This window comes from Lampetra planeri, chromosome 18 (genome assembly GCF_965212315.1).
Source record: "Lampetra planeri chromosome 18, kcLamPlan1.2.h2, whole genome shotgun sequence".
NCBI lineage: Eukaryota > Metazoa > Chordata > Hyperoartia > Petromyzontiformes > Petromyzontidae > Lampetra > Lampetra planeri.
In genome coordinates, this window is record NC_136124.1 from 10,449,730 (window position 1) to 10,738,087 (window position 288,358).

At 50.1% G+C, this 288,358-nt stretch overlaps 3 protein-coding genes and 1 long non-coding RNA gene across 7 annotated transcripts in view; 1 reads left to right on the forward strand and 3 right to left on the reverse strand.

The window, feature by feature from the left end:
• Window positions 1–32,655: 32,655 nt before the first annotated feature.
• On the reverse strand, window positions 32,656–187,852 carry LOC144723636 (spectrin beta chain, non-erythrocytic 1-like). Of its 2 annotated transcripts, XM_078602519.1 has the most exons (43): window positions 187,692–187,852; window positions 131,419–131,643; window positions 106,545–106,696; window positions 97,245–97,418; window positions 96,131–96,222; window positions 93,136–93,216; window positions 90,012–90,127; window positions 88,851–88,963; window positions 86,785–86,972; window positions 84,755–84,872; window positions 83,807–83,965; window positions 82,238–82,540; window positions 80,978–81,131; window positions 79,229–79,653; window positions 78,063–78,229; window positions 77,205–77,483; window positions 75,361–75,498; window positions 73,189–73,309; window positions 71,765–71,863; window positions 69,744–69,842; window positions 68,892–69,110; window positions 68,460–68,678; window positions 68,118–68,320; window positions 66,721–66,811; window positions 65,920–66,066; window positions 64,921–65,184; window positions 63,334–63,558; window positions 61,712–61,801; window positions 60,243–60,521; window positions 58,468–58,598; window positions 56,982–57,186; window positions 55,666–55,860; window positions 54,069–54,248; window positions 52,719–52,963; window positions 51,126–51,264; window positions 50,642–50,726; window positions 48,296–48,492; window positions 47,716–47,813; window positions 46,183–46,246; window positions 45,019–45,260; window positions 42,237–42,410; window positions 40,263–40,305; window positions 32,656–38,162 (listed from the first exon to the last, which is right to left on the reverse strand). In XM_078602519.1, the coding sequence occupies exons 2-43, from the start codon at window positions 131,582–131,584 to the stop codon at window positions 37,929–37,931; spliced, it is 7,113 nt and encodes a 2,370-aa protein (XP_078458645.1). In that variant the 5' UTR covers window positions 131,585–131,643; window positions 187,692–187,852; the 3' UTR covers window positions 32,656–37,928. The 2 variants fall into 2 exon arrangements, with proteins under 2 accessions (XP_078458645.1, XP_078458646.1); XM_078602520.1 differs by lacking the exons at window positions 131,419–131,643; window positions 187,692–187,852 and adding an exon at window positions 121,518–122,132.
• Window positions 184,516–221,266, forward strand: LOC144723638 (uncharacterized). 3 transcript variants are annotated; one of them, XR_013586245.1, is made up of 7 exons: window positions 184,516–188,918; window positions 209,312–210,082; window positions 210,261–213,885; window positions 214,225–214,995; window positions 215,174–218,797; window positions 219,137–219,907; window positions 220,086–221,266. XR_013586245.1 is itself a non-coding variant. In XM_078602521.1 (7 exons), the coding sequence occupies exon 1, from the start codon at window positions 205,658–205,660 to the stop codon at window positions 206,513–206,515; it is 858 nt and encodes a 285-aa protein (XP_078458647.1). In that variant the 5' UTR covers window positions 205,355–205,657; the 3' UTR covers window positions 206,516–208,973; window positions 209,312–210,082; window positions 210,261–213,885; window positions 214,225–214,995; window positions 215,174–218,797; window positions 219,137–219,907; window positions 220,086–221,266. The 3 variants fall into 3 exon arrangements, 2 of the variants coding, with proteins under 2 accessions (XP_078458647.1, XP_078458648.1); XM_078602521.1 differs by lacking the exon at window positions 184,516–188,918 and adding an exon at window positions 205,355–208,973; XM_078602522.1 differs by lacking the exon at window positions 184,516–188,918 and adding an exon at window positions 205,374–208,973.
• Window positions 221,267–225,270: 4,004 nt separating this feature from the next.
• On the reverse strand, window positions 225,271–230,425 carry LOC144723639 (uncharacterized). The gene is made up of 4 exons (XR_013586247.1): window positions 229,975–230,425; window positions 229,531–229,734; window positions 229,176–229,291; window positions 225,271–228,311 (listed from the first exon to the last, which is right to left on the reverse strand). It is a non-coding gene; the product is annotated as an uncharacterized LOC144723639 (long non-coding RNA).
• Window positions 230,426–262,682: 32,257 nt separating this feature from the next.
• The window catches only part of LOC144723640 (mitogen-activated protein kinase kinase kinase 9-like), a 70,361-nt gene continuing 44,685 nt past the window's right edge, over window positions 262,683–288,358 (reverse strand). The window contains exons 5-15 of the mRNA XM_078602523.1: window positions 283,504–283,684; window positions 281,781–281,929; window positions 280,039–280,214; window positions 278,196–278,562; window positions 277,483–277,596; window positions 275,807–275,981; window positions 273,938–274,006; window positions 272,387–272,505; window positions 270,749–270,993; window positions 269,396–270,203; window positions 262,683–268,635 (exon numbers count right to left, since the gene is read on the reverse strand). Of these exons, the coding sequence (XP_078458649.1) occupies window positions 267,842–268,635; window positions 269,396–270,203; window positions 270,749–270,993; window positions 272,387–272,505; window positions 273,938–274,006; window positions 275,807–275,981; window positions 277,483–277,596; window positions 278,196–278,562; window positions 280,039–280,214; window positions 281,781–281,929; window positions 283,504–283,684 (3,197 nt within the window). The 3' untranslated portion in view covers window positions 262,683–267,841. The remainder of the gene's footprint in view (window positions 268,636–269,395; window positions 270,204–270,748; window positions 270,994–272,386; window positions 272,506–273,937; window positions 274,007–275,806; window positions 275,982–277,482; window positions 277,597–278,195; window positions 278,563–280,038; window positions 280,215–281,780; window positions 281,930–283,503; window positions 283,685–288,358) is intronic.

The following is a 288,358-nucleotide window of genomic DNA, read 5'->3' on the forward strand; positions in this document are numbered from 1 at the left end:
CCCAAGCGGCCAATTACTGCACACGCCAACACAATGGAGCGATTGTGCGCAAGCGGCCAGCCACTGCACCCGCCAACACAATGGGCAGAGAGGAGGAGGGGGAGGTCTAATACACATGACAGACAAAAGAACGAAAATGATGATGGGTACAAACTTAGGGGGAGCTCATCAGACTATGGTAGCCAATGAATGGAACGTATCGGGAGGGAGGGGGGGGGCGGGGGGGGGAGGCCAAAAGGGTGGGCGACGGACGTGGAAGCGCTTGTGCGCAAGCGGCCAATTACTGCACACGCCAACACAATGGAGAGAGAGGGGGAGTGGGGGGTCTGATACACATGATAGACAAAAGAACAAAAATGCCCATGTTTATACCAATGCTGGCTGAACAATGAAGAGAGTACTGTTAAAATAACTGGGGATGTTAACACTCGGTAAAGTACAGTAAAATAGTGCCTGTCAGATAAGATGGTCCAAAAAATTTGTGATTAAGTCTGTGATTTTTTGGACCATCTTATCTGACAGGCACTATTTTACTGTACTTTACCGAGTGTTAACATCCCCAGTTATTTTAACAGTACTCTCTTCATTGTTCAGCTAGCATTGGTATAAACATGGGCATTTTTGTTCTTTTGTCTATCATGTGTATCAGACCCCCCACTCCCCCTCTCTCTCCATTGTGTTGGCGTGTGCAGTAATTGGCCGCTTGCGCACAAGCGCTTCCACGTCCGTCGCCCACCCTTTTGGCCTCCCCCCCCCCCGCCCCCCCCCCTCCCTCCCGATACGTTCCATTCATTGGCTACCATAGTCTGATGAGCTCCCCCTAAGTTTGTACCCATCATCATTTTCGTTCTTTTGTCTGTCATGTGTATTAGACCTCCCCCTCCTCCTCTCTGCCCATTGTGTTGGCGGGTGCAGTGGCTGGCCGCTTGCGCACAATCGCTCCATTGTGTTGGCGTGTGCAGTAATTGGCCGCTTGGGCACAAGCGCTTCCACGTCCATCGCCCACCCTTTTGGCCTCGCCCCCCCTCCCTCCCGATACGTTCCTTTCATTGGCTACCATAGTCTGATGAGCTCCCCCCTCCCTCTCCCTCCCCCCTCAACTCGCTTTTAAGGGATTACATCTTGAATCATTGCCTCACTTGATACAGCTAATCTGGCTGTGACGGTCCCACCTGATGACGGAGACTTGTGTTGCCTCCGAAACGTCGTGATTTTTGTTTTTATTTTATTTTACTTTCTACGTGACTTTACCGAAAAAACCTAAGAAGATGATTCCTTGCAGTCACGAAAGCTTCAAATCTAGAATTAATGACTCCTTGTAAAAAAGGTGTCAGTTTTGTTGCCAGATAGAAGGGTAAAAAAACAATTATCATATTTTTTTTTACTGGCAAATGAGGTTCCAATGGTGTCAATTCTGCTGCGTGGATGCGTTCCGTCGGCCGTGCTGTCCTTCGACTCTCCGACTTCCCCGTTGTCAATCACACCTCCTCCTCCTCCTGGCTTTGACATTTCTCCTCCGCGCAGACACCGCTAGAACCGATCATCAGCCACGGGCCGTTGCGCTCATCTCCTTCATAAATGAAAAATTGGAAGAAGACAAGCCGCAGTACGGGTTGCGCGATTGTGACCGTACAACCCAAACTACGGACCACACAGTTAGACACACAGAGATGCATAGCGATGCATAGACACAGAGAGGCACATAGAGACCCATAGAGATGCATAGCGATGCATATACACAGAGGCACATAGAGACACATAGAGATGCATAGCGATGCATAGACACAGAGAGGCACATAGAGACACATAGAGATGCATAGCGATGCATAGATAAAGAGAGGCACATAAAGACACATATAGATGCATAGCGATGCATAGACACAGAGAGGCACATAGAGACACATAGAGATGCATAGCGATGCATAGACAAAGAGAGGCACATAGAGACACATAGAGATGCATAGCGATGCATAGACACAGAGAGGCACATAGAGACACATAGAGATGCATAGCGATGCATAGACACAGAGAGGCACATAGAGACACATAGAGATGCATAGCGATGCATAGACACAGAGAGGCACATAGAGACACATAGAGATGCATAGCGATGCATAGACACAGAGAAGCACATAGAGACACATAGAGATGCATAGCGATGCATAGACACAGAAAGGCACATAGAGACACATAGAGATGCATAGCGATGCATAGACACAGAGAGGCACATAGAGACACATAGAGACACATAGAGATACATAGAGACCCATAGCGATAAATAGAGACAATAGAGATACGTTTCGACTCATACAAATACAAAAATACACAGAGATGCGCAGATACCTATAGGGACACACAGAAACCCATGTCGGCTCGAAAATATACATTACAGACAAGCCACAGTAGTGCGATTGTGTCCATGCAACCCAACCTATGAATCATATAGTACACCACTGTGATCTTATTTAATTTATTTTATTATCAGCACAAAAAAGACAAGTGAAGGACAAACAGTGCAAATTAAAAATCAACAAGGCAAAAAGGTGTGTAGGCGTGGTTGTAAAGCCTGAAAAGGCTTAGATTAAAGCCACGTAAAAACAAAAGAGAAGAACATTGAACAATCTGCGCTCCTTCAACGGCGGAGGAACGGCAAAGCCACGAAAAGTCGTCTCCCTCTCTCGCCGGAAGCCCTCTCGCCGTGGCCGGCAGCAGACCGCGGCGTCGACGTCAAGTTCCTGAACATCACTGCGGCCCAGTGCCGGATTATACTCCTCGTAGCAAGAGTAGATACTGCATGTGTAGTAGCTACGGGTCCCGCACTTTCAAGGGCCCCACGCTAAAAGCTTTCAAGCTATCAATTCCGGTTCAGTGATTCTGCACTTGCTCTATTGCCATAGTACTATACCGCCTTCGACTTTTACGAACGAGCAGGTGTTTAAGGTTAGCGATTTGTCGTATTATTTTGCTGAATAGCAAATGGAAAAATGCAATTACTTTACTATGCAAGTTAAACATTTTCGTGTTTTAATATTTACGTGCTTTTTATTTATTTAGGGCCCCTTTATAACAAGCTGAACCCGGCACTGGTTGCTCCCGCCATCAGACGCAACGGAACAGAAACCGCGCGTTCTGCTACGCGTGCTGGGAGATTTTTTCAGGAGCTGAATTCGGTTCCTTAGGAAGCTCCCAGATTAATGATATTAATGATTGCTGGCATTTGATGATATTTGATGGCCAATTTCTGTGCGACGTTTAGAACAATCAGTCGATCAACGTTCATAAAATGCATGCCTGGCTTATGTGACTTTCCGAGTGCAACCTTTGACTGTAATCGTACGAAAATGACAAAAGCTGAGTCACGATGAGTTTGTTGAAGGGTGACAGGACAAATGGGTGGCCTCAGACATGGAGTTCACCAACTCCACGAGGTATTAATTCTAGATTTGAAGCTTTCGTGACTGCAAGGATTCATATTCTTAGGTTTTTCGGTAAAGTCACGTAGGTAAAACATTAAAATTAATGAAAGTAAAATAAAATAAAAATCACGACGTTTCGGAGGCAACACAAGTCTCCGTCATCAGGTAGGACCGTCACAGCCAGATTTGCTGCATCAAGTGAGGCAATGATTCAAGATGTAATCCCTTAAAAGCAAGTTGAGGGGGGAGGAGAGGGGGGGGGAGCTCATCAGAATGTGGTAGCCAATGAATGGAACGTATCGGGAGGGAGGGGGGCGGGGCTCAAAGACGGCACGACGTGCCACGTAGAACGCATCGGGAGGGGGAGGAGGGGCGGGGCCAAAAGAATGCACGACGTGGTACACGAGAGTCGGCGGCGTGGACGTGGTTGTGCGCAAGCAACCACTGCTGCACACGCCAACGCATTGGACAGAGAGGGGGAGGGGAGGCCAAACGAGAGTGTGGTGCAAGTGTACGTGGACATGTGTGTGTGTACAAGCACCTGTTGATACACATGATAGAAAAGAACGAAAATGCCCATGTTTATACCAGTGCTGGCTGAACAATGAAGAGAGTACTGTTAAACACTGGGGATGTTAACACTCGGTAAAGTAAAGTAAAATAGTGCCTGTCAGATAAGATGGTCCAAAAATGTGTAATTAATTCTTTTTTGCGTGGTTGATAACATCTTTCCAATGATTACTAAGTTTGTACCCATCATCATGGTTGAAATTATGTCTGTGTTTGTATATTTGTATGGCTTCGTGTACAAACCTTTGATGGTAGCCAGGAGGTTTGCAGAGAACCTTGGTCTCGGAAAAGACAATTTCATGAGAGCCCACCGAGTTGTAGCAATGATCGGCAACGGCCGAAGAATCAGTTCTGCCGTGTTTCAGATCTGACTTGTGCTCGCAGACACGATCAGAAACATGACGTTTCGTTTCTCCAATGTAGCAATCACCACAAATGCAACTCAATTTGTAGACTCCAGGATACTGTAAGTCAGGAACGACATCCTTCACAGATGGAATCAGATCACGGATTTTATGCACAGTACTGAATCGGACTTGGATCTTATGTTTGTTTAGAATTTTGGAGATCTTTTTGGTCACGCCTGCTATGTATGGTAACGTGATAGTTTTGGTCGGAGTTTCATGTGGCTGTTTCTGTGTGGTGGGAGAAACAGCTTGGCGGATAGTGCGGTCAGAGTATCCGTTCATCCTGAGGGCCCGATGTACCTGTCTTAATGCACTGGTCAGGTGGTGTTGGTCAGAAATGCCATGGGCTCTGAGGTATAGCGTTTTAATGAGAGAATTCTTTTGAGATGGGTGGTGGTGGGAATCCGGTTTCAAGTAGGAATCTGTGTGGGTGGCTTTCCTGTAGACAGAATGTCCCAAGGATCCGTCAGGCCTCCTCTTAAACAGAATATCCAAGAATGGTAGTTTACCGTCTTTCTCCACTTCCATGGTGAATCTGATGGATGGGTGTCTAGAATTGATGTGGTCCAAGAAGTGGTTCAATGCTGGGAGGCCATGTGGCCAGATGACGAAAGTGTCATCCAAATACCTCTTCCACAGGGAAGGACGCAGGGTGGATGTCTGGATGGCGTCTGATTCAAACTTTTCCATGAACATGTTGGCTATAACTGATGACAAGGGGGAGCCCATAGGGGTACCCTCATTCTGTTTGTAGAAGGTGCCATTCCAGGTAAAATAGGTGTTGGTGATGCAATGCCTAACCAGCGCAGGTACATCAGAATTCAATCCATGTTGGACTAAGTCCTCAATTATTGTTAGGGTGTCCGGTACTGGGACTTTGGTAAACAAAGATACTACATCAAAGCTGACGAGGATGTCATCAGGAGATAGTACCATGTCCTTAACCATAGAGACTAATTGGGTTGAGTTGAGTACTGCCGAAGAGGTCTTGCCTGTGAAGGGGAGCAGAGTATCTGATAGAAAACGGGCTAGTTTGTACGTAGGAGAGTTTATCGTCGACACGATGGGTCGTAGCGGGGTGCCTTCTTTATGGATTTTGGGAAGACCATAGAGTCTGGGAGGTCTTGCCGCCGATGGTTTTAGAGAGGGACGTTTGCTTGGTTCGATTAGGGAAGTCGAACTCGTCATGATACTGTTGGTTTTTGTCGTTAGGCTTTTAGTGGGATCGTTTTTAATTTTGGAGTAACTCCCATCATTAAGAAGGTCCAGGATTTTGTTGTTGTATGAATCTTTATCCATGATGACCATGGCATTGCCCTTGTCTGCCGAGAGGATGACTATATCATCTCTCTTTTTTAAGTCCGCGAGTTCAGAGCGTTCGTTTTTGCTGATGTTACTAGTGGGTTTCTTAGCATTCTTAAGAATAGTAGCTATTTCAGCTCTTGCTACATCCGCATGGATGTGTCCTATGCCTCTGAGGGCTACATCAATCTGAGAAATCATATCCTCTACTGGTATATATTTAGGGGTGACGGCGAAATTTAGTCCTTTGGCCAGTACCGTTTTTAGATTGTCAAAAATTGGGATGTTACTCTGATTAATCACGGTCTTGTTAACATCCAGCTTTGCAATGTGTGGCTCTGGTTTCTTTTTAGATAGGAGGTTGAATTTAGAAATCAGGTTAGCTTTGCATTTGGCTGACATTGAGTCAGCAGAAGCAGAAGTCATGTTATCAACGTGGTTCCAATCAGAAGGTGACATTTTTTGTGTTAACATTAAATGTGTTTGTAAGAGAGTCTTGTCTAAATTATCGAGTTCAGATCGGAGTAACCTTATTCTCTCCGAGATTAGTGATAGGCTAGCTTTAAATAAGATCTGTTTAGAGTTCGGTGAGGACACAGCAGCGGATGTGAGTGTGAAAGCGATGGTCCCACCTGATGACGGAGACTTGTGTTGCCTCCGAAACGTCTTGATTTTTATTTTATTTTACTTTCATTAATTTTAATGTTTTACCTACGTGACTTTACCGAAAAAACCTAAGAATATGAATCCTTGCAGTCATGAAAGCTTCAAATCTAGAATTAATGCCCTCTACGGGGAGGAATTCCACCTATCTGTTAGAGTTTTTAACAGACAACGAGACAAGAAGCCACAGCTTCTCGAGACGCTGGCCTTCCTCAAGAGATGCCGCGATAACAAGGTAATACCCATCGCTTTCACACTCACATCGAACCAAGCAAACGTCCCTCTCTAAAACCATCGGCGGCAAGACCTCCCAGACTCTATGGTCTTCCCAAAATCCATAAAGAAGGCACCCCGCTACGACCCATCGTGTCGACGATAAACTCTCCTACGTACAAACTAGCCCGTTTTCTATCAGATACTCTGCTCCCCTTCACAGGCAAGACCTCTTCGGCAGTACTCAACTCAACCCAATTAGTCTCTATGGTTAAGGACATGGTACTATCTCCTGATGACATCCTCGTCAGCTTTGATGTAGTATCTTTGTTTACCAAAGTCCCAGTACCGGACACCCTAACAATAATTGAGGACTTAGTCCAACATGGATTGAATTCTGATGTACCTGCGCTGGTTAGGCATTGCCTCACCAACACCTATTTTACCTGGAATGGCACCTTCTACAAACATAATGAGGGTACCCCTATGGGCTCCCCCTTGTCACCAGTTATAGCCAACATGTTCATGGAAAAGTTTGAATCAGACGCCATCCAGACATCCACCCTGCGTCCTTCCCTGTGGAAGAGGTATGTGGATGACACTTTCGTCATCTGGCCACATGGCCTCCCAGCATTGAAGCACTTCTTGGACCACATCAATTCTAGACACCCATCCATCAGATTCACCATGGAAGTGGAGAAACGTCGTGATTTTAATTTTATTTTACTTTCATTAATTTTAATGTTTTACCTACGTGACTTTACCGAAAAAACTTAAGAATATGAATCCACGAGGTATATTGATAATTTCTACGGCATTCAGCTGCTTCATGAAGGTGTGTACCGATGCATCGGTTAATCACTGGGGCATGTAGCGTCGATTAATCACTAGGGCGTACAACAATGCATCAATTCATAAATAATTTACGTGATGACGCATCTATCAATCGATAATTTGTGTAGCGATGCATCGATTGATCCCTGAGGTGTTTAGTGACGCCTTTATTAATCGCTAAGGAGTGTAGGGATGCATCGATTACTCACTGAGGCGTATATCAATGCATCGATTAATCAATCCAGATCTATTCACACGGCCATCACGCACACTCACCATACACGCATCAAAAATTGTTGAGGGTGCCACGGTGGTGAGATGTTAACTACCTCGCCTGGTATGCAAGAGGTCGTGGCTTCCATCTAAACTCTGACGCCTGTTTATTTGGAGTTTAGAATCAACTTTCATGTAGAGTATTTTGCTGCTCTACATTTCGACGTGATAAGCCACTTCGCTGAGCTATTACTTGTGGCCAGGTCGCTTCTGAAGAAGAGCTGTATGTAGCTGCGGGCCTAACCTGGTCAAATAAAACATAGTGACATCAGTTGTATTCCTCAAGCTTGCTAAAAGGTTCGTGGAAAATAAATATTTTGAGGAATGATTGAGCGCAGAGACAAATAAAAGAGCTACACAGTTGATACCGAGAAAGGGCGAGACGAAGCAGCAGCAGCAGAAGGCAAACAGCGGAAGAGACGCACGCGAGATGAACAATTCGGAGGCCACTTCTTGACAACAACAACAACAACATCAATAATAACCAAGCAGAGGAAGGGGGAGCCCTTTGCCCGGCAGTGGGAAGTTACAGGTTGAACACAACAACAACAACATCGTGTACACAAATAGTTTACTGCCCCCCCCTCTCCCCCCGCACCCACTGGAGAAACCACAATGCACCACAACTACATAACTACACATTCTTGAATCTAATAGCGCTACAGTCGCACTCGTTAACAACTTGCCATTTATTTAATACTAATAAACAACAAAGACCTTCAGCATAAAAAAAAAATACAAAACACAAGCCAAAGGACTTACACGGTCGCCTCATGTGAACCCTATAGCGACAAGTAATTTATGTTTTATATTAAATGCAAATGCGGTGCTGCTGCTGCTGCTTCTAAGTAGATGAGAGAGGAAAAAAAGTACGAGGGAGGGAAAGAAACTGTTGGGAGAGTCACATTTGCCGGCGAATTCCCACAGCCAAGTGGACAATGTGGGCCTTATCTGCGGCATGCCCGACTACGCAAAGCCACAGTGGTTGAGCTAGAACACAGCTTTCCGCTCAATCGCCACAGAGTTGCGAACAGCCGACACACACACACAACATTACGCCGTTAGGTCGGATAGGTTGAGCGCAGGTTCGGGCCCTCTCGCTCGTTTGTTTTGCGCTCACTTGCCCGTTCATTGTTTCCCAAGATTGTGGATGCAATTGACGATGGCATCAATTGCATCCACAATCTTGTGGGAGGCAACGTCGTTCGCGTTTTGATATCGGGAGGGGGGAGGGAGCGTGGGGAGACCTTTTTTGTTGTTCTGAGCCGGTCGGTCGGAGTTTGCAGACGTCCCCACACGGCGTGGCTTTGGCGACAGTGCGGAAGCTTGGCTCGCAGGCTTTGAGCCAAAAATCGCAATCGTTTGAGACACCCACGAACAAATGTGGATGCAAATGTCACCGTGTATCTTTGTTTGCGTGTTTTTTTTTTCGAAAGTCCTCTTGATTTTCTCGCTTCTTTGGCCAGGTGACCGTGAATTCCGATTGTTTCTGGCTGAGGGCACCTTCACGTGCACGGCGAGCACGTGATCGGTAAGTCGGCACTCGGGTGTGTTGAGTCAAACGGACGGCATTGGCGCGGATATAAAGCCGAGTATAATCATAGTACAGTAGATCCCCTCTTATCTCGCGTCGATGTGGAGGGTCGGACTTCTCGGATCCTATCAGTGATCTGACCAATAACCACCAGGAAGCGTTCCCTTGGAGGGCACCCCCCCCACCACCCCACCCCCCAAAAAACTTGCAAAGTGTTGGCTGCGCCCTTGCTGCTGGTAGGTCAAACCTCGCAGATGTTTCACATCGATGCTTTAAAATAAAAGATACAATGTTAAAGAAATATATTCACATATTTAGATAACACATAGGCATTCGCGAGCAATAGTATATCCCCCCCACTCCTCTGATCTTCGCACTTGATTGGGTCACAAGTGACGACATCACATGGAGCCCTCCTACTTAAGACCGACACAGGAGGAGGCTTTCTCCGCAGCTCTGCTGGCTGTCACCTGGCGAGGCTCGTTGTAACTACTGGCGAAACGTCGTACTCGAATTGTCAATGTTGTGGGTTTACTCTCCAACACACCGGTGGGCTGTACTAGTAACGAACTGGCATGTTCTGTTTACGTGACAAACCTTACTAATTTAGCTGTGTCGGGTGGTGGCTGGTTTAACGACGCATTTATATTTACGCGATCTAACCCAAAAACCTCTATTGTGGATATACATATATGTACACGATCGTAACGCTAATTTAAAAGATACTACTTCTGCTGTGTATGCGCCAACAATTGCTGGACAAATGGTGAAGAGGGACGTTTAACGTCAACCCTAAGCATTCTGCGCACAACCGCATCGTGTTGGATTGGACTGCAGTGGGATGCCCCTGATCCGCTGAGCATCTGAAAGCCATAAGCATGGGCAGTCACGCCACAACCAGCGCATTCTCCACGTTGCAAGGGATAAGATTATTATAATTACACAGTATATGGATGAAAAAAGCATGTAAATGTAATCACATGGTTAGCGCGCGGCGCTACGAACACGGCAACCCGAGTTCGATTCCCGCTCGCAGCCAACAATATTGACGATTATCTGAACCGGTCCTGGGCCTCCCCTATGTCTACTCAGCCTACAATGAGTACTGAGTACCACTGGGGAGACAAAGGCGGCCGGGGGTGGTGCTGACCACCCACCCCTTCGTGTGCCATGCCGGCCTTCATAAGTGCTCGCTAACAGCGCTTGCCCCAACAGTCCACCAACGTTGGTCCAACCTCAGCCACCTTTGGCCCAACATTTGCATGTGTACCGGGTAGTCAACGGAGAAATTTGAAGATGTTGAGAACGACACTGAACTTGATACAGAACTGTATTGGGAGGTTGTGTAGGGGCTTGAAGACGGGGGTAATGTGGTCTTCTATGCCGGTGGAAAGCGTGACTGGCATCTTCCATGATGTCGTGCATTCTGGTGAGTGATTTTGCGGGTGCTGTAAAGCAGAGACTTACTGTAGTCCAGCCAAGATCTGGTGAAGAGCATAGGTCAGGGTCTCACAAGCACGAACATTCCACAAATTATGCAACCTCAGTCAAATATTTTACTGGTAGGAACCTCCTGGTTACACCAGCCCACAGGGGATCATTGTGTCCGTCCATCCGTCGTACATCCAAAAATGGGTGGGGAGGGGCTGTGTAAGGAGGGGAGGGTGGGGAGGGGCTGGGTGGGGGGTGGGAGGGGTGGGGCTGGGTGGGGAGGGGCTGGTCACCCCGTGGTGCCCTCATAAAACTCAACGTTTAACCTACTCACGTCGGCTTGTGCCCGCCCTCACAGTCGGCCATATTTGCGGAATACACCACGCCGCCGTTGACCCTGGCCATTGACCGAGCAACCCAACGTTCCTACCAGCTCCCTCCGCAGGAATGTGTTTTTTTTATTGAATCAAGCAAAGAGGCGCTTCATGACAACGCGAATGATCGCGCACATCTTTGAAGTGTCCACAATGTACGCCCGAAATCGTGCAACTGCCCAGCAGACAAGGTCGAGCGAGCGCGGAGGTGGTGGATACAGGAGATGTCGCAACGGGAGAGACAAGAGGTCACCGCGAACAAGACAAACGCCTGCTCTAATGCCCAGGCGTGATTGAGGACAGGACACGTGCGTTATTCTTCAAGGAAAACGTCAGATGATTTTGGTCATGTTTTCATTGACGTTTTAAATTGACTGCAGCATACGCGTTGCAACGAAAACCCGAAACACATTTTTTTATTAAATTGTTTTTTTCATGAAAAAAATGTTTTGCTATCTGTCCATGTTTCAAGCAATGGTTAGGTACAATAATCTGTGTTATATATGCAGCAGTGGGATGGGAGGGCATACAATACACATGGTGGGGGGTGACGACACAATCGATGTTAAACGAATTGTATACCGATGTTGACCGCGAAACAGAAAGAGCGACTCAGGACATTATTGAGTGGAGTGGGCAGCGCCTTGAACAGAGGGTGGTGGGGTGTGGGGGTGGTTCAGTCGCCCCCCCCCCCCCCCCAATATTAACAAGATATGACTGTGGGCCCCCCTCCAATAACCCGACTCACTTTTACTGGGATGTGTTTAACCCCGTATACAACAATGAGATGTGAGGATATAACTCTGTGTATATTTATGCTTGTTGCACCGTGCATTGGCTTTAGAGGAAGACAAGCCTCACAGTGGCAGTATTAATAAAAAAAATACACGATTTAAGGGTACACATCTCACAATTAAGTTACCGTGCGTCTTACTTTCACGCGCATGTCAGCAAACAAATCCCGGTGGTCAGTAACAAACACCCAGCAGCAGGACTGCTATATTTTACGCCGTGTGTGCATTTTTCGGAAGTGTTATTTTTGTTCATTTGTAACAATGTTGTTGGGTTTTTTTTGCATCAATGCTTAATTGTTGGAATATGTTTTGTTGAATAACGTTTCTTGAACATTGTTGTTGTTTACTCGTGTATCTGTGGATTCGCCCCCCCCCCCCTTGTGGCCGACTGGGTCCCCTATGCGTCGCGTAACGCTGCCATACCCCCCCCCCCCCAGTTACGCCTCTGCCCCCCTCCAAACACTACAGGGCTGCCTGTGTGTAAACTACAAAACTAAACTATTTTTACTTTTAACAGGTAAGGCCCCACTGATATAAATATATAGCTAACGACTACGACTGTAGCGCGATTCGATTCAACAATGTGTCCTTGTGTAGTTGTGGTGCATTGTGGTTTCTCCAGTGACTGCGGGGGGAGAGAGGGGGGGGGCAGTAAACTAATTGTGTACGCGTTGTTGTTGTTGTGTTCAGCCTGTAACTTCCCACTGCTGGGCAAAGGGCTTCCCCATTATATCCCATCCCTTCCTCTGCTTGGTTATTATTGATGTTGTTGTTGTTGTCAAGAAGTGGCCTCCGAATTGTTCATTTCGCGTGCGTCTCTTCCGCTGTTTGCCTTCTGCTGCTGCTGCTTCGTCTAACCCTTTCTCGGTATCAACTCTGTCGCACTTTTATTTGTCTCTGCGCTCATTCATTCCTCAAGCTATTTATTTTCCACGTACCTTTTAGCAAGCTTGAGGAATACAAACGATGTGACTATGTTTTATTTTACCAGGCTAGGCCCACAGCTATTTATAGCTCTTTTTCAGAAGCGACCTGGCCACAAATGATAGCTCAACGAAGTGGCTTATCACGTGGACATTTCTAGCGGCCAAAAAACTCTAAACACACGCGTTGATTGTAAATGTGGAGGGAAAAAACCAGAGAACTCGGAAAAAACCCCACGCGTCGACTGGGAGAGAGAGACACGCAAACACCAAATTTACGGGCGTCAGGATCGGGATCGAACCCACGAACCTCCTGTTTACCGGGCGAGGTAGTTAACATCTCAAAATGTAACTGCTGTACGCAGATCGTACTTTACAGAGCGCTTCAAAAAATGTTAACTCTCATATGGGACTATCGTTTTTAATGGAAAAAATAACGGATAATACACTTTAACGTGCTAACAAATGTCATGTTATTAGCTTCAAAAAGTCAAAGAGTCTCCACTTATTGGCCATCATTGTCAATACGTGCCTGGAATTCTCCAGGTGTTCTCCATAGCCCGGAGGGAACATTTCATTGGTATTGTGGCAAATTCTCAGAAGTGTAAAAAAAAATTGAAACACCCTGAAAAAAACGCATACACGCAAGACGCGCTTCCAGAAAGTTTAATAGACAAGCCGATAAAAAATTTTATTTAAACAAAAAAAAACCCATCAAGCAGGCACCGGGCCCGTTGAGTTTATAAGCCCCAACAACCGGATCCTGGGTCGAGAGAGATCAGGAACGGCGTCGCCGTTTAGCACGCACGGCTCCGTACGGCGCGAAAGAAGTCCCGACATACGTCCACGAATGCCATCGCGTGAGCACTCGAGCGCCCGCGAGCAACGAGCGGCCAACACGGCCACGTGGCACACCGCCGGTAGCCACGTGGCTCAACCCACGTGATCGTGTCTCCTCCTTGCGTAACGGCAGCAACATGCTGAGGAGCTACATGTGCCGACCTCGGGGGTGGGGGTCCCTCGCTTCAAGCGCACCGCTCGTGTAGACAATGCAAACAGCGTTAACTCACGTTCGAGAAGATGTGACGAGGTGAGGTCGTTTTTTTTTTGGGGGGGGGGGGCAAGGGACAGTTGATGGGAACGTCGCCCGTTAGCTCGTTTTCCTTTCGGGGCAGTGTGACAGGACGGACGCGTTGCGTTACATTGTTATCACAGGCACAGTTTTCGTAGCCACGGACCTAGGTGCAAGATTCCCCTCCCACCTCCACCCCCCACCTCTACCCCCACTTCTAACCCCCACCTCTACCCCCACTTCTAACCCCACCTCTACCCCCACCTATACCCCCCACCTCTGCCCTCCACCTCGACCCCCCCACCTCTACCCTCCACCTCGACACCCCCCACCTCTACCTCCACCTCTACCCCCCACTTTTACCCCCCACCTCTACCCCCCCCACCCACTTCTACCCCCCTCCTCTACCCCCCCACTTCTACCCCCCCCCCCCCACCTCTACCCCCCACCTCTACCCACCCCCCTTCCCACGACTTCCGCCAATGTCCCCTCTCACCGGGCTCCTCCAGCCCAAGGTCCCCGGCGCAGTCGCACCGCCTGCACACTCGATCGCTGTGCCACAGCGCGGGGAAGACGACCCCCGAACACGACTGGCGGGGAGCGTTACACCGCGCCGCGAAGATCAACGGCAACGTTGTCGTTGTTTGCTGGAAGAGGCGAACAAACTAATGCGTCAAAGTTTTAAAAAAAAGGCCCCCTTCTCCCTCCAGGCCCCCCCCCCTTTGTCTTCCCAATTCGGTGTTGTCTCAACCCCCCAGCTTTCTGTCGCCCCCAACTCCGAGCGGGCCTGTCCCAGCCACTCCTTATCAATCCGTCTTGCTTTACTGCATTAAAACTACACCACCTTACAAGAACCCAATTCTTTATTTAAAAGTATTATCATGCTATATACAATTGTATGATTGCTGTTGGTAAAGGCGCTCTATAAGTATTATTAAGGAAAATTAGTCACCACTCGAAAGGGCCTCCTTTTCACAGCTCCGAACCAGTGAAAATCCCACGAGTAATTGTTTTTTTTATAATTCTATATCTATTTTTTCTTATATACACATATATACACAGTGCCTTTCATTGAAAAATCACACGTGAACATTTCAACACTCCGTAAATACAAACACACACAGTGCTTTCCCTAGACAACAGAATGAGGGTGAACAGACTGCACCCTGCACCGAGTCACTGGGCTCGTGGCTTCACGGGCATGGACGCGAGTTTTCAGTCGTGACTTAGAGAAACATCGACAGGGCCAAGAGTGATGGAAACAGCCGTGGGTTAGGTGGGGAGGGGGGAGCCACACGCTCTCTCTGGAGCGAGGTCTCTTCCTCGCGATGCAGAGAACACCGCAATCCGTGGGAAGCAGATCGCCAGATGAACCATCGGGATGCCTCAAGTCAGGTGGGTATCAAGTTTCAAGTTTCATTTATTTGGTATAGCCCTGTGAGCCATTCAGCTCTTGAATCGGGTGCAACCGCAACAAACAAAAAAACAAAAACATGAACAAGAAAAACATCTTAAAGTGACTATGTGCAAACAGATAATCCAAGAAAAGACAGCAAAATATTTCAGAAAAAGCACCGTATACCAACGGGTATGGCAGGGAGCTAGGGGGGGGTGACGTCTAACCATAGTACAACCAATACTCACATACTCTTAGTTCTTTCGGTAAAGTCACGTAAGTAAAAAATGAAATTAAAATTAATAAAAAATAAAATAAAAATCACGACGTTTCGGAGGCAACACAAGTCTCCGTCGTCAGGTGGGACCGTCACAGCCAGATTTGCTGCACCCACCTGATGACGTGATTTTTATTTTTTATTAATTTTTATTTCATTTTTTACCTACGTGACTTTACCGAAAGAACTAAGAGTATGAATCCTTGCAGTCACGAAAGCTTCAAATCTAGAATCAATACTCACATCCCTACCAGGTGGTCCTCATTCGGTGTGTGATGAAGGGATGAATGGCCCGGTCGATTTCCCCTCCTCCCCCTTCCCAACAACGATATTGTTTTGAACTGGTATCCTGACGAGGCGTGACGAGTGCTCTGACCGCTGTGCTCAGCCCGGCTGGATGATGAAGCCACCGCTCAGGGTGCAGTTTGCCGTTCTCTATCTCGTGGTTGTGTTTCGCAGGCGCGGTGGCGAGGTGGTTGGCTTGGGGGGAAATGATGAGACGCGGAGAATAAAAAATGTAACGAGGTTGAAAAGCTCACGTAGGTAAAAAAATAAATGATACAAATAAATAATAAAAGTAATAGAAATAAAATAATAAATCACGACGTTTCGGAGGCAACACAAGCTTCCGTCTTCAGGTGGAACCGTCACAGCACGATTGCTGTGACGGTTCACGGGCATGGACGCGAGTTTTCAGTCGTGACTTAGAGAAACATCGACAAGGTTTCATAGCACAATTGCTGTGACAGTTCCACCTGAAGACGGAAGCTTGTGTTGCCTCCGAAACGTCGTGATTTATTATTTTATTTCTATTATTTTTTCTATTATTTTTATTATTTATTTTTATCATTTATTTTTTACCTACGTGACTTTACCGAAAAAACCTAAGAGTATGAATTCTTGCAATCAGGAAAGCTTCAAATCTAGAGTTGAAAAGCTCCTCGAACGGGGACGTAAATGGACCAATGTGGATACGAGACGGAATTAAGAGAAAGACCGGATGAGATACAGAAAGGACTCGTGTCGTCTCCTGCACGGGGGGTGTAGACACGGATAAATTAAGAGAGACCAGAGCAAGTGCAGTGATCTACGTAGATGAGACGCACATTACAGAATGCACACGACAATTAGACAAGCATTCAATACTCCGCATGCACAGTCAATAGAAAAAATTAATTTGCCTCCACAAAGAATTCAATTGTACTCTTAGGTTTTTTCGGCAAAGTCACGTAGGTAAAAAGTAAATAATAAAAATAATAATATAAGAAATAATAGAAATAAAATAATAAATCGCGACGTTTCGGAGGCAACACAAGCTTCCGTCTTCAGGTGGAACCGTCACAGCGCGATTGCTGTATCGAGTAAAGAGAATTCAATTGTAATCCACAGATCATCACTCAAAGCACCGTCGTCAATCCGCTGCCCGAGAGATCTCTCTTCGCTGTGACGATCAAGGGGGGTTGTTGGACCATACTTCACCACACTGGTCTAGTGAGCGCTGTTTGGCGAAGTGGTGGTGATCGGAAACTTATTCTTAGGTTTTTTTTCGGTAAAGTCACGTAGGTAAAACATTTAAATTAATAAAAGTAAAATAAAAATAAAATCAAAATCACGACGTTTCGGAGGCAACACAAGCTTCCGTCTTCAGGTGGAACTGTCACAGCACGATAGCTGTATCAAGTGATCGGAAAAGTGTTCAGATATATCACTTGCCACTTGTCAGCCTTGGCTGGGAATCAAACTCAGGTCTCCGCTCGGGTTTCATCGTGCAGCTCGCTAGCCACTGCACCACTACTCCAGCCAGTAAAGTATGATGCAAAATTACTCTCCTTTTTTCTCCTGACACAGATGGTTTATTTAAACGTTTAAAAAAAATGACGTTCTACAGAGTGCTTTGAGGCCACATTAGCGAACTTGCAACGTGACTTCTGGTTACTTATTGGGCGAATTCAAACGAATAAATAAGCATCTAAGAGTATGACCCTCCACACCTAATTGAATGAATATTTTAGTCCATCAATCTATGGTCCTCTGCACCAATGTTGTTGTAGTTTCAGGAATTCCGAGTCTGCTCATCAGCAGTCTCGTCGGCACCCTGCTGATGAAATGACGATTCAAAATAAAATAGAAACTCACATTCATTAATAACGCTGCGGCCTTAAAAGGAAATGTTTATAACAGGCAACGTTTTGAGCAATTGCCCTACTTTCATAGTACGTAATATAGAAAACAATATGAAAAGAATTCCCAAAACAGGACTCCACCCGATGAGATGATGAGTTTCAAAAAAGTTGCAACCGAAGTTTGTCTCCTTAAACAAATGCTGCTGGAGTCAACAAGGCTGATTGAATAACATTTTATTTTTCACAGACGGCTTTCCGTTTATTCCATAATCACTGATCAATTATTAATTCATTACTCAGAATCCTCACCCAGAATGTGGCCGATCTCATCAGATCTCGGAAGTTACCCAGAGTTGAGCCCGGATGACGCTTGGATCGGTGACCACCATGCACAACAGGTGGGCAACAACAGACAAAGATCACCCGTGTAGCCTTAACAGACTGTTGGGGCAAGTGCCGTTAGCGAGCGCCAATAAAGGGGGTGGGTGGCCATCACCATGCCCGGCCGCCTTTGTCTCCCCAGTGGCGATGTTTACTACACACGGCACCCGGTACTCATTTGAGGTTGAGTCGACCTAGGGGAAGCCCAGGAACGGTTCAGATAATCGCCAATGTTGTTGCCTGTGAGCAGGAATCGAACTCGGGTCCGCCGGGTTCGTAGTGCCGCGCGCTAACCGCTACACCACCGCTCACCCCCCTCGTGTGCCGTTCTGGCCTTCATAGGTGCTCGCTAACAGCACTTGCCCCTACAGTATTTTAAGGCTACACGGGGGATCTTTGATATTTGTGTACATAAACACATGCACGTGCATGAAAATGTATGAACCAAACAATCAGCTCCCAATAAACATAATCAAATTAACACATACGATCTGTTCTCCTGGAATGAACGCGACGAATGTATGAGGAGACGCATTCTCTCTAACCCGTGAACAGCAAGGCGTTGGGATACTGCTGGATACTGCTGGATGCTTCTGGATGCTTCTGGATGCGACCCACGCGCCTCCGTCTTTGTTTCAACCTGCGTAGGCCTCTCGCGTGTTATCGCGGATTGTGCTTTACCCTATATTACATTATTATTTATTATAACGCGATATTTCCACAACGCGCTGTTATTCTACTACGGCGTTAGGGGCCGTCCATAAATGACGTCACGCACCTGTGGGGTGGGGCGGGTCAGACATTTGTGACGATGTGTGACGATGAGGGGAGGGGGGTTTGAGAAATGTGACGTCACATCAAAATGCGCAACTTTAAATAAAAATAGACAAAACGTTCTACTTAATTAAATAGACGTTTTAATAAATGTTTTCTCCTACAACATCAGAGTGCAGTGCCACATTAAATACGCACTACAATGACAATAGTTTAAAGCGATTTGAAGCATGTTTTATTTTTTTGGGGGGGGGGGGGGCAGAGCTTTGTGACGTCATATTTGAGGGGGGGGTCTGACTTTTTGTGACGCCGTGTGACGAAGGGGGGGGGGGGTCAAAAATCGTCCAAAATCGCGTGACGTCATTTATGGACGGCCCCTTATAGGAGAACAGACGATGATGCCAATCAATCGATCTCACCTCTACCTTTCCCGCATCTCTCTCCTATCATAGCACAAGCACGCATGTAGCCTAGATGTATCTTATGTCACGTACCTGATCTTATTTCGTATCACTACGCCCCTATCTTGTATCTACATCTGGATATTGGCTAAATCTCTCTCTCTGGTGTATGCCTCTTCTGTCATATCGGTCGGAGTTTATAGATTGTTGTAAGGAGGGCAGCGGAGAGAGCGGGGATGGTGAAACGAATTTCTGCTTCGGGTCTGTGAGGGCGGCTGAGTCCGTGCCCTCTGAATTCTTCCCTCGGGTGATTTTTAGATGTGTAAGATGATATCATACGTGAGAGTTATGACATACTAGACACTATACACTACACACTACACTATACACTACTCTATACACTACCCTATACACTACACTATACACTACACTACTACACTACACTATACACTACTATACTATACACTACTATACTATACACTACACTATACACTACTATACACTACACTATACACTACACTATACACTACTATACACTACACTATACACTACACTATACACTACACTACTACACTACTATACTATACACTACACTATACACTACACTATACACTACTCTATACACTACTACACACTACACTATACACTACACTATACACTACACTATACACTACTATACACTACACTATACACTACACTATACACTACTATACACTACACTATACACTACACTATACACTACTATACACTACACTATACACTACTATACACTACACTATACACTACACTATACACTACATAACACTACACTATACACTACACTATACACTACACTATACACTACACTATACACTACTATACACTACACTATACACTACACTATACACTACTACACACTACACTATACACTACACTATACACTACACTATACACTACTACACACTACACTATACACTACACGATACACTACTATACACTACACTATACACTACACACTAAACTATACACTACTATACACTACACTATACACCACTATACACTACACTATACACTACACTATACACTACACTATACACTACTATACACTACACTATACACTACTATACACTACACTATACACTACACTATACACTACTATACACTACACTATACACTACTATACACTACACTATACACTACACTATACACTACTATACACTACACTACACTATACACTACTATACACTACACTATACACTACACTATACACTACTACACACTACACTATACACTACACTATACACTACTATACACTACACTATACACTACACTATACACTACACTATACACTACTATACACTACACTTTACACTACTATACACTACACTATACACTACACTATACACTACACTATACACTACTATACACTACACTATACACTACACTATACACTACTATACACTACACTATACACTACACTATACACTACTATACACTACACTATACACTACACTATACACTACTATACACTACACTACACACTACACTATACACTACTACACACTACACTATACACTACACTATACACTACTATACACTACACTATACACTACACTATACACCACTATACACTACACTATACACTACACTATACACTACACTATACACTACTATACACTACACTATACACTACACTATACACTACTATACACTACACTATACACTACACTATACACTACTACACACTACACTATACACTACACTATGCACTACTATACACTACACTATACACTACACTATACACCACTATACACTACACTATACACTACACTATACACTACTATACACTACACTATACACTACACTATACACTACTATACACTACACTATACACTAAACTATACACTACTACACACTACACTATACACTACACTATACACTACTATACACTACACTATACACTACACTATACACCACTATACACTACACTATACACTACACTATACACTACACTATACACTACTATACACTACACTATACACTACACTATACACTACTATACACTACACTATACACTACACTATACACTACTACACACTACACTATACACTACACTATACACTACTATACACTACACTATACACTACACTATACACCACTATACACTACACTATACACTACACTATACACTACACTATACACTACACTATACACTACACCAGTCATTCTCAACCCGGGGTACGCGGACCCCTGGGGGTAAGTGGCAATGTCCCAATGGGGTCACGTGAGGTGATTGACGTGTAAAAGTGTATCACGCATGACAGCCATTGGTGAATAATCATGTTGTATGAATCTGCCGATTAAAAATAACAACGTTAAAATTGTAATCTCAATGCGATAACCCATAAGGATGTAAAATACCTTTCAAAACGCAGTGATCGTAGACCACGTGGTTGCCAAGAGCAAACAGCGAGACGCGCAGAGCGGCGTCCCGTTGAATTACAATATTTTTGTATAATTCGCTTGCAGTTACTAGCCAAGTTAGTATATACCTCACAAAAAATTGACAATTGTGTTAAAATACTGATGTTCATTTAACGTTTACAGAACCTTGTTGGGGTTCAGGCGAAACAAAATTCAACTTGGAGGGGAGGGGGGCAATGTAGCCACACAAGCGGGGTTTAACTTCTAAGTGTTGAGGGGCAGGAGTTCACGTTGTCCCTCACATTACTAATCGCGGGTGCATATAATGAATGAATGTGTAATATTAATTGTAAACAACTAAAAATAAATTCATGAAGGTGTCCAGTTTGAGAGGGGGCTGCCCCCCCCCCCCCGTGCCCCCCCCCCCCCCCCCCCCCGCAACTCCGCTCGTAAATAGCCACAAAGATTGGGGATCGAGAATCATCACGGGCGAGTTTAGAGGGCTCAGAAAGAAGCCACCCCCATCCACTCCACTCCACTCCCAGCCACCCCCATCCACCCCCATCCACCCCCATCCACTCCACTCCCAGCCACCCCCAGCCACCCCCATCCACCCCCATCCACTCCACTCCCAGCCACCCCCAGCCACCCCCATCCACCCCCATCCACTCCACTCCCAGCCACCCCCAGCCACCCCCATCCACCCCCATCCACTCCACTCCCAGCCACCCCCAGCCACCCCCATCCACTCCACTCCACTCCCAGCCACCCCCATCCACCCCCATCCACCCCCATCCACTCCACTCCCAGCCACCCCCAGCCACCCCCATCCACCCCCATCCACTCCACTCCCAGCCACCCCCAGCCACCCCCATCCACTCTACTCCCAGCCACCCCCAGCCACCCCCATCCACCCCCATCCACTCCACTCCCAGCCACCCCCAGCCACCCCCATCCACCCCCATCCACTCCACTCCCAGCCACCCCCAGCCACCCCCATCCACCCCCATCCACTCCACTCCCAGCCACCCCCAGCCACCCCCATCCACCCCCATCCACTCCACTCCCAGCCACCCCCATCCACCCCACTCCAACGGGCCAATACCCGGGGGGGGAGGGGGTGGGCACTGCCTTCGAGGAAGTAGCGCGGGCAACGCGAAGAGACATTTTGAGCAGCGAGAATGACCCAAGTGATGGGGGGTGGTGGTGGCGACGGCACGGAGAGCCACGCTTCTCCTCGTGCCTCTCCGGCGAGGAAACGCGACCAGGTGTCGTGGCTGTTGTTCCTGTAAATGATCGCCAGAGCACACCACGGAGGGGTTACTGCATTCGTACGGTTACTCATTGGCTGGTCGGGAGACCTGTGGTCGCGTAACGCACTCGGTTATCGTGATCTTTTGAAATTCCACCGTTTCTTAATTTAAAAAAAAACAACCAACACGAATACCGCAAAGCCCACAGAAGCGGTGTCAGAAAATAAACCTGTGACTACATGGCCCTGGTTTTTGTTTGTTTGATTGTGTTTGTTTGATAATGAAATAAGGGACTCCACCGGACGCCTGATCGCACCGAAATAGCAAGCGGTGGAAACTAATCATCCACGTCAGAGTCAGGCCAACACTGGCGCGTTGCATTTGAGAGTCGCCGTTTCCAAAAATATATAAAAACCCAAATTAGGCAACTTGTTTTTCATCGAAAAGTTGGATGATCAAAATTGGTTGAATTTAGTTTGGCGTTGTTCCTTAAGATTCATCCAAGCACAGTGAGATTGCAAAGGTCAATTCCTGGCCTAAGGTCAACATTCTAAGATAACGACTATCATCATCATCATCATGTTACTCGGCATGATCATTCTCCTGTGGCCAATAAACTAAGCACCGTTTTGTGAGATCGCACTGCTTAGTTGCTGGGAATTCAACGGGTGTTCCTGGCATAGCACTGTGGAATTTCCACCACAATCACCTCGGTACTGATGTCTTGCCTCTTCTGACATTGTTCGGAAGATTAACAACACAATCGTTCCAATTGGGCAGGTTTTTTTTGTTATCTACGAATGGATAACAGAACACACTCAGGTTAACGACATTCGCATGCTTACGAAAACGGAGCTTGCCACCTCCGAGCAGTTTTCAGTTTCAGTTTTCAGTTTTATTTGGTATCGCCCTATGAAGCTCGGCACGACACACAATGGGGTGGGTGACCAGCATCACTTCCGACCCCGTTTGCCTCCCCTGTGGAGATGATTTTGTACACCGTTCAATGTACCCATATGTGGCTGAGTCGATCTAGGGGAGGCCCAGGACCCATTCAAATATTTGCCACTGCTGTTGGCTACGAACCGAGTGCGCTAACCGCTACGCCACCGTCCCCCACAACAAAAACAAAGACCCCCCCCCCCAGTATAGCCTTAACATACTGCTGGGGCAGGTGCACAGACAAGCCCACAGACTGCACCGAACACGTGCATAAACAACCCGTACTCAACCGCACACACCGCAAGGTACAGGGGGTCACCTTTTATTTTCTTAATAGTCGTCCCATGGCCCTCACGAATCCAGTCGCAGTCGCGTTTTAATATACGAAGCCGTATTGATGCGGGGGGGGGGGGGGGTCCCTGTGGAGCTCAGCAGCGGATAAACAAGCCACATCGTTAGTACAATGGGGCAAGCCGCATTAACATATGAATTTGGGTATTTCCTACATGAATAGCAATCCCTTTAAGGAGTTGGGAAATTGCAAATTAACACGCACCACGGGCTGCGATATAACAAATGCATTGCTCACGAACACTAAAGGCAAAGGATTATCTCCCCCGTATAGCCTTTAAGAGGCCGTTGAGGCAAGTGCTGTCAGCCAGCACCTACGAAGGCACATGGGGGAGGTGAGGGCGGCTAGGACCTTCACCGTGCCGATGTTTACACACAGCACCAGTTACAGTACTCATTCAAGGCTCAGTAGACCTAGGGGAGGCCCAGGACACACACGTATGTACACGTGCGGTTCTGTGTGCGTCTTCCTTGGCATGGGCACCTCGCTAAGAGCACTTGCCCCAACATTCCGCGCAAGGATACACGGCGGATCCTTTGCCTTTAGAGTGGGGAGCGGTGATTCATTGGTGGTTAACTTACGAATACGGCAGCCTGAGTTCAATTCCACGGCTAAAAACAGCGGCAAGCGAGGCATGGAGCGACCTAGGTCGTTGCTCGCCTAGGTTGACTCAGCCTTAATTGAGCATCGAGGACTGTGTGGAAACAAAGACAGCCGGGCATGGTACCGACCATACCACCCGCTCTTATGCGACGTTACAGCCTTAACACTCACTGACAGCACTTGTCCCAACAGTTTTAAAATATAAAAGGGGGGGGGGCTCTTAAGTGTTATCGTGGCCTTTGCATTTATCAACCGTGGTACCACAATCTGCTTTTCACGTTAATGTTTTTATTTTTATATTTCGTCGGTTTATCATTCCTTCCGTATCCTTGCCGGCACGTATGTTATACCGGCACTTACTCCCTATACGAATCAGCACCTCCGATTGCCACGGTTGGTTATGTACGGCGCGAAAGAAGTTCAACACACGCACGTATATACGGCACTTTAACCACCGATGATATACTGGAACGGTATGGATTTATTGCTGTTAATTTCCCAGTGACGCTTTGCTGCCCTACATTCAATCAACAACATCAGCACCAATAATGACCTGACATTTCAACAACAATTACGTAAACCACTATATTACAAAACTAGACATCATTAATGGGCAAAGGACATTTATCTGGAGTGGGTGCTTTTAGTTTGGCTGCAGCAACACTTTCATCAAAACATATTTCTGATCACACGCGATTGATCACTAACGATCAGACAAATTAAGACGACACTGAATTAATTATTCCATGAGCTTCATATCAATCACACTGCTTTACCACAGGCGAAACACCCGCCACGCAATTCCGTGCAGACACCATAAGACACAAGTTAAACAATGTAGAACACGCGTGCACAATAATGGCAATAAAGACTAAACTAAATACCCAAGCGGACAAAACTATAAAGTGGAATTTGTTGGTAACATTTCTATTGTTTTGTTAATAGTTTTGATATATTTCACCGTAGTTTTTTTGTTAAAAGTGAATTTGGGGAAATGGATTACGATAATAATAGGGGGGAGCTGTCCTTAAATGTGAATAAAAAATAAAATGTGTATAATAATGCGTGTCTCTTGGAGAAAAAAAATCACGTTTGGGCCACCCTGTAAAATGGAGTAATTCTCGTAAATGTAAGAACATTGTCAAAGTATTAGCAACGTTGGCCATACACAAGTCATAAGATGAAACCACATTTCTTTAATAAATGGGCCAAATTAATTGCTTTGGAATTTCGATTCCATGTTGTTTATTTTCACCAAATATCTAACACGTTAGCATTCATTGAGATAACAAAAAAACAGGCTCATTGTCTGCCAACAAAAAAATATATGCACAAATGTTTGCTGTTAACCAAAACAGCCGGCTTTACATAAATTCCCGCGCCTTCAAGTAAATGATGGCGGTGCTGCATTCATAAACGAAGGTTGCAGGAGGTCGGTAATAAGCCGAAGGGTTTACAATTAACATCAAGGCGCATGGCTTTCTGGGTGCTTAGAAGTCTCCAGTGGGAATTATTGTAGGATCCTCCAGCCACAGCCATTCGATTACTTGTATATAATAATAATAAATCTCTCATTTGCCTCTCCATTAGCAACCCTTGTAAAATCAACACAGCTGAATTTAACCACAGCATCTGTTCCTCCTGGGTAGACTCACTGACGCCTTACAACATTTATTCTGTTGTTGTTGTTATTCAGTAACCCACGGAAATATAACCACATAATTGAAGGTATCGCGTTCATTTTGTGTTCGAGGGTTTATTTTTTCCAAATGTATTCCAGCTTGAGAACCATTTATGAGAGAGCACTGCAGAAAAAGAGAGTTTGCACAAGACATGTGAACATTGTTCAACTCACTATTTGTATCCTTTGCGCAGTAAGGGGCCACACTTCCCCATACACTTTGCTGCGAGATTGTCATACGAGGGTGACACTGACATTATTTCATTCTCAGACCTGGAATTTAGCAACGTTTATTAACGTGATGGGTGTTTTTTGTGCAACTTTTTACACCCGAGAACCTGGTATAATCACAGGCAGCTAGAACCTGGATCTGATCCCAGAATCTTAGCCAACAGTTGCTGTCCTATGGATAGACTGGCTCCTGCCAAAGGAATGTGGAATTCCCCCACTGGTTTAGTCCCACCAATGAAGATTGACACTCTCCTAATGCTCATATTTTACTCTGCAATCCACATCTCCCTTGCCACTGACTTTTGTGTCAACAAAGCTCACAATTAGTTCAACGTAAGACAACGTACCTCCACGTGCGTCTATACACTTTCATGTTTAGACCAATTTGAAGTTATTGTTATTGGCACGACATTATTATCATTTTGGCTGTGATACAAAATACGTTGATGCAGCAGAGTATCCGTGTCATGACCAAGAATTCACATCCTGGTGCAGGGTCTAAACTAAGCCCCCATCACCACAATCGACCAGGATCGATAAAACAGGTACTGAGTGCACCAGCGTATTTCATCTGGAATCTGACAGATAGCTGACAACTGGCTGCTTCCTCGTTTGATTGGCTCGGAAGCAGCGGCAAATATTCGCGCACGAATACAAGATACTCAAAAAGCGTATTTTCACTTCAATACATTTCCACGTGGAAAGTCGCCTGAGCTGTTTGTGCTGACCAGGTCGCTTCTGAGCCATATAGCTCAGTGGGCCTTACCTGTTAAAATAAAAAAGCTTAGCTTTTAGTTTCAAATGACCCAATAAATATTTATCATGTTGTACTCGGTGATGTTTATCGAATGATCTAATGCTCTCCGCCACAATTGTGGGCCGGCGACACAAAACAAAATTGCGTGGGGAACAAAAAGCTCCGTCACGTGCTCACTCGCTGAAAGGAGAAAAAAACCCTAAATCTTATTTGACCCTACCAAAGACAAAGATCCCCCGTATAGCCTTATTATAGTGCTGTTAGCGAGCACCTATGAAGGCCGGCACGGGACACGAGGGGGTGGGTGGCCAACGCCACGCCCGGCCGCCTTTGTCTCCCCAGTGGTGATGTTTACACACCGCACCAGGTACTCATTTGAGGCTGAGTCGACCTAGGGGAGGCCCAAGACCGGTTCAGATAACCGTCACTGGTGTTGGCAGTGAGCGGGAAGTGGGCGGGTTCGTAAACGCCACACTATCGCTCCCCACTACACACACGCAACAGTTGTTGGCTGTCTTGGTGAAACAACATTCAACTTGCGTTGTACTTATTGTCAATCCACTGCTGGATGAGGATACTCCCTCACATCACGGGGGCTGTTTGACCACGCTTCACCACACTGGTCAGTGCAAGCTGTTGAATTGCAAGGGCAGCATGGATTGTGTTGGGACGCATAGTACAGTACAGTACAATGGATTGGACTACATTTCCTCTGTCTGCTAGCGCAGCGCAGTGCGGGATTAAGCTAGTGCGGGGCTTGTAGCATATGTTATAAAGGGGCCCTAAATAAATAAAAAAAGCATAAATATGAAAACACAAAATTTTAACTTGAATGATAAAGTCAATATTTGTCATTTGCTATACAGCCAGAAAATACGACAAATCGCTAACCTTAAACACCCAGTCGTTCATAAAAGTTGAAGGCAGTATAGTACTATTGTAATAGAGCAAGTGCAAAATCACTGAACCGAAATTGATAGCTTGAAAGCATTTAACGCGGGGCCCTTGAAAGTGCGGGGCTCGTAGCTACTGCATATGTAGCTACTTTTGCTACGAGGATAATCCGGCATTGCTTCGGTGGTAATGCACACATCGCTGTGTTCTCAGCGTGTGGCACCACAGCGTCCATGGAGCTCCGAGGGCTCTTTCGACACTGCCGAGGTCCCCGTGCTATCTTGACGGAGCACGCAGCGTTCCGTCAGAAGTAACCAAGCGAATCTTAAGACGGTCGACCATCACTGAGCCCTTGGCGAGACGACTGATGCGATTTCAGAAGCGCGGGGATTGGGTGGGTCTCGCTGGATCGTGGTTCAATTTGAAGAGGGATGATATTGGATGGGCCACGCTGGGTCGTGGTTCAAGTTGGGGAGGGATGATATTGTTTTCTATGGTGCATTACGCCTCCAGTGGCCATTGGGCCTAGGGTGGTGGTTCTTAACCTTGACTGCAGCCTTTGCACCCCTTTGGTTCTCAAACGTAAAAAAGAGTAAAATGTTAATAAATGCATAGGGTTTGATTAAACAAAGTGGTTGTACTTACGTTCTCGTGCTTAATTTGTACCTTCTAAACAAATCTGGCCATGTCCCGCACCTCCTAGAAAGGGCATCTTGCACCTCATGCTAAGAACCACAAGCATAAGCTGTACATATTTATTCTCCGTCCCATGATTGGATCACCTCTCTCTACCAAATAGAGATGGTCACTGTTTGTGTACAGAGCCCTCGAGATGGGTGCCGTGGTGGCGAGTTGTTAACTCACTTGCCAGGTATGCAGGAGGTCGTGGGTTCAAACCCAATCCCGACCCTGACGCTCTGTATATTTGGAGTTTGTGTTCTACCCGTGGTCGTGTGGATTTTTCTCCAGGTCCTTCGGTTTTTCTCTCCACATTAAGAATCAAGGTGCGTTTAGAGTATTTCGCTGCTATACATTTACACCACGATAAGCCAATTCGTTGAGTTTAACACGTAGGCTTTTCGTTGAGCTATCATTTGTGGCCAGGTCACTTCTGAGAAGAGCTATATCGCACAGTGGGCCTTACCTGGTCAACTAAAACAGTTTCGCTCGCGTTTATTCAATTTTGTAGCGTTACGTGAACTAATTGCATACAACGTATATGAAACGGGCGTGATAGAGTCACACACGTACAGTTCGATGTGTGTGTGTGTATCGAATCTATGGCTTCGTTTGCGCCACTAATGTCGAGTAAATTGCCAGGTCCCCACAACTGCTCAGATCCTGTCAAAACCACTTTAGCGAGATGTAACGGGAGGATACCCACACGTGATTCCACGTGAGTGATACGTGTGAACCGGTCCTGGACCCCCCTTCACCAACCTACACTCGACTGGCGTGGTGAAATATGGTCAAACACCACTGCTCCTCCCCCCCCCAACACAGCATTGGATGGATGAGGCCCTTCGTCCATTCAGTGGCCAACGTTGTAAATGTAAATGTAGACGGTGTCCGGTATGAAGCCTCTTCCGTACAGCAGCATCGCGCGCACACTGCTGTGTGGAAACATCGTAGGAAGGGAAAACTGTGTGGGAAACCGTCGTTCTGAATAGTGCCGGCATGCATTGGGTGGGTGTTGTGGCGTGAAACCGTCGTGTTACCGGCCAAATTCGCCTGCCGCAGAAGGCTGCAAACGATGATTGTCTCGGTTCATCTCAGTCCTTTGGTAATATACTTGCGGAAATATAAACACCCACCATTTATAACTACTAAAACTATTTTTTATTTTACGAGGTAAGGCCCACTGAGCTGTATAGCTCTTTTTTTCAGAAGCGACCTGGCCACAATCGATAGCTCAAGTGGCTTATCATGTGGACATTTAAAGCAGTAAACTGTTTTAAACGCATGTTTCTAAATGTGGAGAGAAACACCGGAGGACCCGGAGAAAAATCCACGTGCCCACCGAGAGAGAGACATACCAAACTCCAAATATACAACAGGCGTCAAGGTCGGGATTGAACCCACGACCTCCTGTACACCAGGCGAGGCAGTTAACATCTCGCCACCGCGGCACCTTTACTTTTCCTGCCGGTAGATATAGAGGCAAGCAATGTTCGAGGCTTAAGAGAACTATGTTTCGGGTTCATTATTTGCGCCACCTGTGCCAGGAATCAAACCACCAATCGCACCACCACCTACCGCGGAGAGCGCGTCAAAGTCAGTACGTGCCAGCCAATTTGCATGGGCGTTTCAAGCGCCTTCATTTAAATATCAGACAAAGCTCATGTTTGCTCTTTCATGGGTTTTTATGTTTTGGAAACCTGCGTGGAAATGTTTTTCTTCCACCACCACCCACCCCACCCCGCATCCCATCCGTCGGCGGTGGAATAAAAAAAATCTACGAAAGTAAAAATGTTTGCCACCAGGGAAAAAAGGGAGCTGTGGTCGGTGGGCGTTTTTCACCTGCATCACAAAACACAACGAAATAATGAAGCGGATGATGTCTATAAATAAATACACATATACCCGCGTGTGTGTGTGCGGTTGTGTCTGTGTGTGTGCGGTTGTGTGTGCGGTTGTGTGTGGTGGGGGGGGGCGGTAGTGTAGCGTGGTTAGCGTGCTGCGCTACGAACCTGACCACGCGGGTTCGATTCCCGCTCATCGGCCAACACCAGTGACGATTATTTGAACCGGTCCTGGGCCTCGCCTAGGTCGACTCAGCCTCAAATATGTACCTGGTTGCGATGTGTAAACATCGCCACTGGGGAGACAAAGGCGGCCGGGCGTGGTGTTGGCCACCCCACCCCCCTCGTGTGTCGTGCCGGCCTTCATAAGTGCTCGCTAACAGCACTTGCACCAACAGTCTGTTAAGGCTATACGGGGTATCTTTGTTGGGGGATGTGAAACGTTTAAGTTTCGCATGCGTTGTTAATTTTGTGTTTAAATATTCAACAGCGCCTTCCACTGGACGACCTACAGACTGCAGCGGCAGGGCTTCACGGATGGGCTATTGGGGGATTTAAAACTGGCAACTTGCATAGCTGCTGATGTTTCATTACCGTCAGCCGCCCAATTTGTATCATTCTTGTTGTGTGTGGCTGGCAGGACAATTAAACTAACGTCCTTCAATTGATGTAATGTTGGTCATGCGGATTCTTTTTACCATACTTCACTACGCTGGTCAGCGTGGGCTGGTGAAGCGGTATGGCCCCTCAAATATCACTCGTGACTCGAGTTAGCACCTCCGATTAGCACGGCTGGCTATGTACGATGCGAAAGCTGCTTTACGTACATAGCAGTTGGCCGGGAGTCGAACCCAGGCCAGCGAGTTCACAGCGGCAGCGTGCCAATCACTGCCAAACTGCCCCTCGAATCCTTTAACGTCTAAGTCCAGATCAGCTCGCCAGGAAATGGCCTCAGTTGCTTTAATGTCTCTTAGTCAGCTGCAAGACAAGTTTGCTTGGTCCATGATTCCGAGTGGTGTGTGGCGTTGCTATTGCCGTTTGAGCCAAAATGTCGCAGCGTCGCGCGCTTGCGGATGCGCGTCTGCGGCCGTCTTGGAACGCTGTTCCTTCCGATATCAGGAAGCCACTGGAGCGATGCACTTTAAAATCGTCTCGATTGAAAACTCGCTTCTTTCAAGCTGCTTTTTGTGTTCATTTGTTTTGCCCTTTCCCCGCACCTCCGATGAGCACGAAAGAAGTTCAACATATGGACATGATGGCATCAGCTCGCGTTGAACGTTGAGAACGATGCCATTTGCGCACTCGGCAGCTGCAGTGAAAGCGTGCGATGGCTCCTTTTGATTGAGTCGGCTCTGTGTCCTCAACCACAGCCCCATATCGGAACGCTCACCAATGAACGCAGGCGGACTCACCCCGGGTCCACCTTTGCCTGGCCCAGAAAGCCAACGCGAACGTCAAAACGACGACAGCGCCACGTGGAGCCGCCGAGGCACAAGGCAGCAGTAAAGGAGCAATGACGCCTTCAAAAAAACAACGTGGGTCACAATAATCCATAGGAGAATCCACGTACACAAAAAAAACACGTGGCTTAACGTTTAATTACTTTGTGTGATATACCTGGCCTGTGCGGCAAATGAAATCACTACCATCGACAAAAAATGCAGAGATTCCCACTTGTAGCCGGAATAGATCTTTGGGGACAAAGTGCTGTTAGCGAGCACCTGACGAAGGCCAGCACGGCACACGAGGGGGCGGGTGGCCCAGCACCGTGCCCGACCGCCTTTGTCTCCCCCAGCGGCGATGTTTTTTTTTATACACACACCGCGACACGCGAGACACAAATTCAGGGATGGCCGTGATTAAAAGTACATAATGGTAATGCTTTATTAGGCTCAAAGGGTAGTAATTATACACGTACAGGGGGGGGGGGGGCTTCCAGTTTTCGTCAGCGCTCATTCCGTCAGCTCATCCCGACGGGAGAAAGGGAGTGGGGGGGGGGGGTCGCCGCTGCCCAGACCACTAACGCGCGTTTGAAATTTCGAATTCATCTCCCGATTCCTGTGACCAGATTGAGAATGTCGACCTCAACCACTCATCGCCCCCCCCCCCTCCCCCCCGGTTTTACAAATGCGGAGAATGTTTGAAATGCCTCCGCGTGCTTCGCATTACAAAAAAGGGGGGGGGGGGCGCCTGGGTCGGAAATGACGAATCTCGCTGGTATTCTTGGTTCTTTCGGTAAAGTCACGTAGATTGAAAATAAAAAAATAAAATAAAACATAAATTTAAAAAGCAAAAAACCCACGACGTGTCGATCGCAACACAAGCGATGCCGTGGGTTTTTTTCTGCTTTAATTTTTAATTTTCTTTTTTCTTCTATCTACATGACTTTACCGAAAGACCCAGGAATATGAATCACCTGAGGACGGCCGCTTGCGTTGTGGCCGAAACGTCGTGAGAATTATTTTATGATGTTTTATTTTCATAATTGTATTACTTCCCTTCTACGTGACTTTACCGAAAGAACCAAGAAGATGAATCCCTGCAGTCACGAAAGCTTTCAATCGAAATCTAATATGAATCCCTGCAAGTCACGAAAGTTCTCAGTTAACATTTTTACTCTCGCTGGTGTTCATCACTCGCCGCATTCGAATGCTCGGTACGGCTCGGATGGCGATTCCACCAGGGCACGCGTTCCCCCCTTTTAACAAGCGCGCAGCTCCCCGCGTCCTCAACGCGACACGCGCGTGTCTGGGATGAGCTGGCAGACCGATGTGGCCCCGAGCGCGCACGACTCAGGAGACACCCGGGGGTTGGGGGGCAGGGGCAGTGGGAGAGAGAACGAGGGAATGAAACAATAGCGAGAGTGAGACGTCTTTTTCAAGGAGAAAAAAGTTAATTGTTGTCGGCCTAAACGTCCTACCTGGGAAAACTTGTAATAGCTAGAAGCCCAATACCATGCATAATGGAACAGCTTGCTTAAATATACTACCACCTTTTTGCTTAGTAGGTTATGAGTGTGTGTGTGTGTCGTTAGCATTACCTAAGCACCGCTATCATTCCTATGTTTGTTTCATTTCACATCCTCATCTCTTCGCCCACTGTCCAACACACTTCACGCGCGTGTCACATCATCCGTGGTGTGCGTTGAGTATGCAGTCGCTCCTCTGCGAGTTATTCGTCAGACCTTAGACAACGATCCCCCCCACCCCCACTCAGTATAGCTTTTAACAGACTGTTGGGGCAAGTGCGGTTAGCGAGCACCTATTAAGGCCGGCACGGCACACGAGCGGGATGGCTGCCAACACCACGCCACGCCGCCTTTGTCTCCCCAGTGGCGATGTTTACACATCGCAACCAGACGTTGACTGCACACCGCTACAACAGGTACTCATTTGAGACCGAGTCGACCTGGGAGAGACGAGGGACCGGTTCAAATGTTTCGTCCCCGATGTTGGCCGCGAGCGGGAATCAAACTCGGGGTCGCACGGGTTCGTAGCGCAGCGCGCTAACCGCTGCGCCACCGCTCCCCGCTGCTAGCGGCTTTGTAGAGAGACGCGTGCAAGTGTCAGGGAGGTTTTCATGGCAGCGGCAAGCGAGCATCATCTTCTGCAGCGAACCGCTTCGTGAGCTTTGGAAATAATTCGGCAGCCCCGTGAGTTTTTTTTTCTCTCTCCCACTTGCACACACACACACACTCCTCTCTCTCTTTTCAAAGCGATCCGTCCCACCGTGGGTAAGGAGAGAGCCGGACGGAGCCGCCTGGTTGGTGAGACATGACGCCGGCGAGCGCTGCGCTCTTGGTCGCCGGGCCGGGCATCGCTCCCCAACATTCTCACCGACATAATTACAAAAAAGAAACGGTTGTGGTTTGTTGTTGTTGTTATATCTATGTATATTTTTTGTTGAGTCGATAAGCGAGCAAGCAAGCAGGCATACAAGCCAATAACTTCTTACCATTCGGCCATCCATAAAGCAAGCAACCTAGCCCCCCCCCCCCTCTACTAAAGCTCTGCAGAGTGTCTACCCCCCATCCACACCCCACTATCCCAACAAAAAAAATATTGAGTACTGTGTTTAATAAATTCCTTCACATTTAATATATTTATCTAAGTTAATACATATACCTTTATAACATCACCGCTCTGTGAAACTAAAGTGGTCAGTTTACTGGAAGAATAAAATAACACGGCCGCACTTTCACTCTCGAGGGCTTGCGTCTGAGTGTGATGTCCTGGTGGGATGTTGATGAGGTTCTGGTGGGATATCGGTGATCTTGTGGTTGCATAACAGCGTGGTTATGCTGACATATCGGTGGTGTTCTATGGGGATATCAGTATCGTTCTGGTGTGATATCAGTGTGGCTGTGGTGGGATATTCCACACCTCCGATTAACGCGGCTGGCTACGTACGGTGCGAAATAAGTTCAAACATGCGTACATACACATCGGCGATGTGTCCGGTGGGATATCAGTCGGCGGCCTGCGAGCGTTAACGTCCCCGCGTCCGCGTGCGACGCACGGACACAGACATTCCGGGACGCTGCCCCGTGAAGACAAATCAGAGGAACATGCAGCAATAAAACTTGACGTCCGTTTAAAAAATAAAAAAAACCCCAACGCTAACGTGAACAGTAAACGGCAACGATACGGCATGAGTGAAAACGACGACAACAAATGCGAGGTCGGCGACAAGGGCGACCGTTTCTCGACGAACGCTGCAGCCGGTGGCTCGCTGCGAGTGTCGAACCGAAAGGCGGCGGCGGCGGCCACACTCAAGCGGAGAGAGAAGACTTGAAGCTCTACACGAACGGGGATGATAAAACGCGCGGCCGCCGCTGGCCCATCGCCAAGTGTTGTAGTGTGCGAGCCCTCGGCAAGTATGTGTACAATCCCAGGACGTTCCTTCTCCTCGTGTCGAGCGGGGCGCCAAGATAATCGCGTGGTTCCCACTCGTGTTGTTGTCATCAATCTCAAATATTTTATTTTTATTTTATGAGGATAGACCCACCTGAGCTATGTAACTCTTTTTCAGAAGTGACCTGGCGATCACGAATGATAGCTCGACGAAGTGGCTTATCACCATGTGGATATTCATAGCAGCCAATTGTTCTAAACGCTTGTTGATCTAAACGTGGAGGGGAAACAAAGGGACCGGAGAAAAGTCCACGCGACCACGGAGAGAACAATGCCAACTCCAAATATACAACAGGCGTTCGGGTCCGAGATCGAACTCACAACCTCCTGCATACCAGTCGAGGTAGTTAACATCTCGCCACCGTGGCGTCATTAGGGCGATGTTAGATTCCCTGCCGCCCCCAGCCGCCCCTTCGTGAGACTCGAGATATTTCACGGCTACGCAGAATAAAATATTTATATTTCCATGCGTCGCAATTCCACCAACCTGCCAGTTCAAAGGTATAAATCAAGAGGCACAGGGCTCAGGCACACGCACAAACTAATCATACTCAAGAGGAGAGTTCAGTCTTGAGAATAAAAGTCAAACAAATTAAAGGGGAAATACACGGGGCCCTTCAAAAGATTAAATGGTGCAAAAGAAAATACGAACTCCCGGCTATTAAGTTCGAAAAGCAATGCTCTAACGCAATTGAGAGCTGTTCAGTTTGGCTTATCGCCTACTCTAATATAGGCCATATGCTTTTAAAAACATTTGTATAAAAAAAAACACCTTCGAAAGCTTTCCGGTCTAACTTGCGCATCTTCATGACACACAGCTATTCTCTTAATCCACATTCAATCGACCCAACACAGATCACAAATTCCACTTTCCTGTACACATCCTACACCTTCTCTCGTCTCAAATCTCCCCGCGAGCTTCCCCGCCCCCTGCCATCGTCTTCCAGTCATTTTGTATCTACATCGTCGCACACTTCTGGCACAAAAACAAGAAAAAAACCCAAACACAAAAGGAAAAAGTCCTGTACACATCGACGGCAGCGCAGAAACTGTGTGGACAGCGACACTGCCATCTGTTCAGAGCACCACACTGAAACACGCTGCATCCTCTTTCTGTGCCAACTGCCACAATCTGTGACCCAATTTGGACAAAGCTCAGAGTTAACAAAATTGCATCAAACGCGCACACACACGCGCACACGCGCGCACGCACACACGCGCGCTTTTTTGTTGTTGTCGTTGTCGTTTCACTCGGCCGCCGACTCAACCTCGTGCAGGAGCTTGTAACGGACCTGGGGAAGGCCGGGAGTGAGTAAGAGATCGGGGTTGGTCAAGGTTTCCCCAAACCGAGCGACCGCTTCGGAGAGAAGGAGGGCCCCCTCTACCCTCAACGGACAGCGTAGGAGAGAATCTCCCCCCAAGTGCAGCTGACTTCACCGGGGAGCGCCTACAGGAGGGGGCAGACTGAGCCACAGGACGATCGCCGCCAAGCTCAAATCCCGACCTCGCCAGCGCGCACGGGAGTTGGCGGCGAACCGCGGGAGTTGGCGCGATCAAAGCAGGTCGGGGGGCATCCGCGGTGCCTTCGAACCGCCATCCACGTTTGGCCGCAAGGGGCACGTAGATAGGCACGAGGGTTAAACACGCGCGCGCACGCACGTACGTGGGTACGCGCGCAGGTGTACGGGGGGGAGGGGCAGGCGTGAAAGCCAAGCGCCAGGGCTCAACGGAGGAATCATCGACGGAAGACGGAGGAGGACGAGGGGTAGCACGTGGGGGCGTGGACGTCGCCATCGGCGCTCGAGGCGGTGGACGAAACACGGGGAGCAGCGCGAAGCACAAAAGAAACAACGCCGCAGGGGCAGATGCGCGACCGTCACTGTAAGGCATCTCACGGGCGCGCCACCCTCGAGGCCCTCCCCCACACACGAGTCACCGTTAGCCGCGTCCCACCAGAGTGTTTCGATGAATAAAAACTTAGAAAAAAAACGATAATAATTTGGCTTTTTTTTTTGCGGCCGGCTGGGAAGTTTTTTTTTCTCTTGCCGGCTTGCGGTGATTTACAGCGCGCCCGGCGTGCAGTGCAGCGTGAAACGTCCCGAGTGCGCGCGTTACACAGAGAGCACCGTCATTATGGGGGCAGGGGTGAGGGGGGATGGGTGGGGGTCAGGGGTTGGTGGGCCGGTGGGTGGGTGTGGGTTTGTACAATCCGTTTTTTTTCATTTCTTCTTGCCGAACAGGCTGAAGCGCTTTTCCTTGTCCTTCTCGCGCTTGCCGGGACTGGCGTCGCCGGCGCCACTCACGGCCGTCGCAGGCAGCGTCTGCGCCCGTGCCACGTCGCCTGCACCGTCGCCGCCGCCAGCGCCGCCGCCACCGCTGGCGCCGCCGCTCGCCTCCGCCGGCACCCCGACGATGGCGGTGCTCACACTGTTGATCCAGCCGTTCATCTCGTCCTGCAATCGCACAAGAGGCAGAGACACCCCGCACCCCCACGCCAACCGTGTGGCCTTTAACAGACTGTCAAGTGCGGTTAGCGACCACCTGCCCCTAATGGTGGACATCTGTGAAAAAGAGCTTCATAGCTCATCGGATTTCCTCCAGTATCAATATATATTCTGATTCTGTACGGCCAACACCGCACCGAGACCGTGGTGTGGCCTGCACCGCGCCCGACCACCTGCGTTTGTCTACCCAGTGGCGATGTTTACACGTCGCAACACGTACTCATTTAGGGCTGAGTTGGCCTAGGGGAGGCCCAGAATAGGTTGAGATATTCGTCACTGGCGTTGGTGGCCATGAGTGGGAACCGAAACTGGGTCGCCGGGTTCGTAGCGCAGCACGCTAACCACTACCGCTCCCCACAAATGTGGACATACCCACAAGCCCACATTCACGCACACGGATATGTGCACACAAACACACGGACACAGAGACATTCAAATTTGTACACAGACACGACCAGATTTGTACACATACATACATACATGCAAAGACGAACAAACGTGCACACACACGAACACACACGAACACTAACACCGTACTGATGTCACCGTGGTGTCAATGCCAGGCTTGCTGCAAAGCGGCACTGCGTGGCATTCCAAAAGCCAAATTATAGGAGGTCACATGACATACGTAAGCATTATGCGTGGTAAAGTCTTGCCATTAAAAGGTAATAGGACAAGTCCAGGTAACATGTGTAGTGACAGTGAATGAGTCACTGGAGTGCGTGCCGCTGGGAGATTTGTGGACAATGAAATTAGGGGTAGCAGCCCGTTCTACCAGTTGCACCTGTGGGCAAGGCACGGATCCTTCTGGGGGATCCAGAGGGCTGCGGGGCCGTGGGCGGAGCCTGGCCACGTTCGGGAGGATAAAAGGCGAGCTCCGACTCACAGTCGGGGCTGCTGCGATCTGGAATGGAACTCGTCGTGCTGTCCTCGTCGTCGTGATCTTCGCCCTCTTCAAGCTGTGGGTCTGGCAGCATGCTGGCTGTCTCGACCTTGTATGTGGTTCTCCCCTAAGGCTGTGAAGGCCGGTATAAAAGAGAGAGAGTACCTCTCCTAGTGTCTGTGAATTAGCACACTAAATTTGGTGTCGGAAATTTTTTTTTTTTTAATATTTTACGGTTCTTAGGATTTTTTTTTTTTTCGAATCCTTGAGGGGGATGTAGGCTATGTCGAAGTTCGCAAAGAGGAAGGCTCTCATCGGCACATCCTCGGACGAAGAGGGCAACGGTGACGAGGGTTCTCGGGGAGCCCCGTCAGTCAAGATCCCGGCGGGGCAGCGGGTGAAGGACGACGAACCCGCGCCGCCGCCGGCTGGAGAAGAGCTGCGGGCGCTCAGCGCGCGCACCGTGGAGCTGTTCTCCACTGTGACGGCACTGGGGGGCAGCTGGGTAAGGAAGAGCCGGTGGAGGGGGCTGCGAATCGGGGGCAGCGAACGGGCGATTCCGCCGTCACTGCCGACCAAGGGCGGGTATCGAGTCCGGCCAAAAGTGACCTGCCGCTGACGGCTCGTCCGGGGGCACCTTCCCTCGCGCAGCGGCTGCCGTTTCTCAAATAATTTCCAGCTGCGGGAGGTGATTGGGCAGCCTTCCGGCGGCAGTTCGTCGCCACTTGCGAGCTCGCGGGGTGGTCCGATGCGGAGGCGCTACGTATTCTTCCCACTGTGCTGGACGACGCAGCCTTGGCGGCATTTTTTTTCATTCCCGAGACGGACAGAACGACGCTGCGTCAAGCGTACGCCCAGTTGGCGGCAACTTTTGACATTTGTCAGCAATTCAACGGGCGTGTATGCATGTGGAAAGGAAACCGGAGCGCCCGGAAAAAAAAACTATTGCGTGTGAGGGGGCATCGTGCCATTTGTAAGTTTGAACCCAACCATCGGTATGATCCACACTTTACCTGTAAGGTCAACAACGAGTGTGCAAAATCTTGGGACCAGTAAAATTTGTTTAAATATGACTCGAAAGGCCAACCAGTGAAAACTAGAATATGGACATGTAAAAAAAAAAATCTAAAGCTCACATCAACAACATGTAAGCAATATGAACTTACATCATCCTTGGCTTGGAACAGGAATTCATTTCCATCCTCGAGCCTGCGAGTGACAATAACACGTGCATTCGTTACTTCGCCAGCCGTGTGCGTGTTTCACCATCCTTCCTTCCTCGGTCTCTCTTGTCGCCCATTGAACCACGTGATTAGAGATACTCGTGTGGTGCTCGTGTGCACAATGCGAGCCCTGGACATTGTCAGGAAATTCCACGTTTCTATGGCAGGCAACCCAGTTAAGTCTTGAACACGTTGTGGACGGTAGGTGGCAAGGAGGAATATGAATTGAAATTGAACTCAATAATTGCTTTACAAAAAGGCTATCGTGTACCACTGTCCAGTATCATTTGCTCAGACTGATTCACGCTGTTAGCCAAAGTGTAACATTAGCATGCAACTAAAGCAGCTTTTGGCTAGCCATCAAACAAAAACGTCACTGCATGGCGGCTTTCAGATGCGCTTCTGCGGCATATTAAGAAGCCACTGGAGCTATGCACTTTAAAAAATATATTGAAAACTATTTTGTATTTGGTTTGTTGTATTCTTAGGTTTTTTCGGTAAAGTCACGTAGGTAAACAATTTAAATTAATAAAAGTAAAATAAAAATAAAAATCACGACGTTTCGGAAGCAACACAAGCTTCCGTCTTCAGGTGGAACAGTCACAGCACGATAGCTGAAGACGGAAGCTTGTGTTGCTTCCGAAACGTCGTGATTTTTATTTAATTTTTATTTTACTTTAATTAATTTTAATTTTTTACCTACGTGACTTTACCGAAAAAACCTAAGAATATGAATCCTTGCAGTCACGAAATCTTCAAATCTAGAATTGGTTTGTTGTCCTTCCCCGCACCTCCAATTAGCACGGTTGGCTACGTACAGTGTTAAAGAAGTTCAACATCTTATCTTAATGTAATTTATATAGCACCTTACAGAGAATGTTATCCATACATATAACATAACCCTAAATAATCAATGCTTGAGGTGGCCAGGTAGCTCGAAGGAGCTCGGAGCGAGCACTGCCGAGATCCTGGGTTTGAAGGCAGGTTTTTGTAGCCGCCCGTGATTAACCCGAGTTGTAAACGGAGTCGATGGCTTCAGCCCGGTCACCAACAATTTGCACGCGCAAAACAAAAAATAATAATAATAACAATCAATCCTCTTTGCGGCAGCGTTATGGAACGCACAGCCAATGCAGCGTCGCAGACAACGTTCGCTTGATCCAACCGTGAGACTGACAACAGGGCTGTGGGCAGGTGACGTCGTTACCGCCACTCAGTGGTGAACGGCGATCGTTGTTGTCGTTGTTGTCGTTGTCGTGATGTGGCCCGGCGGTAACGCGTTCGCCGCTTTTGTTTTGCGGAGGGTTTTCAGTATCAAATCGGGCGGGCTGCCCTGGTTATTATTCCTGCGGGTGTATTCGCCATAAAAATACGTCGCTGCCGCTTGACGGTGGACGATAGCAGACGTTCAAGATCGCCAGACGTCATTCGAACAGAGTAAGCCAAGTGCGTGCCGGCGTCGTGGCTAGCCAGGAAGCCGTCCCGTGGCCAGCAGACCTCGACATTGGCATTTAGCTCCTGAGCTTATTGCTGCCATCATACGCAAGAACAGAATGGCCGAAGTTGTAACTTGCTGACCCGCCCCTTACTGGGCACCTGGGAAAAATAGCTTAATAGCTCATCGGATTCCCCCTGTCTACATTTTAAAACATTCTCATTCTGAAGGTTTGTCAAATTTGAAGGAATTACACCCGAATTGGGATTACACACGGCGGCAGCGGCAGCAGCGGCGGCGGCGACATCGCCCCCGACAGTGAAACTGCCGCAGACCGTGCCTGCGAGACGTGGCAACGCCGTCCTACGTGACGGCGGGAGCCCCAGCGCGCCGTGGGAACGACGGCGCGAACGCCCGAGCGCGCTCGATCGTCGTGCATGTGTCCAGGTTACCGAGGGCCCGGGAGCCGTGGCAGCACTCACCGCAGCTTGAAGACATGCTTGCGCTTCTTGTAGTCGGATGCCACCTCGCACGAGGAGCCCGACAGAGGTAGGGGGATCTCGCTGTGAAACGTGACCCCCGTGCCCGCGCTCTTGGGGTCCTTGTAGAAAGCGATCTGACCAGTGCTCAGCACGCAGTACACGTTGTTCCATGACCTGCGGGACAGGGTCAGGGGCGCCACGGTGGCTATGAGATGTTATCTCCCTCGCCTGCTATGCAGGAGGTCGTGGGTTCGATCCTGACCCTGACCATGCCTGTTGTGTATTTGGAGTTTGCACACTCGACCCGTGGCGATCGCGTGGATTATTTGGAGTTTGCCCTCCACGTTTATAAAAACATCCGCTGAGATTATTGGGCTGCCACTATGAATTCCCACGTGCGATGATGATGATGATGATATAAGCCACTTCGATGATGAGCTATCAAGTGTGGCCGGGTAGCCTCTGAAAAAGAGCTAATAGCTCAGTGAGCTTTACCTGGTAAATAAAATAGTAAAAATCGAAAGTGAGGGTTAGGATGACCTTCGTGTCTCATCCAGAGACTGGATTCAAATTGATTAAGTCCGTTTCAACTCGATGCCGGTATTAGTTGTCTGTAAGGTAACATGAAAACCCGTGAGAGACGGGCCACCACTGGAAGGCTACCCTCTCTCGCATCAGAAACGTCAGCAGACCGATATGCACATCGCCATCATGAACAGAAGATTAAAGACACAGGCCACAGGAGTGTGATTGTGGCCATGCAACCAAAACTATGGGCCACTGTAGTAAACCACTGGAGTCTGCGCTCATCCAATGGAGGAGGAACACAATCCATGAACTCTCTCGTCAGGCATCATTTGAGTAGAGAAATCGAAGCGTGTGCAGGCATCATGACTAGCCACAAAGCCCTTTTGTGGCTAGCAGACCTCGACATTGACATTTAAACAAAGCTAAACTATTTTAATTTTACCAGGTAAGGCCCACTGAGCTATATAGCTCTTTTTCATAAGCAACCTGCCCACAAATGATAGCTCAACTCTTATCATGTGAAAATGTATAGCCGCCAAATACTCTAAACGCATGCTTCTAAATGTGGAGGACCCGGAGAAAAATCCATGACCATCAATGCGCAAGGATAGAACAGAAGCCAGAGACGCGGAGATGGGAGTTGGTGGATCATGCAGAAGTGGAACAATTATAATTACTAGCTGCCTTGGAGTGTCTCACTCATGCCACTGACTGGTGGAAGGACTTTGACTGGAGGAAGCTCTCGAGATATTTTTGGACTTTGAAGAGGTGGGAGCATCCGCCGCAGGTGAACTGGCTTTCCACGAACCGTGGTGTAACCGTTCATACTCTGCGTGACCAGAGGCGGAGGGGGATTTAAGAAACCGGCACCGTCGTTTCAACTTCCACGCTGGGAGATAGAACGGGCGACCCCGAGGATTGCGAGTCCAGTGGGCTGAACATTACATCACGGCAACATCCCCTTTATAATAATAATAGCAGCAGTGGAATTTATTTCACTTTACGCATCGCCTGCCCAAGGATAGTTCCTATAAACGTTGAAAATAAAAAGGTCCCTTGTTTTGTCTACATAGACTGTTGGGGCCAGTGCTTTTAAGGGGCGTCATGGTGGGTAGCGAGATGTTAACTTCCTCGACTGGTATGCAGGAGGTCGTGGTTTCGATTCCGACCCTGACACCTGTATATTTGTAGTTTGGGTGTCTCTCTCTCTCTCTGTGGACGCGTGGATTTTTCTCCGGGTCCTCCAATTTTTCCCTCCACATTTAGAAACATGCAATTAGAGAAGTTGGCTGCTGTAAAATGCCACATGGTAAGCCACTTCGTTGAGATATAATTTGTGAAAAATAGCTATATAGCTCAAGTGGACCTTACATGGTACAATATAAAAAATAGTGTAGTTTAGTTTTAAGGCGAGCATGGCACATGAGGGGGTGATGTGGCCAGCACCATGCCTGGCCACCTTTGGTCTACACACCACAGAAGGTACTTCTTTAAGGCTGAGTCAACCTAGTGGAGGCCCAGGACCGGTCCACTGATGTCAGCCATATCTGGGAATCAACACTCTGGTCGCTGGGTTTGTAGCGCAGTGCGCTAACCACTACGCCGCCACTCCCCAAAAAAACGCTCTCACACACGGGTGCGTGCCAATGAGCATGCATGCACGCCAACAAGCACACGCACACACACAAGACAAAAAGCCCCGTATAGCCTCAAGAGTGCTGTTAGCAAGTGCCTAAGAAGGCAATCATGGCCAGCACCACACCCGGCCGCCTCTGTGTAAATTTTTACACAGAGCAGCAGGTACTCATTTGAGGCTGAGTCGACATCAGGAAAGGCCCAGCACCGGTTTAGATAACCCAGGCCGCCGTAATTGCAGCACAGGGCGCTAACCGCGACACCACCACTTCCCATAACAAAGACAAAGATCGCCCGTATAGCCTGTAACAAACTCTCAGGGCAAGTGTTGTTAGCGAGCACCTATGAAGGCCAGAATGGCACACGAGGGGGTGGGTGGCCAGCACCATGCCCGGCCGCCTTTGTCTCCCCAGTGGCGATGTTTACACACCGCACCAGGTACTCATTTGAGTCGACATAGGGGAGGCCCAGGCCCGGTTGAGATAATCTTCGCTCATTTTGGCCGTGAGCGGGAATCGAACTCTGGTCGCCAAGTTCGTAGCGCAGCGCGCTAACCGCTACACTACCGCTCCCCACACACACACGCACACACACAGACACACACACGCAACGCCCGCACCTGCTGTTGGCCTTCTTGTTGCTCGCCTCCCACTCGTGCTTGCGGTGCAGGAAGCCCTCCGTGGGCAGCATGAGCACCTCGCTGGGCTTGGCCGGGAGGCTCGCCGAGGTGTGCGGCGCCAGCGGCGGCGACGCGAGGCCCCTCCTCTCCCCCTCGGGCGATGGCGGCGGGGGGCTCTCCCTCGCCCGCCGCGCTCGGCCTTCGGAGCCGTTCGCCAGCCCGTCCGCACCTTCCGCGGCCGCCTGGGCCCGACACGGGGAAGCGCGGGTGGCAGGGAGGGGTGTTACTGAGGCGGCGTGGCTTGCGACGTCATTCTCGCGGCCGGAAAGGATTTTCCACTGAACGTACGTGTGCATGCGTGTACATTGAACTCGTGCCGTGCCGTACGTGGCCACGCGTGGCAATCGGCGTTTAGCACCGCCGGTGTTTGTTACAGAGTTTCAGGCAAACTCTCATCATAGGCTCGCGGTAGGCGAGATGTTAACTCCATCGCCTGGTATGCAGACGGTCCTGGGTTCCATGCAGACCCTGACGCCTGTTGTATATTTGGAATCCCCATGGTCGCGTGGGGTTTTCTCCGGGTCCTCCGATTTTTTTTCCTCCACATTTAGAAACGTTCGTTTGGAGTATTTGGCTGCTATAAATTTCTGCGTGATAAGCCACTTTGTTGAACTATCGATCGTGGCCATCCCACGTCTGAAAAATATTTATATAGCTCAGTGGGCCTTAGCTGGTAAGATAAAAAAAACATTGTTTAGCTTAGTTCCGATGTCCCCATGACAGACGGACAGATGGACAGCTATTGCAAGAACGCTGTCAGACTTCGTTGGGAAGCGTTGTTTATGTGTTCGTGAAATAAGTAGTTAATCTGTTAAGCAATATTAAAAGACTGTGGTGACGCTGACGCGCAAGCACGAATCTAACCGCTCGCTGCGTTTACGATCAGCGCCGCCTCTTGAACAAGTTAACGATATGATCACACGAAATGTCCGTAAGGGTGTTCGACGCGCACGGCAGGGTTATTGTTACAGGTAGGAAAACAGTTCAACACTACCCACCAGGGATTACGTCGTGCACTAATGCGCTGTCCAACCAAGTTCCCACCTGCCCACTCCCATGGAACGTGTTTTTTGGGGCAATGACCAACCGCCTCGAAGCTCTCACCTTTGCCGACTCGACTTCGACCGCCGCGACTCCGTTTTGCACGGCATGCGCATCTCCAGCTTCTCTGTTGTTTGATGGAAAAAAACGAATGAAAAATGTAATTAATCATAATCCAGGTTTAGGACATTCAGAATATTCACTTGTATTTATACCGGAGGAAACCGATTAACTTTGAAGCTCTTATTCACAGTTGCCCAGTCTTTCAGAGATGTCCAATCCACGGCCAAAGAACGGACACCGTCGTACCGCACGCGACGATGTCGCTTCGACGCGCGTTACGTCCACGTTGTGCCCTGGTGTTTTTCCGCGCATTGATTAATCAACTGCTGTCAATACGACACGATGTGTTACGCGCGAGCGCTTTCCGTCGATAAAGCAGAGCGCGGTGGGCCTGGCTGCCCGGCGGGCCAGCCTTCAACCGCGCCGATTTTGGCGACTGACGCAGGGTTTCCGGCTCTTCTGGTCCGCCGATTAATGGGCGAGCCAACCGCGTTACCCGCAGACACAGACGGACAGTCACAGGCAAGACAGTCACAGGCAAGACAGTCACAGGCAAGACAGTCACAGGCAAGACAGTCACAGGCAAGACAGTCACAGGCAAGACAGTCACAGGCAAGACAATCACAGGCAAGACAGTCACAGGCATTCGGTCTAAGCTGGAATAACCGCGATGAGCTAATGAAGCTCTGTTTTACAGAGCTTAAGGCGATACGGGGGACCTTTCGTGTGTTGTGGTTGTGTGTGTGTTGTGGTTGGGCGTGTGTTGTGGTTTTATTGTGGTCGAGTGTGTGTTGTGGTGTGTTGTGGTTGTATTGTGGTCGAGTGTGTGTTATGGTGTGTTGTGGTTGGACGTGTGTTGTGGTTGGACATGTGTTGTGGTGTGTTGTGGTGTGTTGTGGTTGTGCATGTGTTGTGGTGGTGTGTGTGTTGTGGTTGTGCGTGTGTTGTGGTTGTGGTGTGTTATGGTTGTGCGTGTGTTGTGCGTGTGTTGTGGTTGTGTTGTGTTCGTGGTTTTCCCTGTGTCGTGTGTACAGCGTACATCTGTAATCTGGCGCTCTGGAGGGTGGGGTTCATGGTTCGTGCAGAGGTCATCACCCACCTACGAGATGGCCTGTATGTGGTGGTACAGGAAGTAGGTTCTTTGCCAACATATGCAGATTTTTGGGCGTTTTACCCTCATGTGCGTGTGTGTTTTTTTCCGCCACATCAGCTCCCTACCATAATTCAAAAGAACCCAATAATAAATGGGTCAAATATCGCAGCGGTGGGGGGGGTGGTGGGATGGTGCATTGGTTCGCGCACCCGAGTTGGATTCCCATGGTTGGACAAATTCGTTTCGAGTGATATCTGAATAGGGTCTGGGTTACGCCCATCACCGGTAGAGGCTGACCAGCGTGAAGTATGGCTAAACATGACCCCATGGCCGATACAGAGTGGGGGAGGCCTTCATCCAGCAGTTGATTAATAATGATGTAATATTCATAATTTAAGCTTGTAAAACGCGCACAGTATGATGTTTTTCTTTCTGCTTACCTAGTCTGGAATTCCTCGCTGGGTTGAGGAGGTGAGAGTCTCTTCCTCTCCAGGTCATCCTCCTCCTCCTGCCGACGACGCAACTCCAGCAGCTCCAGCTGAAGAGGGGACAGCAGAGAGACAGAGGTAAGAAACCATCGAGTCCCCGAGTCGGCACTCTGCAGGAATGTAATCACTGTGGATGGCATCCTCCGTTTCTACGTGATCCACCAACCCCGCTGGCATGTTTCCAGATTGCAAGCCTTCAGCATCAATCCGAAAAAAAATTGACGTGCATCGATTTTTCCATTAAAGTTGATTCTCATGCTCACACCAGACGCACCGAACCGTGAGAGTATATTGGTGTTGCGTGTGAGCAACTAGCACGCGCAATTGTACGCTATTCCACTTAATTGCGCGGGATTGCGCGCAATTGTGTGGGATTTGCACGAGACTTATTAGGATTAGCATGGGATTTCACAAGATTGCGCGGGATTGTGTGGGATTGCTCACGATTGCACGGGATTGCACGGGATTGCGCGGGATTGCGCACGAGATCGTGAGCATTCGCGCGAGCTTGAGCGTGCGATCGCGCACCCACCGTCGTGAGTTTCTGCAGCGCCCCGAAGCGCTCGTCCCAAGTGAGCGCCGACTTGTCGAAGGCCTCGTGCCGCTTGATGAGCTTCTCCACGTCGTCCACGCTGAGGCCAAGCTCGCGGCTCGACAGGTACGGCTCCTGGCTCAGCAGCCACGTCTCGGCCACGGACGCGTCGCGGGCAAACTGGTGCACCTCCAGGACTGGCGTGGCCCGCGACGGGACGCGCGTTCAACAGCGACAGCGACGGCAACAACGGGAATAACGTGACATTAATAAAGAAATCACAACGACAAGGCCGATTTGCAGCACGCGCAGAATGCATGCGGCGAGTCGCCAACGTGAGCCAGAGGCATGTTTAAAAACGAGCGGCTTTTACGAACCAAAAATATACCCGGGAATACACACCCCAGTTTACATCGGGAATGTGTTCCCGAAAAGGTGCGAGGACGAACATATCGAAACGAGGTCAAATCGAAGCGATTCACGGGGTAGTCAGGTGGTGGAGGCGAAGGCTGATAGGCGACGGATAACGAGAAAGGACGGACGACGTTGCCGTCAGCGACGTGAGCGTGGGGTCGAGTAGCGGCGCTAATGATCAAGTGACGACGTACTTGCGAAACGACGTAAAAGGGGGAGACGTGAATCGGGGCATCACCGCATTTGTTTGTTCTAGATTTGAAGTTTTCGTGACTGCAAGGATTCATACTCGTTGGTTTTTTCGGTAAAGTCACGTAGGTAAAAAATTAAAATGAATGAAAACAACTAAATTAAATCAAGACGTTTGTGTTGCGCCCGAAACGTCGTGATTTAATTTAGTTGTTTTCATTTATTTTTAATTTTTACCTACGTGACTTTACCGAAAAAACCAAAGAGTATGCATTTGTTTGTATTATCGTGAAGTCGCTTCATAAGGTCAAGACAAATCCTTCACAATCACCATCAGCAGCTGTGATCTACCCACCACTGGGTGGAGACCCACCGCCCCAAGCCGTTACCATCTCTCACGGGAGGGCAATGCAAACGTTCCATTTGGCTTCCGCACGCACGTGACCTGAATCCATCTCCGCGGCGGCCACTTCCTGCAAGCTGCCACTTCCTCGTTGGTTTTGACCACCGGTGTCGATTGTGACTCGCATCGTGCCCAGTAACGAAGTCAACTCCCTTTCCCTCATGCTATTGGTCACGTCACGTTCAGCCCTGTGTTCCCCTGCACGCCTCTCACTGTATATCCAAGAGTTCTTAGCGCCAAGGTGGCGAGATGTTAACTACCTCGCCTGGTACGCAGGAGACCGTGGGTTGGATCTCGACCCCGGCGCCTGGATATTTGGAGTTAGTATGTTCTCTCTCCCCGTGGTCGCGTGGAATTTTCTCGGGGTCTCTCAGTTTTTTCCCTACACATTTAGAATCAATGTGCGTTCAGAGTATTTGGCTGCTATAAATTTCCACAAGACGATAAGCCACTTCGTTGAGCTTTCATTTGTGCCCAGGTCCTTTCTAAAAAAGAGCTACATAGCTGAGTGGGCCTTACCTGGTAAAAAGAAAAATAGCAAAAAAGAAAAAAATGTGTAAAAAATAAAAAAAATTATACTGGCAGACGTGAAAAGCAGTGGCACCAACTTTTGGTCACTGACACAAGCCACGAATAACTCAACAAGGACATAAATAATCAGACGCGACATGTCTCCTTCACACATTCGTCTCTCCACGTCAAATATATAACCATTTCTTACATGATCCATCAGCCGCACGGCCACATCATAGAGAGAGGGGGCCCTTTAGCCCAACGGTCCCCAACTTTTTTGGCACTAGGGACGGGTTTCGTGGAAGACGATTTTTTCACGGACTGGGGGAGGGGGGGGTTCATCATTGGGTATTTCCCCCTTTTCAAAGAAGCTCTCCAGCGACGTTCGTTTTTTACTCATTTTGGCTACTAGGGGTTAGCAGCTTGTGGGCTTACCAACACTGTGACTGAGACGAGTGCGCAGTGCGGGAAAGAGGCGCGGACGGAAGTGGTCAATAATAAAACAATGAGGGCGGGCCACGCGCGGACTCACCGCTATCACCTCCTCCTGCTGTGCGGCCCGGTTCCTAACAGGCCACGGACCGGTACCGGTCCGCGGTCCTGGGGTTGGGGACCCCTGCTTTAGCCTGTTAGATCGGCAGTTTACGAGCATTGATGCAAGCAAGCCAGACTCGAAACCGGTCCAGAGTCGGCTCGTCTTGATCGATGCCGTTAAATTAATGCACTCCCGGAAGGCCGTGCAGCTGATGGGTTATGTAAGAAATGTCAAGTGAGGATCGTAACCGGAGCGCCGAGGTGACATCGCGACCAACGCGGCGAGCACTTACTGAGCTTCAGCCACTCCCATCGCTCCTCCCACTTGTCAATCATCTCCTTCCTCTTCTCCGTCAGCTCGATCAGTTTCTCATTGATCTGGAGTCACCCAAGGAGGGGTCGGGGGTGGCACGCATTCATGTAGAAAAGTTAACTTAAGAGACAACCACGCCCGGACACCGTTGTCTTCGCATCGCACCAGGTACTCATTTGACACTGGTGTTGGCTGTGAGTGAGAATCGAACTGCGGTCGCTGGGTCCATAGAGCAGCGGCACTAACAGCTACAGAAATAAAAAAAAACATAAGCACAAAGACACTCATCATCGCTGGCTTAACGAGCACCGGCCCTGGGTGCGGACGAAGCATCTAGCGCCGGAACAGACGCCTCCAGTAGGGACGCAGCAGCAGCCCCAGCGATGGGACGGGGGGGGGGGCGGCGGCAGCTCACAGGAGGGTGGCGGAGGGTGGGAGGTGGGGGTGGGGGGTGGGGGTCTCACCTCTGCGGAAGCGAAATGCTGGCGCTGCAGCAGCGCCTGGCCCAGCTCGACGCAGGCGGCGAAGCTGTCGTTGCGGGTGTCGACCTCGGCCTTGATGCCCTGGTGGCTGTTCATGAGCAGCTCCACGGACGACACATCCCTGGGAAGGAAGATGGCCATCGCCACCAACGCCACCGGTCACTCATCGCCGTCTCCGTAAGTCAGCGTCGTAATTTTCATCGTCGCCATCGGCGTCATCGTCGTCGCCGTTATCGTTCTCGCATTTGTCATCGGAGGTCAATGGGTTGAACCGGCACCGCCAAGATGCTGGGTTCAAGTCCGGGTATCAGCCGCCTGTGATTAAACCGTATTCTCTAGTTTCGTGAGATGATGGTCTTAGGTCAGACATCAATGACTTAACAGGAAAAAATAATTGATTTTGTGCATAATTTGGGTAGATTTCAGCTCTGCGAATTTAAATTATCGAATGGAATGTTTATCTCTATGGCAGGGCTGGTAAGAAAGTGCTGCCCCCCAAGCATGGATAAAAGGCCACTTCTAGAGAATTCACGAGTAGTTTAGTATCATCTGCTTCTGCAGGCCATTCTCTAATGCGGGGTGATGCGCCTCCTCTTTGAAAGTTCCAAGTGGATTCTTAGTCGCAATTGCACAATCAGGATAAGGATAAAAAAGCAGGATACATTTGAGGAAAGAGACAATAAAATATTGCACAAAACGTAAGACTTGCGATACAGGCCTGTCCAATTGCGAGCCTCCAGCAAAGTTAAAAAAGTTGGAATGTAAACTATTAACGATATTAATTTCACATGGCAGATTTTACAGACCGTGAAGGGACACCACTTAATTCTGGGTAAGAGTGGCACCTTGATGCGACTCAAATTGGCGTGACTCAAATTAAATTTGACCTCAGCTATTGCGCACAACCGTGAAAACCCACGACTCACGATGGAACAATAGCAAACACGCAAACCCGACTGACACTCTCCACAACAAAGTTCCGCACGCTCACACACGCACGTACGCACGCACGCACAGACACACGCGTACGCACGCACGCACAGACACACACGCTCCCTTGCTCACACACGCGCGTACGCACGCACGCACAGACACACACGCTCACACACACGCGTACACACGCATGCACAGACAAACACGCTCACTTGCTCACACACGTGCGTACGCACGCACGCACAGACACACACGCTCACTTGCTCACACACGTGCGTACGCACGCACGCACAGACACACATGCTCACTTGCTCACACACGCGCGTACGCACGCACGCACAGACACACATGCTCACACACACGCGTACACACGCACGCACAACAACCACTGCCATTCACCACTAAGTGGTGGTGAAGTCACTACGGCGCTTATGCCAGGCTATGTGCCCTCACACACGTACAACAAAGACAAAGATCCCCCCCCCGTGTAGCCTTAACAGACTTTTAGGGCAGGTGCTGTTAGCGAGCCCCGATGAAGGCCGTCACGGGAAACGAAGGGGGTGGCTGGCCAGCACCACCACACACGTACACGCAAACACTCACTCGCTCACACACGCGCACGTGCCCACCCGCCGCACTGACCGGGGGCTCTCCTGCGCGTCGATCTGTCGCCGCACGCCCTCCATCCAGAGCAGGAGGTCGCGCACCATGCGGAAGAAGCGCAGCTTGTCCGCCGTGTCCACGAGGCGCACGCGCCGCTCGCCGCACGCGTCCAGCAGCGCCCGCCACGCCTCCGCCACCTCGCGCTCGCGCCGCGCGATGTCCTCCGCCTTCTCGCCCGCGTACGCCGTCTGCAGCCGCGCCGCGTCCTCCTCGATCTGCTTCACCTGCTCCGGCGCCGAGACCGGCAAGCGAGCGACGGGGGTGGCGGGGGAAGGGGCCGAGGGAGAATGGAGGGGAGGGTGGTGGGTGGGTGGGGGGGTTAGGAGGATGGAGGTCGTAAGCGGGGTTGGCAGACGGACGGGCCGTGGAGGGCCACAGGCGTGAAGATGGAAGAATGTCTCCGATTAGCACGGGTGGCTGTGTACGGCGAGAAAGAAGTTCAAAGTACACTCGTACAATGTCAGAGACGCGGAGCCGGCAGCACTGCTCTCCTGCGTTGGAAACCGGCTTTCAGCCACCCGCGATTAAATCTGGGTCTCAAACGTAACGAGTGGATGGTCTCAAGTTGAAGTCGGCCTGCTAGACCCATAGAGTCCAGCCCACGGCATCACACACACACACGCACAAAGACGAAGATCCTCCCGTATAGCCTTAACGGACTGTCGGGGCAAGTGCTGTTAGTGAGCAGCACCTATGGGAGCTCGCTACCAAACCCTTCGGAGGGGTGGGGGGTGGCCAACACCACACCCGCACCAGTGGCGATGTAAACACACCGCACCAGGTACTCATTTGAGGCTGAGTCGACCTAAGGGAGGCCCAGGACCGGTTTCAGATAATCGTCGCTGGTGTTGGTGGCCGTGAGTGGGAATCGGACTCAAGTAGCCGAGGTCATAGCGCAGCGCGCTAATCGCTACACCACAGCACACCACGCGTACCTATACACACATACGCACGCGCACACACATTCACACACACAAAGATCCCCTGTATAGCCTGAACAGACTGTTGGGGCAAGTGATGTTAGCGAGCATCTATAAAGGCCGGCACAGCACACGAAGGGGTGGGTGGCCAACACCACCCCCGGCTGCCTTTGTCTCCCCAGTGGCGATGTTTACACACCGCACCAGGTACTCATTTGAGGCTGAGTCGACCTCGGGGAGGCCCAGGACCGGTTCAGATAATCGTCACTGAGGTTGGCCGTGAGCGGGAATCGATCTCGGGCTGCCGGGTTCATAGCGCAGCGCGCTAACCGCTACACCACCGCTCCCCTCACACACACACGCGCACGCACACATGCGCACACACACACACACACGCGCACGCACGCACCTGCGAGCCGAGCGTCTGGATGTCGTGCTCGAAGGCGGCGTGCACGCGCTGGAGGCTCTCCACCGAGTGCTGGTCGCGGCCCAGGTCGTCCGACAGCTGCTGGTGCTTCTCGGTGACGCGGCCGAGCACCTCGCGCGCCTGCTGCAGGAAGCGGTGCAGCTCGAACGACGCCGCCAGCACCTGCGGCGGAGGACGATGGTTATATATTTGACATGGAGAGACGGAGGTGTGAAGGAGACGTGTCGCGTCTGATTATTCATGTCCTTGTTGAGTTATTCACGGCTTGGGCCAGTAACCCAAAGTTGGTGCCACTGCTTTTCACATCTGCCAGTACAATTTATTATATTTTAAAAAAGAAATTATTTTTTACAATTTTTTTCTTTTTTACATTTTTTTATTTTACCAGGTAAGGCCCACTGAGCTGCATAGCCCTCTTTCAGCAGCGCCCTGGCCACAAATGATTGCGCAACAAAATGGCGCTATCATCGTGTAGAAATTTATCACAGCAAAATACTCGTATTTTTAAATGTGGGGGGAAAACCGCCGTGTACCGGCCCATTTCTACGGCTGCAAAAGGCGTTAAACGATGATCGTCTCGGTTCATCTCAGTCCTTTAGCAATCTATTTGCAGAAATATAAACACACACCATTCATAACTCCTGAAACTATTTTTATTTTACCAGCTAAGGCCCACTGAGCTATGTAGCTCTTTCTCAGAAGCGACCTGGCCACAAGTGATAGCCCAACGAAGTGGCTTGTCGCGTGGAAATTTATAACAGCTAAATACTCTAAGCGCATGTTTCTAAATGTGGAGGGAAAAACCGGAGGACCCGGAAAAAATTCCACGCAAACACGGGGAGAGAGAGACACGCAAACTCCATATATACAACAGGCGTCAGGGTCGGAATGGAACCCACGACCTCCTGTACACCAGGCGAGGTAGTCGACATCTCGCCACCGCGGTGCAAATGTAAGCGCACGGTATCACGGGGAGTGGAGGGAGGGAGCAAGGAGGTGTGTGGGCGTTTGTTGTTATACCGTTGCTTAGGACAGGCACCAACAGCCCAGATTACCAAGCGCCCAGTCACAAACGGTTCTACGTAAGGCACGACAGCCATAAGTTTGTAGGTTTGTTGAACTGAGTGAGGTTACATAAGCACTTGGGAAAAGAGGAGATGGGAGCGAATTCCAAAGTGGAGCAGTGAGAAGAAGGAAGCGGCCAGAGAAGGGTCATGACTTGCAGAGTGATGAGTGGGTGAGTGAGTGAGTGAGTGAACGGATGGGTGAGTGGGTGAGAGGGTGAGTAGTTGGGTGAGTGAGTGGGTGAGGAAATTAGTAAACTGTTGAGTTTGTGAGTGAGTTAGGGGGCGTGTTGTTGTGACCTGCAGTGTGATGGATGGGATGAAACTGTCAGAGTCTCGTAGCCCGAGTACTCAACATGTTTGGAGGAAATCAACGAGCGAACTTCAAAGGATTAGCAGCCATGGTAGGTAGCAATACAAGAGTGATTGGGAGGCGACTGACCACCGACAATGGGTGAATGAATCCATCACGGCTCAATAAATCGTCCTCACTGCCCTACCGCAGCGCATCGTACCTGCGTGCGAGTGTCGATGAGCTCCAGGAGGTCGGCCCACGCCTCGTTGAGGCCGTCCTTCCAATCGGCGATGGAGGCGGCGTCGGGGTGGCCGCCGTTGATCATCTCGTCCACCATCTCGTTGGCGGCCTGCACGCGCTCCTGGCCGATGAGCACCGTGTCGCGTGCGAACACGCGGAAGCGGTCCTGCAGCATCTGTCCCGGGGGGAACGCGCGCGCACACACACGCAACGCAACATTGATTTTAGCAGGTAAGGCCCACCGAGCTGTACAGCCCTTGTTCAGAAGCGACTTGGCTATCACAAATGATAGCCCGACGGAGTGGCTTATCACGTGGAGATTTACAGCGGCCAAATGCTCTGAAGGCGTGATGTCGATTCTAGATGTAGAGGGAGACACCCCGGAGGACCTGGAGAAAAATCCACGTGACCACAGGGAGAGGGGCATGCAAACTCCAAATCAAAAGATAGATGAAGAGTTGGCCGGACGGTGGAGGTTACGCCGCTGCACATGACCTGTAACCCAGCACTGAGGAAGCAGCGAGGGTTGGTGGAGATCATTGTGCAAATGTTGTGAAACTCCCTTCTACCCGTGGGCGTCCAGGAGGCATCGTGTAACCTGGGCTCGCCAGGAGAAGGCGTTAAAGCGACTGGTCTAATCTGTACGGGAATTAAACGTTGCGCTTATCACGCGCATGTATTTTTATCCGTGTGCTCCGGGTGAGTGTGCGTCGACCCGTGGCACCTGGGTCTGCCCCGTGACCTCCTGCCAGCGGGCGTTCGACACTTCACGTGGCCTCAAGGTGCACATAGCCTGGCACAAGCGTCGTGGTGACATCACCGCCACTTAGTGGCGAATTGCGGTTGTTGTTGTTGTTTGGGGAGCGGTGGCGCAGCAGTTAGCGCAGCTGCGGCGCAAACCCAGCGAACCGAATTCGATTCCCGGTCTCGGCTAACAGCAGTGGCGATTATCCAGATTAGTCCTGGACGTACCCTAGGTCGCCTCAGCTTCAAATGAATACCAGGTGCAGTGTGTAGACTTCGCCACTTGGGGGACAAAGGGTGTGGTGCTGGCCACCCATTCCCTCGTGTAACCGTGCATGCCTTCATCGGTGCTTGCTAACAGCACTTTCCCCAACAGTCTGTTCAGGCTATACGGGGGGAATCTTTGCCTTTGAGTGCTGACCGTCCACCCCCTCGTGTGCCGTCCCGGCCGCCATGGGTGCTCTCGAACAGCACTTGCCGCAAAAGTCTGCTAAAGCTATACGGGTGATCTTTGCCTTCGCGCGCGATGGCGGAGCGGCGGGCGAGCCTCACCGTCACGTGGTCGTAGTCCTGGCCGAGCTCGTGCGAGCCGGCCACCACCTCGCGCTCGGCGATCCACTGCTCCAGGTCATCCACCTCGCGGTTGAGCACAAACAGCTTCTGCCACTCCTCCAGGCGGCCGCGCCGCTCTTCCGCCAGGTCCTTGAGGCCCGCGTACAGCCGGTCCACTTGCGACTGCCGCAGCCCGATTCGCTCGCTGGCCGCGCCGACGCCGGAGGGAGGGGGGGGCGACGGGAGGGTCGCGTCGTCAAAGGGCGCGTCGATTATTCGAGCGGAGAAACATCAATTGTCTCACCGGATCCCACGTGCAATTGCGTGTGTGTGTGCATGAATAAATGGCGGTGGTGTGCCGGCCCCGAGTGTGATTCCCGCTCATGGCCAACACCATTGAAGAATATCTTAACCGGTCCTGGGCCTCCCCTAGGTCGACTCAGCCTCAAATGAGTACCTGCTGCTGTGTGTGGAGGCAAAGGCGACCAGGCGTGGTGCTGGCCACCCACCCCCTCGTGTGCCGTGCTGGCCTTCATAGGTGCTACTCGCTAACAACACTTTCCCCAACAGCCCGTTAAGGCTGCACGGGAAATATTTAAATAAATAATTATCCATTGGCACCGAGCGGCGATGCCACTGCACCCCTGCGTTCAATGCTGAGGTGGCCGGGTATGTATGTTGAACTTCTTTCGCACCGTACATCGTCATGCATGTGTAGAGACACTAAGAGTAGGAGGCACTCTGTTTATTAACACGGCCTTAACAGTTCACACTTGGTAACTACGGTTCCCAGTTAGGACAGCTGGCAAACTGCCTGACTGGTGACACCGAGAAGGTGAAGACTCCAGCAGCAGCACGATGGGATCCCCCCACTCCACACTAGAGCCCTGAGGTCCCCTCCCAGAGCCCCTCTTATACTGCCAGCGTGGCCTGCTGGCTCCGCCCCCTGCCACGCCCCCTTCTGGAACCTACTAGCAGGTTCTCGATGTGCCCCTTCTGTGACCCTTCCCCTAGATCCCTCTCTGGTCTATCACGTGACCTTCTGTCAGCCAGAGCTGCTGTAGCTGCAGATCCCCTTCCCTGCCAGCAACCAACGCTATGCTGCTGTCACCAAATCTATATCGCTACACGTGCTAATCGGAGGTGCAGGGGAAGGACAACAAACTAAACACGTAAATCAGTTTTTTCAATCTAGATTTAAAACTGCGTTGCTCCAGTGGCTTCCTAATATCGTTCCAGACGGCCGCAGAAGTGCATCTGAAAGCGGGCGATGCAGCGATGGCGAGCCAAAAGCCGCTACTGCTGCAAAGATTACCGGAGTTTATGTGACTGTTTATGCTCCTTGACGGGAAGTGTTTATCGATTGCGTTACCCACAATGCAATGCTCCGTGAGATTGTGAAACGAGTTGTCGACACCGTCTTGGTGGGTGGCGTGCCAGGCTTGTGCCCCCCACCCCCTCCCTCCCCCCACCCGCCAACTCCTACCTCTCGGGGTGCCCGTCGGAGATGAGTCTCCGCGAGATCTCCGACAGCTGGTGCACGTTCTCTGCGTAGTCCTCTACGGCCTGCTCCAGGTTCTGGTGCTTCTTGAGCATGGCCACGGCGCTCTGCTCGTCCTGCTCTCTCACACGAGGCACCGCGCGGACGACGGCCCCGGCACGTGAGCCATCTCCTAGCCAGAGGCATCGGGAAGACACCCTCCCTCAGGTGCTCAACCGCACGTTACGGTGGCAAGATGTTAAAACTAAACCATTTTTATTCCACCAGGTAAGGGCAACTGAGCAACAGTTCAACCGCCACGCAATAGATAGTGGTGGTGGCATCTATGTCTGTAGAACATGAAGAACTAGTGGCATCTACAGGAGATTATACACCTTAGTGTCCATGCCATCTAACATGTTTGGAATCGACAGGAATAAATTTGGACTTACGATCAAATGGACTTACAAACAGACCTCTGGAACCTAACTCGTTCGTAAATAGAGGAGACCCTGTAGCTCTTTTTCAGAAGTGACCTGGCCACAAATGATCGCTCAACAAAGTGGCTTATCAAGTTGAAATTCATAGCAGTTAAATACCCTAAACACACAAAAGATATAAACACATGCGCATGAATATCCATCGTGTCAATCTGCTGGATGAGGGACTCCCCTTGCCACGCAGGCTGAGGATTTTAAACCACACTTACATACTTTACAGAACCAAATTAGCTGAAAAATACAATGTTACCATTTAGCGTGGGATTTTTGTGATTGCAAGGCATGTAAAGAAGGCATTGGCCCCCTCCGCATAATTGATGAAATGCCACGATTCGTGTTTGCGATTCAATTTAAAAGTATATATTTTTAACGTGACATTGTGGTGAATGTAGTAGTGTCTGGTAGTGGTGGGGTCACGTGACGCATCTGTAAAATGGCAGGTTCTACCACACACGATCTGATACGTCTACTGTGAGCAAAATAATGCATTTACATTGTTCAATCGTTGCATTGTCGCATGTATAGTCAACCATACCTGGGCTGATATCCTCAACTCCTTAGTATCATTAATTGGCCGATAACACCTCTATATACAGAGGACCACAGAGCTTGGGGAATTGTTGACGCCAGATCCTCAGCGCGTGGCTGCCTTCCCGCTTGTCCGCGGTTCCTCCTCGCTCCTCTGAGTCGGTCTCTCTCTACGAATGTTGCGAGCGGCGGTGCATTACAAGCTCAGATTATCACGATCATAATTGCTATGGCGGAGAGTAGGAGTTGTGGATATGACAATTTCTGTCTTTCCACAACTACCGGGGTGTATCTATTTAGTAGCTCGTCACCACTTAACCCATAGCACCTGGGTCTCTCCTGTGATGTGCAGTCAATGAGCTTTCGGCACTCCTCACATGTTACATGGACCTGTCCTGTTGCCTTTTGATGGGGAGACTTAACTACCCATAATGCTTAGGTATGGCATGTGACCTCCTATAATTGGCCTTTTGTAACTCCACAAAGTGTCGCTTTGCAGCAAACCCGGCACAGACACTGCAGTGACATCACTGCGGTGTGTGTGAAGCTATTATTATAATTAACTCGCTCCACCCCGATACAGCTGCTTTAACCTCACCACGCAGGCGGACATCAGGATTGCAACAGAGGCTCTTGACGGCACCACTGACACGGCCATTGTGATCCAGCCCCTATAAGCTGCCCCAACTCAATGAAACATTTGACCTTGGGGGTTAAAAAAAAAAAAACTGCCAAATCTCTCCCCGTCCTCACCTTGGCCTTCTCGTCGCCCATCATGTACAGCTCCTGCTCGCTCATCCACGCCTCCGCCTCGGCCGCGTCGAAGTAGTACTGCTGCGCCTGCAGGGCCTCCTGCAGGCGGCCCTGCCGCCGCTCGGCCTCCGTCGCCAGCCTGGCCCAGAGGTCGCGCAGCGTGCCGATGCGCTCGCGCACCTCGGCCGCGTCGGGGCCGCCGTCTGCCGCCAGCCGCTCCCCGCGCTCGCACACGTCGTGCACCCACGGCTCGTGGCCCTGCATCTCCTTCTGCAGGGTCTGGCGCGTACCGACGGCAACGATGGGGGGGGTATACACGTGGTCAGGTACGCCGCTGCGATGTCTCCACCCCCCCCCCCCGCCGACCCATCGAGGAGATACCTGTCAGAGGATCTGACGCGGCAGTGAGCTGGCGTCCCCTTGTCCTGGAGGCACTGGACGGAACTTAGCTGCGTTAGTTTAGTTTGTTGTCCTTCCCCGCACCTCCGATTAGCGAGGTTGGCTACGTACGGTGCGAAAGAGGTTCAACATACATACATGCAGAACTATGTATGTTGAACTTCTTCAAGATATATACATACAATACGGTGCGAAAGAAGTTCAACATACATACAGATTTATGTATGTACAGGGAATTTATTTCGTAACGTACGTAGCCAACCGCGCTAATCGGAGGTGCAGTGCCCCAAGAGAGGGGGCAGCTACCTCCTTCGTGGGTGGGGGATGAAGGAGTCACGCGATTGTGAGCGCGCGAGTCATCGCAGAGAGCGCACAATAGCGACAGGAACCAGATCTAGGCCACCACGCTGCTACGAACGTGAACGCCAAAACACAAGGCGGGGGGGGGATATCGTGGGTTCCATTTACGCATGTGAACTGTGACCTCAACAATTAATCTTAACCTGGTACAGTCCAGTGGGCTAGGTGAACAGTCAATATGTCGCCTTTATCGTCCCCCCCCCCCCCCACCAGAGTTTTATCTCCATCGCGTTATCGGCATCGCGTCTTCACGAGCCGGAGAGTCCATCGCGAACGGTGCATCCCCTTCGTGTGAGAGAACGGCCCACGGAAGTGGATATCACAGAGCTACCTCTGAAATCCCTTCAAGTGATGCTCTGATCCAGCCAATAGAGGGCAGGACTTTCCCACCTGCTCTGCACGTGAAAAGTACCGTCCGTCGCATGTCAAAGCAATATTTACTTTTCCCGAGCTGGAATTGAGCCAAATGGAAGTGCATAATAAAAAAAATTGCCATAGAGTCATTGGTGACCAGGCTGAGACCATCAACTCACTGCACTTGAGAACTTAGTTTAATCACGGGCCTGGATTCAAACCCAGGACTTCACCACTGCCAAGCTTAGCGCTCTGAACCTCTGACACACCTGTGCCACTTCAAGCAGGCCCTGATTCCAAACCTCCCCATCGTGTAGGGAGGATGCTTGGTGTGCGCTATCGATGTCACGCGTTACCTGGTTTTTCTTCATGAGCAGCTGCACGGTCTGGAGGTTGTGCCCGTGGTCGGTCGACGAAGCCAGGGGCATGTGATCATCTATCCAGAGCTGCGACGGGGCGAGGGCGAAAGACGAAGGGGGAAACGTTGCGATAAAAAACCTTCGCCAGAACAACGCCCGCGCTAGGCCCAAAACGAAGCGCCCGGGGCTCGCTAGTCAGGCGAGGAGCTTGGAGAGAGAGAGAGAATTATAGTGGAGAGACAGGAAGAGTGAGGAAGACGTGGCTCAGAGAACACAGGCAAAATCACAGACATCGAATTGCTTGTGAAGGAAAGTAAACGGACTAGAAGTCTGAAAAATAAGAATAGGTTTTACCCTTTCTAGCAATACAACAGCTGTTAAGATGTTCACGCACTAAATCGATGCACTTTCCAAGGCATCAAGTCTGCATTCACCACACGCACTTGTGGTGAACATGCAAACAAACATGCTCTGATAATATACGTGTTGCCTTCGAAACGGATTGTCCTACACCAGAGACAGCCTTCTTTATGGCCTAGTCTCACCACCAGAGTCAGGCCAGAGAACGCCAAAAGGCGAACAGCACGAGGGCAATGCACTATCAGAGCATTTATAGCTCGGGTGAGCAGCTACATCATGGGACCTTTTTGTCAGTATCACAGTATGAAAGATAATAATAGATGTGTACCCTTTCTAGCAATACAACAGGAGTTGTTCAAATGTCCCAACACCAAGTAGAAACCCTTTGCAAGACATCCAACTCTGCATGAGCCACGCGGACTGGAAGTCGCTAGAAGGGACGACTGCTGGCAGTGGAGACCACCGGCGGGGTGAGAGCCGCAGGGGGGGAACGCGCGCAAGCGGACGTCCACCCTTGCGGGTGGGGAACTGAAATCGGCTCGCGTGCAGCGGCGGCGAGGAGGGCCGTCGCGCCGCGCGGCTGCGAGAGACGGCGACAGCCGGACGACGGTCGGGGGGGGGGGGGGGTGCGATGATTACGGCTCTTCAGCGCCGTACGGTCGTCATTGGCGACGCGGGAGCGTTGGGCACCGTTGCTTCACCTCTGCATAGTCTAGCATCCGTGCATCTGTTTTGCTGGAACAGATGTGTCCACCACCTCGCCTGGCAATCTAACAATGTAATTTTGAGGGGAGACCTTCATCAAGCAGTGGATAGATCATTGCTGACGATGATGATGATGATATCGATGATCGAAAAGCACATACAGTCTGTTCTCCTATAAAGCAGTAGCTGAGTTCCTGAAGAGCATTGCGTTTTGGAAAAATGGCGTAATAATAAATAATATATTATATAGGGTAAAGCACAGTCCGCGATAACGCGTGAGATGGGTACGAGGCTGAACAAAGACGGAGGGCGTGTGGGTAGCGTCTAGAAGCATCCAGCAGCATCCCGCCTTGTGTGATTCTACGCCGAGGCAACCGTACAACTGCTTAATCATACTTGCGCGACGAAGTTCCGTTCACTCGATCGCGTTACATCCAATCCGCGTCCACGTTATATATATATATTTAAAAAATGCGTCCCCTAACACATTCGTCGCTTCACATATCAAATTCGCGTTCTGAAAGCATTTCATTTCGAACCGTGAACCCACTCACAATCTCGTCCTCCAGGTCGCGGTTGAACTGGTGGACCTCCTTGGATGCGAGCAGCTTGCCCTTCCTCTGCTGCAGGGGGTTCATGACCTGGTGGAGCCTCACCACCACCACGCGCTCCAGGCCGTCCGCTTCGTCGGAGCCCTGGCCCTCCTGGCGCAGCGCCGACGCCTGCGTCTGCAGCTCCTCCACCTCGCGCTTGCGCACCTCCATCTGGTTCTCGATCATCTGCCGCGAGGCCCGGAACGACGCGCACCCCACCGCACGCGGTCAGATCGAGCGTCGCGGTTTCTCCCCCCCGCCCCAAAGCCGACCCGGCTCGGGTCTTCTTCCTCCGTTCCCCGTCATCGAGCCGAGGTCACACCCCTCGTAAATGAGACTCGTCCCGGTGGGTCACTCGAGTTCTCACCCTAGGTCGAATAAAGTGTGCCCGGTTGTTTGGCCATACTTCACCATTCTGGTCAGTGCGGGTTGGGAAAGAAAGAAAGGAAAAAGAAGTGTGGAGTGGTCTAGCGTCGGGTTCAAATATCACTGGCCGCTGATGTTCGTGCCCGTGGCCAGGAATGGACCCCGGGTTGCCGGTCTCTACCGCACTGGCCTCCTGGTTTGCTGGCTGTGCAATATTCCTTAAGGACCCTGCTGTACTCGCTCCGTGACAATATTGACGTTTCTGTTTTGTTGTTGCTACTCCTGCTGCGCTGACGCAGCACCGTGGATCTCCCGTGCAATCCGTGTAAACAAATAAAGTAAACTTAAGCAAAAAAATTAAGAGTGCACCTTGACTTAACTTGATCGGGAGGATCGCAGGCTGCTGAAGCAACTTGCAGAGGAAGCCCTCTAGCAGGCGCTACCTCACAAAGCCGGACCCGTACGTTTTGAGGACGGCGATCGATTTCTCTCCGCTTCACGGTGGTTCAGTCACGTGGCGAAATCGGACACCGCGAGAATTACTCGCAGGAGGAGTGAAAGCTTCACCGCTATGCCCGCGCGCGCCGGGCGGGACGGCGTGGACGCAGCCTCCCACAGCCGCGTGAGGTCACCAAGTTAGCCAGGTTAAGCGACGTTGAAGTAAGCGTTTGAAAATAGCACGTTTTTATTTCATCGACTTGGGGTCCCATTATCGGCACCCCAAGAATTAAGAGACCCCCGAGGTAAAACGGACACTGGTTCTCAAGAGCAACAAATGTTGCCCCGGAAATGTCTATAGGCCGATGGAATAAAAAGTTACTTTAATTTATTTCTGCGGTGAAACGGACTGGATGCCGAGCGTAAACATGTATCGGCCGAGGAACTAACTTCGAAAAAAAGCATTGCAAATCCATTGCAGAATGGACTGAGACCATCATTAACTCACCCACTACACTTGTTGCCCTTCCCCAGCACCTCCGATTAGCAGAGTTGGCTACGTACGGTGCGAGAGAAGTTCAACATACATACGTACTTGGGAACCAGCTTCACAATCCCATCGGCCGCCTGGATTCCGAACCAAAACCTCGGCCGACGGGGTGGGGAGAGGGTGGGGGGGGCGGCCTTACCGAGTCCCTAGCCCCCACCTCGCCCCCACGCATTCACCGCGACGCCCGCATCCACCTGGTGCTTCTTGAGCAGGATGTTGACGCCCGTGAGGTCCTTCCCGTACTCGTCCGACTGCGTGTGCGACTCGAGCTCGCCGATCCACTTGTCGAGGTCGGCGCAGCTCTGCGTGAACAGCTCCGCCTTGTTGGCGTCGAAGAGGCGCTGCGCCTTGGCCTGCGTGGTCGACTCGAGCTCACGCCACAGCCGCTGCAGCTCGGCGAGCTCCCGGCGCACGACGGGCTCCGTCTCGGGCTTCTCCGTCACCAGCGCTTCGCCGTCCTGCCGCGCGGGGGAGACAGGGACGGAGGGAGAGAGCGCATCCTCCGGGATTAACGAGAGCGAGCCAACACCACGACGCGCAGCCGCCTTTCGTCTCCCCAGCAAGCGATGTTCACGCACCGCACCAGGTACGCATTTGAGGCTGAGACGACCTAGGGGAGGCCTGGGACCGGTTCAAATATTCGCCGCCACTCAATGACGGAGCCAGGATTTTCAGGTGGGGGGGGGGAAATCCCTCCAGTAATGAAAAATGACAGAGGAGTTGTTAGTAAGTAAGGACTTGTCCCTTGCTTTTTATTCGACGCGTGTGTGCGGCGATGGCGCAGCCATCGATCGAGGGTCGAATTAGAACCGCGTGGTGTGATCGTCATCGCGCTCGCTGAAGGTGAATGCCTTCAGGGAAGTTGTGTACTGCATACGCAACTGCGCACAATTCTGTGAGTCACTTATAACTGCTTTGCCGTTACTTATTGCTAATTATGGACTCAGACTATTGTCCTATCATCTCATAGAGTCCCTAGCACGTAATAACATGCTACACAGTGGCAGTGGGGGTCGCAAAATGCAGCTTTATTACTAATAAACCCCAATAATTCGATCGACATTAGGGATTTCGATGGGATCATTGGGAGGGCACGTGCCACCCCCCCCCCCCCAGCACAAACACTACTGCTCGCACACAGGTGAACGCACGCTCGCGAGCACACACGGACGAGCGCCACGCAGCGCACGAACCTTCTTGATCTTCTCCAGCCACTCCTTGTTGGAGGCCAGCTCAGCCATGAAGGCCTGGTGCTTGAGCCACTTGGAGTGGAGGTTCCTGGCCTCGTCGTACGACGTGTCCTGCGCCGTCAGCATCTTCTCGTTCACCCAGCACGTCAGCTGTGGCGACGACCAAGCACACGCACACCGGAGCAGCGGGGTGAGTGGGCGAGTGGGTCGGAGGCGGGGGGGAAGAGGAGGCGAGTGGAAGAGTAGGTGAGTGGGTGATGTGAGTGAGTGAGTAGGGGATGTGAGTGAGTGGGTGAGTGGGCGATGTGAGTGAGTGAGTAGGGGATGTGAGTGAGTGGGTGAGTGAGTAAGTGAGTGGGTGAGTAAGGGCGTGAGTGGATGAGTGGGTGAGTGAGTGGGTGAGTGGACAATGTGAGCGAGTGGGTGAGTGAGTAGGTGAGTGGGTGAGTGAGTGGGTGAGTGGACAATGTGAGCGAGTGGGTGAGTGAGTAGGTGAGTGGGTGAGTACGTGGGTGAGTGGATGAGTGGGTGAGTGAGTGGGTGAGTGGACAATGTGAGTGAATAGGTGAATGGGTGAGTACGTCAGTGCGTGATTGAGTGAGTGAGTGCGTGGGTGGATGAGTGAGTGAGTGGGTGGGTGAGTAGGTGAGTGGGTGGGAGAGTGGGTGATGTGAGTGAATGGGTGACTCCTTGAGTGAGTAGGTTTGTGAGTGAGTTGGTTGGGTGGGATAGTGGAAGAGTAAATGAGCGAGTGAGCGAGCGAGCGAGTTAGCAAACAAGTGGCTTCTCCTGCCCAAATCTCACCTCGCGGCACTCCTGAAGGAACTTCTGGAGGTCCCTGTTGTCCTTGAGCCTCACCAGGACGTCGCCAGCCACCTCGCGGTTCCTCCTCGCCCTGAGAACCAACGCCGGGCATTCATCAGACATCAATCGTCAATGGTGATCTCATCATCATCATCACTACCGTCGTCGTTGTCGTCAAGAGTCATTCGGGACCTCGGATCAGGTGATGGTGGCGTCAGGTTTCGAGCCGGTGTCTCGGAGAATCTGTCCCCCGGGGCAGGCGATGCGGTGAGCAAGTCGGCGGCATTGTCCATTCAATGAATGCCGATGTAAACGTCGTCTACAGTAATTGAGGGCGTCGCGATTATTTTCACGGCGAATGTAATCATCGTTAATAATTACATAGTTTCTAATTACATTTCTTGGAGTAAGAGACGCCACGTGTGCTGTCCCTACAATCACAATGATCGCTCGTTCTTTGATATTTAAAATAAAATTACAAAAATTCCGGGCAAATATTTACGAAATATCGCAATAGTTGCAATATCTAAAGTGATATGGTAGCTACTACCAACAACATGCCACCGGTGCTTCGCAGCAACATGTTGAATGGGACTGCAGTTGAAGGACAGTTTTGGGCAACATGTTTGGTACAGAAGTAGAGCAAAGCACAGAAACCCATGCAATAGAAATGTGAAACGCAATTGTGAACTTATGGAAAACTCATATCGCGATAATTGTCGTGTCGTGAATATTAATGTCATACAGTGATAAATATGCGCCAACGGTCAATCACATATTCGCCACTGATGTTGGCCGCGAGCACAAATCAAACCCAAATCGCGAAGCTTGTCGCACAGTGCGCTAATCACTGCACTCCTGCTCCCCACCAGGATGCATAAGGCAACGAAGACAAGCTGTAACCTCCGATAGCCTGAGCAGGCTGCTGGGCCAAGTGCTGTTAGCGAGCGCCTATGAAGGCCTGTACACAAGGCGGTGGGTGGCCAGCACCACGCTATTTACAAACTGCACACCAACACCATTATCAATACTCGCCATTCGCCACGAAGTGACGGTGACGTCACCACGGCGCCTGTGCCAGGCCAGGTGCACTTTGAGGTCATGTGAAGTGCCGAAGGCTCGCTGACAGGAGGTCACGGGACAGACCCAGGTGCCATGGGTTGGCTGACTGAGACGACTGGCAGATGCACCAGCTGTGCCCCCCTACCGTGCCAGCTTGCGGTATTTTAGCCGCCTGACGCTTCGCTCGTTGTTGCGAGCATCGCTCCTCTGCCCTCTGTTGTTGTTGAAGGCCGACTGACTCCAACTGTCCAATCGCGTCCTTCACGAGCCTCCTCCATGCACACACACCCACACCCGCGCAGGCAGGCAGCCGTGCGTGCGTGCGGGCTCCGTACCATTCCTGGATGGTGTCCACCTTGTCGGAGACCTTGTCCGCGTTGACGTTGCCGTCACCGACGAGGCGAGCGCCCAGCTCGGTGACGCCGTGGATGCGCTCGTCGTTGGCGTCCATGCTGTTCATGAAGTTGTCGTGCTTCTTGATGGCCGCCTCGGCGCCCTCCAGCGTCTGTGGCATCTCCGCGTGGCTCAGCGCGTACTCCTGCGCGCGGAGCGCCGCGTCGCGTCGCGAGAGAGAGAGAAGGGAACGAGTACACGGGTCATCGCATGCAAACACCGATCTTGGACGCTCTCCATCTCAAGGCACATCTCCCGCGACGAAATCGGCGGCGGCCGCTCACCTGGTTGGTGAGGAACACCTCGGTCTGCTTGGCGTCGCGCAGGAACGTCTGGAAGCCGTGCGCCTGCGTGAGCTGCCGGTGGCGGCTCTCCCACAGCGCCTGGACGTCGTCCCAGCCGGCGTCGAGGGACTGCAGCTGCTCCTGCAGCTGCCCGTGCTGCGGGTCGCTTGGGTCTTGCGTGAGCAGCGCGCCCATGTCCCTCACCCGCTGGAACTCCTCCTGCACTCACGCAGCCGTGACAGGGAGGGAGGGAGGGGAGGGGAGGAGGAGGGGGGAGAGAGGTCGTCAGGGACACGAGGTCGCTAAGCACGAGGTTATCGAGCGATGACCGGCGGTGCTGCCTGTCCCGTTGGAGATTCTGAGCAGAAATGTAATTTGGGTGCTGTCACCTGGCTGCTGGGGGGGGGAGCAGTGGGGGCGCGTGCACCGCACCTGGTTGTTGTCGATCTCGTTGCGCAGGCCCTCGAGCTGCGCCAGCTGCATCTCGGCCTCGGGCAGGCTGGAGGGCGGCTCGTCGCTGGCGATGGCCATCTGCGTGCGTGACAGCCACGCCTGGAAGTCGTCGAGCGCCTGCAGGAACTGCTGCAGCTTGCTCGTCTCGCCCAGCGAGGCCTCGCGCGAGTGCAGCGTGCGCTGCAGCTCGTCCCACACCTGCAAGCGCGCGGTGGAAGGGGGGTGGTCAACGTTTGTTTTTTGCGTGCGAACGTCGCCCTCGGTGGGGTGGGCACCGGTGCGCGTCGCTGTGGAATTGGAGCGGTACCGGGAGCGGGGGCACACGGGGCAAACAGGAATGAGAAAAGAGACACCGTCGAGACCTCAGCGGCTGACACCGACTGAGCGGAGTGAATTGCAACCGCGCAAAACAAACGGCATAGGGAAGGTAAGTAGTCATTCAAATAAATAAAAGGCAAATAAACTTATTTTTTCCCTTTAAATTTTTTTCACGTGATGGGAAGGCAAGCCTGAATAGACGCATCTTGCACACACCACGGGGGGATCAAGCGACACCACGGAACTGAACTGAGCAGGGTCGGGGTAGAGGTCGGGGTTAAGGGTCAAAGTTAAGGTTGGGCAACGACCGCCGGTGTCGTAGCCAGCGGGGTAGCCGCGCTGTCGCATGAATTTGACTCGATGCAATTTGTGCAAACTACAGAATGCAGGAAAATACGACTGCGGTACGTGCTTTGTGGTGAGGGGGGGCCAGTGCGTGTTGCGAGTGGCCAGGGGTAGGTGAGTGGGACAGGCGTCAGGTGAGAGGCCCAGCGGCCTGGCCACGCCTCCCACCTCCAGGTTGTCGTTGAGGCGCTGGCGGATGGCGTCCGCCTGCTCCGGGTGCTCCACAATGAGTCGCTCCGACTCCGTCTGCAGCTCGCCCATCTTCGCCTGTCGAGCGTCAACGTGGCGGCGTGAATCACACCGACGATGGTGGTGGAGTCATTGATAACGATGATGGTGGTACTGATGGTGATGGAACGGCTGCTGTTGACGATGATGACTGATGATTACAGTTGCAATAATAACCGCAGTGAAATAAAAAAGTAAATACATATTGCCTGAGAAGCAACTCAAGCCACAGGATGCATTTTTAATTGTAGACCTTACGAGCATTAACCCCTTTGTTTGCCAGTTCAGTTTAATTTCTTGAATTCGTTCATAGTAAAGGAGCAGAGGTTCCCAACCTTTCCGTAGGAATCTACGTCAAACTTCTTTCGCATCGTGGATAGCCAGCCGTGCGAATCGGAGTTGATGCCGATGTTACTGCAGATGACGTGCATGATGGTGTGATGCTGTCAGTGTTGCTGCTGATGACGATGTCAGTGTTGATTCTACATTGTGATACGTTTGCTGTTACTGTCGCTACTGCTGTTAGCTGTGCTATCACTGATGACGATGATTATAATGATGCGACTGCTACTCTTGACACTACGACAGCTACTACTACTGCTTTGATAATGATAGTGGTGACATCCTGGACATCTGTGAAAAAAAGCTTCATAGCTCATCAGATTCCGACAATCTATGATGATGATGATTGCTTTACTGATAAAACGATGGTGATCCAACTGTTGCACTTAAAATGACTACCACTGACAAAGACACGAATAACCACGCAGGTTTTCACAGCTGATGATATTACGATTCAAAACTTGCTTTGGTTTGGCCACTTAATGATCTGCCCAAATTTGTGTCAGCAGACCCTCCACCACCTGACATATAGCCAAACCAAATTAAAATTATCAAGTGATGCAAAGGAGTTTGAACAAGCTTCTCACGACCACATTCAACAATTAAGGTACGAATTTGCCATTGTATCTCACTGCTGAATATGACTTTCAGAATGCATTCCCCAACTCACCCGGCGAGTGAACTTAAGCAATAATAATCGGAGCGCTGTGAAACTCTTGTGTCGGGCAATACGGGGGGGGGGGGGGGTTTGATGACACAAATTTAGCCAGAGACCGTTACAAAGATCATTACTAAGAGGCCAAACCCAACATTCCTCTTTGAAAGCCCCTAAACTGAACTATTTTTTATTTTACCAGGAAGCGACCTGGCCACCACAAATGATAGTTCAATGAAGTGGCTCATCGCGTGGTGAATTCATAGCAGCCAAATACTCTGAACGCGTGACGTTGATTCAAAATGTGGAGGGAACAACCGGAGGACCCGGAGAAAAAGCCACGCGACCACGGGGAGAGAGACACGCAAACTCCGAATAGACAACGGTGGGGATCGAACCCCCGATCTCCTGCATACCAGGCGAGGTAGATCACATCTCTCCCCCCCAACTCCCCCTGCCCCCCCCAACACCCCCCGCCTTCCCCCAACTCCCCCCGCCTTCCCCCCCAAACACCCCTGCCCCCCCCCCCAACTCCCTCTGCCTCCCCCCCAACTCCTCCTGCCCCTCCCCCCAACTCCCCCTGCCCCCCCCAACTCCTCCTGCCCCCCCCAACTCCCCCGGCCCCCCCCCAACTCCCCCCGCCTTCCCCCAACTCCCTCCTACTTCCCCCCCCAACTACCCCTGCCCCCCCCCACTACTCCCCCTGCCCCCCCCAACTCCTCCTGCCCCCCCCAACCACCCCTGCCCCCCCCCAACTCCCTCTGCCCCCACCCAACTCCTCCTGCACCCCCCTACTCCTCCTGCCCCCCCCAACCACCCCTGCCCCCCCCCAACTCCCCCTGCCCCCCCCCCAACTCCCCCTGCCCCCCCCTACTCCTCCTGCCCCCCCCAACTCCCCCTGACACCCCCCCCAACTCCCCCCGCCTTTCCCCCAACTCCCCCTGCCCCCCCCCCCCCGTCGCACCTGGATGGCGGCGAGGTCGCGCTCCATCCCCGTGAGCTTGCGCTGCAGGGCCATGACCCCCGCGAGGTCGCTGCCCGGCTCGGCGGTCAGCTCGATCACCTGGGGGCCCAAACGAAGCACGCAGTCGGATTCTAAGCCACTGCCGAGTCGGTCGTCGGCCAATCATCATCATCATCGTCCTCGTCAGGAACGCGCGGGGAATGAAGGCACCGCCCACACCATCCACCGCGCTCCAAATGCGTCGCAGAAAGGAGGCTTCCCCCGAGGTTAGGCCCCCTGGGTTCACGACGATCCGACGGCCGATCGGACGGTGCCGCGATGGAGACATGCTCGAGATCGGCTCGAGATCGGCTCCCAACGGAGCGAGCTCGGCGTGCGGGGCTGCGCGCTCGAGTCGATCGCGCGCAAGAATCAGCGCTCGTTTTGACGCGTGCGTTGCACGTGTACGGCGCCTGGCGTTAATCCACCGTTGGGCGAGGGCATCCCCATGGGGGAATACTTGACCGTACTTCACCGCGCTCATCAGTTGCGGGTCGGCGAAAGCGTAGGTGTGGGAGCGTTGAAGTGCAGTGCAACAATGCATTTTTTTACGAACTGCTCTCTGCTGCCTACAACGTAGGCCCCCCCACAGCAGCCTCTGTCGCCTTTGAAGCACGGCGTTAGCCCATGGGGACGCTATCCAGGGCTCAAGCCTACTTAGTGGCCGAGATCTGATGAGACGGCGAGCCTTCTGGGCTGACCTTTGCCACAGGTGTGAACTTTACTCCGAGGAACATTTGTGTCACATTTTGAAAAAGATTCAGGCTCAATCGAGTCAAAGTCATCTCTTCCCTGCTCAAAATGTGCATGGGATGGCACTTTATGTCCATCGGTCGCTCTGAGAAACTGACAGCAACTCCGTATTCCTATGGCGGGAGCCAGTCACTCCGATGGCATAACCACTCGACATCCCATGAAAGTGGTACTAATTGTATCGTCCCTGGAGGGATGAAGAGCTATGAGCAGGATTTGAATTTGTAATATTTTCAAATGAAATCAAAATATAAGAGTAACTTATCAGCCCGTGCCAGGTGGTAAGTGACTGACTGTCTATTATTACCCGTCGCCTGTTGGGCTGTACCTGGTGTGAAGTAACCGCATCCGCACAAACCATGGCACGTGCCGTTACTCGATGATGGGCAAATGGGCAACTAAAAACGAATCCGGCATTGTGCAACGTGAAACAACGGAGGCATCACCCACAGCGACGCCACCGCCCCTGACGCAATTCATCTCGCTCAGTCGTTGCTCTACGCCAACATCGGCCACACGACGAAGTAGAGGGAAACCGTCGGGTTGTGCGGTTATCCCATTTGAGCCGTGGGCGGACATTCACTCGCTCGCTCGTTCACTCGATCGCTCATTCGTGGGATCGGAGGACAAACCTTGGTCTTCTCACGGATCCAGGCCATCGTCTCGGTCACTTCGAAGAAGTAATTCTGGATGCTGAGCACCGAGTAGAGACCGCCCTTCTTCCTCTCCACCAGCTCGCGGAAGAGCGCCCACCTGCGGTGCGACACGCCGTGCCGCAACGCGTCCAATGGAAGAAAAATAAACCGCAGCCCGGAGGGAAAGAGAGTTTTTTTGGGAAAAAGTTTTCATCGTTGAAGAGCTAATTGAGACGGCAGATGTTTTTGAGATTCGTAGGGGCTGGACGAAGACACTGATCGGTGGATTTTATTTACCACCGAGAAATCGAGTTTCATGCAAATTAATTTTTTTTTTTACATATCGGTCACCCCATTAGGCATTTCTCATCTCCATTGGTGGCTCTGAGCCGTGGTGCAAATTCCCCATTGCTATGACAGGGATCAGTTTTTCCATAGGACAACCACTATTGGCTTCACACAATTGGTACTCATTTTATTAACTCCGGAGGAACGAGGGTTTGGATCGATGCAAAAATAGGGATTTACAAAAAAGAGCATGAGCCAACGTTAGAAAGAGCGAGGCGGCCACTTACTGCGTGGGTGGGGCTAGTGGCTGAGTGGGCGGGGCTAGTGGCTGAGTGGATGGGGCTAGTGGCTGAGTGGGAGGGGCTAGTGGCTGAGTGGGTGGGGCTAGTGGCTGAGTGGGTGGGCTATGTGGAGTGAGTCGGGCTAGTGGCTGAGTGGGGGTGGGCTATGTGGAGTGAGTGGGGCTAGTGGCTGAGTGGGGGTGGGCTATGTGGAGTGAGTGGGGCTAGTGGCTGAGTGGGAGTGAGCTATGTGGAGTGAGTGGGGCTAGTGGCTGAGTGGGAGTGGGCTATGTGGAGTGAGTGGGGCTAGTGGCTGAGTGGGGGTGGGCTATGTAAAGTGAGTGGGGCTAGTGGCTGAGTGGGAGTGGGCTATGTGGAGTGAGTGGGGCTAGTGGCTGAGTGGGCTATGTGGAGTGAGTGGGGCTAGTGGCTGAGTGGGAGTGGGCTATGTGGAGTGAGTGGGGCTAGTGGCTGAGTGGGCTATGTGGAGTGAGTGGGGCTAGTGGCTGAGTGGGCTATGTGGAGTGAGTGGGGCTAGTGGCTGAGTGGGGGTGGGCTATGTGGAGTGAGTGGGGCTAGTGGCTGAGTGGGCTATGTGGAGTGAGTCGGGCTAGTGGCTGAGTGGGCTATGTGGAGTGAGTGGGGCTAGTGGCTGAGTGGGAGTGGGCTATGTGGAGTGAGTGGGGCTAGTGGCTGAGTGGGCTATGTGGAGTGAGTGGGGCTAGTGGCTGAGTGGGCTATATGGAGTGAGTGGGGCTAGTGGCTGAGTGGGGGTGGGCTATGTGGAGTGAGTGGGGCTAGTGGCTGAGTGGGCTATGTGGAGTGAGTGGGGCTAGTGGCTGAGTGGGCTATGTGGAGTGAGTGGGGCTAGTGGCTGAGTGGGCTATGTGGAGTGAGTGGGGCTAGTGGCTGAGTGGGGGTGGGCTATGTGGAGCGAGTGGGGCTAGTGGCTGAGTGGGAGTGGGCTATGTGGAGTGAGTGGGGCTAGTGGCTGAGTGGGGGTGGGCTATGTGGAGTGAGTTGGGCTAGTGGCTGAGTGGGAGTGGGCTATGTGGAGTGAGTGGGGCTAGTGGCTGAGTGGGAGTGGGCTATGTGGAGTGAGTGGGGCTAGTGGCTGAGTGGGCTATGTGGAGTGAGTGGGGCTAGTGGCTGAGTGGGAGTGGGCTATGTGGAGTGAGTGGGGCTAGTGGCTGAGTGGGCTATGTGGAGTGAGTGGGGCTAGTGGCTGAGTGGGCTATGTGGAGTGAGTGGGGCTAGTGGCTGAGTGGGGGTGGGCTATGTGGAGTGAGTGGGGCTAGTGGCTGAGTGGGAGTGGGCTATGTGGAGTGAGTGGGGCTAGTGGCTGAGTGGGGGTGGGCTATGTGGAGTGAGTGGGGCTAGTGGCTGAGTGGGCTATGTGGAGTGAGTGGGGCTAGTGGTTGAGTGGGGGGGGGGGGCTATTTGAAGTGGGTGGGGCTAGTGGCTGAGTGGGCGGGGGGATATTTAAAAGTGGGCGGGGCCGACAGAGGAAGGCTCCAGCAGCTCCCTACGCGCCCGAGTTGAGCCTCCCGGGAAAATTCGGTGACCCGGCTCATCCGGGGGGCAGCCGCTCGTTGCTCACCGCTTGTTGAGGTTGTCCTGGCGTTGGCGGACGTCGCCCTCGCTCGGGTGACCCGTGTTGGCGAGCTGCTGAGCGATGTCGTTTACCGTGGCCACGCGCGACGCTTGCCCGTTCATCTCCGGCTCCAAGCTATCGAACCTGCGCGTCGGCGGACAGGGGACGCCAAACGGAGGGATGACGGGCTGAGTCGACGGCCAACCGGCATCCAGACTCCGCGACCTTTCACCCCGACGGTGCTCGAACCACAGCGCCGTTGTTATTACCAGCACAACGGACGTATGACGATAATTTGTTGAAGTCGAGCATGCGGCGTGACGTGCACCCACCTTTCTCCGCCACGTTGCTCAATTGTTATGAGAGTCAACACGTTCGTCAATAACGCCTTAAGAGGAAAAATACATGACAGGCAATGTCCCGGGCGAATGATTGTAAGCACATGTTAAGGCCAGCGAAATAGAGTGAATTGGAGTTGGAGAATGCAACTTGTTCATACCATGGAGGCTGAAAAGAATTACACTTTAAATATATTTCCAACAACAGGGATGACAATGATGCCCAGTGACAGCCGTGTCAGCCAGGGCAGCACCAATGAGTCCCGGGGCATCCTCGCGGGGACAAATCCCTGAACCCCTTCACGGCCACGTGCTTTCCGACTGTACGTCACGCAGCAGTCAGCCACCTATGAACTCGGCCAGTGTAAATTTGTAGTATTTTGACCCGTGGTCCCTATTTGCAGTACAGGGACTCCTCTACTTATGAACGGGTTAGGTGCCAGAGGTCTGTTCGTAAGTCGATTTGTTCGTAAGTCCAACTTTACTCCTGTCTTTTCCAAACATCTTCTACAGCATGTACTTTAAAAGTTGTATAATCTCCTGTAGATGCCACTGGTTCTTACGTTCTGCAGATGTAGATGCCACCGCCGCCATCCACTGTGCGGCGGTTGAACTTACGACTCTCGATTCGAACAGGCAACTGGACATACGGAGAGGTTTGTTCGTATCCCTGAAAGTTTCATAAGTCAAATGTTCGTTGGTAGACGAGTCCTTGTAATCATAATGTTCCAGATTTTGCCACTAGATGGCAGCAACAGACATACCGCGTGCTTGGCCTGCAAACCACACCCACATTCATAGCTCGCTCACGCGTAACATCGGGACCGGTCACCACCGGAGGGCATCGCAAGGTTCGCCACAACAGACGGGGACCCCGACTGTGAAAGGGTTAAGCAAACCCCGGTGCACCCAAGATCCCAGGGGTGAAACGAGGAAAGTGGCTCCTCTAAAATAAACTGAATTTACTTACCAGGTGGTTAAAGCCCACTAAGCTATGTAGCGACCTGGCTATCACGAATGATAGCTCAGCTAAGTGGCTTATCGCGTGGGAATTCATAGCAGCCAAATACTCTAAACGCATGATTCTAAATGCACATGGAACAACCGGAGAAAAATCCACGCGACCACGGGGAGAGAGAGAGAGAAAACATGCAAACTCCAAATACAGTAAAACCTTGGATTGCGAGCATAATTCGTTCCGGAAACGTGTTTTTAATCCAAAGCACTCGTATATCAAAGCACTCGTATATCAGTTGTGATCACGTGACGCTCGGCACACAAAGCGTATACACGTACTACTCGTATTTCAAGACCTCGCTCGTTTATCAAATTAATATTTATTTTTAAAAATTTGCTCGTCTTGCAAAACACTCGCAGACCAAGTTACTCGCAATCCAAGCTTTTACTGTATAAAAAAGGCGTCAGGGATCGAACCTCCGGCATACCAGGCGAGAGAGAGAACATCTCACTCCCGCCAGCATCCCCTCCCCCGCGACGAGCCCTCGACCGCACCTGTGCTGCACCACCTCCAGGTCCTCCAGGCGCTCGGGGATGACTATGGCGTCAAGCCACTTCTCCTTCTCGTCGATCCACAGCTCGCAGGCGTCCGCCTCGCTGTACATGGTGTAGAGCGCCAGCGCGTCCTGCAGCCGCTGCTTGCGCACGAGCGCCAGCTCCACGAGGTCGCGGTACTCGCCCTCGATCGTCTCCAGGCGGTCGCGGATCTCCGGGGAGTTGGCCGCCTCGGCCGGCAGCGACTGCGTCATCTCGTAGAGGCCGTCCAGCGCCGACCTGGAGGGTCGGGGGGGGGGGCGACAAACCGCGCGTCGTCAACCGTGGGGAGCGGTGGTGGTGGTGGTGCGTGTGCTTTGTTCGCGTTTTACAGAGAATTCTTTCCCGACCGCGCTGTCGGCGTCACGGTCACGAGCCGCGGTGCGCATGCGGGTCTCTCAGGAGAGCGGCAGAGCTACGTCCGAGACCTCCTCAAGCGACCGCCGTGCGGTGTGCGCACCTGTGGAGCGTGCGTGCGAGGGTGCGTGCGAGGGTGCGTGCGTGCGTGCGAGGGGGCGTGCATGCGAGGGTGCGTGCGTGCGAGGGTGCGTGCGTTTGCGCCTTCGGGAGCGGTGGCGATTCGATTCCCGCTCACGGCCAACAATCACTGACAAATATCTGAACCCTGTCGCGGACCTCCCCTAGGTCGACTCGACCTTAAAAATTTTGCAACTTGGTGCCGGGTACGTAAGGGTCGACGCCGGGGAGACAAAGGCGGCCGGCCGTCGTGCTCGCCACAACACCCCCTCGTGCGCTGGTCGTGTGGCTGTGCGTGCTGTGTGTACTGTGTGTGCTGCGCGTACTGTGCGCAGCCCCTACCGGTGCTGCGCGATCTCCTCGGTGACGTCGCGGTGCTTCTTGACGAGCGCCTGCGTCGAGTACTCGTCCGTGCCCACCTCGTCGCTCGACACGAGGCGGAACACCTCGGCGATCCACGCCTCCATGTCGTCGGCGTCCGCCTGGAACTGGTAGAGCGCCAGCGCCTCCTGCGGCGCGTGAGCCACGTGCACACACAGACACGTATTAATACACACACACACACATACACACACATACACATACACACACAGACAGACACACAGACACACAGACACACAGACACACAGACACAGACACACACAGACACACACACACAGACACACACACACACGTATTAATACACACACACGTATTAATACAGACACACACACACAGACACACACACACACAGACACACACACACACACAGACACACACACACAGACACAGACAGACACAGACAGACACAGACAGACACACACACACACAGACACACACACAGACACACACACAGACACACACACAGACACACACACACACAGACAAAAAGACAAAGGTCCCCCGTATAGCCTTAACAGACTGTAGGGGCAAGTGCTGTTAGCGAGCACCTATGAAGGCCGGAACGGTACACGAGGGGGTGGGTGGCCAGCACCACGCCCGACCGCCTTTGTCTCCCCAGTGGCGATGTTTACACACCGGGTACTCATTTAAGGCTGAGTCGACCTAGGGTAGGCCCAGGACCGGTTCAGATAATCGTCACTGGTGTTGGCCGTGAGCGGGAATCGAACCCGGGTCGCCAGGTTCATAGCGCAGCGTGCTAACCACTACACCACCGCTCCCCACACGCACAGACACACACACACAGACACACACACATACACACACACATACACACACACATTCACACACATACACACGTATTCACACACACACACGTATTCATACACACACACGTATTAATACACACACATATTAACACACACATACACGTATTAATACACACACACATATTAACACACGCACGTATTAACACACACACACGTATCAACACACACACACACGTATTAGTACACACACACGTATTAACACACACACGTAACACACACTGCCACTCCCCCTCCGATCCACCACCAACACTCGTATGAAGACACAGCCCCCACGGCCCCCACCACCCCCCCCCCCCGCACCTGCAGCCGCTCGCGCCGCAGCCTGGCGAGGTCCTCGAGGCGCGCCCACTGCGCCTGCACCTCGGCGGAGCGCGCACGGATGCGGTCGGCGCCCGGGTGTCCCTGGCGCGCCAGCTCCTCCCCGCCGGCCACGGTGAGCGACAAGCGTGCGCGTCGCCCGCTCATCTCGTCCTCGAGGGCGCGCTGCGCCGCCGCCAGCCGCAGCGTGGACGTGAGGTCGCGCCCCACCTCGGCGGAGGCGAGCGCCGGCTCCTGCTCACGCATCCACGCCTCGTCCTCCTCCAGCTCCCACAGGTGCTGCCAGAGGCGGCGCGAGTCCTCGAGGCGGGCGCGCCGCTCCGCCGCCAGCGCCGCCAGCTCCCCGTAGCAGAACTCGAGGTGGCCCACGCGCTCCAGGATGATCTGCGGGTCGCACGGCTTGTACGCTGCGCGGGAGGGAGTGGAGGGATTGGAGGGAGTGGCGGGGGGGTGGAGGGAGGGAGTGGAGGGATTGGAGGGAGTGGGAGGGGGGGTGTGGAGGGAGGGAGCGAGGCGACGGAGGGAGGGAGTTGAGGAATTGGAGGGAGGGAGGCGAGGAAGAGAGGGAGGGAGTGGAGAGATTGGTGGGAGTGAGGGGGGGTGTGGAGGGAGGGAGTTGAGGGATTGGAGGGAGGGAGGGAGGTAGGCGAGGAAAAGATGGAGGGAAGATATGTTTACACAGAGCTCCTGAATTTATCTCTGCAAACTTCATTTTTCAAAGGTTTTACTTAACTTGATTCTTGTGTCGTGGTCAAACTGGTAATAGAAATTTAATCCACTTCCTGTTGTCCAATGAATCCCAAATTTTGCACACGTACTCAGATCCGGTGACAATGCATGCCTGTATCAAAATCTGCATCAATTAATAATTAAATTGGCTTTTATAAAGCAATTAACCTTTTGTATGGACCCTTATATATATATATATTTTTGTGTAGGTCAAAACTGCCTCGGTCCCTAAACTGTGGAATCGGCTCGCACAAAAAGCAGGCGCCGCGTGTCTTAGGCGACATTGACGAACTTCTCGACCGTGAGTTAAACGAAGTTGTTAATAAAACTGTTGTTTTTAAAAAACGTTTTTATTTGCTCTTTCTTTGCCTTCATTGAGTGAACATTTCATCCCTCAAAAGTGAGTTTTTCACTTGATACATCTTTACAACAAAACTCAACACACACACACATCATCTATCACACAGCGATGCGGACGCCTACAAGCTGTGGATCGACGAGAAGGAGAAGTGGCTCGATGCCATAGTCATCCCTTTATCATAGCACATGCCTGAAGAACCAATGCCCGAAACGTCGAGTGTATGGATTGCTTCTAGATTTGAAGCTTTCGTGACTGCAAGGATTCATATTCTTAGGTTTTTTTCGGTAAAGTCACGTAGGTAAAAAAAAAATAATTAATAAAAGTAAAATAAAATAAAAATCACGTTTCGGAGGCAACACAAGCCTCCGTCTTCAGGTGGAACAGTCACAGCACGATAGCTGAAGACGGATGCTTGTGTTGCCTCCGAAACGTCGTGATTTTTATTTTATTTTACTTTTATTAATTAAAACAAATTTTACCTACGTGACTTTCCCGAAAAAACCTAAGAATATGTATGGATTGCTTTTTTTTACAATCGACCAACCGTCACCGAAGGACATTCGGACCCAGCCGTGGTCTGCCCACCTCCCGATCCCCTGCCCCCCCCCCCCCCCGCCCCGCGATGGTACCCTCGTCGTTACCCTCGTCGTTGTCGGCGAACTTGTGCGCGGTGGCGTTGACGGAGCGCACGCGCTCCGCCTGCACGCCGATGTCCGACTCGACGAGCGCGTGCTTCTGCAGCAGGTCCTCCACGCCCAGCAGGTGCTTGCCGTGGTCCTGGGACAGCAGCCGCACCTGGCGGTGGCACAGAGACCCGGTGGGGGGGTGGGGGAGGGAGTGAGACGCAGAGGGAGAGAGGGAGGGAGAGAAGGGAGGCAGGGGAGGGGAGGGAGGGAGGGTGGGTGGGAGGGTGGGTGGGTGGGTGGGAGGGAGGGAGGGTGGGAGGGAGGGGAGGGGGGGAGGGAGGGGAGGGGGGAGGGAGGCAGGGGATGGAGGGAGGGAGGGGAGGGGAGGGATGGAGGTGAAACGGACTCCAGGCGATCGCCCACGTGTTGGCGTCCTCCCCGCTGGAACACGCGTGCAGGGAAGGTCGGGTGTCCTGAGGGGCGTATCGCTCGTGGGTGACTCCAAGGGTATCGTCAACGTCTCTCATGCACTTCTAAATCTGGATTAAAAACTCATTTATTCAGAATTGCTTTTTGTATTTAGTTTGGTGTCGTTCACCCCGCACATCCGATGAGCACGGTAGGCTACGTACGGTGCGGAAGAAGTTCAACGTACAATCCGCCCACAGGTAATAAATAAATAAATAGGTGCAGCCACCGCTGGCAGAAGGGCCTCCATGAGAGGGAGCTCTGAAGAGAGCTCCTTCCGTAGGGTATTTGGCCTACTCTTCCATCCTTATTATCATTGGGACTGTTTGGTAAATGCTGTGAGCCAAAGCTTTAACCTGCTTTGAAACTAAAAACTACGATAAACTATTTTTAGTTTACCAGGTAAGGCTCTGTAACTCTTTTCCAGAAGCGTCCTGGCCACACATGACAGCTCAACGAAGTGGCTTATGACGTGGACATTGATAGCAGCCAAATACTCAAAACGCGTGATGTTGATTTGTGGAGAGAAAAACCGGAGGACCCAGAGAAAAATCCACACCATCACGGGGAGAGAGAGAGACACGCAAACTCCAAATGTACAACAGGGGTCAGAGTCGGGATGGAACCGTGACAACCTCCTGCACACCAGGCGAGGTAGTTAACATCTCGCCGACGGAGCGTCCCTTTTATTTCCGATTGCCAGAATCGCCAGAGGCCCTGGATAGCGAGGCTGGATATTATTAGAAAATCGCGGCTATACATGAAACAATGGCGACGGGTAACATGGAGCTCCGCCTTCAACAGCACCTTCATCTCGTCCATCCAGTCCATGATGTGCAGCATCTCCTGGAAGACTCGCTGTAGCGCCAAGTTGACTTCGAGCCGGCGGCGCCGGGCGCGTAGCAGCTCCAGCAAGTAGTCCCAGAGGCGAAGGACGTTGTCCCGGCGGGCCGTGATGCGCCGCACGTCGTGGTAGTCCTCCGCCTCCAGCTCGCGCGCCACGTCCACCACGGTGAGCACACGCTCCTCGTAGGCCGCGATGTCCGTCTCGATCGCCTCGTGCTTCTTCGTGGCCGCCTCCACCGCCGGCAGGTCGAAACCGAAGTTGTCCTGCGGGGGGGGAACCGGTCGGGAAGGGCGGAGAGGATGCGTCGGCTTTCGTCGCCACTTTCACCGCGTACACATGTTTGTTGAAATTATTTCGCACCGTACGTATTCGACCGTGATAATCGGAGGGGTGGTGGTGGGGGGGAATGGCAACTAAACACGAAAAATTAGTTTTATAAAAATTCATTTAGAATCTATATCGTCGTCGTCATCATCGTTGTCATCAGCCGTTGTTGATCTGAAGATCGCTACGATCCACTTCACTCCTGCACATGAACCGACGACGACGACGATGATGATGATGGCTAAAACCTACGAGTGCCACCCGTTGCCATCCAATCTGACATCCTGCACAAACAGCTCCATTCCCCTAGCAGCAGTGTCACAGCCCCATGGGCCGGAGACGCCCAGATGCCAGGCTAAGGGGAGATGGGAGAGGAAGTTTGAACAAGGGGCATACCTGCCAGCTCTATCGATATGTACACGGTAGACTGCCTCCTAACAAAAACTCAATAACCTTTTACAGAATAGCGATATTCAAAGCACAAACTGAATCACATTTCTTTCCTTCTATAATTAGATGAAGCGGTACAATTAGCTTTGAACGATCGGCATCGGTTGAAAGGATTAAAATATCGGCGGCCCACCACTTAAATCGGGAGGGGTCGCACAAGCGAGAGGGTGGGCAACCTCAGTGGGCTATATCTGGTAAGATAAAAAGTAATTTAGTTTCATTTATATTTTTTTCTTAAGTGATGTGTTTACCTTGCATATGCTTTGCACTCCTATCGTGTTTTTGCATCGTTTGTTGTCCTAATGTTCTAAACCCGCCCCGACTGCGCATCTGTGAAGAAGAGCTTTACAGCTCATAGGATTTTCTCCGGTACAAAACAAATGTTCAGATTCTACACCCCCATTTCAATCTGTTAGGCCGGGCCCTGACGACTCACCCCCGTGCCCACCGCGCCACACCGCCAGAGGTCGCAACCGGGTACCCGATACCCGATACCCGATACCCGATACCCCGTACCCTACCCCGATACCCCCGGCTACCCGTACCCGGCCGGGTATGGGTACGGGTAGGCCGTGAGTCACTGGTGAGTCAACGTTTGTCACTCATTTCGGGTAGGGTACGGGTACGGGTAGGGAACGGGTACCCATTTGCGACTCTGGTGCGGCCGGGTACGGGTACGGGTAAGGAATCAAAACCCGTTTGTGACCTCTGCACACCGCCCACCCACCCAAACGACGGCCCCGCGCGGCGCTCACCTGCGCGACGAGCCGCTGGTTCTCGCTGAGCCAGGCCTCGCGCATCGCCGCCTTGCGGTCAAAGCGCCGCGCCAGCTGCTCCAGCTTCTCCTGGCGGATGAGCTCGTCCCGCAGCGCCAGCTCCCGCTCGTGCTCCGCCTTCTCCAGCCGCTCCCACGCCTGGGCAGAGGAGGCCACGCGCACCACCACCAGTGTTCATTTTGATGCCTTGTTATGAGTGTCTACTTCGTGTTTGAACGCCTGAACACCTCCTGTATTTATTGCCAGAAAGGCCTTTCTTCTCTCTCTCTCTTTCATGTTTATTTATACTGGTAGGAACCTCCTGGTTACACCAGCCCACAGGGGATTATTGTGTCCGTCGTGCAGGGAGGGGCTGGGTAGGGAGGGAGGGGCTGGGTGGGGAGGAGAGGGTGGGGAGGGACTGGGTGGGGAGGGTGGGGCTCGGTGGGGAGGGGAGGGTGGGGAGGGGCTGGGTGGGGAGGGTGGGGAGGGGCTGGGTGGGGAGGGTTGGGAGGGGCTGGGTGGGGAGGGTGGGGCTGGGTGGAGGGTGGGAGGGGTGGGGCTGGGTGGGGAGGGGCTGGTCACCCCGTGGTGCCCTTAAAAAACTCAACGTTTAACCTACTCACGCCGGCTTGTGCCCGCCCTCGCAGTCGGGCATATTTGCAGAATACACCACGCCGTCGTTGACCCTGGCCATTGACCAAGCAACCCAACGTTCCTACCAGCTCCCTCCGCAGGAATCTGTTTATCTCACGAGACAAGCTTCACGGACCCGAATTCTCCCGCTCGGTCTCTGCAATGCGTGTGTCCATGCACGTACGTTGAACTTCTTTCGCAACCGCACGTAGCCAACTGCGCGTAGCCAACCGCACGTAGCCAAACACGCTAATCGGAGGTGCCACAGCTCAGCAGGGGAGCAGAGACGCCGCTTTGCCGTTGTGACCTCACCTTGTTGATGTCGGAGATGAGCTTGCCGTCACGCGGCGTGTACACGATCTGGTTGTTGGCCCTCATCTTGCTCTGGATCGTGAACAGCTGCACCTCCAGGTTCCCCTTCTCCATGAACCTGCGCCGCGCACCGCCACGCTCCCCGCGTGAGCGCCCCACGCCAAGTGCGGGGTGGAACTCCGGAGTCCGCGTCGCGACGTCGCTCGCGCACGCCTCAACTCCTCGGTGCCAAGCACAACGGCTGTGGGGCCCTGCACATTTGGTCTATTCATACTCTTTGTTTATTTCAGTAGGTAGGAAATAATAGGTCATTATTATTTTCTACCTACGTGACTTTACCGAAAGAGCCAAAGAGTATGGATTTCTGCAGTCATGAAAGTTTCAAATCAAGATTTGGTCTATTGTCCACAGCCCCTCCCCTCGATTACCCATAACCCCTCCCCTCGGTCCCCCCACAGCCCCTCCCCTCGATTACCCGTAGCCCCTCCCCTCGGTCCCCCCACAGCCCCTCCCCTCGATTACCCGTAGCCCCTCCCCTCGGTCCCCCCCACAGCCCCTCCACCTCGAATACCCGTAGCCCCTCCCCTCGGTCCCCCCACAGCCCCTCCCCTCGATTACCCGTAGCCCCTCCCCTCGGTCCCCCCACGGCCCCTCCCCTCGATTACCCGTAGCCCCTCCCCTCGGTCCCCCCACAGCCCCTCCCCTCGATTACCCGTAGCCCCTCCCCTCGGTCCCCCCACGGCCCCTCCCCTCGATTACCCATAACCACTCCCCTCAGTCCCCCTACAGCCCCTCCCCTCGATTACCCGTAGCCCCTCCCCTCACTCCCCCACAACCCCTCTACTCAGTCCCCCCCCCCACGACCCCTTTTGTGAAGCCATCGAACAAAGGCGGTCACCGCATCGCGTGGCGCTTTCGGGTGCGCTTCTGCGGCCGTCTGGAACGCTCTTCCTTCCCATATTAGGAAGCCACTGGCAGCTATGCACTTTGAAATCGTCATCTAGATTGATGACTCAATTCTTTAGAACTGCTCTTCTGTGTTTAGTTTGTTGTCCTTCCCCCGCACCTCTGATTAAGTACGATGCATAACATAGTCCCCCGCCTTTTCCGGTGTAGCAGGCACCGCAAGAACGCAGCAGCGCCTCGCTTAACGAGCGAGAAACATTCCGCGAAAACTGCTCGGTAAGCAACAAAAAACTATCGTCGTTATCCCATTGACTCACTCCCACGTTTATCAGCCGAGATACGTTTCAGCACCCAACATTTTCCACCCTTGAACAACTTTTTTTTACATTAGAAAATGCTAATTATAATTTTTAAAATGAATTAAACATCAAATGTAACACTTGCCACCCATGAAGAACCACAGTGCTTGCAGGTGCCTGGCATTTGCTGTTTGAAGGGTAGGTGATGTTAGTGGGTGGAGGGAGCAGCAGGCGCCATGCAGGACCGCTGGTTCAACTATCGTCACTGATGGCTGGGAATTGAACCAGGGTTGGTGGGCTCATAGCCACGATGCGGTGATACGAAATGCAGCGCGATTTCCTGGCCTCTAGGGTCTGCAATCAATTAGCGCCGTTTTGGGAACAAATGGGTCTAAATTCACAAAGATCGTTATAGCGAATTCTCGTAGGAAGATCGCTCGTTAAACGAGACACGCCTGTAAAGCGTGTGTTGCGCGTGCGTATGTGTGTGTGTGTGTTTGGGGAGCGAAAGTGCAGTGGTCAGCGTGCTGCGCTACGAACCCGGATACCCGAGTTCGATTCCCGCTCACAGCCAACACCAGTGACGAATATCTGAACCGGTCCTGGGCCTGCCCTAGTTCGACTCAGCCTCGAATGAGTACCTGGTGCGGTGTGTAAACATCACCACTGGGGAGGCAAAGGCGACCCGGGCGTGGTGCTGGCAACCCACCCCCTCGTGTGCCATGCTGGCCTTCATAGATGCTCGCTAACAGCACTTTCCCCAAACAGTCTGTTAAGGCTACACGGGGGGGACCTTTGTCTTCGTGGACGAGTAGCCGAGCTTACTTGGGCGGCTTCTCCACCGTGCGGTAGGTGTTGAAGGCCTGCAGCTGCTGCTGCACTCCCGTCAGGGAGTTGACGAACTTGCGATTGTTGAGCACCATGATGGTCTGCTCGATCCACTGCAGCAGCTCGGAGGCCAGCGACTCGTACTTAGTGATCATCTTGTCCGTCTCGATGGCGTTGTCCAAAACCTTTGCGGGTCAGACGCCGGTCAATGTGTAGGGCATTTTCAAATTATGTGGCATGGGGAGGGGGGGAATTAAAAACTAATTTTTATTATACAAGGTAAGGCCCACTGAGCTATATAGCTCTCTTTCAGAAGCGACCTGTGCAAATCACAAATGAAAGCTCAACAAAGTTGCTCATCACGTGGAAATGTATGGCTGCAAAATACTCTAAACGCGTGTTTCTAAATGTGGAGGGAAAAAACTGGAGGACCCGGAAAAAAATCCACGTGACCAAGGGGGAGAGAGAACACGCAAACTTCAAATATACAACAGGCGTCAGGGTCGGGATCTGACTCACATGCTCCTGCATACTAGGCGCGGGAGTTAACATCTCGCCACCATGGCGCCCTAATAATAACAGCAACGGTTTCAACTTGCAATGCACAGCCACAGTATCCGCTCGCTCTCGTAGACAGGAGGAAACGCAGACGAGCAGAAAGGCAGCAGCAGCAATCACGCGGTAGGCTGCCACTACATTTTCTTACAATAAACAAGTAGGTCCCACCGGTGTTAGCCACGTCCTGGAATCAAACTCAAATCAACGGGGGGGGGGGGGGGGGGCGGCACATATGGCATTGCGCAAACCACTGTGCCACTGCTCCCCACGTTGGCTTCACTCGTATGGCAAGAGATATCGGCATATACGATATTCACAGGGTTTCAGATGCAGTAGTAGGAGTATTACTCAGGTTTTGTGGATAGGTAATAGAGGTTTTTTGGGTCAGATCGCGTAAATATAAATGTGTCTTTAAACCATCACCACCCGACACAGCCAATCGGCACACCCGTGTGTTGGAGAATCAACCAAAAACATTTACCATTCGAGTACGACATTACACATTAATATTTACGCGATCTAACACACACAAAAACACCCTCTTACGCATAATACTGGTCGATAAAAGCCTACGTGTTAAACTCGAATTAATGAGTGTTTACACGTGGAGGGGGAAACCGGACACTTCGTGAAAACCGACACGTGCCATGGAGTCAACACTCTATCCCACACAGATGGAACAGACGGAGCCCGCATCTTGCTCTACCACCTACTCCTGGTAAGCCACGGTATGGCGCCTTCTCGCTGCCCACGCTGCCGTTTCAGTGCGCGCACAGAGAGCACATTCAATAATTGATCACAATATCCAACTTTCACAATGTGTACCAGATACCATTCAAATACATGGCGCCACACAAATCGTGCGGAGATTCATTTGCCGATCTCTCCCCGTTGGGAGATGGGTCATGGGGCAAGAGTGTGTCCAATCGGGTGGCATCACGTTGGCTGCAGCGTGAAAACATCGGGTAATACCACACATAGTGTTGGCATTGGATAAAGGAAAATTAGCAATTGTCAGGCCCGCAACATGCGTGTGTGTTTGGTGAAACTCTTTCGCACCGTACGAAGCCAACCGTGCGAATCGGAGGTGCGAGAATCGGTACTCCTGGCATGAGAGTACAATACACACTGAATACTGTTAGGTCTGGTCTTCATAGGTGGTCACCAATACGCTCCGCATTGGCGGTATCTCAACTGGAGTGTGTCGGTGACCACAATGTACACTCCGACTGATTCACCTCCAATATCGCTCAGTTTCACAGGCTGTATATTTGGAGTTTGCATGTTCTTCTTCTGGTCGTGTAGATTTTTCTCCGGGTCCTCCGGTTTTCTCTCCACATTTAGAAACGTGCGTTTGGAATATTTGGATGCTGTAAATTTCAACGCGATAGGCCACTTCGTTGGGCTATCATTTGTGGCCAGGTCGCTTCTGAAAAAGGGGCTAACCTGGTAAAATAAAAAATAGCTTATAGTTTAGTTTTCTCTTTAGAATTCCCTTTGCTCACCTTGCCAATGCGTTTTCCCTCGACGGCCAGGGCCTTCATCTTGGAGAAGTAGTGGTAGAAGGTGACGACATAGGTGATGATGGACTTCTCGTCCGGTTGGTCCACGTTGATATCTGTGGGACATTGTTGTCATCGTCATCGTCAGCAGCAGCATTATCATATTCTTAGATTTTTTCGGTAAAGTCACGTAGGTTAAAATTAAAATTAATCACTTGATACAGCTATCGTGCTGTGACCGTTCCACCTGAAGACGGAAGCTTGTGTTGCCTCCAAAACGTCGTGATTTTTATTTTTTATTTTACTTTTATTAATTTAAATTTTTACCTACGTGACTTTACCGAAAAAACCTAAGAATATGAATCATTGCAGTCACGAAAGCTTCAAATCTAGCAGCATTATCCTCAGCAGCAGCTGCACAGCAGCAGCAGCATCATCACAATCAGCTTCATACAAGTGGTGACGATGATGACAGTCGTGAAAATGTGTTAAGATCATTTCTTACGGTGGTACAAGTGGTGGCACCTTTAGCTGAAAGGTTTCGATGATGACAATGATAATGCTGCTGCCCCTCCTACTACTGCAACTGCGGATGATGATGATGATAATGATGATTATAATGTATTTACCGACAATGCTGTTGCGGCTACTGCTCCTACTACTAATGATAAAGATGTTATTCCTGCCGATACTAATGTTACTACGCCTGATGACGATGATGACAGTTGCATTAATGGCACTGCTGCTCCTACCACTGCTTCTATTCTTGCTGCTGATGCTAACACCTTTACTGCTCTTACAACTACTGACGATGATATTGAATATTTTATCGCAGCAAACATGCAAACTTTGGACTAATGCGAGCTCACGTTGGACCAACCTTGGCTCAACGTTGGTTGACGTTGACCCAACGTTGGTGATCGGTGAACCAACTTTGGTGCAAAGTTCGCCTAACATTGACCCAACACTGGAGCAACGTTGGTTGACGTCGGACCGGTGTCGACCCAGTGTTTGCACGTTCATGTTGCTCCAACGTTGGGGTCAATGTTCGACCGACGTTGACCCAACGTCAACACGTCTACTGAGAAGTATGACGCTGGCGAGAGAAAGAGTTGCCCGAGAGTGCTCCAGGGATCGTCATCGCCCCCCCCCCCCCCCCGATACCTTCGGGATCGAGCAGCTTGGTGAGCCCCAGCTTCTGCTCGGCAAGGTTGAAGGCATTCTGCAGGTTGTGGTGAGCGTTGGACTTCTTGAGCCGCTCGTAGTCAATCAGGTCGGGCCTGCGGGGGGGGGGGGCAATCGCCAGCGCTGTAGAATCTCTCGCGGACGATTACCAACTCTCCATACCGCTCACGCGGGCGCATTCTCTACACGCAACACATCCACTGCATTTCGATTTAAAGCTTTCGTGACTGCAGGGATTCATCTTCTTGGTTCTTTCGGTAAAGTCACGTAGAAGGGAAATAATAAAATAATGAAAATAAAACATAATAAAATACAATTCCCACGACGTTTCGGCCACAACGCAAGCAGCTGTCCTCAGGTGCAGAACAGGGCTGTCCCTTCTACATGACTTTACCGAAAGAACCAAGAAGATCCACTGCATTGTTCACGAGCCACCGTCCGTACTGCCCGTGGAGTCAATCCCATGTCCATTAGTCACTTCACTGCATTGTCAAGACGGCTCTTGGCGTGAATCTCCCAAGAAAGAGTGCCCCACTGCCAAGCAGGCAAACGATGACTCGAAACCATTCGATTTGTAGTCATCTCTTGTCCACAAGTAATCCACTCCATTGCGCACGATCAACTATGCACCCCACTTGCGTTGTGCTACATCTATGATCGACAAGTAATTCCTCTGCGTTGCAGGCAAACATCTCTCCATGCCACTGACATCATCGCAAATCTCTCTCGATATAAGAACCCCACTACCACTCTCATATTGATTAACTGTGACTAACCCAACCGGTAATATGTACTGGATGTTTTTTAAATTAAGGTAATCCACTGTAATGTATATGACTACATTAACTCCCCCTCTGACCTTCGCACCTGATAGGCGCATGGTGATGACATCGCCTTACTTTATTTAAGACCGGAAGCAGGAAGACATCTTCAGAATTCTGGCAAATCGCCTGATGAAGCTGCTTGTAATCACCAGCGAAACATCGTACTCAAATTGTAAATATTGTGGGTTTACTCTCGAACACACCGGTGTTGCTGAAGTAGTAACTAATTGACACGCTTTGTTCACGTGACAAACCTTACCAATTGGCTGTGTCGGGTGGTGGTGGGTTAACGACAAATGTATAATTCTAGATTTGAAGCTTTCGTGACTGCAAGGAATCATATTCTTAGGTTTTTTCGGTAAAGTCACGTAGGTAAAACATCAAAATTTATGAAAATAAAATAAAATAAAAACAAAAATCACGACGTTTCGGAGGCAACACAAGTCTCCGTCATCAGGTGGGACCGTCACAGCCGAATTAGCTGCATCAAGTGTGCAGCTAATTCGGCTGTGACCGTCCCACCTGATGACGGAGACTTGTGTTGCCTCCGAAACGTCGTGATTTTTGTTTTATTTTATTTTATTTTCATTAATTTTGATGTTTTACCTACGTGACTTTACCGAAAAAACCTAAGAATATGACAAATGTATATTTACGCGAACTCTCCGATCTCATATCCATAAGAATGACAGTCTGTTGAACAACCAAATCTCACGTTACAGTGTAAACCTTTATACACAAGAACCCCACTCGATGGTAGACACATTATTTGGCCACGCTGTTACACATTGGCAGCGGTGCACAAGTGAATAACACTGCCTTAGAATGAACTATGCATAATCGGCGAGTGTTGAGCCTTTCACTCCGGGACGATCAGCTCTCCGTGCCAATTGCGCTCGAGTTAACATCCCGTCGACCTCGTGTCGATGGCCTGTAACCCATTTAGCCAAGACTATGGGTGAGCCGGATGGCGCGTACTCACGTTACCAAGCTATAGACGCGTTCTAACCTTTCAGCCGCTTCCTCAATAATCACCCGTATGAAGTAAATGTCATTATTCCTGGCTCCAGTCGCCCACACACACACACACGTGCAATCAACCACCCACCCACGCGTGCAGGGTAATTCATTTTAAATCTTTTGCACTCAACTTTTCGTGAGACACCAGACCCCTAACCCGAATGCCCCCCCCTCCCCACCCCCCCTGTCCTCCTCAGCCAAAATGACTCATTGCAATTACAATCCGGATTTATACGGCTTTTATAAACAACCGTATTTCGCGATCCTGCATGATTGTCAATGTTCCCCAGAAGAAGATGCGATTTAGTTTAACACGCAGGAGGCTTTCGCGACCAATGTTATCCATATTAGAGTTTTTTTTGGGTTAGATCGCATAAATATATATGTGTCGTTAAACCCGCCACCACCCGACACTGCCAAATAGTAAGGTTTGTCACGCAAACAGAACGTGCCAATTCGTCACTAGTGCAGCACACCGGTGTGTTGGAGAGTAAACCCACAACATTTTACAATCTGAGTGCGACGTTTCGCCAGTAATTACAACCAGCATCATCAGGCAACAGCCAGAATTGTGGAGAAATCCCCCTCCTGTTTCGGTCTTAAATAAGAGGGCGGTAAATGTGATGTCATCACTTGTAAGCCAATCAGGTGCGGAGGCCAGAGGTGGGGGATTGGGGGATACAATCATAGTGGTCGCAAAGGTGGTCACCAGAAAATATGTTTTAATTAAATTCTCAAGTGGCCCCATGACACGAAGTGCAATCTCCAACTCGAATTGTCCACTCCGTCTCTCGTGCCTCTCTATTTATGTGCGGTGATTAAGGGGCCATTGCCCGAAACGTCGCCTGTTGTATGCTCTTCGTTGTAAAGGCACACAGGATTGTCGACGAATGTGTAATTTTTTTACTGACCATAATAGCAGTCGTGTTATTACACAGGATAGCAGATACATTCCGAGTTGTATTATCATAATTATTGAGACACGGGTGATGCTGCGATGAAGCTAATAGATCAGTGGGCTTTACCTGGAAAGATAACAAAATAGCGGAGTTTTATTTTTCAATTTTTTCAAGTGATTTGTTCACCTTTCCTATACTTTGCACTCCTATCGTGTGTTTGTATTGTTTGTTGTTGTTGTCACGATCCGACCCCGTGACTCGACATCTGCGCAAAAAGAGCTTTACAGCTCATCGGATCCCTCCAGTAAAAATATCCTGACGATTCTGATGTGGAGCGTGCGGGGGACGACGACGCCGCACCGGTGCTTGTGGATGAGCGCGTTGAAGGCCAGGCCGTCCCTCCAGCTCGTGCTGAAGTTGTGGATGTTCACGTTGGTGTACCTGCGGGGCAAGACAACGGCGTTCGCATCAACGGCACGACCCTCAACAGCGGCACCGCTCCGTCGCCCACCCGCACGCTTTCACCGTTTGCAAAAACAAAACGCGCCGAGCCGCTGATCCATCCACCATCCTCCACCCCCTCCCCCATCCACGTCTCAGTAATTCCAGGAAAGCCCTGCTGAGGTTCATGAGCGTCCTGCCCAGGAAGTTTGGCCAGGCCCTTGTGTATTCTTCTCGCGTGGGGGAAGACACGCAGAGTACCAGAGGAAAAACCACGTTCACAAGGGGGGGAATCTGTCAATCTGCTCTGCACTGTGCATATCAACATTTTCGCTTCCTCCCATGTATGTATGTTGAACTTCTTTTGCACCGTACGTCGCCAACTATGCTAATTGGATGTGCAGGGAAAGGACAACGAACTAAACACAAAAAGCAGTTCTAAAGAAACTAGTTTTCAATCTTATTATCGGGAGGAGGAACGTTCCAGACGGCCGCAGAAAGACATCTGAAAGCGAGCAATGCGGTGACCGTCTTTGTTCAATGGTTAGCCATGCCTCTGATATCATTGTCTGATATCAATCAGCGTGACACCAATTCATCGCTGTCCTTTCTTTGAAAGCGAAACAGCTCAGCTGAGATTCCTCAACAATGCTGATCCATCCACCGTCCTTGATCCCAAGTATTGTAAGTGCCATGAAATAATAATAATAAAATAATAAAGTACATTACAGTAAAGCCTTACCGAGTACCAATCTAAGTCCTTACGTACTGCTCAAAAGGACTTTGGGAATGTGTAGAAATCAAAAGTACTCACTATATCTGTCATTAAACGCTAATTTAAATGTTAGTTTTTTTTATACGTAATTAGAATTTGTTAGCAGTTTTAACCATTTCATGTTTTCATGCACAATTGTTTTTGTGTTAGAACACACCGAATGACCTGTCCACCACCTGACGTAGTCAAGAAAACAAAATTGTCACGCGATGTGGAAGTATTTAGCAATGCGCCAATTAATAGTGCATCAGCTCACTGTAAAGTTGAAATACAATTCTCACAACCAATATTCAGCAGCAATAAGCTACAACATTTCACTTGAATCTAATTGATTTAGTTCTGCAAGGTGGTGAAGAGCTTTACAAGCGTAAATCTGGCCATACAATGACGTGGCCCTAACCCAGAGATCAACTGTGAGTCATAACATTGGCTGCAAAAACCCACGTGTTCAAATGTTATTTACATAACAATAACATATAAAAGAAAATCTTAAGGTGAGGTCCCGGCCGCACCAATGCTCGGTACAGGCCAGCCACCATTGCATTGAACCCCAGTGACCCTTGTGAAAACGACGGGAGTACGGCATGTACTTTAGGAAGAGCTCCTGCATAATTTAAATGAGAAGCGTCAAGTACACTGGGCGCATGGCTCACGAGGGTGTGGCACGCAGAATATTCCACAGCTCCGAGGGAGCGGCTGCATAGCAGTGGGGCGGGAGGGGGCAGCAATGTTTACGGGCGTAAATCGAAACGTATAACACCCCCCCCCCACACACATCTGCTCTAAACACCTCAAACACAAATATGATGATGATGATGATTTTAATAAAAATCAGCAGCAGCAAAAAAGGCGTTTCGTCTTGTCTACTGAGGCCACACTGCCAGAGAAGAGCTGAGAGCTCACGAGGGAGAGGGGGCGGAGAGATTACATCTACCCCCCTCACAAAGAATAAATTCCCTCCAAAAAATAAAAATTCGGGACAGAGCATGTGTGTGTGGGGTTTTTTTTCATTCCACAGGATGCAGCTGCTGAGAAGAATTGGCTGGCAATGACTCAGTCTGGCAGAGATGCCTTCTGGCAATTATTGTGCCGGCTTAATCGCCCTCCGAACAAACCGTGCCCGCCAAGTTCTCTGGAATGCGATTGCGAACAAAGCTTTTCCTGGGTCGCTTGAGGATTCAGGCACTGTACGTGGGGGCAGCGAGGCTTACTTCGGTCGGGGCTGTGTGAGCATTGAATTCCTCCCAAATTATTTTGCGCGAAGATGAAAGGGCTTTGTACGCATTCATGTTTTTGATGGATGTTCACTGATATTTTAACCACCGCAAAGTCAAATGTATTTTGGTGGAATTTAAACACTCTCAATCTATGAGGCCTCAACGACTCGGGTCTGGGGACGGCCTTTTGCGGAATGGATCTGTGTAGGAAGCTTGGATAATTGCTGCTCGAGTCATCCGTGTGTGAAAGGACGGTGGAGTGCCTACAGAAAATCCATAGATGTGAGCGCAGAAACACTCAGAATTCCAGTCTAGCAAACTTGGTACTCAGCAACACCCAAAAACACTAACCTTGATCCTAACCTTGACCCTAACATCAACCATAAGCATAACACGAACCCCAATCCTGACTTTGAGTGTGTATTTGCAAGTGTGTGTGCTTGTGTATATGCGCAACTGTGTGTTTGTGTTTACCTGTTGTGCTGAATTCAGTGGGGAGCGGTACTGCAGTGGTCAGCACGTTACGCTACGAACCCGGCGACCCGAGTTCAATTCCCGCTCACGACCAAAAACAGTGGCAAATATATGAATCGGTGCTGGGTATCCCCTAGGGCGACTCAACCTTACAAGAGTACCTGGTGCAATGTGTAAAACATCAGCACTGGGGAGACTAAGGCAGCCAGGCATGGTGTTGGCCACCCACCCCATCGTGTGCGGCTTGCTAACAGCACTTGCCCCAACATTCTGTTAAAGCTACATGGAGGATCTTTGCCTTTTTTTGCTGAATAATTGGCACATTTGCCACAACAGCCGGCAAAATATCAGATATCTTGCGAGAGCCTGACGCTGTTCATCATGCGGAGATTGGGCCCTCAGCTGCAGATGCCACCAGACCATGGAAGTTGGTCACGTGCCTGCTTACCCGGCCGTTTTCATCTGACACCACAGCAGCAGAGCGTCCTTGGCCGACTTGGTCTCTCTGTTGTCCTCGGTCTCGACGTGAATGTCCTGGATCTGTTCCCACAAAGCCAGGCAAACCATCATCCCACATAGCAGTCGATACGTAAGTCACAAACAAACTCCTCGTGAAAGACCCGAAAACGTAGAGGACACCTGGCTTCGATCTTCCACGAAGCTTCCGGTGCACAACCCGCACAACAAACCATGGCAGCAGATGACGGTTACTTGAAGAGCACGTGGACAATTAACAACTCTCCGATGTGCCACTGTGGATACCCAGAACAGACCCTGGGACGTGTTGCGACTCCATGTCCGATTCACAAATACAAAGGAGGCGTCATCACTATCGTACGCTCTGCTACTCCTGATGCCAATATCTGGCAAAAACACCTCAATGTTAAATTATAGTTGTTGCTCGCCATCAACATCAGCCATATGAAGAAGAATAAGTTAATATATCGAAGGCTTTGCACAGCTTCTTGAGTTAAAATGTTCTTAAATGAAACAAATTGTTAAACGTCGCTCTCCAGCATACCGACGTGCTGAAGCAACAATATATTTACACGTTTGTTGACGTGACGACTGTGTTCGTTTATTTGGCTGTGTTCGATGGAGGAGGATGTACGACACACATTGGTATCTCCGCTCACGGAGTGATCTGACCCAAAATTATAAATGACGGGTCTCGCGTTGAAGTGACTTACATTGCGCTATAAAGGCTAATAAAGGCAAACTATGAAAAGTCTATCGATTTCTTTGCTTTCTCTCTCTCGATCGTCGAACAAGCAAATTGAGACAGCAAAATGAAATAAATTGTTCAGTGTTTTGGGAGTAACGTCAGAAGGCGACATGCGCGGTCCGTCTCCGATGATATCGTCCGTCCGTCCACGTTCTCTCAGGCCATCGCCACCATCCGTGGCCTGGTCCCCCCGCATCAACGTCACCGGATGAAGCGACGGCCGGGAACAGTCACAACTTGCTCGTTCGCAACCACGGGTGCGAAAATAGCGCGGCCACGTGACGTGTGAAGGACGCGTGTGTGCAGGGAGGAGGAGGAGGAGGCATGTTGGGAAGACCTGGAAGCGGAGGATGATGGTCCAGATGAGGCCCAGGATAAGGCGGTGATTGCCGTCCACGATGTCGTGTGAGCCCATGTTCTCCAGGTGGACCTTCTGCTCCTTGAGGAACTGCAGGGACTTGTCCACGTTCTCCAGGCAGTGGATCCGCATCTTGCCCTTGGTCGGCTTCGGCTAAAGTTCCGTGACCAAGACGAAAGATCCCCCCCCATCCCGTTTAGCCTTAACAAAAAACTTTTTGGGGCAAGTGCTGTGAGCGAGCACCTGCCTGTGAAGGCCGTCGTCACGTCACACGAGGGGGGTTGGTGGCCAGGACCACGCCCGACCACCTTTGTCTCTCGAGTTGCGATTTTTACACTTTTTTTATATTTTACCAGCTAAGGCCCACTGAGCTATTAGCTGCTTTTTTTGCAGAAGCGACCTGCCCAGAAATGGTAGCTCAACGAAGTGGCTAATTACGTGGAAATTTATAGCAGCAGCCAAATACTGTCAACGCGTGTTTCTAAACGTGGAGGGAAAAACCGGAAGACCCGGAGAAAAATCTATGCGACCATGGGGGAGAGAGACAAGCAAACTCCAAATATACATGCGCCGGGGTCGGGATGGAACCCACGACCTCCTGTATACCAGGCGAGGTATACAGGTCACTGCACCGGGTACTCATTTGAGGCCGAGTCGACCTAGGAGAGGCCTAGGATCGGTTCAGATAATCGTCACTGGTGTTGGCGTTGGATTCATAGCGCAATACGTTCACCGCAGCAATACTGCTCCCCATGATACAGCCACGATCACCAACACCGTCATCATCATGATCATCATCGCTAAATCATTATCAACATCATCTTCATCAACACATTATCATGAAACACCAAGCAACATTATCTTCACTGTTATCAATATCAGGGTGACGATTGTTTTCTATTTTATCACGAATACTGCTATTTTAGAGATTGTCGTTGGAATTTTCAACATCACCATTCTAATAATGAGGATCCATCATCAACATCAATGCCTTCATGAACACCGTTATGAACCTACATATGTATATTAATGTTGTTGAAGTGGTTTGAACGCTGTTACCACACACGAGCTGTATTTATATGATTTTTGAGTTACCGTATAAGAATAAATTGTACTCGGCGATAATCAAAAAAAAGCAATGGTAATGTCAATTATTTATCCAGGAAAATATCACAGAGTCTTAAGACGTTATCACGAGAGTGCTGGCAACAAATACAGCTCAAGCCTTTCCACCCCTTTGTTGGATCATCAGTGAGCCGAGCCCAGACTACAGAGTGCCATGTGAAAGGGAAGAGTGGTGTGTGTATGGGTAATGAACCCACGAAAGTTAACTCGTGGTATTATGATTACTGTTATCGCCGTGCCGATGGTGGTCATCATAAACTAAACTATAAACCAAACAATTTTTACTTTACCAGGTAAGGCCCACTGAGCTATATCACGTTTTTTAGAACCAGACTGGCCATAAATGATCACTCAACGAAGTGGCTTATCATGTCGAAATGTATAGCAGCGAAATACTCTAAACGCATGTTTCTAAATCTGGAGGGAAAAGCCGGAGGACCCGGAGAAAAATCCACACGACCACGGGGAGAACATGCAGACTCCAAATACACAGGCGTCCGTCAGAGTCAGGATCGAACCCATGACCTCCTGTACATCAGGCGAGATAGTTAACATCTCGTCACCGTCGCCATAGTTAAGTAGCGCAATTGCTGGGTTTCCAATTCCCTTTCATCAGTTGAGTAAAATGTATTTTATTCGGACAAAGCTCTTTGGAAAATGTCCTTCCCAAAAAGATCTGTCACGATTACAAACAGATTATTTTTTCTATGTATGTACGTAGAACTTGTTTTGCACCGTACGTAGCCAATTGCACGAATCGTAGGTGCGGGAAATCGGAGGTTCCGGTATACGAAAGAAATTACTAAATACCATTCAGACGAATTGACTGGACATTTTATTTTTTTATAAGCTACGCGTGACAGATTCTACCCAATTACAAAATAAAAAATTACGTGCGGGGGCTTAAGAGCGGCGAAGGCACCGTTGGTTGGCGGCGCTACGAACGGGGGGGGGGGGCCCCGGCCGGCTACGCCGAGTCCGGTTTCACGGCTCACGGCAAACAAATCGCTCGACCCTTCACCAACGCACACTGACCAGCGTGGAGAAGTATGGTCAAACAACGGCCAAAAAAAACGCCGACGCGGCGTGGACAGGTGTTCATCGGCAAGCGGTGGACGATGATTATTATTGTTGTTGTTGTTGTTCCAATCGCGATGCTGTTGCGAAAACGGCGAACGTCGCAGCCACACGCACGGCGGCAAGCCAGCGGCAGCCGGTTAGAAGAGGAAACATTCCACGATGGAAAACGGCAAGTTAGCCAACTTACATGAACAACAAAACACACAAACAACACATGTATACTCAAATAAGCAAGAGTTATTCCTTGATTGGGCTTATTTTTAGTCCGCACGAGTCCACCGTCGAGATTTATTAACGCTGAAAGGCATTTATTTTAACAAAGGCGGGGGGGGGGGGGGGTGTAGTGATGTTAGGTTGACTGGCCTTGACACCAGCACAATGAAGCACCACTTATAACAACATCCCAATGGGATTTGTAACTTCCAGACAAATAGTTATATTGCCACAACGAATGTTTAGTTCTTCAACGGCACGCAATATTGTCGATGTAGTGATGGGTAACGGCTACGATCCATCTCTTTTCTTCCAGGCAATTTCTCTCTTTTTTTTAAGCAGTTAATTTGCCCTTTCCAAGAACAGGCTCTGTGCGAAGATGGCTTATCATTGCAGACCACAACCCTGCACAAGAGTGGTACGTTCCGAATTCCCCCCCACCTATGCCGCTACAAGTTGGTGCCGAACCGTTTGGAATGTTCCAATTCATAGATAAGTTGAGAGCGGGGGAGGGGAGATTGGTCACACAATTTGAACTATATGACATCAACTCCACGTGGTCCTCTACCCCTCCTCTCTGTGCATGTCCAACTGATGGACAGTTTGGAAATCATCTTATCTTTGGAAAATGTGGCAACCTCGATCTCTATCTCGAACGATGGAGAAATCGGTTACTCAGTAAAACCAACCAAAAGGGGCGCAGCAGTCGGGCCTTGAGAAAGCACTTCGTCAGACACGCTGACACTCGTACCAACCAGTGGGCTTCATTAAAACACAAGGGAACCCCCCCCCCCACTCCCTGCACTACACTGACAGTTACGCCACAGTAATCCACGATTCACTGCCACCGACCGATATGGAAGAGAAAAACAGTGGCAGTAACGGTTTTTATCCCGGCAGAAAATGACAATCCGAAGAAAAATTCACCACCCCGAGAGTTGTTCGTGGAATGTATTACCCCGTCGATGTTTGTGTTACTGGGAGCTAATGTGTCGTTGGTCACTCGTTAATGTTTGAACGCGAGAGTTGCGCCGCGATTAAATACTTTAAAAGGTATCTGGCATGAAAGCAATGCCGTAAAAATATGAAACTCATTTAGAAGAATCCATCATGGACCGTGTAGTATGAATCTTAAAAAAAAAACATGCATACACACGCGCACAAAAAAAAGATAATCTAAACATGATTTCACAGAGTCTGCATCGATTTTAAAAAAGCACATTTTGAATGTCATTCTTGAAATGTCAGCTTTTCAATTTATCTTAGAAGTCCATTTTTTTTTAAATGTTCAATTCATTAAACCAGACACAGGACTCAATGTCCCGCGAGGGTGCGATTCAAAAACCACACACATTGTTCTGGTCTCAAGGTGACCTATGAGACATAGTGATAAGAAAACCCCAAAACATTTAACCAAAATGTGTATCCATTTAACAGAGTGCCACGAGCAGCATACTGATTAAGTGAAGCCACACAGCTGGTGGCGAATCAAAAACTAAACTAAACTATATTCTTGGTTCTTTCGGTAAAGTCACGTAGAAGGGAAACAATAAAATAATAAAAATATAAAACAATAAAATTCTCACGACGTTTCGACTGCAAGACAAGTAATCGTCATCAGGTGTGAAATCCACAGCAAGACAATTTGAAAACTAAACTAGTTTTTATTTTACCAGGTAAGGCACAATGAGCTGTGTGGCTCTTTTTCAGAAGCGACCTGGCGATTACAAATGATAGCTCAACAAAGTGGCTTATCACGTAGAAATGTATAGCAGCCAAATACTCTAAATGCATGTTTCTCAATGTGGAAGGAAAAACCGGAGGACCCGGAGATAAAATCCACGCCTCCACAGGTAGAAAGATCGGGATCGAACCCACAACCTCCTCCCATACCAGGCGAGGGAGTTAACATCTCGCCACCGTGGCGAGGAAAGAAAGACGCTCCCTCGGCGTGCACCACATTTCACGAGCAGTGGCTAAACACGTCCGACACAAATATATCTGGGGAAAGAAAGAAATGGCCGGGAAGTTTATGCGATGCAAGGGAGAGGGCAGCGAGAAGGCCACATGCCAGGTAGAGAGGTCAGAGGAGGCACGGGAGAGGGATTTTAAACTCGCCTGCTACGAAAGGCCGCACGTTTATTTAAGGCACGATGGGAGGAGAACGCCGATTTGATGTCTGCAGCGTCAAATAAAAGCAAGCAAAATATATGTCTTTGGGTTATTGGTCGTGAAAGCCTTCGTGTTAAACCAAAAAAAAGAAGTTAATGGTTCGGCTTCCCGGGCTTTACTGAAGGGTCCTAAGGACGAGAGTGGAGGAGTAGGCCAAAATACCCCCGAGAGGTTCTCCAGAGCTCTCTCGAGTGGAGGCCCTTCTGCCAGCAGTGGCATGAGACGGATATTGCAGGGATGCACCTTTACCGACTGAAGCGTTTCATTTCTGTCAAAAACATCAACTGCATTTATTTTTTTCACTCAAGTTATTTACGTTATATCCTTTTGGTATTTTAAATGTATACAATTTGAATGCGTATTGAACATACTATTTCCCCGGGGATTGTGAGTATATACGTATGCATTCTTAAACTTCAATATTTGTTTCTGTACGTATAGCGAAATAAACCTCCCGTGAGGCCACGTGCATTCCTGGGTCCGGTCCTGTTAGCGAGCACCTATTGAGGCAGGGGCGGTGTGCTCAGCACCAAGCAATGCGTAGACCCCCTGAAGTGCACACCATGCAGTCGTAAATTCATTTCAGTCTGAGTTGATCTAAAAAGAGGCCCATGCTGGGTTTTCATCGTAGCCACTACTGATGTTTATCTCCAGATATATAAAAGGCAAAGTTGTGATTATGTGTGTCTGTTCAAAATGTTTAGCGTACTTCCCGACATGCAACAAACTGGAAATTTGCCATGTGGGTACTTTCCAGACTGCACACCATGCAAAAAAAAATGAAAATACACTTTTGGGGGGGGGGGGGAGCTCAATAATGTATATATTTTTTGCACGGCAAGTGAGCTGTGACGTCAAATCTGTCATGTGACCCGCGCATGTGGGAGCGTAACGCATTGTAGTGTGGCGGTTAGCGCGCCGCGCTGCGAACCTGGCGACCCGAGTTCGATTCCCGCTCACGGCCACCAGCGGTGACGATTATTTCAACCGCTCCTGGGCCTCCCCTAGGTCGACTCAGCCTCAAACGAGTAACTGGTGTGGTGTGTGAACATCGCCGCTGGGGAGACAAAGGCGGCCGGGCGTGGTGGATCCAAGTCCCGGGCGAAGCCGGGGTAGTACAGCTAGTACTGTATATGGCTTTGCATTCAAGTCTGAAAACTCTGTTGTTCGGAAAAATGGAAGGAACCGGAAAGAGAGGAAGACCTAACAGAGGATGTCTTGACGGATACGAGCGATTGGCGCAGGAAAGATATGGCACTGCTTTAACACATTGGCACAAGACAGAGGAAAGTGAAAATAAAATGACGAGCTGTGCAGTGGACACCGACCGGCTCTCTGCCCATATATCGTGATGATGATCCAAGTCGGCCTCCATGGAGGAGGCTCGTGAAGGATGCTACTGGGCAGTTGGAGGCGGCTAAAATGCATCAAGTTGGCACAGTGGGGGGAACAGCTGGTGGGTCTGCCAGCCGTCTCAGTCGGTCAGCCCATATCAGCGAGCCTTCGACACTTCACGTGGCCTCAAAGTGCACCTGGTCTGGCACTGGTGCCGTGGTGACGTCGCGCCACTTAGTGGCGAATGGCGGTTGTTGTTATTGCTGCAGTGGGGTGAGTGGGTGAGTGAGTGGGTGAGTGAGTGGGTTAGTGAGTGGGTGAGTGGATGAGTGAGTGGGTTAGTGAGTGGGTGAGTGAGTGGGTGAGTGAGTGGGTGAGTGAGTGAGTGGGTGAGTGAGTGGGTTAGTGAGTGGGTGAGTGAGTGGGTTAGTGAGTGGGTGAGTGAGTGGGTGAGTGAGTGGGTGAGTGAGTGGGTGAGTGAGTGGGTGAGTGAGTGGGTGAGTGAGTGGGTGAGTGAGTGGGTTAGTGAGTGGGTGAGTGAGTGGGTGAGTGAGTGGGTGAGTGAGTGGGTGAGTGAGTGGGTGAGTGAGTGGGTGAGTGAGTGGGTTAGTGAGTGGGTGAGTGGATGAGTGAGTGGGTTAGTGAGTGTGTTGTTGTGACCCGCAGTGTGGTGGTGGTTAAAGACGGTTGTGGTGGATGAGACGAGACTATCAGTGTGGTTGTCCAGGTCTTCACTGCGGGTGGAGGAATCCACGTTCAGAGTCCATGGGAAGAGTAACCATGGTAGTGTGATCATAACCACACCCGTTGTGAGATTTTGTTGTTAACACACCATAGCAGGTGCTAACTTTACACTGAGTCAACCTAGACGAGGATCAGAACAAGTTCTGATACCACTTGTCACTGCTAGTCAAGGCTAGGAATGCAACTCAGACCACAGAGTTCATGAGGCTGTGTGCTAACTCGGGTCGTTGTTGCGAGTGCCGTTAGCGAGCACCTATTCAGGCTGGCACGCCACACGAGGGGTTGGGTGGCCAGCACCACGCCCGGTCGCCTTTGTCTCCTCAGTCTCCTCAGTTCTGATATTATACACACTAGACCAGGTATACTCATTTACGGCTGAGTCGACCTAGGAGAGACCCAGGAGTTGTTGAGATAATCGTCGTCAATGTTGGCCGCGAGGCAGGAATCAAACCCGGATTTCTGGGTTCAGAGCGTGGCGCGCTAACCGCGACGCTACCGCACCCCACACACAGAGACAAAAAAGACAAAGATCCCCCGTATAGCCTTAACAGACTGTAGGGGCAAGTTCTGTTAGCGAGCACCTATAAAGGCCGGCACGGCACGGCACACGAGGGGGTGGGTGGCCAACACCACGCCCGGCCGCCTTTGTCTCCCCAGCGGCGATGTTTACACATCGCACCAGGTACTCATTTGAGGCTGAGTCGACCTAGGGGAGGCCCAGGACCAGTTCAGATAATCGTCACTGGTGTTTGCCGTGAGCAGGAATCGAACCCGGGTCGCCAGGTTCGTAGTGCAGCGTAGCGCTAACCGCTACACGACACAGACACGCACGTGCACACGGCAGCATGGCCCATCTCCTATCTGGAGAAGTCATGCCACGGAATGCCAGCCCACTTCAAAAATACACATCTCCAAATTTATCCCATTTAAAGCACCCGCATGGTTGCAGCCACCACCCACGACAAATATAGATCCACCATCCGTAATCAAGATTTTCAGCAATGCTAACTATTCGCAGCATTAATACATTATTATTATTATTATTATTTTTTCCACACCCTGAGAAAAAAAATCTCCAAGGTCAATGAAATGTTAAAGAAAGAGCCACACGGCTCGGTTCCTTGGGCACGATGTACAAACTTGTTTCATTGTTTGATAACAACTCAACTAGGAAATTAAAAGCCACGCATTCATTGCACGTGGATTGCGAAGCTCCTTCCAGCACGAGCTTGTCTCCGGAACGGTTTAGTGAGCGAAGAAACTACTCTCTTCAACTACTTACTCTTTTTCATTTTACCAGGTAAGGGTCCCACTGAGCTACGGAGCTCTTCTTCAGAAGCGACCTGGGCATCACAAATGATAGCTCGACGAAGTGGCTCATTGATAGCGGCCAAATGCTCAAAACGCACATTTACAAATGGAGAGGGGAAAACTGGAGGACCCGGAGAAAAATCTACGCGACCACGGTGAGAGAGAGAGACACGCAAACTCAAAATATACAACATGCGTCAGGCTTGGTGATGGAACCCACGACCTCCTGCGTACAGGGCGAGGTAGTTAACATCTGGCCACCACGGCTCCCCTGGTGGCTCCTGCTGAGAGGACTTTGCCGTGGCTGGCAGGGCCAGGATGGCAAAGTGGGGGGTTCCCTTCAGTGATTGTTATTTTGTCTGGGCAACCCTCTTGAAAAACTCGATCAGTTTTCAACAGGGAAAGTCCCATATAGCAACGCAACCTTCATTAGCCGAGTTTTTGTTCACACTTGGCTCATCTTTACGAACAGAAGAGCAGATGGATAGATATAGAGACAGAAAGCGCGAATGGATCAACGCTTTCAATTTTAGTTGGAATGCGTTGATAAAATATAAAGGACAATCATTCGGTGTCCCCCCTTCTCCCTCATGGCTCCAGCCCTGCCCCGTCCCCCTTTGTCTTCCCAATGCAATGTCCCCTGATTACTTTTCAGCCCCCCAGCTTTCTGTCAGCCCCCCCCCCCCAAACTACGACCAGGCCGCTCCCAACCCCTCCTTATCAATCCCTCTTGTTTTACTGCATCAAAACTACAATGACACAATTCTTCATTTGAAATCATCATCATGCTATGTACAATTCTATAGTTGCTGTAAAGCGCCTAGGTAAAGACGCTATGTAAATCTCATTAAGACAAGATTCTGCTATTGCTCTTTTTAGTTTGCACACTGCCACCCTGCAGTGTCCTGTAACTGCCACCACTGTCAATGTTTGGGGGGCTGTGGTCACCCGTGCATCAGAATCAGATTCCTTATTTCGACTGGAGGAATCCGTTGAGCCATGCATCTCTGTTTTTGTCACGGATTTCCAGTAAAACAAAGATAACAGAGCTGTTTAGCTCGATGGGTCTCACCAGCGGAAATAAAGTCCAAATTTCAGTCTCTCGGTGGACTCGGTGCATCTCTGCGTAACTCCGCGGGATCTCTGTGCAACTCGACGGATCTCCACGTGACTCTACGGAACTGCAACGGCGTTGGACTGTGGCCGTCCTCGTAACAGAGCCGCTTTAGCCCAGTGGTGGCCACACTGGCGCCGAGTCAGGACGAACGAACGACCGAACGAACGAACGAGCCATCTCACCAGCCTCTCCCCGGACAGAACCTCGAGGAGCTTGATGAGCATGCGTCCATCGCGCAGGTCCAGGTACAGGTCGCTGATGCGGCACGAGACGCGAGCCAGGTGCGAGTTCACCCACTTGGTGAAGGTCTTCTTCTGCACGACCTCGCGCTCGTCTGGGGCAAAGGCGCAGAGAGGGCGGGGGAGGGGGGGGCATTCGCACATCACCGTCACCATCACCGTCACCATCACCGTCGCCATCATCGTCGCCATAATTTTCGCCATCACCGTCGTCATCACCGTCGCTTTCAGCATCGCCATCATCGTCGCCGACACCATCGTCATCACCGTCCTCATCGCCATCACCATCACCTTTATCAATACTATCAGCATCGCCATCACCGTTATCGATATTGTCAGCAACATCGTCATCGTCACCTCGGTTGTTAAGCTCCCAGCGAGTTGCCCTCTTTGCGATTCAATGAATTGTTACGAAATGTAGCTCGTGAATTGATAATAAAAAAAAAATCGGTTCCCATTCTACGTACGTATGTTGAACTTCTTTCGCACCACACGTAGTGAACCGTGATCACTGGTCAACACACTTTTTCTGGTATAAGGTATTCCAACTGTTTTAAGGTAATTTTTGGGGTGCTGATTCCAAATCTGGCATCAGTTTTTGTCTATCACATCAGGTTTTTGAGATATCAAATATTGCATTTTTAATAAAAACTGCGGAAGAAAAATATTAAATAAATGTGGATATCTACTTAAAATTATATTATAAACACACTATCCTAAAAATACAGCACCATATTTTAACACTAAAGCAGTCAGTGACTCGCAACAACTTGCAATCATAAGTGACAGTTAATTTCGGGTAAAATCAATGAAAATGGGGTATGCCAATAGCATAAAAATTAGATGTGATAGAGCAAATCTGAGATCAGATTTGGAATCAGCACCCTGAAATTAGTCTAAAACAGCTGCAAAAGTCCAGGCCAGAAAAAAATGGTTTTTTTTGTTGACCAGTGTAATCGGAAAACCGTGAAATGGGGCGCCCGCTATTGGCTGTGGGCTGTAAGCGAGTCGATTACGTTCACGACGTATACGTCGTGAACGTAATCGACGTGATGGGCCATTACGCAGCACGACGCGTGTATTGCCAAGTGAATCATCGTCGCATGCTTGACGGCTCATGTTTGGCGATGATCCTGCGTCAGCAGTGGTGCACGAGCACGAATAACAAAATAACCCAACGCGTTAGGAAGGAGGGCCGTTGACCATTGCTCTAAATGTCACCGTTTGTATTTATTTTGTTTCTTTTAAGGCCACCGTGTTATTGCTGGACATGTTAACAATTTTGTCCGCGGTTAATATCACCACGAGTGATTATTATCAATATAACTGGTGACGATTAGCACGCTTGGCTACGTATGGTGCGAAAGAAGCTCAACATGCATACAAGATCTTATTCATAATCATATCATAATAATCATACCAACATCATTATCGTCATATCCATCGCTGTGACCAACATCGTTTTATAATGATCGTCGGAATTATGATTATTCTCATCATCGCTGTGATCAATGTTTTAATTTTAGGGTGTGGGGTGGTTGCCCCCATTGTCTCCCTCCCACTCGACTCCCCCACGCCCCCCCACCTCGCCCCCCTGCGATCCCACCTCCACCAAAAAAGAGTCCAGAAAAGTGAGACCTCAACATCGGTGACGGGAAAACAAAGAGTGAAGCTCACGGGGCGAACCAAACCTCGGCCGTGACGGTAGCAGGGTAACGAGGAGGCGACTGACCGCCGGTGAGCGAGTGACCGCAGTGACTTGGTGGTCCCTGGGGTCACCACTCAACCTGACTGCGGCTTTGCGTTACATTCTATGCAGTGCAGCGAGGTTAGCAAGGAGGGCGCCTCCACCCCAGATCAGAGGTCGCAAACGGGTTTTGATTCCTTACCCGTACCCGTACCCGGCCGCACCAGGGTCGCAAATGGGTACCCGTACCCGTACCCGGCCGGGTACGGGTACCGGCCGGGTACGGGTACCCGTTCCCTACCCGTACCCTACCCGAAATGAGTGACAAACGGTTACTCACCAGTGACTCACGGCCTACCCGTACCCGTACCCGGCTGCACCAGGGTCGCAAACGGGTACCCGTACCCGTACCTGGCCGGGTACGGGTAGCCGGGTATCGGGTAGGGTACGGGTATCGGGTATCCGGTTGCGACCTCTGCCCCAGATGTGAACGACAAGGATGGATGTCGCGTGATGCTGGCAACGCCACAGTATTCCAGCGTTTGGCTCTGTAGTTGGTATGGTCGTGGTAATGGCCACGCAGAGTCAGAGAAGGCTTCGGCGTGGAAAAGAAAGCCAAGCCTCTTCGATGCCTCCTGCACCAGCTTAGTAATCATAACCATTCCGTGGAAGCTCAGATGAGAAGGCTGTGCCAAGCAGATTTGTGGGTTTTACGATGGCCGAGAATAACAAATTACAATTGGCGGCAGCGGCAGCAGGAGGAGGAAAAATAAAATCCACGACAAGGTGAAAAACATTGTTGTCACGCGGGCACGGATTCCGCAGATTTCTATCGGCCTGTGATGCAAGTCCAGAGCGAGCTCGCACGACCGGATTAATGGTGCAACACAATGGGCAACATTGAGCTCCTTGTCAGCCCTGCGCATGGGGAATGGAAACAGAGAACGGAGCGGATGGGAAGAGGGTTCATGGAGGGCAACGCGAGGTGCCGACTGAGCGGTGGACCCGAGCAGCGCGTCTCCCAGTAAACACGGAACGTCGGGGCCAACTTCAACGGTTACAACCGCATTCCAACGTTGACCCAACGTTGACCCAACGTCGCGCGTTCAATGGGTCGGGCGGAGCGGTGGTGGGGGGGAGGGTGGTGGGCGGGGTCAGGGGAAAGAGGGGATCGCAGCCGCGCCCAGGAGCTCCACTGCAATGCAGCGCTGCGCTTCTCTGCGGTGAAGGTGCTGCAGGGTGGCAGGGGGTGGCGGAGGAGGAGGAGGACGAGGAGGAGGGAGTATCGGGCGTGCACGACGCGTTGGAGCGGCGAGATGGGGGGGGGCGGTGGGGGCTGTCCAGGCGCACGGGGGGTGCGGTTGGCTGGCGAAGGGCGGTCTTACTTCACTGCGCAACTGATGCGCGGCTGGCTGGCGCAGCGCGGCCGCTCTCTGCGCGTTGCTGTTTTTCATTCTCTGCCATTTGCGTCACACGCGCGGTGCGCGGTACGAACGCGAGCAGGCGCATTCCAATGAGCATTGCTGCTTCGCAGCATTGTGCGCGTGCACGTTGAGCTTCTTTCGCACCGTACGTAGCCAAGCGGAGGTGCAGGGGGGAAAAAGGACAACAAACTGAACACAAAAATTCAGTCGTCAAGAAATTAGGTCTCAATCTAGATTTAAAAGTGCATAGCTCCAGCGGCTTCCTTGCGGTGAGTACGCGACGTGACGATGAGTCGATTCCCAATGGCCAAGACATACAGACGTTGAGAATTCATTCCTCGAGTCATGGTTGTTGCATGCAGGGGGTTGGCACTACGAACCCGGCGAGAGCCGAGTTCGACTCGTGGCCGTGGATAACGCCAGCGGCGATACCTGAGGTCGCCCCCTTCGCCAACGGCGCACCGACCAGCGCGGAGAAGTATGGTCCAAACAAACGCGTCACCATGGTGAGTGCAGGCTTGGGAGGGGGGAGGGGGCAAGGTTGGTGAAGATATCACTCGCCACTGAGGTTAGCCGCGTCCAGCGAGCCAACTCGGGTCGCCGGGGATCATAGTTCAGCGCACCACTCCGCACCCACCCCCACTACACCCCCCCCCCCCAATAAAATGAGCACCACTTTATTCGGCTGCACGCCTTTGTGAGAGGTCAATGTGGGTTGGGTTAAGTTAATCCTGACGCCCCGCCCCCACCCCGTCCCCCGTCATATGAATGTGGAATTTCCACCTCCGGCCAGGGGGCGAACGATCGATGAATCAATCCCAACGACGAACCCCGAGTGCCACCCAGTGCTCGAAAGATTCATCGTGATCACCGGCCATCATCTTATCCACTGCTGGATGAAGGAAGGACTCCCCCACCCCCCCCCTCCTGCCCACCCCCCTCAAGCTGTCGCCATCTCTCTCAAGAGCCTTGACAGATGCAACAATCCATTGAACTTTTTCCTGATGTTGTTATCCAATTGCTGCAATTTTTTTTGCTGTGATTATCATTAATGTTGGGCAAACATTTTCATCGGGGACAAATTATGGCGGTTGAACCTGGAACGTAGCGGCTGAATTTGGCCCCAATGTAAACATCCAGAACGGCGCGCGTTGTAAGTGCCATCCTCCTGCGGACAGCGCTCCCAAAAGTTTGGCCATTCCTCCATGAAGTGGCCAAATACAGCAGTGGCTCCAACGCGGGCTCGGCTAAAAGCAACGTCACTCACCACCGCCCATCCCACTCCTATCAAACTGAAGAAACTGCGCTAATGACCTGAGTATACAGGAAACTCGTGCATTGTTTCAAGGCATTATGGGTAATGAGATAAATATACAGACTTCCAAAAACAAATTTAAAAATGTTTAGTCACCGGCCTATTGGATTTCTGGACGATAAATCTTCTTTCCCACGGCTGCTGATGTAGATGCAGAGCAACGACTACAATGTCACATTCAGGTGATCAAGCCAGAAAACTGCGTCAGCAGCAGCAGAGTGGCATCGCTGTGATGTCTCCTTCGTATTTGTGGACCGGGGCGTTGCGTCGATAGACATTGTACGGTTTGTTCTGGATGACCACAGTCGCACATGACTAGAGAGTTTTTTTTATTTTCCATTTGTCAAACAATTATCCATGAGCATTTGTTTAAGCAAGCAAACAAGATGTTGCTGGCTTACCAGATGTTATTGGCTAGAGCACTCCATAAAAACTATGGCAGGATTCCCCAAATTCCAGAATGCATCAGCCCTCCTCTCCTCACCACGGTACGCATGTGGAGAAAAAACCATGTGACCATGGGGATAACATGAAAACTCAGGATTGAACCCTAACCCTCCTGAAAACCAGGCGAGATAGTTATCAATTGGACAGGTTACGGCACACATTTTACGTCCCTAATTTCAGTTTAACACGTAGGCTTTCGCGACCTATTTATATTAGTGACATACCACTTGTAGGGTTGTAAAGTATCCTCAAAATGGAAAAACAGCAAGTAGGTTGCTGATGTTACCATAATAAATCAATATTTTACTTAAGTTAGAGTGGTGGGATAAGGCCTGTGGAATCGTAGTTTGCTCGTTTTTTTTTTATTTAACTTTGTATAACCAGATTGTGTCGGGTGCATCCATCACAGTTGAGGGACATTCCATAAATTTTCTTAACGCGTTGCTAATTCAGAAATATTGGCCTCTGCTCAGCTAAAAACATGGCCGCGGCATCGACCGTTTGCGGAGCGGGCGGACGAATCCTCGTCTCGGGTTTCCTGGCACGAGGGCGCGGCGGCGGCGCCGCCTCCATGCTGAGCGACACTGGCCTCGTCTCCGCGGTCCGAGCGACGGCGGTCGTGGGTCACGTGTGTCCGCCCCCCCCAAACGGCTACGAAGTCCGGAAGGCCTGTTTGTGGCACGCGAGAAGCAAGGCGATGACTTCTGGCGTCCTCGGCGGGTCGACGGCACGTTCGGTCAGATAGGCCAGTCCTCCGCGGGGCGTGCTACCCATACACGACAGAGGTCCACTTAGAACCAGTGTTCATTTCATTGGCGAAATTAGGGACGTAAATATAAAAGTGTCTTCTTGGTTCTTTCAGTAAAGTCACGTAGAAGGGAAATACTAAAATAATAAAAATAAAACATAATAAAATAAATCTCACGATGTCTTTCCGACAGACCTGTTCTTCACCTGAGGACGGCTGCTTGCGTTGTGGCCAAAACGTCGTGAGAATTATTTTATTATGTTTTACTTTTATTATTTTATTATTTCCCTTCTACGTGACTTTACCGAAAGAACCAAGAAGATGACTCCCTGCAGTCACGAAAGCTTTAAATAGAAATATAAAAGTGTCGTTAAACCCACCACTACCCGACACTGCCAATCAGTAAAGTTTGTCACGTAAAGAAAAGATTCCAATTAGTTACTGGTTCAGCACACCGGTGTGTTGGAAAGTAAACCCACAACATTTACAATTCGAGTACGATGTAGGCTGGCATGGAAAACGAGGGGGTGGGTGGCCAGCACCACACCCGATGGTGATGTTTTTACACAGCACACTAGGTACTCATTTTAGTCTGAGTCAACCTTGGGGAGGCCCAGGACCAGTTGAAATATTCGCCGCTGTTATTGGTCATGAGCAGAAATCGTATTCGGGTCGCCGGGTTCGTAGCGCAGCACGCCAACTGCTCCACTACCCCTCACCATTGTGCCACCGCACATATAAACAAGAACCGCCATTCACCACTAACTGGCGGTGACGTCACCATGGCGCTTGTGCCAGGCTATGTGCACGTTAAGGCCACGTGAAGTGTCGAACACCCGCTGGCAGGAGGTCACGGAACAGACCCAAGTGCCATGGGTCGAATGACTGAGATGACTGGCACCACCTGTGCCCCCTACCGTGCTAACTTGCTGTGTTTAGCCACCCGGAGCTCCGCTCGTTGTTGTGAGCGTTGCTCCTCTGCCCTCCGTTGTTGCTGGAGGGCGATCGCTTCCAACCGCACATATGAGACACACACACAAGCAGGTCTCGGGTATGAACCGTTGAAATACGTTGTTTTTTCTTGAAGACTTTGCTGTTTTTTCCTGGATTTTTTGCGTGTAGTCACTTTAAGATGTTTCTTGTTCACGTTTTTGTTTTGTTGCGGTTGCACCCGAGTCAAGAGCCGCATGGCTCACAGGGATACACCTAATACATGAAACTGAAACTGAAACACTGGACTCGTTGCAGTGAAGTGTTCACGATTAATACTGGGAAAGCAATTAACTGTTGTGGAATGACTTATGCACCAGACTTTAAAAAAAAAAATAACAGTAATTTAGAGAACGTGTCTATCCACTGCTGAATAGAGGCCTCGCCGCACATTTTGGTCGAGGGAGTAAATTTAGCACGCTGGTCGTTGTGGATTGGTTGAAAATGGAGCCCAGGGCCAGTTAAACGTCACTCACAGCTAACGTGAGCCACACCTGGGAATCGAACTTGGGCGACTCAGCTCATTGTGCAGTGTGCTAACCACCATGCCACCGCTGCTCTTAGGCACAGCACATCACCCCCAGATAAATCAATTAAATACATGCCTGAATTATTCAATTATTGAATGAGTCATACATCAGTGGTGAAACATTTTAATTCGTCTTATTGTTCACCCCAAAGTGGTTTCCCTTTCAAATGAGCACGAGGAAGAGTGGATGTCATGTTTTACAGCCCTCAGCCAATGGTGGACATTCCACATTCCTATGGCAAAGGCAGGGGCCACCCATTAACAATGCCATTTCTGAGTGCCCAGAATGCAGTACTCGTTTCGTCAACAACAGACAAAGCGAACCTCGGGCCGACCGGGAATTAAACTCGGAACTTTCCACTCGTATGTCACGTACTTTAACCACATTGCCAGCCGGCCACGTATTTTCTGTTAATTTCTGTGGAGTGTACATTCTCTGTGTCGCGTAAATACAGATTAAATTATGCTCCACACTACTTTTGTGTGTCGTGTTCCGTTGCGATGGCTTTAAAATGCCGGAAGGTATTCCCACAAGGTCATATCACCCATGCTTTCGTTTTTGTGTTATTTAAATATTAATATGTATTTATTTATATTTTAAAACATCTTTCACCAGAGTCTCAAAGCACACCGAGGAGGAATTGCAGGGCACGTCCGTTGTTAACCGTAATTGCTTTGACATTCAATCCATAACCCCATACATTCTTTAACATTCCATATCAATAAATCAATTACGTTCCCTGAGTCGAGACACAAACCAGAAGCACTCCCCCCCCCTGGCCCCCCCACAAAAAAACACACAACAACCGGCTAAATAATATGGGCCCGGCCACCTTTTGTCCTCTGAGGACAGAGGGGCTCTTAGCGCGCAGCTTATCGATTAATCCGGTCACTGCTGACGCCGCCACTGCCCAATGCCAAGGCTTTATCATCGGTAACCGTCACAGTGTGCGAGCACACGTGGCCTGGCACGCGTGCTCCTCTCTCGTTAGGGAAAAGCCCAACGAGGATGTCACAACAAATGTTTTTCCGCCAAAGTTAACTCCGTCGGCGGAGGGCGCGCGTGCGTGTGTGCGCATGTGCGCGTGCATTTATGCGCAGAAGCGGGTGGTGGTGGCAGTGGGGGGAATAGCAGAATCAAAATATTTATTTAGACGGGAGGAATCCGATGAGGTATAAAGCACTTTTTCACAGTTGTCCTGTAGGGGCGGGGAAAGGCCGTGGCACTGCCGCTGCCACTGCTGCGTTAAAGCCCTCAACCCTCCTAACGCTTCCTCCGCTTGGGTGCGGTCAGCCGTGACCCTGACAAGGTCAAATGACACGCGTCCTCCACCACTTGCGAGTCGCCCGCCGACATCGCAAGTTTCACCTTCGAGAGTGAGCAGTGGTTCTCTCAGCCTGCGGGTCCGCAAGGCGCCACCCAGGTGCACCGCAGAATCTGTTGCGGTGCACGACGATTTGAATAAATTGTCCGCGAAACGTTTTTGAGGGTTCGCCCACTGCCCGTGACCGCGGTGCCTCAATTATTGGAAGAAGTAGCCCACCCCGTTGTGAGTGACTGGCTGACGTTGCCATCTGTCCGAAGTGCGAAAACCGATCCAGAGTCTGAGACCAGGGAAAAAGCGCCGCACCTCCGATGAGCAAGGCTGGCTACGTACGGTGTGAAAGAAGTTCGCCGCACATACGTACAGAAAGGTTGGGAACCACTGCTCCTTTACAAAGAACGAATTAAGAAATTAAACCGAGCTGGCGAACAAAGGGTTAATGCTCGTAACGTCTGCAATGAAAAATTCATCATGCAGCACGACTTGCTTCTGAGTCTATTTATTTATTATTTCCCGACGGTTATTCTTTTTTTTTGTCTCTCCACAGGCCTCCACTGCTCATGGGCTCAGTGGAGCAAGAGAGGACAGGACTCATTTCACAAGCACAGTCTCTCAGGTGGAAGGGAGATGCCTGCCTCGCTCACAGAAGCAGGGTCACACAAAGACGAAGATGCCCCGTGTAGCCTTAACAGACTGTTGGGGCAAGTGCTGTTAGCGAGCACCTATGAAGGCCAGCAAATAGCACACGATGAGGTGGGTGGCCAGTGCCACACGCAGCCGCCTTTGTCTCCCCAGTGGTGATGTTTACACACCGCACCAGGTACTCATTTGAGGCTGAGTCAACCTAGGGGAGGCCCAGGAATGGTTGAGATAATCGTCAGCGGTGTTGGCCGTGAGTGGAAATCGAACTCGTAGCGCAAAGTGATAACCGCTACACTACCGCTCCCCACCTATAACAGACACACACACAGACACGCACACACACAGACACACACAGACCCACAGACATGCACAGACACACACACAGACACGCATTCAAGCATTCACACTCGCTCACGGTGGCCGACCCGTACATTACGCCTGTCCTGTGATATTTTCTTCACTTCGTTTCCCACCGATTCTGTTAGCAGACGCGACGGGCGAGATTTAAAAAAACGCCGTCCTCTGAGTAAGCGAGAAACCTCGCTCTGAGAAAAGCACGTCGCGGGTTGGAAATTTGCTTTTGAAAATTGTTGACGCCCGTCGTATTCGCGGATAGGCCCATTCTAGGGTGTGCTCGGCTCGCTTTGATGGCCGAAGTTTTTTAATTAGGTAAAAACACGCGTTGCGATCGTTTTTCTTTGAAAGGCTGCCAACGTTTTCCCTGGGCTGTCAACTTTTGAAAAGGGCTATCTTTGGTTCGATGTTTTTTGACCACGTCATTAATTATTCCAATCGCGATTCGTTTTGGTTTCATTGCACTGAATAGTTTCCATAAAATCTGTTTTAAATGAACTGCAAGTGCCACGTGATTTAGAACCCGTGCTCATGATCATTATAAAAACAAAACAAAAAAATTGTTACCAGATAATACCCACCGAGCGAAGCAGCTCTTTTTCAGAAGCGACCGGCCCACAAATGGCAACTCCAACGAAGTGGCCGACCATGATGTGTCAATGTATAGCACCCATCATACTCTCAACGCGTGTTTCTAAATGCGGAGAGAAAAGCAGGAGGACCCGGAGAACAATCCCAGCGACCACGGGGAAGAGGGACATGCAAACTCCAAAGATACATCAGGCGTCAGGGATCAAACCCACGACCTCCTGTAAACATCGCCTTAAATCGGCAATGGCCTTCTTCATTGCACAGGGCCACGGCCCACAATTTTCACCTACTACAGTCATGTACGTACGTATGTTGAACTTCTTTCGCACCGTACGTAGCCAAGCATGCTAATCTGAGGTGCGGGTGAGGAAGTACAATAGTTCACGGCTACAACGGGGATGCGTTCCTGAACGTTGCGACGACGACGAATGTCAAAACGACGTCACTCGAAGCGACTTGCAGGGTCGTCACGTGGTGGAGGGGAAGGCTGAGAGGCGACGGATAACGACAAAGGACGGATGACGGTGCTGTCAACGACGTGAGCGTGGGGTCGAGGCGGTGTTCGTAATAAAGTGACGACGTGTTTGCAAAAGGACGTTCAAGGGGGAGACGTAAATCGGGGAATTACTTTATTTAGGATTTTCTTTTTAAGGCCCCAGTATTGTTGACGAGTGTGTTGCGGTGTTTTTTTGTCAATCGTGCTTGTGCACCACTGCCACCACAACAGCAGCAGTGTCGCCAAATAATTTGTTTACTATTGAATTTCTCACCACCTTCCATGGGAACGTGGAATTGCCACCAAGAGCTCAGAGATGAGCCGCCCGCCTTTTCGCTCACTTGAGCATTGAGACAAACGGAACACCGTTCACAACGGACCCTCACCACCACACAACCAAATCGCTTTTAGCAGCCTTGTCGAACAGCGATGAGTGGAGAGGTGAACCGTTATAATACATTACAGAGCGTGCACTACGTAAAAACACACGTCGCACGTACACCCTCGCCATCTCGAACCCTTTCCTCTTCGTTCGTAAAAACGCGTCCATAATTTATTTGAAACATTTTAAAAATTACAAAAAATACCATCGGCTGCTGTGTTGCTCGCTCCCACGTGGCCAGGCCTCCGTTCTATCCTCGGTCATAATTAAAAATTAAAATACAATTTTTATGATTACGAGCAGAGCATTAGCAGACAGCTGTCATTTTCAAATGGAAAGATAATACAGATGACGTTTATTTTTTACGTTCTCCAGGATTTAAATAATTTTCTGGCAAAGTAATTATATTCACAGAAGCACGCATTGAGAATTCGGAGACATTTTGAATAAACCGCGTTAGTTCTCTGCATTGTTACTCCCACCTCCTCGATGTCGATATCTATTATACACCTTCCAAACTTCTTTCACGCCCTTTCAACTCGTTTTAAAATGTTTATTTGTTACGCAACAAATCCTGTTCAGCCAGTTTCCCGGATAGTTTCGGTGGCAATGGCCCGCAGCAGCCACGACCAATCGAGTTATTGTTGGGGTAGAGAGGAGCCCAGCCAGCAGCCAGCCAGGAAACTCGAGGCATAAATGATTTCGATTTAAAGCTTTCGTGACTGCAGGGATTCATCTTCTTGGTTCTTTCGGTAAAGTCACGTAGAATGGAAATAATAAAATAATAAAAATAAACCAATAAAATTATTCTCACGACGTTTCGGCCACAACGCAAGCAGCCGTCCTCAGGTGAAGAACAAGTCTGTCAGAAAGACAGCTTAAATATACGCTGCCAAGCCTGGTGGTGTTCATTCAGACGCTGTCTTTCTGACAGACCTGTTCTTCACCTGAGGACGGCTGCTTGCGTTGTGTCCGAAACGTCGTGAGAATTGTTTTATTGTTTTATTTTTATTATTTTATTATTTCCATTCTACGTGACTTTACCGAAAGAACCAAGAAGACATACATGATTTGTTACAATAATATTATAATGTTATAACATTAATAACATTATACTCTTTGGGTCTTTCGGTAAAGTCACATAGATAGAAAAATATATGTTTTAAAATACTAAATCACGACGTTTCGATCACAACACAAGCAATCGTCTTCAGGTGAAAAAATACAGCAGGCAGACTGCTGAGGCAGGAAAAAATATGTTTCTTCGTGATTTGTATTATTATTTTATTACTTTTCTATCTACGTGACTTTAACGAAAGACCTAAAGAGTATGAATTCCTGCAGTCACGAAAGCTTTAAGTCAAGAATTAATGCCATTATAAATGCTATAACATTATTCTATGATTTGTTTATCCAGAAGGGTTCAGGATCGAGATGTTTGGCCAATAAAATAATGTTTTTGCAGATGGGAGGAAACCAGAGTGCATAAAGAAACACCACGAAGACGTGGGAACAGCACGCATTCATTTCACTGGGGAAATTCTGTTCCGCGTTCGACAGTTTAACGCTGCGCCGTGGTGGCCGAGATGTTAACTACCTCGCTGGGTATACAGGAGATCGTGAGTTCGTGGATTTTTCTCCGCGTCCACGTTCAGAAACGTGCGTTTTCAAGTATTTGGCTGTTGTAAATTTGCACTTGACGATAATCCTCCTTCGTTGGGATATCATTTGTGATCGCCAAGTCGCTTCTGAAACAGAGCTTCTCTTGCTCAGTGGGCCTTGCCTTGTAAAATAAAAAAAGTAAACAGTAATAAAGCATGAGAATAGGTTTTCCCCTTTAATTCTGGCAACAAAACAGCTGTGTTAAGATGTTAAAGCACCAAACTGAAACCTTTTACCAGGAATCATGTCTGCATTAACCACAATACTCGTGTTCAGAATGCAAACAAAAAACGTACTCTGATAAGAAATGCATTGTCTTTGAAACTAATTTCTTTGTTTGCATTCTGACCACAAGCATTGTGGTTAACGCAGACATGATTCCTTCTAAAAGGTTTCAGTTTGGTGTTTTAACATCCTAACACAGCTGTTTTGTTGCCAGAAAAAAGGGGGGAAACCTATTCTCATTTTTTGATCCGGGCAAAGGAGGTCCCATGAAGTAATAAAGCAGTCGTTTAAAATTTGCTTTACAATGACTGTATCAAGTGCCCCTTCCCTCAGACTTTGTGTACACCACTCCCCCACACCCCTTTCAAACAAATTGACGCTCCAGGGCCTCCTGTAAAGTTCTGAAATCGCGAAATCACGACGATTAATAGCCGGGGAGAAGTGCGGCGTGACCCCACACACAGTGCCTTCAGTTATCCCTGCAACTGGCCGATGTGAGGAATTCATGGGCCGCAAAATTTCAATTCGAGCTGCACATCGTTGCGACCACAACCACGACCACGCAACCCTATTCTTGTTTTTAGAAAGTCAAATTTAGCTCGTGTGTTCTGCGGATTGCATGTTGCATTGGCGGTTGGGTTCGTGTATCGTTAAGTCCCGATCGCTTTTACAAGTACATCATCGACATTCCTGCTCGTGTTTTTTTCTCCAAAATAATTGAACCGACGTCGTTGCCCCACTGGTTAGAACCCGAGAAGAAGGAAACCAGACAGGATGGTGACTTATTGATGAATGTAACCGCTTAAACGTAATTATGAGAAGAAGAAATACTGTTCCATGCAGACCAAGCCGGTGAGTTAGTGATTTAAACAATGATTTGTAGAGGTTTCACTTTAGACAGCAGAAACTGTTTGGGAAAAGGATCAACAGTGTAATTAATACATGACCCTCTGTTCTGTGTCTCTGCATTAAGATTAACTTTTTAAAAGTCTAGCGGCCTCGTACCTTTGTTGATTTGCGTTACTAGCAGCAATTGTTTAAACAAGCAAAGTTTGAAATTGATTGAACCTGATTTTTTTTATTTTACCATTAAAGGCCAACTGAGCTCTTTTTCAGAAGTGACCTAGCCACAAATGATAGCTCAACAAAGTGGTTTATCATCAAGGGAATCATAGCAGTAGCCAAATACTCTAATTACACGTTTCTAAATGTGGAGGGAAAAACCGGAGGACCCGGAGAAAAATCGACGCCAACAAGGGGAGAACATGTAAACTCCAAATATACAACAGGCGTCAGGATCGGGATCGAACCCACGACCTCCTGTATACCAGACGAGGTAGTCAACATCTCGCAGTCAGGCATGAAAACAAATCCCGCCGATTCACCAGATGTGATTGATAAGAGCACTGCCTCCTAAATAATGGGGGTGGAAGGTGCTGTAAGCACCAATACAATACTTGATCTTATTCAACATATTTTAAATAAACCTGGATACATGATTTAAACACAGGGTTGGATTATGCAATGAGAGGCCCTGAGCAGCAATCATTTATAGTCACCCAGAGCAATTTCTTAAAGCAATTATCAGCACTGCTCTCTGTCGGCTATGCTTGCAACATTCGCTCGATGCTGCTGAAGATGCAGCGGCTCTCAGCTCCCTGTCAGAATGAGTTCAAGTTCAATTCATGTCCCAGGTTCCAACTCGGCTCATCATCCCTCCGGAGTGGACAAAACGAGTGGAATGTCGACAACGGTCGTCCTGTGGGACGTACAAAGCTCCCGCCATGGAAATGTGGAATATCCACCACAGGCTCAGGGGGGGGGGGCGCCGATGGAGATGAGCATCGCCCCACCGCATCAGGTGAAGCAGCGGGAGAGATTGCGACTTTGTCCGTGAGCGTAAGGCTCCGCACGGACACGCGCGCGTAAAAACACACGTGGTAAAAACGACTGCCAGTTAGTTGGCTAATCCAGGCAAGACGTCGCTATAACGGGTGAAAGTTTCCCGCCTGCACAGGATATTTTTTGTTTTGAGCTGGAACGCGAGGCTTAACCCTTGGACAACTCGCTTGACCTTTAGAGGAGCCGCAGCTGCGTACCTTGCAAGCGGCGGACTCGCCCGTCCAGGGGAGAGGTCGTGTACTGCGCCGGCGAAAACTCAAACTCAAAGTTCTGCAGCAGGGTCTCCGTGAGAGCCATCGGGAACAGCTGTCTTTCCTCCCCCACGCAAACAACCTCCTTCTGCTGCTTTCGTTCGACTCTTCCAAGCGGGGGGGGGGGGGGCTGCCGCGAAAATCAAGTACCCTCTTCTTGTTGATGACGAGGCAAAGGAAAATGATAATAGTTGTAAATCGATCTCGCTGCCACCGCCTCTGCTTGGAAAGGGGTCCTCCTCCGTTCAAAGGCACATTTCGCAAGATGCAAAATGCTGGGTCGCAATATTCCGTTGGCAGTGACGGGGGGGTTGGATGCTGGCGTGACCACCAAACTCACAGCTCCCCCCACTCTCTCGCTCGCTCTCTTTTTTTCCGAACGAAACCCCACGATCGATTGGAAACGCAGAAACCTCGAGAGATTCAAATTGGGAGCCGATTTCGAATTCTTCCTTAGCACGACCACGGCCGGGAAATAAAAAAAACCACACAACGGAGAAAACGACGCTGATGCTCTGCAGGTGCCGGTGGGTTTTGTTGTTGCTGTTAGCAGAGGCAATTTCCACGGCGTTTGTTAAAAATTTAATGCGTACAGTCGCCGACAGCTGCTGCTGCTGCCGCTGCTGCCGCTGCAGCGGTGCGCCAGCCCCATGACGCGGAGCGCGACGCGGAGTCGGGCGCACGGTGAGAAACCCGCCTCGCGAGACACACCGACAACCACCACCACCACCGCCACCGACCACCGCCACCGCTGACGGCACCACCAGCCGCCGCCGCAGACTTTCAAAAGCCCCACGCGGTGGCAGCGTGAGAGAGCAAGTGATGTGACGACGCTTAAAGGGCGAGCGAGCGGCACCTCGGAGCAAACCACTCCCGCAGCTCTGGGGGGGTGGGGGAGTTGTGTCCATTGGCACGGAGAGGGGGGGGGCAGCGAGGGTGGCAGAGTGAAACGTCGACAGATTTAAACGGTGAAATAAAAATGCACTCTTATTAACGATCGTTTGCGCGCCAACAATAATGCGACTTGCGAGTCGGAAGTAATTAAAGGTGGCTCGCCTCCGCCCCTCCGTGCAGTCGGCACGGCCGCCACGGATTTTGGTTGATTGCTTTAGAAGACTTTTTTTTGACGTTGCACATTTCGCGTGACAGTGGTTGGTGCGATGGGAGGGGGGTGGGGACACGGGGCTGTGGGGGTAAAATTGGTTCGGCCTTTTGAGAACTCGGCCACAATGCAAGCCCGCATTCGGGTGTGTAACAAAAAAAGGATTTATAAAAACACACACACACACAAAGGGTTCTGGAAAGCACTGGTGAAGCAAAAACGCGTGTGTTTTTTCTCTCTCTCTCTCCATCACAGGCCACGGGAACAAAGGGCGGGGATATAATAACTACAGTCACGCCATGCCCCACAACTCACTGGCTTTTGGGAGTCGCACTCGGTTTGGAGCTCGCCAATCGGCGAGGTTTGTTACTTTTGGGACGCGCTCTGAACACGGATCAGAAGCGCAACTCCGCCAACGTTGGAGGTGGCAACGCCGCGTCGCCGAAGCGCACTCGCCCTTTGTTTTAAGAAGCGAGCTGGGTGGGGTGGGGTGGTATTGTCACCGCGATTTCACGTGTTGGTGGCGAGATGTTAACCACCTCGCCTGGTCTACAGGAGGTCGTGGGTTCGATCCCGACCCTGACGCCTGTTGTATACGGGAAGTTAGCGTGTCTCTCTCTCTGTGTGTGGTCGCGTGGAGTTTTCTCCGGGTCCTCCGGTTTTTCCCTCCACATTTGGAAACATGCGTCTTAGAGTATTTGGTTGCTATCTTGATTTGAAGCTTTCGTGACTGCAGGAATCCATACTCTTTGGTTCTGTCGGTAAAGTCACGTAGGTACAAAATTATTAGATCACGACGTTTCCATCGCAACCCAAGCGACAGTCTTCAGGTGAGAGGGTATGGCACATCCTCGATGCCCACGGTGAGAAGGGAGTTCCACAACGTTCGCGTGCGGTGATCCAGCAACCCTCGCTGCTGCCTCCACACAACGGTGCTGGATAACAGCCGTGGCACCACCACCATCCGGTGGTGACGATGGGCTGAGTCAATCCCCGACCAGGAATTTGACACTCGCCACCTTTCCGATTGCGAGCCGCTCGCTCGACCGCTGAGCCACCTATGTCCGGAGGAAGGTTGAATGTTTCTATGAGGCCACCTTTCTGGACAGCCAGTGACACGCACGATGCATATAGCCTGTACCAGGTTCGAGAAGGGAGGCGTGGCCAGGGCGGAGCCAGGCCGCACCAAGTAGGATAAAAGCAGCGGAGAATGGCAGCTCTGGGCTGCCGGTTCTGGGAGTGGACTCGTCTCGTCGTCTCTGTCGTCTCCGCCGCCTTCGTTTCTGCCGTCTTCACGAGATCATTGCGCGGCTGGATAGTTGTTGGCTGTCTCGGTCGATGCCGTCAGTGTAACACGGTCAGGCTAGGCTATACGACATCGGAAGGAACCTGTGAACCTGAGAGTGTCAATAAAGAAGGTGTCTCCTGCAACTACCTCGTCTCCGACTTGTGCTACGCTGCACATAGATTAAGTCCCCACCATAGGAACGTGGAGTTTCCAGGACTGGATGAGGGCTGTAAACAGGAGGAGGAGGGCTTGCCCCCATGCTCTCTTGAGTGTGAACCCACATTTGTCTTTTTTATTTTTAAGAATGTGGTTTTCAAGTTTATTTGTTAAAGTGAGAGACCAGTTATGTTTAGGGAAGGCTTATGAAATAATTCCATTAAACACAGCGGTGTTATTCATAAATATCACTTGGTTTAAATATGAGAGCAACAAAAATTAGGACTACTTGTACACTCAACGAAAGTGATTATTAGGACTCCCGCTGAACCCATCCACATTAATCAGCCAAATGTAACTGGCAAAGAGGGATTACCATCTCCTGTTGGAATGGAGCCAACGTCGGAGGCTGTTTCGTTTCAAGAGGCTAAAGTGAATTATATTTCATTCGCACAGATGCGCAGAACACACACATTAATTTAAAAAAATCCGTAATTTAATTCTCTCATGTAAATGGTAAAAATAATCTAAGTAGGACTTAGAATCTTTCAAAAAAAAGAACATCTGTCAACGCATACCACCTTTATTAAACGAAACAATGTTTTTCCCAGGTAAGGCCCACTCTGCTATATAGCTCTTTTTCAGAAGCAACCTGGCCAAAAATGATAGCCAAATTAAGTGGCTTATCACGTGGCCATATATAACTCTAAACGCATGTTGATTTTAAATATGGAGGGGAAAACCGGAGGATCTGGAGAAAAATCCACGCAACCATGGGGAAAACATGCCAACTCCAAATATACAACATGCGTCAGGGTCGGGGTCGAACCCACAACCTCCTGTATACCAGGCGATGTAGTTAACATCTCGCCACCGCGGCACTCCTATATGCAAATTACCATGTTGCTTTCAGAAAATTAATGAATGGGCAATGGGAGTGGCGGTGCAGCGGTTAGCGCACTGCACTATGAACCCTGCAACCCGAGTTTGATTCCCGGCAAGCGAAATCCGATAATGTCCTAGGCTATTCCCCCTGCTGCACCAACACGCACTGACCAACGTGGTGAAGTATGGTCAAACAACCTCCGTGAAAGGCACAGTGTGGGGAAGTCTTCGTGCAGCAGTGGATTGACAAATGGATGTAGGTTAATAACAAAAAAATAACGGGGACTTTGGAGATAATTTGAAAATTGCTACTAATTAAAATAATTCCGTAATGCCCCTTTATTTACCCAGGAAAGCCTGAAGGAGAGACTTTATTGCAGGAGGGTCCCAGTTTTTGAATGATTTGCCCAACTCGTTTAACAGGTGCGATGTTTGGGTCTCAAACGAGGTGTTCGTTCATGGACGGTCCACGTTGTTCCACTCTGTCCGCCATCGCTCTTCAAGATCTGGGTGAGATTCCGTGATGGTGACAGCGCAAGCCCAGGATGGGGTTCGGGACTTGAGTTGGAGGCGAGGTGCATTGTAGAGGTCTTGGTTGGTGGGTAGGTTGCCATTGGCGAGAAAACGTGTAAACGACCTTGCCGTTTGCATGTCTCCGCAGATATCTGGCGGCAGAATGTTCGCCAGACCAGGGAGCCAGGGAATTGGTGTCGGTTTCAGTGTTCCGGTGATGATGCACATCGCGTTATTTCATTGTACATTCGGTAGTGTTGTGAACGAGCTTCTGGACCAGGCGGGAGCACAGCGACTACCGCTGAGTAGAGCAGAGAGGAGTTGGCAGTTTGCAGCGCATCAGCTGAGGGTCGTTTCTGCAAGTTGCTGTAGCAGGGCGATTTTGGACCATTACATAGTGGACTACTCCTGCATAGTGAACTGACTACGCCTGAGTCTTTGTGGCTCACTCTAGAGCCAATGATGCATTGCCTCATTGCCCTAAAGAGGATTGTCAAAAGATGAGTGGAATTGGACAAGACGGATTTATATGTGATGATGTAATATTTATAACGAATTTAATCTCTCATTCGCAATATTCTAACCGAGTATTGCATAATCATTATTCAATACTTCTGCATAGAATATTGTAAAGACTGCCATTGAGATTCATGGTGTTTTTTTCAATACCCGCACTGCAGTATAGGAAATCCAAAGTGCATTGCATTTATTTGATAAACTACTAATCCGTTTTCCTTTCATTTTTATTCCATCTCAAATACCACTGATGCATTTTCAATGAGCCTGCCAAAGCCACACGCCACAGTGACTTAGATCAGAGTGGAAAACAAAAAGCCCTCTCTGCCAAGCCCAGCCACATGATGTCGCCAACGCACAAAACGAGAATGCGCGGTGGGGAGGGGGGGCGGGAAGAAATTAAGAGATGAGAAGAAAAAAACAAACGGGCACTAACAAGCGGGAATAAATTGCATTATCCACCGAGGAATCTTTGCCCGCAATTTTATGCCCCGAATGCAAATCGTTTGTCCCCAGGCTGCGTGCGCCGAACAGTGGCGCACTTTGTGCCACAGAGCAAAGGCGCCGTGACTTTACCAGCGACGGTCTCAGGCTCCACATTCCTGACCCGCTTGCGCAACACCGCAACGCCCTCACAGCGGCACACAGAGCAGTGCCCCCGCTGATCGGTAACGCGACCAAGAAACCGCTCTCATTATTCATAGTGACGGTGGCTGGTGGTCACATTGATGAAGCTTATAACCAGCGGAAATTACTCCGGTTATCCGTGTGATTGGATGCTGCTACGGTGTAATAATAGAATACAAATTCAACTTGTCACGTGCCACCACTGCATAGCATTCGTTTACTCTTGAAGACAGAGAATGCCAAGGTGGTGAGATGTTTACTCTTTGGTTCTTTCGGTAAAGTCACGTCGGTAAAAAAATAATAATAAAATATTTTTTTTAATATTAATTAAATTCAAAATAAAAAAGTGAAAACAACTAAATTAAATCACGACGTTTCGGGCGCAACACAAGCGTCCTTCGCCAGGTGGGGACCACCAAAGCGAAAACAGTTGCTGAAGTATGCCGAAGAGATGGCTTTGACAAGGGTTTATATGGTTGTTGATGCACGGCGTATCAATGTCCCTGTAACCCGTCTGAGATCGCCACAAACTCTCCTGAAGCAAAGTCGCCAACCATTCGCGACGCAATCGTGCTCGCAGGGCTGGGTCTCGCAGGAGAAGGGTATTCTGCAGAGCGAGGAGTCGAGCGTCTATCCTTTCAAATCTATAAATGGTGAGATGTTATCTCCCTCGCCTGGTATACAGGATTCTAGACTTGAAGCTTTCGTGACTGCAAGGATTCATACTCTTAGGTTTTTTCGTTGAAGTCACGTAGGTAAAAAATAAAATTAAAATTAATAAATGTAATAATAGAAATAAAATAATTAACGATTAATATAATAAAATAATTATGCTTTTTCTATTATTACTTTATTAATTTTAATTGTATTTTTTACCTACGTGACTTTAACGAAAAAAACCATAGAGTATGGTATACAGGATGTCGGGGGTTCGATCCCGACCCTGACGCCTGCTGCTGTATATTTGGAGTTTGCGGTGTCTCTCTCCCTGTAGTTGCGTGGATATTTATCCGTGTATTAAATCCACTTCCGGGTCACGTTCGTGCGCTTGAGAAAGCTGCATGCACATCGCTCAGCATCCGAACACCGACTCCATCCCAAGCAGGACCCTCCTGACAAGGTCTCTGAGACTCAGTTTAGGCTTCCTGGGTAACAAGATATACACTCATATTCTTGAGTCTTTCGGTAATCATCATCAGGTGTGATGATGATTGCTTGTGTTGCAGTCGAAACGTCGTGAGAATTTGTATTGTTTAATATTTTTATTATTTTATTATTTCCCTTCTACGTGACTTTACCGAAAGAACCGAGAATATGAATCCCTGCAGTTACGGAAGCTTTAAATCAAAAGATATACACTCATTACACACAAAGTGATTGCCACAAATGAACCACAATGCCTTGCTGATCTCATCAAGGAGCATAAACCATCATCACGCAAACTCCGGTCATCTTCATAGCAGCAGATTTTGGCTGGCCATCAAACAAAGAAGGTCACCTCATCGCGCACTTTCAGGTGTGCTTCTGCAGCCGTCTGGAACGCTCTTTCTTCCGATATCAGGAAGCTACTGGAGCTATACACTTTTAAATCTAGATTGAAAACGTATTTCTTTAGAACTGCTTTTTGTGATTAGTTTATTGTGCTTACCCCGCACCTCCGGTTAGCATCGGTGGCTATGTACGGTGCAAAAGAAGCTCAACATACATAAATAGAAGAAGTTGACAGACCCACAGTTGCAATAACAGGGTTTATGCACCGTAAATTATATGCTTCGAATTTCACCGGTGTGCCAAGCCGGGCGTTGAACACCGGAACTGAAGAGGCTCTGTGTGCTTCTCGCCAGCGTGACATTTCATCCTCCTTCAAGGGATACAATTTCAGGAACTGATGCATTTATTTTTTTAAACGTCGGGACAAAAAGATGCACGAATCTCAGACGTTAAAGCGAACAGAAAAAAGACGAAGATTCCCCCGTATAGCCCACGCAGAATGTTGGGGCAAGTGCAGTGAACGAGTAGCACCTACGAAGGAAGGCACGGAGCACGGCGGGATGTTTGTGGCCGGCATTGTCTCACCATTGCTGATGTAAAAACATGCCACACCAGGTCCTAATTTATGGCGGAGTCGACCTAGGGGAAGGCCCCAGGATGGGTTCTGATAATCGCCACTGATGTTTGACGTAACCGGAAATGGAACTTGGGTCGCTGGGTTTGTGGCGCAGTGCGCTAACCACTACGTTCTTCTTCTTGGTTCTTTCGGTAAAGTCACGTAGAATGCAAATAATAAAATAATAAAAATAAAACATAAAATAATTCTCACGACGTTTCGGCCACAACACAAGCAGCCGTCATCAGGTGAACAGACATGTTCTTCACCTGAGGACGGTTGCTTGTGTTGTGGCCGAAACGTCGTGAGAATTTTATTATGTTTTATTTTTATTATTTTATTATTTGCATTCTACATGACTTTACCGAAAGAACCAAGAAGATGAATCCCTGCAGTCACGAAAGCTTTAAATCGAAATAAAAATTCACTACGTTCTTGTATATTTTGCTGTTGCAACTTGCTGACCCGCCCATACTGGACATCTGTGAAAGAGAGAGCTTCATTGCTCATTGTATTCCTCCTCCAGCCTAAATCAAGATTCTGATTCTGATGTGACCGCTTCCTCCCCGTTGGAAATTTGCCAGATGGCCTCCGAGTGTTCGTACTTGGTCTGTCGCGCTTAAAACGGGGTGGCTGATAAAAGAAAATGTCCACGGCTCTTGCCTGTCCCCATGGGAGTGAATGACATTTACTGGTAATGGAAGTCTGTACGAGTTGAGAGCGAGCGGATAGCATCTTGCCATCAGCTGGGAAGGAACGTATTGTTTTTGCTCTCCATTATCTCAAGGTCTCCATTAGCTAAACTAAAGGCATTAGCTTCACATCGCGGGCTGCCAAATGTCTACCGAAGTATAACCTTCGTTTAACGGATGTTATTTTCTTAAGTGGGGGAAAAAATATTTTGTGAACAAAGATATACGCTGGCAACGAAAGAAAATGTGTGTTTTGTACCATGCCAAGGGAAACACGATGCTACGTAAAATAGCAATAACTCAATTGCTGCTTCTCGTATCTCAAATATTCAGATGTTATGGTAATGTATATCTAACTTGTAAAAGCCTCAGCCATTTCATGAACAGATCCAAACTCCTGCATCAGAGGCGATGGTCAGTGTGCTGGATATTTGTAGCTGGAGACTTTCCAATAAGTTATTTACGTCAGTCTCAAAATAAATGTTTTTTTTTCACTAAAAGAATATTTGTTTCAAGAAGATTTTTTTATCTAAATAGCTGCCCTCCAACATTTAATCATACGACAATGACCTCTGCAAACCTGTGTTAGGCCTAAGGAAGGCTTCATATCCTCTGCTATTTATTTCTTTAGAAATGCTTTTGTGTTTAGTTCGTTGTCCTTCCCCCGCACCTCCAATTAGCACGGTTGGCTATGTACAGTGCGAAAGAAGTTCAACATACAGGAACTCCTGTACATACGAATGAGTTAGGTTCCAGAGGTCTGTACAGAAGTCGATTTGTTTGTAAGTCTAACGTTACTCCTGTCGATTCCAAACGTGTTGTACGGCATGAACACTAAGTTGTATAATCTCCTGTAGATGTAGATGCCACTGGTTCTTCATGTTCAGCAGATGCAGATGCCACCATCACCATCTATTGGCGTGGCCACTCTTGGTCCGAAAAGGCAACTGGACATACGGACAGATTTGTTCGTATTTCTGAAAGTTGGTAAGTCGAGTGATCATAAGTAGAGGAGTCCCTGTACATCCAACATAATACTTACAGACATGTTACGTAGCCCTGTAAACAGGTGATACTGCCTTACACAGGTGTATGACGTTTACAGAGCAGAAAACAAGTCACAATTTTAAGTGGCATCAACGGAAACACACCTGGAGAATCCGATTATACCCCAGTAACCGTGGGACGTTGGGCCATTGTTGGGCCAACGGTTCCAACCACAAGCCATCGTTGCATGTTTACTGGGACAGCACTCGTATCATCATCATCGTCGTCGTCATCATTACACACAAATTGCTCGCCACAAATGAACCACAATACCTTGCTGCTGATCTCGCCAAGGAGCATAAACCACCATCACGCGAACTCCGGTCATCCTCACGGCAGCGTCTTTTGGCTAACCACCGAACAAAGACGGTCACCCCATCGCGCACTTTCAAATGCGATTTCTGTGGGCATCTGGAACGTTCTTCCTTCCAATATTAGGAATCCACTGGAACAATACACTTTTAAATATACATTTTAAAACTAATTTCTTTAGAACTGTTTTTTTGTGAAAGAAGTTCAACATACATACACACAGGTGTGAGTAATGGATCGCTATCAGTCAGTGCTGCGCTTACTTTTCCTGTGTTTGGGCTTAGAGGTCACTTGCACCCCCCCCACCCCCACTGCCAATTAGCACGGTTGGCTACATACGGTGCAAAATAAGTTCAACGTACGTGCGTACATGACTGTAGTAGGTGAAAACTGTGGGCCGTGGCCCTGTGCAATTAAGAAGGCCATTGCCGATTTAAGGCGATGTTTACAGGAGGTCGTGGGTTTGACCCCTGACGCTTGATGTATATTTGGAGTTTGCATGTACATCATCTTCCGGAGAGTCAAAGGGGAACCAAATGGACAACGGGCCCAGGTTTCCAATCGCCCCCCACCCCCCACCCCCCATGGCGTGCATTGCTCACCTGCAAGGGCCTTGATGCGCGAGCGCTCGAACAGCCTCGCCGAGCTGTTCTCGTTGTCCCAGTCCTCCTCCATGAGGTCCCAGCGGTTGTTCGTCTCGACAAACTGCTGCTGCTGCTGGCTGCTCTCCACATTGTCGTACTGCGGTTCCGCCGTGGCCGACATCATGGCTGCCTCGTTTTTCGCGTGACCGTTGCTTCACGAGACACGCACCCTCATCCGCCGGTCTGCAGAGAGTGGGGCGGTGGGGGAAGAGGGGGAGGGGGGTCGCGGGGCAGAGCGAGAGATCCATGAGAAAGAATCGTGTGCGCACTGCCAGTGGACCACTGCCAAGGGTCATGCATGCCGATAGAACGCGGTCGCTCTAATTGACGTCGTATCGCGACGCGAAGAAACGTACTCTTGCACAGAACTCTCACACGGCTCACAATTCACCTGTCACAACCGTTCTCCCGTTCGTCACTCCCGCGCACCGCCTTAGCCCACACTGCGGGCGCACACCGTTGATACGCCCTGCGAAAGACGGTTCGTCTCTTGGCGGCCGAAAACTTCTAACTCTCAGCGGAGGTTGGACAATTAGTCAATGATTGTATGTCAAATTATTGACGAGAAAATTGCAATCGCCGACTGTAGTTGTGATTGATCACCCCCTGCACCCCCACCCCCACAGCCATGATGATTGCTGATGACGTTTCCCATCACCGCCCGTCCAGCGGCACACAAATAAGTAGAGGTGAGATCTTTTTCCCCCCCAACTATTTTTGGGTCTTTTTATTCGTGAACTAATGAAACCGATAGTATTAATTGATGTATACTACATGTTCAGAACTGGAATTTATCGAAATGTAGTGTAAAACCGAATTTGGCATCATTATTATTATTATGTATTTTTCTACATGCAGTAACTGGGTGATCAGGGTGAGACGTTCAACGCAAAAACGCTGAACTTCTTGGGTGGTTGAAAATTGGCATCAAACCCAGGATCTCGTCAGCTGTGCTGGCTCATTGTTGCTTTTCGTTACAACTCATAACTACACGCTACTTGATCAACATGAATAATATTCCGTCATAGACCATATTTGCAGGTTTTGTTTGTTTTCCAATACTGAATTCGCCGCAGTTACATGACCTGAAATGTCCCGAATCTTGTTTTTTTGTCTCCAAACGACACTTTGATGTAAAACACGTGTTAATCGCTAAGCTAATTATGTCATCCTTAAGTTATGCCTAACCACACATCTGTACCGCAGGGCACGTGACACCGACCCATGTTACCGTCACCATAGCCACGTCCGTAAAATGCAAACACTGCTCTCTCCACTCGTGCGCATTTTATTATTACTGCGGCGCGCATCGATGGCCAAACAATGGCAGCGGATTCATTCATTGTTACACTTGTGAGGGGCCCATTGAGATGGCAGAACTGTGGTCTGCTTTCTGCCAGCGAATTTAGCGAATTACCAGCAAAGCAGCTGCAGACTGTTGGTCTATTGTGCGTCGTACAGCTGAACCCAGATGGTGCGGCACTTGAGCTGATCTTGAATGTCCAACGCTCTGCCTTGTACCCCCTCCACCCCCGCCACCCATTCGGTAAGTGGTACTATGACTATTTCGAGCGGTGTTCTGCATTGCAAGGCCCGCGGGCTACTGGCGGCCTCTTGTGGCCTTTAGTGCGGCCCCTGACGTGCAGCCCCCCACAATACACAACAACACGTGACAACACCCCCCCCCCCCCCCATCATCATCGCGCTGTCAAACCCCCAATGGTTACAAATGTGCGGTGGCCCTCACACTGATGATGTCTTATCGGCGAAAGTGCCCCCCCCCCCCCGCCTCTGAAAATGAGTGAAGAACACTTATTTGGATGATTTGGCTGCTATAAATGTCCACGTGATGATGGGCCACTTCGTTGAGCTATCATTTGTAATAGCCAGGTCGTTTCTGAAAAAGAAGCAAATGTCTCGGTGGGCATTACCTAGTGAAGTAAAAATAGTCATATTCTTGGTTCTTTCGGTAAAGTCACGTAGAAGGGAAATAATAAAATAAACGACCCACGTTATAATATTAATATTATTTTATTATTTCCCTTCTACGTGACTTTACCGAAAGAACCAAGAATATGAATCCCTACAGTCACGAAAGCTTTAAATCAAAATTTAGAAGTAAAAATAGTTTAGATGAATAATGTTTTATTTATTCGTGATTGACACACCTTTCCTACACTTTGCACTCCTATCGTGTTGTTGTGCGGTTTGTTGCTGTAGCGTTCTGACCCCGTGCCCCTACTGGACATCTGTGAAATAAAGAGCGTCACAGCTCATCGGATTCCTCCTCCAGTACAAATGAAAATTCTGATCCTGACGAGATGGAAACATCGGTAACAAAACGATGATCGCCAAGTGTGGAAAACTGCGGCCAGAGACTTGTCAACGCGGTGGCCTCTGTATAGGGGGGATAGACGGGTAGGGAAATAAATGGTCTTGTACCATCTGAATTCCACCCAAGGAATGAACACAATGTCCAGATTATACTTGGTAGTATGTATGTAAGCCCCACTATAACTTTCCTTGACGGTCAATGCAATGTCAGGAAGAGTCAGGAATTGCTTCAACCAGGCAAACAAATATGACAACGTGGAGGCTCAGAGCAACCGTGACAAGGTTCAAATGTGAAACTAATATAACAATTTGTTTTTAAACACCACTTGAGTCTCCCGTTCCTGTTAGCGCAGCTGTTGGTGAAAGGTGAGAATGGGTGGTAGCTGCCGTTCAGTTCGGCTTCTCTCCCCCCTGGCTTCGCAGAACAACACAAATCTGCACCGGAGCCCCACCTACTGGAAGCTTCCCTTGTGCCAGTCACTTCAACCGCAACGTTCCCCCTGCTGCCTGCAGGCATCGTGCCGGTGACAGGGAGTCGATGGGGAACGCCGCCGTTCCGATCGACACCGACACCAACAACTCTGGCAGGTCACGGCCAACAAGCCCGCCGCTTCTGGCCGTCAACAGCCGCGGGGCGCCACGGTGGAGAGACGTTAACTACCTCGCCCATGGAGTAGTTGCACTTCGATATTTGGGGGTGGCGGGGGTTCGCTTTGTCCCTCACTTTAGGAATCGCGGGTGAATATGATCCTCATGGCGGATACCGAGGCAATTAAATATATTATTTCTGGGATACTATTTTGTCCAGGGGTGTACTTCACTCTGCGACTGGGGTACCAATCAATCCGAAGTAAGTGCCACACTCCGCGATGTCGAAACGCAGCGAGGACGATTTCGCCGAAACCATGAACGCATCGTGGTGGTGCGCATCGTGTACAGCTCGTCGAGATGAGTCGATTGCCGCGTCGCCGACCAACAACAGACTAACAGTGATTGCATCACGGACATTATGCGAGAGCCGGGGTACCGCCATAAGGTTCATATATATATTATTTTGTTTATTTATTGTAAACTAATGAAAATAAATCAATGAAGGTGTTCAGTTTGGGAGGGTCGTTGCCCCCCCCCGTGCCTCCCCCGCAAACTCCAGACATCACCTCGCCAGGTATACAGGAGTTCCTCGTCAGGTATACAGGAGGTCGTGGGTTGGATCCCGACCCCGACGCCAGCTGCTGCTGCTGCTGTATATTTGGGAGTTTGCCGTGGTTCTTTCCCCGTGGTCGCGTGTATTTCTCGCCGGATCCTCCAGGTTTTTTTCTTCCCTTCACACACCTATTATACTCAATGTGCCATTTAGATTATTTGGCTGCTATACATTTTCCACGTGATAAGCCAACCTCGTTGAGCTATCATTTGTGGCCAGGTCGCGTCTGATTAAAAAACAGAGCAATATCTAGCAGTGGGCCTTACCTGATTAAACTAAAATTTATAATAAAAAAAGGTTTTTCCCCTTTATTCTGGCAACAAAACTGAAACCTTTTGGCGTCCTCTGGTCTAGCACCAATTGAGACGAGGCTCAAAAGAAAGCCGTCTCTGGTGTGGACCAATCAGTTTCAAGGACAATGCATATATTATCAGAGTGTGTTTTTTGTTTGCATTTTGACCACAAGTATTGTGGTTAATGCAGACATGATTCCTCGTAAAAACATTTACGTTTTGTTGCCAGAAAAAGGGGAAAACCCCTATTATTATATTTTGGTACTGGCAAAGGAGGTCTAATGATGCAAAAATATATATTTGTATTTAAAACTTTCGTGACTACAGGAATTCATATTCTTGGTTCTTTCGGTAAAGTCACGTAGATAGAAAAAAAAAAGATATAAATTTAAAATAATAAAATAAAAAAACCCACAATAAAAATTGTTAAATAAAATGTAAAAAAAATATTGAAAAGACTAAAAGCAAAAAAACTCACGACGTTTCGATCGCAACACAAGCGGTCTTGTTATCTACGCGACTTTACCGAAAGAAGCAAGACGATGAATTTGTAGTTTTTTTTCTTTTTCCCCGGAGCCTCCCGCCCTTTTCACCCTCCCACCCACCCGCCATTATGCCCCCCCCACCCCCCTCTCTTCCTTCCCGCCAATTCATTTCCTTTTGGGGGTTTCCCCCAATTCCCTTTTCCGCACCTTCCTTCCCCAGCGCCCTTCTTTTATACATTTGAAAATTATTTATTTGATTCGGTGTTTCTTTAAATATTATTTTTGTATTAATTTAATTATTTCTTCAGTTTTGTTATTTATCAAATTTGTTATTAAGTTATTTGATTGGATATTTATTTCATTATTTTGTATGCCTTTCCTTAAATTATTAATTTCATTGTTTGTGTAATTGTTTCATTACTTATTTGTTTCGTTGTTTGCTTCATTAACTTACTTCATTATTTCTCTGGGCGTGGTCCCTTGCCCCTTGTGTGACCCCCCCCCCCCCACACGCCCTCTGCACTGGTAATGTTTACACTGTAATAGACGACGTTTCGCGAAATGGCCCTTCTTCAGAGCACGTGAAGAAGGGCCATTGTGCAAAACACGTTGCCTGTCATATACTTATCTCTGTTCAAAATGTGGTCGGTTTTCGCGACCAATATCAACGATTTTTTTTGGAGTTAGATTGAGTAAATAGAAACCCGCCACCACCCGACACAGCCAATTACAAACCTCGCTAGTCGGCTGGTGGTGGACTTAACGACACATTTATATTTACGCGATCACCTCCCCCCCCCCCCCAAATACCTGTATTATGGATCATGTGTTTCCTCTTCAGGCCACAGTGTTACCGACGAATGTGTGTTGAGTTTTTGTGTTTTCCCCCTCGCGCTTGTGTCACCACGGCCAAAGCAAAAAGTGTCGCCCCATCGCCGCATGAACCTCACGTGGTCAGAATGTCTCCTCGGAAGGTTCGTGTGCGTGTGCCACCTCCAATGCGCCCCAGCCCACCGTCCTCTTTTTACCAACCCACCGACGGCAGGGTTGAGCTCGCGTGGACAGCACGGCCTCTCTGTGGCGGTGTCGACCGCCGTCAAGGATTACGAACCGGGCATCTGTCAAGCCAGCCGGTGTCCCCTTCAACAGGCCCGAGTCGTTGACGAGACTCAAGGTGTCAAAACTGATCGCAGTTTTTGCTTGTTTAAACAAATGTGTGCTGATTAGCAACAACAACAGCAAAAGCTCAAAAAAGAACGCCATGAGGCCGATGGAATAAAATAATCACCTTATTTTTAAGTGTAGATAAAGAGCAGAGTTGTATTGATTTAGTCATTAGCCATAATCTCTTGCTATAAGAAATAAATATTGGACACTAAAACTGGGAAGATACGTTAGCCAGCGTCCTGTAATTTGATTTGCCTTTGCCAAATAACCCAGAATGCACACGATCTTAAAAACTGTATATTTCGGAAGCCAACCTGTGTTGAGCCTGGTTAGTGTTTGGATGGGCGACTACACAATGCATGGCAGGTTGCTATAGACTGCTGCGGGACTACATGGTGGCCAGCAGAGCAAAAATAATTTTTAAAAATAACTTTGTCAATCCACTAACGGACAAAGAAAGGGCCCACCCCATGCCATGTCGATCACGAGGGTCGTCAGACCGTACTTCACCACCACCGGCCAGCACGGCTTGTCAAAGTGTGTGGGTGCCCAGGGGAGCGTTGAGATTATCACTCGCCGCTGATGCGAGCCGTGGGCCGGGAATCGAACCTAAGAATTCCGGGTTCGTAGTGCGACGCGTTCACCACTGCGCCGCCGTATTACTGCGTCTGCCCACGCTGCAATGCGTACGCCATGGCGGTATCTGCCGCGGTTGTTTTCCATTCGCAAGTGAAATTCGTATTCCTTTGTGTGTGTGTGTCCGTCCCACCACCCCTCTCATTGAACGCAAAGCAGAATGCAGAAAACCGATACCGTGCGGACTTTGGAGTAGCCGCGTGGCGGCGCGGAACCGAGACCCGTTAGGCGACACCGCATTCCACAGCCGCGGATTCTCGGTCGAACATTCGGTCGCCTGCAGCCACGGGGGGAGACGCGCTCGAGTTGACGACGATCAGCGCGTTTGGCTACGCACGGTGCTGAAGAAGTTCACCGTACGTACGCACGTACAGGCAAAACGATCCGTCTTGTTGCCGTGGCCCACGCAGCACCACGGATCTCCCGTGTAAAATAGCTGGGAAATAACTCATCTGGGTAAAAAATAAAATCAACGTCAACTTGTGAGGCTGGTGTGCAGTGCCCATGTCCATTGCAAGCCCGAACTACAAATTTGATTTATTATGGGGTAAAAACATTCCCCACCTGACCCACAATACAACAAATTGTTGCGATTTAAGGCTGCGGTAAAAATACAAAGTTTTACATTTTTCAAATGACTCTTCTGTATTGTGTATGGAGCGGCATCTAGTGGCAGCAGTGGTGATGGCAACCCATTAAGATGAAACAATGAATTAATTTACAGGCCTTCATCAATCCGCTGTTTGGACAAATGCCTCCCTGCGCAGTGTTGGTCCACGGGGATTGTTAAACCATACTTCACCACCCTGGTTAGTTTGAGGTGGCAAAGTCGGGTACCCAGGATCGGTTCAAATACCACTCACCACTGACGTTGAACGTGGCCAGTCATCAAACCGCTCCACCATTGCTCCAACCCAAAATACTAAAAAACTTTTTTCTGTTACGCGATTTAATGCGTGCATCGTGAGTCGATGCACTATTCCACCACCCCCCAACTCCGGTTTACAAGTGGCTATTTGTCAAGTTTCTGTAAGTGCTTCAACTGTACAGACAGAGCGATGCCAATCCGCTGTTGCACACAATTTAATAATTCTCAAGTAATGTACACGAGGAGTGGCCACCTGACGTCCACCGAGACGGGTAAACAATGATCCGAGCGGCTCCACTCCATGCCTCCCCGAGACCAGTGTTGTCAAATCTCTTTCACATCAATTTGTTTCCCATCCACTTGGACGCAATGCGCTATTTACGCAGCTAGCCCCACAGACTGGGGGAAGATCCTGTTTGCAATCGAACCGGAGTGCCCGGAGAAAACCCCACAATGTACAACCAAATAACCTTCAAAAATCCACATCCTATGACCAAATCAATCTAAAAGACCCACAAGTTATGACCAAATCACACAAAAAATCCCACAACGTATGACCAAATAACCCTATAAGACCCACAATGCACGACCAAATCACCCTCATAAACCCACAACGTACCCTAAAAGATGCACAACGTACGACCAAATCATCTTAAAGCCACGCTGTCTCGTCAGATCCCAAAAGCGAAGCGAGGTTTAGATCTGGTTCGTACTTGGATGGGTGACCACCACCGGGGATTGCTGGGTGTCGCAGGCACGGGGCGACGAGGTGACTTTAACAACAAGAGTCGCCCTCTCTTATGTATGGGTTGTCTCCGCGTACTCCCGTCTCCTTGCGCACGACAAACACTCGTTCATGGAAATTGGCTAAACATCCCTCTCCAGAGCTCATCCTGAAGAAGACACCTGTGTAAATATTTGGCATCCGCCATATGTGAGGAATAACACCGAAAGGCTGGGACGATTTGTCAATCAGATCAATTGATGGGACTACATTTTATAATCAACAATTTTTTTATGGTTTATTAAACAGGCCCCTTTAAAAACGGCAGCTGCCCCTGCAAACCACGCCCACGGTGCAACGCGACTGATGACGCCGATGACATCACCGAGCCCTGCCCATCACCTCCCGTCCAGCGGCACAAGGTGGGAACAGAGGCGATAATTGTATTGCCCAAACTATTTCCGTGCTTTCCGAGTGGTCGCGCAATAGAACGATAATCGGCAGAGTAATCGATCACTCGATCGGGCGGCCCAGTGCAAGTAGTTCGACCTACTTGCTCTACTGCCTCCTAAAAGGGACTGCGTTTGCTGACAAATGAAATATACAAACAAGCCCTCACGGATGAGCCAGCTGGTTTGTCAAGTGACAGCACATTGTCTCACAAAGCCAACAGTTGTTGGTTCAAAACTGCCAATGCATAGATTTGAAATGCATTGCCCCTTTGTTCGACACCACTGGCATATAATCAGTGGAATGCAAGAGTGCTTTCGCTGAGGTCACCTTTGCGGGAGTTGAGTGGATGTTTTTTTATTTCAGAATGTTTTTTTGTTCATCAGCACATGGTGCCTCCCCTCGTGGCAAGATGAGATATAAGTGGACTGGCAAACGTCCAACACTCGTCTCCGGCAACGGGGTCGAGCAAGTGACGGGAAATCCACATTGCCATGGTGAGGTGGCCGTCTCTCAACAGGATCACCGAACGGATGTACCATCATCCAAAGGTCAAGAGGTCACCATGGCCATATGCTGTCAAAGCCACTGAACATGGGTTAACTGCATCATCCGGTCAGAGGCACCTTGACGTTGGCAGTGGCATTCACTGGGGTGAATTAGTGACGCATCGATCCAGTGATTATCCTTCATTCTTAAGCTCATTATACCTGCAGTTTTTTGACGACTATATGCTTTGGCTAGAAGATGTATTATATAATTGGTTCACGTGACGACTGCAGCCACCGTTTGGCACAACATTCACTGCAATAATAATTTGAAAAAGCACTTCCCTTGAATCGCGGCGTATTTATCGACTCACCGATAGCGGGCCGGATGAATATTTAACACCGGTGAACTCCTCTATTCCGCGACACTATCACCCATGACGCCTATTGTCCGCGCATTTTGTATCTGCAGGTCAGCGGAGCGGATGGAGGGACAATACTATCGGCGACTCCCATCCCCCCGCGTCACCGCGGACGAGAGGAGCTCTCCCGCGTTCGCCGTCGCTGGAGGAGGAGCTACTGACATCTCAGCGCTGCACCAACAATCCCCCCCCCCCACCACCACCATGGTCGGGCACCGCTGAACAACCCCCGCGTTCGACTTGCGGAGTCTGTGAGGGGTTCATCGGGGCGCCAGCGGCTGGCGATACAGTGTTCCGCGTGCGGCGTGATTGATTGGGACGCGTCGGCACGCGCACGACGCACGCGCACGCGCGCGGACGCCGCCCACGCGCGCGTGCCCGTGCGGGCCCCACCGCAGAGCCGCTTTGGAGGATGATGATGATGATGATTTTTTTTGCATCAGAGCGCAGGGGCGGTTCCGTACAAGCCGGAGAGAGGACTTTCAATTGTTTTTGCCGCAACGCGACTGGACGACCGCCGGTCGCGGCGCCGATTATTCTCTCTCGATTTTCACCCGCGATGCGTCTCTCACGTCGGCGTTCATCTTTTGTCGCGTTCACGGACACGCCCCGACGCAATACGGGGGTGGGGGGGGGGCAACATTTATCCACATTTGAGGACATTAACGACTCCACGATGATTGCCGCAGTTCGAGCGGAAAGTTTTAATTTTGTTAACGGAGAGCAAGTTTCCAATCGAAAAAACATTGACTGTATGCATCATTGCAATTATCATCGTGATGATTTATTTGCTAAACAAAACATTGCCCAGCCTAATTTAAAATGAGATCCTGCTTTGAAATGCCGTGACCAATTTCATGCAAAAAATAAGCCTCTCCCTCTTAAAATATATATCGATTCAATAACCTACTGCTTCCTACTGGCATTACATTGCTTCCCCTGCAAATTAAGCTTTCATACAGGCTGACATCTCTGGGTGCTCCACCAAACCCCTCGTTGGACGCCGATTTTTTTTTTTTAAAGGTGAATTTCGTACTCACGTCGATTGTTTTACGTAACTGACCCCTGGATTACGAACGTCTCTGACCACCGCAGCACCGCCTCCACCGTCCTCTTTCTCGACACGCGAGATTCTGGGTTTTTTTCACGAGCCGTGCGCGTGGCTAAATGCGGGCCCGGCTCAATCTCGAGCAATTATCTTCGTCTCCGTAGCAACGGCCTTGGACAGTACACAGAGGCATTCACAATCACTGACATGGAGTGGTGGGGGTGGGGGGGAAAACCAATCCCGACTTCTTGTCAAATTTACCCGGCACTTTGTGTGCTGGGTAAATGTCAGAACTCAGCATTGTAATTTACAAGTCCGGGTCCTGCCGCGTTTCCACGTTCTCCGCGGTTCTTTGGCGCTTGGGAGTTGCCCCCGCGTGGGAAATGTGCGAGAGTTTCAAATCTCTACCGCCGCGGTGGCGAGATGTTAACTACCTCGCCTGGTATGCAGGAGGTCGTGGGTCCGATCCCGACCCCGACCCCTGACGTCCGTTGTATATTTGGAATTTGCGTTTTTATCTCCCAGTGATCGCGTGGATTCTGTTCCGGGTCCTCCGGTTTTCCCTCCACATTTAGAATCAACGTGCGTTTAAAGTATTTGGCTGCTATAAATGTCCACGTGACAAGCCACTTCGTTGAACTATCATTTGTGGCCATGCCGCTTCTGAAAATAGCTATATAGCTGAGTGGGCCTTATCTAGCAAAATAATTATTATAGTTTAAATATTCGGGTTTATTTTTTGTTAAAAGCTACGTTACTTTTGGCTCCCTCCACGCCGTGCGGGCAACGTGGGCTGCTTGACCATACTTCACCACGCCGGTCAGTGCGGATCGGTGAGGGACCACAATGGAGACCCGTCAATGAAGTCCAAACTGTCCCCATGCTTCAATTAAAACATTCTGGATGCTCATGCTTACTGCCAAGCCGTGGAGATAATTCCACATTCCCATGGCAGGGAAATGTCTGCTCCATAGCACAGCCCCTGTTGACTTTCTACCCAGAGGTGTCGTAGCTCCACCAGGTGGTACTCATTTTAGCCCACGCCAGGGGGTGATGATGGGCACAACGGCGCTCGAAGGCCATAATTTGAACTGGCAGCAGATGTGTGCCGTGTCGTGCATGCAAATGTGAAATAAAATGTAAAATCCACGCAATCCGGCACATTTACGTGGAACTACACGCGCACAGCCACTTCAAGGGGGACGCACAAAGCGATTCGCGCAAATCGGTGTCATCTAAAGCCGGCCAATCGCTGTGACCCAACGCGTCTGTTTTTTTTACAAAATTTAATTAAAAACAAAACGGCCGAGCACCGTCCCGCGAAGCGCCTCGCCTCCACGCGTCGGTACCGACCGGGGCGCCGGGCGATCATTGGAAAAGCCGATCGTTGCGGTGCCACCCTGTATATAGCCCAAGCTAAACTTAGCCGCTGCCGTAATCCTGAGCCATGGCAACGGCTGTCAAAAGCCTCGGAGCACTGTGCGCGCGCGGGCGGGCGGGCGAGCGAGTAAGCGCACGTGCGCGTACGAGGGGTCGCTCCGTCTCCTCGGTTAGGTTCGCGCACCGAACGTGCCGACACTGATGACTCACGCCGCACTTGCGCAATTGCACCGGGCGGCACCCACGAAGAATCGCGCTCGCGAGGTCCACCAAATCCTTGAGTTTATATTGTTTTCCCTCGCGTCTTACTTGAGCGAGGCATGCGATCGTAATGAGCTCTCACATGGCTTGAATAGAGGATTGTCAGTGATGGAAAGCGTTTATAGATGGGCTAAATACATTTCTATTTTTTGTTCCCCATCTGCAATGTCGAGTGCCTGCAAAAGGCAACAGTAAAAAAAAATAGTCTTCAAAATCGTAGTGGCCCAAGAGTAAAATGTAGCAGATTTAGACGACTGTGAGCAGCGGTAGATAGTGATGACATGAAGCGTACTGCACTTAACCGAGCGACCCGAGTTATATTCATTGATTCAATGCCCACTACTAACATCAGCGGCGAGTGATATCTGAATTGGTCCTGTGCTCCCCAGTCACTAGCCCGCACTGCCCCCCCCCCCCCGTCACGAAGTGATGATTGAGGCTTTCATCCAGCAGCTGATTGAAAATCAGACCCGGGCTCACGACGCCACGCGCTCGCGAACGACGTCTGCAGCGGTTTGCAGCGTCCACCACTTTGTAGCGCAAAACAAAAAACGAAAATTACGCTGCGGCCGTACGACGTAGAAAATCGCAATCGGCCGTGCGGGCAGTTGGGAATGGGAGCTGAGGCCTCCTCTCTGCACAAGCTGCTCGCCAGACTTTGCTATCGACTTCACAGCATCGCTGGCCGGAGCAGACGCAGCGCTATTTTTTCTCAGCCGTACACAAACGCAGCCGATTACGCGGGTGGTGAGTGGGTGGATGGGTGTGCGGGGACGACACTTCATGCCGTGACCACTCAAGGACGCTGGGGGGAAAGCGGCGATCTCAGCGGGCGGCGGGCTCGTTGCGCTGGTCGTCTCGACGAATCGTCGCGCTGACAATGGAGAGATGCGCGCTTGATGTTGAGGCCGAGGGTAAACAGAAGCCTCTTTCATTCTCTCATTCCACTCCACTCCCCCACAACCAGCGCCGACCCTGCCTTGACCCCCCCGCCCCCGCCACTCACCCCGCCCTCGTCTTTTAACTTTCATGGACGAATTTATTAAACCGCCTTTAATGTGCAAAATAATAAATATATAAAAGAGTCCCTAGTGTCTCCTTTTGCAGCCTTTTGCGTTTTATGCGTGGAGCTCATCTTCGTTTTGCTGGTCCCAAAGCCAGGAAGCGGAGATTCCACATTCCTATGGCGGGAGAAATCTTTTCATGAACACAACGACTGGGGAGCTGACGGATATTATATTATTATATTTTATTATATTATTACATCACTGGCTTTACTACCCGGCTTCGCCCGAGACGTGGATTCTTGTCTTGAATTAATTCACGTCCTACGTGGAGGGTGGGGGGGGGGGAATGCGTGACGTCAGCAGGCACACCGCGTGACGCTGCCGCATGCGGGTGACATCACAGATGTGACGTCCCCGCTCACTTGCCGTGCAAAATATATGCATTATTGCGCCCCCCCCCGCCCCCCAAAATACAAAAGTCTATTTTTATAATTATTTCCATTGTATACAGTCTGGAAGCTACACACATGCCAAATTTCACGTTTGTTGCATGTCGGGAAGTATGCTAAACATTTTGAACAGACACACATTCACAAATTTCACTTTTTATACATATAGATTCATGAATAAATAACGACGACTAATTCAGCTCAGCAGCGCCGCTTAAGAAAACGATGACGTACGACGACGATGAGAAAGACTGTTGCTGATGATGATGACGCTGGCAAATCATCCGATGATGCTGGTTGATGTAATTATCAGCGAAACGTCGTACTACTCAAATTGTAAATGTTGTGGATTCACTCTCCAACACACCGGTGGGCTGAAGTCGTCACTAATTGTAACAAATCGCTTACTAATTGGCTGTGTCGGGTGGTGGAGGGTTATGACATTTATATTTACGCGATCTAACCCAAAAACCTTCATTATGAATGATGGTGATGCATAACCGTTTTTGCTCGCTAAGTTGGGACCGACCAAGTGTGGAAGTCGTCAGCGAAATAAGTAACATCTCACGATCTGACTCGTCTCTTTGTCCAACGCGGCGTTTGATTTCACGAACGCTTCAGAACCAGACGACGCACGCCCACATGGGCACAGAGCCACACACACACACAACAAAGATCCCCCGTATAGCCTTAACATACTGTTGGGGCAAGTGCTGTTAGCGAGCACCTATGAAGGCCGGGACGGCACACGAGGGGGTGGGTGGCCAGCACCACGCCCAGATGCCTTTGTCTCCCCAGTGGCGACGTTTACACATTGCACCGGGTACTCATTTGAGACCGAGTCGACCTAGGGGAGGCCCAGGACCGCTTGAGATAATCGTCACCAGTGTTGGCCGTGAGCGGGAATTGAACCCGGGTCGCCTGGTTCATAGCGCGGCGCGCTAACTGCTACACAACTGCTATCCACACTCAGACACAGCCACACACAGGGAGAAACAGAGTGGAAGAAAGTCCGCAACATTCTTTCTTCAGGCACAAATTCCGAAACAGCAAAATCTCACGGAGGCCACGGAACCTCCTCGACGTCGCTTTGGCAAAGCGCGGCTTCCGTGGCTCCCGCGTCGGTGCAAGGGAGGGGAGAGAGCGCGCCATCGACCAAGGCGAGACGATCAAAAGCCTCGCTCGCAGGTGCAGGCGGGGTGGGGTGACCCCAGGCAAAGACAAAAGCGCGCCGGGCAGGGCCGCTGGCAGTGAAATTTTACGAGAGCAGAAAAAGAGAGAGAGAAATACGCCAGGACAGCTCGCCCGGGGCACGTTTTACGCAGGGCAGAGGTCGCAAACGGGTTTTGATTCCTTACCCGTACCCGTACCCGGTAGCAATCGGGTACCCTACCCGATATCCGGCTACCCGTACCCGGCCGGGTATCGGGTAGGGTACGGGTACCGGATTGCGACCTCTGGGATGAAGCCATGTTGCAGGCGCGGGTGGGTTGATTCTAGGCACTTGAATTGTGAGAAGAGACAAGACGTTGGGAAATGAGTGACAAATGGTGACTCACCAGTGACTCACGGCCTACCCGTACCCGGCCGCACCAGGGTCGCAAACGGGGACCCGTACCCGGCCGGCCCATCCGCGGTTTCATTAAATTGTGCGGAAGCTCCGGCTTTAAGTGATCTCGTTGGTGCACGTTGTTATTGATTTCGTTATGCAAGTGACTCGATTTATCCGTTGGGTGGATTGCCCGGGTTGCGGCTATTAACCCTGCTTGTGGATTTTCTTCGTGGATTTTCTTCGTGGATTTTTTTTTGTTAAGTAAATAAAAACACTTTACGTTTACCGGTTCTGTCATTGAATACATTGTTTGGCGATGGTGCTTAAGTAGAGAGGACAGAGAGACAGAGTGGATAATAAAGGGTCGGATACTGCACCTTACTGAAACTTTGGAGCCTAATGAGAATTAAATCTTAAAAGTGTGTTCCGGTGATTAGTTTTCAAATTGTCATGTGAATCGTCTGGAGCGCTCTGCAGCCGTCTGGAACGTTCTTCCTTCCGACGTTAGGAAGCCACTGGAGCTCAGCACTTTTAAATCATCGCGATTGAAAACTCATTTCTTTAGAACTTGTTGTGTTTAGTTTGTTGTCCTTCCCCCGCACCTCCAATCAGCACGTATGGTGCGAAAGAAGTTAAACATACATACAGTGCACGGTAGCCATTGAGTGGCAGACAAAAGCCTTCAATAATTCAACAGCAGTAACATTATTACTCTCTGTTACGAGTTGGCCGTGACCGGGAATCATAATCAGGACGCTGGGTACGCAGAGTAGGTGTGCTTCCCACTTCATGGCCACGCCAGCCACGCGCACGTGCTTGGGTATAATTCATCTTCTCACTCGCCGTGTGCCTCAAGGGACTAATTCCCGTGTCCGAGGGTTCAAGGTTCAAGCCCCTTGGGGGGCTGGGCGTCTCAGCCCATCCTCTCGTGGGGTGGGAGGGGGGTTAACAGCCGTGCCCAGAGCCAAGTTGACCCTGAGCGTTGAAAAATGTTCCCCCGTTGTCAATGGGGAAGGAAAGCGACGTTTCCGTAAACCGATAGCTCCACCTGACGTGACCAGACCCTGCTCTGAAGGTGCAGACATTGGCAGCGGCGCGGCAAAAGACGCGGACGCGGCGTGCATTTGCCTCGAGGTTTTTAATCTTTTTTTTGTTTACAACGATCGCCAGGAAGTCCCTCCGTCCCGTAAAATCCGAGGCCCCGTTTAGCCCCCTCCGCGTCTTGCCCGGCACGATGTCCGACGTTTCGCTCCACGTGCGGGTGCAACCCGAACACCCAATCAGAGAGCCATGCAGCGCAAGCCGCGACAACCCTGCGCCCCTCTTTGCTGTTCTGCTCTCAGGTCGCGAATTCAGAGCCTTGCTCTGCAAAAAGACAGCGATGGCACATTTGGCGAGGGCCCGTGAAGGCCGCCACTGTACGCGAGGCAGTGGGTGGGTCGCACCACGCCTTTGCCTCCGCAGCGCTGATGTTTACACACCACGCCGGGCGCTAATTTCTGGCTGAGTCAACCTACAGGAGGGTTAAAATATTCACCACTGGTATTGACCATGAGGGGTTTCATAGCGCGGCATGCTAAATTCTGCGCCGCCGCTCCCCAACCCACACACAGCCATGCAACAACACAAAAATACAAAGATCCCCCGTATAGCCTTAACAGGTTCTTGGGGGAAGTGCTGTTAGCGAGCATCTATGAAGGCCAGCACGGCGCAGGAGAGGGTGGGTGGCCAACACCACGCCCGGCCGCTTTTGTCTCCCCAGTGGCGATGTTTTTACGCACCAAGTACTCGTTTGAGGCTGAATCGACCTAAGGGACGCCCAGGACCGGTTCAGATAATCGTCACTGACGTTGGCCGTGAGAGGGAATCGAACTCGGGTCGCCAGGTTCGTAGCGCTCACCGCTACACCACCGGTCCCCACACACGCGCGCACACACGCGCGCGCGTCCCAGAAGCGACCGTGCCCAAGTATAAAAGCGTACATCACCCGCTGCGTCGTCTGCGGCTCGTGCCGATGCCGCAGTGAAATCAATAAACTTGGCCGCGCTGCGTTGTGGAAACGCGCGCGCGTGTCCCAGGGCAGCGTGGGAAGACCCGGCGGCTCGGCAGCCGACTTTGTCGAGCGCACACAACGGCCGCGTCGCTCCCGTTTGGAGGCTCCGAGGAGCCGGCCGAGAGCAAAACCCACCGGGGCCGTTGATTTATTGTTTTACGCACTGCGGAGGCCGCTCGCGAGTCGATGGGGGAGCGGCGGCGCAGCGGTGTTAGCGCCACGCCGCGCTACGAACCCGGCCGCCCGAGTTCGATTGCCGCTCGTGGTCAGTGACGGTGGTTATCTGAACCTGTCCTGGGCCTCTGCTAGGTTAGTGTAGGGCAAAGTCGGTGCTGTAATTTAAATCCACGGCTATAATTAGTGCAGTATAATGAATCGCAAAACATACCCGTTTACAATAATTGTTTTTTGATCCCTTCCCAATCCGCTGCTGGATGAACGCTTCCATGCGATGCTGCGTTGGCAGCTGGGGGTTGTTAAACCATACTTCACCACGCTGGTCAACGTGGGTTAGTGAAGTGTGGGTAGGCGTCAGAACGGGTTACGATATCGCCCTCCCACTGACGTTAACCGGAGCTCGGAATTCAAACTCAGGGGGTGCCAGGTTAACGGTGCGGAGTGCTAACCACTGCACCACCACTCATAGCGGTGCTCACTGCAAGGCCTGCGGGCGACTGGCGGCCCCTGGTGGCCTTTAGAGCGGCCCCTGAAGTGCGGCCCCCCGCAATACACAACAACACGTGACAAACACCCCCCATCATCATCGCGCTGTCAAACCCCCAATGGTTTCAAATGTGCGGCGGCCCTCACACTGATGATGTCTTATCGGCGAAAGTGTTCCCACTCTGAAAACGAGTGAAGAACGCTGATATAGAGTCTATAGATTTAATGGGGAAACATTTTAAACATTGAACAACCACATTGGATGTCGAATTCCCGCACAGGCATATGGAATAGGTACACAAAACAACGTAATGTGAGTGGCGGCGTGGCCAGCAACATGCGTTCCCTGCCAGCGTTGTCTCCCAGTGTTCATGACTGACCACGCGATTGCAGGAGATAGTACTCATTTAAGGCTGAGGTGACCTAGATGGTGGCTCACGGCACCCTTTCTCTGACCGACCACTCCAACAGCGATCCGCCAACAGCGCATTAAAGGGCAATCACTGGAGTCGTGAGACCACGCGTTGACCCTCCGAGTTATATCGATTCTTAATATCACGATGAGCGCGTAGAATTACGTGAGAATCGGCGTATGTTTTATTTTACATAGAAAGAAAAAAAAACCCCACCGTGCTAGTGCGGGTCGGAAGACCAGAATTTGACGCCGAAAACACGAAGCGCACGGACTACCGATGCCTCGTGCCACGGTAGCGGAGAACGCGTCGCGCGCGCTTGACCAGGCAAGGGACTCGTACGCGGACGGTGCAACAGCCGTCGACTGCCGGCTTCTTAGGCATTCGGAATGCATTTTTATTTCGTATTTTTTTCATCAGCTCCGCAGGCTCTACCCCGCCACAGGCAGCACTCGGAAACATCCGGCCGCGGTGTCAGCGCCAAAGCAAACCCAGATTGTGGCCTGTGTCAAGGGACCAAGGGTCCGGGCGAGGAGCGGGGATGGATGCGGGGGGGGGGCAGTGCGGCGGTGGACTGGGGGGGGGAGCGCTTGCTCGCTGGCACCAACCAACCCACCCGTCAATCTCCCATTTCTTCCAAGACGTCTCGGAAGAAATGGGAGGGCCCACACCTTGCTCCTGCCCTGCCGATCGACTGACTGCGGTCCTGCTGTTTATGATGCTGGCTGCAGAGGTGGGGGTGGGGGATTTAGGAGCGCTGCGGTGGTGAGATGTTTACTACCTCGCCTGGTATGCAGGAGGTCTTAGGTTCGATCCCGACCCTGACGTCTGCTGTATATTTGGAGTTTGCGTGTCTCTCTCCCCGTGGTCGCGTGAATTTTTCTCCGTGTCCTCAGCTTTTTCCCTCTACATTTAAAATCAGCGTGCGTTTTGAGTATTTGGCTGATCTAAATTTCCACGCGATAAGCCACTTCGTTGAGCTATCATTTGTGTGACTAGGTCGCTTCTGAAAAATACCTATATAGCTCAGTGGACCTTACCCGGTCAAATAAAAAAAATAGATTTTAGTTTATACAGTTTAGTTTTTAGGAAACGTGCGCTGTTGTATCAACTGAGCGCGCTAAACGTGCCCCCCAAAAAAAACATCGGTCAATGTCAGTAGAATTGGTTGCACGCTTTGCTGATGAAATTTTACGAAGTCGAAACTGGTCAACCCTAACCGGGATCGCTGTATCCTGAAGGCAATTTTTAAACAATTTCTAGCCGGACACATTGATCTGCAATGGCCCATCAATCGATGGATGAAAAGTCGATTGATTTCGCTCGGTAAATTAAACCCTTTTGGGCATTTGCGTAATGTTTCTTTTATTTATAAACTACCTTATTGACCTGGTAAAGCCCACTGAGGGCTCATCGAAGTGCCTATCATCATCATCATCACACGTGGCAATTTATAGCAAGTGCGCTTATTTTTCTAAACGTCGAGGGCAAAAAAAACCGGACGAACCCGGAGCAAAATCCACGCGAACACGGGGAGAGAGCGAACAACGGGCCCTCCAAAATATACAACAAGCATCGGTTAGGGTCGAGATCGAACCCACGGCCTCCTGCGTACCAGTCGAGCGAGATAACAATCACCCTGCCACCTTGGCGCCGCCGATTTAATTCGCTTCGAGCGTCCATGCCTCCCACCCCACCCCCCTTTTGGAGTGCTACTCCACCCGAACACACACATCATGATCGGAGAACCTCTTACGCCCCCACCACCACCACCACGACCACCACTCTCTCACTCTCTCTCGCCCCGTGTTTGGCGGAAACGTTGGGGGTGGTGGGGGGGGCTGGAGAAAAAAACATTTCCCGGCAAAACGCCCGAATTTCAGCGGAACACATGGCAACAATCGGGGGGGGGCAGCAGGGGGGGGGGGCAGCGGGGGGGGGCAGCGGGGGGAGGAGGGGGCGGGGGGGGGTAACTCGACGCAAAGACCGTTGCCACCGCTCGCCAAGCAGCGAGCGTCGATGGGCGTTCGTAAATCCTCGTTCCCGTGGGCAGCGAGCGCGAGAGAGACGCCTTCTCGCAATTTTCGACTTCGCACTCCCGTCTCTAGCGGGAGTGACACTCCCACGAGAGACGGAATGGCGAGAGAGGGAGAGACGGAGGAGGAGGAGGAGCGCGTCGATTGGAAAACGCACGGGGCGGTCGAAAGAGGTGGTTCACGGCGGTCGTGCGTGTCTAAGCGCGCGGGGGGTGGGGAGGTCACGCGGTCACCAGATGAGGCGGTGATCGCGAATAACGACGACAGCCCAGAGATTAATTAAACCAAACTACGAATACAACTTGTTTTTTACTTTTTTTTAAGGCCCCCTGAACTAATACAGCTTTTTAATATATATATAAGCGACCAGGTCGCAAATAACGGCTCAACGAAGTGGCTTGTCATTCGTGTGGAAATTTATACAGCAGACACATATTCTAAACGCGTGACGTTGTTTCTAAATGTGGGGGGAAAAACTGGAGGACCCGGATAAAAATCCACGCGACCACGTGGAGAGAGACACGCAAACTCCAAATATACAGCAGGCATCAGGGTCGGGATCGAACCCACGACCCCTGTACACCAGGCGAGGTAGTTAACATCTCCTGGCCACCGTGATGATGAAGAGGGAGAGAGACACGCAAACTCCAAATATACAGCAGCAGGCGTTAGGGTCGGGATCGAACCCACAAACTCCTGTACACCAGGCCAGTGCCGGCCCGAGCCTCTTGGGGGCCCTAAGCAGAATTTGATTTGGGGGCCCCCCTCCCACCACGCAGACTCATCTGTGCTAGAAGATTATTGACACAAATGTCACACTATAATGTTATAGCGAATATTATAAACGAATACAGTGAGGTTATGTATTAATAAAAAATAAAAACAACACTTAAAATACTTCACTCTTTTATTAAAACTTCTGAATACAAACGGTCACAAAAAACATATTAAATAAATTATTTGCAAATGTGCATTAAATGTGCAATCTTTTAAATAAAACCAAAATAGACAAACATTAATCTAATCAAAAATAGAATGTTACAAAAAAAAAGATACTTAAATAATGAAAGCAAACATAAGAACAGCAAGGGTTCAACAATGTCAACTGTACAACAATGACCTCAAAATCGTTCCTTCCTAGCTTTTCTGGAGGCAAAGTCACTAATGACATCATTGTATGGTATTGCTTGGCCAACTTTGTTATTAATACTAATGACTGCAAGTCCACTTAGTCTTTCCTGGGCCATTGATGATCTCAAATATGTTTTTATCAATTTGAGCTTGGAAAAGCTCCTCTCTGCTGAGGCAACTGACACAGGCAGAGTGCAGGCTATCCTGAGAGCTACCCAAAGATTTGGGTAAAGCTCACACATCTCATTTTGTGAGAGGTATGTGAGAAGCTCAAAGGCAGTCATCATAGTTTGGGGAAGTTCAGGAAGACTCTCTATCTATCAACGTGAAATACACACCTACTACCTAGATAAATGTATATTAATAACATTTCACTGTTGTGGCGGGGATTTAGCTCTGGTGCGTTATATTACCACTTTTATGGCTTATAAAAATATCATGAGTCATGACTAGCTAGCTGCTTCCTCAAGTGACGTGAGCACAATTTGTGCTGCTGCTGCACAAAACATACTGTAAATAATAATGCAAACATACCTTTATCTCGCTCTTTTTTCTCCTCCTCGGTCCTTTTCTTTTTTCTTTTTTCGGCACCAGAGGGATACGTCCTTTTTTGTGACATGGCTTAGGCGTATTTATTATCGTGACGTACAATTGCGCGCACCTGCCCGCGCCCGCGCCCGCGCCCACGCGAATTGTCAATGAGCCGTGACATCCGTGAGCCGTGACAAAGCAGCAGTTGTCGACAGAATTTTCTTGTCTTGAATCATTTATTCATTCATTCATTAATTCATTTATATCACTTGTTTAAGTTATTTAATTGTAAAAAAAAAAAAAAAAAAAAAAAACGATTCGGGGGCCCCCTGGTGGCCAGGGGGCCCCAAGCAGCCGCTTAGTTCGCTTATGCCTCGGGCCGGCCCTGCACCAGGCGAGGTAGTTAACATCTCCTGGCCACCGTGGAACGCGTCCGAAGTGCACCGCGGGAGATGGAGCGATGAAATCCAGCTCACGTGCACGTCCTCTGTGTATTGCCGCACCTCAGGATTGTAAGGGGGGTAGGCCTTCATCCAGCAGTGGATTGATCATGGCCACCTCCGATTAGCACGGTTGAGTAGGTACGGTGCGAAAGAAGTTCAACGTACACACGCATACATGATGGTGATTTATGTTTGCCAATTGCTGCGAGGCAGAAGTGGTGGCGTTGTTGGAGGGAGGGGGATAGGGGGAGGGGGATAGGGGGAGGGAGGGGGATAGGGGGAGGGAGCGATGGAGGGAGAGGGGGGGCTCCATGGGAGGATGTTGAGGGCAGCGAGTGAGTGGTCTGTGAGAAGGAGGGAGGGGGCAGGAGGAGGAGGGAGGGGGGGCATATCCCCAGTGCATTGTTTGCCCTGCCAAGGGAGCGTTGTCATGGGAACGCAACTTGAGTCATTGTTTTTATGTTTTATCAAAAAAAGATTTCCGCCCAGGCAGCGGAGCAACTGCTGGCGTGAGGTCATCCACGTGCAGGGGCGAGACGCAGCGAGGCAATCAAACACACGCGCATCTGTGAACGCACGACTCCCCGGCACGGCTCTCTGCAGGCAGGCGGTTTGCCGTTAACATCGCCCAATTAATTGGGACGTTCGCCCAATTTAGTTGTTTTTTTGTGTTTTCTTTTGTTTTTGCAACCGGCCAGGATGGCTTCAGTGGCGGAGCGAGGCTGCTCGCAATGGGAAGTTCGCGAGAGTCAAATCCTCGTTGGTTGGCGGTTGAGTCGGCATCAACGTTCCTCCCTCCGGGGGGGTGGGGGTCGATAAAATGCGGCAACCACTTTGTGGGAGAAGTCAACGGTCGTTGTATCTATGTAGGAGCCTTCTCCCCGCCATGGGAATGTGGAATATCCACCACCGGCCCAGCACCGCGAACAGCAGATGAGCATTGCCTCAATGCTTATTTGGAGAGCAAAAAAAGAATCACCTTGGCTTTCTCTTTGCAAGCTTATTCCATGCAGTTGTCGTTTTCATAATTTCCATATTTATATCGTGCTGGTTGTTACATGTTTCAAACCTTTGAGCCCTGGGCGAATTGTGTCTGCCAATCTTCGTGGAGGCTGCGCTTAAAAAAACAACATTTACCTACGGCAAGTTGCAATGCCCCTTTATGAACGCGGCAGAGCGTTAAGCCGAAATCCCACGGCTCTCTCTCAGGAGGAGGGTCCCGATCCATGAGCATGTTGAGGAAGTACCCGGAGACAGTCCACCACACATTGAAGGGGGCTGCACAGATAGAGTCAAGAATCCATCGCTGTACTGGCATCATGGCACAGCACAATCCTACAACACCCGATGTTCCCTGCGCTGTCTCCCACCCAAGTACTAGCCGGGACCAGCGCTGCTTAGCTTCTGAGATCTGACGAGATCGGGTAGTATTCGAGGTGAAACTAAAACTATAAGTGTCTATTTAAAGCTTTCGTGACTGCAGGGATTCATATTCTTGGTTCTTTCGGTAAAGTCACGTAGAAGGGAAATGATAAAATAATACAAATAAAACAATAACATTCTCACATTGTCGTATTGTTTATTAGTATTATTATTTTTTCCCTTCGACGTGACTTTACCGAAAGAACCAAGAATATAAAACTATATTATTTTGTATTTTACCAGCTAAGGCCCACTAACCGATGTAGCTCTTTGTCAGAAGCGAGCTGGCTATCACGATTGATAACGAAGTGGCGTATCATGTGTAAATGTATAGCTGCCAAAGACTCTAAACGCGTGAGGTTGATCATAAATGTGGAGGGGAAAACTCGAGGACCCCAAAAAATAATCCACGCGACCACGGGGAGAAAGAGAGAGAGACATTCAAACTCCAAATATACAGCAGCAGGCGTCAGGCATCGAAATTGAATCCACGACCTCCTGCATACCAGGCGAGGTAGTTAACATCTCGCCACCGTGGGAGAGATGATACAGGAAAACTCAATCAATTCCGTCCGTCCATTTACCTACCCAGACGATCGCAAAAGGTGGCAAATTCAAACGCAAGCAATACGTGTACATACACTCGCCTGGGGTTCACCCCGTAACGTGACCATCGTCAACAACTCTCCCGTCTGAGTCAGCGAACAATGAGGCAGAGGACAATCTGGGCACGTGCGATCGAGCGGAGTGCCAAACTCGGCTAACGACATGCATATGTTTGAGCCACTTCCACCCAAAACACGATACGACTGTACGAGAGCTGTTACAGGCCGACACGAACGATGCACCAGCCAAGCACTGTAGCACCCTCGGGAGGACGATACGATCGCGAGGCTTTTGGGGAAGATAACGATCGCTTCCTGGAGGAGCTCTAGGCAAACGGGGAGCGAAACGTCGGATGTCGTGCCTTGCATCGCGCGGTACAACTGAGAAAACGCCTCGATCGGAGAGAGCTGCCTTGGAATTAAATTATATTTTTGTGGAGAAAAAACATTTAAATCACCTCTGGAAAAACGGGAGTGAATATCCGTGGAATGTTTGGAAATGTTAACAAAATATTTAAAATACGGTTCAGAATGTGCTCAAGACAAAATATATAATCCAGATCACTTTCCACGACCCAGGTTTGTCCAAATATTTTTTTTTGGTACTTAACTCAGCATAGCGCTTAAGGAGCATAAACCATCACGTGAACTCCAGTCACCCTCTCAGCCGCTTTTGGCTCGCCTTCGACCAAAGATGGTCACCGCATCGCGTGGCGCTTTCAGATGCGCTTGTGCGGCCGTCTGGAACGCTCTTCCTTCCGATATTACGAAGCCACTGGAAGCTATGCACTTTTAAATCATCATCTCGGTTGAAAACTAATTTCTTTAGAACTGCTTTTTGTGTTTAGTTTGTTGTCCTTCCCCCCGCACCTCCGATCAGCACGGTTGGCTACGGTACGGTGCGAAAGAAGTTCAACACACCAATACCCGCCACTCGCCACTAAGTGACGGTGACATAACCACGGTGCCTATGCCAGGCCAGGTGCACTTTGAGGCCACGTCAAGTGTCGAAGGCTCACTAGCACGAGGTCATGGGACGGACCCAGCAGGTGCCATGGGTTGGCTAACTGAGATGACTGGCAGATGCTGCCAGGCTGTACCCCCCTCTACCGTACGTATGTTCAACATGCATGTCCCCTGATACCCCCCGCCGCCCCGATCACGGAGTGACTTAGTCCCCTACCCACCGCGTACGTTCTTCGCGATCGTGCCGTGCGGCTCTCCGACGTGGTCGCTCGGCTTTATGCCGCGCGTCGCTCGGCACGGCGTCCGACGTTTCGCTCCGCACGCCGGGAACGGGGAACTTCGGCAGTCTTGCCGAACAGCACCCACGCGGCGGCGGGGGTGGCACAAGCCCGAAAACGCATCAGAGAGCCGTTGTTGATGCCCCTCCCGCGCCGGTTGTGAAATGGGTGGCGTAGTCCCCTGGTGAAGAGCCCACCTCTAATGTAACCGTCATTAGGGTCCCAGCTGTGCATTTATCTCAGGCGCCGTCACGCGTGAGAACATGTTAATTGCGTTTTGTGTTGGACGGCGGCGAACGCGTTGATGCCGGTTCGCGGTCGCGGAGATCCGCAATTCTTCAAGCCCAAGGTCAGCTGACATTGGGGGGCGGGGGACCATCCAATTAAAATTATGACAATTTACTGCATGGTCACAATCAAACGCAAGAATGACAACCCAACAAACATCCCACTTTGCTAACTGATTGGGGGCAAGAGCTGTTAGCAAGCGTCTATTAATCCTGACAGGGCACTCCAGGGAGTTGTGGAACAGCCATTGCCAATCGCACGCCCGGCCACGGTGGTGTTAAGTCCCTTGCCTGGTTTGCAGGAGGTCGTGGGTACGATCCCGACCCTGACGCCTTCTGTATATTCTTGGTTCTTTCGGTAAAGTCACGTAGTTAGAAAACACAAATCTAATGAAAAGCAAAAAACCCACGACGTTTCGATCGCAACACAAGCGGTCTTTTTGATTTAAAGCTTTCGTGACTGCAGGGATTCATATTCTTGGTTCTTTCGGTAAAGTCACGTAGAAGGGAAACAATAAAATAATAAAAATATAAAACAATACAAATTCTCACGACGTTTCGACTGCAACACAAGCAATCATCATCACACCTGGTGAATTTTTGTTGTTTAATATTTTTAAATCCTTTATATTAAGTTCGCGTGCTTGCTTGCTTGCTTGCGTGCTTGCTTGCTTGCGTGCTTGCTTGCTTGCCTACGACCGTGCAAATCTTTCGGTCGTTTTTTAACCCACTTCCCGTGATCCAATCGAGCTGACATTTTCCACACAGACTCGTTGTGCGAGACGGTTAATGTTCGTGAAAAAAAATTCCCAAAATTTTACACTTTTTAGGCAAAAAATTTTCATTTTACATATATTCAAATATAACTCATTCATGGCTTTGGCTGAACGTCAGAGTGTAAGAGCCCAGAGCGTAACCCCTCCACATGCCGAGGCGGAGTAGCGCAGTTGGTAGCGCCCTCGCTTCCCATGCCAAAGGTCTCGGGATCGATCCCCGCGTCCTCCACAGGCGAATATATTTTAAAATCCTTTATATTAAGTTCGCTGCCACGCATATAAAGGATTTATAGTGAAAAACTTTGTTTTTACGGGTTATACTTATTATTATTGTATCATTTCCCTTCTACGTGACTTTACCGAAAGAACCAAGAATATAACACAAGCGGTCTTATTCATGTGGAGAAAAAAATAGGCAAGCTTCCAAATGCAGCTGCTTATGAATTTTGAGGCTTGCCCCCTCGATTTCTCTCCGCCTGAAGAAAACCGCTTGTGTTGCGATTGAAACGTCGTGGGTTTTTGGCTTTTCATTTAGATTTTTGTTTTCTATCGACGTCACTTTACCGAAAGAATCAAGACTATTAATTCCTGCAGTCACGAAAGTTTTAAGCCTGCTGTATATTTTTGAGTTTGCGTGTTCTCCCCGTAGTCGCGTGGATTTGTTTCGCTTCACATCTAGAATCAACATGCGTTACGAGTATTTGACTGCTATAAATTTCCACACGACGATAAGCCACTTTGTTGAGCTATCATTTGTGGCCAGGTCGCTTCTGAAAAAGAGCGATAATAGCTCAGTGCGCCTTACCTGGCAAAACAAAAAAAGTTTATAGTTTAAATAGTTTATAATCTCCCAAGTACAGATGTTTGCACAATGGGCCCGAGTACATTTCTCATGCAAGGCCCAGTCGACCTGGAGAAGGCACAGGTCAAATTCAAAGATTAAAAAAATGGAACCCACGTCACCGGGGTCATCGCCGGTTGACAAAAAAACGTCGCTCAGCTGTCGTTTGTTATTGTTCGTGCTGCGAGCTCCACTATAATCCCACGTCCCACGTGATACTGTGGTGCGTGACACAACGCCGGGAACGGGGATCAGGTTTCCAAACAACAAAAACCTCGGGACGGGAGAGACGGTCCCCGTGGCTGGCGGCGGTGACGAGACTTCAGCGACGGCGCGATTGAAGAGCGGTTCGCAAAATTCGAATCCAGCGGGCCGCCCTCAGTGACTATTGCGGACGGATTAACCCTATTAGCCGTGACGAGGCTGCAGCGTGTAGTACGTGGCGCGTGTCGTGACGGGTACTGCAAAATCCGACCGCGTCCGTCCGGTGCTCGCCCGAGCTGCGTTGGCTTCGGGTTGCCGAACGAATACATCGTTGCATCCACAAAGTGCTCGCCACAAATGAACCACAATGCCTCGCTGCTGATCTCGTCAAGAAGCACAAACCATCGCCACGCGAACTCCGGTGATCTTGGCAACAGCGGATTTTGGCTGGTCATAGAACACAGGCGGTCACCGCATCGCGCGCTTTCAGATGCGCTTCTGCGGCCGTCTGGAACGCTCTTCCTTCCTATATTAGCAAGCCACTGGAGCTATGCACTTTTAAATAAATTAGATTGAAAACGAATTTCTTTAGAACAGTTTTTTTTGTGTTAAGTTTGTTGTCCTTCCCCCGCACCTTCGATAAGCACGCTTGGCTACGTACAGTGCAAAAGAAGTTCAACATACATTCGAAAACTTACAAAAAAATCCATGAGCCGTCCACTTCACGGTGATTGTTGTTGTCGTTGTTTTATTTTTTATTTTATAAGAACCCAACCGTAGAGTCTCTTTTACGAGGCACACGTGAAAACCAGACGCGCGGCAAACCAAAGGCATCATCGCCTTTGTCGGGGACGAGGCCTTCAAAGGGGAAGGTTGGAGCCACCGCGGGGGCCACGGCGGGCGTCGTTTAAGAGCCCCACACCCCACGCTGCCCCCCCTCACCGCCCCCGCCCCCCGCCGCCCCCGCCCCCCCCCTCACGAAAAATATTACACGCAAATTACTCAATTGAGATGACACAGGGCACCATTGACCGCCCCCAATCCCCCCATCAATTCCCCCCCTCCACCTCACCACCTTCTTAAAAAAAAGTATTGGCAGAACTTTACTGAGAAAAGAGTCGTGAGAATCAGCGGGGCTTTCCCGAGTAAACAAGGGGAAAAGCAAGAATAATGATAATAATGACAACCCATGAGCCAGCCGCTCGAAGCCTTGCCATTGCCACGAGCTTCCCTGTCCTGCTTCACATTCATTATGAATTATAACCTTCAAATCTCCGAACAGCGCGCGTGGTGAGAGTCGCTTGTTTAAGCGGCCAAGTGCCGGCGAGCGTGCGGGGGCCAGTTGTGGGAACATCTGTGGCACAACCCTGGGTGCACCTGGGTTCGATACCCGGTGACAGCAAGCGGCACGCGAACCTCTCCCTTGGACACGGTGGTGCGGCGTGGTGAACATCAGCGCCGGGATGATATTTTTCGGCCACACACGGGCTCAGCCACATGAACTTAACTCTTCTCATATTCTTTGGTTCTTTCGGTAAAGTCACGTAGATAAAAAAAAACGTGAAAAAAATAATAAAAATATAAAAACATTTGTATTTCATATTAATAAAAGCATTTAAAAAATATTATTTTATTCACTTTATTTTTCTTAGAATTTTTTTCTATCTACGTGACTTTACCGAAAGAATCGAAGAATATAAATTCCTGCAGTCACGAAAGTTTTAAGTCAAAATTTCACCTCTTCCCCTTTGCCAATTCTCTTCCCTCCTCCCGCCCCTCCACTCCCCTGTCCCAACCTCGTCTCCGCACACCTCTCGATTGGGGTCACCCATTCCTCTTCCCTTGCACGCCTCTACCATCTAAATCATTTCTCCTTTCGCCGTGTTTTTTTTAATTATTATCTTAAGCGCCTTGAGCTAAGGCGCTCTACGAATATAAAATAAGGGTGGTGGCCTTAATAGGTGCTCGCTAACAGCACTTGGTTATATGGCTTAAACTACTAAACACATTCCTGCGGAGGGAGCTGGTAGGACCGTTGGGTTGCTCGGTCAATGGCCAGGGTCAACGGCGGCGTGGTGTATTCCGCAAATATGCCCGACTGTGAGGGCGGGCACAAGCCGGCGTGAGTAGGTTAAACGTTGAGTTTTATAAGGGCACCACGGTATGACCAGCCCCTCCCCTCCCCACCCAGCCCCACCCCTCCCACCCCACCCAGCCCCTCCCCACCCTCCCCTCCCCACCCAGCCCCACCCTCCCCACCCAGCCCCTCCCCACCCTCCCCTCCCCACCCTGCCCCTCCCTACCCACCCAGCCCCTCCCCACCCTCCCCTCCCCACCCAGCCCCTCCCCACCCTCCCCTCCCCACCCAGCCCCACCCAGCCCCTCCCCACCCAGCCCCACCCTCCCCACCCAGCCCCTCCCCACCCTCCCCTCCCCACCCTGCCCCTCGCTACCCACCCAGCCATTCCCTTCACGACGGATGGACAGACACAATAATCCCCTGTGGGCTGGTGTAACCAGGAGGTTCCTACCAGTATAAGGGCGCCTTTATCGATGGGAACTTTTTGCCAGTATCCAAAAAGGTCGCATAGATATCACTGCTCGACCTGAGCAATACGTGTTCTGATACTTGAATTGTCTTGGCATTATTCACCTTTTGCCATTCTCTGATCTAACATAAAGAAATGTGTCTCTGGTGTATATATTATAATAATATATAATTATATATAATTATCAGAGCATGTTTGTTTGCATGTTTTTGCCACAAGCATGCGTGGTTAATGCAGACATGATGCCTTGCAAAAGGTTTTCTATTTGGTAAAAACCTATTATTAGTTTTTTCATATCTATTGTATTGCCAGAAAGGGTAAAACAGATTCTTATTTTTTCATCATAAAGGCAGTGCCTTTGTCTAAACTATGTATTGATACCCAAACCTGAAGCTTCTTATTTGAAGTTAGATATTTCCCGGAATTGACTACAAATCTCGGCTGAGTGTCAACTCATCCCATCTTACTGCCATGGTCATTTAAAGGAGCGCAACTGCACGTGAAGCCAACAGCCCCCCCCCTTTTTGCCCTGTAAACAGACCCCCCCCCAACATGCAAGCCGCTATATAGTATTGGGGGACAGGCATTGTTAGCGAGCCCCTAGTAAGGCCAGCATGTCAACATGGAGAGGGCGTGGTATGGTCGACCCCAAGACACCAGTGCTAATGTTTGCACACCATAGCAGGTACTCATTTAAGGCTGAGTCGACCTAGAGGACATGCAGGACCAATTCAGATATCACTCACCGCTGACGTTAGCCATGTCCACGAACTCAAGTCTCTGGGTTCGCAACGCCATGTATTAACCGCTGTGCCATTGTAAATACGGTACATATATATACAAAGACCCCCGTGTAGCCTTTAACAGAATGTTGGGGTAAGTGCTGTTAGCAAGCAACTGTGAAAGTTAGGATGGCACACAGGGTGGTGGTGCGGCCAACACCACGCCCAGCCGCTTTTGTCTCTCCCGTGCCGATGTTCACTCGCCGCACCTGGTGCTAATTTTAGGCTCAGTCGACCTAGGGGAGGGCCAGAAACAGTTCAAATATTCAGCAATGTTATTGGTCGTGGTTACCCAGAATAGACCATGGAACGCATAAGATCTCAATGTCCGATTCACAAATACATCACAGCGATACATTCCGCTACTCTGGCCCAACCACCCAAACACTAAAATATCAAGTGTTGCTCTACATCAACGTTCGCTTTAGCGAAGGTCGGCCTTGAGCAGGAATCGAACTCGGGTTATTGGGCTTGAAGCGCAATGTACTAACCATTACACCACCGCTCCCCCTTACATGTACAAGACAAAAACAGAGATCCCCCGTATAGCCTTAACAAACTTTTGGGGCAAGTGCTGTTAGCGAGCACCTATAAAGGCCGGCACGGCACACGAGGGGGTGGGTGGCCAGGGCCACGCCCGACCGCCTTTGTCTCCCCAGTGGGCGATGTTTACACACCGCAGCAGGTACTCATTCAAGGCTGAGTCGACTTAGGGGAGGTCCAGGACCGGTTCTGATAATCGTCACCGGTGCTGGCCATGTGAGCGGGAAGTGAAATCAGGTCACTGGCTTCGTAGTGCATCGCGACAACCACTGCGCCATCGCCCCTCACTCCACACACGTGTGCACACACGTGCACACGCGTGCACACGTGGCAGGGTTACTAAGCGCGCGCGTGTCGGGAGGGAGATTTCACAGCGGGAGCGCGAGGACGGCTGCCTGCGGAGATAACGCAGGTGGGGCTCGGTATCTACCGGAGCACCCTGGCCACGCTCGGACGCGCCGGAGCCATCGTCCGGCGAACACATTTCCTCCCCACGCCACCGCCGCCGCCTCTCCAATATTAATCAGAGTTGTGTACCAGGCGAGCGGACACGCTGGCCAACACCTGGGCGAACATAATGGCCGATGAATATTTAACACCTGGGTAAAACATTGGTGAGACGACAGCCCTTGCCCGCGTGCGAGCGAGCGAGCGAGCGAACACGCACGGCACTGCGGCGGCGACGCAGCGTGCTGTCGAGAGTGCAGGCGGTGCAACTGCACCGGGGGGGGGGGGGTCGGAGGGGGTCACGCCCAGTAAACGTGCAACTTTTAGCCAACGTTGGAATGGCGATGGGCAAGGCACCTGGCTACGAGGAGGTCGGGTACCGAGGACAGGGGGCCGATTATAATTAATTTGATTACACCAGGGCCCCATACCAACCACGCCGCTGTTGGCCGTGTAAAATCAGTAGCGGTCTGTTGGGGTAATCAAAGAGTGGGTGTTTATGCGACGTGTTGGCCCTCGTCGTCGGAGTGTCAGCGTTAATAGGCGCAGGCGCGGAGCAACTTGCCCTGGCGGTCTGATCGTTTTGGGGGTCCTCTGTCCTTGTTTTATAAATAGCCGATGCTCTGAGCAGTCCAAGTATTCGAAGAATGAGACGGTTAGTGACCTGTGAAGTAACAAAGGCAAAGATCCCCCGTGTAGCCTCAACAGACTGTTGGGGCAAGTGCTGTTAGCGAGCAGCACTTATGAAGGCCGGCGCTGTGGCACACGAGGAGTTGGGTGACCAACACCACGCTCGGCCGCCTTTGTCTCCCCCAGTGGCGATGTTTTTATACACCGCGACAGGTACTCATTTGAGGCTGAGTCGACCTAGGAGAGGCCCACGACCGGTTCAGATAATCATCACTGGTGTTGGTAGCCATGAGCGGGAATGGAACTCGGTCCCCCGGGTTCGTAGCACAACGCAGTGCTGACCGCCACAGTACCGCTCCCCATAGTGAAGTAACACGCACACACACATCAATAAAACCAAAGCTAAAGATTGTGGTTTGTTTTCCACCGTATAAATCAAAATAAATTACAGCCTCCCCCCCACCCAGTAGATCTGAGATTATATCATGGCCTTGCTGCGCTGTTTCAGTCACATGGGTTGTCTGACCGCACTTCGCCGGCTTGGCGAAGAGGGAGGGGAGCAGCCAATCACCGAATTTGTATATCACTCGCCACCAATGTTAGCCGCGACCAGGAATCAAAGTTAGGTGGCCAGGTCTGATGGCGCAGTGCACCACCACACCGTCATCCACCGCACGCAGCTTTACCGCTAACCGTACGAATGGACCCAAAGGGGCGATGGATTTTCTTGCTCGCGTTTTGCCTACGATCACACACGACCCCGAATGCCTCCGGATGCCGTCGCACCTCAGACACGAAGCAGGCGCTGGGCCCGCTTGGCGCGGCTGACGGGAGGATTGCCTGGAGATGGCCGCCCAGGGGCCATAACAGCAGCGGAGCGCCGCCCGAATCCATCGGCGAGGCCCCCGTGAGCAATGAATCCCCTCTGTGGGCTCCCGCGTTTTTGATCCCGCAAGTACTCTTTGGTTAAACTCAAGAAAATATTCGCCACGCGTCCCAGCGCGCGGGGAGCCCCTGGCGTGAAGATCCCTTCGCTCGCGACCCGGTCGGTGAGCCTCTCACCATGACCCGGATAAAACGGCAAGTAAAGTAAAAATGTAAAAAAAAGGAATCAACTACACGTGTAAATGTTTAAACACTTAGACCCGGACGTTGTTTTTTTTTAGGGGGGGTGGGGGGGAGTTCTGGGTAGGAAGAAAAACGTGAAGACAAAAGGCGGAAGAGCTCACGGGAAGGGAGAGGCAAAACTCCACGACCAAAAGGAAGAGAACCTTGACGTGCCAGAGATAGAGACCCCCCACCCCCACCCACCCACATCTTCTCTTTTGTCGGATTATAGTGGTGGTGGTGGGTGGGGGGGGTAAGCGGTAGGGTGGGGGGGGAGGTCAATGAAGAGGTGAGATGTGACCGTGGAAGGTGGCGGGGTGGGGGGAGGGGGATTTGTCCGGGCGGTGGTGCGTGCGCGCGCAGCTCGCGTGCTCGAAGTGACGGGGACGAGGGATGTTCTTGGCGCACGGGAGGGTGGAATCCGTTCGGAAAAGTCGCTCCTTGTCTCGTGCGCCCCGGAGCCCTATAAATATCGCGCCGCGGACGCATTCCACAACGCACGCACGGACAGGGCGCGTGCCTCCCTGCGCCCGCCACGGTCGACCTGCCACCACCAGCACCCACCCACCACCACCCACCACCCACCACCTCCACACACCCACCACCTCCACCCGCCACCACCACCACCCACCACCACCCACCAACCACCGCCACCACCACCACAACCCACCACCACCCACCACCCGCCACCACCCACCACCACCCACCAACCACCGCCACCACCACCACACACCCACTACCTCCACCCGCCACCACCAGCACCCAGCACCCACCACCACCCGCCACCACCACCAGCACTCACCCACCACGACCCACCACCACCCACCCACCACCCACCACCCACCACCCACCACCACCACCACCCGGCACCACCAGCACCCACCCACACCCCGCCACCACCACCGCACCCACCACCACCAACTTTTACGAACGACTGGGTGTTTAAGGTTAGCGATTTGTCATATTATCCGACTGTATAGTAAATTAAAAAACAATTACTTTACTATGCAAGTTTAAAAATGTGTGTTTTAATATGTATGGAGATTTTTTTTTATTTAGGGCCCCCTTTATAACAACCCAAGCGACAGTCCCCGCACTAGCTGAACCCGGCGCTGCCCCCCCCCCCGTCCTCTGTCCTCTGGCAATACGCGGAGGATTCGTCCGACGGTGTCGATGGCGTGCGAGTTGCGCGTGTGTGGGTGTGTGTGGGTGTGTGTGTGAGTGTGTGGGTGTGTGTGTGAGTGTGTGTGGCTGTGGGTGTGTGGGAGTGTGTGTGGGGGGGTGCGGACGCCTTTAACCCTCGCACGCTCCGCATTCTTGACCCCCCCCCCCCTCGGGGCGCCGCGCCACCGAGAGGAGCGCCCCGGGGGGTCGTCCGAAGTGGAGTCCGCACCGCAGCGAGGAGGGGGCCCCGCGACGTGACATTTGAGAGCCCTGACCCCGCTGGTGGGGGGGGTGGTGGTGGTGGTAGGGGGGTGGTGGTGGTGGTGGGGGGGTGGTGGTGCTGGTGGGGGGGTGGTGCTGGTGCTGGTGGGGGGGTGGTGGTGGTGGTGGTGGGGTGGGGGTGGTGGTGGTGGTGGGGGGGGTGTTGTGGTGGAGAAGGGAGCCGGGGTATCGCAGCCACGCTGTGACTCTCCGGCACGCCGAGTTCCATTCCCGCTCGCGGCCAACTACCGGTGGCGATTGTCTGAACCGGTCGTGGGCCTCCCCTAGGTCAACCCAGCCTCAAATTAGTACCCGGTGCGGTGTGTAAACATCGCCGCTAGGTGGGGAGACAAAGGCGGCCGGGCGTGGTACTGGCCACCCACCGCCCTCGTGTGCCGTGCCGGCTTTCTTAGGCGCTCCTCGCTAACAGCACTTGCCCCAACAGTCTGTTAAGGCTACACGGTGGGAGGATCTTTGTCTTTAGTGGTAGAGGAACTGCAGAGCGCAGAACTTTTGAGGGAGAAGGTTTGGGTCAGGAGCAGACAAGAGGGGAAAGCAATAATTGTTGTTGCTGTTGATGTTGTTGTTATTATCGCTGTTGTCGTTGCGATGGTTAAACGTGGTTGCCGAGCGCAGGCCCAAAGCGTTAATCGGCCGGCCGCAACAATCACCGTCAAAACCTGGAATTCGTCAAAGTTAAGGCGACTCGTCCGTGAGGTTGCGACCACGACCTCGCCGCTGTCACCAACTCCACCGCGTCTAAGCGCTTCCTGCCCCCAGCTTGGAGGTTTCTGTCGCGCAAAAAAGAACGAAAATGAGCGTTGTTTGTTTGTAAACGAAGCCGGTCTGAAGGGGGGGGGGGGCGGCAGCTGGTAAGCACCCACCCACCTCCCTCCTCCCGACCCCCGCGCGATGTTTAAAGGTCCCATTCCCACAGGAGCCACCCACAGCCTAAAAATAGATGAACCCAGAGGCAGCCGCTGGTGGCGTTGGGGAAGGGGGTCGAAGCGCGCTCGGGGAGTCAGATGTCGCGCATTCCGCACGGCGGCGGCGGCGGCATCACGGGCAGCAGATACACGTCCATCACGTCGCGCGCAACAGGCAAAGGTCCCCCGTGTAGCCTTCGACAGACCGCCGGGGGCAAGTGCTCAAGTGCTGCTCGCGAGTAGCGACCCGATGATGACACGCAACGGGGCGGGTGGCCACCAGCGGCACGCCCCGGACGCCGCCTTTGTCTCCCCCGGTGCTGGGGGTTTTACGCACCGCGACAAGGAACTCATTTTGAGGCTGAGTCGATGTAGGAGAGGCCCAGGGCCGGTGGTTCAAGTCGTCGTCACTGGCGTTAACCGTGAGCGGGAATCGAACTTGGGTGGTCGGGTTCGTTACGCAGCGTAGCGCTAACCATTACACTGCCCGCTCCCCACGTACACACACACACATACACGCGTTCACACAAAGACAACAGACACACACACACGTGGCTTCATGAACCTCGGCTGTGAAACCCACGAGAAACGCCAAAGGTGTTTCCTGCTCACAAGAGCTCGGGGGAGCCCCCAACCTCCCGTTTACAGCCGCGAGCCACTCGAGCTCATTCCACATTCCTATGGCGGGGAACGGTTAGACCCCCCCCCCCACTCACACACACAGGATGAGCACCGCGGACCTCCCACGAAGCGCCACTTTGCTCCTCGCTTCATCGACTCGGGAGGGGGGGGTGTCGGGAGGGCTGCCGTCAACACACCCCGGCGGGGCATGCAAACTCCATCATCCTCTTCATCATCATCATCCTCGTCATCATCATCATCTTCTTCATCCTCGTCATCATCATCATCTATTTAAAGCTTTCGTGACTGCAGGGATTCATCTTCTTGGTTCTTTCGGTAAAGTCACGTAGAATGGAAACAATTAAAATAATAAAATAAAACATAATAAAATAATTCTCACGACGTTTCGGACACAACGCAAGCAGCCGTCATCAGGTGAAGACCAGGTCTGTCGGGGAGACACCTGATGACGGCTACTTGCGTTGTGGCCGAAACGTCGTGAGAATTATTTTATTATGTTTTATTTTACTATTTTTATTGTTTACATTCTACGTCACTTTACCGAAAGAACCAAGAAGATCATCATCATCGTCATCCTAGGGGCACAGGTGCCCTCTTGAGAGAGACGCCCGCGATGTTGGCAGCAAGGCGGGAGGGACAAGCGACGGGGGACGCCGGTGGAGACCCTTGGAGTCTGGGGCCGAGACGTTTGCCGCGGGGTGGGATGTGAGGAGGAGGAGGGCCCGGTTACCGAGACGGGCATTAGAAGGGTCTCCAACGAGGACACGATGACGCCTCAGACCATAATGGTGGGAAGCTGTCAGGGCAGATCGATGGGCCTCTGTGCGAGTTTATGGATCTCTGCGTGTGTGAGTCTATGGGTGTCCATTCGCTGCTATCTGAGATGAGGTGGTGGTCTCTGTGCGAGTCAATGGATCTCTCTGTGTGTGAGTCTATGGCTGTCTATTGGCTGCTATCTGAGATCAGATGGTGGTCTCTGTTGCGAGTCAATGGATCTCTCTGTGTGCATGAGTCTATGGGTGTCTATTCGCTGCTATCTGAGATCAGGTGGTGGAATACTGTCAGGGCAGCTCTATGGATCTATGTGTGAGGCCATGGCTATCTATGTGAGTCTATGGGTCTCTGTGTGAGTCTAACATCAGGTGGTGGGATACTGTCAGGGCAGCTCTATGGATCTCTGTGTGAGGCCATGGCTATCTATGTGAGTCTATGGGTCTCTGTGTGAGTCTAAGATCAGGTGGTGGGATACTGTCAGGGCAGCTCTATGGATCTCTGTGTGAGGCCATGGCTATCTATGTGAGTCTATGGGTCTCTGTGTGAGTCTAAGATCAGGTGGTGGGATACTGTCAGGGCAGCTCTATTGATCTCTGTGTGAGGCCATGGCTATCTATGTGAGTCTATAGGTATCTGTGTGAGTCTAAGATCAGGTGGTGTGGACACTCTCAGGTCAGCTCTATGGATCGCTGTCCGTGGAGGTCCATGGCTCTCTATCTGTGTGTGTCTATGGGTCTCTGTGTGAGTCTAAGACTAGGTGGTGGGATACCATCAGGGCTCTACCCAAAACGGGCAGTCTTATCAGGTGGTACACGCTGAAGATGAATAAAGATAGACGATTACGATGATGATTGTCCCAGTAGTGCCACCAACACTGTTGTTGCTGCTGCTGATGATGATGACGAAGAAACTGTGCTCACATCTGGAGGGGGATTCAACTCAGAACTTTATTGCTAGGGAGGCCCTGCTGCTGAACTAAACACCAGGAGGGGATTCAACTCAGAACCTCATTGCTAGGGAAGCCCTGCTGCTGAACCAAACTGAACCACGGTAATACCCCACTCGTCGTCGTGTACACAAATTCTTGACGAGTATACTTAAGCCACGTGGGTGACTTGCATACACATATCTATATATATACACACGCGGCTCGTTTAAATTAACAATGGAATGTCCGTGAATGCCATACAACCCCCAAGACATTTACACACGCGACTCAATTGATGACCTACATTGCAGATGTGCACGGCGAAATTAGCAAGGAAACAAATCACGGCGATCACTTACGTACACGCACGCACACGTATTTACATTTATACGAGCCGGCGTTGAAGTCAGACTCTTATCGGGAGCAATATTTCACAGTGTCGTGCCCCACGGACGAAGCCTTTGCGTAGATATAACGCGTTTTTGTTTTGCTTTTACGAGTCAACTCAGTACGAACTCTGACTCCAAACACAGATCCCCCCCCAAGAATAGCCAAAACAGACTGTTGGGGCAAGTGCTGTTAGCGAGCTCCTATGCAGGTCGGCATGGCAAATGGGGCGGGGGGGGGTTAATGTATCCAGCACCACGCCAGGCCGCATTTGTCTCCCTAGTGGCGATGTCTACATACAGCACCGGGTACTCATTTGAGGCCGAGTCGACCTAGAGGTGGCCCAGGACCCGGTTCAGATAACCGTCACCGGTAGTTGGCCGTGAGCGGGAATCGAACTCGGGGGAAGTAAAAAAAGAATAAAAATAAAACATAATAAAATAATGTTGTATTTTTATTAAAATAAAACATAATAAAATAAAGTTGTATTTTTATTATTTTATTACTTCCCTTCTACGTGACTTTACCGAAAGAACCAAGAAGATGAATCCCTGCAGTCACGAAAGCTTTAAATCGAAATAAAAAAAATTGTTTATAGTTTAAATGTCAATTGCATCTCACAACACCGCACACTAATGACTTGCATAATCACAATAAGAGGAATAACATCATATTTGCAACAATTGAATGAATGAAAACCCTCAGAAGATACAAGTTAGTAAACAAATCAAGAAGTGGTATTAAAACCAAAGGTCTCAACAACAATCAAATTTTTAGTTTCAAACCTTCGGGTGCGGTGACCGAACTAACTCAGCGCGCCGCCCGCGTCACAGTGGACGTTAAAGACCCCCTGACGTCATCCGCAAGAGTTGGGGGGGTGGGGCCGTTGTGTTGCCGGCGCCACGATGCAAATTAGCCAAATTTAAAAATGACACCGCAAATTACTCAATTGAGATTGTACACGGCAACGATCACCGCAAACCCCCCCACTCCTATACTTGCAGACAAATGCCCCAAGTTCCTCTTGTCGATGAGACTCATCCTGGTCTCTTCAGTTCTCGCCCCGGGTTAAACAAAATAAACAATTTTCCCGTGCGGTCAATCTTAGACCGCACCGCTACCAATAGTTTACATTTCATGCTGAATCAACCTACAAGAGAGCCAGCTCAGGTCCAGAGTCATCGGTACAATGGCGTACATGGTCAGGAATGCACACAAAGACAAAGATCCCCCACGTAGCCTCCAGAGACTGTTGGGCCAAGTGCTCATGGGGCTGCAAACGGCACGCAAGCTGGTGGTGCGGTCCAGCACCACGTCGGGAGGCCTTAGTCTCCACGATGCTGATGTTTACACAACCGTGCCAGGTACTCATTTGAGGCTGAGTCGATCTAGGGGAGGCCCTCGCGTCCTGCTCACACACCGGGGGGAATAACCCCCCCCCCCCCTACTGATCACGAGAAATGAAATCTAACGGAATACTGAAGCAATTACATCACTGCGGGGCTCCTGTGACAAGCGGACATCACTTCGCTTGAGAATAAACGGGGCGGGGAGGAGAGGGGTGAGTGACCGCTGGTGGTGGTGGACGTGGGTGGTGGACGTGGGTGAGCGGGAATTGACCCGAGTTCAATTCCCACTCACGGTCCAACACCGGTGACGATTATCCGAACCGCCGGTCATGGTGTGGTGTGTAAACATCGCCACTGGGGATACAAAGGCGGTCGGGCATGGTGTTGGCCACCCACCCTCTTCGAGTGCCGTGCCGGCCTTCATAGGTGCTGCTCGCTAACAGCACTTGCCCCAACAGTCTGTGGAATCCCATAGAGGGGGATCTTTGTCTTTGTTTTCGTGGACGTGGGTGTATGTGGATCATTTCCGGCCATTAGCCCGGTCCCATGGGGGGGGGCGGGGGTGGGGAGATCTCGATGCTTAATCCGCAAATGGCACCAGCCGGTCCCCGGGAGAGCGGAGCACTCCATCCGAAACCGCATTACCGATTCCCCGCCACGGTCACGGACGACGCCGCAAGGCGAGGGCTGCGTCGGGGAAAACGAAAGAGGGAGAAGAGAAAAACGTTCAAGCCGCTGATAAATGTACTCGTGAAGGTTGCAAGCCGATGGCCCACCCCACCCACCCTCTCCTCTCCTCCGCCACCCCATTTTCCCTTTTACTTTCGTTCCTCTACCCTTGTCTTCCTCTTCCCCATATACAAAACAATTTCACGTTCCCGCTCGGAGTCGCATACGCGAGTGGGCCAAGTGAGCCCCAAACCTTCTCCCCTGCCCTGAACCCAGGAGCACCGAGGCAGTGCTGGATTATCCTCGTAGCTACTACATATGTAGCTACTTGATATGTAGTAGTAGCTACACGTGTAGTAGCTACGGGCCCCGCACTTCCAAGGGCCCCGCGCTAAATGCTTTCGAACTATCAATTCCGGTTCAGTGATTCTGCACTTGCTCTATTACTATAGTACTATACCGCCTTCAACTTTATGAACGACCGGGTGTTTAAAGTTAGCGATTTGTCGTATTATCCGGCTGTATAGCAAATGAAAAAATACAATTACTTTATTATGCAAGTAAAAAATTAGCGTTTTAATATTTACGTGTTTTTTTATATTAAGGGCCCCTTTATAACAATATGCTAAAGGACCCGCACTAGCTTCATCCGGCACTGCTGATGAGGTCAGGCTTCAGCCCACAGATATCTCCGTACCACCACCCGCCACCCACTTCCCTTGTTACGCTCCGTGCTTTTTACCGGGCTCTTGTCAAATGAAAAATAAATAAAACAAAATAAATACAATAAAGGTTGCGGGGTCGGTCCCAAGCGAGAGGGAAAAGCGCAAGTCGCGACACGTGTGGTAGCGACGGCCCTCCCTCCCCCGTGCAGTGTACAGCCGCAGTTGGGGCTCTCGCCGTGTTCCCGGCAGTGATGGAACGTTTGGGCCGACAACGTCTTCCCAACACATGCCCATCCGCGTGATAATAATAATGATAATAATTTAAATGTAGAAAGCACCATGGAACAATCGTTCTCAGGGCGCTGTGTGGCCCACCGCATGCCGACATGGCCCCAGCGTCGGCACGTTCACCGATGTTATGTTTATAGTAGTAGGTTTTTACCCTTTAAACTGGTACAAAATTGACACCTTTATACAAGGCATCATGTTTGCAATACCCACAACACAAGGGTAAAAACCTACTACTATATTTTGCCACTGGTAAAGGAGGTCTCATAGTGTAACTGCTTACCCCGAGCTCTCAATACTCTGATAGTGCGCTGTTTTTGAGTTGTACGCCTTTTGGCGTCATCTGGTCCAACACCAATGGAGACTAGGCTCTAAGGAAAGCTGTCTCGGGTGTGGTCCAATCAACTTCAAGGACAGTGCATATCATTATCATCATCAGAGTTGTTTCTTTTTGTTTGCATTTTGACTGCTTGTGTTGTGGTTATTGCAAACATGATGCCTTGTATAAAGGTGTCAGTTTTGTACCAGTTTAAAGGGTAAAAACCTACTACTATATTTTGCCACTGGTAAAGGAGGTCTCATAGTGATGTTATGTTTTTTAAAGAAGGACGCGGTGGTGAGATGTTAACTGCCTCGCCTGGTATACAGGAGGTCGTGGTTTCAATCCTAACCCTGGCGCCTGCTCTATATTTGGAGTTTGCATGTTCTCCCCGTGGTCGTGTGGATTTTTCTGCGGGTCCTTCGGTTTTTCTCTCAACATTTACAATCAACATCACGCGAATATTTGGAAGCTATACATTTCCACGTGATGATAAGCCACTTCGTTGAGCTATCATTTGCGGCCGGGTCGCTTCTGAAAAATAGCCACATAGATCAGGGGTCCTTACCCGGTAAAATACAAATAGTTTACATGCATACACGCGCACAAATAAACAGGCGCATGGGCAATCCGGTGCAAGGATGAAGCTTCCTAAGAAAAGGTAAAGCTGCAGCCCTGCAGCCGCTCGCTTAGGCCACCGCTGATGGAAGGGCCTCCACCGGAGCAAACTATGGCAGGCATTTCGGTCTACTCCTCCACGCTGACCAGACGTGTCACACGGAAGAGCTGGGCGTCACCACAATTTAAGACTATTTCGATTATTTTGCTGCTGCAAATGTCGAAATGATAAGCCAACGTGTTGAGCTATCGTTTGCGGTAACCAGGTCGCTGTTGAGAAACAAGTTACTACCTAGGTGGGCTTTGCCTGGTAGGATGGGGATGGTTTAGTTTCATTTGCACAGTACACGAACCAGCATGGCAATTACTGTTCACTGAATCACATTTGCACTTTCAAATCAGCCCGCGGTCATCCTGTGGCGGCACAGAGAACCGAGATGTGGGCACGCCGCCGCGTACCGTATCCTTCCGCGTACCGTATCCTTCCGCGTACCGTATACCCAGAATTCCCACACCGCCCAGTCACGCAGTTCAAGAAAGTAGTTCGTCGTCAACCGCTCAGAAGCCGCGTTACAGCGGTGCGCTTTCCCCGTCGTAACGTGTTCTAGCGAAAACGCGACCCGTTGTTGGCACGCGTTAAGCGAGGACTTACCGTGTAACCGGCTCACACGTAACCCTGTGCCACTGTAATAATGCAGGCAAGAGCACAAGCATATATGATGGCCAAATAAAGTGATGACATTGCCACGACGAAAATGTGACTCACAGCAAAATCCATAAGCCGTCATTATGCCGAGGAACCAAATTTAAACTTCGGTGACGCGCGCGGCGATTCCGTTTCGTGTGGCCGCATTAATTTTTCAGCGAGTTCAAATGACTCTACGTCGGTGCGAAATGTATACAAACATTTCTTTCAGGTTTTAATAACCAAAGTTGGAACGTTATTTTTTATATAATTCCGTTTGACTTTTCATCGTACGATCTCCCAGCATCAAGCTCGGTCCAACAAACTGCGGCATTCGCCTCTTCATTATCGAGGTGTGACTTATGACTTCATTGCGAATGCATTTTGGATTTTTATTCCACACAGTTTCGTTTTCATTCAGCGGGATTTTTTTTTTAACGACGCGCGGGAATTAGATGTAACGGCGAAACACTATTTCAGGATTTAATAAATCAACGTTTTATAGCAGCTGGGACGCTAATGTAATCCGCAGCAGCTATTACTTGCACAGCTGCGCACAGCGCGCAAACGGCGAAAACACGCGGCGCTCTGACGGGAGGGGACACGGAAATCTCATCCGTTCATTAACAACGCCCCAAGCTCCCCCTGTGAAAGGATTCGCTTTGATTTTGTTTGTTTCCCGTGTAAGCTTTGACTAAGCCCGTGGAAACACCGCGCGATGGAAGAGCTCGCCGCATCTCACACGTGGGCGCAACGCACGTGCAGGACGGTACGCGCGTACTGCAACGTACGCGCGTACCACAACGTACGCGCGTACCACAACATACGCACGTACCACAACGTACGCGCGTACCACAACATACGCACGTACCACAACGTACGCGCGTACCACAACATACGCACGTACCACAACGTACGCGCGTACCACAACATACGCACGTACCACAACGTACGCGCGTACCACAACGTACGCACGTACCACAACGTACGCGCGTACCACAACATACGCACGTACCACAACGTACGCGCGTACCACAACATACGCACGTACCACAACGTACGCGCGTACCACAACATACGCACGTACCACAACGTACGCGCGTACCACAACGTACGCACGTACCACAACGTACGCGCGTACCACAACATACGCGCGTGCCACAAGGTAACCACAAGGTACATGCGTACCGCATGGCATGCATGATACCACATGATACGCACGGAACCACACGGTACGCGCGTACCACGAGGTTTTCATAGGTCGTCACCCACACGCTCCGGTTAAGGTGAAGATGAACTCCATCTCTTTGCTGAACACCCAGAAACATTTAAAGAAGTTTATATTCATCTCGTATTTTAACTTACGACCGCATGCGTCAGTGAACACCATATGAATAAGCACACATACACATACACACACATACGCGCACAATCCTAAACAATAGTATTATTATTTGCATTACTTCTTAATATTCTTAGGTTTTTTCGGTAAAGTCACGTAGGTAAAACATTAAAATTCATGAAAGTAAAATAATAAAAATCACGACGTTTCGGAGGCAACACAAGTCTCCGTCATCAGGTGGGACCGTCACAGCCAGATTAGCTGCATCAAGTGAGGCAATGATTCAAGATGTAATCCCTTAAAAGCAAGTTGAGGGGGGAGGAGAGGGGGGGGAGCTGTGACGGTCCCACCTGATGACGGAGACTTGTGTTGCCTCCGAAACGTCGTGATTTTTATTATTTTACTTTCATTAATTTTAATGTTTTACCTACGTGACTTTACCGAAAAAACCTAAGAATATGAATCCTTGCAGTCACGAAAGCTTCAAATCTAGCATTACTTCTTAATGCTACAACCAAAGACATGGACACACGTATTTCACTAAGGACCTCACGGTATTGAGGGATGAGCGATGGTCGCAATGGTTAGTGCACTGCACTTTGAAACTGGTCACCAGTATAAATAGAGATTCTGATTCTGTCCACGCTTACATCGGAACGCCTACGGATGTGTCAGCAACCTATTTTCTGTATTACCTTAAATAGAAAAAAAACACACATGTCCTATGAAAAAGGGCCATAACCCGAAACGTCGTCTATCATATATTTGTTATTTTCAGGCCACAGCGTCTTTGACGAGCGTGCTACGTTCGTTTCTTGTTGTTGTTTGTGCAACACCGCATCGCTCGCTTTCAGTTGCGCTTCTGCGGCCGTCTGGAACGCTCTTCCTCCCGATATTCGGAAGCCACTGGAGCTATGCACTGTTAAATCATCGTCTAGATTGACTGCTAAACTAATCTCTTCAGAGCTGCTGTTTGTGTTTAGTTGGTTGTCCTTCACCCGCACCTCCGATTAGAACGGTTGGCTAACGTACGGTGTGAAAGAAGTTCAACGTACATACATATTGCCAGCGGAAAGCAGCATCGCCAAATCGCTTTATTTTCTTCTCCTCTTCCTCTGTAGGAGGCCTCATCGTCGCCCTGCGCACAGCGTCGAACAGTTTTTTTTTCCAATATGTATGTTTTTCTTTTTCTAAATTCACTCAAGTGGAGTATTTCATTACCGCAATGCGTGCGATATCCGGGAACAACTGGGGATAATTCGCGCGCAAGCCGGGCACCCCGGCCCAACGAGCGAACCTCCTGCTTCTTGGTGGCAATAAATCCTCCGCGGCGACGAGGGTGGAAATAGACGCGCTCTGTTCACGCAGAGGACAGCTGGAGGCGCCATGAATCATGTGTCCCCCTAAAGCGTCTTTAGGGGGACACATGAGGCGAGGAAAATCGAAGAGTGAAAACTGCACTTTTACATTTGGCCAACGTTTATAAGGAAGTAAATAATTATATTATTGATTCTTTCAGTTTTATATCGCGTCATTCATGGAGTGCCATGGTAGTGAGGTGTTGACTACCTTGCCTGGTGTACAGGAGGTCGTGGTTTCGATTCCGACCCTTATGCCTATTGTATATGTGGAGTTTGTGTGTCTCTTTCCCCATGGTCACGTGGATTTTTTTCTGGGTCCTCCGGTTTTTCCCTCCACATTTAGAAACCTGCGTTTAGAGTCGTTGGTTACTGCTATACATCTCAATGTGATAAGCCACTTCGTTGGGCAATCATCTGTGATAACCAGGTCGCTCCTGGAAAAAAAGGGTTATATAGTTCAGTGGGCCTTACCTGGTAAAATTTAAAAAATAGTTGAGTTTAAATGCCAATTGCATCTCGCAACACCGTACAATAATGACTTGCATAAGCACAATAAGGGGGAGACATCATATTTGCAACAACTGAATAAATGAAAAGCCTCAAAAGAAACAAGTTTGTAAACAAATCAAGAAGTGGCATAAAAACCCAAAGTATAAACAACAAAGTTATCACAACAGAGGTATAGAAAATTGTGTATGGTACAAAGGTCTCTGGCTCTTAGCTCCTCACACCAGCAAGAGCAATCAGTCCACTAAGTGACATCCCAGAGCACAATCCGAACTCCTCACGCAAGCCAGGAAAACCATTCATTGACTAAATGAATGCACAATATAGAGAGGCCGTTTCCCAAAAACGTCGCCTCTAAATATATGTATTTCCTTTGAAAGCCACGGCGTTCTTGACGAATGTGTTGGGCTGTTGCTGTTATCATTTGTGCTTGTGCACCACCGCCAACGCAGCAGCAGCGCCAAAACACATTTCTGCGGAGGGAGCTGGTAGGAACGTTGGGTTGCTCGGTCAATGGCTAGGGTCAACGGCGGCGTGGTGTATTCCGCTAATATGCCCGACTGTGAGGGCGAGCACAAGCCGGCGCGAGTAGGTTAAACGTTGAGTTTTATAAGGGCACCACGGGGTGACCAGCCCCTCCCCACTCAGCCCCACCCCTCCAACCCCCCAACCAGCCCCACCCTCCCCACCCAGCCCCTCCCCACCCTCCCCACCCAGCCCCTCCCCACCCTCCCCTCCCCACCCAGTCCCACCCTCCCCACCCAGCCCCCCCCCACCCAGCCCCTCCCCACCCTCCCCTCCCCACCCAGTCTCTCCCCACGCAGCCCCTCCCCACCCAGCCCCTCCCTGCACGACGGACGGACGGACACAATAATCCCCTGTGGGCTGGTGTAACCAGGAGGTTCCTACCAATATGATGTTGAGAATTATCGTGATTCTGCTGCGCGGCTTTTTCACGATGAGCGCTGGCTGGACTGCGTTTTGTCCGGCACCAATCGTTTCCCTCCACATGCTGGGAGATTATAATGGAAAAAGAACAATTATCATGAGAAAATATATATTTCATTAGATAATAATTTTTTTTCATGGCTGAGCGGCAGCGGTCTGCAATCCGGCACTGCGGAGGGCAGTAGCGAGGGTTGGTGGATCACCGCGCAGATGTTGTGAAACTCCCTTCTCGCCTTGGGCGTCGAGGAGGTGCCGTTACCCCCCCCACCGCCAACCTTCCCACAATGACAAAGATCACCCCTATAGCCCCAACAGACCGTTGGGGCAAGTGCTGTTAGCTAGGGCCTATGAAGGCCGGCACGGCACGTGAAGGGGGTGGGTGGGTGGCCGGCACCGGGTGTCCATTTGAGGCTGAGTCGACCCTTGGGGAGGTCCAGGACCGGTTCAGATAATCGTCACCGGTGTTGACCGTGAGCACGAATCGAACCGGGGTCGCAGGATTTCAAGCGCAGCGCGCCAACCGCTGCACCGCCGCTCCCCACAAACAACCACGACCACGAACCGCAACACCCTTCCATGTCGGCGTGTCCCATCCCGTTCAAGGGCAGCTCAGTCGCGGAGGCGCGACAATTGCTTCAGCCGGCCCGGAGATTACGACAACTCCGCGACACTTTGCTACAAACGGCTCAGTGTGTGTCAACGCAGCACGCCACCCCCCTCCTCCTCCTCACCCTGCCACTCTCCTCTCCGCCAATCTCCCTCTACTCAAAAAATATTTCGCCATTTCGGGAACGGGGTTGGTGGTGGTGGTGGCGGCGGGGGGGGGAAAGCGACGGTTTGTGTCGCGGAGCCACCACCGCCACCATGTGAGCACGGCCGCCTTGGGGGGGCGTAGGGTGGTGGTGGTGGAGGTGGTTGGGGGGGGGTCATAAAACTCAACCCCGCTGGGTTCTCAGGCACGAGGACAAACAGCTGAGGCCATCGGGCCTGCGGCGATTTTTCACCGTCAACCCGTTCGGCTCGTGGCGGGCGGGGCGCGGCCGCGTGAGTGGTGTTTGCCAGATGTTCTGGCGAAGGCGACGAGAATGTCTTGCTTGCAGAAAGCGCCGTGCCCTGGCAGATAAATCTCCCTCCTCCCTCTCCTGCTCGATGTCGTCGTCGTCGTCGTCAGCCATGGTTAATACGCTGCTGGGGGGACGGCTCATTGCCCGCGCCGTGGTGGTCGTGCAGGCTGTTTCACCGTGCATCGCCACGGTGGGCAGGGACGTTCAAGTGTTGTGTTTGTTTTCTTTAAATAAATGACGTTCAAACGAATTTGCTCAGATTGGATCAAATTTTTTGGTGGTGGTGGTGGTGCTGCATTGGTAGCGGTGCACAAGCACACATAACATATTATATCCCTTCTACGTAACTTTACTGAAAGAACCAAGAATACTCAACACATTTTTTATACTCTTTGGTTCTTTCGGTAAAGTCACGTAGGTAGAAATAAAATAAAAATAAAGCATTTGTTTACAGCATTGTGGCCTTCAAAGCAAAACAATATATATCACAGGTGACATTTCTGGCAAATGTCCTCCTTCATATCGAGGCAGGTGTGCCCATCAAAAGTGTCAGTCCGAGCGTGATGGCTCAACTCCACATCAACCAACAAGGCTTTTCAATGCCATGGGACATTTGTTGCGCCAGTATCAAAGTATGAAAAACAAGAATAGGGTGTACCCTTTCTGGCAATACAACAGGTGTTGAAATGCTCAAACACCAAATAGACACCTTTTGTAATGAGTCAAGTCTGCATTGACCACACGGACTTGCGGTGAACATGCAAACAATCATGCGTTGATAATATTAGTTTCAAAGACAATGACATTTTTTGTTTGATTTTATTTTATTTCTAACTACGTGACTTTACCGAAAGAAGCAAAGAGTATGACAATGCATATGTAATTATCACAGCATGTTTGTTCGCATGTTTTGCCCTTCCAAAGTAATATTTCAGTCCGACGCAAGATTCCAGCGTCCCCGTGAAGACCAACGTTCACTGAAACTGCTCGCACTTTTTGGAGCACAATTCTTGGGCCAGCAGCTTGCACAGTTCGTCGCAATGACAGAGTGTAAGCGCGCTGGCAGCAGCCCAACGACAACAAGCGAACGAGTGCCCGTGCCTCTGCCCTCCGGTTGTTTTGCGGTGGCTTGTAAATGGATTTCGGACGCGAGGCCGTGTCCAATAAAGCCACCCGGCCGCACTCTCCACGGCGGCGAGCAGAACCGGCCCTAGACCCTTGGGGGCCCTAAGCAAAATTTGGTTGGAGGCCCCTTTGATGTATGATTTTTTTCACCCACTAGCTAGCAGTGACTCTAGGGGGCCCTCTGTTGGCCACGGGGCCCTTTGCAATTGCAAGGGTCGCTTAGTGGCTGGGCCGGCTCTGGCGGCGAGATGTCGACCACCTCGCCTGGGTACACAGGAGGGCGTGGGCTCGATCCCGACCCTTGACGCCTGCTGTATATTTCGAGTTTGCATGTATCTTTCTCTCCACGTGGTCGCGTGGATTTTTTGTCTCCGTGTCCTTGGGTTTATTTCCCTCCACGTTTAGAAACAACGTCACGCCTTCAGAGTCTTTGGCTGCTGGGCTATCACGCGTCCACGTGATACGCCACCTTCGCTGGGCTATCATTTGTGTGGGCAGGTCGCTTCTCATCAAAATATCTACGTAGCTCAGCGGGGCCTCACACGCAGCCGTGGCTCAACTCCACAACGTCCCCTCGGCCCGGATGAGCAACGCGACGGCGCTCGCCCCCCCCCCCCCCGCCAAAGCCGGCGGAGGAAATTCCCCATTACTATTCCGAGGACCGTGTTCATCCACAGAAAGTAGCACAATGCTGCTTGCGTTGTGGCCGAAACGTTGTGAGAATTGTATTTTATTATGTTGAATTTTTATTATTTTATCATTTCCCTTCTACGTGACCTTACCGAAAGAACCAAGAAGAAGTAGCACACTTTTGCCTTTTTTTTTGTTGCACGAAGCAGCAGGCATTTTTTTCCCTTATCTCTCGCGGAGACGTGATGGGGGACGGAGTCGACGCGTAACGAGGATTAAAAGCTCGGGACAATGTTCGCGGCTGTGGAGTGTGCAGGCGGTGCAACTGCAGAACTCGGGCCCAGTGTGGGGGGGAGGGGTGGCGAAGAATGGTCCAAGTGCTGGGCTCAAAAGAGGCGGTGGTGGGGTGAGTAGAATGGCCACCCACCCACCCACCACGTCCGCTAACCGTGCTAAATCACAGTGATGGGGGTACCGACGGCTGGCTCACAACGCCCCCTCCCCACCGCGGTATCCGACCCTCCCGCCGCGGCGTCGTGGGTCTCGGGAGGTTTTCGGCCACGGTCGATGGCAACGCATCGACGCTCATCTCTTGCCGACTCCGACTTCAATCGGTGGCTGTTGTTTGCTGCCCGCTCGAGGTTTCTCGGCCTTTGGGGCCCCGTGCTAGGCAACTGTGATCATTTAAAAAAACAAATCTACACACGCGCGCGATTTGTTCCTTCTTGAATTCTCTGTTGCGTTTCACGTGGTTGTTTGTGGGGGTGTTTTATCTCTCCCGTCTCTACCGGACACTCTGATGTGCTGCCAACATCTTCATCATCAGCCTCATCAGTATCATATGAGTATCAGTATCAACATCATTGCTTTCATCATCACCATCATAATTATTTATAACATGACGCTGGATTAAAGCCTTCCCCAGGCTGATACACCTTTAATTACAAATAATACCATTGCTTTAAAGTATTAGCTAATAACAACAACAATAATCTCGCCATAATGTGCCCGTTGCCCAAAACTGGAAACAACGCCACTTCGTTCACAAACACTCACCCCTGCTTTATTGATTTCATTTTCGATTGATTGTATTTGTTTACGCGGGCTAAGAGGCATTCAACCGTCGGCTGATTTACAAGAACGACTCGCCGTGAGAGCCTTGGTGACCAAATGGGAAGTGAGAGAGAGAGAGGCAGCGGATACATCGACACGTTGCAGACACCGAGTAGCTAACACATTGCGGAAAACTCAGCAGCGCTCAAGTCAAGCGCCATTCGAGTAGCACACTGGCGGTGTACGGCCTTACGTTGAACTTCTTTCGCACCGTACGTAGCCAACCGTGCTTAATCGGCCGTGGGGAAAGGGGAGGGGTGACTTCTCTCTCTCGGCCCAAACACTGGAAAAGTGAACACAGCACTGACTGATAACGGTCCGTCACTCACACACGTGCGTGTGTGTGTGTACTGACCACCCACCCCTCGTGTGTCGTGCTGGTCTTCATATGTGCTCGCGAAGAGCGCTTGCGATCCTTACCTTCGTGTCCATTTTAAACAAATTTAACTAATAACCTATTTGTTTTATTTTTACCAGGTAAGGCCCGCTGAGATACGTTGCTCTTTTTCAGAAGCGACCTGGCCACAAATGACAGCTCAACGAAATGGCTTATCGCGTGGAAATTTATAACAGCCAAATACTCTGAACGCACGTTCGAAATGTGGAGGGAAAAACCGGAGGAGGACCCGGAGAAAAATCCACGCGACCACGGGGAGAACTTGAAAACTCCAAATATACCGCTGCCAACGTGGGGATCAAACCCCCGACCTCCCGCGTATCAGGCGAGTAAGATAACATCTCGCCACTGTGACGCCCCTTAAATAAATAAATTAAGCGCGTTCAAATTGCATCATCAAATCCCAAGCATGGAAAAAGGCAGTAAAACAACAGCAAGAACAGTCCCCTACCACACCCAGACAACACACAGTCATTCAATAAAATTATACACTAAAATGTAACTATCGACACATTGCTAAGGAACACATTTTACAAATCACGTTGGCAAATGTGGCTGCATATAGCACGAACCTTTTGCTTCAGAAAATACATTTTGGAAGGAAGATTTACGATATTTAGTAAGGAAACAATGTTGTTGTTCCAAAACGTTGGTGCTGCAATGGCAAAGGCTTTGTGTCACCCATTCCTAATTCTCGTTCTTGGAATAGTTTAAAGGAAATTCGATGGACGCCTTAGGTTTAGTTTGAAGGCGTCGAGGGGGGGGGGCACACGGTGGGATTTGCCCTGGGGCTCCGCACCCTTTCATGGCTGGCCCTGCTCGCCACTGCTATGGACTACGGTGGGGCCGTGTTGCAGAGGTTACCGGTTGGAATTGAGCGGCCGCCCTGGTCATTACTGCAGTGGGGTATGAACCGCAAATGAAATATCCCGAACAACGCGTCCGTTTGCTTCACAGCGGACGTCACGAATCGCCGCGACGTCATTCGCAGATTGGCCAAATATTACGACAACATTTACACCGTACATTACTCGAGCGGAGCGCACGCAGCCATCGTCGCTGAGAAAACACGTGGCAGGACACCACCTCATTTGAAAAAGCGTCCCGAGACTCAGCGAGGCTTTCCCGTGTAAACAAGCAAAACGTACAACGACAGAACATGTTGAAACGCAGAGGCTGAGATGCGCGTCTAAAGTACTTTAAAGCGTCCCAGAAGGCTGCTTTCCTCCACCTCCCTGCTACATACGCACTCTGCAGGCTTGGGTGTTCACGCCATTCGTATGGCAGCACAAAGCCTATCACGAAGCTGCTTTTGGTTTTGCCGTGTAAGTGAACTGGCTAACAGCTATCCTCTTATGTTGCTACACTCAACACAGACCCCCCCCCCGCCCCCCCCCCCCCCCGTATAGCCTCTTACAAACTGTTGGGGGGCACGTGCTATGAAGGCCGGCACGGCACACGAGGAGGAGCGTTGGGGGGCCAGCATCACACACGGCCACCTTTGTCTCCCCAGTGCTACACACCGCACCGGGTACGAGTTTAAGGTTGAGTCGACCTCGGCGAGTCCCAGGACCGGTTCTCATATTGGCAGTGCGCTAACCACTGCACCATCACGCACAGACTGTTGGTTGCCCTACACATCACTGAGGCTATACCCTCGATAGGCTCATCTCCTGCATTATGCTAATCGCACACACACACATCCTGCGTTATATATCCTTTGCTATGTATCGCACTCACATGCTGTGTTCTATTCCCTATGCTATGTACGTTCCGTGTCGCACAATGATCATCACGCATTGCTATGTTCTCTAATACCCCATGCCACCCGATCCACAGCACCATGTCACGTCCTATATTCAACACACACACGCCGTACCCTATCAATGTTTGCTATGTATTGAATGATGCGACGCACGTGAACGCAAAACGACATCATCACACATCCTGTGCCCTGTACGCGTGTACGCTATTATGGTATGCCCATCACACGCGCACACGTGCCGTGCTCTGTAACGGTGCAAGCGATGTATCATGGATTACTCATCCCATACGTGCTGCGTTTTATAATTTTGCCGTGCATTGCCGTATTCTCTGGATCGTCAGACACATCTTCCTCCCCCGAGCACGACTGACGATATATACATCACAAGTTCAGGGTGCGTCTTATAATCCCGAGAATCCGCCGTGCTCATCTGAGACACACAGACGCTGCGCTGTACACCAATGTAACGCGGTGTGATTGACAAAGACAAAAATCCCCCGTATAGCCTTAACAGACTGTTGGGGCAAGTGCTGTTAGCGAGCACCTACAAAGGCCGGCACGGCACACGAGGGGGTGGGTGGCCAGCACCACGCCCGGCCGCATTTGTCTCCCCAGTGGCGACGTTTACACACCGCACTGGGTACTCATTTGAGGCTGATTCGACCTGGGGGAGGCCCAAGACCGGTTCGGATAATCGTAACCGGTGTTGGCCGTGAAATCGAACTCGGGTCGCAGGTTCGTAGCGCAGCGTAGCGCTAACCGCGACACCACCGCCCCCCACTGTGATTGACACACACAGACGCACACACGCTCCTGTGTTCCATACATAGTAGCCTCCACCTAACGTGTCAAACTGGACTTCGTCATCACACACCACCGCTCCACGCCGCGTATCGCTGCGGCTGAGCTGCAACGTGTAACATCATCAACACACGCACACAGAGGGCGGTGGCCACATACTGACACACTCACACAAAAGATAAAGATCACCCGATAGGATCGAACAGACTGTCGGGGCAAGTGCTGTTCGCGAGCACCCTATGGAGGCCGGCACGGCGCGCGACAGAGTGGGTGGCCAGGCACCACGCCCGGCCGCCTTTATCTCCCCACCGCTGATACTTGTACACACGGCGCCAGGTAATCGTTTGAGGCTGAGTCGACCTAGGCAGAGGCCCAGGGCCGGTTGAGATAATCGTCGCCGATGGTGTTGGCCGTGAGCGAGAATCGAACTCGGGTGCCGGGGGTTCATAGCGCAGCGCGCTAACCGTTGCGCCACCACTCCGCACGCACGCGCGCGCGAGCGATGTTCCGTTATACTCCAATGCCTCTATCCCACACAGACCGCGAGCTTGCGCTGTGCGTTATGCAATACATCAAGCTGGCCACACCAGGCTGGTCAATTCCTATGTATTGTACAACCTATGCCGCGCTCGCGACGAGGAGGTGTTCGCCGTTGTGTGTTCTTGTACTATAATAATGGCAACGAAGGCAAAGACCCCCTCGCCATGTAGCCCGCTCGATGGTAAGAAGTAGGACTGCACGATTTTTGGGAAAATATCTAATTGCGATTTTTCTGACAGATATTGCGATTGCGATTTGATACGCGATTACATTTTGAAAAGTCAAGCGTCAGTTAATATTCACTGTGTAATAGATTTAAAACGTGTGATAGAACATTACCACATGATACCATCAAACTATGAACTGCTCTATATATTCTCATGCAAGGATGAGAACTTAAAATATATGAATTGCTTGCAACATGTATTTATTAAAACGTTTTAATTGAAATAGAACAATCAAACATAGAACAATTGTTAAGTGAAATAAATGAAGTTAGGATAATAAGAAAAATAAAACACTTCCAACAAGAAAGCAATAGCACTTTTCAAATCGCCAAAAAAATCGCAGCCTTTGCGATCTGCTCATCGCATTGTTTCAAATTGCGATTTCGATTTTAAATCGATTAACCGTAACGAGTGCTGTGAGCGAGCGCCTCTTCAGGGCGGCGCGACACACGAGGGGGGTGATGTGACCAGCGCCACGCCCGACCGCCTCGTTCGTCTGCACCGCACCAGGATACCCGTTTAAGGCTGAGTCGACCTAGGGGAGGCCCACGACCGGCTCGACGATGTTGGCCGCGAGCGGGGATCGAACTCGGGTTGCCGGGTTTGCAGCGCGGTGCGCCAACCGCAGCGCTGCCATCAAAGACAAAGATCCCCCGTATAGCCTCAACAGACTGTTGGGGCAAGTAGCTATTAGCGAGCACCCATGAAGGTGAGCAAGGCTGGGTGACCATCACCACGCCCGGGCCGCCTTTGTCTCCCCAAGTGGCGATGTTTACACCCCGCACCAGGTACCCGTTAGAGGCTGAGCCGACCTAGGGGAAAACCCATAACCGGCTCGAGATAATCAAGATAATCGTCACCGGTGTCGGCCGTGAGCAGGAATCGAACCCCGGGTCACCGCTGCGCGCTAACCGCGACACTAACCTGAACAAAGACAAAGCTCCCCCGTGTAGCCTGCACAGACTGTTGGGGGCAAGTGCTGTTAGCGAGCAGCACCTATGAAGGCCGTGGCACGGCGCGTTCTAACCCCGCGCGCGACGACACCATCACCGCTATCTCCCACCAACAGACCACACGCCCTGCGCTGATCGCAACAACGCAATGTCCAGTGTATCACCACACACCACGCCTACTTGCTGCTAGGCACACGCGGGCACCATGCATGCCCGCTAACCAGTAATCATCATCACACACGCGCGGAGAGAGACGGGTCTCTCGCTCTTCTACGCCTCGTCGTCCGCGCGTTGTGCGCCGCGTTTACCGGGGTGATTGTCCAAGGCGGGCAAGGGCAGTCTTCTCAGGCTGCTCACACCCGCTCGTGCTGCTGCTGCTGCTCCCGCTGCTGTGAGTCTCCGTCCGAGCCCGTGCGCGTCTCTCCGTCTCCGCACGCGTGCGTGTGTTGGTGGTGGTGGTGTCGATCTCTCCCCCTCCTCCTCCTCCCCTATCACTGAGCCCGAGCTGAGGCTCCGCCTTCCACGCGATGCGCTTGCGGCGGGCGGTGGTGGTGGCGGTGATGATCGAGCGAGCGAGGGTCGCGGTACGACCCCTGCAGACTCCTGCCTGGTCCCGCAGGACTGTGCATGTCGGGGTTCAGTTCAACCGGGGGGATTGGGGGGGGGGCTGTCACGGTCGTTCGGCTCCCGCATGGCCACCCATCCCACAGCAACGGGGCGCAGGGATTTTGGGGAGTTTTGTTGTTGGTTTGGAAGTTTTACGGGGAAATATATTTAACGAGATACGAATCCCCGACTCTGTGTGTGCGTGTGTTGTGTGTGTGTTGTGTGCGCGTTGGACTTCTTTCGCAGCGTACGTCGCCAACCGTGTTCATCGGAGGTGCGGGGTAAGGACAGCAAACTAAACACAAGAAGCAGTTCTACTCCAGCATTTGCTTTTTACAATAGAGCAGTACACACAAAGCAAGGATCCCCCTTATAGCCCTAACAGGCTGTTGGGGCAAATGCTGTTATTAAGAGGTGGTGCGACCAGCACAACACATGCCCGGCCGCCTTTGTATCCCCAGTACTGATATATACACACCACATTGTCCACATGCGTGGATGAGTCAACCTCAGGGAGGACCCAGAACCGGTTCAGATATCGATCGCCACTGATGAAGAACTCTGATCGGGTATCGAACTCGGGTCCGCGGGGCTCGTGGGGCAGTGCGCCAATGGCTACGCCTCTGCTGGGGGGAAGTGTGGCAAGAGGCGTGGAGAAGTGCAGGCGAGGGAGCTGCACTGAGAGACTCCGCAAGAGTCGCCACACATTGACCAGGGGACATTCGCAGGCCACGGCATGGCCGGGTGGTGGTGCTGCTGGTGGCTGTCTGCACGCGGCCTGTAATCCAGCACCGCGGAGGCGATGGTTGGTGGATCGCAGGAATGCTGGGAAACCGCCTTCCCGATGACGTCGAGGTGCCATACCCTGGCTCGCCAGGAGAGGGCGGTGCTGCCGTTGGACCAATCGCCATCTGTTTCCATCTGTACGGGTATGGAGTGTTGTCACCTCGCGCGCGTGGCGTGGGGTTTCTCCGGGTGCTGCACTTACTTGTACGATAATCACTCCTCATTCATTGGCTGAAAACGTCTTAAAATAAAAAAAACATTATTTGGGTCTTTCTGTAAAGTCACGTCGAGATAGGTTCAAAGAAAATAACAAATAACGACGACGTTTCGATCGCAACACAACCGGTCCTGGGCCCTCCCTGAACCTATCTACGTGACTTTACCGAAAGACGCAAAGAACATGAATTCCTACAGTCACGAAAGCTTTACGTCAATATAAAAAAAACAATATCCTGAATGTTGTGATATTTCTCGTGGGCGGTCGAGGAGGTGCCACGTGATGGCTTGGGATCGAGTGTTTCCCCCCCCCTCCTCCCCCACTGCATGCATCGGTTTTCTCGGGGTGCTCTGGGTTTTCTTCTGATACGCAAACACATTGACTTGGCCGATAACAGCATCACATATCGAGGACTGTAGAGCTTCAACAATTGTTGGCACCGCTTCGCCGCCTGACTGCTGCCTTCGTGCTTGTGTCGGCGGTTCCTCCTCGCGCCTCTGACTCGTCTTCTCTCTCTCTCTCTTGCTCTCTCTCTCTCTGCTGTTGCTACTGGCGGCAATAAAAGTTGTTTAAAAGTCAAGTCTCTGTATTCGAGAGTGGGTAGGTACTGTCCAGCGTTCTACGCGTTACAAGTTATCATCATCAGCATCGTAGCGGTTATTAGGGAAAAGTTAAGTGGTTGACAAGTCACCTTTAAATGTAAATTGTAAAACTCATTTCTTTAGAACTGATTTTTGTGTTTAGTTTGTTGTCCTTCGCCCGCACCACCGGTGAGCACGGTTGGCTACGTACGGTGCGAAAGAAGTTCAACATGCACGCGTACAGTACAAACACAAAAGGGGATAGATACCGACCGGTGGTCGAGACTAACGACGGAATGACAGCCAAACAAGGGAGCACACACACAGACACACACACACAACCGCCATTCGCCACTAAGTGGCGGTGACGTCACCACGACGATTGTGCCAGGCTATGTGCACCTTGAGGCCACGTGAAGTGTCGAACGCCCGCTGGCAGGTCACGGGGCAGACCTAGGTGTCACGGGTCGACTGAGATGGCTGATGCACCACCTGTGCCCCCTACTGTGCCAACTTGCTGTGCTTTAGCCACCCAGCGCTCCGCTCGTTGTTGTGAGCGTCGCTCCTCCGCCCTGTGTTGTTGGAGGGCGACTGCCTCCAACTGCCCAGTAGCGTCCTTCACGAGCCTCCTCCACAGAGGCCGATCTTGACACCGCTGGTACCAGTCATCGGCAAGTCCACTCAGCTCCACATCCTCCTGTACCACATCACTCGATCTCTTCTATAGCCCGTGCCACGCCCGTTTAGCCCCCTCGATCCGGCCGAACAAAAGCTGTTAAGGCATGCGGTGGCTGGGCATGCGGGCTACATGACCCAGCCAACGCAGCCTTGCCTGCCGGAGGAGCTCACCGATGGGACTTTCTCCAGATCTTTCGAGGATTTGTGAGCTCCTCACACAATCCAGCCTGGTTAAACCCAGGATTGATCGTAGGCAGACACAGACACACACACAGACACACAATCACACAGACACCCGGTCCAGGGTGTTTAGCGCGCCGAGATGAAGCGACGATGAAAACAACAGCCTCATGCACAGCCAGAGATGGATGGATTGCGATGGGATGGCGACTGATGATGATAATAATTGTATATTGTTATATACAAATGCCGCTTGATTGATTCTTGTATCTTCGTCGCTGAGGGAATGTGTTCACTCGGGCTCTTGGCTGGCAGCTGGCCACTAACTGTTGTTGAGTGGGAGATCTGTTTTGAAGGAGGTTTGATGTTTTTTCACCCCCGCCCCCTCCCAAATCAATTTTGCCAAAAGCTAATTTTTACTTGAACGGCACTTATTCGATGACACTGTAGCCTCAGAAGGAAAATTTATAAGAGGCGACGTTTCGGGCAACGGCCCTTCTCCGTCAACGTTTCCTTTAAAATATGTAATAGAAAAATATGATAGTTGTGTGTGCTAATGTTACTATTACTGTATTCGTATGCCTGTTCATTCAGGAAAGCTCCATTGGGTTTCAAATATTGTTCCCCCCCCCCCCCCTAACAACATAACGACATTGAATAAACTATTCATGCACACACAGAGGGCGTGTGTGGGAACTTGACACCAGGTGAGTGCTGTTCAGCGAGCAACTACGAGGGCCGACAGGGCGCGCGTGGAGGCGGTGAGGGCTCAACACCGCGCCTAGCCAACTTACTGTCATCTCGGTCAGGATGGTTGTTGGGAGGCCGAGGAACCGGTTCAGATAATAAATCGTCACAGGTGTTGACCGTGAACTTGGTGGCGGAGGTGGGGGGGGGTTCGTCGCACAGTGCGTTAACCGCTGCGCCACCGCTCCCCACTCACCCACGCACACAAACAATACAAAGATGCCCCCCGCATAGCGTATCGCAGAGGCTGAGCTGCAACGCGTAACATCATTAACACACACACGGGCAGTCGCCCCATACTTAGACTCACACAAAAGATAAAGATGACCCGTATAGCATTGAACAGACTTGTTGGGCAAGTGCTCTGAGCGAGCACCTATTGGCCTGCGTTCAGCAACCACGTTAAACCATTACGACAAAAACAATAACAACAACAATCATTGCTTTCCCCTCTCTCCTGACCCAAACCTTCACCCTCACAAGTTGTGCGCTCTGCAGTTCCTCCACCACCAAAGACAAAGATCCTCCCCCCGTATAGCCTTAACAGACTGTCGGGGCAAGTGCTGTTAGCGACCAGCGCCTATGAAAGCCGGCACGGCTTGGGTTTTGAAGTCGAGCTGACATTCTTTCATACGAGTCAGGGGCCCACCCTTGAGCTGCTAGGGCACCTACGATTCTGCTGCGCGTGGCCACCAACATCCAGACAAAGATCCCCCGTGTAGCCTTAACAGACTGTCGGGGCAAGTGCTGTTAGCGAGCACCTAATGAAGGCCGGAACGGCACACGGTCAAGGGTGGCTGTCGGTCTAGAATTCACCACTCTGGTCAGTGCGGATTTGTGAATGCAGGTGGGGGGGGGGGTTCACAACTTAGGTTATAATCAGGGCAGATACAAATATCACTCGCCGCAGATGTTAGTTGAGCCAGGTTCGGGGAATCAAACCCAGATGGCCCAGTCCACAGCGCAGTGCGCTCACCACTACGCCACCACTCCCTGTCATGGACGCACGCGGTGATTGTGCAGTATTGGTGCCATCACAGCGCTTCAGGCAGGAGGCTTCATTTGGTGGTGGTGTTTTTTTTATTCGAACCACAGCTGCTGCCCCTGCCAGAAGATGTGTGTGTGTGTGGATGTTCGCCGCTTCGTGTTGACATTATCGTGGAGGTTGTGAAGCGTGGGAGGAGGAAAGGGGTGGCAGGGTGCAGGATGGAGCATTGAAAGAGAGAGAGAAAAAAAAAGCAACTACAAAAAAAGTTCATTGTTTTCACGCGCGGAAGGATATCCATCGTCGGAGGGTTGTGGTGGGGCGAGGCTTGCGCGTGTGTGGAATGTGAGATGGTGGGCAGTGTTGGGTGTGTGGCACAATATCATCAGCAGCAGTATTACTACGACCATTGTAATTAGCAGCAGCAGCAGCACTACCAGTACCACCACAATTTTCACCAGAATTATCATCATCAGCAGCAGCATTACTAGCATCGTCACAATAATTTTCATCAACGCCACAATCATCATCATCAGATTTTGCACCATCATCACCATCACAATTATCATCATCAGCAACAACAGCATCATCAACATCATCAATGCCACAATCATTATCACCACAATAATAAGCCTCAGCACCATCATCGCACACAACAAGTAAACCCGTAAAAACAAAGTTTTTCACTATAAATCCTTTATATGCGTGGCGGCTAGAGTCCTCTCGTCCTCTGGCTTGAGATGGCTGCCACCTATGGGTCAGATGATTGTCTGCCACCATTAAGCAATTGGTAATTAAATATTTAATTTGTTTTCCCTAAACAGTGTAAAATTTTTGATTTTTTTTTCACGAAAATTAATCGTCACACACAACGAGTCTGTGTGGAAAATGTCAGCTCGATTGGATCACGGGAAGTGGGTTAAAACACGAGCGAAAGATTTGCACGGTCCTAAGCAAGCGAACTTAATATAAAGGATTTAATAATATATTCGCCTGTGGAGGACGCGGGGATCGATCCCGCGACCTTTGGCATGGGAAGCGAGGGCGCTACCAACCGCGCTACTCCGCCACGGCCTGTGGAGGGGTTACGCTCTGGGCTCTTACACTCTGACGTTCAGCCAAAGCCATGAATAAGTTCTATTTGAATATATGTAAAATAATTTTTTTTTGCCTAAAAAGTGTAAAATTTTGGGAATTTTTTTTCACGAACAATAATTGTCTGGCACAACGAGTCTGTGTGGAAAATGTCAGCTCGATTGGATCACGGAAAGTGGGTTAAAAAACGACCGAAAGATTTGCACGGTCCTAAGCAAGCAAGCAAGCATGCAAGCAAGCACGCAAGCAAGCGAACTTAATATAAAGGATTTAAAAATGATCATCACCACACATCATGATCAGCAGCAGCATAAGGGGCCGTCAATAAATGACGTCACGCACCTGGGGGGGGGGGGGGGGTCAGACATTTGTGACGATGTGTGACGAGGGGGGGGGTTGAGAAATGTGACGTCACATCAAAATGCGCAACTTTAAATAAATATAGACAACACGTTCTGCTTAATAAAAACGACTTTTTAATAAATGTTTTCTCCTATAACATCAGAGTGCAGCGCCACATTAAATACGCACTACAATGACAATAGTTTAAAGCGATTTGAAGCATGTTTTATTTTGGGGGGGAGGGGCAGAGCTTTGTGACGTCATTTTTGAGGGGGGGTCTGACTTTTTCTGAGGCCGTGTGACAAGGGGGGGGGGGGGTCAAAAATCGTCCAAAACCGCGTGACGTCATTTATGGACGGCCCCTAACCATATCATCAGTCGTCACAGCATCATTACTGCCATCAGTAGCATCATTACTGCCATCAGTAGCATCACTAAGTCCATAATCATCACCACGATCCCAATTTAATCATACAACGGAAATGTGCACAATATCTGTTCCATATGAATTGGTACGACCTTAACAAGTACAGTAAACACAATCACTTATTGAAACATTGGCAAATGTGAATACAGTCCTGTAATAAGCGTATATTTAAACCAAGTGCATCCCCTAAATTCATTTTAATATTCCCATTTACGAGAAATACATCACAGCAAATTAAAGACACGCACCAGAGTCGTGTGACCTTGGCCATGCAACCCAAATTGTGGACCATGCAGTAAGCCACTGTAGCCTGCGCTCCTTCAACGGAGGAGAAAGAGCAAAACGACACGAACTCTCTCTCCCGCCTGAAGCCCTCTCATCGTGGCCAGCAGACCTCGCCATTGGCATTTGGCTGCTGAACACACACACACACGTACATATAACAAATGCGCAGGAATACAATATAATTCACATCCTTTGAATCGTCACCATAGTCGTCCAATTTGTTTCATTGGATGTAATGGTAAATCATCACCATAAGCCATATACCAGGTTCAGTTATCATTGATATCAATAGTAAAGTACAAACGTGTGCTAATCCACTGTTTGATTATTTTTTTACTATACAGGGTGTTTCAAAAATATGGACCCAATTTCTGCAGTATATTTCACGATGGCAACATGTTACAATTACACGAAAAGTTACAAACGGCTTAATGAGTTATCAAGTTTTACTAACCATTTTCTAAATGCTCTATGTGCCCTCCACCTGCTGTACGGACAACATCGAGACGATAGTTGAATTCGTTCCAAACACCTCTCAAAGTGTCTTCTTCCACTGAAGTCAACGCTGCCGTGATTCTGTTTGTGAGGTCATCCAGATTAGTCGCTAATGGTGGCACAAAAACACGGTCTTTGACGTATCCCAACAAAAAAAAGTCGCAGGGTGTGATGTCTGGGGATCTTGGGGTCCAAGAGTGTAGCGCCAAGTCTTGGGGTCCCGTGCGACCTATCCAACGGTGAGGCAGCGTGTCTTGCGAATGACTGAGGCTAGGGGCTGTTTGTGCGCTGGGAGAGGCATCTTGCGGTAATCATTTTAAACTCCACGCCCCGCCCCCTCTATGCCCCGCCTTCCTCTATGCCCCGCCCTCCTCTCTATGCCCCGCCCTCCTCTCTATGCCCCGCCCTTTCAAGTGGTAAGAGTTTCATTCATGGGCGGTTCGTGGTTGCAGAGATATAGCGATTTCAAATCGGGTCCATCTTTTTCAAACACCCTGTACTTCACCACGCTGGTCAGGGGGTGCCCTGGGACTAATTGAGACGAAACGTAATTAACTAATGTCCAAAAATTATTATACCTGTTATCCTAACATTTCAAAAGTTCATTTGTACATACGTTAATGTTAATGGGAGTCAATTTGGGCATTTGTCAAAATAAATATCATAACCCTTTGTCATGAGTTTTGGGTCACCCTCTATATATTTAACACAATTCCTGACCACAGGCCCAAAGGTTCAAGCGGCCGGCAACAAACGGCACCATTATTAAAGTTCTAAGAGAGGAGAGTTAACGTGATTATTTAATTGAGCGGGGTTATTACGTGAGGTTGGGTAAACAGAGACGACGACGGGAGGAGGGAATTCCAAAGTGGAGCAGTGCTTGGGGAGAAACAGAGAGAGAGAAGTGTTGTGAGCTTGCAGTGTGGTGAGTGAGTGGTTGAGTGAGTGAGTGAATATACTTTCTAAAAGAGTGTGTGTGTGGGTGGTTGGGTAAGTGCGGTGAATCTGTAGGTGGATGAGTGAGTCTCTGAGTGGGTGAGTGAATACACTTTTTGAAAGTGTGTGTGTGTGTGGGTGATTGGGTGAGTGGGTGGGTGAGAGGGTGAGTGTGTAGGTGGGTGAGTCTCTGAGTGGGTGAGTGAATACACTTTTTTAAAGAGTGTGTAGGTGGGTGAGTGATTGGGTGAGTGGGTGGATGAGTGTCTTGGTGGGAATGTGAGTGAGTAAATGAATACATTTTTGAGTAATTGTGTTATTGTGACCTGCAGTGTGATGGATGAGACAAAACAGTCAATGTCTGGTCGGCACCGAGTCCTCAAACATGGGTTCGATACCGACCCTGGCTTTTCCCTCCCCATTAATAAACATGCGTCTAGATTATTTCGATAATGTTGTTAACATAAATTTCCACATGAAAAGCCACTTCGTTGAGCGATCATTTGTGGATACGTTGCTTCTGAAAAATAAGCAACATTGCCTACTGCTGTCGGGGTGCAAGCGGCTCCAGGACTCGCTGGGTATTTGGATGGGCGCCAGACAATGGCGGGTAAGGTTAAAAACGGTGGAAGGGGCCCTGCGGCACATCCCAAACGTCTTGAATATCAAGGGCAGTAGAGGCTATGTGGTCTATGCGGGGCAGCCCAAGCTCTGCAGGAGATGTGGGTGCAGAGGACACCTGGCCGCAGCATGCGAAGCACGGGTGTGTCATCGCTGCAAGGCGCAGGACGATGTCGTGGAGGAATGTTGTGCCCCAGCACTGTGCAATCTCTGCGGGAGTAAGGAACACCTATATAGGGATTGCCCGCTATCGTATGCGAATAAGGTCCGGGCGCACAAGAGCAGGGCGACCAAGGGTGGAGCGAGGGGGGCGGCCGAGGCTGGGTCGGAACAAGCACCGACCAGAGGGAAGATGGGTGACGGGAGGGGAGAGACGGGCGGGCAGGGAATGCCGCTGTGGGACGAGAGGGAGGAGGGGGAGAAGTCGTCGGAAGGCGCAGAATCTATGGGCCGACAGGGGAAAGGCCCCATCGACAATGAGTCAATGGAAGAGCCCCCCAAACCAGCGGTGACCGACTGGGCTGAGGTGGTGGAGGCGGGAGAGGAAGGGGAGGAGCGGCAGAAGGCGGGCATCAGAAGAGAGAAGTTAGAGAGAGTAGCAAAAAGAAAATGGAGGGCACCATGCGCCCCAACAAGGGCTACCCCCACACATGGTCCTGAGTCGTCGGGTTCCTCGACGGACACGTGGACGTAAGAAGACGAAGTTGTGGCAGCAAAGATTGGCGAAGGGAGGGGGAAGCCCCCGGAGCTTAGGAGTGCGGAACAGCTGTGGGACTTGGTGGACAAAAATTGTTACCAACTACTGGACGATGTGTCGGGGTAGGGATATGCATTTCTTAGTATGGACCTCTCCTTGGCATCAGTGAATGTGAGGGGAATTCGGGGCAGGGCCAAGAGAGGAGCCATACTGCATCATTTACAGACCCTGAAAATAGATGTGTACTTTCTGCAGGAGTGCCACCTACCATATTCCCTCGGTTGGGAAGAGCTGACGAAGGACTGGGATGGACGCTGTATTTGGTCGGGAATTAATGCCAACAGGAACTCGGGAGGAGCCATCCTCCTGGGTAGAAGGAACGTGGAGGTACAGGAGGCCCGAGAAGTGGTTGCGGGACGATTGCACTATGTTGACGTTACATACGACGGCACGGCGGTCCGGTTGGTCAACGTATACGCCCCCACGCGGTCCCCAGAGCGTGTGGAACTGTTGGACAATGTGGCGACCTTGCTGCTTACGCGAAGATTCCCGCCAGACAAACGGCCCAGGTTCAGATAAGGTGAAAGAGGAAAAAAATGACAGATTGGGAAGAACCAATCAGAAGGGTCCACAAAGTAGCATGGGATTGGACAAGCCCAGCCACGAACCAGTATAAAAGCCAGAGCACTGAGAGCTCCGGCTCAGTTCTCCTCACACGAAGACCGAAGCCCGGGCTGAAGAAGATAGGACCCTGGACCAAGCCTTCCAGCCCTGCTAAGGGCTGAGGCTCAGTGTTCCAGTGGTCAGGGGAGAAAAGGTCCTGGATAGGCAGGACCCTGGGTCCCAGCCTTCCAGCCCTTCTAAGGTCTGAAGCTCTGCGTGATCAGAGGTCGGGGACCAACCGAGCCAGCGGTGGGTCAGTTAGCCTCCCCTAGGTGCCAGCCGGAGGACGCTAGGTTATGCGGGTAGACTTATGTATAGTTCCCGCCAAGTCCGGAGGCTGTACCTCCTTAGGTTAGCAGGTAGGCTTGTATGTAGGTCCCGCCAAGCCCGGAGGCTGTACCTCCTCCGGTTAACGGGTAAGGGGACCATATACCCCTTGTGTGTTAGGGACCCTGTCGAAGAAAGACAATAGACAGTGTGTGCCTCAAAGGACGAGAGAGGGAGGAGGGGGAGATGTCGTCGGAGGAAGGCACATAATCTACGGGCCGACAGGGGGAAGGCCCCATCGACAATGAGTCGGTGGAAGAGCCCCCCAAACCAACGGTGACCGACTGGGCTGAGGCGGTGGAAGCGGGAGAGGAAGGGGAGGAGCGGCAGAAGGCAGGCATCAGAAGAGAAAAGTGTGAGAGAGTAACAAAAAGAAAAAGGAGGGCACCGTGCATCCCAACAAGGGCTACCCCCACACATGGTCCTGAGTCGTCGGGTTCCTCGACAGACACGTGGACGTCAGAAGACGGAGTTGTGGCGGCAAAGATTGGCCAAGAGAGGGGGAAGCCCCCGGAGCTTAGGAGTGCGGAACAGCTGTGGGACTTGGTGGACAAAAATTGTTACCAACTACTGGACGATGTGTCAGGGTAGGGATATGCATTTTTGAATATGGACCTCTCCTTGGCATCGGTGAATGTGAGGCATTATTTACGGACCCTGAAAAGAGATGTGTACTTTCTGCAGGAGTGCCACCTACCATATTCCCTCAGTCGGGAGGAGCTGACCAAGGACTGGGATGGACGCTGTTTTTGGTCGGGAATTAATGCCAACAGGAACTCGGGAGAAGCCATGCTCCTGGGTAGAAGGAACGTGGAGGTACAGGAGGCCCGAGAAGTGGTCCCGGGACGATTACACTATGTTGACGTTACATACGACGGCACAGTGGTCTGGTTGGTCAACATATACGCCCCCACGCGGTCCACGGAGCGTGTGGAACTGTTGGACAATGTGGCGACCTTGCTGCTTACGCGAAGACACGTCATCATGGGGGGCGATTTCAATTGTCCTCTCTGCTTGTCAAACATGCTGCCAGCAACCAGAGGTGAGAGTTTAGACCTCTCCTCTAGGAGGCTGGGCGCTCTGTTCAAAGATTTTGAATTGATAGACACTTTCCGGTCGGTACACCCAAAGCGGCCGGGATTTACGTGGACTAGTCGCTCGGGAACCTTGCACTCGAGAATCGACTTCCTCTTTGTCTCCGCTAAAGTTAGGAGGGAGAGTGTGGAAATTGAGCCCTTTTCTTCTTCTGACCATAGGCCGATAGCCGCGAGGCTTAGAATCCTGGATGGTCTGAGGCTGGGAAGAGGGATCTGGCAAATCAACACAGGGCTGTTGGCGTCCGAAAAAGTGACTAGGGACTTCGTCAGGCTGTACGGGGAATGGAGGAGCCTGTGGTGTTGCTTCGGCACTGCAGCCGAGTGGTGGGGAATGGTGAAGGGTCAGATTAGGACCTTTTTTCAGACCCAAAGCAGGAGAAGGAGCGTGATGATTGAGCTGCGGGGATTGAATGGGCAATTGGAAAGAGCACATAAACTGTTGGAAGTAGGTTTTCCGGTCATGGGCGAAATAAGACAACTAAAAGATGTGATCTCCACGTTGCTGGAGAAGCGTGCTGCGCAGCTTGCCTTTAGGGCACGAGTGAAGGCAGTGGAGGAGGGAGAGCGGTGTACGAGGTTCTTTTTTAAGAAATGTAGGAAGGCGGAGAATACAATCCGGGAACTAGTAAGCCCCAGTCTGGGCAGACACACACACAGAGGTGATAGTGGAGGCAGCTAGAAATTACTTCAGGGAGATATACAGGAGCAGGTCGTCCGAGGCGGAAGCACGGAGCTGCTTAATTGGCCACAGTCCCTTACGTTGTGGCAAGCTTCAGGGCCACTTCCTGGAGTCGTGGAGTTCTGTGTGGAGGCTGCTCGCCTCTGTCTCCATCGTCCCCTCCGTATCATTACCCCCTTGCTGTCTGGTGGGGTCCGGACTTTCGTCCCCCATCTGCTCCCTATCCTGTACCCCCGTGAGTGCTGCGGATCGTGTGTGCATGTTCCCCCTGCGCTGATGTTGGCCGCGGAGCGCAAGTTGCCGCCGCCGTGCGCGCGAGATAAACAGTTTAACACGTAGGCTTTCGCGACCAATATTGTTCATAATCAACGGAGATAAACAGCACAACAATGCGCAGCCGATTACGCGCTCGAGCCGCGGGGTTGGGGGTCAGGGGCCCACCACCGCGCCGCACTTACGCAAGTAACGAGCACACGCACGATCGCACAAAGCTAACAGCTTCAATGCGCACAGCGATTTCGCACACGCGAGCGGGGCACACGCCGACACAACGACTCGTCCCCTCCCGCACTCGCACGTGTACGTCAACACAAGTATCGTACAAGGACAATTCTCCTCTCACACGGCTGTGTAGGCACGCAAACACACAAAAACGCTCTCCCTCCTCCTCCTCTCGCTCCCCCCAGCCGTGCGATCACAGCACGCTCCGGCGCCGCGGCTCGCGGGTTCACCGTGTGCGGCTTGCGGGTTTTACCGTGCGCGGCTTGCACACACGCGAGCGACGCCCACGCTCGAGCGAGAGCACGTAAAACCCCCCTCTTGCGCGGCAGCGCGTTTATACAAATACACTGTGCGCTCCCCGGGCGTCAACACACACACCTCCGTACCCGCACAATCGTACAGAGACCACGGCCTTTACGCATACAACGACCACACACCTGCGAATGCAGCGCACGCTAATACCACGTGCAAAAATACCCAACAACACGGTTTTATTACTACGCTCGCGATTTTATTAGCGCTTGTTAACCAACCGAGCCACCCGTGTGTGTGTGCGGGCCAGCAAGGCGCTTCTAACCCACACTCTGGTGGCGTGCAGCCCTATTCTATGCTGCGCTCTCTGTTAAACTGCTTTCCTCTCGTCCTTACCCCGAACTAACCCTTCTCCCACGGATCCTACTCTCCGCTCTGAGGTGTTGTAAGGCGCGTAATACGATACCGTCTGTAGTCCTTGGTGGCCTTGCGGCGCTCAGATCGTCCTGCAGACAATCTAGCGGCTCGCCCGATGACTCCTTCGTCGCTGACTCCGTGTCAAAACTCCAGAAGAAGAGGCCCTCCCCTACTCTGCCCTCCGTCTTTTATACTATTCACATCAAAGGCTAGGCGCCCCCGTCCCGACCGCCTTGGTCTCTCGACCAATCCTGAGCCTAGGATTTCCCGCCCTTTTGCGATCCCGCCGGCTTTTGATCTTTCGACTAATCAGTAGCCCCGGGTCCGTCGCTCTCCTTGTCCTCGGTTACATCAATGGCTCGGCGCCTTCGCCCCCGACCGCATTGTTCTCCCGACCAATCAGGAGCCCCAGACCCGTGGCGCCCTCCGCCAACGCTGCTTTTTTTTGGCCCTGATCCTAGCTATCCGCCTTGCTGACCCGTGTTTGTGTTTGTATGCGTTTCTAACTGCGGGGCTCTCTGAGCTCGCCGTGGTCGTGCGATCTCAAATCCGCCCACGGCGCCGCAGTGTTACTTGGCCTGGGAAGGGTCCTGTCAAATTCCCTGGCCCTGAGAAACCGTGGGGTAACCCCCCGAGGGGGCCCTCGGGTGAAAACTCAGGGTAGGTGACCCGACCACGAGGCCCTACGTGGGTGCGGGTGCGTGCTTATGTGGGGGGGGTGATGGGGGGAAGTGCGGTGGGGGAAGCCGGGCGGCTCCCTGGCTCGGCAGAGCGGCCCCGTCGCTGTGGCACCACATCTGCCATGACGAGTACATTTAATAAAAGCATGTTTAAAAAAAAGTTTTTTTTAAATATTACTTATTAAATGGAGGCCACAGACTGCGCCACGGAGCTTTTAGCGGTAAACTAGGTACTGTATTTACCGGGAAATACTTCGCGCTACCTTTACCCTACTGGGTAATTCTTCCGAGCTACCTTTACCCTACCCTTTACCTTACCCCTTGGCATGTCGACACCTTTACCCTTTACCCTTTTACCCGGTAAAAAAGGTAAATTACCTTACCTTGCCGAGGCCTACTGCCCACCAGGGATTATTTGTCTGTCGTGAATATCTGCCCCACCCCCCACCTCTCTCTCCCCCCAGCTGCCCCACCCCCCAACCCCCACCTCTCTCTCCCCCCAGCTGCCCATCGCCGGTAAACAGTGTGCTTACTTCAAACATTGTCGTTTAATTGTACAAACAATTCATTTAAAACGTGATAACGAGCAATTTTAGTTTGCATATTTCTGTCGTGCACTCTGCGCAGTTCAGTGACTGTCTTGTTATATTGCAGTTTGCTTGACTGCAAAGTTTTCTGTCGCGATCGCCGACGTTCAGTGCAACCATCGGCAATGTGGAGATAGTGGAGATTGTTGCAACCATCGGCGACGTCTGGCCACAGTACGGCGGTGGGGGCCCAATAAAGGACGAGACGCCCGAAGAGCGTGCTGCCCGACTGGAGCGCGCGCGCGTCGCGTTGGCTGCCCGACGTGCCGCGCCCCAGACGCCCAAAGAGCGTGCTGCCCGACTGGAGCGCGCACGCGTCGCGTTGGCTGCCCGACGTGCCGCGCCCCAGACGCCCAAAGAGTGTGCTGCCTGACTGGAGAGTGCGCACGTCGCGAGAAGCGACGGGTCAGCGTCGATACTAAGGACGCCATGCTGGCGTCTCTGGCCGAGACCGCTCTCGCCGAGCAGGACCCTAGTGAGGAGACCGTCAGGCTCCTGGCGAAGTCGTAAAATTTCGCAAAGGATCCACGTCTGGCGCTGCTGTACTTCCACCTGTGCGCAAACCATTCCGACGCCTTTGTCTTCAACGATGAGAGCCTGCGTGGGCCTAACGGACCGGTGGTCTGCGAGCGGATCCTGCGAGCCATCGGCGCGCGGTAGGCCAGGACGACGCTGCGCACTGTCAGCGCAGTGCTGCTGCCCGCGACCCCGGCACGGGGCGCATCGCGGCGTGCGAGTCGTGCAATGAGTTTCTCTTTGAGGCCGATAAGACCATCGTCGACGCCGGCCCCATCGACCAGCTTCCCGTTGCGTTCTGTCTCACCAACGAGCAAGTCGCCGAGCAGTGCACCCTGCCGGAGCATCTTGTTGAACGGCACGTCTCCGTGCTGCACGTGAACGACGTCCGGATCTCATGCCAGACGTCAACAACATTGTCCTGTGCTCGACCTGTGCGAAGGATCCGGCCGACCACGACTTCAGCCTCTACAACGGGCACGACAATGGTCCGCGGGGGTCGTTGCCCAAACTGAACAGCACGGCGCTCAACGCGATTTTACCCGCCCGAGCCTTCAATATTGACATCCGCCGTTGCCGATCATTGCTACAACGCTGTGGGCTCTCATGAAATTGTCTTTTCCGAGATCAAGGTGCTCTGCAAACCTCCTGGCTACCATCAAAGGTTTGTACACGAAGCCATCCAAATATACAAACACAGACATAATTTCAACCGTGATGATGGGTACAAACTGAGTAATCATTGGAAAGATGTTATTAACCATGCAAAAAATATTTAACTATGCATATTTGGACCATCTTATTTGACAGACAACTGTTCTTTAGTTACTGTACAGTTTACTGATAGACAGCCAGTTTTGTTTTATCATGTTTAGCTTCTTTTTTCACACGCTGGTTTCCTGCTTTAAGTTTTACCCACCAAGCAACGTAGCAGGAGGCTGTTTCTTCCTGACCTGCTTTTATGCTTTTACCATCTACATGACAGGGGCTCGGTCCCATTAGCAGCAGCCGCACTTTAACAACTCTGGCACCCCCCCCCCCCCCTCTCAGCCGTAGCTTCAGCCGCACCAACCTTACCATAATAATAAAAAAAAAACTCCTATCCAGGGGCCTGCCCTGGCTCCTCCCCCCTCAACCAGTATATATACGGGGTCGGATCTCTTGGAATTTCTCATTTACTTGATACAGCGAGCGTGCTGTGACGGTTCCACCTGAAGACGGAGGCTTGTGTTGCCTCCGAAACGTCGTGATTTTTATTTTACTTTTATTAATTTTTATTTTTATTTTTTACCTACGTGACTTTACCGAAAAAACCCAAGAATATCTTGATAAGGGCGAACCACTCAACGGGGAACGCCATTTGTTTCCCGCAAGACGGTCCTGTCGAGGTGACCACCGTGCTGCCCCGGGTTTCCCCGGTGCAACGCCCGCAGGTGACCTTTCTCGGGCCGCGCGACGCCTGGCGGAAGGCGCAGGCTCGTTTACGCGGCATGTACATCATCGACGTCATCGGGGCGTACCAGTGGTTCGAGCTCTGGACCGGGGTCAAGCATCCGCGATTCGACGGCATTACCATCGACAATTCCCCCGAAATGCGCCAACGCCTGGACGAGGAGGGTGCCGCCATCTGCAATGACGACGCTGACGTCGCTGCAATGAATGCGCACGTCGACGATGATGACGTCAACAACGACGTGGCAAAGTCGCCGGCCAGCAGCACGAGGTACGACCTTGTTCACGCGGCGGTCTTGCCCAAACTATCTCTCCTCAGCGGCGGCATCAACCTGGCGCTGCAGGCACTGAGCGACATCATTCAACCCGACAAGAAGAATGCCGGAGATCGTGATCCCCCTCCTATCATGGTGGTTTCGCGCGGCGAAGACCTAATCATCGAGTCTTTGTTCCTTCTGGTCAAGGGATTGCCCAAGGGCTCCCTCAACAAGAAGTTCCTGCACCATCTCTTTCTCTACTACGATGGCCGGTTCGAGGACCCGCTCTTCATTGCGACCACGTTCAATCAGCTGCAGCGGCACGCATGCGTCCGGCAAACAGCGCACATAGGCGCCAAACGGGCTTCGCAGCTTCAGAAACTCGGCGAGCTGCCAATTCGTCGGCGTTCCGACAACGCCTGCTCTGGGTGAGCGACAACCCGCTGTCAGACGAGGCCAAGAAGCTGAACGCCAAGGTGTGCCGCATCATGTCCATAGTTGGATCGACTGTCCCGTTTAGCCCGTTTGAGCGCGCGGCCACGTGCCCCAAGCTGGCTGCGATGCGTCTCAGGTACGGGATCAGGAGTCATTTCCTGACGGGGTCGCCGCCCGGGTTCGAGGACCTCTCCGTCCTGCGCCTGGCCATCATGCGCGATACTCGCCAATGGAACAACGTTAACTGCCCGCTGCAGCGGACAGGTTTCACGCGCGCCGACCAGCCTGACGAGTTTGTTTCCAATGCCGGCTCGAGGATGGCGGTGACGCGTTCCCATCCTGCTCTGGGCGCAATGTCTTTCGCCAACCACATGCGCATCCTGCTCGATGACGTCGTACGGTGTCCGATGGCTGCGCATACTCGCGTCTCGCGTGACTACTTGCAGCGGGAGTGCGGCGCGTATCTCAATATTGCCGCCGTCAGCGGCATGATCGAGCCGCAGAAGGGCGGTCGGCTGCATTGGCATTTGAATACGTACAGCTCGGTCCTGACGCCGTCGCTACTGACTCGGTTGGGTTGCCGCGCCAACCGACGTTCAGATCGTCATCGGCAACATTCTCGATAGTACGGCTTGTACACACCTGGCTCATGATGTGCGCAAGAGGTACGACGGGATTGGCGCGCAAGACGGCAACGTCGCGCGCCCGCGCGCTGCCAACCTGAACGTGCCGGATGCGATGGCCGACTACAGCGAGTTCATCGCCATGGGCCAACGCAAGTCCGCCCTGTCGCAGGACCACAAACATGGATTCTCCTGCGAAAAGCCACCGAAGGGCCTGTATATGTGCCGCTTGTGCATGGTATGTGGCGTACGAGGAGCATACCTGCTATGTCGAGCGATTCCATGTATTCGAGATGACTGAGCAGCTCCGGGCCGCTGGCTGTCCGGATCATTGCTGGCGCCTCCAGGGGATGCGGGCGCTACCGCGGCGCTACCCGACGGGGACCCGCTGGACGGATGCCGACTGCGCCTTCCGCCCCATCACCGACGACATAATCGATGGCCTGACGGCACCGATTACCAAGACCGAGATCGCCGCCGATCCGGCCTGGCTCACGGAATCCACGTGCCTGACGACAAGCAATCGCGATCGGGCCGTCGTCAATGCTGCACGCGCTGTACACGTCGCCGTCGCCACGGGACGATACGTTCTGCGGTGGCGTCGGCGCCTAAAGCGCGACGTTCCCGTCTCGCTGCAGTCACTGCTCTACCAGGAGGAGGACAATCCCGAGCTGTTCGGGTACTTCGTCGCTGGCTGCCCTGCCCAGATCCTCGACAATGGCAACAGCAACGTGGTCTACAATGTCGCGAATGGTACGCTCTGCACGCTGGTATCCGTCGCGTGGGACGATGCGGACGAACGCCGCGCCACCATCGGCGCCAAACGTGCTCAAAGCGACAGCGGCGACAACGGCAACAACGGCGTCCGCCGTGTCATTGACGTGCCGACACCGCCTGACCATATCATCGTCTCCGTGCATGGGGTCGATGTGGCCGCGTCATCTCAACGTTGCCCCACGCGATGCTGACGGTGGCGTCGACGCGGTCCACATCCCGATCGGACTGATCCAACGCAAGCCGAAGACGATCCGGATCGGCAAGGTCACATTCGCCTACGAGATGCATGCGGTCGATCTGTCGTTCGCAATCACCACATGGAAATGCCAGGGCGCAACGTTCACGTACATCATCGCCCTGCTGGAGCCGAGTCGCGGGAGCCCGAATCTGCCATTCGAGTTGCTGTACGTGATGTTCAGCTGCGTGCACCCTCAAGACGTTGCGGCCGAATACACATTCGACGAAATGCCGAATGGACATTGGCAAAAACGGCATGTGGCAACCACGCGCGGGACCGCAGGCTGGCAAGCCGCTCGTCCCGCGCGGGAAACGGTCGCAACCGGAGGAGCCAGCTCCGACGCCGCAAGAGTCTGCTGTGGCGGTGAAGCGGCGACCAAACCCGCCTCCGCCCGGCGTCACTCCACCTACTTCCAACATAAACTGTTGGAAGTAGGTTTTCCGGTCATGGGCGAAATAAGACAACTAAAAGATGCGATCTCCACGTTGCTGGAGAAGCGTGCTGCGCAGCTTGCCTTTAGGGCACGAGTGAAGGCAGTGAAGGAGGGACAGCGGTGTACGAGGTTCTTTTTTAAGAAATGTAGGAAGGCGGAGAATACAATCCGGGAACTGGTAAGCCCCAGTCTGGGCAGACACACACACACAGAGGGGATAGTGGAGGCAGCTAGAAATTACTTCAGGGAGTTATACAGGAACGGGTCGTCGGAGGCGGAAGCACGGAGCTCCTTGCTGGAGGAGGTAGGAAAGGTCATGGAGGCTCCAGAAGAAACGAACAGGCAGATCCAGATGGCAGAATTAGATGAGGTGGTAGGAGGGTTACGTCGGCACAGAGCACCAGGAGAAGACGGGATACTGGCGGAATTATAAATTACCTTTTGGGATACCATCAAGTACGACATGTTGCAGATGTACAGGGAAGTCTTGAAGCAAGGCCCAGTGCCGGATTCTATGAAAAGGGGTGTGATAACCCTTATATATGAGGAAAGGGGAGCGCAGTGACCTTGGGAGGACTGAGGTTGGGGAAAGGGATTTGGCGGATGAACACGAGTCTCTTAGCAGATGATGAGAAGGTGATGAGGGTCTTTTTCAAACAGTATGAGAGATGTAAAAGCCTGCAGTGCTGCTTTGGCACTATGACAGAGTGGTGGGAAATGGTTAAGAGCCGGATCAAAGGTTTTTTTCAGGCACACAGTAAGAGAAAGAGTGTAAGGAATTATTTGTGGGGTCTGAATGATCAGTTGGATAAAGCGCATAGGTTGCTGGAATTAGGTTGGCCAGTGATGAGCGAGGTAAGGCAGCTAAGGGATAAAATCTCCTTGACGCTGGACACGGGTTAGGGCAGAGGAAGAGGGGGAACAGTGCACACGGTTCTTTTTTTTTTAAGTGCAGGAAGACAGAAAACACAATCCGAGAGATGGTCGTCAGCCCAAGCCTGGGCAGACTGACACAGACAGAAGGAATTGTAGAACCAGCACGGGAATACTATGCAGAACTATATGGAAGTAAGGCGTCGGAGGCGGAAGCCCAAGACTTCTTACTGGGGGATGTTATGCAGAAGATCAAGGCTACAGAGGAAATGAATAGGCAAGTTCAGATGTAGGAGCTGGACGAGGCAGTAAGAGGACTACGTCGGCACAAAACGCAAGGGCAGGATGGAATACCGGCTGAATTCTACATTACATTCTGGGACACCATCAAACCCGACATGCTACGTTTGTATAGAGAAATCTTGGAGTAGGGCCCAGTGCCAGAACCCATGAGGGGAGGGGTGCTAACCCTCATATATAACAGTCCCTCCAGAAAAACGCGATTATGCGATCGCATGATTCCATGCAAAATCAGCCAAAGTCCGCATATTTATGCGGGGGGCGCGTTTTTTCAAATACGCCGCACTTTCGCCGCATAAATTGCAGATTTCCGCGCGCAAAATATGCGGGCTTGCATGATTTCATAATCCCCGCATTTTCGTTGCAAAAAGTCACATATATCTTAGCAGAAAGTTGAAAAATGTTGCGTTTACTTCACACAAGCGCAGCCATTTCCCCTGTTGCCATGGGAACGTTATGAAGTGACGTCACTCATTACGCGACATCATTGAAAAGCTGCAAACCCCGCGATGCTAATGAAACCATGATGAAGCCCGCAAATCTTTCTCATTTGCCAACAAACATAAGCGCAAAAGACCGCGCAAAGCAGTTTCCCAGTGTGTTACATGACAGTGGGGGCAAATTATTTTGCACTCCGTGCAACTGCGTGTTGGACCACAGGCGGAAGGCGACGCTGGACAGTCACTTTGCAACCGACAAACATTCAAGGATGGTTAAAGCAGCAGTGGAATCAACCAAGATGAAGCAGCTCACCTACACCGAGGCGTCAACTTCCAAAACAGTTGCTAGGGCTGAAAGAATCAAGGTCAGTAGCCTATTAGATTAAAGCTTGTAAAATTATGAAAAGGCTGATAGTTAAATTGAAACAGAGAGAGGTGTGTGTGAATGAGATTTCCAAGTATGTTGTGTGTGGATGTAAGTTAACGTTAGGGTTAGATAGACTAACAGTAGTGTAATTTCCCATGCAAGATGATTGATTTTGGCATGAAAGAATTATGTTTTATTTGCAGAAACACTACTGTTCTGTGAAAGGCTAACTGTAAATGATTCCGTTTTATACAGCAGTTTTCTGTAGGTTACACTGGACTTGTGTGTGTGTGTGTAATACAGCCCAATGATACAAAAGTATTTTTCTGTTTGTAGATTTGTGAAACCTGGGTTGCCACCTGCACTGCCATCAACATCCCACTGTCTAAGACTGACCACCCTGCACTGAGGAAATTTCTGAATGAGAAAGTCATCAATGGAGGCGCCATTCCAGGGTTTCACCAGCTTCAAGATATGTACTTGGGAGCAGTATATGAGAAGGAAAAAGAGGAGCTGAAGACACTTCTTGCCAGAAAACCTCTTGCTGTGATATTTGATGAGACTCCAGATGTCGAGGGGAGATGTGTCCTGAATATCCTCCTTGCACCACTTGAGAAGGATCATTCTGGGAGGATCTTGGCCTACCTTGCAGATACTGTTTTCCTTGAGCAATGCAATCATTCCACTGTATCCATGTCTGTCGTAAGGTGCCTTCAAGAATACAGCATTAACAACGAGGATGTGATTGTGTTCGACACTGATAATGCAGCCTACATGAAGAAGGCATTCACAGCAGCTCTGCAGTCGTTGTTCCCCAACTCGATACACATCACATGCATGGCACACATAATGAATCTCATTGGCAATGCCTTCCGCAAACCTTTTGTTCAGTTGAACAGCTTCATGCTAAGTTTCTCCCAGATGTTCTTCAATGCTGGATCACGCAAGAGAAGATACCTCTGCTTCTTGTCAAACAAGCTGCCTAGAAAAAAGGCGGTCATGCCTCCAAACCCCTGTGCAACACGCTGGAACTCCTGGTTCTCTGCAGTGCAGTACCACGCACAGCACTTTGGACTGTACAAGGAGTTCATAGAGATGGAAATCGAGGTAAAAACTTCCTTCACATAATTCCTCAATACAATTAACACTTCCTTTTCTTCATCAGTTAACCCCCTTTGCACATACAAACATGAATAGTTTAGTAAGATCAAAGTAAAAAAAATAATTGCATTGAACATATTGTATGTTTGACCTAATTCCTTTCTTTCTATTTGTGTTTTTATAGGTGTGTAGCAGAAGTGCTCCACAGTCTGTGGAGAGACTCCACGAGATGCTTCAAGACCTAGCTCAGTCCCTGAATGTCCAGATCAACATCATGGCTGACAAGTGCAAACGCTTCCTAAGTCTTCTCGATATCTTCCAGAGCAGACGTCCTGTGACCACAAAGATCTGGAGGATCTGCAGGTGGTCTTTGCTGCCAACAAAGAGCTGCAGTATGAGGCGTGTGCCGAATACTTTGAAGGGTTTAACTTACCTTACACCACAAAGACACAGATCCTCTGCACAGTTGGTCAGGCATATGAAAACGCTGAAGAAAAGCTCACCAAGTACATGTCACATGGGCAGCCGGCCATTGAGTTTCTCCAGGTTAGGGTGTTTGACCCTCGCCACATTGCATTCCTAGATGACTCCGTAGCAAGCTACAAGGCCATTCCAGGTTTCACTGAAGTGCAGGGTGATGAATTTGATTCTTACTTCAAGACTCTTGGTCCAGCAGCACTCAGAGCTGCACCATTCGGCGTGGTGGATTTGGATGTGCTGGCGCCTCCAGGGGATGCGGGCGCTACCGCGGCGCTACCCGACGGGGACCCGCTGGACGGATGCCGACTGCGCCTTCCGCCCCATCACCGACGACATAATCGATGGCCTGACGGCACCGATTACCAAGACCGAGATCGCCGCCGATCCGGCCTGGCTCACGGAATCCACGTGCCTGACGACAAGCAATCGCGATCGGGCCGTCGTCAATGCTGCACGCGCTGTACACGTCGCCGTCGCCACGGGACGATACGTTCTGCGGTGGCGTCGGCGCCTAAAGCGCGACGTTCCCGTCTCGCTGCAGTCACTGCTCTACCAGGAGGAGGACAATCCCGAGCTGTTCGGGTACTTCGTCGCTGGCTGCCCTGCCCAGATCCTCGACAATGGCAACAGCAACGTCGTCTACAATGTCGCGAATGGCACGCTCTGCACGCTGGTATCCGTCGCGTGGGACGATGCGGACGAACGCCGCGCCACCATCGGCGCCAAACGTGCTCAAAACGACAGCGGCGACAACGGCGACAACGGCGTCCGCCGTGTCATTGACGTGCCGACACCGCCTGACCATATCATCGTCTCCGTGCATGGGGTCGATGTGGCCGCGTCATCTCAACGTTGCCCCACGCGATGCTGACGGTGGCGTCGACGCGGTCCACATCCCGATCGGACTGATCCAACGCAAGCCGAAGACGATCCGGATCGGCAAGGTCACATTCGCCTACGAGATGCATGCGGTCGATCTGTCGTTCGCAATCACCACATGGAAATGCCAGGGCGCAACGTTCGCGTACATCATCGCCCTGCTGGAGCCGAGTCGCGGGAGCCCGAATCTGTCATTCGAGTTGCTGTACGTGATGTTCAGCTGCGTGCACCCTCAAGACGTTGCGGCCGAATACACATTCGACGAAATGCCGAATGGACATTGGCAAAAACGGCATGTGGCAACCACGCGCGGGACCGCAGGCTGGCAAGCCGTTCGTCCCGCGCGGGAAACGGTCGCAACCGGAGGAGCCAGCTCCGACGCCGCAAGAGTCTGCTGTGGCGGTGAAGCGGCGACCAAACCCGCCTCCGCCCGGCGTCACTCCACCTACTTCCAACATAAACTGTTGGAAGTAGGTTTTCCGGTCATGGGCGAAATAAGACAACTAAAAGATGCGATCTCCACGTTGCTGGAGAAGCGTGCTGCGCAGCTTGCCTTTAGGGCACGAGTGAAGGTAGTGGAGGAGGGACAGCGGTGTACGAGGTTCTTTTTTAAGAAATGTAGGAAGGCGAAGAATACAATCCGGGAACTGGTAAGCCCCAGTCTGGGCAGACACACACACACAGAGGGGATAGTGGAGGCAGCTAGAAATTACTTCAGGGAGTTATACAGGAACGGGTCGTCGGAGGCGGAAGCACGGAGCTCCTTGCTGGAGGAGGTAGGAAAGGTCATGGAGGCTCCAGAAGAAACGAACAGGCAGATCCAGATGGCAGAATTAGATGAGGTGGTAGGAGGGTTACGTCGGCACAGAGCACCAGGAGAAGACGGGATACCGGCGGAATTATAAATTACCTTTTGGGATACCATCAAGTACGACATGTTGCAGATGTACAGGGAAGTCTTGAAGCAAGGCCCAGTGCCGGATTCTATGAAAAGGGGTGTGATAACCCTTATATATGAGGAAAGGGGAGCGCAGTGACCTTGGGAGGACTGAGGTTGGGGAAAGGGATTTGGCGGATGAACACGAGTCTCTTAGCAGATGATGAGAAGGTGATGAGGGTCTTTTTCAAACAGTATGAGGGATGTAAAAGCCTGCAGTGCTGCTTTGGCACTATGACAGAGTGGTGGGAAATGGTTAAGAGCCGGATCAAAGGTTTTTTTCAGGCACACAGTAAGAGAAAGAGTGTAAGGAATTATTTGTGGGGTCTGAATGATCAGTTGGATAAAGCGCATAGGTTGCTGGAATTAGGTTGGCCAGTGATGAGCGAGGTAAGGCAGCTAAGGGATAAAATCTCCTTGACGCTGGACACGGGTTAGGGCAGAGGAAGAGGGGGAACAGTGCACACGGTTCTTTTTTTTTATAGTGCAGGAAGACAGAAAACACAATCCGAGAGATGGTCGTCAGCCCAAGCCTGGGCAGACTGACACAGACAGAAGGAATTGTAGAACCAGCACGGGAATACTATGCAGAACTATATGGAAGTAAGGCGTCGGAGGCGGAAGCCCAAGACTTCTTACTGGGGGATGTTATGCAGAAGATCAAGGCTACAGAGGAAATGAATAGGCAAGTTCAGATGTAGGAGCTGGACGAGGCAGTAAGAGGACTACGTCGGCACAAAACGCAAGGGCAGGATGGAATACCGGCTGAATTCTACGTTACATTCTGGGACACCATCAAACCCGACATGCTACGTTTGTATAGAGAAATCTTGGAGTAGGGCCCAGTGCCAGAACCCATGAGGGGAGGGGTGCTAACCCTCATATATAACAGTCCCTCCAGAAAAACGCGATTATGCGATCGCATGATTCCATGCAAAATCAGCCAAAGTCCGCATATTTATGCGGGGGGCGCGTTTTTTCAAATACGCCGCACTTTCGCCGCATAAATTGCAGATTTCCGCGCGCAAAATATGCGGGCTTGCATGATTTCATAATCCCCGCATTTTCGTTGCAAAAAGTCACATATATCTTAGCAGAAAGTTGAAAAATGTTGCGTTTACTTCACACAAGCGCAGCCATTTCCCCTGTTGCCATGGGAACGTTATGAAGTGACGTCACTCATTACGCGACATCATTGAAAAGCTGCAAACCCCGCGATGCCAATGAAACCATGATGAAGCCCGCAAATCTTTCTCATTTGCCAACAAACATAAGCGCAAAAGACCGCGCAAAGCAGTTTCCCAGTGTGTTACATGACAGTGGGGGCAAATTATTTTGCACTCCGTGCAACTGCGTGTTGGACCACAGGCGGAAGGCGACGCTGGACAGTCACTTTGCAACCGACAAACATTCAAGGATGGTTAAAGCAGCAGTGACATCAACCAAGATGAAGCAGCTCACCTACACCGAGGCGTCAACTTCCAAAACAGTTGCTAGGGCTGAAAGAATCAAGGTCAGTAGCCTATTAGATTAAAGCTTGTAAAATTATGAAAAGGCTGATAGTTAAATTGAAACAGAGAGAGGTGTGTGTGAATGAGATTTCCAAGTATGTTGTGTGTGGATGTAAGTTAACGTTAGGGTTAGATAGACTAACAGTAGTGTAATTTCCCATGCAAGATGATTGATTTTGGCATGAAAGAATTATGTTTTATTTGCAGAAACACTACTGTTCTGTGAAAGGCTAACTGTAAATGATTCCGTTTTATACAGCAGTTTTCTGTAGGTTACACTGGACTTTGTGTGTGTGTGTGTAATACAGCCCAATGATACAAAAGTATTTTTCTGTTTGTAGATTTGTGAAACCTGGGTTGCCACCTGCACTGCCATCAACATCCCACTGTCTAAGACTGACCACCCTGCACTGAGGAAATTTCTGAATGAGAAAGTCATCAATGGCGGCGCCATTCCAGGGTTTCACCAGCTTCAAGATATGTACTTGGGAGCAGTATATGAGAAGGAAAAAGAGGAGCTGAAGACACTTCTTGCCAGAAAACCTCTTGCTGTGATATTTGATGAGACTCCAGATGTCGAGGGGAGATGTGTCCTGAATATCCTCCTTGCACCACTTGAGAAGGATCATTCTGGGAGGATCTTGGCCTACCTTGCAGATACTGTTTTCCTTGAGCAATGCAATCATTCCACTGTATCCATGTCTGTCGTAAGGTGCCTTCAAGAATACAGCATTAACAACGAGGATGTGATTGTGTTCGACACTGATAATGCAGCCTACATGAAGAAGGCATTCACAGCAGCTCTGCAGTCGTTGTTCCCCAACTCGATACACATCACATGCATGGCACACATAATGAATCTCATTGGCAATGCCTTCCGCAAACCTTTTGTTCAGTTGAACAGCTTCATGCTAAGTTTCTCCCAGATGTTCTTCAATGCTGGATCACGCAAGAGAAGATACCTCTGCTTCTTGTCAAACAAGCTGCCTAGAAAAAAGGCGGTCATGCCTCCAAACCCCTGTGCAACACGCTGGAACTCCTGGTTCTCTGCAGTGCAGTACCACGCACAGCACTTTGGACTGTACAAGGAGTTCATAGAGATGGAAATCGAGGTAAAAACTTCCTTCACATAATTCCTCAATACAATTAACACTTCCTTTTCTTCATCAGTTAACCCCCTTTGCACATACAAACATGAATAGTTTAGTAAGATCAAAGTAAAAAAAATAATTGCATTGAACATATTGTATGTTTGACCTAATTCCTTTCTTTCTATTTGTGTTTTTATAGGTGTGTAGCAGAAGTGCTCCACAGTCTGTGGAGAGACTCCACGAGATGCTTCAAGACCTAGCTCAGTCCCTGAATGTCCAGATCAACATCATGGCTGACAAGTGCAAACGCTTCCTAAGTCTTCTCGATATCTTCCAGAGCAGACGTCCTGTGACCACAAAGATCTGGAGGATCTGCAGGTGGTCTTTGCTGCCAACAAAGAGCTGCAGTATGAGGCGTGTGCCGAATACTTTGAAGGGTTTAACTTACCTTACACCACAAAGACACAGATCCTCTGCACAGTTGGTCAGGCATATGAAAACGCTGAAGAAAAGCTCACCAAGTACATGTCACATGGGCAGCCGGCCATTGAGTTTCTCCAGGTTAGGGTGTTTGACCCTCGCCACATTGCATTCCTAGATGACTCCGTAGCAAGCTACAAGGCCATTCCAGGTTTCACTGAAGTGCAGGGTGATGAATTTGATTCTTACTTCAAGACTCTTGGTCCAGCAGCACTCAGAGCTGCACCATTCGGCGTGGTGGATTTGGATGTGCTGGCGCCTCCAGGGGATGCGGGCGCTACCGCGGCGCTACCCGACGGGGACCCGCTGGACGGATGCCGACTGCGCCTTCCGCCCCATCACCGACGACATAATCGATGGCCTGACGGCACCGATTACCAAGACCGAGATCGCCGCCGATCCGGCCTGGCTCACGGAATCCACGTGCCTGACGACAAGCAATCGCGATCGGGCCGTCGTCAATGCTGCACGCGCTGTACACGTCGCCGTCGCCACGGGACGATACGTTCTGCGGTGGCGTCGGCGCCTAAAGCGCGACGTTCCCGTCTCGCTGCAGTCACTGCTCTACCAGGAGGAGGACAATCCCGAGCTGTTCGGGTACTTCGTCGCTGGCTGCCCTGCCCAGATCCTCGACAATGGCAACAGCAACGTCGTCTACAATGTCGCGAATGGCACGCTCTGCACGCTGGTATCCGTCGCGTGGGACGATGCGGACGAACGCCGCGCCACCATCGGCGCCAAACGTGCTCAAAGCGACAGCGGCGACAACGGCGACAACGGCGTCCGCCGTGTCATTGACGTGCCGACACCGCCTGACCATATCATCGTCTCCGTGCATGGGGTCGATGTGGCCGCGTCATCTCAACGTTGCCCCACGCGATGCTGACGGTGGCGTCGACGCGGTCCACATCCCGATCGGACTGATCCAACGCAAGCCGAAGACGATCCGGATCGGCAAGGTCACATTCGCCTACGAGATGCATGCGGTCGATCTGTCGTTCGCAATCACCACATGGAAATGCCAGGGCGCAACGTTCGCGTACATCATCGCCCTGCTGGAGCCGAGTCGCGGGAGCCCGAATCTGTCATTCGAGTTGCTGTACGTGATGTTCAGCTGCGTGCACCCTCAAGACGTTGCGGCCGAATACACATTCGACGAAATGCCGAATGGACATTGGCAAAAACGGCATGTGGCAACCACGCGCGGGACCGCAGGCTGGCAAGCCGCTCGTCCCGCGCGGGAAACGGTCGCAACCGGAGGAGCCAGCTCCGACGCCGCAAGAGTCTGCTGTGGCGGTGAAGCGGCGACCAAACCCGCCTCCGCCCGGCGTCACTCCACCTACTTCCAACATAAACTGTTGGAAGTAGGTTTTCCGGTCATGGGCGAAATAAGACAACTAAAAGATGCGATCTCCACGTTGCTGGAGAAGCGTGCTGCGCAGCTTGCCTTTAGGGCACGAGTGAAGGTAGTGGAGGAGGGACAGCGGTGTACGAGGTTCTTTTTTAAGAAATGTAGGAAGGCGAAGAATACAATCCGGGAACTGGTAAGCCCCAGTCTGGGCAGACACACACACACAGAGGGGATAGTGGAGGCAGCTAGAAATTACTTCAGGGAGTTATACAGGAACGGGTCGTCGGAGGCGGAAGCACGGATCTCCTTGCTGGAGGAGGTAGGAAAGGTCATGGAGGCTCCAGAAGAAACGAACAGGCAGATCCAGATGGCAGAATTAGATGACGTGGTAGGAGGGTTACGTCGGCACAGAGCACCAGGAGAAGACGGGATACCGGCGGAATTATAAATTACCTTTTGGGATACCATCAAGTACGACATGTTGCAGATGTACAGGGAAGTCTTGAAGCAAGGCCCAGTGCCGGATTCTATGAAAAGGGGTGTGATAACCCTTATATATGAGGAAAGGGGAGCGCAGTGACCTTGGGAGGACTGAGGTTGGGGAAAGGGATTTGGCGGATGAACACGAGTCTCTTAGCAGATGATGAGAAGGTGATGAGGGTCTTTTTCAAACAGTATGAGGGATGTAAAAGCCTGCAGTGCTGCTTTGGCACTATGACAGAGTGGTGGGAAATGGTTAAGAGCCGGATCAAAGGTTTTTTTCAGGCATACAGTAAGAGAAAGAGTGTAAGGAATTATTTGTGGGGTCTGAATGATCAGTTGGATAAAGCGCATAGGTTGCTGGAATTAGGTTGGCCAGTGATGAGCGAGGTAAGGCAGCTAAGGGATAAAATCTCCTTGACGCTGGACACGGGTTAGGGCAGAGGAAGAGGGGGAACAGTGCACACGGTTCTTTTTTTTTATAGTGCAGGAAGACAGAAAACACAATCCGAGAGATGGTCGTCAGCCCAAGCCTGGGCAGACTGACACAGACAGAAGGAATTGTAGAACCAGCACGGGAATACTATGCAGAACTATATGGAAGTAAGGCGTCGGAGGCGGAAGCCCAAGACTTCTTACTGGGGGATGTTATGCAGAAGATCAAGGCTACAGAGGAAATGAATAGGCAAGTTCAGATGTAGGAGCTGGACGAGGCAGTAAGAGGACTACGTCGGCACAAAACGCAAGGGCAGGATGGAATACCGGCTGAATTCTACGTTACATTCTGGGACACCATCAAACCCGACATGCTACGTTTGTATAGAGAAATCTTGGAGTAGGGCCCAGTGCCAGAACCCATGAGGGGAGGGGTGCTAACCCTCATATATAACAGTCCCTCCAGAAAAACGCGATTATGCGATCGCATGATTCCATGCAAAATCAGCCAAAGTCCGCATATTTATGCGGGGGCGCGTTTTTTCAAATACGCCGCACTTTCGCCGCATAAATTGCAGATTTCCGCGCGCAAAATATGCGGGCTTGCATGATTTCATAATCCCCGCATTTTCGTTGCAAAAAGTCACATATATCTTAGCAGAAAGTTGAAAAATGTTGCGTTTACTTCACACAAGCGCAGCCATTTCCCCTGTTGCCATGGGAACGTTATGAAGTGACGTCACTCATTACGCGACATCATTGAAAAGCTGCAAACCCCGCGATGCCAATGAAACCATGATGAAGCCCGCAAATCTTTCTCATTTGCCAACAAACATAAGCGCAAAAGACCGCGCAAAGCAGTTTCCCAGTGTGTTACATGACAGTGGGGGCAAATTATTTTGCACTCCGTGCAACTGCGTGTTGGACCACAGGCGGAAGGCGACGCTGGACAGTCACTTTGCAACCGACAAACATTCAAGGATGGTTAAAGCAGCAGTGACATCAACCAAGATGAAGCAGCTCACCTACACCGAGGCGTCAACTTCCAAAACAGTTGCTAGGGCTGAAAGAATCAAGGTCAGTAGCCTATTAGATTAAAGCTTGTAAAATTATGAAAAGGCTGATAGTTAAATTGAAACAGAGAGAGGTGTGTGTGAATGAGATTTCCAAGTATGTTGTGTGTGGATGTAAGTTAACGTTAGGGTTAGATAGACTAACAGTAGTGTAATTTCCCATGCAAGATGATTGATTTTGGCATGAAAGAATTATGTTTTATTTGCAGAAACACTACTGTTCTGTGAAAGGCTAACTGTAAATGATTCCGTTTTATACAGCAGTTTTCTGTAGGTTACACTGGACTTTGTGTGTGTGTGTGTAATACAGCCCAATGATACAAAAGTATTTTTCTGTTTGTAGATTTGTGAAACCTGGGTTGCCACCTGCACTGCCATCAACATCCCACTGTCTAAGACTGACCACCCTGCACTGAGGAAATTTCTGAATGAGAAAGTCATCAATGGCGGCGCCATTCCAGGGTTTCACCAGCTTCAAGATATGTACTTGGGAGCAGTATATGAGAAGGAAAAAGAGGAGCTGAAGACACTTCTTGCCAGAAAACCTCTTGCTGTGATATTTGATGAGACTCCAGATGTCGAGGGGAGATGTGTCCTGAATATCCTCCTTGCACCACTTGAGAAGGATCATTCTGGGAGGATCTTGGCCTACCTTGCAGATACTGTTTTCCTTGAGCAATGCAATCATTCCACTGTATCCATGTCTGTCGTAAGGTGCCTTCAAGAATACAGCATTAACAACGAGGATGTGATTGTGTTCGACACTGATAATGCAGCCTACATGAAGAAGGCATTCACAGCAGCTCTGCAGTCGTTGTTCCCCAACTCGATACACATCACATGCATGGCACACATAATGAATCTCATTGGCAATGCCTTCCGCAAACCTTTTGTTCAGTTGAACAGCTTCATGCTAAGTTTCTCCCAGATGTTCTTCAATGCTGGATCACGCAAGAGAAGATACCTCTGCTTCTTGTCAAACAAGCTGCCTAGAAAAAAGGCGGTCATGCCTCCAAACCCCTGTGCAACACGCTGGAACTCCTGGTTCTCTGCAGTGCAGTACCACGCACAGCACTTTGGACTGTACAAGGAGTTCATAGAGATGGAAATCGAGGTAAAAACTTCCTTCACATAATTCCTCAATACAATTAACACTTCCTTTTCTTCATCAGTTAACCCCCTTTGCACATACAAACATGAATAGTTTAGTAAGATCAAAGTAAAAAAAATAATTGCATTGAACATATTGTATGTTTGACCTAATTCCTTTCTTTCTATTTGTGTTTTTATAGGTGTGTAGCAGAAGTGCTCCACAGTCTGTGGAGAGACTCCACGAGATGCTTCAAGACCTAGCTCAGTCCCTGAATGTCCAGATCAACATCATGGCTGACAAGTGCAAACGCTTCCTAAGTCTTCTCGATATCTTCCAGAGCAGACGTCCTGTGACCACAAAGATCTGGAGGATCTGCAGGTGGTCTTTGCTGCCAACAAAGAGCTGCAGTATGAGGCGTGTGCCGAATACTTTGAAGGGTTTAACTTACCTTACACCACAAAGACACAGATCCTCTGCACAGTTGGTCAGGCATATGAAAACGCTGAAGAAAAGCTCACCAAGTACATGTCACATGGGCAGCCGGCCATTGAGTTTCTCCAGGTTAGGGTGTTTGACCCTCGCCACATTGCATTCCTAGATGACTCCGTAGCAAGCTACAAGGCCATTCCAGGTTTCACTGAAGTGCAGGGTGATGAATTTGATTCTTACTTCAAGACTCTTGGTCCAGCAGCACTCAGAGCTGCACCATTCGGCGTGGTGGATTTGGATGTGTTTTGGGATGGCCTACAGGAGAGACTTCCTGTGCTGAGTTCCTTGGCCAAGCGGTACAAAGATGCTGTCTCAAACTCAGCTGATGCTGAACGCAGCAACAGCATCTACAAACTATTGTTGTCTAACCGAAGAAGATCAACTACCAACCAAAACCTCAAAGCCTTGGTCTTCCTTTACCATAACCAACGAGTCCGCAGTGGAGCATTTGAGAGGGAGGAGATGGTGAAGGGGGAGGAGATGGACACTGAGGAAGAGGGGATGGAGGATGAGGATGGTAAATGATTGGCCAGTGTTAGAGGCTACGTAGTTAGTTTTATTCAGGAGTTTATGCAACTTTACAGTTGTAAGATTGCACTTTTTTGTTAGTAGTATGTAAATTTACATTACTGTAAGACTGTACTGTTACTGTATTGCTTACGTTACTGTGCACTGAAAACACTTATTTTAACAGAAGATGTCTGTTTTGTATAGCTACCTCTGTAAAACAGGAAGCACACATTTTATTTTTTAATATTTTATTTATTCATTTTTAACCCTAATTGTAGCATATTCATTTTGTAAAGCTACAGAACTTGTTCGACTCAATGTTTTGTAAGTTTGAGCCATCTGTTTGTTAAGGTCTGAAATAAAACAAGATGAGAACTTAAATATTCCCAGCACTTTCTGTGATGTAGTATGCTTGCTTATCATAGGAAGTAATAAGAAATGACTCTTTACATTAAAGTAGTAGCCTAGTGAATAGGGTGTTGGGGGAATCACTTTTTTTTCTCTTTTTCATCAAACCGCAGTTTTTGCAAGTTCCCGCAATTTTTGCAAGTTCCCGCAATTTAATCGCATAAAATTGCATAAATATCCCGCATATTCCATCGCATTTTTTAAGAAAACGTGCCGCATAATCAACGATTTTTGCCCGCAACAATCACCAAAAAACTCCGCGTTTTTCTGGAGGGACTGATATAAGGGGAAGGGGGCCCCCGCAGCAACCTTGGGAGCTGGTGCCCAATCACCCTGCTAAACTCGGACTACAAGCAAAAGCCATCGCAGCACGACTGGGGAAAGTGGTAGAGGAGGTAGTAGGAACGGACCAGACATGTGCAGTCCCGGGCAGGCGAATTTCAGACAATCTTGTACATGGATGTTGTGGTTTTCTGTAGGCACGTGTCCTCAGTGTGGGAGGTACTAGAGCTCGCGAAAAGTTTTTTTTGGCCGAAGGATCCAAGATTAATGTAAATAAGAGCGAGATGATGATTTTTGGTGACTCTAGGCTATTTTAGGGCTGCCCACCAGAGATAAGAGCGCAGGCAGAAGGGATTAAGCCCCTGGAGGTCACCTTCTACCGGGAGGACTCAGCAAAGAGTAATTGGAAAGAAAAGATAAAAGCGGTGAATGGCAGGCTGGCCAGGTGGACGAACAGGAGCCTTACAATGGAAGGAAGGATCCTGGTTTTGAAGGTGGAAATACAACCAGCACTCAATTATCTGGCATATATTTTCCCGCCGGGCACGCAAATGGCGCAGAAAATAGAGACACTGTTCTTGAGTTTCATCTGGGGAGGCGGGATGGACCGGGTGATAAGGGAGACTATGTTCAAAAACGCTGCGAACGGTGGGAGGGGCGCCCCTAATGTTGCGCGTGCCCTCACCACGATCTTTGTCTGTAATACGTTGCGCTTGTTTTATTCCGATGAGTCCCAGGTAAAGGCTTCGTATTATTTACGGTACAGACTGGCATGGCTCCTGCGGAGACTAGGGATGGCTCCATTGCCGCGCGGCACGCCCCTCGCTTGGACGCCGTGGTGGTTGTGTGCCGTGGTCAACAAATACATTACAGAATATGAGCTGGCCCGGGTAAGAGAGTCGTGGTGCACACGAGGAGTCCTTGCCGAGATGGGCAAGAGGGAGGCCTGTGCAAAGGTGCCACCAGGTGCACGAAGTGCCATACACCAACAAATATGTGAGAACGTGGCATTTGGGGCCTTAACTAAAAGGCAAAGGGACTTATCCTGGCTGGCGGCCTGGGACCAGTTGGCATGCAGGAAGTTCATGTATTCCCGCCATATGGCCCACACCCCTAAATGAGAGGCTGCGATTCGGATGAGTGTACGACTCAAGTCATTGTGCAATGTCCCTTTGCGTAGGAGGTGTGGGAGCTATGCCAGGCTCTTCTGGCTCGTTTTTATTCGGTCAAGGCTACAATGCCAAATATTATTTGGGGGTCATTCCGACGGAAGGCAGGAGGGGCTTGGGCTCATTCATGGGCCGCAGTAGGAGCTATAAAAAAGCCTCGTGGAAGGCGCGTGGACGGATGATTAAGGGTGCTTATATGACATCCTCCGATGTGTACCACCTAGTCTGGAGGCTGATCGACAGGGTGGTGGAGGTTGAAAGAGTAAAAATAGGCAGCAAAGCTGCAAAAGAGAAATGGCGGTGGCCTCCACCTCCATGTGGCACGAGATGAAGTAAGCAGTGCTTCGGAAAGTTCTCCGCCACGGCACTGGGAATAGAGGAACGAGTGTTTTTATTTCTTCGACAACCGCGGACTCTTATTTCAAAATGTAGTGGTTGGACCGGCAATGTTTCTTCTTTTTCAATGATTTTACTTAACTTGATTCCTCTGTTTGCCGTGGTCATATCTTGTAATACAAATTTCGTCCACTTCCCGTTGTCAAATCAATTCCACATTTTGCACACGTACTCAAATCTGGTGACAATGCATGCCTGTATCAAAATCGGCATTAATTAATCAATTAATTCGCTACCTTAAAGCAATTTACATTTTGTATGGACGCCTTATTATATATATTTGTGTGTAGGTCAAAAACGCCGAGGTCCCTAAACTGTGGAATCGGCTCGCGCAAAAAGCAGGCGCCGCGTGTCTCAGGCGCCATTGACGTAGTTCTCGACCGTGAGTTAAACTAAGTTGTTAATAAAACTGTTGTTTTTAAAAAACTTTTTTAAGGAATTTTATTTGTTATTGGTGCACTTGATGTGTGGGGGTGTGGTATGGGATCCTGCTATCGCGGAAAGGACCCTTGTGCGAGTTGTGGTTGCTGTCACGGGGTTTTTTTCGGCTGTCCGAGACAGTGGACTGTCCATGGTTGAGATAAGAAAACTTTTAAATAGTCGTCGTCGTGATCTTCGCCCTCTTCAAGCTGTGGGTCAGGCAGCATGTTGGCTGTCCCGACCCAGTATGTGGTTATCCCCTAAGGCTGTCAAGGCCGGAATAAAAGAGAGTACCTCCTACTCGTGTCTGTGAATTAGTACACTACGTAAATATAACGCACCACATGGATGGGTAGAAGCAAATTCAGATTCCAAGAACACAGGATGAGATTTTACTATCTTTTGTGCAAGCACTTCCAAGAGTTCATGAACAGTGAGCCTGGTGAAATTTGGGGAGCGCATCCTCAGTAGTGAACCTTTGGTTCCTAGGGTGTTTCGGCCTTTCACACTATACACCCTCCCCAAAGGCGGCCAGCGACAGGGTGATCAATGCTACGCTTGCGTCCCATTCCCAATTAGTCATAGGAGTTGCCTTGTTGTTGATAGCCAACATCCCAAGCAGAGGGGAGCGAAGAAGGGAGGAGGGGAATAAAATAAAAATTCCCCATTGGCTTCGACTGCTGCGTCGGGAGATGCAAGCAAAGTGGCGAAGCTCTGGATCGCACCTCCGGCAGGGAGCAAGCGTTAAGAGTTTGAGGAACCCCCGATGGAGCCCCCTCGAAGCTCGAGGTTTCCAGTAATTTCTCGCGCTGGCTCTCCACAGTGGGCGAGACTCCAAATAATAATACTGCAATAATAATAATTCTGCTATTGGAATGTCAACTTTAACGTGCAACCAACGCACATTATTCGCTCGCTCTCCCGGAGATAGTGAGAGAGAGAATGACTCGGAGGCCCGAGAAGGAACCACAGACGTGATGCAGGCAAGGCAGCAGCAGCAGGCAGGCATTGAGCCGGCACCAAATCCCCCTCCGAGTTCTGTGGTCCTATATATATTAAGATGTTTATCGGACAATTTCTGAAGGCTTACATGTGAAAGGAAACATGAGCACCTGGAGAAAAACCCACGAGGGCAAGGGGACAACACTATCCCATACAGATGGAACAAACAGGCAGGGGGTCCAACATTTTTGCTGTACCGCGTTCTCCTGGCAAGTCCAGGGTACGGCACCTCCTGGAGATTAGTCCACATGTGCTGTACAGCATCGTCTTCTGGCAAGTACAGGCAGGGTATGGCACCTCGCCAACGCCCATGGGAATTACGTTAGAACAGATGGAAATTATGTATGTAGATCTCATTTCGAACCGTACGTAGCCAACCGTGTTAATCGGAGGCGCGGGAGTAAAATGCTCAGCTGCTCCAGTTGAGTCTCCGAGCCCGAGACTTGGGAGGGCATTCATTCGTCCATTGCCTTGTGAGGAGCGCAGAGCAACGTTGTGGGAATGATGCCTTCCAGACTATCGCCTGCCCTGCCACACATCGGTTCAAAACGTCAACGGCTAATTGGTCACACGTGCAACAACAACAACAACACGCGCGCGCACGATGTATTGAATGTGGTTCGGGTTTTTTTAAACCCCTTCCACCCTTTCTACCCCTTCCACCCCCACCCACCCGTCTCTGTACGCGCTCCTAAATTGGGAAAACAAACGACATCATTTTCAAATTGCTTGCACAAGGATAAACACGCGCGCGGTTAGTTAGTTGATGACGGCGGTGCTGACGTCTGCTGGCAGTGGTGGTGGTGGAGGAGGGGGAGCACGCTTAATTACGCAATTTAATTAATTATCCAAATTAGGTCACGCGAATTCCGGAGCAAGTGGATTCATCTCACGGGCGACGCACGCGTCGAATGGCAAGTCGAGCAACAGTTGTGGCAGGCAACTTTACACGAAGAAGTAAAACTCCGCTCTTTCGGGCTTGCATCACACACCACGGATGGCGGCGCTCGCTGCTTTTACAGCTGCTGCATCACCGCGCGCAAGTGGTCCAACAGTCGTGCTTATCAAGTTCCCTTGCTGCCTGCGGCAACATGTTAGGAGGAGCTAAAATGACAATGTCCAGAGGGAATGCTGTTGGCGGTGTTGAGTCACTCCCGCGATTGTGAGACACGCAATTGTCCCATACGACCAGCGGTTGCCAAGGCTATGTGTGTGGTGTTCCCGTTGGGGCGGCTGGATAAGGGCCCGCGACTTAATTTCTAACACTCAGAATTCGCCTTCCTAATCCATCAGGATCTCAATAACGTCCCCCCCACCCTTATAGGTTGAAGTCACGCAAGCCCCTTTTGAACCCGTGCGCTTAACTTGCAACAAGGCGCCTTAAACTCCGATGAAGATTGGAAAGTTTAATTGAGTACAAAATAACTCGCAAACACCAACTTGTAAAAGACCCAACACAGAATATCCCTGGGTTTGACCTTCCACGAAGCTCGTGGTCCAACTTAAACCGCTGCCACTGCACAAACCATGGCAGAAGATGCAGATACCTGATGCACAAGCGGAAAATGCAAAACTCTCCAGTAGTAGTGTGCGACTGTGGTCATCCAGAACAGACCATAATACAGGTGTTTTGGGTTAGATGGCGAAAATATAAATGTGTCGTTAAACCTGCCACAACCCGACAGCCAATTAGTAAGGTTTGTCACGTAAACAGAACGTGCCAATTCGTCACTAGGACAGCACACCAGTGTGTTGGAGAGCAAAGCCACAACATTTACCATCTGAGTACAACGTTTCGCCAGCAATGACAACTAGCATCGTCAGGCGGGAGACAGAACAGACCATAACAAGGTTACAACCACGCAATGCCCCGATCCATAAACACGAAGGAGACATCGCAGCGATGCCACTCTGCTGCTTTTAACGCGGTTATCTCGGCTTGACCACCCTGAATGTGAAATTGTAGTCGTTGCTCTGCATCTACATCAGCAGCCGTACGAAAAGGAGGAGAGAGGATTCCAACCCCTTTCGAAGCTGCCCACAAAATGACATTCACATCCGCCACTGCGAGCATCCTAGGCGCACTAATCGGGTACTAGAGGGGACATCATTTTGATCTGGCTGCAACAACACTTCGTTTATAATTTCAGGAGCCCACACGCAGTAACGGTGAGCCCTAAATATGTTTTGCGTTACTGGTGGATGAGGATAAGGTGTGTGTGTCTGTGTGTGTCTGTGTGTGTCTGTGTGTGTCTGTGTGTGTCTGTGTGTGTGTATGTGTGTGTGTATGTGTGTGTGGGGCCTGTCAGTTTGAAGGCAGTCGCCCTCCAACAACAAGGGAGAGCAGAGGAGCGATGCTCACAACAACGAGCGGAGCGCCGGGCGGCTAAAACGCAGCAAGTTGGCACGGTAGGGGGCACAGCTGGTAGAATCTGCCAGTCATCTCAGTCAGACAACCCATGGCACCTGCTGGGTGTGTTCCGTGACCTCCTGTCAGCGAGCCTTCGGATACAAAGTGCACCTGGCCTGGCACAGTCAGGCGCCGCTTAGTGGCTGTTGTTGTTGTTGTTGCCGTGTTGCCTGTCGGATGTATTTAACGTCCCAATCGGACCCTCGGCAAGATCAAGGTGTCCCGCGTCTGCCGCGCGAGTAGACTAATGCCGAGAGCTCTACCGCCAGGTTTACTTTGCTGCAGAGAAAGACGCAGCGGGTAAGAGGCGTCCCTTGTCGCTCGGCGTCGAGCTTGTGTGGGGACAGCAACGTGGGCCACGCAAGCTCGAGTGGCTTCTTTAATGAGAGGAAATGGACTTTAAATTGACTGCGAGTGCCGCTGCAGGGACGCCACCGAAACGCTGCATTAAAAGGCTGCAGTAATCGATGCCACGGGGATGTGACCGCAGCACGGATCCTGGAAGTGCGGGCTGTCGACTACGCAACAGAAGAGGGGGAAACCTGGCAGACAGGAGGAAGCGATGGCGAGCTGCGGGTGGCATCAACGGCATTGGACACGGCGACAACTTGACCTTGAGCTGGATGGCCATTACTCTCGTATGCGGGGCAGCTGGGAAAGTGCTGTCTGCCTTCGACCGTGTTGGACAAGAGGAATCTCAGGGGTAGTTCTGTCGTATCCGCTTATGCGGGCCGTACTCCGACACTGCGGGTTGCATTGCTCTGTGACAAAGATCTGAATGAATAATTCGTCTCACGCTGTGACACCAATTGGCACAATCTGGATACTACCGCAGGGGAAATTACCAAAACGAGTTTATGCTTTAAAAAGTGAATGAGTCAAGGAACTCAATATAGTGCTTCGTGGACATACGTGTTCTGAGCTGCACACATTAAGAGTCACGGACCAGCACTTTGTCTTTGTGAAGATATTAGTGTCCGCTGTCAAGCAAAATCACCCGGAAATCACGACCAACTAGACACGTAATGATTCATTCCCCTTCGCAATTCAATTAGTTGCCACAATTGGGGAGTCATGGATCGATGTGCGAATCAATTATCTGTGTCCCGTTTGTGCTGTCTCATCTGCGCTATCTCGTCTGTATTGTCTGCCTGCCGTGTGTCGTTATGTCGCGTTGACTTACACAATGCGTCTGCAGGTGATGGTCTTGTCCGTCTCGTCGCAATTCAACACGCCAATTTGTCACGCTCGTGCCGCACGCCAACAAGGGTCTTCTTGGGTGCACGCGTGTAGCGTCTCCCTCTTTCCTGTATGGTTTTTCTCCGGCCTCTTTGGTTTCCTGCCAAAGTAAAACATAAAACATTATTTTAACAAAAATACAACGTAACTGCCATTGGCCAAATATCCCAATGCTGACATTTTACCCGCAAATTACGCAGCAGCAGCAACGTCGCTTCCCTTAAGTGAAAACTTGGCAGGACCCTCCTGAAAAAAGGAGGCTTGCCTTGGGTAAACAAATCGCGCGTGCGAGCCCAGAGCCGCCGCTGGCCCACAGGGAGGCCCCGAGACGTGTCAGGTGTGGTAAAAGGAAGACGAATGTGGACAACAATAATAGCGAGATGTAGTGGCGTGAGAGAAGATAGACCGCAGCCAGTCATAGGGAGAGGAGACAGATTTTGAAGTTGGCTATATTCACGGTCATGCTCGCGTGATATTCATTGGGTTTTAAAGTCGAGCTGATATTCTGCGAGGCACCTACGATTCTGCAGCGCGTGGCCATCTATATCCAGACAAAGATCCCCCGTGTAGCCTTGACAGACATTTATGGGCAAGTGCTGTTAGCGAGCGCCTACAAAGGACGGCACGGCACACGAGGGGGTGGGTGGCCAGCACCCAGAGGTGTGGACTCGAGTCATGTGACTTGGACTCGAGTCAGACTCGAGTCATGAATTTGATGACTTGCGACTCGACTTGGACTTGCATAACAATGACTTTGTCCCACCTATGAGATGTGGACTCGAGTCATGTGACTTGGACTCGAGTCAGACTCGAGTCATGAATTTGATGACTTGCGACTCGACTTGGACTTGCATAACAATGACTTTGTCCCACCTCTGCCAGCACCACGCCTGGCCGCCTTTGTCTCCCCAATGGCGATGTTTACTACACACCGCACCAGGTACTCATTTGAGGCTGAATCTACCTTGGCGGAGGCCAGGGACCAGTTCGGATGATCGTCACTGATGTTGTTGGCCGTGGGAGCGGGAATCGAAGGCGCGTCGTGGCGCAGCGCGTTGCCCACGCACGACTGCTGGACATCTGCGAAAAAGAGATTCATTGCTCATCGGATTTCTCCAGGGTAGAATAAAAAGATTCCGATTCTGACACTCACACGGCAGCAGCAGCAGATGGGTGCGTTCTGTCGAACTTATTTCGCACCGCTCCGTAGGTGCGGGAAAGGACAACAAACTGAACACGAAAATCGGTTCCAAATCAAACGCGTTTTCAAATCGAGACGCTTCAAAGAGTGCAACGCTCCTCTGGCGGTGACAATTTACCTCTCCATTGTAACAGAGGCCGGCCCCCCTCTCTGCTCGTTTCACGCTGAATGAGTCAACGCAGAGGGCTGCAGTGGGGCACGATCCACTTGAGGCACCCACACATCGGGGCGACCTTTTGGTGAACTTCGCCCTCGCCTGTGCGAGGGGGAGGAGGAGGCTCGTGAAGGACGCCGCTGGGCAGGTGGGAGGCAGTCGCCCCTCCTGCAACAACGGAGGGCAGAGGAGCGACGCTCACAACAACGAGCGGAGCGCCCGGTGGATAAAACACAGCAAGTTTGCACAGTGAGGGAGGAGAGGCGGTGCAGGTGGTGCATCAGCCAGTCATCTCAGTCAGTCATCTCATCTCAGTCACTCATCTCAGTCACTCATCTCAGTCACCTCAGTCAGTCATCTCATCTCAGCCAGTCATCTCAGCCAGCTCAGTCAGTCGACCCGTGGCACCTGCTGGGTCTGCCCCGTGACCTCCTGCGAGCGGGCGCTCAACACGTGCACCTAGCCTGGCACAAGCGCCGTGGTGACGTCACCCCCAATGGCGGCTGCTCTTGTTGTTGTCGAGGACGCGTTGAGAACATCCTCGCTGAGTGGTGGGGGGGGGAGCAGCTGACGGGAGACTGCGACAATGAGCGAAGAACCTCACTAAGTCCCGGCAGCCCCCCCCCCCAGCGCGACGATGGAGTCGGCGGAGGCCCTCGGAGCCAGGCCAAGCGTTGCGTGTCCACGTGACCGCCGCAAGCTCCTCCCTTTACCACTCTGGGTCGTCGTCGTAATAGGCCAGGTTCTATTCACTGCTGGCCGAAGGCCACCACCCACACGCAAGCAGTCGCCATCTCTCGCGGTCTCGCGGTGTTCGCACTCCGTGCGGGAACGCGACTCCATCTCGGCGCTCCGTCCACGTGCCGGGCCGCCCTCTCAATCCCTCCCTCCCTCCCTCCCACCCCCCACACACTCCCCCTCCCCTACACCTCCATCCCCACCCTCCCCCTCCTCCTTTGGCTGCCACCGTCGTTGAGTCGCGACTGCCGTCTCCTCTCCTCGGCCCGTGCCCCCCCCTAGCCCCGCCCCCCCACAGCCCCCCCCCTCCACAGTTCCACCCCCCACAGGGCCCCCCCCACAGGGCCCCCCCCCCCCCCACAGGGCCCCCCCCCATAGGCCCCCCTCCTCCACAGCCCCCCCACAGCCCCCCCCCCACTGGCCCCGCCCCCCAGGCCCCTCACTTTGTCCGAGCGGTCAGAGTGGCGACTTGGAAGCTGCTGCTGCTGCGCTCTCTCAGACTCTTGCCGTCACTCCGAGGAGCGGGCACCTCTCCCTCCTGCTCTCACTCCAAGCCACCCCCACCCCCCCCATGGGGTTTCCCTTAATAAACAGAAGATAACAGAAGCATCTCCCAATCGAGGAGGATGATATGATGATGATGGACGCCACGGTGGCTAGGAGATGTTAACTACCTCGCCTGGTATGCAGGAGGTCGTGGGTTCCCATCCGGGCCCTGACGCCTGCTGCTGCTCTGTGTGTTTGGAGTTTGTGTGTCTCTCTCTCTATCCGTGGTCGTCTGGATTGTTCCCCGGGATCCTCCGGTTGTTTTTCCCCTCCACATTTAGAATCATCCACACGCGTTTAGAGTGTCTGGCTTCTATAAAGTGCCACACGATAAGCCACTTCGTTGAGCTATCATTTGTGATAACCAGCTCGCTTCTGAATGACAGCTCAGTGGGCCTGAACAGGTAAAGTTAAAACTTAAAAGTAATATTTTTTTTAAACACGCTTTAATGAAAAGTACCCTACTAGTAATGGAAGAACTCCACGACTCCAGGAAGTGGCCCCGAAGCTTGCCACAACGTAAGGGACCGTGGTGATTTACAGCCAACGTCAGTTGAGCGTGGACAATGAGACCCAAGCCGAAACATAACAAATAAAAGAATGTTTTACAATGTTTTATTTTTTTATGATGGAATATAGTATTGTCATCATTATGACATAAGTATACCAAGTTTGCAGTCGATATCACATTGAAAAGTGGGTTAAAATGTAGTTACAAGGTTTGAGGATACAACGACAACAGACAGAGTGAGTTAATAGAAAGCGTGTAAACAAAATAAAAACAGCTGTTTAAAGAAATTCGCACCCAGAGGTCGGAGGAAAAGGGGGCGGTGTGTGTCGAGTGCACCCAACAGCTGAGACAGCTGAGTTCATGTTCAGTAAAAGCTTGGATTGCGAGTAACTTGGTCTGCGAGTGTTTTGCAAGACGAGCAATTTTTTCAATAAATATTAATTTGATAAACGAGCGAGGTCTTGCAATACGAGTAGTACGTGCATACACTTTGTCTGCAGATCGTCACGTGATAACAACTGATATACGAGTGCTTTGGATTACAAACACGTTTCCGGAACGAATTATGCTCGCAATCCAAGGTTTTACTGTATTAGGTATAGCCCTGTGAGCAGTGGCGGCTCCTGCAAAATCTCTCAGGGGGGGCAAATGTCTGGATGATTGATAAGGATAAGGTCCACCCATGCTATGGATAAATTAACAGCTTAAGTATATAAAGGCAACTTCACTTCTTTAATATTAATGAAAAATAAAGTAACTATTACAATACATCTTGTTTGTTTCTATACTCACTATTATTACAATCCACTCAGTTTCTTTTATAAAAAATTCCACTAGGTGTCGACAAATAATATTGTTGACTGAAACGTGCTTACGTATGATGACGTAAGCACGTTAGTGCGAGCCCTCCCGGAAGCCATAGAGAATGCATTGCAGCGCCCGCCGTTCGAAAAAAAACATCTTTGAATGTAAGTCTATGGGGCCACTCTGGGCGATTCTCAGCCGGAGTGAAATCGCCCAAAAAGAGGCGGTACTCCACAGAACGTGACATGACGCTGATTGGACTATATCCAGAGGCACAGTAACGGCTAGCATGATTCTGTGGTTGAATGAGATTGGTGGTGCGTCGCCCAATCGCCCTAATGAAGAAACCGCCCCTGCCTGTGAGCCATGCGGCTCTTGAATCGGGTGCAACGAGCAAGGCAATGCAGCAAAGAACACCCGTGACGCGGCACTTTCGAAGCGGAGATTTTGGTGGCCCGCCCAGATTTGTTGAACTCCTCAAGCCGCGGTGCAGTGGTGACACCCGCGCCTCCGATTAGCACGGTTGGCTTGCCCTACAGTGCGAAATAAGTTCAACGAGCCGAGTGCAACACTCGTGCCTCAGCTCAGAAGGGGGGGGGGGTCGATTCAAGACTCAGTCGCCTTCCCCGTGGAGCTTTGTATGTTCTCCCCCTGCTCTACGTGGGTTTCCTCTGGGTTCTCAAGGTTTTATACCAAAGCTAAAACAACAACAAAAACATTTCACGTAACTTGTGCCGGTCAAACATACCCAATGCTGAAACATTTACCTGCAAATAACTCAAATGGGATTAAGCGCGGTAGCAGCATCGTCCCCGATTGAAAAAAAAAGAGTCTTGGGACTCCGTGAGGCTTACCCAGATACATATCTGTGAAAAACGAGCTTCAAAGCTTATCAGATTCCTCCAGTACAAATATTCTGATTCTAATGGTAGAGAGATTAACGTCGTTTCGCAAACACGTCGTCACTTTATTACGAACACCGCCACCTGATTTGCGTCGCCTCGACCCCACACTCACGTCGCTGACAGCATCGTCATCCGTCCTTTCTCGTTATCCGTCGCCTCTCAGCATTCGCCTCCACCACCTGACTGCCCTGCAAGTCGCTTCGATTGACGTCGTTTCGATATTCGTCGTCATCGTCGCACCGTTCAGGAACGCATCCCCGACTCAAACCGGGACGGTCTTGCTGGACTATTACTCCGGAAGTGATGTGAGCCATGGTGACATCAACTGCATTGCCATCATAAGCTGCTGACCTCACCCTTGATTAAGTGCTGGACATTGGTAACAACCTTAGACACACGGAGAGCAAACGCACCAGCTCAATACCAGTGGGTGCAAATTTCGCAGCGAACAAACCGCGCCTCTTGAATGCCGTTGCGATGCCAAGTTTCCACATTTCCCATTGGCAGAAACGTCCACAATGACGATTACACCCCCCGCCGTCCCCCGCTGAGAAAGCACGTCGCTGGTTATGCCCTCGCCACGACTACAATGAGACGCGGGGACCTTCATCCACACCTGTCTTGTGTTTTTATTGAAAAATCCAACTCCCTGCCAAGCTTTATAGACACGTGACCAATCTGGCCACCATCATGCAGTTCATGAACTAAACTGAACTTGTATTTTACCGGGTAAGGCCTACTGAGCTCGACAGCTCTATTGCAGAGATATTTAGCTCAGTGGTTGCCTACGTACGGCGCGACAGAAGTTCAACATACATACAGAGCGCAACAACAAAGTGGCTTATTTAAATGTGGACATTTATAGCAGCCAAAGACTCTAAACGCCTGATGTCGATTCTACATTTGGAGGGGAAAACCGGGGGACCGGGAGAGAGATCCACGCGACCACGGGGGAGAGAGACACGCAAACCCCAAATATACAGGCGTCAGGTTCGGGAACGAACCCACGACCACCTGTATACCAGCCTGCGAGGTACAGTTAACATCTCACCACCGTGGCGCCCTGAAAAAAATGTTAAACTCATCATGCGGCATCTGCACGTCACGAACCAAGTGAGCGTGAATGCGTCGCATCTTATCCGATGTGTCTTCGTGCTCTTGTTAAGTGTCCACGTTCCCACTCGGCGATGTCATGCAAATGCCACCACCACCATCACCACCATTATGGTCGGCGGTCTCGGGGGCTGTGGTCGTCCTTGTAACAACAACAAAACTAAAAAAGCCGCTTAGCACAACGGGGCCTGAACAGTTGAAATGAAGACAGAGTCTGAATCCGAGACGTCGTAAGCTAAGCAGGCTAAAGGCAATGCACTGCAACGTTGAATATATTGTGCCAATCGGAGGTGCGGGCGGAGGGACAACAAACGAATGCCGGCACTGGTCTCCTTTTTAGCGTCGTGCAACCAGTCAGGACAAACAGTCGGCACACGTTGCGTGGACACTGCGGCCACGATCGTGGCGGTCACGGCTCACGCGGCTGGGTCGCTCTCAATCTCCCCTCCACCGCCCCACCGGCCCCCCGCAATGCCCCCGTGGGACCGAAGCTTCCTCTCCCCTGCGTTTCGTCACGGCGAGATATCACAATGGTCGGAAGGAAGGACCCACAATTGCCAGGAAACTATAGACCGAGCAGGAATGTTCTTCATTCTGAGAAAAAAACAAAACAAAAAAGCGAGCATCCATGTCAACCCGAGACCTTCCACAATCACGGGCACGCAGTTCCACTGATACCCCTATCTCAATGTTTATATATTTAATTATTGTGTAGTGCGTATTTGTGTTTGCAGATACAATACAAAACTACGTGGATTCAGATAATGCGTGGCGTCAACACGTGACCCGCATCTCGAGATGCTGTACAGAAACAGTGGACATTTATTTGGTTTTTGTAGAGAAAGGGGCAGAGACATTGATAGGTGGAGGACAACATGAAGATCTTACGCTGGACATGAATGGGGGGGGCAGGCAACTGACAGCGCGGATTGCTGGGGGATTGCTGGGGGAAGCGAGTTCCACGCTTTTACTGGTAGGAATCTCCTGGTTACACCAGCCCACAGGGGATTATTGTGTCCGTCGTGCAGGGAGGGGCTGGGTGTGGAGGGGAGGGTGGGGAGGTGCTGGTTGGGGAGGGTGGGGAGGGGCTGGGTGGGGAGTGTGGGGAGGGTGGGGCTGGGTGGGGGGTGGGAGGGGTGGGGCTGGGTGGGGAGGGGCTGGTCACCCCGTGGTGCCCTTATAAAACTCAACGTTTAACCTACTCACGCCGGCTTGTGCCCGCCCTCACAGTCGGGCATATTTGCGGAATACACCACGCCGCCGTTGACCCTGGCCATTGACCGAGCAACCCAACGTTCCTACCAGCTCCCTCTGCAGGAATGTGTTCGTGTGACGACGAACGGCCATTGCCCGAAATGTCGCATATTTTTTGTATGTTAAGGCCACGCACACACGCACTGTTATTATTGGAGTACCATGGTGGCGAGATGTCAACAACCTCGCCTGGTTTGCATGAAGTCGTGATTCGATCCCGACCCCGTGGTCACGTGAATTTTTCTCTGGGTCCTCCGGTTTTGCCCTCCACATTAAAATCAACATGCATCTCGAGTATTTGGCTGCTATAAATGTCCATGTGACAAGCTACTTCCTTGAGCCCTCATTTGTGGCCAGGTCGCTTCTGCACAAGAGCTATACAGCTCAGTGGACCTTACCTCTTAAGATAGAGTTTAGTTTGGTATGAGTTGAGTTTTTTGTTATTAATTGTGCTTGTGCACCACCGTCAACGCAGCAGCAGCAGCATCCCCAACTACGTATTAATTCCACGCTCCGGGGATAGATGTTAAATGTTCTATCACTCATTCGAGCAGATTGCGAATCATTAAATATGGACGGGGGTGGGGGGCGTCTAATCAAGGACATACGTGTCCTCTGCCAAAATTAACAATTAGGTGGTGTTTACCTCTGTAATGCGGGCGTAAATGGGCGGGTCGGATGTGACGATCCGAGAGGGAGGAGTCAGGGTCACGTGGGGGGAGATGTTATAGCGGGGAGACAGGAAGACATCTGGGTCAGTCGGGGGAGTGAAAAGTGGAGACCACGTTGGGTGGTCGCCGTGCCTCAGCCTGGTGGCTGAGGGGCTCATGACGGCGCCAGCCAGCGGGGTGGAAGAGAGAGTTGGGGATAGAGACAGAGAGTGGCGAGATCGCCACAGAGGCCACGCAGGGCAGAGGTTGGAGAGTGGCGAGATCGCCACAGAGGCCACGCAGGGCTGAGGTTGGGGAGTGGCGAGATCGCCACACACGGTAAGACTCGGCACCGCCAGCCAGCGGTGACCGAGCACGGAGGAACGGGGAGCAGCGGTGGAGCTGCTGTGAGAGCAGCCGGAGGACTGCACAAGGGGGACCTGCAGCGGAGCTGCAGGAGCGCGAAAGGCTACGGGAGCGAAGGCAGAGGTCGAGCTGCCAAGCGGGGGAGACTCTGAGCGAGGGCCGTGTGGGACAAGTGTAAGAACCCGAATAAAGGACAACGGAGACAGACCCAGGATCGAGTCCTTTATTACACCGCCATGATAAGTCCCTAGCCAGTGGTGGTAATTCCACATTGGTACGGAAGGGGCCCGTTTATCCGCATCACAATCATCGCTCAGGTTACCACCGATATGCGCAGCCAGACGTTGTCCCCTTTACACGTGCCGGGGTTTTCTCTGGGCACTTTGTTTTCCTCCCACATTGAAATGATCAAAGTTGAAATGGCCAAACGTCCCAAGGGAAGACCCTCCTAACAATGGAGTCACAATGGTCGATTCCGGATTTTAAAAAATAATAATTGTATTCGTCGGTGCAATGTTTTCGATACCGATTTGAATCTCCTATGCTTTGGCATTAGATAATCACAAATAAACACGCACGTTATTGTCCAAACATGAACGGCAGGTTCACGCACAAAGATGTGACTCCCCCATCACAGGCATCTTGGACGAGCAAGGGGCCTTGTTTACAAAGCGGACCGGGTTATCGTTGAGGGCTGAGTCCACCTAAAGGAGGTTAAAGACATCCTGACACCACTCGCCACTGATGTGGTCTATGGCTGTATGGACTATGTTGAACTTCTTTCGCACCGTACATATTCAACCGTGAATCAAACTCAGGTCACCAGGTTGGTAGCACAGTGCTCTAACTTTTACACCACCACACAAATATAACAATAATAATAATAAATAAAAATGCACGTGTCGCCTTTATAGACAATTGCACTCTCATGGTGCTAATCTCTCATTAACACTGCTGTTGTGCACATATGCGGGGATGATACTCTTATGCGGCGACGGAAGCTCATTCATGCTAATCTCTCTCTCCCTAATCTCCCCTATTACTGGTAGGAACCTCCTGGTTACACCAGCCCACATGGGATTATTGTGTCCGTCGTGCAGGGAGGGGCTGGGTGGGGAGGGAGGGGCTGGGTGGGGAGGGGAGGGTGGGGCTGGGTGGAGAGGGGAGGGGCTGGGTGGGGAGGGTGGGGAGGGGCTGGGTGGGGAGGGTGGGGAGGGGCTGGGTGGTTATGGTGGGGCTGGGTGGGGGGTGGGAGGGGTGAGGCTGGGTGGGGAGGGGCTGGTTACCCCGTGGTGCCCTTATAAAACTCAACGTTTAACCTACTCACGCCGGCTTGTGCCCGCCCTCGCTGTCGGCCATATTTGCGGAATACACCACGCCGCCGTTGACCCTGGCCATTGACCGAGCAACCCAACGTTCCTACCAGCTCCCTCCGCAGGAATGTGTTAACACAACTGACGTGCTTGCGTCCGGGGATGGAATTCCTTTCCAGCTCAGACCCCGCCTGCTTGCCCATCGCCACATATATAGCCTCTTGTTGTAACAGCTCTCTCGCTGGTTCAGCAGTTCCACTGCTGGATTATTTGTTCCGCCTGATGACGACCACTTGTGTTGCGATCGAAACGTCGTGATATATTATTTTGTATTTTGTTTTATTTTTCCTACCTACGTGACTTTACCGAAAGAACCAACGAGTATGGATTCCTGCATTCACGAAAGCTTCAAATCAACATTTTATGGACAAGTTCCGTTCGCGAGCACCTATGCAGGCTGGCACAGTCAACGAGGTGATGGTGTGGCCAGCACCGCACTCTGCCGACTTGTTTTTCCTCACCCCAGAGCCGATGTTTCTGCACCACGCCCTTGAAGGCCGAGTCTACCCAGGGGCTGCCCACAACCGGTGCAGATATTTAGCACGGACGTTGGCCATGAGCGGGAATCGAACTCAGGTCGCCGAATTCGTAGCAACCACTAACCCCACCGCTCGAACGGTATCGCACCACCACCACGAGACACACACAACAACAACAACCGCCGCCATTCGCCACTAAGTGGCGGTGACGTCACCACGGCGCTTGTGCCAGGCCATGTGCACCTTGAGGCCACGTGAAGTGTCGAACGCCCGCTGGCGCTGGCAGGAGGTCACGGGGCAGACCCAGGTACCACGTGTCGACTGACTGAGATGAGTGGCTGATGCACCACCTGTGCCCCCCACTGTGCCAACTTGCTGTGCTTTAGCCACCCGGCGCTCCGCTCGTTGTTGTGAGCGTCGCTCCTCCGCCCTCCGTTGTTGCTGAAGGGCGACTGCCTCCAACTGCCCAGCAGCGTCCTTCACGAGCCTCTTCCTCCACAGAGGCCGATCTTGACACCGCTGGTACCGGTCATCGGCACGCACGCAGACGCGTAGACACAAAGACAAATATCCCCCGTATAGACTTAACAGACTCTAGGGGCAAGTGCTGTTAGCGAGCACCTATGAACGCCGGAATGGCACACGAGGGGGTGGGTGGCCAGCAACCACGCCCGGCCACCTTTGTCTCCCCAGGAGCGATGTTTACACACCGCACCAGATATTCATTTGAGGCTGAGTCGACCTAGGGGAGGCCCAGGACCAATTCAGATAATTGTCACTGGTGTTGGCTGTGAGCGGGACTCCAACTCGGGTCGCCGGGTTCGTAGCACAGCGCGCTCCCCGCACAGACACACACACACAGTGTACAACAAAGACACACACACAGACACACAGACACACACACACACAGACACACACACACAGTGTACACACAAAGACACACACAAAGACACACACAGACACACACACACAGAGACACACACAGAGACACACAGACACACAGACACACACACAGACACACACACACAGACACACACACACAGACACACACAGACACACACAACACACACACACGAGACACACAGACACACACACAAAGACACACACACAGACACACACACAGAGACACACACACAGAGACACACACACACAGACACGCGGCTTAAATTCGCATGCGATATTTGCTGAGACACCCCCCAGCCCCCACCCCCAAAAAATATGTCTCTGACAGTTGGAAAATATTTTCCGGAGCTCAGCCCCCAGACAGCTCCGGCTGAAGTGAGGTCCTGCGCTCACATCAGACGCGTCATCGGTGTTCACCGCGCAACGGGATGCGATGTGATCAGTGCGCGTTGCACGCTCCCTCGCCCACGCTGGGCGTGGTCGCCCTGGGCCGCATTACAGCAAAACGCAGCGTCAGGCGCCTCCTCCTCCTCGGTCAGCCTTCCCTCCAGCCAGTCACCCACCCACCGACTCATCCACCCACCCACACCCACGCATCCACCCACGCATCCATCCACTCATCCACCCACCCAGCCAATCAACCACCCACCCAGCCACTCATCCACCCACCCAGCCACTCACCCAGCCACTCATCCAGCCACTCATCCACTCGTCCACCCACTCGTCCACTCATCCACCCACTCATCCACCCACCCACTCATTTACCCACCCATCCAACCACCCACTCATTTACTCACCCATCCAACCAATCATCCACCCACCCACTCACCCACCAACTAATTCACCTACCCACTCATTAAGCTACCCACTCATTTACCTACCCACTCATTTACCTACCCACTCATTCACCCACCCAACCGCTCATCCACCCTGCCGCCAGCCAGCCACATAAACCATCCACCCACCCACCAAACCAATCATCCATCTAGCCAGCCACCCAACCATTAATCTAATTAAATAGCCAGGCATCCAACCACTCATCCACCCAGCCAACCAACCACCCACCTAACCATCCACCCATTCATATTCACTGATCCACTCAGCCAGCCAGCCACTCACGCAATCGTCCACTTACCCATCCACACAGCCAGCAATCTACCCAGCTCGCCACTCATCTAGCCAGCCATCCACATTACCATCCACCTTACCATCCACCCACCAAAATCATCCACTCACACCCCCTCATCTGCCCAGCCACTAGCCAGCCAGGCACCGACCCACTCAATCACTTCTCCACGCAGCCACCCAACAATGCATCCAACTACCCACCCAGCCACCCAGCCACCGACTCGTCCACCCCCATCATCCGGCGTTCCGCAAAGGGTCGGGGCCACTGCGGCATCGCTGGGACGTCCGCCAGTAAAAATGCGGCGCGGGCTTTATTAGCCGGCTGTACGACGGCAATGAGTTTCCTAATAATCGCAGGATTGGGCATTAATTATTGACCGCGTGAAGAAGGGACGAAACCGCTGACATCGGCAGGGCGAGCGACTCGTGTTTCGCCGAGCTAAGCGTTTGGAAAGCAAAGGCTCTTGCCACGCAGTTTGTCGAGCGAGGGAGCGAGCCGGGCGAATGAATATAAAAGGGGGGGGGGGGGATGACGGTGAGTTATGGTTCAGTGTTACTTGTGAAAGCAAATGCGTCGAGACGGGCACCTTAAGTGAAGGGTAGCGCCGTTCGCTTGCAGTGGGTATCGTCTGGAGTATGTCGAACGGAGAGTAAGCGGCATCATCGTGCCTTGTTATATATATACCACGTACGCATTCGGCATCAACGGGAGTTCATCTTTTCACAAGAATCGACTTCACTGCGACAGAAACTGCAGCATCAGCAATCGCACCGAATGCACCAGCAGCATTGGCATCGTCATCAACAGCAGCAGCTTAATAATAATCACATTGCAATCATCATCAACAAGATAATAATCGTACAGGCATCGTCATTATCACCAGCAGCAGTAACAACATACTCAGTGAAGGCATCAGCAGCATACTACTCATAGGCATCATCATCACCTGCAGCAAAATAAACAGTATTTGTATAATGATCATGATAATCAGCAGGTATAATGATCATGATCAGCAGGAGCAGCATCGAAATAGGCATCCTCATCAATATAATCTCATTCATTATAGAAGCAGCAGAAGCAGCATTCATATATAGGCGACATCATAACAATAACCAACAGCAGTTTGGGGCATCATCAGTATTTACAGCGGCAGGAACACGAGTAATGCACAATCATCAGCAGCGCCATCAGCAGCTGCATGAATGTACTACTGTATATAAATGTATCTTCACAACAATAAGCTACAGCAGAACGGGCATCTTGAATATTAACATCAGCAGCAGGATTGGTTACTTCAGAATCAACATCAAGAACAGCGGCATTCATTCCCCGCATCTCCGATAAGCGCGGTTGGCTACGTATGGTGAGAAAGAAGTTCAACATACATGCAGTGCCGGATTAAGCTTGTGCGGGGGCCTGTAGCACATGTTGTTATAAAGGGGCCCTAAATAAAAAAACACGTAAATATTAAAACACACAATTTTTTACTTGCATAGTAAAGTAATTGTATTTTTTCATTTGCTATACAGCCAATTAATACGACAAATCGCTAATCTTAAACACCCAGTCGTTCGTAAAAGTCGAAGGCGGTATAGTACTATAGTAATAGGGCAAGTGCAGAATCACTGAACCGGAATTGATAGCTTGAAAGCATTTAGCGCGGGGCCCTTGAAACTGCGGGGCCCGTAGCTACTACATGTGCAGCCACTTTTGCTGCGAGGATCACCCCGCTCTTCCCCCGCCCCGGTTCCAGCGCGGACACAACACGTGGGAGAATGTGTCTAACGCACGTGGCCCTTTGCAGTGTTCATCTCGCGTTCCAGATCTGTCTCGAGTCCCTGAACAAATCGGACGTCCCCCGAGGGGACTTGAATATTGAGAGCTCTGGGGAATAGAAGCAAGTCTCAGAACGTCATGGAGCTGACGGGTGCTGTAAGAAATCGTCTTCTTCTTCCTAGCGTTGTTCCCGCTGTGGCACAGGGTCCGCTTTTTGGCATTGTCTTCTCCATTTGGCTCGGTCCAGGGCATCTTCAGGGGATGCGTTGACCGTCTTCACGTCTTCCTTTATTCGATCCATCCATCGCTTCTTCGGACGTCCGCGTGGACGGCGGCCCTCTGGCTCAATACGCTTTTTGGCATTGTCTTCTCCATTTGGCTCGGTCCAGGGCATCTTCAGGGGATGCGTTGACCGTCTTCACGTCTTCCTTTATTCGATCCATCCATCGCTTCTTCGGACGTCCGCGTGGACGGCGGCCCTCTGGCTCAATACGCAAGGCAGTCTTGGCCACTGATGACTCTTCACTTCGCATCACATGGCCGTACCACCGAAGCCTTGCCTCTAGCATCTTGTCCGCAATGGGGGCCACACCAAGTCGCTTCCGAACGTCTTCGTTCATGACACGATCCCATCGAGTCAGTCCAGGGCTCCATCTGAGGGTGCTGTAAGAAATACTTTTATTTATTTAATATATATATGGAGCGACAGATTTGTGGAGATATACTGTCTTGCTTTTTGGCCCCTCTAAGACCGAAATATGATTTCTACACAATTCTGGATGTCGCCTCATGAGGCTGGTTGTAATTACCGGCGAAACGTCGAACTTGATTTGTCAATATTATGGGTTTACTTTCCAACACACCCGATGTGCTGAACTAGTAAATAATTGGCATGTTTTGTTTGCTTATAGACCTTACTAATTGGCGCTATCGGGTGGTGGCGGGTTGAACGATACATTTATATTTACGAGATCTAACCCGAAAAAACTATTATGGATACCGTCTGCTTATCTATTTTTCTAAATTCAAAGTTCTGTACCACACACGCAGGGCATTTAGCTTGATAGCCACACTTACACACAGTGTGTAAGGGGCCGTCCATAAATGACGTCACGCACCTGGGGTGGGTGTTCAGACATTTGTAACGATGTGTGACGAGTGGGGGGGGGGTTGAGAAATGTGACGTCACTGGCCAGGGTCAACGGCGGCGTGGTGTATTCCGCAAATATGCCCGACTGTGAGGGCGGGCACAAGCCGGCGTGAGTAGGTTAAACGTTGAGTTTTATAAGGGCACCACGGGGTGACCAGCCCCTCCCCACCCAGCCCCACCCCTCCCACCCCCCCACCCAGCCCCCCCAGCCCCTCCCCACCCTCCCCACCCAGCCCCTCCCCACCCAAGCCCCTCCACACCCAGCCCCTCCCCCTCCCCACCCAGCCTCCCCACCCTCCTCTCCCCCTCCCTCCCCACCCAGCCCCTCCCTGCACGATGGACGGACACAATAATCTCCTGTGGGCTGGTGTAACCAGGAGGTTCCTACTAGTAATATGCACGACAATGCCAATAGTTTAAAGGAATTTGAAGCGTGTTTTATATTTTTGGGGGGGGGCAGAGCTATGTGACGTCATATTTGAGGGGGGGGGGGTCTGACTTTTTGTGACGCCGTGTGACGAGGGGGGAAGAGGGGGGTCAAAAATCGTCCAAAATCGCGTGACGTAATTTATGGACGGCCCCTAAGTGCACACAACATAGGCAGTCTGAACAGCCCGTGTATCCAGGGACAAACTCGGCTCAGACCGCCAAGCCCCGCACTGGAGAAGTGTAAGAGAAAAACAAAAATCCGTGCGTAGATGGAAACAACCTCAGGGTTTCGAGATGCAGTTACATTCGGATGATTTACACAAGTCCAAACAATGGACTTGGTTGTGAATGTGTTGTCAATTGTAGACGAAGGATTCTTAGCCTTCCGCGGGTGCCGTGGCACGGAGGCTGGGCAAGACGGACAGGACCACGAGTGAGGGACACCCACCTACGCGTTTGCACGAGGCAGTACAGCAAGTAGGTCGCCGGCTTACCCGTGCGCATTGCTTGGGACACAAATACAAACCAATGCGCGTGTGTATTTCTTTTGCCGTCTCACCTGCGTTACGTTACAGACGTGTGAAAACATTCCCACTGTCAAAACGTTCAGCCGATGACTCGTCGTTAACGTGTGTATTTGTGAAATGTATGTATCGGGCAATTATGTATTGTATTCGCTTTACGTAATGAAGGTCTCCCTGGAAAACGGAGACCCGAAGTCTTAATGAGTTCTCACTTGGTTAATAAGATTGTTGTTGTTGTTGACGTGGAGGTTTCCTTGAATCGCTCGCCACTGATGTGAGCAATCACCAGGAATCAATCTACACGAAGCTGAAACAAAACGAAACACATTTTTATTTTACCAGGTAAGGGCCACTGAGCGATATCGCTCTTTTTCAGAAGCGACCTGACCACAAATTATATCTCGACGAAGTGGCTTATGACGTACAGCAGCCAAATACTCGGATGCTGATTCTAAATGTGGAGAGGAAAAACGGGTGGACCCGGAGATCAATAATCCACGCGAGCACGGGGAGAGAGAGAGACACACACAAACTCCAACGATACAGCAGCAGGCGTCAGGATCGGGATCGAACCCACGACCTCCTGGAAACCAGGCGAGCTGGGTTCATGAGTGCAGCTCCCTCGCCACTGATCCACTGCTCGCTCCAGTGGAACATTAAATGTTGAAGAACAAAAAATACCTGCCAAGTGTCACTCCTCCAAAATCGTACACCCCCAACAAGCACAGATCTGGAAATGACTTGAAGTGGCAGATGTCATAGGGATTGGTTTAGTGGGTTTGTATATTTATTGAAAATATAAGTGCAATGTCCTCGGATGGGCAGACACATTTGATACAGTGTACTGTAAAGTTTCCAGGGTATACGTATCAATAAAAAAAGCCCGTCAGCTGCCATCACTGCAGACAAAACATGGACATCTGGAGCCTCGGCAGGCCACGGATGCCAGGAATGGGTTTTTTGAGATCCGATGCAATTCACAACGCTCCGAGTGTGTAGTAATGACACGGGAGACGGCGCAAACCTCCCTATTATTAGAACCCCGTGAAATATTTGGAAGGACCAAGCGGCAGGGGACACCCATTGGGGTGTTGCCCTGCCCCCGAGTTTCTTAGCCGAGATAACGCAACAACACGGGACGGAGATAACGCACGACAGCTGTTGCGTTTCACGGGCCGTGTTTTGCCGTGGTGGAGAAACGAGACTGAAAATACTATTACTGCCACAGCCAATTAAAACAAATTATTCGGCGATGCTGCTGCATTGGCAGTGGTGCACAAGTACAATTCACAGGAAACACTCACATTCTTCAATAACACCGTGGCATTAAAAGAAAACAAATATAATAGGCGAGAGTATGGGCCATGGCTCAAAGCCGAGAGAGATCGGGTGGATTATAAGATTCTAGATTTGAAGCTTTCGTGACTGCAAGGATTCATATTCTTAGGGTTTTTTTCGGTAAAGTCACGTAGGTAAAAAATTAAAATGAATAAAAGTAAAATAAAATTAAATAATATAATAATATATATTTTTTATTTTACTTTTATTAATTTAAATTTTTTACCTACGTGACTTTACCGAAAAAAACCTAAGAATGTGGATTATAAAAGTTGGAGACTGCACTTTCAATCATTACAAAGGTCAAGAGGTCATCAAAGCAAGATGCTTCCAAACGGCGCCTTCGCTTCCTTCCTTCTGCTAGGTTCTGAACTTATTGCAAAGTTGGAACCAGCCCTCTTCAGGGATACTCTGACAGTCTCCCGCCACATCACTTTAAGTCTGGTATCCGTCTATCCATTTATAACAAACACTGCACAAACACTAATTCAGTACCGGCATGGCCACCTAATAGCTGAACTGGCTGATAATTGCCTAATGAATGAACTGAAATAACCGACTGCAATGCTGACAACGGCCCTTCTGCGGAGCAGAGGGCCGGCAGAAGATTGCGACATCGTTGGAGGCCGATTTCGACATTGTGCCACCTCTGCATTTAAGAAGGGCAATTGCCAATGCACGAGCTTATTGTACGTTTAGAGAATAAAGCAGTAGTCATTAATGGAAATGGTGATGAAGACGTTTCACATGTTTAAAAACACCCTTTTTTTCCCCCTCCCAGCTATGACGATCTTTTTCCTGCAATGTTTTCAGTACCGCATCTCTCTCTCTCTCTGAACGGGCTTGTTTATTTTCATTTACAAAGGGGCAGGGGATGGGGTGGCGGTGGCTACGCACGTGGCCTGTAATCCAGTTACTGTGGAGGCAGCGAGCTGGGTTGGTGGGTTGCACGAATTCTGCGTAAACACCCTTCCCATGGCCGTCAAGGTGTTATATACCCTGGCTCGCCAGAAGGTGGTAGGGGAAAATGTGGACTCATTTCTGTCACATCTGTATGGGATAGTGTGTTGCCACCTCGCATGCGTATCCTCCCAGATGTAAAAAATAAATGTAATTGGTTGAACATCAATGGAACCTCCTTTGCAAGTGTCAAAATAGGATAATTGGCTTTTTTACCCTTTTATCTGGCAACAAAACTGACACCTTTTTTACAAAATCAAAACTTTTCTCTTTCTGCCCCTTCCCTCGCACCGCTCGACTCTTTGACATTCGCACCCCATCCTCCTCCTCTTTCGTCAAGCTCGTCGAATCCTGCCCGATTCAAGAAACGTGTCACCTCTTGCCGATTACAACTCTGAGTGCTGGTCATTGCCGGCCGCTTGATGATACAATTGTCGTGGAAAGGTCTGTCCTTGAGCCAATCGCGACTCTTCGTGCGACTATTCACGCGCCAGTTTAACAACCGGTCGTCAGAAATCATAACAAGTATAACCCGTAAAAACAAAGCTTTTCACTATAAATCCTTTATATGCGTGGCGGCTAGAGTCCTCTCGTCCTCTGGCTTGAGATGGCTGCCACCTATGGGTCAGATGATTGCATGGCACCATTAAGCAATTGGTAATTAAATATATTTTTTCTTTGGTTCTTTCGGTTAAGTCACGCCTAAAAATAAAATAATAAATTAAAATAATAGCGACGTTTCGATTGCAACACAAGCAATCATCATCAGGCATAAAAGAAATAGCAATAAAAATCTAACTAGAAAACTATAGACAGACATACAAGCAGACAGACATCACAAGGACACACAGAGAGAGGACACATATCGGCACAGAGAGAGGGGTCGTTTCTGTGACGGTCCCTTAAATATAGAGAGGGGGGGGCGGGGACGGAGAGAGGGAGGGGGCAGAGAAAATTAGCATATCAATGAGTGGACGGCAACGTGTTGCTGCTGCGCAAGTAAGATGACGACGTGGCACGGCACACAAGCTTGAAAATTAGGAGAAAGGGACACTAAAATTAAATAACCTCGCAAAATATCGAAATGTGATGTAATGCAACACAGAGAGTCGGTCAACACACAATTAACGCATAGCCTGGTTGATTACGTATTTCAAAGATTGCTAAGTTAGAATTTAAGTGTGAAAATTCCAAAAGAGAGGACACAGGCAGAGAGAACAAATAGTCAGAGAGAGAAAAAAGATAAGCTTAAAACTTCCCCGTAGAAGTGGTTCAATCTTAATTTTGGAGCTTTCGTGACTGCAGGAATTATTATTTGGTTCTTTCGGTTAAGTCACGTCTCCTAATTTTCAAGCTTGTGTGCCGTGCCACGTCGTCATCTTACTTGCGCAGCAGCAACACGTTGCCGTCCACTCATTGATATGCTAATTTTCTCTGCCCCCTCCCTCTCTCCGTCCCCGCCCCCCCTCTCTATATTTAAGGGACCGTCACAGAAACGACCCCTCTCTCTGTGCCGATATGTGTCCTCTCTCTGTGTGTCCTTGTGATGTCTGTCTGCTTGTATGTCTGTCTATAGTTTTCTAGTTAGATTTTTATTGCTATTTCTTTTATGCCTGATGATGATTGCTTGTGTTGCAATCGAAACGTTGCTATTATTTTAATTTATTATTTTATTTTTAGACGTGACTTAACCGAAAGAACCAAAGAATAATTCCTGCAGTCACGAAAGCTCCAAAATTAAAATATATTTTTGTCCTAAAAAGTGTAAAATTTTGGAAAAAAAATTTCACGAACATTGTCACGCACAACGAGTCTGTGTGGAAAATGTCAGCTCGATTGGATCACGGGAAGTGGGTTAAAAAACGACCGAAAGATTTGCATGGTCGTAAGCAAGCAAGCAAGCGAACTTAATATAAAGGATTTAAAAAAAAACTGTGTTCTCATTTGGCTCCTGATTACCCACCGTCTCCTCTCGCCTCTCCATGTCCATAACGCCAACTAGTATGTACATTTACCCCCCTCCTTTTAAGGCCACGGTGTTTTTGACGAATGTGTCGATTTGTTTTGTGAAGTCCAGGGATGTAAAAATGTACGTGGTAGCCGCGGTGTCGTGTGGTTTGCAAAGGGGACCTTGGCAAGATCCCTGCTTGCTTAGCGCCCCCTAGCGCAGACAAGCCATGCTCGTAACACTGAGTGGAAGGTCGAAATCGGACAGGAGCGTTTGCTTGCTTACTATTTAAAAACGAAACTATATTTTTTAATTTTACCACGTAAGGCCCACTGATCTATACAGCTATTTTATTCAGAAGCGACCTGGAGATCACAAATGATAGCTCAACGAAGTGGCTTATCGCGTGGAAATGTATAGCGGTCAAATACTCTAAACGCGTATTTTTCTAAATGTGGAGGGAAAAACCGGAGAACCCAGAGACCATGGGGAGAACATACAAACTCCAAATATACGGGCATCAGGGTCGGTATCGAACCCACGACGTCCTGCATACCAGGCGAGGGAGTTAACATCTAGCTGCTAACCGCTTAAACAAATTCCTCCGGATTTTGATCTGAAAAGGCAATAGGCCAATGGACTAGACATTTTTTATTCATGTGGACACGGACGGGAACCCTGCTTGTATCTTTCTTTTACCAGTCCAATCACTCAAGCGACCTCCCATCGCAATTGTCTGTGGGGGGGGGGAGGGTGATCTCGGCAGTGATGTGCAATCCATTTAAGTGACACTGCGTACCCACATTACCAAGATTGGCCCTTACCTGCAGGCGATCCAATAAAATGCTACTCAAAAGAAAACACACTAAGAGCTTTAATACCTTGTAGACACGCAACTGGGATGTGCGTTTGAAGCGTCGTTAATTAGAAATATGACGCTGCACTCATTGTGTTTTTTTCAGAGTTGCTGAGCACAAAGCCCAAAAGGAGCGAATCATCAAACGGCCAGCATCAAACAGCACTGCTATCGAACGTGTAATGGAAGAGATACGTGGATGACAAGTTTGGCGTCTGGCCACATGGCCGACTGGCTCTGAACCAATTCCTCAACCACATCAATTCCATGCACCCAGCCATCAAATTCACCATGGAGATAGAAAAGGATGGCATGCTACCTTTCTTGGATGTCCTAATCAAAAAGAGACCTGATGGCTCAATACGCCATTCTGTCTACAGGAAAGTAACCCATACTGACGCCTACCTAAAACCTGATTCCCACCACCATCCATCCCAGAAGAATTCTCTCATCAAAACGCTACACCATAGAGCTCAATGTATCTCCGACCGTGAACACCTAACCAGTGAACTCAAACACGTACACCAAGCTCTCAAGGCGAATGGATATTCCGATTACACAATCCGCAAAGCCACCACCCCAACCGTGAGAAAGGAGCCATCTGAGGTTCAAATCAAAACCATCACCTTGTCTTACATAGCAGGGGTAACCAAAAGATTTCCAAAATCATGAACAAACACAAGATCCAGGTCCGATTTAACACAGTACATAAAATTCGTGATCTGATCCCATCTGTGAAGGACAAGATTCCTGACATGCAATATCCCGGCGTCTACAAACTAAGCTGTATCTGCGGCAGCAGTTACATTGGGAAAACTAAGCGACATGTCTCGGACCGTGTTCGTGAACATAAGGCAGATTTGAAACACGGTAGGACCAATACTTCTGCCGTGGCTGATTTAATGCGGCTGGCTCACACGAAATGTATTCCTCGAAGCCATCCATATATAGACACAGACACAATTTCAACCGAGAGGATGGTTATAAGCTCAGGAATCATTGGAAAGATGTCGTCAACCACTTTGGGTCATGACTTGACTTGTGTTTTCTTGTCAACCTCCACCGTCAACAGTGTGGATGTGTGGAGCGAGGTGCAATGCTTTGATTGGTGTCGACCTACTGCCGGTTTCGTTGTTTTCTCCTACATTAACATTAGCTGCCCCGCCCATGCTGCTGACACACTTAGGCTACGCCCATCTCTAAACCTTTATAAACAGTTTGCCTTTAGAGGCTAACCCCCCTTTTCCTGATAAGGACCACTTGTGTTGCGATTGAAACGTTGTGGTTTTTGTATTTTTTTTCACTTTATTTTTTATTTTTCTATTTACGTGACTTTACCGAAAGGACCAAAGAATATGAATTCCTGCAGTCACGAAAGTTTTAAGTCAAAAAGAGTTGGGATGTTTCTTCAATGCATCCCGGTTATTCTTACAATAAACCTGGGGGGGGGGGGGGGGAGAGATAGGGGGAGAGAATTCTGGAGTCGAGTGGTGCGAGGGAATCAGCAGAAAGAGAAGTGAGGTGACTGGCAGCGTGGTGGTTGAACAGTGTGGACGAGACTAAGCAGTCAGTCTGCGAGACTGGTTGGTTCCTCGAACATGGGTGTGGGGATTGTGAAGAGATGCAACCATCACAGCAATCTGCGAGGTCAACTTGTATACACTGCCGACGTCAGCATACTTGATAATGAAGCTTCAAAGGCCCGGGATTCGCGGCCTAGGCATGTATCTACAATAAAAAAAAACATTTTAACACTGCATCTTCCTTTAATAGCACCTACAGATATAGTTAGTGAGTAACTATGAATAAGGAAGATCGACAAACACACACCACACATCATCCGTAAGTTAGCCATCTATGCAACCGTTATGAACCGCAACCACCTTTGACGCGATGATCAAGCAATTGTACAAGGATGCAAGCGGCCATCCAGGTTTGTATGAAAATTGTCCATTTTATTCGCCTCTTTCCCTCGCTCTCTCTCGCCCTGTCTATTGTACAAACGTCCCCGCTAGCTCGTGCGGACACACGAGCGAGCGAGCGAACGGCATCGCTTTGAATGATCTCTCCGTGCGCGTGCACGCCGAATGAAATGCCAAGACAAGAGCTCCAAAAAAAAAGTGGTCACGTAAAAAAAAGATAAAATGTTTACACTTATACCGAAAACATTTTTTTTACCGCGGCGCTTACGTGCAAAGAACAATTTGACTAAGAGCACCAACCGAGTGGCAGCTGGAAAAATCCGTGCACTATTAAGTGACGCACACACTGGACACGAGTTGGGATATTGAATGCAATAACTTCGAAGTTTAAGTTATGCAGCATCTAAGCCAAGGATGCCGTGCAGGGAAATAATTCAACTAAGCACTGAACGAAAAAGTACAATGAGCAAAAAATAACGAGAGTTTGGCCAATTAATGCAACGGAATCATTTTATACAAAAAAAACAGGACGACCACCGCCATTTACTGGTAAATTGGATGCCTAATTTGTAATGACAAATTCGCTCCTTGCATTTCTCGTGATATATTGGAACAAACGATTGGCCGGTCCGTGAGCGAGAATTTATCATGACATTGTGCCAGAGTTCAACCAATGAAACAGCCTGTGCAGTGACCTTCACCCCCATCCCCCACCACCCACATGACCGTCCAGTGGTTGTCGCTGTCAAGTGAAACGGATTGTACCGACTGCCGCGTTCAGCCGAATCAGCTCAAGAGTTCCAGTGTAAAACAAAATGACGCGTTCTTTTTGAAACAACGAAACTAAATGAAGTTTACAAAAAAAGAACACCACCTTATAGCTTTATGTTTTTTTTCCTTTCATTTTTTTTAAACCACAACAGGATGAAAGTAGATTTTACAACGTACGGGCAACGACAACTGACGCGCACATTAAAAACTTTGTACAGCATGTGGAGGGGGAGTGGAGATTAAAAAAATAACGATCGAAAAAAATATTCTCACAACTGACGTCGTTTTACAACTGCACCTGCAACAACAACAACAACAAAACAGCAGTGATGACAACATTCAAGACAGTGAAGTGGTAGTATCAGCACCCTGGACAAGATCTCACCGAGTAAGCGAGGAAACGTTGAATCCTGCTCGGGACTGAGCGGTGGGATTGGGCATCGTCAGGATCGAGCAGGTACCCGCAGTGGCTCGAAAATCTGACTGAAGCAGTTTTTTTTATGTATTCCCCAAACAATTAATTCGCCGATCACCGTCATGCCGGCGTGAGCCGATTGGCCAAGCAAGATGTCGACTTTTCAAGAATTTCCCCCCCGCCCTCTCTTTTCATCAGCGGTAAACACAGAGTTACATTCCAGTTTTGTGTCAGCTTTAAAAGGGGGCAGGGGGGGAGGTAATGAGAAACCACATCAAATTGTAAACCAATTTTTTTCTCCATGCAATTGTAATATCGTAAATATATGTTTATAATCATTATTTTTGCGTCAATAAATAAGTCCAGTTCAACTACGAAATCCGTTAGTTTGCTTACACCTAAATATGTGTTTTGCAAAAGGATCGTTCCACAACAATAAGCACCAAGTGCGTATGGGTGCGCATGGGTGCGTATGGGTGCGTATGGGTGCGTATGGGTGCGTATGGGTGCGTATGGGTGCGCATGGGTGCGCATGGGTGCGTATGGGTGCGTATGGGTGCGTATGGGTGCGCATGGGTGCGTATGGGTGCGTATGGGTGCGCTCCTGGAATACCCGATGGCTCATACCAAGCGACAATGGGGGGGGGGGGGGTGCTTTCAGCCCGTCCCCGCATGTCCCTTTTTGGACGAGCTCGTGAGAGTGGCCATCGCATTGGAAGAGACAAGTCACACAGGCATGGAAGCACCTTCAACGCGATTTTTTTCCAGTGCGCGCACAACATCAACGCGGCCCCAAGGGAAGTTGTAACTTTGACATTGGCAACAAGACAATAACGTTGCACACAATAACAAGTGACTGCAGACAGTCCAGTGTAACTCATTTGCATTAACAGTGCAGCAACAAAAACGCACCCTCGTAATTTCACTCGTCTCTGGTGGTAGAAGTGAAATTGTACGCATGACATCATGTCGCATCACCGCCCAACCACCGCCCCAGCTCTTCATACAGCACCATTCAAGGGTCCCCTACCAACCCATGTAGGATAAACACTCGGGGGCTTTCGAATGGGGCGCCTGACTCCGCTAATGGCTGGAGAACTACGACCAGGGACGAGTTCTTCGGAACGCCGGTGATAGCGCGCAAGCAGCGGTAAAACGAGACGAGCCGATGCGTACGAGCGTGCGTCCGTGCGTACGAGCGTGCGTTCCTAAGTGCGTGCGTCCATGCGTGCTGCTTGCCAAAAATTCACGGAAGCCTAAACTGAGCACGCACATCGAGTCGCGACACACGCACGGCCGCTGGCCGAGCTTGGACCCATTGGGTAGTAACCACGACACGCCATGACGTACTCAGGTTGTAGGACTTTGATCTTACTTCCCCCATCGAAAAGGAACATGCGGCATGCATATTGTTGTATAGCATCGTGCAGCGGGGATTTTAAGGAAATTGGTGGAAGGGGAGAGGATTGGGAGTAGCAGCAGCCAGGCAGCATGGAGAGAGAGCCACAAGGTGAGCAGGGCTGAAAAGTGACAGCAGAGAGTTTCAGAAATGCAAAAAAACCAGCAATATTCTGGCCGAGGTTAACATTTGTTGGATGTTGATCAACTTTGTTGATGAAATCTCGTAGCAGGGCTCAAAGCATCTTTAACGCAGAATCGGTCGATAGTGTATCTGCTGATTAAGACTTGTACCGTACAGTGCCATAAATATTTCTAAAGTATAAATCAAAGGAATTTATTTTATTGTGCCTTTTGCAAAACAGTCCATGGTATGGTGATGAAGGCTTCAACGTACGTGATAACTCCAACCAACTTCTTGGTTTATTCGGTAAAGTCACGTAGAAGGGAAATAATAAAATAATAAACATAAAACATAATAAAATATTCATATTCTTAGGTTTTTTCGGTAAAGTCACGTAGGTAAAACATTAAAATTAATGAAAGTAAAATAAAAATCACGACGTTTCGGAGGCAACACAAGTCTCCGTCATCAGGTGGGACCGTCACAGCCAGATTTGCTGCATCAAGTGAGGCAATGATTCAAGATGTAATCCCTTAAAAGCAAGTTGAGGGGGAGGAGAGGGGGGGGAGCTCATCAGAATGTGGTAGCCAATGAATGGAACGTATCGGGAGGGAGGGGGGCGGGGCTCAAAGACGGCACGACGTGGTACACGAGAGTCGGCGGCGTGGACGTGGTTGTGCGCAAGCAACCACTGCTGCACACGCCAACGCATTGGACAGAGAGGGGGAGGGGAGGCCAAATGAGAGTGTGGGGTGCAAGTGTACGTGGACATGTGTGTGTACAAGCACCTGTTGATACACATGATAGAAAAGAACGAAAATGCCCATGTTTATACCAGTGCTGGCTGAACAATGAAGAGAGTACTGTTAAACACTGGGGATGTTAACACTCGGTAAAGTAAAGTAAAATAGTGCCTGTCAGATAAGATGGTCCAACAATGTGTAATTAAGTCTTTTTTGCGTGGTTGATAACATCTTTCCAATGATTACTAAGTTTGTACCCATCATCACGGTTGAAATTATGTCTGTGTTTGTATATTTATATGGCTTCGTGTACAAACCTTTGATGGTAGCCAGGACGTTTTCAGAGAACCTTGGTCTCGGAAAAGACAATTTCATGAGAGCCCACCGAGTTGTAGCAATAATCGGCAACGGCCGAAGAATCAGTTCTGCCGTGTTTCAGATCTGACTTGTGCTCGCGGACACGATCAGAAACATGACGTTTCGTTTCTCCAATGTAGCAATCACCACAAATGCAACTCAATTTGTGACTTTACCGAAAAAACCTAAGAATATGAATCCTTGCAGTCACGAAAGCTTCAAATCTAGAAATAATAAAATGCTTTATTTTAACATAATAAAAGATGTTTTACTTTTATTATTTCCCTTCTACGTGACTTTACCGAAAGAACCAAGAAGATGAATCCCTGCAGTCACGAAAGCTTTAAATCTAAACTCCAACCAAATCAACCAATAATTGTACCCGCTCTCATCAGATCTCAGGTGTGAGAGCCTGGTTAGTAATTGGTTGGGTGACCGCCAGGGCTTGTGCCACGTGTTGGAGGCGTGGAGCTGTGGCGTGTGGCGGCCAGGAGAGGGGAGTGTTGAGTGTCACCCTCGCCTGTGTGCATGTTTTCCGAGCACTTCCGTTTCTTCAGCACACGTGTCAAAAACACATCAATGGAATTGGCAAAAAAAATGTAAATGCTGGGCCCTGAACTTTAAGACTAAAATCAGGCTTTCTTGGATAGATAATGGGCATTATCATTATAATCATCATTCACAATTATAATTCTCTTTAAACATTTGACGACGAACTGAAAACCAGGTGACAGCCCACCATCGAGGCACTATTTTGCTTGGGAGATCTGCTTCAGGTGAGGGCCTGCAGACCTGCAAAGCGAAATAGTTCATACACTGCAACTGGACAAGATGTGGGTTGGCTGCTGCTGTATGTCGAGTAATCGTAGTAATTTGTTTCAATTCGAACAAGCGTCACTCGGACACCGTTACCTTGGTAGCCTACATGTACCAATGAGAATGTGTGTTCTTTAATGTCTGCTCGGCAGCAGCAACTGTGGCTTGCCCCAAAATATCCAAACACGGTTGTTGGATCGACGAGCACCACTACCCGTAACGCAGAGACACCAAAAGCAAAAGTTCCCAATGGAAACAGACAGCGATCCCGCATGGGAGCGCACGCAACGCGATCTTCGTTCTCGTCGTTACCGTCGTCGCAACCTGCTGAAAATAAAAAGCAAAACCTAACGTGGCCAACGCAACGCACACGGAGAGCTCTTTGCAATCGCAGGCGCGCGTGCTAAACAACCGAAGTACCGCTTGCAACTGTCCTTCCACCCTCACTCAACTCAACGCGCGCAACAGGACCCCCCAACCCTCCCCCATTCCTCCTCCTCATTGTAAACGAGCTGTACGCAGCTTAATGGAGCTACACCGCTGCGGAGATTTATAATAGCAGCCAACTACGTGTATTGGACGCATTCGGTTACACGTAGGCCTAGCCATACGCAGTCGTAACACTATGTAACACAATTTTAGTTTCTGGGTAGTGTTATTTCGTAATTGCTTATGCCTAAAAAGTATCGAAAATGGCTATTATTCCCCAAAAACTGCTTCTGTGACCAGGACAGTGATATTTTGAAATGTACGTATCTTCAATGAGAAAACGGACGAATTTGTGTCTTTTCGTTCACACAGTCAGAAAAAAATATATGAATCTAAATTAGCATGTATTTATAAAGGCATAGAAAAATGACTACAAAATATTTAGAAGGGAATAGTTTATCGAGATTAACGATTATACTGTAAATCACTTTTACGAATCAGCCCCCAAAATGTTGTCTCCCATCATGTTTTCGACCTTGTGATTTCCCAGGAAGCCACGAACCACTGCGACAAAGCTGTTCCAAGCCGCTTTCCCCTTACTAGTGAGCTTCTTGGGGAATTAATTGCACTCCAGGATCTTCTTTATCTGTGGCCCGATGAAGACACCGGCTTTGACCTTTGCCTCAGACAGCTTAGGGAAGAAGTCTTGAAGGTACTTGAAGGCTGCCGACTCCTTATCTACAGCTCTGACAAATTGTTTCATAAGACCCAATTTGATGTGCAGTGGTGGCATCAGCAATTTCTGGGGGTCCACCAGTGGCTCCCCACTTGATGTTGTTCCTCCCTACAGAGAACTCGGTCTGCTGTGGCCAGTCCCGCCTGTGGTAGTGCGCCTTGGCGTAAATATTTTGTAGTCATTTTTGTATTACTTTAGTATAAATACATGTTCATTTTGATTCATATGTTGGTTTTTTCTGACTTCATGTAAACAAAAAGACACAAATTCGCCCGTTTTCTCATTGAAAATAGGTAAATTTCAAAAATATCAGTCCTGGTCACAAAAGCCAAGTTTGTGGGGAATAATAGCCATTTTCTGTACTTTTGAGGCATAAGCACACATAGGAAATAACACAGGAAAAAAAATGTTACACAATATAATCAACTGAAGCATTGCTCGAATGCTACGTGAACACACAATTGTGCGAAGTCCATCGCGCACTCGGGAAATGTTGGGGCGGCGCAATCGTCGGCCAGCATTTATCACGTGGTATAGTTGCCGCAAATTTTTTTTTTTATATGTGTTTTGCAAATCTGAATAAATCCGATTGCTGCTTTCTCTAAAAGCAAACAGGATGGCAAATTCCAATTAGATCTTAGAGATGGGGGGGGATCACGTGACAACCCAAGGTTATTCACTGAATATCTACAAACTGTCTTCATTGGCCAGACACAACTTTCATGACTCTGTGCTGCTGTTGTCATATCAAGTTGCCATAGTTGCCAGTCAATGTATTGCAAGGTCAAGATTTCTCGCATTAACTGCCACGACATTTCCCGAGCGCATCACGGTCCAAAAGTTTCAGATGCCAGACTTGAGATGACAGTTTAAAGGTGGATCCAGTTACTAGTGACATACAATCACACTCCACTGTTTAAATACCAGTTTCCCACAGATAACAGCATCTTTCTAACTTTGAAACAATAAACATGAGGTTAACTTTTTTTATCCTCTGGCGGGAAAAAAAGCACAGTTCAAAGACCCGCAGTGCGTAAAAAAATGTAACTTTCCAACTAAACCGCATGTTAAACACACTATATACAACAATATACATTTAAATACAATACTCCATATACTGCTTCCGTTTTATATATATACAACGAGGAACACACAAAGTACAGTCCTACAGCTGTGCCTTATATTAAGAGTATTCTGAAATTTGGCGTGAGCTTGAACCGTTCTGGGTAACGTAAAAGCGCGACGGGAATTTAACCGTTCCACTTCGGCCGTTTCACGAAGATTACAGCCCTAAGGAGGAAAACGCACGGATTGCAAATCAGCCCACTCTTCAACGCAGAGTTGAATTTAACCGAGTGAACATTTTACAAAGTAGACGTTTATTGCTTTTTCAAGGTTTGCGTTGATAACCCACTCTTGATGCCACCCCACCCACCCCACCACCACTCTGTATAATTCCCTGTCTTAACCGCTCCCCCGCTAATGGTTCTGCCTATGGGTGTATTAACGTAGGCCTGCCCAACAAAATATGGCTCCTGTAACATGTCCTGGATAACGCTCATGATGAAAACAAATAAACAATTTGAGTTCTATGGTAAATCAGAACGTACACAAATAGACACACGCATTTATTAAATCGGTGGCAACGAAAATACCAAATCGCGAACGTATCACTGTTGGTCCTATACGGTCAAATTGGGAATGATTGAAGAGTAGCCAACTCTTGCAAGGAGCTACGTTTCTGAACGAGAAACCGCTCAGTAAAATGTTATATTTATAATATATTTATATAGCGTCCTGAAACACCTGCCCCACCAAACTGATTGGCTACCAGTTGGACTTTATTTAAATACCCATGTGTAGTTAAGACAATGGTCATGTTCAAATCATTCTCCTGCACACGTCTGATTGTAACAAATTCATACAATGCGTGCATCGTAACCTTGAGCACAGTATGCTGTAAATTAATAAAACAAATTTAAACACATTTACTGAGATTACAACATCCGGCCTCCTCGTCTGTCGGACTTGCTCAAAATTTGTTGGCTGAGATGAAACGTCGCGTGTTCAAATAGTGGCATGCGTATTGCGTGCACGAGACAACGGGAACGCCTGACCACCATGTGGTGTAAAACCGGGCGAACGCCGAGGCCAGGCCTGCTGACATCGCACGGGGTCAATTGGGCAACCCGCACGTCAACCAGTGAAACGAGATGAAACGATAGAACAAAACATTTGCGCCAATGTTAAAATGTAAGCATGTAAAAAGGAGAGCTTTGCCTCAGCATTACAGGGCTTTTTACACAAAAGCATACATTTGGCAAACGTATAAGAAGTATTCAATTGTAGGAAGGCTATTACTCTGCGGTGTGACTGCATGGGCTGTATACTAGTGTGTATTAACTGCATAAATCATACGAATGCAACGACTCAAGAGATTAAAGGTGAAGCTTATTCTCACATTACACACAATAAATCCTGCGTATAAGGATTTGTATAATGTTCTATTCAAATTTTGATCCAACCAAAGATTTGCAAAGGTAACATTTTAGAACGTTTGGTGTTCGTGCAATTCTTCTAGAGCAAGGCAATCACGAAGGTGCTATGTTTCACAGTAGCTTCACAGTAGGGGGCGATGCCGCTACGCGCGATCCCGATTGAGTAATTTGCTCTGTAATTTTTTTTTTTATCGGAAAATTTGAACCGTGATGCCGGCACACAATGGCCTCCTCTATTTAAATGACGTTACGGGATCTTTAACATCCACTGAGAAGCAGACGCCATGTATTGTACGGTTAACACACCCGCGGTATTAACCAGGGCAGTCTGTCAGTCTTGAAGTACAAACCTCTGCTATGAGCTACCAACACACACCCCGCTCGGCCATGTCAATCTGCAATGGTGCCGTCCTTCGTACCATTACAGATTCTGGAATGTCATACCGCTGTTATAGCTGAACCGCCATAGAGCGTAGATTCATCAAAATGTAATCAACGCAAAAATAAAACTGGAGTTGCGTTATCCACAATTCATCGACTTGTGTAAGAGGTGAATCGTTACATCCGATAACAAATAAGAACACAACCAAACATCGATACAATGCATACGTGCTTGTGTACAGATGTACGCACACCTATATACCATACTTGTATACAATATGTACCATTGTTTGCTTTTTAAGAGAGCTGTATGAATGTTAAGATTATATAGAGGACACCCCCTTTGCTGTCTGTGTCGATATAAAGCATACGCATGTATACTCCGCATGTACGTATATACAGTATATACATATACACACAACTGAAATATACAATTGTACATGTGCACATGTACGACCACTGCAAAATTTAAAGTTGACATAAGGTGTTGTTCCATGCGAAAAATAGTTCAGGGAACACGTGTTGGCTTGCATCTTTAAAAACCTCGAGCAACATTTAAAATGCTAACGCGTACGTTTCCAAAATTCTACGGAGCAATATGCGGGTGATGCGAAGAATAGGAATGCAATTGGGTATAGTTTTGGTGGTGGGTGTTTTAGTATCGCCGCGCCAAGTGGCAACTTTCAAGCCTGGAGCCCAAAACGCAGTGGCTTGGAATGTTCAATTTCATTCAATTTTTTTTTACCAAAATGTATTTTCACCTGGGAAATCCCCTTCAGATGGAACATCTCCGCTTGAAAGGATGTCCATTGAAAATTGTAGGGCGATTCCTAGAAAGGGCACAACATCTACTGTTTTCTCTGGCACACAGTACAGGGCAGACCTCGCTTAGAGCTCAAGATGCGTTTCTAGAGAAGTGAACGCTAATCGAAGCAGCACTAAAAGGTGTCATTATACCATTGCATATATGGGGATGCGTTCCCGGCGGCATTATTTATTTTGTATGAGCAATATATGTGGGCTTCGTTGGGGTATCAGTAACAGCGCTAATAGGAATACAGATAGTAACCATTATTTAATAAATAAGAATAATTTATAACATCAGTATTACGTAACTGTACTGACGAGTGCTTTCTATTGTACTCCTCTGACAAGGCAGCGGTGGGAGATGAGGTTGGAGGAGCTGCTGCTGCACTCCAAATCCGGGTCACTATCACCAAAAAGCTCTAGAACCTCAGTGATCTTAGCGATGCCCTCGGTCTCAATTTCTGTGGTGAGGTTAATTTACGTGGAGCCCGAGACTCTATCCTGGTCTCGTGAGCTTTCACCGAGCTAACAAAATAGTTTTTTTACTTACGCAATCGTGATGACGAATCGTGATAATTGAATCGCTGGCGGGGGGGGGTTTGGATAGTTCAGAGCCGTACGTCGCTCTCTTCGGCTGAGCGAATGACGGGGGGTGGGTTTGTTTCCTCAGCCAGCGCTGCATGTTCTCACTCGCAAGGGCTTTTTCAAATTTTTTGTACATTTTGTTGTTTTTGACAAAATTTCTCCAGAACAAAGAGCACCAAAACGAATCGGCGTTCTCCAGAATCACGCTAAGCGAGGTACTGCCTGCAACCTAGCAATTGGTTGGACCCAAATCGGTAACTCAGTGAGTTCAAGAGGAATGAATACAAATGAACAAATGGAAATGTGACCCTGTGCAGTAATGCTAACGTATGGGATAAGGAAAATGCTGTGGACGCTGGCAACGACGACAAAAAAACATTAAACACAATAGGTCTGCATAGTAGTGTTAAGCGACAATGTACGGGCAAGGGTACACTCGGATACCTTACACATCTCTTTTTTTAAGCTGAAAAACCCGGATTATGTTTTGGCAACATCAGGCATGATAACAATTTCACTGTCATGGAACATCCTAAGATAATACATTAGTTTTTTTTTACTATTAAACCGTGCATGTCTGGAATATTTATGGCACACAGATGGACCCTAGTTTATTGTGGCAGAATAGGCAGTTTCCCACGAATAATACTGGTAGGAACCACCTGGTTCCACCAGCCCACAGGGGATTATTGTGTCTGTCCGTCGTGCATCCAAAAATGGGAGGGGTGGGGCTGGGTGGAGAGGGGAGGGTGTGGAGGGCTGGGTGGGGAGGGGCTGGGTGGGGAGGGGCTGGGTAGGGAGGGGAGGGTGGGGAGGGGCTGGGTGGGGAGTGTGGGGCTGGGTGGGGGGTGGGAGGGGTGGGGCTGGGTGGGGAGAGGCTGGTCACCCCGTGGTGCCCTTATGAAACTCAACGTTTAATCTACTCATGCAGGCTTGTGCCCGCCCTCACAGTCGGGCATATTTGCGGAATACACCATGCCGCCGTTGACCCTGGCCATTGACCGAGCAACCCAACGTTCCTACCAGCTCCCTCCGCAGGAATGTGTTTCGTGGAAAATGGTCAATCTCACTGCGTTACTACAATTTTTCAGCCACAAATTGGAATGAAAATTATTTATGCCAAGATACAAATCAGGTTCCAACATACGGGACGTATACACACAGCGCGCACTGTCAGCCATCACTCGTTAATCCAGCTGAGAGAGAGAGCTCAGAGTGAGAGTTAAAATCTTTAGTCGGCCAGCCTGAGACGAACCATTAAGTGTACTTGAGCCTCATTATGAAGGGCATCGGTTCACATTAAAAAAAATAACTATGGGGGAAACAATTATGACATTCAAAAGATAATTCCGCTGAACACACCTTAGATCCACTCGTCTGAAATTGTTCCACAAACAATACTATTTTAATGAGCCACATTAAAATGACATTTTACAGCCCGTGTGGTCAATGACTGCAGGCAAATGTCAAAGGGGCAGTACTGCATCACTGGCTCTCGGCTAGCAATGTCAATCAAACTTGCGAAAACTGACAAAAACGACTCTCATACCAATAGTTTGCCCCCACCACCCCCTACTGGGCTGACTCACACCCATATCTGAGCCCAGGTGCTTAATCACATTTTACCACACAGGGGCAGCTGTCAAAAGGGGGTTCCGTGCTCCGAGATGTTTCATTACGTGATATAGGGACAGCGCGACATACATGCAAGCACCATTCATTCACATTGTGCCCATGGCAAATATCTCAGAGTGCAATGTAAATGCGAGTTGTTTGTTGTTGGAATTTGTCTCGTTTTCTTTCGGCATGAACCGTATTTGAATATATAATGCTTAAAATGTGCTGATGCAGCAAAAATGAACACGAAACTTGATATTTTCCCAAACTCATCATCGCAAGTCCATACCCTCTGGGATCTTAAAAAACCCAAAACCAATACCATTGCCGCCAGCTGGCGACAAAATATTTCCCCCTTGAGAGAAAAAATTTAAATGCTTCATGGGACCTCCTTTGCCAGTACCAAAATATAATAGGTTTTCCCCTTTTTTCTGGCAACAAAACAGCTGTGTTAAGATGTTAAAACACCAAACTGAAACCTTTTGCAAGGAACCATGTCTGCATTAACCACAATACTTGTGGTCAGAATGCATCCAAAAAACACTCTGATAATATATGCATTGTCTTTGAAACTGATTGGTCCACACCAGAGACAGCTTTCTTTTGAGCATCGTCTCAAACGGTGTTAGACCAGAGGACGCCAAAAGGCACCAAAAGGCGTCAAAAGGCATCCTCTGGTCTAACACCGTTTGAGACGAGGCTCAAAAGAAAGCTGTCTCTGCTGTGGAACAATCAGTTTCAAGGACAATGCAAAAATTATCAGAGTACGTTTCTTGTTTCCATTCTGACCACAAGCATTGTGGTTAATGCAGACATGGTTCCTTGTAAAAGGTTTCAGTTTGGTGTTTTAACATCTTAACACAGCTGTTTTTCTGCCATAAAAAAGGGGAAAAACCTATTATCTCATTTAAATGCTGTGTAATACTGCACTTACAAACAGCTGAAATTGTGGTTTTTACTACGTTTTGTAAATCTGTCAATGAGGCAAGGGATTGTAATGTGTAAAATATGACGTGACGGGCGCGACCATCTGGGAAGGTCACTGCCACGGTCATGGTTTCTTAAATGGGTCTTCGACTGTAGTCTGCCCCTGTCCCCAATTAAAACTGTCAACATGATCACACACTGCAAAGTGGGTCAAGCCAGGTTCTAAACAACAACTCTAACAGAACGTCCTGGGACGGTAGCTCACAAGCCGTACTGCGTGCGATAATACTGCGATGTATCCCACTGAGTAGAGTGAATTCAGACGGCGCTACGCAGGAACAATACAGCTTAAGCGGATTTGGCCACGTGTAATGCCGTGCTATGAGTGGTGTGTGATTTGCTCAACAAAGGGGAGAGATTTCAGGGTTATAAAATGTCCTATTTGGTGCTATCTGGGGGTTATGAGCAATGGCAAGAAATTCTAATCTGCTCATTTGTTCAACTTTTCCAAATCACATCAATGTGATCTATTTGTAATGAAATTAATTACACGAAATTCAATTCAAAGTTCAATTCGTTCCTTAATTTCACCAGGTGAAAAAGCCCTCCGAGATTTGCAACTTATTTTGTGAAAGACACCTCAGCAAAATGTAGTTGCAAAGGAACGCAACGCAGTAACAAAACCAATGACGGCAGTGCGATTAAAGCCTGTAAACTACACAGCCGACTACTCTCACAAACGATGCCACAGGATCCACAATGTCCATCCATAATACTACATGCGATCCCCGCGCTATTCACAGGCAACCAAGTGATTAAGATGTGATGGGTTTCTGGAAGGGAGACGGCACAGATTATTACGACGGGACACACAAACGCTCGTCCTTAAACCGCCCGAAAGGTCTCCGTCGCGCTCCCTGCATGAATTGTCGTGGAGTGTGCGTGTTTTGTCCGGTGTGAGAGTGGTGTGTAAGGAGGGGGCAAGCTGGAGCAGACGGTCAAAGTGGAACAGGTGGACGGCCATGTGGGTGCAAGAGAGCTGCTGTAAACGCACCACACGGAGTTGTGCTACGCTCCATGTCTTTCAGAACCCCCGTTCATCAAGCCATCAGTCAGTGCCATCGGAAAAACACATCGACGATAGGAAAGATACTGTCAGAATTAACCGGCATTCTTACAAAGGTATTACATCACATGCCCCGTGGGTCGCCTATCTTCTCCTTTAACGAATGCCTTTGCATGCTTCAACTCTTATTCGTAAAATTATCATCGCCTATCAGAGAAATACGTAAAACTTAACCTACTTGCGAAGCTATTAATTATCAGTGGGCATCATAATATTTACTTTAACTCATGTCGTACCCATTAAGACGTGAAAATGTAATTTTGACGCAAGCAAAACGAGCAAGTAGTGACAATTCTAAATTTGCCTTCAGAACAACAACACCTGAAGCAACGGAGTGCGGGGATTGCGAAGGAGGGAGGGAGGCTGCATCGCTAACGGGAAGGTGTAAACTCTCTTCAGCATTCTCAGCAAGGTGTACTCCATCGCTTACTTGTTAAAACATTACCCATCGGGGGATTGAACGGGCCCAATAGGTGGGCGGGGAAGGGAATTAAATAAAAACGAAAAATAAATAACATTATCTTTTACGACAGGATCTTACGCACAAACACGTTTTGTCACAGGCTACAGACCCGGTCAGGTTCCTTTTTAGGAATAATTTAGTGTTTCAGTAGTTTAAAATCTGAGCAGGATAAAATTAAATTAAATTGAACGCAAGCTGCTACAAAGTGCATAGATGTGACTCAGGCCAGTTTAAGAACTCTTGAGTAGCATGGGTGACGATGTTGGTTCAAACATTGCCCCATTTCTTAACACGCTGTCCTATGCCACACGACTATGCATTACATCTCACTGCCAGACAGATTAAATGATAAAAGACAATAACAAACGCTGAAAACTACCTCAACAGACATTTCAACACATGAGTTTGTAAATAAGCACTCTATTGATGGGATCTGGGAAGCACAGAGGAACAGTTCACAGTTGTAGGCAAATCACCCATCGCGAAAGTTAGTATTTCAAGCAGTTCCATTCAACAACGAAAATGGGCCCGTTCAGATTCACTATCTTTTTGCTACAGTGACCTCTTTGAATGGTGAGAGAGCGTGTGGTATAATTCAGCTCAATAAAGTCCGGTTCGAGGCAGCAGATATAAATCCACGGTCCACGCTGCTGCAGTCAAGTGCAAAGTTAGACACGTGACGTTTTGTAGGCCCACCAACGACGGTGCTGCTACGTTCGTGACCAAAACAGGAGGGGGGAGCGGTTGGGGACAAGGACGATCCGAGACATATGCGACAATTATCCAAACTGAAGCCACCCAAAACAAACACTTAACACTTGAACTTAAAACCTTCAGCATCGACCAGGGGAGCAGTTTAAGACTTTAGAAGGGAGCTGTGCTGGAATGAGTTGGGGGGACTGGGTGAGCAGTGTTACGTGAATGCACGTGTGGAAGCAAGGCTTTTCTGTCATTCGTGGGAAAAGCCTTGTGCCTTGCATGGGAGGAAACCTTCACTTTATCTTTAAGCGATGGGTTCATTGATAATAACAAAAACATTTATAGCCCGATTTTTGTCTGGTGTAAAGCCTAAAGGCCGTGATCCACTCGGGCAGTCGATGCCGGCAATCGCCACCGGCACTGGTTGCCAAATCATTTCGCAGCGTAAAAATCTAATTGCCCAAAATCTGAACAATTCTGATCAAGCTGCGGGCGGCCGGGGCGGCAATGTCCATTCAGATCAGAGAGAAAGAGCACACGTGAATGCCGAAGAGTGTCGTGCTTTCTTTGCCTGACAAAACATGGTGGGGGCTTCCAATTCCCAGCATGAGTGGGATCTTGGACAGATGAAAGAGAACGCTTTCTGACCAAATGATTTGATCTGGTAAGTAATGCATTGTATTGTATTGACGAAATGACTAACAAACTGACTAGTAATAATGGACTGCATAAACTACTGAATAACCAGTTTACATAACTAGCGACTAGTACTAGGCCTACCCCATACACAATCAACAGTTTCATTTACAGTCAGCAGATCAATCATTGTTCAGTGTACACACTTATTATCTAGGCTTGTTTTGATTGGCTAGAGAAAACTCTGTCACTCCATTCCATTGCCCACCCAAGTTTCCATCGTCGCTCATGGTTAATGTATTGCCGGTGATGATTGCTGGCAACGATCGCCCTGCAATTGCCCGAGTGGTTCATGGGGCTTAAAAGAAATTGCAAACTATCCCCCTCAACCTGTCAAGGAATGCTACCAATGGAAGCGGTCTCGGCAACTTTAGTTTAAAACGTTTAGCTAACTCTAAAATGGCCACGGCTAAAATGCTCCCCCTCTGTTTATAGAAATAAAAAGGGGATAAAACCCAAAACAGCAGTGCAAATCAAGCTACCTGTGAGTGCAGCTTGCGCCAGCTAGCCCGGGGTGAGCGTGCGAGAAAGCGCCATCACACGAGACAAGCGGGAGGGGGGTCCGCTCGCCGCGTTCCACGCGGGCGGAAAGATCGCGGGCGCCGCAGCAGCACTTTCAAGGCAAAAAGAATGGCAGTGCAGTCCAACGTTGTGGCCATAACGTAACCCACTCTTGCAAAATTGACTGAACACGCGCATTGCTTATCATGGAGTTGCGATCAATATCACTGACGTATTATCAGGTTTATCATCATTTTATTTTTTGCGTCATTGGCAACGCGGCAACTGAGCGATTCCGTAATTTCCGTGTGGGTCGGCAGAGGGAGTTTGTCGCTTGTTTTGTTTTTAGTTCCCGTCAGTTTTCCAAGGGATGCTAGCAGGATGCGGCCCCATGGCCGGCAAAACCTCACCGCTCACTTCGCCCTCACCCCACAGTGACCGCAACTCACGCGCAAACGGTTCTTGCCCGACGGCCCCTCCTGCCGCCGCTTCGCCCACCCGGCGGGGAAAATTCACAAATTCGGCTCGCACAGCGGCACCGTCCCGTCCTGGCTCTGCCCTTCCACGTCCATGTCGAGCAGGGTGCCCACGCTGCTCGACATGCAGAAGGGGTCTCCGGCGGCAGGCGATAAGGCGCCGCCACGACCGCCGCCACTAAACGCCGGCTCGGTGGAGCGACGCGCCAGCAGCAGGTGTTGCGGAGACACGGCGCCCAACGCGCGGAACGGAGAGTGCGCCTCGGCCTCCGTTTCGCCCGCTAGCCCGCGATGATGCTGCTGGCGCAACACCACTCCCAAGTGGTGATCGCTGCCGGCGACGGCACCCAACTGCCAATGCGGCTGGTGCTGCTGGTGATGGCAGTGGTGCTGCGCGTCGCCGTCGAAGCTCGACTGCCGAAACGTGGGCGGCAGCGCGTGGTGTGCCGGCGAAGAGTAGCTGGCGCGGAGGTGCGCGGGCGCGCCAAAGTCGCCGGCACTGCCCGTCGGTGTGGCCGTCCCGGAGTTGCTGGCCGGGGAGTCGGTGCCGCCGTCGTGGCGGCCACCCGGAGACATGAAGCGCCAGGGGTCGATGCGGCTGCGTGCCGTTCCCGCCGCCGCGGGGCCGGCGCCGCCCGATGCCGAGCCGCCGGTGCCGCCGCCGGGCGAGGGTCGGGGCCGCGGTGTGAACTCGAGCGTGCGGGGGCGCTCCAGCGCGGGGTCGTGAGAAGCGTTGTCTGATGGGGGGCGCCGCGGGGACAGCGCCAGCAGCGACCGTGGATCCGGCAGGCGCGGGAGGCCGTGGCATGGGCCCTCACCCACGCCGTTGGCTACAGGGAAAGGGGCGGCGAAAAGAGCTGGATCGCTACCGTGCCGGTGACGCCGGAGGGGGATTTCTGCTGCGAGGGGATAAATGTTTTGAACAAAGAGTGCGCTCAACCATGGGAATGTGGAATTTCCAGCACGGGCCTCATCGAGCCGAACCTAAATTGCGTTATGGGAGTCACTTTTAACTTTATTTATAAACAACACCGAGAATAGTATTACGAATAAAGAATATCACATTAATTATTGCCTGAATTAAGCAGTTAAAATTTGCTGAATGCTTTGTACTGCTGAAATTACACAGCAATGGTTTCAATTAAACTCGCGCAAATTTGCTTTTCATTTGCTATGTCACTGTGCTGTGCACCAATACTACGGAATTCCACATTTCATGGGTGATTCTGTAATTGTCCTTTCAAGGTATTTCTTCAAATTTGCACAATTGACATCACAAAGAAATCTGTTCCTTCACTCGAGACATCCTGCTGACAAGAGATACGCACATCTCATTTAACGGAGCACGAACGGATCTGAGGGTTACAAAGAGCGTGGGATTGTGGGTCACACTCTCCTTGTGAGAGAGGAAGGAGAGGACTCTAAGATGAGGGAGGGATTTCAGTGGCCAATAAATTATTTATATTCAGGGAACTGCATAAAAAGTTACCAGGACAGAGAAATTGTGGGTTGGTGGGAGGTTGGAAATGATCGTGGGCAAGAGGAAATGGAATTGTGGATGAAGGAGTGGAGGAAGGGGGCAACACTAACTCGTCGGAGGGAAACCCCCATCGCTGCCGTCCGATGGCGTGCGCTGGTGCGCCGGCCCGTTCTGCCCCGGCAGCGCGCCGTCCGACGGAGTCCTCCGGTGCCTCCTGGTCACGGCGCCGGCTGCCACGGGGAGCAGCACGTGCGTGGGCGTGAGCGACTGGCCAGGCTGGCGCTTGAAGCTCTCCACGCGGCAGTCCACGAGCGGATTACGCGTGCGCGACACCGCCGACGCGGCCATCCCGACGTCCTCGTACGACGACGACGAAGATGGCGAGCGGGGGGCCGCTGCCGTCACGCGCAGCACCACGCCGCCGCCCGGCGTCGGCGGAGAGTCGACGCTCGGCGGAGTCTCGATCTCGTCGCTGTCCGAGCGCAACAGCGAGCGCGTCGAGTTGCACTCGGAGATGGACGACAGCGAGTCGAGCGTGACCGACGCGTGCGGCTCGCCGCCGGCCCCCGACGCGGCCGCCGCCAGCGCCGCTGCCGCCGCCTCCTCCTTCTTGGTGGGCTTGCGGCTCGGCGGGCTGGAGCTGCGGCGGAAGCGGCCCGTGCGCTGGAAGAGGCCCTCCTTCTTTTTGGTGGAGCCTACGCCGACCCCTACACCGACCCCGACGCCGCGGTCCGCCGAGCGGTCCCGTTCCGCCGGTTCAAGGTCATCGGGAAGCCCGCCCAGCACCTGCTGCTTCCACACGTCACGTATGTCCACGCCCAGCACCACCGATGCCAGCACGGCGGTGCAGTCCAGCAGCGCCAGTTCGCAGCGCTTGCGCTGGGTAGGCTGCCGCTTCAGGCTGTTTGTCGGGGTCACCTGTGAATTGACACAAAGAAAAGTGTCTGTGAACAATATGAAAGACTTAGTGTGTGATCCAAGCTTCGTTAGGACACTGAGTATTTATTACAGTAGGGAGATGGTGAGGTTATAATTAGCATTTTTACAAGATGTTTAAGTAAACAACCATATCCCAATCGCGCTATTACGATTTGAGACTAATAAATATGCCACTTAAAATTAGTATGCTGTTCTAGCCGCACCCTGGCAACTAAGGTTGAAAACGTTTATGCACGACTCTGTCCACAAATCAAAAGCCAATAGGAACGGTACTTTAAGATGACGTCTTGGTGTTTAGGGCCTTACCCTATCGAAAACTGTCAAACCTGACCCAATGGTTTCCCAAAACGAGACACTAACCAGAGCATGATGGAACTAATTGCAAATACGCAGACGCCTTTGGCCGACAGCTTCCCATCGGCTTACGTCCCGCTGATTAAATACACTTCCGCAGACAAACGCTTGACGGAATGCGTGACAACAATTCTGCGCGCCACGTTTGTTTCGAGAGGCCAAGCGGGAACCTGCGGCGTGCTGGAGGCCGAGTTGACGGGCGTGGGCTCCTCGGTGGTGTCGCTCCCTTGTCCGCACGCCATGGCGGGGGAGGCGGTGGTGACAGCGGCGGCGGCGACGACTGCGATGGCGCCGTTCCCAGGCCACGAGTTGCGTGCGCCCGTGAGCGGGAGCTCGAGCTGTGCACCCGTCGCCTGAGGCGTGGGGTCCGAGCTGGCCTGGGGCTCGGGCGAGGGCCCGGCGTCGCCACTCTCGCCTGTGGTCCCAGCACGTCGCGTCGCCCACACAGCGCGCACCAGAGTTTGTCAGATCTCAAAAGGCTAAACAGAGTTGAGCGTGGTAAATACTTGTAACCGGGGCCACTTGAAGATCTAACCTAAGTCCCTAACTTTGATCTTCCATGAGGCTCATGATCGAACTCTAAATCGAATCCACTGCACAAACCATGGCAACAGATGCAGATACCCGATGCACAAATGGAAAATTAACAACTCTCCAGTTGTGTGCGACTGTGGTCATCCACAACAGACCGTACAACTTACAACAACGAAATGCCCGATACACAATTACGACGGAGACATCACAGCAATACACTCCACTGCTCCTGATACAGTTATCTGGCTTGACCACCTACCCGAATGTGAAATTGTAGTTGTTGCTGTGCAACTACATCAGCCGTACGAAAGAAGAAGACTGTGGGAATAAAACAGTTTGTAGGCTCCAGCTGTGAGATGACCAGGCTATGGCAGAACAGCAATGGACTCTTGAATATATCTGTGCATTGATTCGAGTCCGACCCACTCACATAAGTAGGTATTCTCTGCATACTCCAGTTTCCTGTCGCAGGCAAAACACTTACGACTGGAATTAGGATAAACATCCAATCCCCTGAATTCGCTGGACTTGTAAGTGAATGGGTCCTCTGGGACCCTCGACTGAGCCACGTAGATTTGACAAACCTAAACCTACTGGACCTGAAAGATGGCCAGAAGATGGCAGTACAAGCAAGTGAATGTGTGATCCTACTGTATGGACCTTACAGTGTTATAAAAAATAAATCAACAAGAATTTGGCACACAAGCCTCCTAAACATATATCCAGACACAGTGATGCTCTCTCAAAAACCGATCTATATTCTTATTCAAAGGCAGTGCTTGTCTCTGGTTTACACACCTGAGCCAGTGGGGGAAATTCCACATTTCTATGGTGGGGATAGGTCGAAGCAAAGGACAACAACTGTTGACTACCCCACAAGGTCACATATTTTATCAACTCAGGAGGAGTCTTCTTCTTTTGTATGTCCAATGTAGATGCAGAGCAACAACTACAATTTCAACAACTACAATTTCCGATCATCGATCTGCTGGTCTCCAGAGCAACAACACAAGCCACGCCAACGGCCATCTTCAGGGCCAAACAATGTGCCCAGGAGGAGTGGATTCGCCGAGTCAACCCCCCCGAACAGAATTTGAACTCGCAACCTTCCCATTGTAAGCCGCTCGCTCTACCACCGAGCCACCTGGCATCTTCTATCATCTAGAGTTTTACACAAAAGAAGGCGGACAGATTGGGGAGCCGCCTTCCACGCAGCCACGAGAAATCAAGGCCCAGTTCCACACGTGGAACGGGGTGGGGGAGGAGGCACGCACCCGTCTCGTGCAGGCAGGAGAAGCCCACAGCCGCGGGCAGACCGGCTCGCTGCGGCGTCTTGCCCAGGTTGGGGGTGCTCGACGACCACTGCTTGTTCTCATCCGACAACGGCGTGAGCCTGTGGGTGGGTGGCAATGGGGGGGCGACAGGAGGGGGGTGTGCGGGACAAACAGTGGGGATGGTCACGGGTCAAAGGGGCATGCATGGATAGGTTAATACATTTGCAGAATACACAGTTGCGAATTAATACATTTTGAAGGATTCCAAATATAATGTGTGTAAAAGCAGACTGGTGATAGCACCGGTAATCATACGTCCTGTATCGAGGGGTGTCCCTGAAAACAATAGCCCATGTCCACATTCAAATTCAGTCTCAAGCATCTTTTGTAGGAGGGTCCTGCCAAGTTTTCTCAAGTGGGGGGGTGGGTGGGGTACAGTTGCTGTGTGTGATCTTAATTGAGTTATTTGCAGGTCATTTTTTAGCATTAGGATGTTTGCCTAATATCAGTCGCGTAGTGCATGCGTGTGTTTTTTAAGCTATCGGAGGAAACCGAAGAGCTCGGAGCATACCCATGCAGAATAGACGGAGAACTTACAAACTCAAGATGAAAGGCCACGCTGCCGCCAAATATAACATTAGCGAGTGAAGAAGCAGCAAGAAAAATACTTTACATTCAGTTTGTTGCTTATCTGCAGACTCTCAGTACATAAAATATATCATTCAGGCATACACCAGTTTCAACCCAGAATGCACAACGTGGTGTCGAGGTGTTTCCCATCTGTGCTTGTTAGACTTAGGCAAATACACAAGAATGCAGAAGCAGACAAATTATTCTTATTTAAGCTAAACAAGACTATTGGGGGAAGGTCTGCGAAGGAGCATCTTGTAAGGCGAACAAGAGACAAAAGAGTGAGTGGTGTGGCGTGCACCAAGACAGATATCCCTGCGATAACGTTCATACATTGTAAAAGATGCTAATTTAAAGCAAAATTCACCAAAACAGGACCCAAGTCAGATTTGGATACCATGTGCCATGGATGTAGTCTACGGGTGGAAACTGAACCCAGATTGTTGAGCTCCTAAACGCAATCGATAACCAATGCGCCATCTCACCCCACATTAACCGCACACACAAAAGACAAAGAACCCCCACATAACCTTAACAGACTGTTGGGACAAGCACCGTTCGTGAACACCTATGAATGCCTGCACGACACACGACGAGGTTGGGTGGCCATTACCACGCCCAGCCACCTTTATCTCTTCAGTGTTTACACACCGCACACCAGGTACTCATTTGAGGCCAAGTCGAACACAAACACACTAAGTCACAAAGACACAAAGACACATACCAGGACATACATGAGACACCATCCGGAAATAAGAGGCAGGAACAAAGCAACAAAATCAAGTTCGGTGAGGAGGCCGCGCCAGCTGTTCAACTCAGCACGGCAGCATCAGAAAGGAAAGCGGCCGCTGCAGAGAGAAGCAAGAATACAGGTGAAAAGGAGGAAAAAAATTTGTAAAAAAAAACATTAACCGGGCCAACCTTTCGTCACTGCCATTCAGGCGTTGGGGCTCGGGCGACACCATGAGGGGTTCGGCAGCCGGAACAAACCTATGGTGGGGCAAGCCCGGGGCAAGGCAGCACCACGACGACAACGCAGAGCAAACTTGAATTACAAACACATGGTGACAGGCACCGACGCACACGACCCATATATACGGTCAATGAAAATGAATACTGATAATGGATTCATTATGGTGTAGGAATTCTTTGGAATTTCAGTCTATCGACTAATCGTACTTTCACTACAAGTTACCCATTGCTTGCTTCTATTGCAATTAAATCACAAAATTATAACAGGAAACTAAACATGAAATGGGGCACGATATGCTGCAGGTTAGTTGATAGCTAAGCAGGGCTCCAATTAATGTCACACATCAAATTAAAATCCCAGCTTGCCCTTCATCACCACATAGGTGAGTAGAATGGGCAAGCCTGATGAGACTCGACTACTTTTTTCCCATTGAAATAAGTCTGAATGCCCCTGTCGATAGTACTTTAATTTCGTCAAGATCAATACCTCCAAATATGTTCCAGCTAGGGAGGTAACTGTTCACTGATTGAAATATATTCTTACTTTCCCGATTCAGGGTCACGATGCAATGCAAAAATCTATTCTATTGTTGGTGGTAACATAGTGGCCTTGAGTTATTACAGGGGTCACACAAAGCCATTACACTCGTCCTTACGATTCTTTAAACTGTCAAAATTGTCAGGCTTTCGTAACCAATATTATCCATAATAAAAGTGTATTTTGGGTTACATTAACCCCCCTCTGGTCTTTACCCCTGATAGGCTCAGTGATGACATCGTCTTTATTCTATTTAAGACCAAAAGAGGAAAACTCATTCACAATTCTGGCTATCACCTAATCAAGCTGGTTGCAATTACCAGCGAAATGTCGTACTCGAATTGTAAATGTTATGGGTTTACTCTCCAACACACCGGAATTCTGAACTAGTAACTAATCGGCATGTTTTGTTTCTTTGACAAACCTTACTAATTGGCTGTCAGGTGGTGGCGGGTTTAACGACATATTTATATTCATGCGATCTAACCCAAAAAAACCTGTTATGGATAATCAATGAATGTATATATGTTCATATAAACATGATAAAGTATGCTGCTTCTTGGCACTACAGAAGCACACAATGCCAGCGTCAGACTTGCTAATAATTCAGACTGGTTTGGCCCGGGGCCTGTAACATCTTGCTACCTTTCGCAGGGATTGAGACAGGGTCCCTATTTATCGGCTTTATAAACAATCATGACGGGTCAAGGGAATCACATGATGGGTTAAACCATTGTGAGATAAAATCCGGGCGAGCTCGGACCAGGAGAAGAGATTTACGCTACAACTGTCGATTCTACATTCACCAGCACAGAAAGCCATGGAAATAAAAAGAAAAACAACGATCGATTCGTAAACAAGGTCGTGACCCCGAATTACGAAAACTCATGGAATCGTGGAGGGGGTAAATCAGCACACCTCGAAGCTGGATTAATCCCTGTCTCGCCGTTTTGGGTGCCACGATGGTGAGATGTCAACTACCTCGCCTGGTATGCAGGTCGTGGGTTGGATCCCAACCCTAACGCCTGCTGTATATTTGAAGTTTGCATGTTCTCTCCCCGTGGTCGCGCAAATTTTCCCCCGGGTCCTCCGGGTTTTCCACTCCACATTTATAAAAACACGCGAGTATTTAGCCGTTAAAAATTTCCACACAACAATAAGCCACTCCGTGTGAGCTATAATTTGTGATAGCCAGGTTGCTTCTGAAAAAGAGCTGCCTTGCTCAGTGAGGCCTTAAACTGGCTAAATAAAAATAAAAAAGTTTATTTTTAATAGTTTACCTGTCCTCCCAAGAGCCCCTCTCGCGTGGCTGCTGCATGGTGCTGGGCCCCCACGTGCGACCCTTCTTGCGCTGGCCCTTGCGCTCTGCCTCGTCCTCCTCATGCTGCGAGCGAGGGCGCGAGCACACTGACCCGCGCGCCCACGTCCTGGTCCCCTCGCGCTTCTCCACCGCGGCTGTGTCGTCCGCACGCACGCACGCAAAAAGACAAAGATCCCCCTCCGTATCACGTTATGTTGATGGAGCTAATATTTGATACGGCCTCATTCTTTCACATGAGTCAGGGGCCCACTCTTGAGCTGCTAGGCACCTATGATTCTGCTGTGCGTGGCCACAAAACATCCAGACAAAGATCCCCCGTGTAGCCTTAACAGACGTTTGGAGCAAGTGCTGTTAGCGAGCAGCACCTATAAAGGACGGCACGGTACACGAGGGGGTGGGTGGCCAGCGACACGCACAACCGCCTTTTTCCCCCCAGTGGCGATATTTTTACACACCACACCAGGTACTCATTTGAGACTGAGTTGACCTAGGGGAAGCACAGGAACGGTTCAGATAATCGTCACTGGTGTTGGCCGTGAGCGGGAATCAAACTCGGGTCACCAGGTTCGTAGCAAGGCGCGTTAACCGCTACACTACCACTCTCACACACATACACACTAGGAGGTGGTGTATCGCTGTATGTCACAGATGGGGGTGCGGGTTTAATGGTCCTGGTACTTGAATGGTGCTGGTATATATTTTCCCGTGACCAAAAATATACTGACAACTGTCATTGTCCAATCTCATTGGATTGTTGGGTAATCAAGGAATATATCAATCACTACATGGGGAAGGAGAGTTTCATTGTATGCAGCACTTTTCTAATTTCACTACTGGATAAAAGTCAGTCCAACGTTTGCCTTCTTGACCCGAGTGCAATGAAGTTTAAATAAAAGCTATCTGAATTATGTCACTAGTGCCACTGACATGCTTGAATTGAACTCTGGAGTCTATTTTCTCAAGACGCAGAGCCAAGGTACCTAACTAAGTCCTGTTTGTTATTTGTGTTGCATCTTCTATTAAACAAATGCTGCTGGAAAAAAAACACATTGGTCCAGCAGACTCGCTCATTGATAGACTCGTGACTTTATTTCTTCGACTAAAAATAAATTTTCCCTACCTGTTTACAGTGAGTTTTGTTTTTGTATAGCCCAATCATTAATGAACTGACGTGCCCTACACACCGACTCTACTTTATGTCGTTGGGACTCAAATATGAGATGCCTGCACAGAAGTAGTGGCCAGAGCGGGGGGGGAAGATGCAACCGTCACAGAATTCACATGGTGAGCACGATCAACTAAGGAGGCGTGAGACACGATTACAAACATTTACGCCATCAGAATGAAATCAAATCGATTCTGAACGAAATCGTAAGTAAAAGGTCATGTGGGAGGGTGTGTGGCACAGTTTGGCGCCAGCTATCATCGAGTGTGATCATGTCGCTACAGTTTTCTGCGGTGAGTAGAGTAGACTGTCTATAAAAACAGCAGTGCTACGCCTCTCCAAAAAAAATTGAAGCAAACTGCTTGCGCGTTCCGAGATTCAGGGACCCACCCTGCAACTTGCAGACATCTTGGAACGGTAAAGGGTGAAGGTATGGACAACATGCCAATGGCTGTGTGGGGGGGGTTCACCTTTGGCAGCGCCATCAGACAGAGCGCACTCGCTGGTGATGTCAACGTCCTGCTGGTACACGTAGCTGTTGCGCTGGGGGCTGGGGAACCCTGACTGCCCCTCAGATCCCGTGACTTGAGAAAGCAGAAGGGAATGGTGCGGAATTAGACACGAAGAGAAAAAAAGTACACGCAATGTAAGTTAATTGATGCATATGCTTGAAATGTATGGATGTACTGATGTTCATCCATTCATTTTGATACAAGCAGCGAATCGCGTATGAAAGAATCGCCGCTTTTACATTTTCGCAGATCATAGGCTCATGGAGCGAACCAAAAGGTGAAAATGAGACTGAGCAAATCATTAAACAATACAATAGAGACAGTGAAAAAGTAAAGGTGCAGTCCTTAAATTACTGCTGGTGGAAGGGCCTACCCTTCCACAATGACCAGTCGTCTTGGAAGACTTGGGAGTACCCACACTTTACCCCACCACTCACGACCTATCGATCGATTTCACCTCGAGAACAGTTTTTGGGAGAGAAACTATCCCACTCCTTTTAACCATCACAATCCGGAAGATCAAATCCAACCGGCGGCTTCCGGATGCAAGGCCCGGCGTGCAAACAAGGGACTTACATCGCAGAGTAAGAGACGAAAACAATGTGCTTCACGAATCTTACCGAATCCCGACAGGACAAAAATGCGTTCGTGGAAGCAAGGGTACTACTCACGCTGTATGGCCCTGAGCCGCGGCTTGATGGTGGGGCTGCCTGGCGGGCTCGACGAGCTGCTATTGATGAGGCTGCGGCGCTTCTCGACGGTGGGCGATGCCTGCACCGTGATCTTGTGCTGGAAGTCGGACGGCAGGCTGATGCGGTTGCAGTCCTTGAGCTTGAGGCGACTGCGCTTGAACTTGCCCTTGCGCTTCTTGACACGCGGCTTCTCCTGGTTAAGCTGGTGGATGAGGATGTTGAGCTCGCGCTCCAGCACGTCGATCTCGCGCTCCGCCAGCTCCTGCTCGCGCCGACGCAGGCACTCCTCCTGCGTCTTTTGCTGCACGGCCGCGCGCGTCAGCTCCTCCTCCCAGCTGCGAAGCTCCTGAGGGCGCGCGAGCAAGCGACTGTGAATGGTGGGATCCGGCGTCGCGACTACGTTCACGTGGTGCACGGCGGTAGCAGTTGTGCCCTGCTCCCCTTCCTTCATTTATTGAACATCTGTGAAAGAGCTTTATTGCTCATCAGATTCCTCCAGTAAAAATAAAGATCCTGTAATCCACCGCGGAGGCAGCGAGGGTCGGTGGATCGCACAAATGTTGTGAAACTCCCATCCTGTGGGCGTCGACGAGGTGCCATACCCTACGGCTTGCCAGAAGGCAGGACAGAAACATGTGGACTTCACCTCTTCCATCTGTCTGTTGCCCCCTTGCATGTGGGTTTTTTTCAAGGCGCTCCTGTTTCCTCCCACAAGTATGAACACTCATTAATCGTCCGACAACTCCTTCCTATCTAGAGAACCGCAGAGCTTGGACAATTGTTGGTGCTGCCTCGCCGCGTCGCTGCTGTAGTTCCTCCTTACGGCAGTGAGCGAATACTGAGCGAACACTATACGGGTCAAAACTCAAGAGGTCACAATGGCCACACCATAAACGGAGGGACAGTATTAAAATAGCTATACTCTTCGGTTCTTTCGGTAAAGTCACGTAGGTAGAAGTGGAACAAGGTGGATCATGACGTTTCGGACGCAACACAAGCGCCCGAAACATGTCTGCAGCAGACATCGTGCTGCTCGCAGCAGACATCGCAGCTATCGCGATTTTCTCCTGAAGATGTGCGCTTGTATTGCTTCCCAAACGTCGTGATTTATTTTATTTTATACCTACGTGACTTTACCGAAAGAACCAAAGAGAATGGCCAGTTCTATTTATGCCATCCTACCTCGCTTTGTCATCGATTTTGCCAGACATCTCAGCTTTATTGTTAACACTATTGCCATGACTGCCGGGAGCTGGAAACACAGCCATGTCACGGAGCTGGCACGATGCTTATTTTTGTGACACGCAGGGCACGACAAGAACTGGCATCACAGCAACATCACGAACTGCAGCGCATGCTGCGAGTCGCACTACAGCCATGTCCCATGTCATGACAAGGTGTAAGTCAGCGCTACAACTATGTCACAATGCATAGTGTACAGCGGGAGTGAAAAATACGGCTACGTTATGATACGTGGACGCCTGGCGGGAGATGGCAGTCCAGCTTCGCCAGTACGTGCGGTACATGATAAAAGTCGACCTTCAAACTTGGATATTGGCTCAGAAAATCAGGTGTCTGGCAAAAGCGATGACAAAGTGAAGTGGGATGGCAGACGCAGAACTGGCCGTGAGGACCTATTGAGTTTGACTCGATGCCAGTGGAAAATATATATTGAAGACATTTTTTTTTTGTCCTCGGCCCATCAGGAAATAATGAATAGCTTTCAGTCAAAATAACCAAATGGGTAAATTCGGTTACCACACGAGGCAGGCAGGCATGCAGACAAGTTAAGCGATGGGATTAAATGGAACAGGGAAGCCACCTTCTCTTTGGCTCGGAGGTCGTCGAACATGTGCTGGATCTCCACCTTCCAGTCCTCCTGCATGGAGTGGAACGACTCCGGGGGCATCTCGAGCAGAATGGACTCCTCGATGGCTGTGAGCTGCTCCAGGATGGAGGCGAAGGAGGGCCGTGCATGTGGGTCCGCCTTCCAGCAGTCTGCCGTGGGTGTGTCACAAATAAATGGACATCATTTGTATCGGATGTGTCAATGTCCTCGTTTGTCTTTTACTTTGTGATGTCCTCCAACTGAGTGCCCCCCTTTTTGGCTCAGAGATGAGAGCGACAGGCACAAAAATGCAGGCAGCCTCCTGCAATTAAACTGGGTGCTCAAGTCGAGTGATTTTTAGACAGAATCAACCAGCGCACAAAAAAAACACACTTTAAATTTGGTTCTGCACTTCATTCGGCGAGGTTTCAGCTCTGAAAATCTTTTTTTTAACATATATGTTTGACTATATTCAAGACCTGTAATATGACGAATATAAAAAAAAAATTGCGTAGTCTTTTGCGCAGTTATTGGTGGTCTTTGCCAAATTAGAAGGTTACTCATTTTAATGGCATGGCTCTGATGGTGAACATTGAGGGCTGAGAGACAATCGTGTTTCCATTGAATTCTGAGTGTTTTTCTGGCTTAATGCACGTAAACACATTGCACAACTTAGAACAGTAATGTACAAAATGTGAACTATTGCCAAGCTCCATCATAACCTTTGGGACAGACTGTGCAGCCCAGGCCATTGTCAACTCAATGAACTACCTCATTACACAGAAGGAACAAGGGAATTTATGACACAATAAGTTAATGCAATTAAAGGTATTAAATGTAAGATATGAAATGTGGTAAGAAATGTGGGTGAAAGGGTTATATGCATGAGTGGCTTTGAATGTGCCTACAGCCTGGGTTCAGTGTGTGTGTCTATGTACGTACGTGTATAGGACTCGACCTCAAATGAGTACCTGGTGCGGTGTGTTAACATCGCCACTTGGGAGACACAGGTGGCCGGGCGTGGTGTTGGCCACCCATCTGCTCGTGTGCCGTGCCAGCCTTCATAGGTGATCGCTAACAGCACTTGCTCCAAAAGTCTGTTTAGGGGGATCTTTGTTTGTCACCCATACTGCCTTGTGTCCTCCTACTTCGAAGCTACATTTCCAACTCAAAGCCACCTCAATTGTTTCCCGACATACGCATGTCCACTTGGATATGTTCAGCGCTTTGAGAGTGAAATTTATAATCTTTATAATTATTCTTAGGTGGCTAAGGCTGCCCTGCACTGCAGTCCAGGTGAAGAGAAGTGAATAATCAATCGAGGGTTACAGCGGTGATAGCTGGTGGGCAGAGTAGGTATTTCAAAATAAACTCTTCTCTTCACTCAGTGCCCATGCTTGCAAAGAATTTAAAATGTATGTACGCATAAACTTTTTTCGCACCGTACGTAGCCAACCGTGTTAATCGGAGGTGCGGGGGAAATACAAGAAACTAAAAAGAAAACGCAGTTCTAAAGAAATAAATTTTAAATCTAGATTATTTTAAAGTGCATACAGCTCCAGTGGCTTCCTAATACTGAAAGAAACACCATTCAAGACGGCTGCAGGAGTGCATCTGAAAGCATCCGATCCAATGACCGGATAAAAAAGTTGTGCGGGAGCTAATACGGACGGAAAAAATCCGTATTGTGACCAAGTGACGTGCCGTGTTGTACTGTGTTGCAATGCCATCTTTACCGGCCATGAGTTTGGCAAATGGCTCTGGGCAGGTGGAGGGGATGGGCAGGGTGAGCTTGTTCACGGCGACGCCGTAAGCCACGGTGAGGCCGTCGATGCCGCGGTACGGCACCTCGCCGGTCAGCAGCTCCCACAGCAGCACACCGTAGCTTGGGGGAGTGACGCGAGTAGGCGGGCAGACGAAGGGTAGGTGGGGCAGTCGGGCATGCGTTAGGAGCTGCTCATTCACCCATACATACAATCGCCTCGCTCACTCATACGCATGCTCGCCAACTTGCTTGCTTTCGCACTCACACACATTCCTTGACAAGACAATGAACCCCGCGTATAGTCTTCAGAGATTTTTTGGGGCGAGCGCTATTCGCGAGCACCTATAAAGCCCAGTAGGATACAAGAGGGGGTGGGGTGGTAAGCACCACACCCAGCCGCCTTTGTGTTCCCGGTGGCAATGTTTACACACTGCACCAGGTACTCATTTGAGGCCGAGTCGACCAAAGGGAGGGCCAGGACCGGTTCAAATATTCGTCACTGGCGTTGACCATGGGTGGGAATGAAACTTGGGTCACCTGGTTCGTAGCTTAACGCAGTGCCGGATTAAGCTAGTGGAGGGCCTGTAGCATATGTTATAAAGGGGCCCTAAAAAAAGAAATAAAACACAAATGTTAAAAAGAATAAAACGCATCGTAAAGCAATTGTATGTTTTCATTTGCTATACAGCCGGTTAATACGACAAACCGCTAACTTTAAACACACGGTCGTTCATAAAAGTTGAAGGCAGTATCGTACTATAGTAATAGAGCAAGTGCAGAATCACTGAACCGGATTTGATAGCTCGAAAGCATTTAGCGCGGGGCCCTTGAAAGTGCAGGGCCCGTAGCATATGCTACTTTTGCTACTAGGATAATCTGACACTGGCGCAATGCGCTAACCATTATCACAACCGCTCCCTGCACTCGCACATTCCTTGAACAAACTTGAACACTCACACGTTCAGTCAATTATTGACTCGATAAGAAGTCTGACTCATAAACTGACTCACAAGATGACTCTCATTCAGTCACGTGCCAACTTGTACACACTTTCTTACTCACAAGTTAACACTCATTCGCACTCATTCATCCTTGCTCATTCTTCAACTCACATTCAATCTTGAATACAGCACTCACCGTACATAATGTACACACTGCATCAGGGTGGTGAAAGGACAGTAAACCAATTAATTATTTATCCGTCTATGTGGGGTTTTGAGTGCTATCCTCTTGTACACACGGAAATTCACCAGGTACTCAACCTCTGTATCCCACAAGCAAAACCCTCGTTATTGGGATTCACTCAACATGTCAATACAGCACCCGCCTCAAAAATAGTCTTGAACATCAGTGAGACCCAGTAGTAGTGAGATGTTAACTACCTCGCCTGGAAAACAGGAGGTCATGGGTTCAATCCCAACCCTGATGCCTCGACATTTGGAGTTTGCATATTCTCCCAGTGGTCGTGTGAAATTTTCTCCGGGTCCTCCGGTTTCTCCCTCCACACATTTAGAAACATACGTTTAAGAGTATTTGACTGCTATACATTTCCATGGGATAAGCCACTTCGTTGAGCTATCGTCTGGGGCCAAGTCGCTTCTGAAAAGAGCTATATAGCTCAGTGGGCCTTACCTGGTAAAATATAAAAAAAAATTAAGCTTGCCATTCCCAGCGAGCAGTGTGCACGTGCTCACCTCCAAATGTCGCTGCCCTTGGAGAACATTGAAAACTTTATGACCTCGGGCGCCATCCACGCGTACGTGCCGGCCTGGCTCATCTTGGTGGTGCGGTGCCACTCTCGCGCCAGCCCAAAGTCTGTGATCTTCAGCGTCTTCTTGCTGATGTCGTCGTTCTCGATGCGCTCCAGCAGCAGGACTGAGTGCGCGGGGGGGGGAGACACGAAGGGCGTTCAACTACAGCCATCACCACCGCGCTGAATCGAAATGCTCACGTTTCTGTTTATTTGTATGGCAGCTCGCAGGGGTTTAATGTGTTGAATAAAGCATTGTATTTGCAGGCGGCATCTTGATTAGAGCGGGTGCGCTGCCGATAGGACGAAATATTCACGTGCAATAATATTTTCCTCCTTTCCCATTCACTGTGTCACATCCGCATTCAATCTAAAACATAAAGAACGTGAACATTTTTACCATGGTTAGGTTTGTTGGAAGGATATACATTAAAACTAGATTTGAAGCTTTCGTGACTGTAGGAATTACTCTTTGGTTCTTTCGGTAAAGTCACGTAGAAATAAATTAAATTGTATTTTATTATTATTATTAAATATAATTTCTTTCTTCGTGACTTTATCGAAAGAACCCAAGAGGATATACATTGCAATGCATCTGAATACATAAGTCAGTGGCAGCCAGACCTGGTTAGTATGGGTTTTATCCACATTTCTCTGAATGTTATAAGATTTTTTGCTCTAGATTTCTTAGGGTTTTCAGACATACATTTTTTTCAGTTAACAATTATTTACAACACGTGTAAATGTACAAATATGATATTGGGTCATGTTTAAAAATAACATCGTTCCAAAAATTCACTTTCCCTCTGTTCTAGCACCACTGCTTTGGAAGCCCAGGGACTTTTTTATCGCACTGCAAAAAACGACCATGATAAACGTGGCTTTATAACAACAGATGGCATTCCTGTGATGTTTTCAGAGATCTACAGTGATCTATAAAATTCAAATCTCAAAGTGCACTAATGCTTGAACGAGTATTCGGCAGTGGCAACTACAGTTACGAGGCTAAATACACTGGTGGAAACTCCACATTTCTATGGCAGAGACCGGTCCCATCAATATTTATGTCACACCAAGTGGTGCAGCCACAGTAGTTGTGGCGTTCCTTTCACAGACTTTGAAGGAGTGAGGATCACAATGGTTGGGTAAGTTGACTCTCGCGAGGATGGCCAAATACTCATTGAGAATGCTTTCCATCGCTTGTCAGTACATCACACAAAACATAAATGGCCAACTGGTGCAATGCGGGGTCAAGATTCAAGCCATCAGTTGGTTCTTCTACATTATGTTTGTACTGTTCATTTGTATTGTCTGCATTGCAAGTGCCATCTCATTTGGCCCATGAGCCTAAAGGTAGCTTATACAAATAATTTGCACAAATCGTTAAGTCTTTTTTAAATGCACGATATGAAGCATATATCGTGGGCCAAGATTTTATTTTAATCAATGAATTTTAATCAACAAAGGGCCATTATAATTACTAGAACTAGCAGCCCGCACGTCCTATGGACGTGACCGTCTGTCCGTCTGTCCCTCCCTACATCCAGCTAACAAAACTTTTTTCTGATATAGGATGATCGTACGATAGCTTATCCGGTACATTTGCACGGGATCCACAGCTGGGATTGGAGGGTGAGTAGAGGGAGGCGTGACGTTGGCACGACGCACGAACCCGGCTCAATGCTCTGAGATGTAGGCGCGGTAACATCACCATCGCCAAACTCGCACTTGCCCACACGCCAGCCATCCAGGCCAGCCAGGGAAGGTCAGCCAGCCGGAAAAACTTGTTTTTTCTAATATAGGATGATATCTTTCATAAATACAATGACCCACAAGGAACACATTTTAACAAGGAACACCAACAATAACGGTCACCGTGACACAATGAACAGTGGTGCCAGTGATGCAATGTTTGAAATGACCTGTCCCGGCAGTGACCTGCACCCACTTTGTACACAACAAAGAGTGCGACGAGTCTCACGCCAGCAGCGCATGTGCACATCGGCGCTTACAGGAAGGTGCAACCAACCACCCCCAAAAAAATGCCCACGCAGGCACAAACGTGCCCCTTTGTATCAGACACGTAATTATTCACTAGCTGGCGATTTGAAGAATTGCTGTTGTTGTAATTTTGATTAAAGAATCGATATTTGTTGAACGTGGATATTAGTGGTGGGCAAAGGTCACAATGAATTCATTACACATAACATATATTTTCCTAGCCCTTTGTTAATCCACTGTTGGCTGAAGGCCTCCCCACGCCGTTTCAGTCATGGATTGGGGAGGGGGGGTTGCTTGATCACGTCACCACACTGGGCAGTTTATGATTGGTGAAGAGACGTGCCCAGGACATAAATATGGGGTTGAGGCGACGCTAAACAGGTAGCGGTATTAATAATAAAACTGACGACGTATAAGGGGGAGACGTAAATCGGGGAATGACTGTACATGACAAAAATAAATTTTAGATGGCAAAAGTCGAATTGGGAAGCCCCAGCATGCTTTGCAAGTCAAGATGACACCATCATATCCTGCACAGCATAGATTGTGATGGCTACGAGCACAATAGCTAAAAGTACGGCGCTTTTATTTTAGGCAACAATAGGATAAGAAAGCCACCTATGGACTGATTTAACTCTTATACAGGTAGGCACAACAGTTCCACACTGCCCACCAGGGATTATTTGTCTGTCTGTCTGTCGTGCATAGCCACGCCCTCGATTTGTATTTCATAGAGCGCTTCGGGCGGGCTCAGCACCACGTGACGCGCCGCACCACGCAGCTTGCGCCGCGTGACACGGATCGCACGAATACGCTGTCCAACCAAGTTCCTACCTGCCCACTCCGAAGGAACGTGTTTAGAACTCATCGTTAGAGAACAGCTATCACTTCTCCTCTTGCAATGGTGGATATCATATGCTGTGTGCAGAACATATACAGGAATTCTGTTGTCACCTTGACATGCACAGCATTCTGGGACTTCCTGTTGCGCTTTGACCACCTGAAACAGCAATTGTCCGTTTTTTTTAGCTTATTATGGGCTGCAACATTCCAGCCGATTTATTCATAGCCGTCATAAAACAACCTGACGCTGAATATTCAACGCAACAGATTTCTACGTGTGAATGTCACCTTTTTTATAGCACATGAATCTTCTGATTTACACTTTAGTTTCCCGAAATTGCATTGTAATTTGTTGTTCTTGTTTTAACAAAAACAGGCACATTTTCTCAATCTGATCTCTGCAAGAACCATTCAGGCAGGGCAAGAGGGTAGGCCAACGGAGCCACGAGCCTCAGGCCTACCAGCCTATGATATATTAATAATTAGACACGAACGGTAACAGACTCCAACGACTCGGTAAAGTGCAGCCGAATAATAAATTTGTGTTGCTTAACGCAGGATTTTGCGTAACATTCAAAGATGGCAACAAAGTTATTTCGAGGAAAGCTGCAAGATTTATCTTCATGTTTAAAACTAAACAATAAACTATTTTTAGTTTACCAGGTAAGGCCAACTGAGCTATATAGCTATTTTTCAGAAGCGACCTCGCAACAAATTAAAGTTCAATGAAGTTGCTTATAATTTGGAAATTGATAGCAGCCAAATACTCTAAACGCACGGTTCTAAATGTGGATGGAAAAACCGGAGGACCCTGAGAAAAATCCACTCGACCATGGGGAGAACATGCAAACTCCAACTATACAACAGGTGTCAGGGTCGCCATCGAACCCACAACCTCCTGTATACCTGACGAGGTAGCTTTCGTCATAAAGTTCAAGTGGCCAAACGAGCATGCAGTGGTGCTCATCTCTTGTCTACAGCCCCGAACCAGTGGCAGAAATTCCACATTACGATGGTGGAGGAAAGTCAATCCATGAGATAGCCACTATTGACTTCCCTGAAACTGCACTAAATTTTATTGCCCGTGGAGCAATTGAGGGCTGCGTCAGCCCCCAACCAGGATTTGAACTTGGAACCTTCTCATTGCAAGTTAAGTGCTCTAACCATGATACCCGACCCAGTGATTCACGCATGGTGTCAAGTAATTTTATTGCACAAAATTGAGGTCTTTATACTGAAGGAAATTGCCAAAACAGACCATCTGTCTGAATAAAGCAGACGTTAAAAGCCCATGTAACATCGGCAATCTCAAGGAAGACCACTAAATACAATTACCAAACCTGCAAATAGCATCCTTACAAATGTATGCATTAATGAAATTGTGAGAAAAAAACACAATACAATAACTTATTATATATACCTTACATATATTTAGCCTCTTTTGCCGATAAGACAATGAAGTCAACGGGATGTCACCTGACTAAGCAATAAATATTAAAAAGCACTGCAATGCAACATCCTGCCAAACGCAGTGCTGCTGGCTCTGCCACACTTGATGCAAATGCATTGTTGGCTCTATGGCGACTCAGGTCAAACAATAAATCCAGAGACAAAGCCATCATTCCGGACCCGCAGTTCTGCGCTATGCCCGCCAGCACCCCCCCTCCCCCCCAGTGCCGCAGTGTGGGACATGCATGATCCGGAGCCCGATTAAAAGCACGGTTGGCTACGTACCGTGTGGAAAAAGTGCAACGTACATGCATACATACAGCCCCCGTCTGCCCCGTTATCCTGTTATGTTGTTTTTCACCACTCGTGTTGTCCTGTTAGGCCTGCCTAATGAAATGGCTCCTTGTTTTAGTTTGGTTATCACCAGCATTAACAAATAATATGTAACACATCCCACACGCTATACAATCCTTAATCGCCGCATGCCCAATAACTACATCCTGTAA

Coding starts and splice junctions, on each gene's coding strand:
- LOC144723636 (XM_078602519.1), bottom strand. CDS start 131,584: ATGATGTCGGCCACGGCGGAACCGCAGTACGACAATGTGGAGAGCAGC. Junction 90,128..93,135: donor GCGCTCATCCACAAGCACCG/GTGCGGCGTCGT, acceptor CCCCCCCCGCAG/GCCCGACCTGATTGACTACG. Junction 82,541..83,806: donor ACCAGCGGCTCGTCGCGCAG/GTGAGCGCCGCG, acceptor CCCCCCCCGCAG/GACAACTTCGGTTTCGACCT.
- LOC144723638 (XM_078602521.1), top strand. CDS start 205,658: ATGCGATGGCCGACTACAGCGAGTTCATCGCCATGGGCCAACGCAAGT.